Raw genomic sequence first — 262,976 nt, 5'->3', positions numbered from 1 at the left:
TGTTACAAACAATGGAGCCGCGCTAATCCATACAAATCTTTAGCATTTAAGCAACGCTGGAGGATCTACTCTACACCATGTCTTGGGTGGTGGTGTTACCACATTATGCCAAGTACAACAATGTGGTACATTGGCTGCTGGTTTGAGATGGTCCCATTGCCAATGATGGTTATTCGATTTTTTAATGGACAATCCGATTGTGAAAACTGACTTTATAAACGAAATCGAAGGTCTGTCTGGCCCCCAACCCAAACTGATACATGGTGATAATGGAAAATTGATGACATTCTCAAAGAGATGGTTACCAAATTGCAGCCCATTACCATGGTGGCTTGTCATTGCTCCCGTATAGTAATGAGAGCCATTAAGAGTTGCCTTAATTGTTTTTTTTTTGTAAATTTTTTTATAAGATTTTTCCCACATTTTTTAGGTTTGTTGTAGTTGCCGTGTTTATGGTTTTAGGGCTTTCATTAAAATGCCATCATTTGAATTTGAAAGTCACAACTCATAAATAATTAACCAGAAGTTTGTGTCTTAAGTCTTTCGTTTTTATTGGGGAAGCCGCCTTGCTGCCTCACTCGTTCTCTTGTACTCCTGCTCGCATTCATTGCCTTTCCTTGCTATTACCAAAAAAAAAAGGCATTCAAAGATAACTGCTGATGTTTGATTCTTTTCCCAGATGGATGACAAGTGCGATTTATGTCTGTGACCTTTAGAACATGAAAATCGCAAGTCTGCGGTTGTAGTTGTCGATGACACAACAGCAGTCGGAGCATTATTACCGCAGCACTCTTAAGTTTGGCTTTTTGTTTGTGTGTTGCTTGTCTGTCTCATCATCGTCGTCGTCGTCATCGTCATCGAAACAACAGAAAAACTGCCAGAATTTTTCAGCTAAGGTCAATTAGATACAAGTCTTTGTTGTGTCTTTTCCTACCGGACATTTGATAACCATGTTGAGCGTTGGGCGCAGTTAAGCTTTACAAGCGCAAACTCATGTTTTCCATGTTGGCATGGTAACATAATCGTAATTTAATTATGTCCGTCAGATGTATGACAAGTAGGGTTGTGTGTCTCTAAGAGTTCTAACTATAGGATAGGTTCGGTCAGACTCGTTTGGACAATTCGTATAGTCTGTGATAATGCAGTAGCGAAAGACCAAAGCCGTTGGTGGCAATCGAAACCTCACACTAGTAAACCGTGCTCTATACGCACTTCAGCTACCATGCGCTTAGGTCTTAATGTAAGCTTAAAAATTTTTTTTAAAAAATCTGGCCCCAAGGATAATTTCGGTAAGAAACAATCCAAAACCTATTTGGGGATTTAAACTTAACAACTAGCTTTTCAAGCTTCAATAAATTTTTTTGAAAATTTTGGCCCCAAGGATACTTTTGGTAAGATACCAACCCAAAACCTATTTGAGGATTTAAACTAAACAGCCAGCTTTTCAAGCTTCAATAAATTTTTTAAAAAATTTGGTCCCAAGGATACTTTTGGTAAGATACCAACCCAAAACCTATTTGGGGATTTAAACTTAACAGCCAGCTTTTCAAGCTTCAATAAATTTTTTAAAAAATCTGGCCCCAAGGATAATTTCGGTAAGAAACAACCCAAAACCTATTTGGGGATTTAAACTCAACAGCCAGCTTTTCTTAGCGGTGACATGCAAATAATGATGATTGCTGCTTGATTTGTCAAATATAATATGACCCTATTTCAAGAGACTTCAAAATGCCTTGAGTTATCATCTTAGCACATGAAGTTGCCTTGGTCTTGGCTTCTTCGGCGCTTAATGCCAATGCGACATGGTACTTGGACACATACAATCTCTCAATCCTTTCTCTTAAAACAATTGTTTTGACAAATAATTTCCAATCTTCTTTGCGGCTCCATATGAAGTGGATGTCGTTGACATTGAAGCCTCTGGCGGGCGACTAGCAGATGATAGCATGTGCCACTACTGATTTACATGGCTTCCCTTCTGCTTCCCATGGTGATGTGCGGAACGCACAACTATTTCGAAGATGCTAGTGCTGTGTCTTGTGATGACCTTGTCTCGATCTTGTTGACTGAACCAATTGAGGAGACAGAAGAAGTGCTGGTAATGCTGGCCACGCTGTGAAGTAGTTCATTCGCTGCCAAATATCTTCACAAGAGTGCGAAGAACTGCCAAACTTCCCCACAAAACAAACTCACATCACTTTATTTCTGCTGGCGAACGACTGACTGTAAGACGTCTTAACAATTGCCACTTAGGGTGCTTAATCATGGGACGGCTTCACAACGATCATCACAGATGGCATGGAGGATCGCTGTTAAGCAGCCGCAGCCGCAGCAGCAGTAGTAGCACGGAAACGAATTGAAATGGTAACATCTTGGCCAGTAGTTGTGTTGTTGTTGTTGTTTGCTCTTTTGAGAGTAATATCAATTGATTTTGTGGTTTTCGTTGAGACAATGCAGTTGGTCTACATGTGGCAGTACCAAAAGGGGACTCCGGCGTTGGGTTTTTTTTTGTTTCTCAAGTGTTTTGCAAACACTACAATTATCTCCCATGGAAATGATTTTGTTTTAAATGGAGATGGATTTATATTTAAATAATGTTATCATTCTTCAGCACCTAGGCACCCCGACACCCATTCATCGCAATACAAAAACCCCATGTCATGGAGACAATAGAACAACCACAAACGCCGTCCAAGTCTAAAGAAGTAGCTGCGGGGGCGTTGCAGAAGGTTACACAGTTACAGTTTTGGATCTTCTGTTGTTGTTCGTTGCCCCAGTTGTTGACCCAGTTTTCCAAGTGATTCTGCAAAATCAGCCAAAAAAAAAAAATGCTTAATTTTGGGATTTTTTTTTGTCTAACCACAAGCAGAGCAAAACAGTAAATGAATGAACAATTAAAGCAGACAAGCCGTCAGCTTTGCTCTGCTATAATGAAGCACTACTTGATGGGGTTAACCCCAAGTTCTAGCCAACAAATCACATGGAACCAACACATTACAGAACTAAGACGAATCGTTGAATCCATTAATGGCATTTACATATGAATGCCTCTTCTTTGGTGTAATAAAGTGGCTGCTTAAAGTAACACCCACATTTCTAATATCAAAATTGTGGTCTGCTATTGTCACGATACCAGATTTGTACTTTACTCTGAAAAATCGTTTTTTAAGGTCCTTGCTGGGTGCTGGGTGGTCTGTATGCACGTTTCGGAAATGGGCCTCTCCAGATATCTAACTCACTTTTTGTCAGATTTTTGTTATTTGTTTGGAATAAAGATTCCAACTGAACAATCACTTTGATCGGTTATTCTATCTACAAGATCAAGCTTTTTTCTTTTTAATCGAGGCAAGGAAGAGTGTTTAAAAAGTCAGACGGATAGACAAAAGAAGTTCGCATAGATAGTTAAGATCACGCCTAGGCCATCAAATATGTTTGTTCAGTTTTTATTACGTTTGCCCTCTTCCCTGAATTGATCTGCTTTTAGGAAGGGAAAATACCCCATTGTGTATATTTCTACGATGATAGGTACACAAATATTCCTTAAGCACCATAATACAGCCCTATTCAAAGAACAAAGTCATTTTCTTGTGAATTGTAACACCTGGTATGTACAAAATTTTTAGTTTTATTGTGAGTTTATCTCAGTACAGTTTGTAGGAAATTCGGGTTGTAGATGTGATGATTGTGGGTATGATTTTCATTGTGAATTGTCTTAGAGAGTCATTAATGGACTGCCACAATACTTTTTTTTTCTAACCATACTTTATTTTATACTTTATCTAACAATACACTGGATTTTTAATCCACCCTAATGTTCTTCTAACATTATTTTTTAATATGTACATACATGCATATTGTTTTGTAAATATGGGTACATGGACAGACAAAATCTTTGTCTTCGGTTGTATTGCATTTAAATAAATGCATTGTGTTTCGTGTCAAACATGAGTTCCTTGCGAGATTTGTCAATAGATCAATATTCCATATTGTTTCGTAATTTTTATGCCAGCAAACTTCACCATCCTCATTACTTTTGCTTATGGCCACAATATTGAATAAATTGTGGCCACAAACTAGTCAGACGCCAAAACAGTAGGAAGGAGTTTGGCATTAAGTGATGCCCCATCTACAATTTCTGCCAACTTTGTTTTCTTCTTTCCATAGTGATGTTGCTCCATTACCACTTTTGGGGTAGGGGTCTAAGCTGATGATTAAGATTGCAAGTAATGACAGTTTTTACTTGTAATGGTATACACCACCATCGCACAGTGGCATAGAATTGCAAAAAATTTGTAAAATATCTGCCGTTTGAGAGCACTGTTAGAAATATTGAATGGTAAGAGCTTTTCATAACTATTGCAGTTTTTGGACAACGAAAATTTAGATTAAAGAGCTATGTATATCTAAGTCTGAACCGTCTTTTTTCGACCAGATCGTTTGAAAATTATTGTTAATTCGGCCGCATTAGTGCAAATCCGGCAATAAATATATATGGAAGCTATATCCAAATTTGAACCGATATTGACGAAGTCTTGCAGATAGGCTAAGCTCAGAAACAAAACAATCCGTGCCAAATTTTCTGCAGATCGGTTGAAAATTGTAGTTACTACGGCCATAAAAGTGGAAATCGGGCGATACATATACATGGGAGCTATATCTAAGTCTGGACCAATTTTTACCAAAGTAAATAGAGTTCGTCCTTGGGCCAAAAAAGTAACATGTGCAAAATTTCGTGACGATTGGACAACAAACACGACCTGTACCTCGATTACAAGAATACATGAACTCACAGACGGACATGGCTAAATCGAACCAGAAACTGATTCTGAGTCGATCAGTATACTTATCAATGGATCGGTCTAGCTTTTCTCCTTCTTAGCGTTATAGTACCCTGTACCACAGTGGTGGTGTGGGGTATAAAAACTAAAAAACACCGTCCAAAATTAAAAATTTACCTATCGGGACAATATGGGTATCAAATGATATTGGAGAATATTATAGAATAGGTATTGGAGAATATAATACGAATATGATTAAAACTTGGGACCAAGAACCCAGGGGGTCGCTCCAACCTCAAAACTCCTTCACACAGACATATGGGAGTTCATGCCAATTTGGGATTCAATTGAAAGGTATTGGGTGGTAGATTACGAATATGACGTAAAAATCAAGCCCAAGAAGGGGAATGGTCCCACCTCCAAAAATCTCTCCAAATGGGCTTACTAACCGATCATGGCTATATGAAACTCAAGTGAAAGGTAGTTGGGAGTAGGTTACGAATATGATATTAAAATTTGTGGCCAAGTACCTAGGTGGCGCTTTATCTTTTAAAATCACTTCAAATAGATTAATTGTCCCATCATGTCAATATGGGAATCAAATAAAAAAATATTTGAGAGTAGTAAACAAATCAGATATCCAATTTTGGACAATTTATATTTACCGATAATGGCAATATGGTGCTCAAACTAAAGGTATTTGGGAGTAGAGCACGAATTTGATAACCATATTTAAGGCGAATTGTCTGAGGGGCCAACACTTCCCCAAAAAGAACTCCTTATTACCCTAATTTCAAAAACGCCGGACCTTAAAGATGTTTGGTCTAAGCAAGCTAAAATTTTTTTTCCACTTGTGGAGTGCCTAGGTTTCCCTCATTCCAAACCCCTCTAAATACATATATACATCAATAGCGACAATATAGCGAATGTGATAATAATTGGCGGTCTTCAAAAGCGCATTCCGATTAGTAGCTGTATCAAGTTTCGGACCCACTTAGGACATACAAGGCGCAGATGTTAAGTCATAACAATTACCCTCCGTGGCATGACAATTAAAACAAGTAAAAACGTGGTAAGTTTGGCGTGCCAATTTTTTAATGCCAACCACTATGGATATATTTTTTATCCCATAGTTGCTAGGATTTCCTTAGTTACAACCAAATAAGGGCCGATTTGGATCATATTTGGCTTAGATGCCCAGAAATGGAGGCCACCGTAACGCAGAGGCATGTCCGCCTATGACACTGAACGCCTGGGTTCGAATCCTGGCGAGACCATCAGTAAAAATTTTCAGCGGTGATTTTCCTCTCCTAATGCTGGCAACATTTGTGAGGTACTATGCCGCGTAAAACTTCTCTCCAAAGAGGTGTCGCACTGCGGCATGCCGTTCGGACTCGGCTATAAAAAGGAGGCCCCTTATCATTGAGCTTAAATTTGAATCGGACTGCACTCATTGATATGTGAGAAGTTTGCCCCTGTTCCTTAGTGGAATGTTCATGGGCAAAATTTCCATTGCCCAGAAATCGTATACAAGTCCCAGCGGTTAATAAATGAGCCTATAATGGGCTTAAGACCCTTAATTGCAAGATCGGTCTATATGACAGCTATATCTAAATCGGACCCTATTTGAGACATATTCAGTTCGAATATCGGGAGGCTCAATACTACTCAATGTTTAAAATTTCAGCGAAATCACGTAATGATAGTGGTCTTTATGGCAACTATATCTAAATATAATCCGATCGGGATCATATTTGGCTAGGATGTTAAGGGACCGTTTGAAATTTAAGAATCGGATAATAAATATGCCTTTCATGGGCTCAAGAACCCTATATCCAAATATGATCGGTTTCAAGACCTTTAGCCTGTTTGTCGATGTGGAACGGTTGCTTTTCGTTCGTCAGTGCTTCTTTTACCGATTTAAATTCACAGATTTTTTACTAGTTTTTTTTTTCGATTCTATCCACTGTGCATTGTCTTGATTATTAAAATGAATTGAAAAGCAAAATGTTGGCAACAGTTTAGTGGCATAAAAGTTATAACCATTATCTATAAAAAGGACTCTTTGGTAGATATTATATTCCATGAAATGTCTTACAATGCTGGCAGTTTTCTTGTCCCGTTTTTGGTAGTATATACGTATTTTCTTTTAACTCATCAATTTCATTCAATTCCCTGCAAGCCACTAAAGCCCATTTCTTGCCTTGACGAGACTGCTTATGACATAGTTTGTTATTTTATGGTATTTGTACTACAAATTTGAACTGTTATTTTGTTGTTTTTGGTTTTTGGTTTCAGTTTTGCTTTTGAAACATAAAACCTTCATATTTTTTTACTATGGAGTGAAAAATCACGCTTTTAGCCAAATAAAGGAAGTGATGCCACGATGGTAGCATTACGGGTGTAAATGACATGCATGACATGTAACAATAAATGATGGAGCTCAGCTTGTCCAACATCACGTTTGTCTTCGCCCCTTTTACACCTTGGCAATAGAAGTGGCACACTTCCCAGTTTTGAAGTCAGGCCGTTAATGAATCTAAAAATTCAACTCAAGGCAGCTCTAGCATATAAAGTTTAAGAGGCCTTTACAAATGAACTTTCGCTTTCATTGGAAGTGTACAAGTAAAAGTAGTAGTTGAAATGGAAAAGAATGGGGATCGAAGAAATAGTACAAAATTTGCATGAAAAACTGAATCTTCTTATACATAAAATTCAATTTGTGTTTGTTTGTCGGTTTGTTTGTTTGTTCCGTATAGACTCAAAAACGGTTGAACCGATTACCTTGAAATTTTTACAGATTGTGTAGGTTGGTCTACAAGGAAACATAGGCTATATAATTTTTTGAACTCGAGAGGGGGGCGGACTCTCCCCCTTACCTCAAAAGTACTACCCAAAAATAAAAGTGGACCGATCGGGACAATATGGAATTAAAATGGAAGGTATTGAAGAGTAGAGTACGAATTTCATAATAAAAGTTGGGTCCAAGTACTTGGGGGGCCGCCCCAGCCCCAAAACCTCTTAAAATAGGTTTATTTGACGATCATGACAATGTGGGACTCAAATGAAAGATATTCGGGAGTAGATTACGGATGTGATCACGAATTAGGAATATGCTTTATAATTTATTGATAACGGTGGAGGGTCCACTGTTACCCCCCAAGAAACACCACCCAAAATCAAAAGTGGACTGATAAGGACAATATGGATATCAAATGAAAAGTATGCAGGAGTAGATAACGAATCTGGCATACAAATTCGTGTCGAAGTATAGGGGGTTACCCCACCTCCACAAAAACGCCCAAAAAGATATATGGGATTCGGTTTGGTTTGTTCCGTATAGACTGAAAAACGGCAGAATCGATTTTCTCGAAATTTTCTGTAGGTTGGTCAGGAAGAAAATATAGGCTATATAATATTTCGGTATCGGAAGGGGCACGGACCATCCCCCTTGGGCTGAAAACAAAACCTAAAATCAAAAGTGGACCGATCGGGACAATATAGGTATCAAATGAAAGGTAATAGAGAGTACAAATATTGTATTCAAATTTGAGTCTAAGTAGCCACCGGACCGTTCCAACCTCAAAACTCCCCCAAAACTGACATATTGGACGTTCATTTCAATATGGGGCTCAAATGAAAGGTATTCGGGAGTAGATTTCGAATCTGGCATACAATATCAGATCGAAAAATAGGGGGTCACGCCAACCCTCAAAAACGCCTTTAGATCCATTATGACTATATGATACTTGGCTGAACCGATTTTCTTAAAAAAATTTTCGTAGATTGTGTACGTTAGTGTGGAAGGAAACATAGGCTATATAATTTTTCGATATCGGGTGGAGGCGGACCCTCCCCCTAACCCCAAAAACGCAACGCATATCCGATAGTGATCCGTTGGGTACAATAAGGGTATCAAATGACAGGTATTGGAGACCAGAAAACGAATGTGGTTTTAAAATTTGGTCCAAGTGAACAGCGGGCCCCACCCATCTCCCCAACCCCAAAACTCCCCTAAACAGATATATTCGAAGTTTATGTCAATATGGGACTCAAATGAAAAGTATTAGGCAGTAGATAACATATATGGCATAAAACATTAAGTCCAAGTAATGGGAGGTCGCCCACCCCCAAATACCCCCAAATGGGCATATTTGCCGACCATGGTTATATGGGACTCAAATGAAAGGTATTTGGGAGTAGATTACGAATATGACATTAAAATTTGCGTTCAAGTCTAGGTGGCGCTTTTCCTCCCAAAAGATAGGTCAAATGGGCTATTTGACAATATGGGACTCAAATGCTAGGTATTTGAGAGTATAAAACGAATTTGATATCCAATTTTGGAGTCAAGTGTTTTGGGGTACGCCCTAAAGCACCCCTTAAACTGAACTTCGTTTCCGTTGGAAATAAAGAACGAATTTGATATCCATATTTGAGTCGAAATGACTGAGGTGCCAATCCTCCCCTAATGAGAACATTACCCTTAGGAAGAAGATTACCACCAGGAACCGAGAAGGGTCAAATTCTCACACATCAATGAGTGCTTTGCGATTCAAGTTTCAACTCAAGGATAAGGGACCTTTTTTTTATAGCCGAGTCCGAACGGCGTCCCGCATATCCGCATTCAGGGCGAAGTGTCCCCACCCTAAAAAGATTTTCGAGAGTTAAAGAAAGCGCAGCGGAGCGGGCCCGGTTCGGCTAGTAGAATAAATAAGAGCAGGAAAAAATAGTAGTCGTATTTATTAGTATTTCTAAAATTTGCATAGTAAAGTTAACAAAATAGAGGGGGAATTTCACCATTTTGAAAGTCGTAAATATTCGGCTGAATATGTTCTTCTCATTCTTACAGTTGAGATGAACAGTGCCTATTGGCTATATCACCAGTTACTCATTGAAGTGGTCTTTTTGGTTCCTTCTTCAGTATAAGGTTAATAAATCATTTAAAATAAGATTAAAGCAGTTCGAAATATTTCACATAATGGTTCGCAATGAAGTTTTACTCCGAATATACCAGCGCCAGGAATCACTTATCGGTAAAAAAAAAACATTTTAGAGTCGAACTTCTACTTCCATTTAAACTCTCTTATTTTATGAGACAATTCGCCCCAAAAAAGCTTTACAAATACGATGCATGTTATATAAATTTAACAAAACGCGTAAATAAATGTGATATAGTAGATGGGGACAGTAGAAATAACTTCAAACCCAATTTTGATGCCTCTAGGGAAAGTGATAACAAAGTCTATCACAATGTGCTTCTTAGATTACTCGTTAGATACGTTGACGTATATAACGTTAATAGTTATGTTGTACTTCTTATTCCAGCAGATATATACTCCAGCAGATTATCAATGAACAAGTTTCGCTTGTATGCCTTATGAACCCTCATCAAACATTGGTCATTCTTTTTATGTCCGAAGCTGTCGACTTAGAGTCATTTTTACACAGCTTCTAAAAAATGCTGCCCATCATTTGTATGCCAATCAGTTCTATGTTCAGTTCAGACCAAGAGAAGATTAAGCAAAAGATCACATCTGAGATGGGTGAGGTGCGTTTAATAAGGCCTTATTAAACAAATGACAAATGTGAGAATTTTTCTAAATTACGCCGTTCTAGAACAGTACGAGCGAATTATATCATCAGTAGAGTTCTTTTTTTTTGAAAATTCAATGAAATCAAAGCTTAATTTGGTTTTATTAAAGAACATTGAGGCCTGTGTCTGCTCCTTGCCATTCATTATGGATTCGGAAGTGCGAAAAGAAAAAAAATATTTCGACACTCTTGTAGACAGTGTTTGTTGGCTGATCTTAACCTTGCCTAATTAAAGCGTTCAATTTTTCAACGCCAACAAAGGTGTTAACAACAAACAAACAGCAACAACAACAACAACAAATGGTACTGTGGCAGTGGCTAGGAATACATAAGTACACCATTACGGATTTAGTTGAATGTGAGTGTTGGTCGTTTGCGCATGCGTACATGCGCGAGTGTCTATCTCATTTAAATTGATCTTGCGTTTGAAGCAATGACCTTTGTTGTATGGCACACACTCAGGCAGAGGGTAATGATGCTACACTCGCTCACTCACCCACAGTTACACATCAATCACCTGGTCTTGGAAAGGGCTTCCCCTGACAGGTTGCTGTATACCATAGATTCACCTTGACTTTAGATGGGTTCAAGTTTCTTGTACTCACTCGCTACTCTCCAATTCATTGGCCAATAATTAAAAGGTCAAAAACAACAACATTGCTGTATAATTCTTACCAACAGGCGTGCTATACACCACTGCGTCGTGATCCAATTGAACTAGTTAGGCAACAGCCCAATCCTCGAAATTTTGTTATTTCACCAATACACATTTTATTTGAATTCCACAAAAACGCAGCAATTGAAGAGGCCACCATAAATTAAGAAATCTCTAAAGGTCTCTATCAAATGCCAGTATGAAAAAAGGAATTTCGAAAAGCGAGATCTGCTTTTTGTCATTAATGGTATCAAATTTGCAAGTCTGGTTGCCATAACCAATAATAATGTTTGGCAATGGCTAAAGTAATGTCCTATCATTAGCGTAAAATCATGAACTTTGTTCATAGAGGATCTTAGCATTTGTCTTCTCCACTAACCAATGCCTTGAACTGTTACCAGATACCTTATTAGCACGACATTATGTTCCTAATATATTTCTCACATAGCTATTGGAAGAGCTCTTAGCTACTCTCAATGTCAATGAGTACCACTACCACAACAAATTGAACTCATCTTCGGGTTGAGCTGAATTTTGTTTCGATAAGCCTGCATTGAACTGTATGCACTCGAATAAATGTGCCGATGGCACAAATCTTGGGCACCTGCATCATTCAGCATTCTTCAAATCTACTTACATGAGAACACTGGCAGCACTATGCATAAGAGATATAAAATGATTAGTTCAGACATTTAAATCATCTTCTGTATTGTTGTTTCATTTATCAATTTGCATTTGGTTGGAAAATGTGTAAAAACAAATTATTTTAAAATATTTCTGTCTTTTTCTTAGGCTAGAATGTTGGTAACACGCCTTGCCCAACCCCCTATAATTGTTCAAACAACTACCCTAATGACATCTTTGTTGAGGTACAGGTGTAGTTGCGCAAACTGCAATTTGATTATATGTTGGCTTACTCTATCCACCTACCTTGACATTCGTTTACTTGTATATTAAAGGCCATAAAAAAGAAATATAACTTTCCTAATAAAGCAGAATTCAAAAGTTGTTTGAAATTTTTGGAATTCGAATTTGTTTCCTTCAAATATGTATAAAATATAATTTTTGTGTACACTGTCGAATGGTAGGCAGTGTGCAGAATATATTTAAAAAGACTACAATGGCCTTCATATGCCGATTGTTAATAACAAATAACATGCAGTTACAAAATATTTTTGGCGCACCTATATATCTATATATCCATAAAAAAGAGAGATGCATTAATAAAGTACACTTAGAAAAATTATTGAAATTGTCGCAATCGGTCGACAGAAAACTATACGTTTTATTCAAAATCGGCGAAATAAGAGGTTATATGAAATGAAAAAAAAAAATATTTACGTATTTAAAAAAGTGTTAATGAAACTGTGGTATTGAAATTTGAATGGGTATGGTACTCTAGTGTACTGTTCTACACTGTACGGTACTTTTTCATACTCTACTCTTCTATACTCTACTCTACTGTACTCTGTACAGTGTTCTACTTGACTCGACTCTAATGTACTATGCTCTAATTTACTCTACCTAAATCGATTTGATTTGACCCTACTCTACTGTACTGTACTTTACTCTACCCTACTATTTCTTACTCTACTCTACTCTACTCTACTCTACTCTACTCTACTTTACTCTACTCTACTCAACTCTACTCTACTCTACTCTACTCTACTCTACTCTACTCAACTCTACTCAACTCTACTCTACTCTACTCTACTCTACTCTACTCTACTCTACTCTACTCTACTCTACTCTACTCTACTCTACTCTACTCTACTCTACTCTACTCTACTCTACTCTACTCTACTCTACTCTACTCTACTCTACTCTACTCTACTCTACTCTACTCTACTCTACTCTACTCTACTCTACTCTACTCTACTCTACTCTACTCTACTCTACTCTACTCTACTCTACTCTACTCTACTCTACTCTACTCTACTCTACTCTACTCTACTCTACTCTACTCTACTCTACTCTACTCTACTCTACTCTACTCTACTCTACTCTACTCTACTCTACTCTACTCTACTCTACTCTACTCTACTCTACTCTACTCTACTCTACTCTACTCTACTCTACTCTACTCTACTCTACTCTACTCTACTCTACTCTACTCTACTCTACTCTACTCTACTCTACTCTACTCTACTCTACTCTACTCTACTCTACTCTACTCTACTCTACTCTACTCTACTCTACTCTACTCTACTCTACTCTACTCTACTCTACTCTACTCTACTCTACTCTACTCTACTCTACTCTACTCTACTCTACTCTACTCTACTCTACTCTACTCTACTCTACTCTACTCTACTCTACTCTACTCTACTCTACTCTACTCTACTCTACTCTACTCTACTCTACTCTACTCTACTCTACTCTACTCTACTCTACTCTACTCTACTCTACTCTACTCTACTCTACTCTACTCTACTCTACTCTACTCTACTCTACTCTACTCTACTCTACTCTACTCTACTCTACTCTACTCTACTCTACTCTACTCTACTCTACTCTACTCTACTCTACTCTACTCTACTCTACTCTACTCTACTCTACTCTACTCTACTCTACTCTACTCTACTCTACTCTACTCTACTCTACTCTACTCTACTCTACTCTACTCTACTCTACTCTACTCTACTCTACTCTACTCTACTCTACTCTACTCTACTCTACTCTACTCTACTCTACTCTACTCTACTCTACTCTACTCTACTCTACTCTACTCTACTCTACTCTACTCTACTCTACTCTACTCTACTCTACTCTACTCTACTCTACTCTACTCTACTCTACTCTACTCTACTCTACTCTACTCTACTCTACTCTACTCTACTCTACTCTACTCTACTCTACTCTACTCTACTCTACTCTACTCTACTCTACTCTACTCTACTCTACTCTACTCTACTCTACTCTACTCTACTCTACTCTACTCTACTCTACTCTACTCTACTCTACTCTACTCTACTCTACTCTACTCTACTCTACTCTACTCTACTCTACTCTACTCTACTCTACTCTACTCTACTCTACTCTACTCTACTCTACTCTACTCTACTCTACTCTACTCTACTCTACTCTACTCTACTCTACTCTACTCTACTCTACTCTACTCTACTCTACTCTACTCTACTCTACTCTACTCTACTCTACTCTACTCTACTCTACTCTACTCTACTCTACTCTACTCTACTCTACTCTACTCTACTCTACTCTACTCTACTCTACTCTACTCTACTCTACTCTACTCTACTCTACTCTACTCTACTCTACTCTACTCTACTCTACTCTACTCTACTCTACTCTACTCTACTCTACTCTACTCTACTCTACTCTACTCTACTCTACTCTACTCTACTCTACTCTACTCTACTCTACTCTACTCTACTCTACTCTACTCTACTCTACTCTACTCTACTCTACTCTACTCTACTCTACTCTACTCTACTCTACTCTACTCTACTCTACTCTACTCTACTCTACTCTACTCTACTCTACTCTACTCTACTCTACTCTACTCTACTCTACTCTACTCTACTCTACTCTACTCTACTCTACTCTACTCTACTCTACTCTACTCTACTCTACTCTACTCTACTCTACTCTACTCTACTCTACTCTACTCTACTCTACTCTACTCTACTCTACTCTACTCTACTCTACTCTACTCTACTCTACTCTACTCTACTCTACTCTACTCTACTCTACTCTACTCTACTCTACTCTACTCTACTCTACTCTACTCTACTCTACTCTACTCTACTCTACTCTACTCTACTCTACTCTACTCTACTCTACTCTACTCTACTCTACTCTACTCTACTCTACTCTACTCTACTCTACTCTACTCTACTCTACTCTACTCTACTCTACTCTACTCTACTCTACTCTACTCTACTCTACTCTACTCTACTCTACTCTACTCTACTCTACTCTACTCTACTCTACTCTACTCTACTCTACTCTACTCTACTCTACTCTACTCTACTCTACTCTACTCTACTCTACTCTACTCTACTCTACTCTACTCTACTCTACTCTACTCTACTCTACTCTACTCTACTCTACTCTACTCTACTCTACTCTACTCTACTCTACTCTACTCTACTCTACTCTACTCTACTCTACTCTACTCTACTCTACTCTACTCTACTCTACTCTACTCTACTCTACTCTACTCTACTCTACTCTACTCTACTCTACTCTACTCTACTCTACTCTACTCTACTCTACTCTACTCTACTCTACTCTACTCTACTCTACTCTACTCTACTCTACTCTACTCAACTCTACTCTACTCTACTCTACTCTACTCTACTCTACTCTACTGAATCTGAACTTTTTTTCAGTTATGATTATAAATCTGAAAAATGTTTAAATAAAAAATCTGATTAAAAATATTATCTTTTTCATTTAAATAATTAGTTATTTCACTCATTTTTTAATTGAATCGAAATTTTGAGTATGATCATAGACCCAATACAATCCAAAACAGGGGCAAACTTCTCACATAGCAATGAGTGCTGTCCGATTCAAGTTTAAGCTCAATCATAAGTGGCGTACTTTTTATAGCCGAGCCTGAACGGCGTGCCACAGTGAGACACCGTTTTGGGGAGAAATTTTTACTTGCCAAAGAACCTCACAAATGTCGCCAGCATTAGGAGGGGATATCCACAACTGAAAAATTGTTTTGCTGTGTATTTTTTTGCTGTGTATTTTATTTCAAAGACTCAAAGTCCTAAATTTCGGCAAATTTATATCAACAATTATATCAATTTTTAAAAAACATCGCGTGGGTAATTTTTTTCTTAAGAGTGATCATGGACGCAAGAATAGTTCCAAGTTCCATCGAAATCGAGGATGCGCCTTTCAGAGCGCACTCAAATCTGAATAAGGCATTTAATTATTTTCAATGTTTTCAATCAATTTAAAATTGTGTCGTTCGACAAACCTCCCAGTTTTGGGGAGAAAGATGAGCCCCATGTATTTTTTGCCAAAATTTCAATTTTATTTTTTTTTAAATAATGTGACTATTTTTTATAAATAATCACACTATGCATAAGACGTACCTTTTCTAACATAAGTTAAAAAACTACTCAATTTATGTCCTATTGGGGTTTTTTGTGGGGTAGGGCGACCCCGAAGACCCTAGAGCCCAAATTTTTATTTCAAACGTGTACTCTTCTCTTACTTGCCTTTTTGATACCCATAAAGCCCGAATCCGTAAATGTGTCCTGTTGGAGGGGGGTTTTTTGGGGGTGGGGTGACCCCTGAGATACTTGGGAGCGAATTTGTATATAAAATTCAACATCTGCTCCTAAATACCTTTCATTTGAGAACCATATTGTTCTGATCGAATTACATGACAATTTGGACGCCAACTTTGACCCCTAAATGTTATACCAATTTACCATATGGGTGGAAACAAAATGCCAATAAAATTGGTGCAACCATCTCGAAGATATATAGTTTTTGAATTTCTTGGTAGGGGGAACAGCCCGCCCTCCCTGTGGATATGGGAAAGATAAGTACCAGTTTTTCATTTGTGCCAATCTCTACAAATTTCCATGAAACGGTTCAGGCGTTTTTAAGTCATATGGAACAGACAAATCAAACATACAAACCTCGCTTAACACTTTTATTCTATATACATAATAGAAGACAATATGGCAGTTAAGGCCGAAGGACTGCCGTCAATAAACTTGGTTAATCCGAAGGCTTTCGGTGGGACTCAGTCCGAGTTACGGGTGTTGGCGGGGAGCTCATATGTTACACCGAAAAGGTTTGCAGGACGACGAAAATTCTATGGGGAGATTCGTATTGTGAAAAACGAGATTTTATTACCGAAATAATGTAAGAAGGAGGTCAATATAGCTTTCGGTATCATAAGGTGATACATAGGACTACGAGCAAAAATTGCAAATTTTGCCCATGAACATTTCACTAAGGAACAAGGGCGAACTTCTCACACATCAATGAGTGCAGTCCGATTCAAGTTTAAGCTCAATGATAAGTGGCCTCCTTTTTATAACCGAGTCCGAACGGCGTGCGGCAGTGCGACACCTCTCTGGAGAAAAGTTTTTCATGGTATAGTACCTCACAAATGTTGCCAGCATTAGGAGGGGAAAACCACCGCTGAAAAATATTTTTCTGATGGTCTCGCCAGGATGTAAACCCAGGCCTTCAGCGTCTTAGGCGGACATGCTAACCTCTGCGCTACGGTGGCCTCCGGACTACGAGCTGACATATGCAAAATCGGTGCGGCAAGTTGAAGCATTTCCTATGTCCTTGTCCGGCTTTGGCAGCTAAGACACATCGGCACTTAGTTGGGGACACAACACCAGACACAACTTAGGGGCATGGTATGGAACACCATTAAGGAGTTTGTAAGTAGCACCGAATTCCTAAGTTAGACTTTCTTTTCGAGGTTACTTTTTAGTAATCAGAGCGCACAACTAACCCACTACTGGCTTAGGTGTATGTCCTTAGTGGCAAGGTGCGGATTAATATTAGCACCCCCTTTTCAAGTTTACAATGCATGATAAGTGGTGCGATTAGCTAGCTAATTAATTATTCCCCCTCAGAAAATCCTACATTATTTTTTTATTCTACTTTAATTGCCTACGACATAACATTTGTACCACTAGCCGGACTCTGAATAGATTTCCAAGCGCCTCGATCTTCTGCCTCTTTTCTCCATTTGTGACACCTAGTTTCTTAATCCTATATAATCTGTATAATGGGGCAATATATTTGATCTTTTGTTTTTTTTTTTTAATATAACAGTGTTTGGATTTTGTGTTCCAGAAAGTTTGTGTTTTTATTCTACACTAATTTTTTCAAGTGCATATACAAATTAAATGAAAAAATCACATACAACCACACTCACCATTCAATGCATATGCCTGAAGTTATGTACATTTTGATGGCCGTACTTAAACTGTAACTGAAACACTTGTTTGAGATAATCATCAGCCGGCTTGAAGCCATGGAAAAATCGAAGAAAAAGAGGGGGGGGACAGGTAATGGGTCTATGAAATACCAAAGGCTTGTGGTGGTGATGATGATTGCCGGCTGGCTGCAACGTCATTGTATGCTGACATTCAAACATAACATGGCATAACTTGATTTGATTCCTGGCACAAGTGCCACACATCGAGGGTGAACGAGTATTTTGGTGGCACTCCGAGATCATCATTAAAGGCGGTTGTGGGGTGAAGTTTTGCTGTTCGACTGTTCATTTCATGATCAAAGCCAACTGATTAACCATTTAGCATTGTATGAGGCCCCTCCTATACTCCTCCTCGCTCCCTCTCCCCCACTTACATGCCGCTTTAACACAACATAAGGTAAATCTGTTTAAATTTGTCTTTAATCAACATCCCCGAGCTGGGCTAAAACAGAGGCAAGTCTCTCACATGCACTTTATGTCAAATTCTTGGCGAGTGTAATGGCAAATTCATGCCCATTTAATTACCGAAAATTATCTCTAAAAGTTTGTGTGTGAGTTTGTGTGTGTGTGTGAGTCTTGCACAAGCCATTTGTTTATTGCCATTCTCGAATGTTATATTGCTCTGGAGATCTTCCGATAACGATATCAACAACAATTAGCCATAGGAGATGTTTTGAATGTCAAGTTCCGGAGAGTTGGTTCTTCTGGTTTAAATTAGTATTGGGGTGCATTGCAGCATAGTATTTAACACTCACTAACACACACACACACACACACATTCAAGTTCCTTGTTGACAAACCAAAGAAAATAAAAACTAAAGTCGAGATATGCATTGACACTTGCTGTTGTCTTGTTCGCTTGTCAAAGTAGTTGCTTGTTTTTTTTTTGTATTTTAGGTTTTTTGCCAATTACTTAGCACTTGTTGGCTTAAATGTCTCTAAACCTTAGCCAAATTATGAATCTTACTGCAGTTTTGGCCAACTTAAGTAGAAGGGGGCTGGGAATTGCCGTTGGCCTGTAACAGTATGTAGATTTTTTTCTGTATATATGTACATACATGTAAATGCACGTTTTTTTTGTTTTGTTTTGATTTGAAATATCCACTCATGAGAAATCGTGCTCTTTTTAGCGATAATTAAATTTCAAACTTTAGATAATTAGGCATTCTTATTTACACTTAAGTATTCTTAAATGGAGATGCTATGAAGATTGTCATGGCCATTTACCGGAATTGGACAAATCGATGAACATCTTGAGATTTTGCTACTGCTCTTTGCCAGAAGGACCTTTTAAATGCTTCGTGAATTGAAAAAGTGGTATGTGTAGAATTGTTCACATACTAATTTTATTTGCCTTATCAATCAATCTTAACGTATGATATGAGTGCCAGCCGCTCAAAACTCATCACCATCAAATTGATTGCAGGCAAGAACAAATTAATCATCTGAGCTATGACTCATTGAAACATGGACAGTGGAACATTTTATACTTGAAAATTTAACACTATGAATTTTATTCAAACTAAACTCCGAAATATCATTCTTGACACTGGCTTATCATACCCAAAATACTGTTTATACCCTCCATCATAGGATGGGGGTATACTAGCTTGGTCATTCCATTTGTAACACATCGAAATATTGGTCTAAGACCAAGTAAAGTATATGTATTCTCGATCAGAATGACATTTTATGTCGATTCAATCATGTCTGTCCGTCCGTCCGTCTGTGGAAAGCACTATAACTTTCGAAGGAGAAAAGCTTGGTGCTTGAAATTTTACACAAATTCTTCCTATTAGTGTAGGTCAGTTGGAAATTTAATTCGACCATATCGGTCCAAATTTAGATATATGTAGCCAACAAATATGTCCGGTTTGGGGTATGAGCCCTAAAAACTATGAATATCGAGCTTCACGGTCTTGAAGACTCAAATTGTGTTGGTGAGCGTCCTTGTTGGTACGTCCTACTTGGGGGTTGTTATGATGGTGTCCAATTTGGGGGGTGTTTTTTTGGGAATGGGGTGGCCTCTCAGTGATTTGGCTTTGAAAATATATATCAGATTCGTATTCTACTCTAAAATACCTCTTATTTGAGCCTCATATTGCAATGGTCAGCAAGTACTTCCTATTTGGGCGGTGTTAGGGGTGTTGGTTGCCCCATAGACACTTCGTGCTTTGCTTCCAAAGACCTTCTTCTTTGGGGGATGTTCTCGTGGACACTTGGTCCCACATATGGATATCATATTCGTATTCTACACTCAAAAACCTTTTATTTAAACACCACATTGCCATGGTCAGTAAAAAAGTCCTGTTTGGGGGTTGTTTTGGAGAGGGGATGGACCCCCAGAAACTTTGCCCGAAATTTGGATATCAGATTCGATTTTACTCGCAAATACCTTTCATTTGAGTCCCATATTGCCATGGTCGGTAAATAAGTCGGATTTAGGGGTGTTTTGGGGGTTGAGGTGGTCCCCCAAACACTTGGTCTGACAATTGGATATCAGATTCGATTTTACTCGCAAATACCTTTCATTTGAGTCCCATATTGTCGTGATTGGTGTATATATATATTTTGTAGGTTTCGGGGTGGGCGCCCCGCCTAGGTACCCGATTCGAAATTTGCATATCAAATTTTTGTTTTTAGGTTACTATAAGACAGCACATAAAATTTCGCTTAAATCACCCATCTCCGAGATCTGGCGTTTCTGAAAATTAGCGTAAGGGGGAGGGTCCGCTCCCCCTTCAGATATCCAAAAATGTAGTGCCTTATTTTCACCACGGGGTCATTTTGCATCATAGGTGAAAATTTCAAGAAAATCGGTTCAGCCGTTTCAGAGTCCATAAGCAACACACAAACAAACAAACCTACAAACAAACACAAATTGATTCTTATATATATAGATTGTTGAAAATTTTGAAAAGATGGGCTCCTAAATGTCCTTGGGAAGGCTTTAAAGTTAACATTGGGTGAAATATATATTTTGGAGCTATATTTAAATCGAATGTTGCACAACAATAATGTCAAGAGACTCTCAAATCCAAATTTCGTGAGAATCAGTTGACAATTGACCACATTATCGCAATGTTAGTCCAAATCAGAAGAGCATGTATATGTGAGCTATATCTAAATCTGAACCGATATGTTCCACTTTCAAAATGCTTCGTCTCTGAGCCAAAAGAAAATCATCTGTGCCAAGTTGGAAGATAACCGAATGACAACTGCGATGTGTACTTTAATTAAAATTTATCAGGCAGACAAATAGATGATCAGGGTTAGATCGGCTCAGAAAGTAATTCTGAGGCTATCCGCCTTCTTATCAGGGCTCTATTTTCTCTTTCTTATGGATATTACAAACAAATGCAATAAGTTATAATGCCTCGCACCACAGTAGTGGTGTAGTGTTTAAAAAAAGTCACCGAAGGTTTGGGAAAACTTTTGGTTAAAACCGTTCTATGTGTATCCATCACCACTTAAAAGCTTCTTCCTCATGATTATATCAGAAAATTTGAGAATAAGTGGTTCCGGGTGATTATTTTATTCTTAAACTTTTTGGTGTTGTCAAGAGAGATGTTCGTTCTAATATACGGCTGTGATGAAGTTCCTCCACATTTCTTTGGACAAAGTATTCGCTTGGAATATGATCGCACATTATCTGAAGTATTTTTAGATCTTTTGTGATGCTTATGGGCAAATTAAAATCAAATCAGTTCGCGTTGGACAATAAGAATTACCTACATGATCAACTGTTTAACTCGAATTAATGTTGATTTCTGATTGTCATTAATGAAAACATGCTCTTCATCATCTGTGAAATGCCAACTATGACAAAATTCCATAAGAAGAAAAAAAAAAACAAAGTCTGCCATGAAAAACTATATGCCGTAATTAAGGAACTATTGGTAGGGGAAACTGGAATATATTTTGAAGTTTTGAATCTTTTTGCAAAAGAATTAAAAAATACGAAATGAATTTGCATCGCTTGAGAAATAAAAGCCTTGACTATGACGATCTTTGTAGCAGCTATTACGGCAGCCTGCGTAATTCTCACAGTTGCTCGACATTCAACTCGGACTCGGAGTATGGTGGTGCGGTAAAGGTGCGTGACTTGATTCGCCATTACGATGGCAATGGAAAGCGTAACAACAACGATAGCAATCACAGCCCCACGGTCATCGATTCGCCTCAGGCTATGCCAGGACGGCAACCCCATTCCAGCCCCATGGGCCAAAAGACGCCATCGCAATATTCTAAAGGCGCCTCTCCTCCAGGCAGTACTCCAGTGTCTGCTCAGCCAAGGGAATTCTTGATACACAAGAAGGAGTTCGATGGCATCTGCCGATGTTGCAAGAATTGCTCTGTATTTTCATGCTGCCAGAATCGAAGCCTTAAAAGTTCGGCGGCCCTCAAAACTTTGCAAAGCAATGAGAGCATGGCTAACCTAAATGTTGACAATGTTGTGGTCTCGCAAGGAAGGCCCACCATTGGCAGCCTCACCACAAAACAAAAGTGTCTAGAATCTAAAGAAGCAGCAGCAGCATCACCATTAGAAGCTCGCACCGTTATGTCAAAGAACCACTTACAGTTAGGCGATAGCAATCGGGAGGCCACCTGTCATTCGATCGAGTCGTCATATCAAAGCAAGACCACAATTGCAAAGACTGCAACTGGTAAGTAACTACATCCGCCCAAGCCCACCCCTCTTACAGCCTCTTGCCCCCCTCTGGCTAGGTGTACGCATCATCATCGATATATTCTTTGATCCAGAACAAATGTGTGTGAACACCGGCGACGTTTTGGGTAGTCGTGTGGAAACCGATATACCACATAGCCGCATCTTGGATGAGTTTCAGCAACAAGTCAATGTGGCCAACAACCCCAACACCACCCAGCTTCACTAGAATTGAGTAGTTCTATCACTGCTACTCCATAACCACTTGCAATGGATAATCTGCGTTTGGTGTATGCTGACAGACAGAAGTAGGTGGAATTTATCGTCGTCGTTGTTGTCTTTGTCGACATCGTTGTGCTGCTGCCCTTAGCATATGTTTGTGTGTCATCATAACACCTAAGATGCATATTTATTTATTTTTTATTGAATCGTTCAAGAATATCAGATAATAGCGATTTTGTGACAGCCCCTTTTAATTTGAAATATCTTTTTGAATTTTTTTTGTGTCATTTTTCATTCTATTTTTAATAAACAAAGAGAAATTTCTAACAGATAGATGAGCTAACTATGCGAAACAATGAACTTAATGCAACCGGTCCAATATATACCACCACATTAAATAGAACTCCAACGCTCCCAATTTCATTAAAACGGAGTGATAACGCCTTTCGAGAGCTCATAAAATCAAATCGAGAAATCAAACTATTGGGTTGCCCAAAAAGTAAGGATTTTTCATATAGTCGGCGTTGACAAATTTTTTCACAGCTTGTGACTCTGTAATTGCATTCTTTCTTCTGTCAGTTATCAGCTGTTACTTTTAGCTTGCTTTAGAAAAAAGTGTAAAAAAAAGTATTTTTTATTAAAGTTCATTCCAAGTTTTATTAAAAATGCATTTACTTTCTTTTAAAAAATCCGCAATTACTTTTTGGGCAACCAATATATCTTAAGCAAAGCCACCCCTCGACAGATGAAAAAATCACACATACAAGACACTGAAACTACACTGCAAAAATTTTCCCCTAATTGTAAAGATTCGAGCCAAAGATAAGCAAACTTAATTTTAAGATGATCAACTTTACAACTTTTTTGGGAAACATTCTCTTTGATGAAAAATGAAAAGTACTTGGAGTGTTTGAGAGAAAGATCCTTCGCAATAGTGGAGAATGAAGGCGTAGTATGAACTACGAGTTGTATGACGCCGATAGCATAGTTTAACGCATAAAAATACAACGGTTGCGTTGTCTAGGTTGTGGTGGCGGAATCAATGAACAAGCTCCAGCAAAGAAGCCTTTTGAAGGCCAACATAATAGAAAACGAAAGTAACCATGCTTCGCAGCCACACAACATCACGGGTAGTATCAACGACTTGTATAGTGTAAATTTCATTTGTCGAGATGAGGCTTTGCTCCTCATCTCCTTGCTTAATACAAAGTAGCGTCTGTTAGCCAATATTATTCTTACGGCGGTGCCGAGGTAGATAAAGTTGCTGACTAGCTCAATGTTGTAGTCCCCAACTTTCTCAATTTTTTTTATCTGCTCGGGATTACTGGGCTTTGTGGGAGTTGATATCATCCACTTTGTCTTATCTCCATTTACGGTTAGACTCACGAGAAGTTGGTAGTGTCCTTTTCAAGTCATTTTCAGGATTTGGCGCAGTGTGTTAATAACTGGGGTAGGGTGGATTTACCAGGTCTTAAGCCACACTGACAGGGCCCAATTATTTCGTTGACTTAATACATTAACCTTTCACACAGTAAGTTCGTTTGTATCTTGTATGCAATGGGGAGGAGACCCCCTTGTCCCCGTTTTTTTGTGTACGGGATATGTTATGCTGAGGTTCCAATCATCGGGTATGCGTTCTTCCAGCCAGATTGCACAGAATAGCTGATTCAATAACCGTATCAGCGTGTCGCCTCTGGTTTTAAACAGTTCAGCAGGCAACCCATCGGTTCCAGCTGTCTTATTGTTTTTCAGCAGGCTTACCGTAACGTGGACCTCGTTCTGACTAGGTGTTACATATTCTCTGCCACCATCAGGGACTGGTTCCGAGGTATACTCATGGTAACCATCATCGGATGCCAGTAGCTGGGAAAAGTGTTCTTCCCAGCACACTATCTGTATCAGTTACCAGATTTCCTTCTTTGTCTCTGCAGGAGGATGTGCCTGTAAAAGCCATCGGTTTGACATTCAATTCTTTGGTAGAATTTTCGGACTTCATTTTGACTACAGAACATCTCGATTCGCTCACACTTACGTCTTACCATTTCCTTCTTCTTGCATAAGATACGTTGTCATCTCTCCTTCATTTGGCGAAAGTACGATTGTTGCGACTCTTTTTAAAGAATGGTTTGCATTGTTCTGCTATACCATTGGAACAGGAAGTGCTTTCTTCAATCCATTGGTTCAGCAGAGGGGAGTATGCCGTTGACATCTGTTGTATTTGCAGCTTCCCGATGTCCAGCTTACGAACAGTGTCAGATCGTACGTACGTTTTTCTCCATACTAAGACGAGTGCGAACCTTTGCTGCAACAAGGTAATGATGCGAATCGATGTTCGCCCGCGCTCATGATCTATTTGGTTTCTCCTATTTTGATCGGGTGATAGCTATGTGGCCGTGTGAATCCTTCGATGTTGGAATCTGGTGTTGCTTACTACCATGTTGTTTGCATCGGCGAAGTCTATTAGCCTCAATCTCCCAGAACGTTTTTAATATTCCAAGGCGCCCACATCGGACATACTTTCTTTCTAGGCGCCCGTAGAAAATATCCTTGCTCTGTTCGTCCTTGTCATCCTTCGGGGCATGGGTACAAATAAGGCTGATGATGAAGAATTTGGCCTTTATGCGGATTGTGGCTAGCCTCTCATCCACCGCCGTAAACCTGGAGACAAAGTGTTTCAAACTCCGACTAACCACAAATCCACAGCCAAGTTCATGCCTAGTTTTGTTGTTGTAGAGCCCTTGCCGAGTCATCGCACATCCTGTATGGCGGTAATGTCTGCCCTATTTTTCTCCAATACATCCTTCAGGGCGTATACTTCGCTCTCTCTTTAAAGAGTGCGAACATTCCAGGTGCAGATAGGCAAATCATGGTTTTTAATCTTCTTCGTTTTTTTTCAAAGTAATCTCTTCAAATTTTCCGGGTGATGGGCTACTAACCGGACGCCCCAACCCATCTTTTTATCGTTCTACAGTTCACCTGTGGTGGTGGTACAGTTTCGCTCACTACCTTTAACGGAAGTTGAAGGTAGCTACCCAGGTGGATCTGCGTGGAGGTTTGTGTCCACATTTGAGATGAAGGGTGACCAAGATAAACCTGCAGTTTGCCAAGTTAAAACCAATCAGAACCGTTGCTTGGTTTCCAACATCCCCAATTGAATCTTTGCTCGGCCATAGTCTTTTCCACGCTTCTTATAACACTTAATGGGCTAATCTATTGCCTGTTACTTCCCATTAAGTGAATAAAGTAGCAGCAAAAGTGATGTCTTATACTGCTCCAGCTTATTCACTCTAAATAGAAAGTAATTAAGCCAAAGGCAAAGAAGAAATTAACCAAATGCCTCATTGCTTAGATCGTGATCCATTTTTTTGGATATTCGTATCATTCGTTAATGCTTAATTGGATAGAAAGATAGGTTCGAATCTGTATGAGAGTTCGTGTTTGTTTTATCATTAATGAAACAGAAACCCAACTCTGTTCAAGCACAATTGAATGTTTTTTTTAACATAATTTGCCAGACGGGAGTTTCATGTAAAGACACGGAATTCATCTTCCTCCACTTATGCAACGCATCACTTATGTCGATGTCGATGGTGGTGGCCTGATGATGATGATGTTAAACGAAGACATCTTAAATCTCCCTTTAAAAAAAAGGAATTTATGCTTTATTTAGTTCATGTACACGGGCCATCGGGCCAGGCTAGAGTCTCTGATAGCTTGTGTTTTCAATCGATGACGCAGACGCCTGGCATTCATTTGACGCCGACAACACACATAGAGAGGCAACTTTGAGTTATGGCATTGCCTAACATAAAAGATGGGTTTTGTTAGTTAAGCAGAGCTCTAACAAAGACCATCGACCGAAACCCATTGGCTGACTTACTCATTCAATCGACATAGACGACAGTTAATAAAAAAGACTGAGTGACTACCGCAAAAAGCATAAAAAAGTCCAAAGTCTTAGGCAAAAAATCCTTTTGCAATTTCAAAACGAAAGTTCAATTGTCTCGCTTTATGCTCTCCCCCCTCCCCAACTCCCATAAATAACTGAATGGCTAAATAAATGACTGATGTCTATGGACCACATTTGGGGCTCTAGATAAAGCAAATGGGCCACAAAGCGTGTAGTCGAACGAAAACAAAAGCTATCACGATTACACATTTGAATGGCATTCAAGCGTTGATACGATCAAAGCAGTTTGTCTTGCCATCCTCCCCACCGCAAGCAGGAGACCATTCTTAGCCTGTGGCATGGTTGTCGGCTGAAATATGAAAAGCTCATTAATTTTTGGCAAATTCGTTCGTTGTTTACAGTCCCCCTTCTGGGCTATTGAAACAAAAACAGTTGGCGTAGGTGGTGGATAGTTAATTTGATCATTAGCTCCCAATCATTGTCTTAATGTTTCACACATAATTTTTGACTATTGTTGTGGTTAATCGAAACATTTAAATAAAATCCCATAAATTCTGCATTATCTACACAATTTGATGTTTGTTTGTCATGTGAGTGTGTGTGTGTGTTTGTTTTGGAGTAGAAACTCTAAAATTCACCAAAAACTCTATATCGAATGGGAGCTTAACTAGGAAGAATTTGCATTCCGAGACAGTGGCTCAAAAGAAAGGAAACGCAAGAGAGATAAAATCAGACTCTAGATGCTGAAGTGAAATAATTTCCCAACTAAAAAAAACTAACAAGTCAAAGCGCATTTGGTTCCACCATTAATCAATCGCATTTGGTAAGTTCTTGCAAATTAAATTAAATTTTAAATTAATCCAGATCGGTTCAGAATTAGATACAGCGCACATATATACAATATTTATATAGCGCAATTAACACTAATGGTGTATTTGGTTGCCCAAAAAGTAATTGCGGATTTTTCATATAGTCGGCGTTGATAAATTTAGATGTAGGTTGTTATAAAGTCGGTACCACCCGACTGTCACTATTCCTTACTTGTTTCAAATAAGGAGATCGGCTTTGTGGCCCGATTCGGACCACACATGGTATGCATGTTGAAGGTCCTAGTAGAAGTTTTCGTCCAAAATGTCAGTCGAGAGGGAGCAATTTTTATCCGTTTGGGATGAAACTTTGCCCGATCCATTTCCAATATTTGACTGAAATTTAGCAATTGGCTTTTTTCACAATTAATTCGATTTGTTGCAGACTTTACCCGGAACCTGCTATGACGACATCTAACATCTATGCTGTGAATGGCACAGATCAGCATATTAATTACCTGATACAGTTTTCACTAGAGGGCATGATTACAAAGCCACTAGAAGGCGTTATTCTTATTCGAATTGGGTGAAAATTTGAGTTAACACTTGATGCGAAATTTAAGACACATCGGATAATAATTGCGCCCTCTAGCGTCCCAAGAAGTCCAGAAGATCCAGAATCGGTTTATATAACAGCTATGTCAGGTTATGAACTCACTTGGTCCATATTTGGCACATGTGTCAAAGGAAAAGTCGTTATACAAGAAAGTCATATTTTAAGTCGCTATACAAGATTTCGGCCAAATCGCCTTAGAAATAAGTCCTCTAGAGGCTCAAGAAGTATAATTTGGTGATAGGTTTACATGAGAGCTATATTAGGTTATGAACCGATTCAGGCCATACTTGGCTTGGATGTTGAAGACCATAGTAGAAGCCTTTGTGCAAAATGTCAATCATACTACTATTTGTTCGAAAAGGCTACACGACCACTGCAGTGTGTATCAAGCGGAGATCCTTGCAATAAAGGAAGTGGTGGAATGGCTAAGATATAATGTCATTACGACGATTGGCATTAATATCTTCTCAGATAGCCAGGAAACCATTAAATCCCTGGAGAACGTATTTGTGAACACAAAAACCGCCTCGACTGTCGCACATCTCTGAACGATACGGCTGAGCAGTTCAAAATTCACCTGTTCTGGGTGCCGGGCCACAGATATATCCCAGGGAATTGTAAAGCGGACTAGCTTGCGAGACTGGGAACTACCCTACACATTCCAGGAATACTGGAATCTGTGGGTATGCCTCTAGCGACATGTAAGCTAAGTTTTCAGGACCAAGCCCGAAGGACAACGAATGATAGATGGTCACTAAGAAGGCGCTGTGAACATTCCAAAACTATGTGTCCTAATACAGATTTGAAGAGTTCTACCGCTTTGCTGTCATTGGCTAGAACAGACGTCTCAGTCATTGCGTCCGTCATGACAGGTCACTGTCTAATCGGAAAACATGCTGACAGAGTACAGGTTGCTAGCAACAACTTTTGCAGAAGCTGTGAGGACATTGAAGAAGAAGAGACTATAGAACACCTTCTGTGTGTGTGTCCCGCACTAGCAGCCAAAGGGAGTTCCACATTAGGTTTTCTTTTTTTGAGAACCTCTATGATTTAGCGGATGTGATCATCTGCAAGTTATTGGGCTTTTTAAAGCGATCTGGATGGTTCAACGGTAGGAACTAGAAGGCGAAAACGTCTTTGTGAGTCTGATGGCAGACTGCCACTTAAGCCTTACCTAACCTACAACTCTTTGTACGTGCCTAATATGATTCGAATCGGTTTATTACATAATACTGCTGCCATTTAAGCTGGTCACTTGCTTTGACTACTTGAGCCGTTAGAGGTCGCTAGAGAGCGACATCTTTATCCGAATTTGGTGAAATTTTGAGTTAACTTACTGCTATTTATGCTAGCAAAATATGATTCGAACCGGGTTATTATCTGATACAGCTCCCTTATAAACATGTCTCTTGATATGTCTTCTTGAGCCGCTAGAGGACGGAATTCCTACAATTTATTCTTTGGGTGAAATGTCAAACAATGAATTCCCTCTAGAATGGGTCCATAATCCAATATAGGTCGCATGTAAAACAGTTTCTCTAGCTCATTTCATTCATTTAGCCGTTAGATGGTGTAATGCCTATTCGGTTTTACTGCCAAGTTCGTTCGGAATTGGTCCATAACCTGGCGAAGGCGTAGAGCTAGCCGCTTGAAATTTTGCACAGATACTTTATATTGATGTAGGCCGATGGGGATTGCAAATGGGCCATATCGGTTCGGCAGCTGAGACACTAGTTCGCTATTTAAAGCCAGCAGACAGTGCCTGCTATTATCAGCAGACTCTTTTCTATGAGTGTTGCTTTTTTATTTTGCGTGTAGAGTAAAATAATTTTGCTCACGCATACATATCCAAAATGTGTTGCCCACCTTTATCCTATATGGAGCAATTCTTATTGGATTTGGCTAAAATTTTAGATTGCACGTACGTTCATATGTGCATACGTACATACCAACCTAGTATGCAATGTGTTATCGGTTACAATGCTCAAACCTCAGACTGTCTATTTGCATTTGCCATATGTACTCCCCAAGTTAAGACCGGCTATGGTCCGAATAGTTTAATCCAAAAATGACTTTGTTCAATTTTAAAATAAACTAAACGTTTATTTGTTCACACATTTGTATCTCTTCTATTTTCCATTTGTTAAGTTCACGCCATGCCACAACGTATTCAACAACATGTATCTCATTTCAAATCGAAAATGGTAACAACAACACCACCACCAAAAATAAAAACAAAAACTGCCAAATCATTTGGTGCATTCATCTTTGCACTAGCCATATAAATGGCTGGGCAGGCAACTGGGTCCAATGATGATGATCAAATCGTCATCATCAAATCTTGCCTTGGCGCAATCATGGATGGCATCGTTTTCGGGGCAATCAAACGAGAAGATAACGATGATATGCACCCTGGAACTTAAATGGAATAGAAACCAATTTAATGGATGACTGGAGCATGATACGAGCAGTCGTGCCACTTATTAGGAAAACCAAAATAAAAGACAGCAGCATCAAGGAATGGGGAGTACCATTGTTAGTTGCCTTTTGATTGCTGTGAATAATGAGAAACTTGAACAAAAAAAAAAAAAAAACCAAACGAACTTTTAGGCTTACATAAGATTCAGATTAAAGCATCCCTGCCCTGTGTGGCCCACCTTCTCCCCCAACCCCAAACTGCTTCTTCCGGGCTTTTCAATGACCATCAATAGTGGTTATCAACATTTTGTTATTGCCATGACAAAACATTGTTGATGCCCATTGACTTCAATGGACACTCATTCGGTCAATTCCTCATTTTCCAAAACTAAATCACTTTAAATGTTTTGTGTGTTTTTTCTTTCCTTCAATTTCAAATGGGAGTTGCTAAGTGTCCACGGCTCTTTTGCACTCAATCAATTGTGCGAATAGTGTCGTGTTTTTTTTTTTTGCTTGCTTCAAGTGAGAGTGTGTGTGAGAGTGGCTTAAAAATAGCGGCCAATATGACAAGCGTATAGCATTTGTTGATCGCGCGCCCATTCATTCAAAGAGCTCACAAAACAACGATCCAATTTTTTGTCTTTGACTTTGGCCAACCACCTATTGTGGTTTCTTGGTGGCCGGCGGCCACAATATCAAACGCCATAACTATTGTGGCTGATGGACATCATCTTCTTGGATGGAATTCATTTGCCGATACTTGTAGTTGCATATAAACATCTCCAACTAAGGCTAGCAACATGATGCATAAACCAACACAGCTACACCAAATGTTGGTAGAAGGCACTCTCAAAATTAAATTTTAATAAATCATTGCCTTACGACTTACCGACCCAACGACAGACAGAGCATTACAAAATACCCAGAGTAAGATATGCTACAAAAATAACAGACTGCGCCGGTTATTTCGGTTATTGGTGGCGTTTATGAATGCGACGGCGGATCATTTATTAGAAGCAAGGCTAACAGCAGCCACCCCCTCCTCCTTCTCTCTCTCTCTCTTACACAATCTCACGAGTACTTTGCAAATGTATTGCAAACTGCTAGCAGTGAAAAGTGGGTAAGCCGGGGCATTTCTTGTCAAATGAAGATAAATCAGGCAATGCCGAACTGACGGCATCATTCGTACAGATGACTGCCGCCAAAGTAACCCAGTGGGTGACATATACTCTTCATATCTGATAGTCTGGCTCTTTGGGCCTTGTTTGCTGCTCATGAAACAATTGACCAACAAAGAAAAACATAAACAAAAAATGAATTAAAAATGCCTGACCATAAATTCAAAAAAAATCGATTTTTTTAATGGCCGCAATAACAACTACAACAAGGTCAATGCAATTCAAAATGGATCTTCATTTTAGTGTTGTTTATGCTGTTTTTGTAATTGTTTCTAAATAGTGTGGTTTCATGAGTGTGCTACGTGCATGTGGTTGATGCTGTCTACATTTGTGCAATTTTCTGTATTTAGTTTTGAATTTTATTTTTTTAGTTTTTCTGAATAATCGGCCGTCCATCTTGTTTTGAAGTTCTGGCGGGTTACGGTGTGATGTGGTAGAAGTGTGGTTGTTGGTGTCTTCTCACATACTTTTTTCAATATTTCCCAAGTACGAAAATTGCGATTTCAAACCAAATTCTTTGCTTGGCTGGTCTCATGTTACACTTGTCTAGAACGTGGGAAATCCCCGTTAATGATCATCTTTGCCATGAGGTGCTGCACCGTAATCGGAATGACTAGAATGAAAAAGATTATGATGATGATGGTTATGGAAATGGAGATGACGACGGTTGATGCTGACGGCGATACTGATTGCTAATGCATTTCAATTTACCGGTTTTTAAGTGCAATCGATTATTACAATTTATGATTAGAATTATCACTGTGGGGGCAAACATTAGGTTTCAATTCCGAAGTTTCTTTAATCTAATATTCTTTTCTAACTCGTTTTTTTTTTTAGAAAAATTTACAAAAATATAAAGTTGTTTAAAATAATTAAAATAAATTTCTGAATATCAAACGTTTGGCCGATTTTGAAAAAATTTGGCAGATGTTTTCAGATGGATTATAAAACATTCTCTACACAATTTCTTGCAAATCGGTAAGTGCCAAATACCATTAAACAATTTTTAAAACCTGCGAGTCTCCAAATTCGATTCTCAACAACGTCTTCTACTCCCAAAAGAAAACTTCCATTTAAGTCCAATTTTGGTCACATAAGCTTACATGACTCCTTAGGAGTTTCCTTTAGACACATAGCCTTATATTATGGCATCAAGTTGACACTCTGCTCACACAAACCTTTCATGTGAGTTCAATAAGCGTATATGCCTGATGTCCCGATATATATATGTCTGATTGAGGGCTTTTAAGAGCCTGTTGGCTCGGAGACATTTGGCCCCAAATTTGAATATATTCCAAAAACTTCCATTTGAATCCCATGTTGGCAGCATGGGTCTCAATGTAGGCTCTACATATGCGATTGCGATAGGGTTTCTTCCAAGACACTTAACCCCAGATTCTTACTCTGCTCCTAAAGACCTTTCACTCGTATCCCATGGGTCCCGTTAGGTCTACATGTCGGATTAGGGGTTTTCTGTGATGAGTCGGTCCCTGAAATTTCGCCCCAAATTTGTTCCAACAAAATTATGCTTAAGGCGTTACATCCATATGCAAAGTCTAAAGTTTTTGAAAATTGAGATAAGAGGATGGTCAGCCCGGTTAGGAAAAAAAACAAGTAAAAGCGTGCTAAGTTTGGCCGGTCCGAATCTTATATACCCTCAACCATAAACCGCATTTGTCAAGTTCTTTGCCCGATATCTCTTTATAGGCAAACAAAGAATATTGGCTAAGAATTGCTATGCTATTGGAGCTATACCATGGTATGAACCGGTTCGGCCTAGACTTGGATTGGATGTTGGAGACCATAGTAATGCCGTTGTGCAAAATTTCAACAAAATCAGATAAGAATTGAGCCCTATAGGGAGGGGCCCATGGAGTTGAATTTTAAGATCGGTTTATATGGGAGCTATATCAGGTTATAGACCGATTCAAACCATATTTGGCACGTATGTTAGAGGCCTGTATCGATGGTGATAATGCAAAATTTAAAAATTCAGCCCTCGAGAGGCTTAAAAAGTATAACCGGGAGATCGGTCTATGTGGTAGCTATAGCAGATTTTGAACAGATTTAGACCAAACTCGGCACATATGTCACAAAAAACGTCAAAGTGCAAAATTTCAGCCAAATCGAATAAGATTTGCGCTCTCCAGGGGCTCAAGAAATAAAATCGAGAAATCGGTTTGTATGTAAGGTTATGGACCAATTCAAATTATATTTGAAGGTTATAGGAGAAGTCGTTATACAAAATTTTAGCCAAATCAGAAAAGAACTGCGCCCTCTAGTGGCTCATGAAGTGCATTTGGAAGATCGGTTTATATGGGAGATATATCAGATATATGTTAGAGGTTATAAAAATCGGATAATAATTACGCTATTTAGAGGCTCAAGAAGTATAATCGGGAGATCGGTTTATATGGGAACTATGTCAAGTTTTGAACCGATTCAGACCATACTTGGCACATGTATTGAATGTCATAGAAAACGTCATAGTACAACATTTCAGCCAAATCGGATAAAAATTGCGCTCTCTAGAAGCTCTAGAAATATAATCAGGAGATTGGTTTATATGGGAGCTATATTTAAATATGAACCGATATGACCCACTTACAATCCCAAATGACCTTCACTTATAGGAAGTATTGGTGCCAGATTTTAAGCTCCTAGCTTTACTCCTTCTAAAGATGGAGTTCTTTTCAGAGAAGGATGGGCATGGAGAAATCCACTTTAAATGTCATTCCGATCAAGAACATATATACTTAGTGGGGTTTTAGACCAATATTTCCAATATGTGTTACGAATGGAATGACTAAGTTGGTATACCTATCCTATGATGAAGGGTATAAAAATTTACAGAAAATTACCTTCGGAAAGAGTCTGAAGTGTTTACAAGTTCGAAAATTCTGAAAGAAAGTACTGTGAAATAAATACCCAAACCAGAAACATAGAACGATCGCAAGAAAATCTGTTTGCATTGTCTAAATATTGAAGCTGTTACTTCAACTCTTTCAAAATCTTTAATTCTTGATAGTTCAAGAGTAAAAAGGATGCCTATGTTGTCAAAATAGATTTCTCAACAAAGGTTGATATCAACTGATAGTCAACACGATATTTTCAGCTGGTCAAAAGAATAATAGCGCAATATTCGTTGGCCTGATAACTGGAAATTATTTTTAATATCCCAAATAGGTGATATTATCATGCTATGACTTTAGCTGAGTCATAGCAAACCTCAAATACACCGAATAAACAGTCAAGCATGGGAATGTTCCTACATAATGGAATTGACCTCTTGTATCGTATACAGGACATTGCAATTACTACAAATTACGTTGAAATGTTACAGAATTGTATCCTGGAATTCCAAATGGGCCAAATCGGTCTACGTTTAAATAAAGCTCCTATATAAAACTTTCTGTCGATTACAGTTCTTGACCTTTTAGAGGGTGATTAATTATCAGACATGGCTGAAATTTTGCACGTGATGTTTTGTTATGACTCTCAACAACTTTGCTGAGATTTTGCACAAGATGCTTCGTTATGACTCCCACTAACCGTACCAAATATGGTTCAAATCGTTTCATCTCCTGATAAAGCTCCTCCAGCGACCTCTGGATTATACTTCTTGAGCCGATAGAGGGCGCAATTATTATACGATTTGACTGAAATTGTACAATTGTACAAGATGTTTTTTTTTTTTGTTGACTTTAAATATCCTTCGCAAGTATGGTCTAAACAGGTACATCACCTGTGTAGCTCCCACATAAACTGATCTTCAGATTTGACTTCTTGTGCCACTAAAAGGTGCTATTACGCGCGTTTACTTGTCACTTCCCAATTTAATTAAAAAGTTTGGATGTACTTGGAAAAAATCGAATTTGGCCACAATAGCTACATGAAAAAAGGACACCAAAAAGACAAAAATAGGCAGAAAAGTTTTGTTGCTGTTCTCTATACAATTGTTTGGGGCCTATATTCTTTTTGGGTTTGAGGTGTTGTTTCGTAGGGCCAAACTTCATACCACAACATTTCTGCTTTTCATAGAGTACAGACCCCAAAAACACGAATTTGGAGTCCAAGTTTGGGTTCTGTCTAAACCTATATTTAAAAATGAGTCCTTTATTTTTCATTGTTTTTTAATTCTTTTCATATCTCTTTTTTAATTTAAAATTAAAGTTTAGTAATGTTAAAGTTCGGAGTGATTTTTTTAAAGAAGCTATTGATAATAATGCCACTGGTTTCACAAGTTAATACCAAAATAGAGTAAATCTCATATTTAGGTATAATTAAAACAAAACAAAAATTCTCATATTAATGCTAACATCAAATCATGTTCTACAATATCTGGCTTTTGAAAACTCGATTTTGAGTTATTTGTCATTCTAATCGCTTTTTCTGTTTTTTTTTTTAATAAAAACTAATATGGAAATCGTGCAAATATAAATTTGGAAATTTTTGAAGTCATCATATGCTAGTTAAAATAGTGCAAAAAAATGGGTGTGTTTGCGTTTGCCAAACAATAGTGTAGTTTACACATGAAAACACCCAATCTTTTGCTATAACACACACACACACATAACCTTGAAAATGCCATAATTTGTTACGGGAAATATTTCAAAATTAGTTTATTTTTAGAATAATACCCTTTAAAATTGTATTTACACTGAATATTTGCCCACGACGTACGGGGTCTTAGCCTATATTTAACAAAACAAATGATAGTTGGCATCAACATCCGTGTAATTTGTATGCCTTACCCCCAATGTGTACATACATACATATTTAGTAAAACTAAAATCAAACACACATTCAGTATGACTGTTAATGGCAACACCTACATTCCATGTTTGTGCATTAATAACACCAGCCATATACAAGAGAATATAGCAACGAATATCCATCGAAAGGCTTCTATGGTCATATGAACATATTTCGCTTTGTGTGTGAACTTTAAAAGTTCACTGCGACGTTTTTATGGCAAAGATAAACCAGCACTACTAGCTGCCTGGCTATCTTAATTGATTTTTGATTTTGTCATTTCAGTCTAAGTGGAATGAATAAAATCGTGTTATTTGTTTTGTATATTTTTATTTTAGTTTTTTTACATGCCTTTTATTTCTCATTTTGGTTAAATGTGTCAGAATCTTTTTTTTTGTTTTTTTGTTTTGCTATTTCTATGAGTTGCAACAATTGACAAATTCGCGCAAACACTCACTCACACACGAATCGATGTGAGCAGCATAGGCAAATGAAGAAACCGGCTTTGCAGTTTGACTGACTCTGCCAGTCATCATTATTCATAGTTTAGTGCATTTCATCAGAAGCGGCTTAAATATAACACCTATGATATTTGAATTGCACAGCTCATAATGAATGCAAGTAGATCTGCTTATGCAAATAGAGTCATCAAAATCAATATTCGGGAGTGTAATCTGGAATTCAGTGCCATGAACTGTTACTAAAAACAAAACAGTCATGCACATTTGTTGGGTGAAACGAAAGACTTAGGAAACAAACTTTACACCCGCATTGTGCTCATCCTCGGACTCTGGCAACAATGTTGCTAAACATTACATTGGGGGGGATGCTTGCATGCTCTTCTCCCACCATGATGTAATTTAAAGCTGGCATCACTCTTGTGTAAACAAATACTGTAGGCTATGTGTGCTTGTGTTGCATGCGAACATCTTCAACCGTTGCCTTCTCTCTCTCTCTCTCTCTTACTCTCTCGCTCCCATTGAATTTCATTTCTCAAACATTGCATTAGTGAAGCTGAGGTTTGTTATTCTTGTTTGAGGATGGGTGTTAGTGTGGGTACGAGTGGGCTCTCTTATGTTTGGCATTTTTTATTTGTTGCTCGATACTCGTTGTTCATATCATGTGTCTGGTGGGAGAAGAAGATGCTATTGTAGCCAGAAGAAGTTTATAGTTTTTTCAAAATAATACATTTCGTCGCAGCTTGGGCCGTTTTAGTTCTGATTTGAACTTTGCTTAAAGCGGTTGTGTTAACGGTACCTCGAAACGTTTTCCCTTTATGGCTTAAATCACTTGCCAACATTTAATAAAATTAATTGTAATTGAATATCGCACACAAAAACCAGCAATAACAAACAAGAAAGAACACAACTTTTTATTTCTATTCTATGAGAATTTTCCATGGTGTTGTTAATCCAATCCAAGTGCAAATCTAAGCTGGAAAAAAAATAAAGAGAGAGAAAAAAGTAAATTGAAAAACAAATACCCAATTGAAAAGAATGTTTGTTGTTTTTTTTCTTCAGTGTTGTGTTGTGCAGCCTCCGCCGACTTTGGAGCCAGCCTAAATGCTAACAAGTTTTAAGTTTTCCCCGTTGCCTGCCACACCACATCTGCAATGAAATACTGACAAATACGATTTTTGTTTTGTACTGCATTTTATTCCAGACAAACAAGATTTCAAGAAGGCTTTTGCTTTTGCCTAACGCCGCCAAAGAAAACCCCCCAAAAAAATTAACGAAAATGAAAAATTTGAATCTCATTAACAGCAAATCTTTGAAAATGACGTGAAAAATGGCAATGTCATAACAGCAACAATTAACATATCAATTTTTGTTGTTGTTTGCTTTTTTCTTTTTGTATTGCAAATAGTTTCTAATACATTTTTCTGTGCTTACTAATAGAGTCATTGCCAGCAACACTGATTAAGGCTTTAGAATTAGTCTCCAATTCTCAGTGGTATGGAATAAAATGAGGAGAGACTGACTTGAAGCCTGCCTAACGAAAAATCTGCAAATTAATGCGAAATCCGAATTGCCCTCTGAACTTGTTTTTATTGACTTCATATAAATTTTGCGGTGTCGAAAAAAAGTGTTTAAAAAAATTTCAATAAATTAGAAGGCTTGATGTTGGACTCTGTATTGAAATAGAATTGAAATGCCATCTGTTGTGTATTCGTATTCTTGGTAATAAAATAGTTTTTGTGGTTATCAATAGAAAGTGAAATAAGCCGATTGTTAGGAACTTTTGCTGATGTACTTAATATGCAATGACTTATTAAGTCAAAAATCTGTTTTTTTTAATTGTAAAACTCTGTTGAAAAATTTGGCCTAAAAAACTATTTCCCATTTAGAATTTATTAGATGGTGTTTTAAGCTAAAAGCTACAAAGGAGGTAACTTTTAAATTCACATTTTTGAAAGAAGAAATTTGTATTAAAATTTATTGTTGTTTTTAATAAAAATTAGTGTATCTTGTTAATCTAAAAAATATTTTATTTTTAAAATTTTTGGAAAAATAATCATAAAAAAGTAGTTTTTTGTAAAGAATCGTTTGAAAAATTATCTTATTTGAAGAAATCGTTCTGAAAAATTTTTCTATATTTTCCATGAAAAAAATTTCCTACCATATTCTCTTAAAAATCACAATAAGGTAAATTTTTCTGAATTAAAAGAAATCTTGGAAACATTTTGTGCAACATTTTATTTAAAAAAAAATTATAAAATCCTCAAGTGAAACAATTTTTTTTGAAAATGTTTACAAAATGTTTTCAGAATTTTTTAAAGATTCAAACTTCGAAAAATTGCTCTGTAATCAAATTTTGACTTTTAGGCCAATCAATGTATCTTCCATTTTTTTTCATGAAAATTAAACTTTTAAAAACTGCTTTCGAATCTTTATTAAAATTCGCAATATGTGTTTGATAGGGTGTTTCGTAGAGACTCAAAAACTACTAAAAAGACTTTCAACTAAGGGGTTGGGATGGACCCTCCCCCATACCATAGTTTTCAATGATGAGTGTGCTGAATTTTTGTTTGCACCCCCATATAAACCCATAACCATAAAACTGATACACATATTTTGTGTTAAAATGATTGGGGGAAAGTCCCGTCCCAAAACTCTACTGATCGGACAAAAAAAGCGATTGGGACAAAATGGGAGGGACATATAGATCAACCGGAATAATATGAGGTTTAGATTAAAAGTTTTTGGGAAAAGTACGAATCTGACAATGAAATTTAAATCAAAGTATCCATAGTCCAAAGACCCCCTTAGCGGATATATTGAGAGACGGAGGAGGACATATTGGGGTAAAATTCTCAACCAAGCCCAAATGCAAAAAAAAAAGTAAAAAAAGATGGGACTGGCCGGGTCCAACTACTTTCCTATCAAATATTATTCACAAATTTCAGCTTCAGGAACTTCTATGAAGATTTGGGGAATATTGGTTTCAACGTTTTTGTCCCAAATCCATGCAAATTTACCCCTGCACAATATCCTTTTACATTTTCATCGAAATCCAAAATCACCTTAAATTTTATGTGTTGTAATATCCCTGATAGAATAGAAGAATCCTTCGATGCCAAAACGTACACACTGGCGGTATGCATTGACATCGAGGGGGCTTTTATCTATGTGCGGACCGACACACTGATCCAATCCTTAGACCAGTACCTGGGTGGACCCGGTCCTTAGAGACTGGATAAACCATATGCTAAGAAACAGGTGGATAAATTGTGTGTCCCATGGCATAAATATAAGGGAGAAAGTTGCACAGGGCACGCCACAGGGGGCATTTTATCGCCACTCCTATGGGTGACCACCATAAACTACCTATTACGGATGCTGACTGAGGAGGGATTTGAACCCGTCTGCTATGCATATTATTAGGAGTAAGGATCTTAACCAGCTATGCAGAAGGGCCGAAAGGGTCTTACATATGGCATATGACTGGGCTAGACCTAGAGGTCTCAATGTTTACCCAGAGAAGACTGAAATATGCCTGTTCACGAGGAAGACGAAGGTGCACCAATTTAACGCACCACGTTTTCTCAATAAGACGATTTCGATATCTGACAAGGTCAAATACTTAGATGTGATCTTGGACAGGAAACTGAATTGGACGTGTCACATTCAGGAGCGTACTGACAAAGCTCACAGATGTTGGGCACAATGTAAACGGGCCGTAGGCTCGAAATGGGGCCTGAATCCGAGGATAGCCCACTGGCTCTACAAGAGCGTGGACTGCTATGGAGAAAAAGTGCAACATAACGACCATAAAACAGGTTCAGAGAAAATGTTGATGAGGACCACGCCCCCTAGGGCACTGGAGACTATTCTAGACATCCGACCCGTTGACATACAGATTAAGTTTGAGGCAGCCACTGCGGCTATGAAACTTAAGGTGATGGGAGAATAAATTGAGGATGGGAGCAGCTCATACCATCGCGGTATAATCGAGGCGACGGTAGGAAACCTGGAAGGAATGGAAGAGGTTTCCGATCGGATAACTGAGATGAACCTTGAAGTCGAGTACGAGGCTCTGCTGCAGTCTTGAATTGACGGAACCCTAGTATTGCCATCTGGAAGATCATGTTACACGGATGGATCAAAGCTAGAGGACCGAGTGGGCCTGGGGGTCTACATTGAGACTGCCTGACCATAATACGGTCATGCAGGCGGAGATCCGGGCCATCACGGAATGCGTGAAGTGGTGTGGTGCTAACGCGAGGATGTCGAGTGTGAACATCTTTACCGACAATAAAATTGCCATAAGGGCTATAACAACCAGGACGATAAGGTAACGAATAGTCTTGCAGTGTAAGAAGAAGATTAACGTCTTCTCTGAGGATGGCAAAATCCGCATCGTTTGGGTGCCGGGCCATAGCGAAGAAAGGGGGAATGAAATGACGGACGATTTGGCAGTGAAGGCCAGAGGACTGCCGTCAATAAACTTGGTTAACCCGAAGCCCTTCGTGTCGACGCAGTCCGAGTTAAGGGAGTGGGCTAAGAACACGCATGATAGACTGTGGAACGGTCCTGATCGTGAGAAGACCGAAAGGAGGTAAGAAGGAGGTCAGTTTAGCTACGAGCTCACTTATATAAAATCGGTGCGGCAAGTCATAGCATGTGCTGGGTATGCGGGAAAGATGATGAGACGTTGGAGCATTTCCTTTGACATTGCCCGGCTTTCGCGTCTAACAGATACCGGCACTTAGGTTGAGACACAATACCAGACATGAACCAACTTAGGGGAGTGGTATTGAAAATAATAAAGGGTTTTGTAAGAAGCACTGAATTTCTAACTTAATATTTTCTTTTTAGAGTTTACATTATAGCTTTTAGAGCGCACAACAAACCGTTTACTGGCTTAGGTGTATGTCCATAGTGGCATGGGGCGGAATGATTTGATTTGAATCCCTCACTGTCTCGATTGACCTAAATTTCAATTTAGGGGTGGTATTCTACATTCAGTTACCTTTCATTGGATATTCATATTGCCCCAATCGGTAGACATTTCATTTCTGGGCGGTTTTTGGGGGTGGGCCGGGCACCCCTGACAATTGGGTCAAATTGCTATGTAAAGTTCGTACTATACACTTAAATACCCTTAATTTGACGCTCATATTGCCCCAATTGGTAAACATGTAATTTTTGGGGGATGGAGCGGGCCGGCAACCCTGACAATTGAAGTCAAATTGTTACATAAATTTCGTACTCTACTCTTGAATACCTTTCATTTGACGCTCATATTGTCCCATTCGGTAAACATGTCCCTTTGGATGGGTTTAGGGGAAGGGCGTCCTCCACAGTTATTTGACCCCAAAGTTTTATAAAAATTTTGTTTATGTTTTTGGGTTACAATGTGTAGTGTGTGTACCCATCGGTTAAATCGGTGCGCCCATCTCCGAGATCTTGCGTTTTTGAAAATAGGGGTAAGGAGGAGGGTCCGCTCGCACATCTAAATATGGGATATCCTATATCTATCGGGAGCCAAACTATACTATCTTTGAAGATGACATGAAAATCGGTTCAGCCGTTTTTGAGTCTATAGGTAACAAACAAACAAAGCGCAACACTTTCATTTTCATATATCTAATAGAAGAGGGCCACCGTAGCGCAGAGGTTAGCATGTCCGCCTAGGACGCTGAACGCCCGGGTTCAAATCCTTGCTAGATCATCAGCGGTGGTTTTCACCTCCCAATGTTGGCAACATTTGCCGTTCGAACTCGGCTATAAAAAGAAGGCCCCTTCAATCGGACTGCACTCATTGATATGTGAGAAGTTAGTCCCTGTTCCTTAGTGGAATGTTCATGGGCAAAATTTGCAATTTGCAATAGAAGAAAATAAATTCTTCTTCGATCATAATTTCCACAGGGTAGATATTCGTGTTGTTCTACTGATTATTTCATGTGAAACTTTTTAGCTGATATTTCAATATGGGTGATTTATTAACACAGGTAGATGTTAATAATACTAATTAATAATTGTTTCATTTGTTAAATTAAACCGTGGCTCGCTTGGCTATTTTTACACTCTAAATCCACCCTATAATGAGCAATAAGTAAAGTGTTATGCCTCGCAGTTGTGGCATTATCATTATCTGGGCTTATGAACAGGTCATGAAATTCACAATTAATTGAATGATTTTTGTTATTTGTGATTTTTCTTAATCTGCACATTTGTCATGCAACAATTAGACAGTTTTATGCAATTCTGCTACTTTATTATCATATAATGGTGTTGTTTTCATTTTCTTGCTATTGCACACCCATTGGGATTCTTAGTTGGGGCAATGGCAAATGTTTTGCATAGAAATCTAAACTTGGTGAATTAGTACAAAGTTGAGTTGTAAAACGGGCATTTAACAATGCCCAGCTGATGAGAAAGACAACGAAGAAGAAGAAGAAGCCTTCGAATAGTCATTTGATTGTGGCTGCTGGTTAAATGGCCGTGTAATTAGTACGAGTGGGAATTAAACGACTTTTGCGTTGGCATTTCAAGCTGACAGTTCTGCTTACTGTTAACATTGATATATCTTTTCTCTCGCTCTCTCTCCAGGGGCAAGTGAATGATTTGACACTTGTGTGTGTGTGTGTGTGTTATTGGAAGTATTGCATAAATTGCGCGGAAATGACATTTATGCCCCATCATTAACACAAGAAAATTTTTCGAATTTAACATTTTGAAATTCGCAAATCGCGTGTGTTGAAGTACCTAAAAAAAAAACAAAAATTAAAAAACCGCTTACAAAAATTAACCACGACAATGTTGGAAACATTGTTTGTTTTTTTTTCTTAATTTCTTTACATAGCCCTTAGTTCTATGAATAGACTTTTAGAAACAGCATCGCAAAGTCAATGAATTGAATTAAAAAACTAGACAAATTATCATTGGAGCCTGAAAGTAATATCAACCAACTGGCTGCAGCCACGAGCTACGAGCAAGATCAACTCCAGCACAAGCAACATTGTGTTAAAGCGGTAAGTGTTTTTTTTTTTAATTTGTATTGAATTTTATGAAATTTCTCTGACTTTGCCAACTGTCTGTATTCAGTTTAGGCATTTCCGGTCTGTGGCTGGCGGACCATTAAAAACTTTTAAAACTGATTTTCCAGTTTCACATAATTTGTAGCATTCACCTTTCTTTATGTAAATGTTGCGCCAAAAGGTGCCTAACTCAGACTTTTTCCAAGCTGGCTAGGGATTTTGGCAAGTCACTCTAGTGTCTAGAGCACATAACGGCAAGGGGGTAGGATTTCAGTTTCTTTAACAATTCCATTTTCCATGGAAACTAAGTGTTTAGCTGCGACATGACTTTTAGGTGTAAATCCTCCTTCCTTTTTCGAAAAAGGTCAACGGAGCAAGTTTCCAAAACCAAACGAAAACTCAAAACAACAATTGCTGCACGCGTCCAATGAATTGTTGATGAAAAATCATTTGCCTTGTAATCGAATACCGGCTTCTGCCATCTGTAAAAATGCCTCCGCTTCTCCCTACTTCATTGTTTACCCAGTTTTGAATTCGGGCTTTGGGCTTCCATAAAACAGAAATAAAAACAAAAAAAAAAAAAACAACGTAATCATCTCCGGACTTTGGCAAAAGGGAATTCAATCGTTATGATTTGTGGCGTTACGCTGCAGGCTGCAGCCATAGCCATAAGTCATGGCGAATTAAGAGAATGGAAATGTGAAATATTTCATGGCTCTTTAGGATCACTTTTGGGGCTCTTCACTCCACGCCTCTTCGCCTCCTTCCGTTTGCATGGTTCTGTTGTTTTCTCTGAGCCGAAAATGGCGTGGATAGTTAATAAGAAATATCATTGTAACCCATATTGGCGCCCTCCCTCCTACGCCCTTCCCCTTTCAACTTTGTAATCTTCAAAGCATTGAACAAACAAATGAAGCTCTGCCACCAACCGCAGCAGAAGAAGCGATTATGAAACTTCTCCAAATGGCCAGCGTAACAAGTGTTCCATGTGTGCAAGTGCTGCTAGGCAGGGAAGGGGCTTTGGCGTGAATTGGTGCTGCTTCCATTGTTGCGCGCCAATCTGTTTTGCTCTGGGATTGCGTGAAGTTGTAAATGTTGTAATAACCAAAACAAAAACAAATCGCCCTGTGCAAAGCTGCTGTAGGCATAGAATGTTATTGAGACAGAAGCTGAATCTGAAGCAGTAGCTAGATTTTGTAGTTAATGAACACGAAGTTCAGTTGGGAAATAAAACAAACAAAAAAACTCCACTAAATGAAAACTGCAAACATTAAATCAAAAAATTTCCGCCAAATTCAAAAAGCCTATGTTCAAGTTTTGGTCATTAAATTGCAATTTGGAAGATCATAACAAATTGAAGCGGTTCAAAATTAAATGTGTAGGACTTAAATAATAAAAAACAAGTCACCACCACCTCGGAAAAATATATATTAACCACATTTCTTCAAAAATCCGGTAAATAATGCACTATTTATGAATGAACCCATAGCAGATTTATCGAAGTAGTATCCGATCTTAACCAAAAGCGGAATAGATTTTGAGAGGTTTAACCCAACTCTCTGTTCTAAATTTCAGCAAAATCGAATTAGAAATGGGACTTATATCGGGAGACGGCTATATCCAAATATGGTTCAACCGCACAATATTTGGGTAGACGGTGTTGGGGCTTATGCAACTAACTGTTATGAATTTCATCAAATCGGGTAATAAATATGCCTTTTGTAAGACTTTCAATCAGAAAATCGCTGAAAATGGGGTATTGCCAAATATGGTCTGATGTGAACTCCACTTGGTGCGGACATAGAAGAACCTTTTTACAACTCACTGTTCCGAATATCAGCGAAATAAGGTAATAAATACAGCAAGAATTGAAATCGGGAGATTCGTATATACACCCAGAGAAAAATTAATACCAAACGTCATTTAAGTGACATATGGTATTGATAGTAAAACAACACCGCATGGTATCACAGCAATACTGCATGGTATGATGAAATATAAAATGATTAGAACCGTTTGGTACTCGTTTTATTACAGAATTGGTATTGCTGTTAATACTGTTATTGGTTTTAGTACCAAACCGTTATTGTATTTATACCAATCCCGTTATCACTTGAAATTCCCACCCCCTAATGATCCGAAATAAAAAAACATTGAAATTAAGTTTATTTTATTTCGATTATGTATGGTACACCCAGAGAAAACTTGATACCAAACGTGCTCATTTCCGTACCATACGGTATTGATAGCAAAGCAAAACAGTATGGTGTCAATGTAATACCGCATGGTATGCATTGAATATAAAATGATTAGTTCAGTTTCGTACTAGCCTTGTTATCGAACTGGTATTGCCGGTAATAAAAAATTGTATTAATACAACAACTTTGCCGCGATGAAAAGAATACAAATTCGCCGCCTTCAAATTTTTAATTGTCTCCTTTTTCTGATATTAAATTGATACCAAATGGTATTAGAAATATTTGTCAATAATGCGAATAAAATAATACAAGCTGGTATTGGCAATGTACCGTCCTTCTTCTATGGGTAATGTAAATGCAAATTTACTCATAAACATTCCACTAAGGAACATGGGCAAACTTCTCACATCACTTTACATTAATGAGTGCTGTCCTATTCAAGTTTAAGCTCAATGATAAGGCACATACTTTTATAACCGAGTTCGAACGACGTGTCGCAATGCGACACCTCGAATCCTGGCGAGACAATCAGAAAAAAATTCTCAGCGGTGGTTTTCCTCTCCTAATGCTGGCGACCTCTGTGAGGTACTATGCCATGTAAAACTTCTCTCCAAAGAGGTGTCGCACTACGACACGCCGTTCGGACTCGGCTATAAAAAGGAGGCCCCTTGTCATTGAGCTTAAACTTGAATCAGACTGCACTCATTGATATATGAGAAGTTTGCCCCCTGTTTCTCAGTGGAATGTTCATAGGCAAAATTTGCATTTACTATACCAAATGGTTCAGTACCTCACAAATGTCGCCAGCTTTAGGAGGGGATAACCAACGTTGAAAAAAATTTTTTTGATGTTCTCGCCAGGATTCGAACCTTGGCTTTCAGTGTCATAGGCGGACATACTATCCTCTGTGCTACGGTGGCCGCCGATTCCATCAGTGTTTGATGGATATATCCAAATATGGCCCAATCTAGACCATACTCGGCATGGATGTCTTGAGACCTAACATGGTTCACTGTGCCTAATGCGATTTTGTGGGTTAAGACATTATATCCCGGTCTATATGGGAGCAATATTAGGATGTATGACGATAAAGCCCATTTTCGAAGTTAACCTGCCTACGAACAAGAAAAAAAAAATAATCCATGCAAAGTTTCAGCTCAATACACCTATCAAGACAGGCATACGGACGGATGGAATCTTCCTTCGTTTTTGCCACTTATTGCCAATTCTTATTTTGAAAAGTTCGCCACAAAATCTCTCTGATTTTTACTAAAAAAAATATATTTTACCTGAAGTACAAAACAAAGCTAGCGATTTTTTTCAAAATCGTGTTAGTTGTAGGCTATATACTTAAGATAAGTAGCGTTGTATTTGAATACTATAAGTAATGACATGAATGAATTGCTTTATTATTTCACATAGAAGATCTAATGTCAAATGTGTACCAACCATGACATTAATTTTGCCATTCAATTCTGGGTTCCTGGAGTGCAGAACAAATATGCAATGCATTTGAAACACTCAAACAACCCTCAAACAGAAAATTTCATAACTTCGAGCAGTAGGCTGGTTGGTGGGGGAACCAGTTTTGCAGCTAATGTCTCTGGCAGTCCGATTATTATCATTTACCATGGTGCCAGCTTTAAACATGGATGCAATGGTTGAAATGGAACTCAAGAGCACGATCTAAACACGTTGGTCCATGCCATATGGTTCTTTATCATCATTATTAAACCAATGAATGGTCAAATTTTATTTCAAATACCAGTTAATTTATCGAGTATATATTTTAATTAGCCCTATGTAGAAATTTGGCAGAAGAAGACCATAGACAATGAATTAAATGACTACAACAGTTAAAATTTTAAATAAAAAACAAGTAAAAGCGTGCTAAGTTCGGCCGTGCCGAATCTTAAATACCCTCCACCATTTATCGCATTTGTCGAGTTCTTTCCCAGTATCTCTTTTTAGACAAACAAAGGATAAAAGAAAAGAATTGCTATACTAATTGAATTGAGTGTTGGAGACCACAGTAGAAGTCTATGTGTAAAATTTCAGCGAAATCGAATAAGAATTTGACCTTTTAGGGGCTCAAAAAGAAAAATAGGGAGATCGGTTTATAGGGGAGCTGTATCAGGCTGAAGACCGATTCAGACCATATTTGCCACGTATATTGAAGGTCATGAGAGAAGCCGTTGTGCAAAATTTCAGCCAAATCGGATAATAATTGCGTCCTCTAGATGCCCAAGAAGTCAAGATCCCAGATCGGTTTATATGTCAGTTATATCAAGTTATGGACCAATTAAAACCATATTGGGAACAGTTGTTGGAAGTCATAACAAAACATCTCTTGCAAAATTTCAGCCAAATCGGATAAGAATTGCGCCCTCTGGTGGCTCAAGAAGTCAAGATTCAAGATCGGTTTATATGGAAGCTATATCAGGTTATGGACCGATTTGAACCATATTTGGCACAGTTGTTGGAAGTCATAACAAAACACCTCATTTGCGTCATCTAGTGGGTCAAGAAGTCAAGATCCAAAATCTGTTCATATGGCAGCTATATCAGGTTATGGACCGATTTACACCGTACTTAGCACAGTTGTTGGACGTCATAACGAAACACCGCATGTCAAATCGGATAGGAATTGCGCCCTCTAGAGGCTCAAGAAGTCAAGACCCCAGATCGGTTTATATGACAGCTATGTCAGGTTACAGACCGATTTGAAAAAATAATTTGCACAATTGATAGAAACTATAACAAAACATCTCATGCTAAATTTCAGCCAAATCGGATACGAATTGCGTCTTATAGTGGCTCGAGAAGTCATGATCCAAGATCAGTTTATATGGCAGCTATATCAAAAAATGGACCGATATGGCCCTTTTACAAGCCCAACCGAACTACACCTATAAGTAGTATTTGTGCAAAATTTCAAGCGGCTAGCTTTACTCCTTCGAAGGTTAGCGTGCTTTCGACAGACAGACGGAAATGGCTAGATCGACTTAGAATATTATGACGATCAAGAATATATATACTTTATGGGGTCTTAGAGGAATATTTTGAGGAGTTACAAACAGAATGATGAAATTAGTATACCCCCATCCTATGGTGGAGGGTATACAAACTGAAATTTCAAATTGATTTTTTATTAGGCGAAAGAGAGTGTTAGTAATAAATTAGTAGAAGGATCAGTCACTTTTCAGCCATTAAGCTTAGTACTGAGTTCGACTTGCCCGAAAATCTCTCAAAACGCATTATAAAAAAATTGTGACTAAGAAAATTTTAACACATTCCATAGAAGTGGTGTTGAGTTCTAAGAGCAAAATTGTAGCGAAATGTCGCTGCTTCAGTATAAATTTCGCTTCAATTAATTCCAAATATAATTAAATGAGACTAAAAGGCGCAATTCTTATCCGATTTGGCTGAATCCGCCGATCCGATTCTAATCCGCCTCTAGAGGGCGCAATTCCTATCAGATGTAGCTGAAATTTTGCATGACATGTTTTATTATCACTTCCAACAACTGTGCCAAAAGTTGTTTAAATCGGTTGATAACCTGATATAGCTGTCATATAAATCGATCTGGGATTTTGACTCCATGAGTCTCTAGAGAGCGCAATTATTATCCGATTTCGCTTAAATTTTGTAGAACGGCTTTTTCCATGACCTTTAACATACATGTAAAAACTGGTCTAAATCGGTCTATAGCTTGAAACAGCTCCCCTATAAACCGATCTGACTATTTTACTTTTTGAGCCCCTAAAGGGCGGAATTCTTATTCAATTTGGCTGAAGTTTTACACAATGATTTCTACTATGGCCTCCAACATTCAATTCAATTATGGTCCGAATCGGACTACAACTTGATAAAACTCCCATAGCATAGCAATTTTTTTTATAACCACCACCGAAGGATAGGGGTATATTCATTTTGTCATACCGTTTGCAAAAGATCGAAATATCCATTTCCGACCCTATAAAATATATATATTCTTGATCAGCGTAAAAATCTAAGACGATCTAGCCATGTCCGTCTGTCTGTTGAAAACACGCTATAGTATTTAAATTGAGTTTCAGCTCAAACTTTGCACAGATTCTTTTTTGTTCATAAGCACGTGAAGTTCGAAAATGGGCTACATCGGACTATATCTTTATATAGCCCCCATATAGACCGATCCGCCGATTAAGGGTTTTAGGCCCATAAAAGCCACATTTTTTATCTAATTTTGCTGAAGTTTGGGACAGTGAGTTGTGTAAGGCCAATCGACATCCTTCTTTAATTTGGCCCAGATCGGTTCAGATTAGGATATAGCTGCCATATAGAGCGATCTCTCGATTTAAGGTTTTGGGCCCATAAAAGGCGCATTTATTGCCCGTTGTCGCCGAAATTTGGAACAGTGAGTTAAGTTAGGCCTCTCGACATATTTCTGCAATATGGGACATATCGTTTCAGATTTGGATATAGCTGCCATATAGACCGTTCTCTCGATTAAAGGTCTTGGGCCCATAAAAGGCGCATTTATTTTTGACATCCGTGTCGCATATGGGTAAGATCGGTCTATATTTGGATATGGCTACCAAGTTCATGACTTGTACTTATTAGACCACTTAATATCTGTGTCGAATTTTTGTCCAAATCGGACAATATTTCGATAAAGCTGATATGGGGGTATAAATTATGCATTTTTCACCTGATTATGACGAAAGGTGGTTTGCATATATACCTGAGGTGGTGGGTATCCAAAGTTCGGCCCGGCCTTTTTACATGTTTTATTCTTTGTTTGCCTAAAAAGAAATATCGGGAAAAGAACTCGACAAATTCGAGGGTATATACGATTCTTCTCTGTCGAACATATCACGCTTTTACTTGTTTTATAGTGCGTTTTCACAGTTGTTCGAGTGAAAAGTGAACTATTAGTAGGAATAAAAAGCGTATTATGGCTATGACGGTAATATTTATAGCTTAAACCCTAGTACTGAGTTCAACTTTTCGCTCGAACAACTGTCAAAAATGGTGGCGATTATAAAGCATTCGGCAAAAGTGGTACTGATTTCAATGAGTAACATAGCAGCTGCATGCAGCTATTAATTTTAAATTAGTTTCTCACAAACTCGGTCATATATTTTATTCGTACCAGTCATTTTTGTTTTGATACTATACGGTGTGGTTTCACTATCAATACCGTATGGCATCGAAATAAGCACATTTGGTATTAATTTTTCTATCAGTGTGGTAGCAAGAGAGAAGAGAACTTCAGATGACATTCAATAGCACTAGGGTCGGCTTCTCGTTGAAAAAATTAAGTTCTTGATAACTAACCGGTGCATTAATTTATCGAGATGACAAACCTCCCGTTTACCAATTTTAATGTTTTTTTCGTACACTTTAAAGGTCATTGAGAAGATATGGATATATTAATCAGCAGCCAGCAATAAGAGTGTTCACGTACTCACAAATGTTCACAAATTTTTACTGAAAGTTGTACGTTTGCCAGTAAAAGAGAACGTGAGAGCGAAAAACTTTTGTAGAGTTTAGTATTTAAATAGGAGTTTTGCAAATTTCTGCTGGAAGGTTTTTCCCAAGCAGAAATTTTGTAATCTTCTGCAAATTTTTACTAGCAAATTAATACTGGAAAAGTATGCTAACACACCTAATATAACGCAGCAATCCCAAAACCGGCACCCATCTGCCGGTTAAGATTTATCGATAGGATAAGCAATAAGCATAGACTATGCAGAAAAACAAATTCATTTAGCAATAAGAATATCTATGCTATAAATTGTAAGCGGAGAATCAGAAACCGGCTCTTACTTTGGCATCATTTACTAATTATTTATTATGGTAAAAGAAATGTTTATCCAAAAATTATTCACTATCTCCTGCCTTGAACGGTTAAAGTTGAAACTCACGTGCTTTTTTTTATTATTACATTTTCTTCTGGTATTTTGCATTGGGTGCGGGCCTTAAAAATTCATTGGCAAACGCTTTCAATATTTATTGGATTATGGCTTCTTGAATATGCAAATGCCATATAGGAAGATTAGGAGATAGGTATTGTTTTTTTTTTTTTGGAAATAATTAAAAAAATAAACCGGAACTATTCAATGCATGAAATATGCACATAAAATTGTTTATCTATCTAAAGCAAATCACTGAATGTGGAGGAACACCTCTTCGTGCCGTTTGGTATGGTTGGTCTATTTAGCATTTTATGTCGGATTGTATTGTGGATAGCAACCAATAAATATAAGCCATCAAAATGCCAATAAAGCCAATTTCTTAATGTGTTTTCTGATAAGCCAAAATCCATAATTTTTCTTATTTTGTTGTGAATGGTTTTGAATGTTTGGTTATGCATTTCCATTCTTCCAATGGGTGCATCAATAGTTTCAATTTTAATACTTTGACCACTAGCATACTTGCACTATACATAAATTTGATGCATTTATTGAGCATAATAATGTTAATATTCTTTATACATATGGAAATATTTTAAAGCAATGTTGCATGGAAATCAAATTAAAGAAATTTCGACAATATTTTCTATGTACATAAAATTTGGAATGAATTTTCTAAACATTTTTTTTCCAAATACTACTAATTTTTATGAAAGCCATATTTTAACTAAATACTTTATGAAGCAGAACACCTGGATACGTATCTTGACAAGAACATCAAACACAAAAGAAATTTGAGACTAGATTAGTAATATGCCATCAATACTTAAAACAATTGCTGTGTTTTATTTTAGTCCTACCCAGTGCAAGCCAGTGTTCTGATAACAATGAGTGCAAAGATGTACCGGTAAGTTATCGATATCATGCGATAACAGATAATAAAAACTAATTAATCGTAAATTGCTCTATCCAGCACAAAAATGAGACTGGGAAACCCACTGAAAATCTATACAAACGACCTTAGTTGAAGGCCTCATGATACATGTGTACCACCCCACTGTGGTTCGAAATTTCGAAAATTTCGATTTGATTGCGACATTTCGAGAAAATGCTAAACTTTTTGCACAATCAATATCACCATTAGTTTTATAGTAAAATTGGGCTATTCAATTACATTGTCAAACATTTCGGGTATCTGGCTAGTATGTTTATACTCTCCACCATAGGAGGTATAGGGGTATACTAATTTCGTCATTCTGTTTGTAACACCTTGAAATATGCGTCCAAGACCCCTTAAAGTATATATATTCTTGATCGTCATCAAACTTTAAGTCGATCTAGCCATGTTCATCCGTCTGGCTGTCGAAAGCACGCTAACTTTCGAAGGAGTAAAGCTAAGCGCTTGAAATTTTGCACATATATTTCTTATTATTGTAGGTCGGTTGGGGTTGTAAATGAGCCAAATTGGTTTATGTTTTGATATGCTGTCATATAAACCCATCTTGGGACTTCACTTCTTGAGCATTGGGCCCGAGCTCTGAGCTCTAATTAAATCTGATGGGGGCTGCAATTAAATCTGGAACGATATGACCCGTTTGTATTCCTCAGCGACCTACATTAATAAGAAGTATCTGTACAAAGTTTCAAGCAACGGAAGAACAGACGGGTGGGCTGACATAGGTTGTTGTTGTTGTTGTAGCAGTGTGTTATATACTAAGGCGGGAGCCCTTGCCGATGAAGAACTCCATCGGGTCAATCCGGTGTGTACAACCGACTTAGTATGCGACTTAGTATGTCAACTCGCAGATCAGAATTTCGGACCGATATAAACGGAATGACTAGATAGTGAACGATACTTAATGAAAATAAGTATTATTAAATTTTTTTTTTTTTCAAAAAAGGTACTGAGATTTTTACGTAAACTCTTTTTTCTAAGTGAGGAAAATTCATAATTTACGGATGAATATTAAAATACTCTTCAAATTATTAAGAAAAGGCGGGCGCAGCCGACTGTATAATACCCTACGCCTACCTTATAAGTACAAACTGGGAGATATTTTTAAACCAATTTTGATGGACCCTGCCGGATGTTTTCAGATGGGTTATTAAACAATCCGTATCACATTTCGAGCAAATATGTTCATACTGTAAAAACTTCGGTTGATAAATGGCAACATTATTCCATTATTTCTCAAAATCGGACGAACATATATATGGGAACTGTATCTGAAGCGATTTCGACCAAACTTCCTAGATATTGTGGAAGTCGTCGAGGTAAGCGTTGTACAAAATATTGGAACGATTGGTCAATAAATGCGCTTGCAGTGGCTCTAGGAGTGAAAATAGGGCGATATACATATATGGCAGCTATATCTAAATCTGAACCGATTTCTATGAAATTCACGAGTAATGGCGAGAGTGAAGGGAATACCCTTCTTGCCAAATTTCAATAGAATCGGCTAACAAATGACCACTTTATTGCAATATTAGTCCAAATCGTACGGACATATAAATGGGAGCTATATCCAAATTTGACCCGATTTTTATACCCACCACCATAGGATGGGGGTATACTAATCTAGTCATTCCGTTTGTAACAACTTGAAATATTCGTCTAAGACCCTATATTCTTGATCGTCTCGACGTTCTGAGTGAATCTAGTCATGTCCGTCTGTCGAAATCACGATAGATATCGAACGCGTAAAGCTAATCGCTTGATGCTTAATATTGATGTAGGTCGTTGAGGATAGCAAATGGGTCATATAGAATCAGTTTCAGATAAAGCTCCCATATAAACCGATTTGACTTCTTGAGCCCCTGAAAGCCCCGCAATTTTTGTTCGATTTTGCTGGATTTTTGCACATAGTGTTCTGTAATGACTTTCAACAACTGTGCCTAGTACGGCCCAAATCGGTCTATAATCTGATATAGCTATCATATACAACGAACTCCCGATTTGATTTCTTTGGCCCTTACAAGCCGCAATTTTCGTCCGATGTGGCAGAAATTGAGCATGTAGTGTTTTGTTGTGATTTTCAACAAATGTGCCAAATACGGTCCGAATCGGTCAATAATCTGATACAGCTCCCATGTTAACCGATCTTCCGATTTCGCTTCTTGAGCCCTTACAAGCCGCAATTTTCCGATTTTGCTGAAATTTTGCATGTAGTGTTCTGTTATGACCTCCAACAAATGTGCCAAGTACGGTATGAATCGGTCTAAAACCTAATATAGCTCCCATATAAACCAGTATCCCGATTTGACTTTTTGAACCCTTACAAGCAATTTTTGTCCGATTTGGCTGAAATTGTGCATTCAGTGTTCTGTTACGACTTCCAACAACTGTGCCTAGTATGAACCAAATCAGTCTATAACCTGATATAGCTCCCACGTAAACCGGTACCTCGTTCATCTTTGCACGGTTCCTAGATGCTTTAATTTTGCATGGTTTGACAGAAGTTTGGTATGTAGGCATTTATACATTTTTGGCAAAATCCATGGTGGTGGGTTCCCAAGATTCGGCCCGGCCAAACTAAGCTCGCTTTTACTTGCTTCTAATTTCAATAGGCTTCGTTTCTAGGTCGAAAATCATGCCTGTACCAAATTTTAAGACGATCGGACGAAAATTACGACCTGTACTTTGTACAAAAATTAACATGGAGAGACGGACATTGCTAAACCGAAAAGTAAAGTACTACTTTTAGAGACTTTCAATTACATAAATTGGTATGGTTCATAACCCCCTCCTCTCTCTTTATCCACACTTATTTATGACCCTTTACTTCCTTAAACCTCTGCTATATAACCATTGAACATCTGTTACTGTCATCATCGATAGCAGCATTTTAAGCGAGTGTTGTGTCCCGGCCACTGCCGTTGGCTAAATTGTCTAACGTTGCTCTTTTTGTTGACAGCTTTAATTTGGTCGATTGAATATTTAAACGCGACGGACAGACGGAGAGAGGCAATAACAGAAAGCCAACTTGAATTGGTCGTTGTCTAGCGTAGTCCGGCGCAGCCTAATCGCGCAGTCCATTTTGTGATGAGCGCTGTGAGGTGGCCCGTACTGGTTGATTAATTTCTTTGACATTATGATAATTTGTGTGTGGCGCTATTAAAATGTAAATATTTGGACAGCTGCATTTGGAGATTTACCAAGAAGACAGCAACAACAACTAAATGGTGCAGTTCATAAAGTTGTTAATTGTGATTTCATTGTTTTGAGCCAATTATTTTGGCGTTAATGAATAATTTAAACTCACGTTTGGTTTTGACATAAGAATGCGATTTTTTGGGAGGTAATTTAGAACTAGCAAAAAATCTGATGGCGGCTTAACAAGTTAGGTACTCGTTTTTGACTGGATTGAATATCGTAGAATGTGGCTCGATTTCTTTTTTGTGCCCAAAAAAATGAGATCATATATGGCAAACAAAGCGGAAAAAGATTATACATCTGAGTGGAAGCTCAGCTAGTATTGATAATAAGACAACATACTTTAAGCTTGCCAGTTGTATAAGAAGTGTATTTATAGCTACTGTGCTTTGAGATATTAGAAGTGATCATGTTTTGGGTACACTCTAAAGAGAGATGTATGATTGACTTTATGCGAATTAAGGCCCTTATACAGAATGATTATGAGCTAGTTTTATGACCACCAATTTTAGTCAGACAATATAATTTTTGCTTCTAAATTGTCTTATAAATATTTAAATGACACCAATAAATTAGTTTTTGTGGCTTTGCAAAAAAAATAATCACAAATAAAAGTTATTTCTCTCACACCATTTTTCAAACTCATAAACATTCACAAATCTCAAAGGCTAAGATCAAGGCTTATTGGTGCGGTTTCTCAAAATCCCAGGGTAATCACAGTGGACGATTAACTGCAATTTGAATTCCAAACTATTGCAACTTTTCAGAGTATTTGAAAATAATCGATTCCAAATGCCAATAACAAAGATATTTGAGATAGACCACCATGAAGGGCGACTTCAAGATGATGGTGATATATTCAATATCGAAATCATAGCCTTTTTGAAAATGTAATTGCAGCTCAGCTTTAGCCATACAATGAGCAGTAAACCTCAAAAATTTAATCGTATTGAAATTTAGCAATTGCTACGCTTGCGGATGGTGTGACGAATTAAATGTTTATATCTGTCCGACCGACTTGAGCCCATCTCCAATTAATTATGGCTCGAATGGCAAGCGGCACACTCACAATATCGTTAATCAACGCCCTCTAGGTATGGGCAATAGCAAAACGGACTTATTTCTATTATGAATCAACTTAAACATGTTTTGATTTCTTTTGTTAGATCTATTTTTACTCTGCTGTTTTTTGTTGATTTTTTGATTTATGATTGTTTGTTCGCTGATTAGGGTTTTTTCTTTTTGTTTGTTTTTTTTTTGTGTTTCTTGTAACATTTTCAACAACTCTGACAGATTTTCATTTCGCATTGAAGATTTCCGTTTCCGAAATTCATAAACTCATATTTCGTTTTGCAAAGTTTTCGGAACCAAAAAATAAGAGAAAAAAACGCCCCAAACTCAACAAAACAATAAACAATACAAGCAAAAACAAACAAAAAAACGAAACAAAAAAATGCCAATAAGAAATCATGCCAAATTTAAAGAAAAACGAAAAAAGAACTCAAAACCAACGAACACAAAAACTCCCAGCGGCCACACTCACGCACCTACACTGCCACATGACCTTAACACATTCTTTTCAGATAAAACCACGAGCATTTACTTGTATGGATGTACATTACAAACTGGCTAAATAGATGGTCGAACGGACGAACGAATCGAGAGAGGAACAGTCTGCGAATCTTTATGTTTGAACTGAAAACAGTGGAGTATGATTGTCTGTTTTGCTCCCCCAGGCACACAAAAGTCAACTGTTCTACAAGGCAATCATCAAGTCGATCATCCATTCACCCACGTTCGTTGGGTAAACTACTGAATATGTGTCAGTAAGTTCGAAACAAATACGCGCACCGCACAAAATGTAATTTAGGCACATTGATTTTCATACAGTGGTTTTCAAAAGTCGGACGGTGCCGGCTGTATAATACCCTACACCTACCCCATAAGTACAATGTGGGAGCTATATCCAATTGTGAACCAATATTCGTTGACTTCGGCGGATGTTTCAGATGGGTTATTAAACAATCTATATCAAATTTCGAGCCAATATGTTCAAAGTGTAATAACTACGGTTGACAAATTACAACATTATTGAAAATTACCCAAAATCTGACGAACATATATATGGGAGTTATATCTATTTCTAAACCGATTTCGAACAAACTTCTCAGATAATGTGATCAATGTCAATATTGGTCAATAAATGCGCTGGCAGTGATATATATATCACTATCTATATAGATATAGATATATATATATATATATATATATATATATATATATATATTTATGAGAGCTATATCTACATTTGAACCAATTTCCATGATGTTCACAAGTAATATGAGGAGTCAAGAGAAAATCCTTCCTGCCAAATTTCGAGAGTATCTGTTAACAAATGACCATTTTATTGATTTATTACTGCAGATCGGACGAACTAGCTAGATCCAAATCTGAACCTATTTTTTCCAATTTCAATAGACTTCGTCTCATTATGAAAAAACATGTCATCAGGTCTCATGACAATTTAAGTGATAGGTCCGATACGAAGTCATTCAGAGATCGTCCATTTTTCAAAAAAAAAATAAAATTTTAAATTTCTAAATAAAAAAAATTTTGTTAACTTGTTAGTGGACACGGTTATTGAATCAAATTTTTAAAAAGGCTGTCTGTAATCTGGCAATCTGTTATTCCATATCGGTGATAAAATTTATATTATCCTAAAGAAGTCTTTGAAGATAATGTCATGATAGACGTATAGACTGCTGGGTGCACACATATTCCAAAAAGGTATGGCTGCAGTTTTATAGTCGGTCTGTAATCGACCTGTCTGTGTCTGTCAATTCCTTTTCTATTTTCATGAAAAAATTCTTCGAGCTGCCGATATTGTTAAATACGAATGAATACCGGCTCTCTTCTCTTTGCCAGATAAACGTGATGAGATGGAATATCTAGCTGTAACTATTCCATTGCTGTTGTTGTTGTTTTACTGGCATATTGTGGAAGAACGATGTTAACTGCACGATGCACGGCAAACCATAGTCCCAAAAGAGTAAGTGCGTAAGAGTAAGAAATCATTATGACAAGAGATGAAAAGGCACATTGATATATTGCAGGGATTTCACATTGCTTAAAAATGTATATAAAGGGTATTTTTTAAGAGCTATATGAAAGTTTTTCAAAAAAAAACACATAAAATTCAGAAAAATTCATGAAATCTTTTTTTTTGAATCGATGGTACGGTCCATATAATTTAATGTGACCGCATCGCATATGGTCCATCCGCTTAGTCCAATTTTAGCATACTATCTCACGAATAATGACTGAATGATTCAATGTTGTTTTCCAATGCGTCTTGTCTGTATAGACATGAGCTTTGACGCCTTTAGACTACAAAAAATAGTCTAAAAGCGTTAAATCGCACGATCTAGGCGGCCAATGGACCGGTTCCCAACGTAAAGTTAAATGTTCACCACACTCGCCTCTCAATAAGTCAATTTTTACGCGTGCTGTGTAGCATGTGGCAACGTCTTGTTGAAACCACATGTCATGCATGTCAAGCTCTTGTATTTTGGGCAAAAAAAAGTTGGATATCATTTTACGATAGCGCTCACCATTCACAGGTGCGTTACGATTCGCATCATCTTTGAAGAAGTACGGTCCAATGAAGCCACCAGCCCATAAACCGCACCTAACTGTGACTTTTTCTGGATGCATTGGTAGCTCTTGAAATGCTTCTAGCGGATCTTCACTCCAAAATAGACAATTGTGCTTATTTACGTACCCATTGAGCCAAAAATTATCTTCGTCGCGCAATGGAGGAAGTGCGCGAAGAACTTTCTGAACACAGCACGCATTTAGATAATAAGATTCAATAATTTGCAAGCGTTGTTCGTTTGTAAGACGATTCATGGTTAAATTACAGACCAAACTGAAGATGTTTGACAGTGAAAAAAAAACACGAAACCTGCGTGAGCTTTTTAAACCAGTCTTGTCAAAAGCATAGCTTAAAAATAACCCTTTATTAAAATTTTTTAAAACCCACCAAAATAGGATTGTGGGGAAAAATAATTATCTAATCATTACGTTTGTAACAGCTCAAAACATATATAATTAAGTATATATATTATTGTCCTGATAATCTAAGTCGATCTAGCCGTGTCCGTTAGTCTTTGGACGAATCAAGATATCCGCTTTAAATTTTGCACAGATATTTCTTATTGATGTAGGTAGGTGGTGATTGGAAATGGGCCATATCGGCTCAGATTTTGATGAAGCTCCCATAAAAATTGGTGCTTAACTTTTTGGGCCCCTAGAAGCTGCAATTGTTACCTAATTGAAATTTTGAACGCAGTGATCCGTTATAACTTGGTGTATAACCTGATATAGCTTTCATATAAGGCGATCTCCCGATTTGATATCTTGAGCACCATTAAGCAACAATCATTATACGATTGGGCTGAAATTTGGCACGTAGTGTTCCGTTACAACTTCCAACACCCGTGGCAAGTACGGCCCAAATCAGTATACAGGCTGATATATATCCCATATTAACCTGATATACATATCTCCTATCAGGCTCGTAGGCAGAATTTTAATTCGGAGCGGGCCCACATAACTGCGGTTCCAAATCGAAAAACAAGTACTAAAATTTTGTTGGAAAAAAAAATTATTTCGAGGTGAAGGAGCCCTTTTTTTCTTTTGGCATTGTGATTTGCATTATCTACCAACGACAAATGGATTTTTTTAATATTTTTTTTTCTCAATTCACCCCACTGTTCTACTTTACCCATATATCTACGAGTAAACAAATTGTCATATTCATTTCACATTGAGTGTATTAAAAGTTGCAAACATAATTACAGCTCTTGCCACAATAAGAAAAACAACTACAACTGCTAACTGATTAAAATAAATGCAATTTTTCATTCAGCTACGATTAAGATGAGCCTCTTCTCATTGCCAGCGTATATTGTTCGGCTGAATGAGCAAATGCAGGCGTACAAACGAATTCATCGAATATCTACGTACGCATGCACAATGGCAATTCTAACTCTTATTAGCGCCGCATACTACTGCCGCCGAACAAAACAAAAAATGAGCTAAGTTCATTACCAATGAACGTTGAACAAGACCGTCACGGTCATCCTGAGTATGGATCGGTGCGTTCATTGAAGTGTCGACTTAAAACGCCTTAATTGTTTAGGCCATCAGAGTTAAGTCGTTTGGTAGATGGCTAATCCATTTGTTCCATCAATGGCTGAGCTGCGGAAGGTCTCTTTGTAATGGAGAATCATTCTTAGAGGGATTTCATGGATCTTTGCGTTTAATGCAGTAGACAAAGCTGACTTGCTTGCTTTAACAGTTACAGAGCTACAAAAATACCGAAGGCCTCAGATAATATTGCTATTGACTGAATAGCCCGCAAATTGTATGGAAGCAAATAGGTGTCATTATGGTTTCCGACTGTTGTTTGGCTTGTATGATTAAAAGAAAGTGAAGTTTGAGACTTCATTGCCAAAATATTTGCCACACAGTGAATTGTTGGATAATAGTTTGAGTTTTTTTTCCACCACCATCTCATTGCAAGCATATTGGCCATGTTACAACCACAATAAAGTCATTAAAAATAGATACTCAAAGTGAGCAGACCATCTTTACGCCATACGCGCTAAACTTAGTGGGAAACTGTCACACAAACTTGCATTGCGTTAAGAGGACTGACTGCTCGCTCTTCTATTGGTGCCGTATCATGTAATACCCAATTGCAAAGTACAAATTTCCATAATTTATTTTATAATTATGACCATTGTCGAGTAGCGTTTTAATTGATGGTATTTTAAGGGAATTTGTAGCGCTTGGCATTTTCATCGATGATGACACCCATACCATATTTTGCCACATCATTCACTCCAAGGTGGCTGGCTGGCTTTAGGACAGCTATTCAAAAGCAAACTCTGCTGTCCATTAACCATGCCAAATTACGGTGAAAATATGCCATCAAATTGCAATTGCAGTACACCAAAAATCTCCGTCTGATATAACCAAGACAACATAATAAGCGGTTGTACTTTTTCGAACACAATAATCGCTAGTGAAAAAATGGGCGGAATTGAGCATCAATTGACAGTATTGAAAATATTTTCATTTAAAGGGGCTGTGGGTTAACAAAATTTCGGATTGTAGGTTATTTCTTAAAAGCCACGGCAACTAAAGTCGATCTGACGATGCCCGTCCATATGTTGAAAGCAGGTTTCGAGTTCAATATTTTACAGAAATTCTTCCAGAAACCTCACTTACTGTCTTACTCACGACCGTCGAAAGCAAGCTTACTTTCGAAGAAGCAAATCTAGGGGCTTAACAATTTTGCACAAATGCTTCTTATTGGTTTGGAGCACTGTATATGGGCAAAAACGGCCCATGAATTGATATAGCTCTCGATAGACCTCCTCTCTCCCGATTTGATTTCTTGAGTCTTTTTGCACATATTGTTTTGCGGCGACTCCCAACAGCCACAACAAGTATTACTTATAATGATTTATGTCGGTGTAAAACTTGAAATAACTTATTCAATCCATGTCGGATTGAAAATATACAAGACTCGGCTTGGCTGAACCTAACGCCCCTTACTTGTTTCTATAGCCTTTTCATCGCTTCTGCTAGAACTATGAACAGATTTTCATTCATGTGACTTATAGATAAACCATACGTATGTATATGTACTTCGTCTTCAACAAGTGAAAAGGCCTATCCCATCTCTGGTGTTAATTACGACCATTTGTTATTTAAATGCTCTCTTCAGCAGAGGGCATTCTCACAAAAGCTTCGATAATCGATATTTTCATTAAATCACCTTTGAAATCATTTTCCAAACACGAAAATGCTAAAAATAATAATTACCTGTAATTTCAATTACAATGGACATAAATCACCTTCAAAATGCAGGGGGGAAAAAGACCGCAGAATGCCTCAGATGACCAATGACAAATTCCTGAAGAAGTGACAAAATCTTTGTAAAGCAGTAAGTGTCTATTGAATGTCGTAGCCTTTGGGTGACACAAGCAAAATGATAGGAGTGACATCTGTCATAAATAAAGCCTCTCTCACATACACACAGAGATCACTCAACCTCAACGAGTACTTTGTTGCACATGAATGAACATAGAATAGCAGATATTTATCTCGTCTTGTAAGTGTGGTTAATACCGACTGAAACGACAAGAATTAATGAATATTCGAGCAAATTATTCTTGACGATGAGATTTCCTCATTTGCGACAAGACAACCAAAACAATGTTCATTAAATGCAGCCGCATCAGCGGCAGCAGCTAACTAAACCCAATCAAGCTACCAAGATTCTGTGGCAGTTTGTTTTCCTTGTCCAATAGCGTGTCACAGATAGACAGAATGGTTGCCGGACAGACAGAAGACAGAATAGAAGACCCACTCAACAGACATACGAATGCCAAGCACTAAGATACAAATCAAATGGATTTCTAACAGAACAGCCGCAACACTGAGGTGGAGTTGGTATCAGTGGGAACGATATGCTAGAAGCAATGTTGAAGATGACAAGAGTACATAGAAAAACTAGGAAATGTGTCAATGATTTAACATTGCATTGCATGACTGAGGTCAAGCCAACTTCCACTATTGGGTTACTCATATAAAGAAAAAAGTTCTTACCCTATTAAATTAAATTTATTAACATAAGGTATTTCAATTATTAATTTATAAAATATAAAAAATAAATTAAATTAATGGTTCAGATCGAACTAACCGTAGTGCAGAAGTCAACATGTTCACCAATGACGCTGAACACTTGGGTTGAAATCTGTTTCAAATTTTGCACAGATACAATACTTCTTGTTGATGTATGTCGTCGGCAATTTTTGAACTTCTAAGCAGCAATTAAGGCAAAAAAATGCAAATTTTGCCAATGAACATTCCCCTAAGGAACAGGGGCTAACTTCTCACATATCAATGAGTACAGTCCGACTCAAGTTTAAGCTCAATGATAAGAGGCCTCCTTTTTATAGCCGAATTCGAACGGTGTTCCGCAATGCAACACCTCTTTGAAGAGAAGTTTTACATGGCATAGTACCTCGTAAATGTTGCCAGCATTAGGAGGGGAAAACCACCGCTGAAAAATTTTACTGATGGTCTCGCCAGGATTCGAACCCAGGCGGCGTCCAGCGTCATAGGCAGACATACTAACATCTGCGTTACGGGTTGAGCCATCTGCGCTACGGGTTGAGCCATTTGCTATAACCTAAGTTGCCAATTTTTTGGCGTTGGTTTTTTGTTTAAACCATTGCTACTTCTATTATATGGTAGTTATTTGGTTTGCTGTTATAAAGGGTAATTTTTTAGCTATTATCTTTTTAGCAACACTGGTTTAAACAACTTACGTTTCGTGTTTTGTTTCACTGTCAAAAATCCTCAGTTTGGTCTATAAATTAACCATGATTCGAAATTTTTTTATCAAAATGCGTGCTCTGTTAAGAAAGTTCATCGCGCGAATCTTCTTCTTCAGCGACGAAGTTCATTTTTGGCTCAGTGGGTACGTAAATAAACAGAATTGTCAATTTTGGAGTGAAGATCAGCCAGAAGCATTGCAAGAGCTACCAATGCATCCACAAAAAGTCACAGTTTCAAACGGTTTATAGGCTGGTGGCATCAATGGACCGTACTTCTTCAAAGATGATGCGAATCGTAACGTTACTGTGAATGGTGAGCGCTACCGGAAGATGATATCCAACTTTTTTTTGCCCAAAATGCAAGAGCTTGACTTGCATGACATGTGGTTTTAACAAGACGGTGCCACATGCCAGAGAGGCGAGTTCGGTAATCATTTTTTTCACATTCGGGACCGGTCAATTGGCTGCCTAGATCGTGCGATTTAACGCCTTTAGACTATTTTTGTGGGGCTATGTTAAATCTATATAGACAAGCCCGCTTCAATTGACGAGTTGGAATTTTACTATAGCTCTTAAAAAATCACCCTTTATAAATTCGTTCAAAAATTAGCAAATTGAAGAAAATTTGGAATAATTTTACATTATATGCTTGTAAAATTGAAAGATATGATGAAATATAACAATTTTTTAAATACTTAAGACATGTGTGAGTTTATTGATGATCGCAGACCACCGTAGCGCATAGGTTAGCATGTTCCCCTACGACGCTGTACGCCTGTGTTCGAATCCTGGAGGGACCATCAAACAACTTTTTCAGCGGTGATTTTCCCCTCTTAATGCTAGCAACATTTATGAGGTGCTATGCCATGTAAAAACTTCTGTCCAAAGAGGTATCGCACTGCGGTACGCCGTTCGGACTCGGCTATAAAAAGGAGGCCCGTTATCATTGAGCTTAAACTTGAATCGGACAGCACTCATTGATATGTGAGCGTTCCTTAGTGAAATGTACATGGGCAATATTTGCATTTAAGTTGCCTTTAACTTTTTACCATTTGAAAACAACAGAAAATGTTTGCTGATTTAGCAAAAAATTATAGCTGTCCCATTTTCGGTAGACTTTCTGCTGTTACAGCAAATATTTTTGCTGTTTTTACTAACAATTTTTTCTGAGTGTAAGTATAGTACACGTATGCCCTTCAACTTAGTTCATTTGTGAAAATTTTTAGTAGAATTCTTAGTGGTGGTTGCCCAAGATACGGCCAGGCCGTACTTAGCACATTTTAACTTGTTACTTGCAAAGGTCGGCCAGGCCAAATTGCAGCCCTATCGGATTAGAATTGCGCACTATAGGACTCAAGACCGATTTGGTACTCTAACAATTCCAACCGACCTACATTAATAAGTAGTACTTGTGCAATAAATGAAACACCTAGCTTTATTTCTATGAAAACTAGAAAGCTTTCCAGAGGAGCACGGACATAGGTAGATCGACTTAAAAACGACATGAAGATCTAGAATATTAATTCTTTATGGTGCCTTAGAAGGATATTTCGAGGCATTATATGATGTGTACAACTTTTAAATATACAAAATTTGACATTTCATATGATAAATACATTTCGTCTGATAACATCTTAACAAACGTCTGCTGGCTTTGGTCAAAAGGTAACCACCCCTTAGCAAACGCTTTCGGTGACAGTAGCAAATTTTTTAAAAATCTAAACTAATAAATCCAATTTGGATCGCCACTCATCAACTTATGCGCTCTGTATATGTTGAGTAAATTCAACCCAAAAAATAGAAAAATGCTCAACTGACCTTTTTGTGGGCAACAGAAACTAAATTTGGCACATTGCCACCAATGCCGGTTTTATTTCTCACGCATGATTTATTTTGGTTTTTAACCAAGTCGTATGCATTTCATCGAGAGCGCGGCTAGTAGCCAAATGTATGCCGGCATCTGCGCATGTGCCACTCATTCATGGCACTCAAATACAAGTATGTTAAGCTTTTAAGTTGATATTTATAATAAAAATATGGGAATTGTATTTTATTGTTGAAGAATAGAGGTAGTAGTGGGCACAAAAAAAAACGCTAAGAGAAAAATGAAAACAAAAAAAAAACACAAATCTCAAGCAGACGGCTTTTGCGCCTGCCAAACTTATCAATAGGTGGGAAATGTTAATGAAGTTAAAATGTGATAAGTTTAACTTGGTGGTCTTTTTCACATATAAATATGAGAATTTCTGTTATAACATTGGCAAAAAAATTTGATTCAAGAGGCTTGAAAACTAAAAAACACTTAAACTCATCTCTTTTTTTTCGGATTAACACAATTTATGAGTTTTCAAAAATGCTCACAAAATTCCTTATAAGGTTAAACATATTTCATTGTTAAGGCCGTCTTTAAAAGCTCATCATTGAAGAAGTTTTCTCCATATTTGTTATAGTTGTGATTCTATAATCATAAATAATGCCTTAAAGGGCTAGTTGACATATAAAAATCTCAATAGTTTTCCCTATTGGAGGGGTTGATTTGATCGCTCTTTTTGTTTTTTTGGCAAACTGACAAGAGTGGCTTCATTAAAAATTTGGGAAAAATTAAATAAAATTTATCCAAAAAACATCTGTTGTTATATGTTAAAATTAGTTAAAAGCATATTTTATTAAGTCAAATGTAAACACTTTTTGATGACCATGATCAAGAACATTTCAATAAAGAACAAAAAAAACGTGCTAAGTTCGGTCGGGCCGAATCCTTTAAAACCCTCCACCATGGATCGCATTTGTCAAGTTCTTTAGATGAATTTTTCGAATAGTAAAACACCAGTCATAGAAAAACACCACCTCCAAAATTTCAGGCAAATCGAGTAATAATTGCGACCTCCACAGGCTCAAAAAGTCAAACTGGGAGATTGGTTTATATGGCAGCTATATCATACTTAAAAAAGTTGTTGCAAGTCATACCAAAACGACATATGCAAAATGTCAAGGATAAGAAGCCCAAGAAGTCTAATCGGAAGATCGGTTTATATGGCGGCTATATCAAGATATAAACTAATTTAGACCATGCATACTGTTGTTGGAAGTCAAAATAAAACACTTGATGCAAAATTTCGACCAAATCAGATAAGAATTGCGCCCTTTAGAGGCTCAAGAAGTCTATTCGGAATATCAGTTTATATGGCGGCTATATCAGGTTATGGACTAATATGGACTATTCTTGGCACAGTTGTCGGATATGATAACAAAACACCACGTGCAAAATTTCAGCCAAATCGAATAAGAATTGCGCCCTCTAGAAGCTCAAGAAGTCAAGACCCAAGTTCGGTGTATATGGCAGCTATATTAAAACAAGGACCGATATAGCCCATTTACAATCCCAACCGACTTACACTAATAAGAAGTATTTGTGTAAAATTTCAAGGGCCTAGCTTTAATCTTTCGACGGACGGACGGACATGGCTAGATCGACTTAAAATACCATGACGATCAAGAATATATTTATTTTATGGGGTCTTAGACGCATATTTGGAGATGTTACAAACGGAATGACGTAATTAGTATACCCCCCATCCTATGGTGAAGGGTACAAAAATGGTTAAAGAATACAAATGTAGGCAATGTTTGCTAATTGTATTACGTACATTAGTTTAGTTGGTCAATAAAGAACATTTGTTCCACTAATCGAACGAAGAGTAGATTTCCAAGCGCCTAAATCTTCTGCGCTTCTTCTCAAATCTCTAAAATACCGGTTTCGAGACATCTTACTCAACTTCATATCTCCATCGGAGTCTTGTTTGTCCCAGTTTGCGTATACCACAGTGAAGATGTCTGGAATTTAAATCGGTTATACGGTTATCTATATCAGATTATACACTGATTCAGACCGTACTTGACATACACGTTGGAGGCCATAACAGATCACCAGCAGTAGTGCATACATCTAGCCAAATCGGGCAATTATTGTGCTCTCTTAATTTATTAACTTTAGTTAGTTGGCCATTACAGAATATTTGTTTCTTAAGCCGAACGTAGAATAGATTTCCAAGCGCCTCAATCTGCTGCGCTCTTTCTCCAATCTCTGACACCCACCCAGTTTCGAGGTATCTTTCACTTTTTGTGCTTTGAAATGCATCGAGAGCTACGGTAGATTATGCCTCAATTCGGAACATATTGTACTTGCCGACGATAGAGCTTCACAGTCCAATTTTCCTCTAAATTTTGCAATATGTGTGCCCTCTAGATACTTAAAAAGTCAAATCGATAGATCAGCTTGTATAGGAGCCCGCTTGATCTTCATAAAATGTTAATGGGGATAAAATATGTATTTACTTCAGGGTCTTAAACCAATACACCAGTTGCTAAAAATAGGTTGGCAAAGTAAACAAAAATTAACAAGTGAAGGCGTGGTTGGGGACATTATGCAAGGATTTCTGGAAACGTATGAAATAAATTAAACATAAGGTTGCCTATTTTTTGATAGCTAAATTGTTGGTAATATTTTTACACTCAGAGAAAATTGTTAGTAAAAACGGCAAATATGTGTGCAATAACAGCAGAAAGTCTGCTGAAAATGGGACAGCAGTTATGTTTTGCTAAAACAGCAAACATTTTCTGCTGTTTTCAAATGGTAAAAAATTTAAAAAAGATTGAAAATGTCACTAATATAAAAAAAAATTATATTCCATCTTAACTTTAAATTTTACAACCATAGAACAAAAATTTTGTTTCCCAATTTTCTATAATCTGGTAATTTTTTAAAATAACAGCAGACAAAACTACTACTTCTATTATATTTGTGCTCTTAATTTGAGCAGAATACCTCACATATTTTCTGATGTTCACGTCGGGATTTCAACTCAGGCGTTCGACGTCACAGACAGACATGCTAAACTCTGCGCCACGATGGCCTCCGTTCAATCATTTTGTAACATCCAGAAATATCGATTTAAGGCCCTTTAAGTATTTTTGTCTATTAACATTCTTCTCAGTCGATTCAGCCGCTTCCTTCCATTTATGAAATTCGCCAAAGATTTTGAAAATTTCGCACATTAATGTAAAAGGGTCGTTGGATATCGCAAAATTGTTAAACAATTCCTTAAAATGTCCACAATTTACCTCCGTGTAAGTGTCATTTGGACGACTTTTTCCATTTATGTGATATACCGATAACTTTTTGTTGTCATTTGAAACGATTTACTCACTGATAAGGATGATAATACTAAGCCACTCCTATGAATTATCCACTTCAATTTATCAATGTCTAGTCTTGAGGTTTCTTCACTAGGCAAACTATTCTTCATCTTTTCCTCCTTCTCTTTTTGCATAGATAATATATCAGCTAAAATTAACTGCAGGTGTCAATGACGCAGTTGAATGAATAATGGTCGATTCCTTCCATGGCAAAAAAGTGACTTTCGCAAATTGGGGCGTTATTAGCCGATAATCAAATTTGAAGCAAAGCAATTCTAATATTCATCAACAAGTATTTGATTGTTTGTTGATGCTGTTGTTGTAGATATTCATTTTCATATAAATTACTTAATAAATACGTATTAACTAATATTTCATCTTGCTTTGCTTCCAATTGAAATTGGAAGTCATTATCTTAAGCAGAGATCGAAAGTGTAGAAACACAAAAAAAGTGCCAAAATGAAATGAACAACAATGTAGGCGTTTTGTATTCTTTGTTCCCTGAACAAGGCACACCTTTACCTTGTTGCCAGTCATCGATTACCTGCAGATAATTGAAACCAGCTGAGACAAAAGGGGGTTTTGCTACTTTAGACACGCCATAAATATTGGGATAGGATCTTTCCATATATCGCACTCTGCTATTATCACACCTATCATCGTATTCAGTTTGAGTTCACTGATCTTCAACATCACCTCCATGTCATTTTTCTACAAACTACTAAAAAGGTCTTCGAACTTTATAGCTAGGAGTTAAAATGGTAAACAAAATAATCAAATCTGAATTGATTTGGATCTGTGACAACTTGGAATTTCTCTCTTCCAACAAAAATCCTTTGTCACTTGCAGCTTTCATCACTCGAGCATCGACATAAATCTGTGATGCTGATAAATTTCCAAAGAAATACAAAATTCAACGTATTTCGTGTCTAAGTTGTGAGACTGGCTTTGCCTTTGTGTAGAAACTTGGAGTAGGTATCTAAGACTTCACACAAGATTTCCCTCTCTGAAAAAGAGGCTCACTAAATACCACCCCATCTTCCCTTGCCCCCTTTGCTCAATTGTTTTCGTTTGTAGGTTTCCATGTCATGATGTACAGCATGTATGTGGAAGAATGACTTCTTCTTCTTCTTTTTTTAACAAAGGGAAATTAATAATAATGCTATCTCAGTTGGAAAATCTTAACAACAACAACATTTGTTTTTTTTTGTGTTTTCCACTGTTTTGCATTGTTTTTCCATTCGCTTGTGGGTGGCAGTAGGTAATCCAAAGTTTCAGTTTAATCTTCTTATCTTTTTTTAAAAATCATCACCGCTGATCACATTGCCACGCTACTTAGACAGAAATATTTCAAGTTTGCCAAAGAATGCAGTAACCGCTTATCACATTTACCAAAGGATGGGAAATCTGTAGTCACAGTAAGCTACCCGAGACAAAAGGAGCAGCAGCTACCGTCCCATTAGATAATCCATTCATACATGACTCCATAAAGACTGATAAGAATGTGACTTATTATCGTGTGGGTATCATTTGTTTGATTTGAAAATAACAAGCGAGGAAGAATATCCCATATGCATGTACAATAGTTTTATAGGGGGACACTACGATTTGTGGGTAGGTATACCATACATTGCAGGGATGTTTAAGGGTCTAGCAGAATACAAGGTAGATTTGAAGAAGTGACATCACTTGCCCAAAAACAAAATGAACGCTATTGATTTTTAAATTATTAAAATCGGTCCGGATTTAGATATAGCTTTCATATATAACTTTCATCCGATATGGTCTTTGAAAGCCACAATTTTATTCCTATATTTTCAATTTTGCACAATATGTTTGCAAAATTTCGTAAAAATCAGTTCAGATTTAGATATCGTTCCCACATGCATCTTCCATCCGATACGATCTTTTAAGGCTGTAGAAGCCACAATTTGGTCCGATCATTAAAACATTTTGCATGGTATGTTATTTTTTGATGTACCAATACGTGTGCAGAATTTCATAAAAATCAGTTCAGATATAGCTCCCATATATATCTTCCATCCCATATGTCCTATTAAGGCTGTAGAAGCCACAATTTTTGTCCGACCTTTACAAAATTTGGCATGAGATGTTTTATTTGACATTCCAATATGTGTGCAAAATTTCATAAAAATCGGTTCAGATTTAGATAAAGCTCCCGTGTATATCTTCTATCCGATATGGCCTTTAAAGGCTATAGAAGCCACAACTTTGGTCCGATCCTTACAAAATTTTGCATGAGATGTATCATTTGACGTCTTAGTGCGTGTGTTAAATTTTAGATCTAGATATATGTAGCTCCCATATATATCTATCATATGATATGGCCTTTAAGGCTCTAGTATCCACAATTTTGGTCCCATCGTAAGAAAATCTTACAAGGTTCTATTCAATATATCAATAGGTACGCAAAACTAAAATCTGACTATATTTCAACATAGGTTCCATGCATTCAAAGAAGTACGCAGGCTCGGTGGTGTAGGGTATTATATAGTCGACACCGCCCGTCTTTTGCCTTTGCTTTTTAGTTACATTTATCTATTGATTTTGCAATAACTTTAAATGTCAAATGTTTCTTAACATAGCTGTGATTTTCTTCTAAAATTTTAAAACGATGTTTTATTTGATCCGATATTCCACACAAAAAACAAAACAGTGTCATAATGGTGAAAATATAAAACTAATTTTAAGAAGATAATTTGTAAAACAAAATTTATTTCTAAAACAGTGGTGGCCAACATTAAAATTTTCTTTAGACTAGATTCCATACTCAATTCACAGGTACGCTTTGATTTTTTTCAGTCGTTGTACAGACAGCAACGAATGAACATGCGCATGGGTGTACGGAAGATATATTCATTTACAAGTAGTGGCAGTTGCCCAACAACAAAATATTGTGTGCACTATCTGTCAAAATCAGTGATTAGTGCAACTCTTATTCCGTGTAGGTTACTAGTTCGCGCCATTTTTAGTTGTTTGTTTGCTATGGTTCTTAACTATAATACGCACACACAACCAAAACTCGTTGACAGATAGTGCACTTCGGGAGAAAAAATTTTAAGCAGCTGTTTATGTCATTGGTGTACGCACGTTTTTTGTGTTTTCGTTTTAAAAACAAAGTTTTTTCTGATTAAGCGCTAGGTAATGTATATATGTATTTTCTTTAAAAAAACATCAATCTTTTTGTCGGACAAATGCATTTTCATTCAAAGAGAGAAATGTAAAAAATATGGAGAGTATTTCTCGCATACAGTCTCATTTTCAATTTGGCCATCACTGTTCTACTAAAACCACTTTGACATTTGAAGTTAAGGCATTTGCCAATAAAGGTAGTTTCGTTGGGGTTAGATTTTTGTTGTTGTGCCAATGACACCTCCAAATTGTACCATGGTTTTATACCCTCCATCATGAATGGAGTATGCAAACTTTATTACACGCCGATATTTCTATTGGTCTTAGACTTATTAAAGTATATGTGTATGTCATTAGGGACTTCCTCTTTATAGCTAGTGACCTCGTTGAGAGATGTTATAGTTATTAACATTAACTTTCTTTTAGATGCGACGTTTAACGTTTGCTGAGCCCCATCCTTAAGCGTAGGCTCGCATTAATTTGGCGACTTGAACATTAACTCTATTAACTTGGATTTATCTTTGTTTACTGCTTGCACCAGTACCTCAGCTTCAGTTACAGCGCGCTCCGATAAACCCATGGTTTCGACATACATATACTACCAGACTGTTCGATTGCTAGATTGTGTGCCAAATGAATTCACATACATACATATGTCGATGTATCGATTGCTAGATTGTGTGCCAAATGAATTCACATAAATATGTCTTCTCTGACAGGTCGTTAGAAACTTCACACGGTAAGCTACTTCCTTATCTAAAAGGTTTTGATACCTGTATGTCCCAAATGGCTGGGGAAGTTTTTGCTCCATTTTAATTAGGAATGAAGTGTCAGTTAAGGAAATTCTGCTGAGTTTTAGAGGATGCTAAAATCAAGCAACGTTCATATGCTTTTGTAGAAATTGAATTAGCAAAGTGTGCTTGATCTGTTTGTTTCGGGACTTTTGCAGAATCTTGCGTAAAGCGCAAAACTGGAAGCGTAAAGCACAAAACTATAGGAAGATTTTGCAGTTCTAAACTCCAGATAAGATTGCCAGATACTTGTTTTATTCCTACAGAACGTTAATTTAAGCCCCTCATTGTCGTGGTATTCATACATTTCCTCTTTGTCTTTTTGTGATTGTCAGATTCACATTTTAATCCCAAAGATCTTCAATTTGGATACCGTATTGTCTCGATATGCCTAAATGTGGGGTGGGAGCTTTATTAAGAATGTCTCTTCACTTCGTTAATATTGATAATATATTTTAAACCATAATGGAAGGTATATTAAGTTAGATAGGGACATTTTAATTGTTAATAAAAAGAGAAATCTTACATATAAAAATCAATTTGTGTTTGTTAATATATGTGTTCTCTATAGTCTCAAAAACGACTCAAGAAAATTATTTCCTACCAAAATTTAAGAAAAATTCTACCAAACTCGACCAAAACCTACCAAATGTTCTACAAGCCAAAAATACGGTATATGCTTTATATGCCCGCCATCGGAGAGTAGGCTGTTTTACCATATCATTTAAAATACATCAACTCATACATTTTCAACGCTACAAACGATCTAGTACCGCAGTTGTTCATAAAGGATCTAGCCATGCCCGCCCGTTTGTTTGTTGAAATCACTCTATAACCTTACGTTCAATGATGGTCTATATCTTGCCCAGAAATGCCCTTTTACTACCAATTTGCGTCGTTACAGTGAGTTGCATGAACCCCTCAACATCTTTGTATGCTGCTGTTACATAGGCCTATTTTTCGATTGAAGGCTCAAAACCACGTTTCCTGCCCAGAATTTACGAAATTTGAAAGAGATCCCTAAACACTCGTACCAGTTACAGTTAATATCAGAACTTACGCCCTTTTCACCCAAATTTAAAACAGAGACATGTTTCGAATAGAATAAGTCGATAACGGATGCCATAAACAAAAGAATGAGTAATTCGATATTTGTCATTCTTGCCACATTTGGAAGTCATTCCTCAACGATAAGTGCAAAATTTCAGCCTAATCGGATAAGATTTACGCCCTGTAGAAGCTCAAGAAGTCTCTATATCAGGTTATAAATCGATTTGAACCATACTTAGCACAATTATTGGTATCACAATTATTTAAGTGATACCAAAACAGTATACCCCCATCCAATGGTGGAGGGATTAATAATAAAGATTTTAATACATAAATATATTTCATGGCCACATATTTTTTATGTTTTTCTAACAAAAATTCCCATTCCAATAAAACACTATTACATAAATGCACTTATTGTTAACAAAATACATAGCGACAACCCTGTACAAATCTCACCACTTTTGTTTCTATAAATAGTCCCCACACATTTAGCATTCTCTTCACTGCATACGTGTGTGTGGTCTTCTTTGCACAAGTTCGTAGTAGTGAGTAACATCGACCAGAGAGCATTTATCTATAGTGTTTCGTTTCATGTACAGCATTTGCCGCGATAAGAGCAACAGCCCGGGTAGCTCAGTCGGTAGAGCATTGGACTTTTAATCCAAGGGTCCAGGGTTCAAGTCCCTGCTCGGGCGAGCAATTATTTTTGTTTTATTTTTTTCAAAATATTGCCAGTTAATTTTTTCTTTTTATTACTTTTTGCTTTGTTTTTGATACATCCTTAGTTATTGAATTTTTTCTATCAACAATAATCGACAAAAATATTTAAAAATTGAAAATCGCTACATTGAAAAATATATGAAATACCTGTACATCTATAAATAGGTATTAATTTATTATTTGATCTTTGTGTTTTATGTTTTTTTTAAGAATTCTTATTGTTTGCTAATCTTGTTTGCTGTTTTCTTTATTTATGATAAACTTTAATGTTGAACGATGTTTTTATGATTTTTTATGTTTACTGATTTTTTCTTTATTTACTCCTTTTCAGTTTAACAAACGGGCCACAATGTTTAACCACAATTGGTTCGTGCCAACTGTTGTGCTGTCGCTGCTGCTGTCTTATCGCAATTTCTTTATAACCGCCCAGGTAAGTGAGTGAGTATGAATAGTAGTAGTCGGCTAGCAAAACAAAGACCTCGCTCCAACAATGACAAACAGTAGTTACGTGTATACAGTGAGAAGTGAGAATGATGACGCTGATTTAATTTCAAAAGAAATTAGATATCCTAAGAATGTTAATGACCATTATTGTTGTGTTATGAATAACAACAGCCACACAACTATCAATCGATAAATCAGACAGCCAGCATCATCAATATTTTACCATATGAACAAACGCATTGGCAACCCAAACAATGTGTACTTTGGAAAAAAATGGCGTGTTTGAAAATTGATTTTGATAAGAAAGAACATATCGTGACCTTTGGGGTGTAATTTTGTTAAGAATGATTATATTCCTTAATAGGTATTTTTGCAAAGTTCTGTGAGATGAGCTTTGTTTTGGTTCTATCTTCTTTATTTATATTTTTATTTTTCTTGAATAATTACGAAAACAAAGTCTAATAACACATAAATAATTTAAATAATTGTACCTAGTAGTTTTCCTCATTTGAACAAATTGCAAATAAAGCATCTCTAAATAACGACAGTTCGTTCAATGGGTGCTGTATAATTATACATTTTTATTCCATTGTCGTGCCTCCTTTTCAAATTGCGGAAAACTGAAAAGGAAAAAAACCAAACACCAAGAGAGTTTTGCGTGAAAACGTGCTGCTGGTATAAAAAAAAATCACGTTTTCACTTAAGCAGTGCCAGCATCAACTTAAAATCAATCATGTCATTAGACCTACTAGATTGCCAATTGGAAATCATGTTAAAGGAAGACATTTGGATATTTGTGCATTTGATTTTAATTATTTATTATCCGAATGATTTTAATTGCCCCGCACTTCGAACCAAAGCCATGTCCCCTTATGCTGCAACAACTTTAATGAACCTGCTCATGAATAGATAGTTACGTTGATCACGGCGCGGCGGCGCATGTCATCCAATAATTTATTTCTTTTCTTTCAAAGTCAATAGGGATCTATGAACTTAGAAACATTTTATTGCATTTCGCAGAGAAATTTCAATTTGAGAGATCCAACTTCTGGTTTGTAATTTTTTTATCATTGTCAGACAACATCTCAATTAGCACTATTATGATATATGAAACCAAAAGCTGGGAGAAGAGGATTTTTTTTGTGTATTTATAAGCCAGCATTATTTTCTAAGTGCCTCGCCAACAAGCATTCTTGTGTATAAAGACATTTGACAAATGAGATCAGATTTACGCCTCTAACTAAGAAGTTGGATGGCCGATATGACATTGATTGATTGATGCAAACATAAGGTCGCTGCCATGCAAAATGTGTAAACACACGCAGCTACAATAATACCTTCTTTGACACATATATTTTGCTAATATAGTCTTATCGTTTTCTGTCAGACATCTATTTTTACTTTGCTATGAACTGATATATCTAATGGGAAATCAATTAAAGAACCATATGTGTCATATTATCCAAACTTTATATTCGTATTCGACTCAGCAAGGCATTCGTTTAGCACAACATTGATGCTTTGAATATAGTGTCTAAATTTTTTTAAACTCAAATTGTTTTCTGTTACAAACATTTTGCTGAGAATTAGGGTTAAGGTTAAAAGAAATCGCAAAAATACTACATTGTAAATAAAGTTTGAGAACAATGTATTGCATCTCAAATGCTGGTGCTTTCTCGATTGTACATTTTAGCTATTGTTTGAGGCTGTTGTTAACAGCTGACTCAGTCTACATTATTTAAAACACTCGTGGGTACATGCAAATCGCTGAGATTGTGTTAAATGCGAGTGTTCAATGTGTTGGGCCTCTTAGAAAAATTTAGAATTTTGTCTTAAATTATGGTCATAATTAAGAGTATGGCCTTAGGCCTATTTAAGCTTATTTTTAATATTGGAGTTGGAGCACTCTATCATCAACTAAAATAGAGAAGAATCTCTGGGAACCTTTCAGTATCAAATGAAGTTTCGGACTAGGAGACAGCTTAGTGTTGTTGATTCTCATAGTTTATTTTAGCAACAGAATAAAAAATGTTTAATAATTGAATTACAGATGTTACTCAAAGTCTATGGTTGCTATGTTTATATTATATGTGTATGTTTTGTATGGAGCAAAAGTAATATAAAGTTAACAAAGCAACAACACCTAGTGTGTGATCCTATAAATATTTTGCCAGAGAAGGCTATACGAAACGCAGATCCAATATTCCCAAGCAACACACATAGCTCGCCATTTCTATGATGTCGAAGTAATGGGTCTATTAAAGAGAGTATTTTTCTCGACCAGGATCTGAAAGCAAACGGAGATTAAAGAAAGCTGTAGATTCTTCTTCGATTTCCGTGATGAGAAATCGTGGGTGCGATAATTTAAAAGCGATTTGATGGTTGCCACTTAGGTGGTGTGAGGAAATCCTTGGAGTACTTACTATAATAACCTTTTAAATGGCGAAGACTATATATGGGAGAGTAACATTTTATGAGTTGGAACTCCAAGCGATGTGAAAAAGGCCAACAGAAGGCCTCACGGTCGATCGCAAGTTATCTCGGATAACATCGGGCACGGATACAAATTACTTACATGTTGCCATAGGTCTCTGCAATCTTATAGGGTTCTATCTTTTTCGTAAGGGGTAAAAAAAGTAATTCATAAAAGTCTTATTATTGACTAGTACTTCAGAAAGGCTAATTAGTATTTCATTAGTGCTTAATTATCATAAACTTTCTCCTCCGCATTAGCTCGTCTTTTCACGATCCTGATCTCCCCATATTTTTTTTAGTCGTCCTACCAACCGCTTCAGTGTTCCACAATGTTCCATGCGTTCGTAGCCCACGTCCTTAACTCGAACTGAGTTGACCCGAAAGGCTTCGAGTTATCCAAGTTTATTGACGGCAGTCTTCTGACCTTCACTGCCAAATCGTCTTCTTTTTCATTAACCTTACTCCTCTATGACCCGGCACCCAAACGATGCGGATCGTGCCATCCTCAGAGAAGGCGCTAATCACCTTCTTACACTCCAAGACTGTTCGTGAACATACCGTTCTGGTTATTATTGCCCTGGTGATGACCGCAAAGATCTTTACACTAGACGTTGTCGCGTTAACACCAAGCCACCTCACGCATTCCATGATCGCCCGTCAAAACCGTATTATGGTCAAGCAGTCTAAAAAAGACCTCAGTCCCTGGATTCTCAATGTAGACCCCCAGGCCCACTCTGTCCTTTAGTTTTGATCCATCTGTGTAGCATCTTCCAAATGACAATACCAGGGTTCCTCCATTGCAAGACTGTACCGCTAGCAGCAGTGCCTCGCAAGCTCCCCCTTGGACCTCTAGCGCCGTTCTGATGTTTATTGTGTTTTCTTTTCACGTGTCTGTTCTTGTACGTTTCTTCTTCGGTTTATTGTATTAGAACAAACCGCTAAAAAATCTAATGGCACACGTCGGAAGAAACACATCCTTTTTCTATTTCTTCTAGGGTAAGTGTTGTAGATAAGTTTGATATTATCCTTAAAACTTTATGTTTTACTAGATGTTTTACTTTTCTTCGACGAGTGCCGAAATCCATTCAAAGAAACTTTTGGCAAAACCTAATGGAGCAAAACTAAATGCGATTAGCTTTTGTAAGCACTTATGAATAAAGCAGAAGTGCGAACAATAGTAGCGAGAACTTGAAATGATTGGAAGACACTTCTTATGCGAATTTGTTGCACTTCCTTCTCATGATTATCTTTTCAACGTGTTGCGAAGTAGTTTTGTTGGAATTTGAGCCTCTCCCTTGGTTCAAAAGCAGCTGTCTATGGTCCGGTAAAGATTCGGGTCCTTCTATCAGTGAAGCACCCCGTTAAAAAAAAGTTCAAGGGTCGAAGATAAGAATTCACTTTGATTATAGCTCATAGGAGATAGAGAACGAAAATTAAATACGGCTTCCATGCGAGTTATTACGTTATAAAATCCTCAAATATATGTTCATAATTATTGGTGAGCTTGGAAACATTTCACGACTACCTTCCACAACTCGCCAATATGTATTTTTCATTATTAGTTAAACCATGTTTACACTAGAACCCAAAACCACTTTATTTGTGATTATCTCCAAAACCCGTATACACTACGATTCAAGTGATTTGGATTTGTCAACAGAGATGTTTCTGAGAGCATTTTTGTAGTGTTCAGTATATTCCTATATTGTGGTCAGCAAATAAATTGGTGAATCGATTTTATTAAACTTTACTACAAAATTTTATAATTTCATTAAAGAATTGTCGGTTGTTGGCAAAAGTGGTGTTTAAAATACCGATAATAACCGGTATTCAATACAAACTCAGTGTTGTTTTTGAATTTCGAAGGAGATTCAATGCAAATCTCCTTAAATAAGTAGATTTGCTCACACGAATTTCCGAAATCTCGACGCAAATCTAGATTTTCTCCAAGTGTAAACATGGTTTAACGTACAAGGTTAGTCCAAGCAAACGCTGAAAACAAAAACAACTTCTTCGTCTTTCCTCCAACTGAATAAAGGCCCTTGCTGTTGCAAGAAACTGAATACAGGCCCTTACTATTGCAATGCAAAGAAAACTCAAAATTTTTAGTGCGTAATGCGATTTTAATCTTAGAAACAAAGTGGTGTTCTGTGTATTCAGTTGTGTCTACATTGTTCATTATCCAGTCATTACTCGTAAGTGTTATTGTTGTTACAAGATCTTTGAAGTAGAAAAGTGTGCAAAGAACCCTTAATTACTGGCAAAATCAATTTGCAGCCATTTTATGTAAATTTGAAAACCGTTGTAGTGTTGTTTATATGCATTGCTATATTCTACGAAGATCTACAACAACAAAAGGTAGGCAGTATTCATGTGTAGGTGGCTAGCAGCGTTACATTCTGAAGTGTGTAAAGTGGCGAATGGAAAAAAGTGCCAATTAGGCACCATTCCACAGCAAATGAACTTTAAACAACGGCAATTGTTGAGTTAATAATTTAGGAGTTAATAAAAATCTTAACTACGAAGTTTAGATAGTTTGAATATCCTACACCACTATTGTGGTTCGGGGTATTATAACTTAAAGAAGTTGTCCAGATCGCAGACCCGAGACCTATTGAAATTGAAAGGAAATATAGGTTAAGATTCAAATATAGCTCCCATACACTTATTTTTTCGCATTTTAATAACATTGCAATATTATTAACAATTCTTCGAGAAATTGCATGCCTTTTTGATGTTTTCTTAAATTTCATGAAAATCTATTCAGATTAAGATATACATAGCTTCGATATGAATATATCGATTATCAGTTCTAGAGAATTTGGAACTATCCAAACTTCAATGCTTTTTGTTAGAGTCGTGTACAATGTGAAAAGATGCAATTGATGATGTAAGCGGGCGGATAAAGTCATTTTTGGTATACATATGAATTGTAAACTGATACTTTTACCATACTCTGAGACGAGGCAACTGTTACTGGAGAGGACCGGCGAAGACCGTTAAACTATGTTGTCAAACCACAATGACCTGGAAGTTTCGACGTTCATTGTTTGCCAAACTACTTGCGGAATATGGAATGCCTCATATGGATGTGTGCAATTATGAAATGGCAAAATGTAATTGTGGCTATAATCGAAAGATGTCAAACCATTGATCGACTCATAATTGCATTTGACTTGTACTTGAAATGGTAATCTCATCTTCACCCACATTTGGGGACATATTAACAGTCGATGTACAGATGTAAGTGGTGATGCTAATGCAGATGCTGGGCAACTGATGGTTGGTTGGTGGGTTCCTTACTTACAATGGCTAATGCTATTGAAAGTGCCGGTGGTTGTCGCGCCATGTATTATTAACCCCCATAAAAGATGAAGTGACAAAAGCGTAAGCCTTGTTTATGACCACAATTAAAAAAGTAGGTACCTACATCATGGTTTATTGATCACCTGCTTCTTAGCTGGCTGTTGACATTTAAAGTGACACTGTCGTAATTCATCCACTAAAAACCGCATCTCAATTCGATTTGTCATTAATTCGCAGAAACATTGCTGTCACTCGATGCCTCTGAAGTCTAGTCTAGAGGAGGTTACATTGAAATCGATCGATCCATAAATGGTTGTGAAGCTCCTCAAAATACCAGCCAGCCAACCCCAAACAAGAACATTAAAAGTGGCGTTGGTGCGTAATTTGGAAATGTCATCTTGAACTCTGCACCAGCGTCAGTAACGTTGTCACTTAAATACTGTTGCTGCCTGTTGGTGATTGGAATAATTTATGGATTTTTGACTTGTTCGGTGCAAATGCTGTTCTCCCAATGGATTACTTAGCTGAATACTTAAATGGCAAGCACGCAATGATGTTGATTCTATTCCACGGGAAAAAGAACAAAATGCCAAATGCTTTACAAAAAAGTCGTAATTAGAAAATTGCAGTTTTTTTTTGCTGTACAAGGGATGCCATTCCATGAGTCTTGTTGCTTTTGCAATATTTTAGGGAGCGACCATTGTAGTCCATTGATGGCAGTGGATTTGCGGCTGGCTCGTTTCATGCAACTCTAACGACATTGTTCTTTTAATTGTTGTTAAGCTAGCTGGAGAGGCAAAATTATTGCCTTTATAGTTCATTCCGATCAATTCCGCCGATAATGTCAAGATGCGGTGGAAATCTTCGAAACTGGTTAAGATTGTGAGCGGCACAGCACCTGGTAGATTTCGAGCCAATATTATGTTAATCTTTAGATTCTTGGATTTGATTATACAGATCCGATGATATCAAACAACAAAAATTACGTTTCTTTTGTGCATTAAAATTGCAGGTAGCTAGAGACAAAAGAAAAAATTACTTAAACAAAAAAAAAATATTACTAAAAATCAAGGAGTTTTTCTCCTTCAAAGTTTTTTTTGTGATATTGAGCCATAGGCGCAAGACATCAACATAAGAATATTATCTTAAAATTAAATTAAACAACATTCTATTGTAAATGTTGTCCAATCTGAAAAATATTGTTTAAAAAAGAAATATTTGTGAATACCAATAAAAAACATTTCATATTATTAAGTAAAATGCACTTTTTCGAATGCAAATTTTCTTTAAAATGCTGCTCAAACTTAGAAAAAATTTCAGTGGAAATAGAATTTGTACCAAAATTGCTGTGAAAATTACATTCGGACACCTAAAACCTCAAAGAGCGGACAAAATAGAACTCAAACGAATCTTGTTTGGGTGAAACATCCCATCCTAACCCAAAGAGACGATCGTTTACAATAATATGAAATTTAAATGAAATATATTTTAACGTAGTGTATAAAACCGCATAAATACGGTCTCAACTATCATATAAATGAAGGCTCAGATACTTACTGGAGGAATTCCCCAGTCCTCCAAACTCACCAAGCATATATACTGATGGATCGAAACATTGATGTATATATATAAATAACAATAGTAAGTTTCCGGGAGATGTCTTATCCCCAACACCACGTAGCGGCCATAAAGACCGATTGGCACATTTAGGGTCTCAAATTAAAAGTATTTGAGAGTTTAGTACAAATGTCACAATTAAATTTGGTGCCAAGTGGCTAAGCATAGACCCTGGGAGTAGATTATGGATTTAATATTTTAAATTGTAGTTCACCCATTAAAGTCTGATACTCAATTCCTTTGATGGAAAATTATGTACATATTCTTTATCCACGGCAATAATATTGACGTCGTACTTAAAAAAATACAGAATTAACAAACATTTTTTGGAAAAAATTTTCCCATTTGTGTGATAAGAATAAATTTTTCTAAGACAGTTCTATTTTTGGGTATTTTTCTACCTTTTCTTTGTTAATGGACTTAGTATCTGTGGACCCAACGCAATATCTTCATACTGAAGTGAGCATATAAATCGACGAGATTAACATGGGATTAACACACGAAAGAATAAGTTTAGCTTGACAGGGTCTAATTTTGCAAGATTTTTGGACAATTTTTACCTATTGGTAAAATCTTAAAGAACATGTGTAGTAAATGCAAATTTTGCCCATGAACATTCCATTAAGGAACAGGGGCATATGTATAGTAAGATCACAAAATTTATTCTAAATTAACATCATAAAAGAATTCTACTGATAATGTCGAACAAATAGTGTAGGATAAGAATTGTGCCCCTGATGGGAAGGTCGGAGAGTTCTATCATTCTGGCCATCCCTACTATTTTCAGTAGTTCGGCAAAAAGAGCTTATTCAGGAATTCTATACATTACGAATTGACATTGACAGACCTTAAATACTGATTATAGAGGGTATCCCGGCACAGATATTTGCAAGCAAGACCGAAACACGTCTGGCAATCTCTATGAGATGTCAATATCAAGTGCATCATCATAAACAAGATATCAAGGTTCTCAAATATAGTGCTCACCGCACAGTGTTCGCCGTTAGGAAAGCGTAGGTCCCATTTTGAATCGTTAGTCTGAATACAAATCAACCTCGACCTTCTCACCGTACCCAAAGAATCTAGAAAGCAACTCGTTCTCATTCATATCTCAACTTATGCTCAATATTGCGGTAAAGTTGACCCTAATAGGCTACCGTTCCTAGTCGCCCATCTCGACTGCCGTCTCAGTGACATTTACATGATCACACCAATCGGCGACAATTTTTCTCGGACTATCACGAGCCTTTCTCGTTTACCACGAGGTTCACTAGAAGTAAAATACAATATAACAACTGGACAGGGAAGATCTCACAAGTTAAAAAAATTGAAATTTTCAACGAAAAAAAAAACAATCTTTGATATCAGCTATGACATGGCGAACGAATCAAGAAAGTTCGTGATTTTGGCAGTAAGTCATTTTGAGAACAAATGTTTATCAAAGCATGGCGACTAATAATAACTAATGGTGTCTAATAATAACTATTTGCTTAAGTAATGACGACAAGAAAACTAATACCTACAAATATTAGTTGAAATCAACCGCAAACATGTTCGCAGATTATTCTACACCAATGAAACTGGACTGGTGTTACTCCATTTCAAAACCAACAACAAAACAAAAACATTCTTCCAGACGCCAAGTACATATGTACATAGAATGGTCTTCATAAATAAATACCAAGTCAAGACAAAATCAAAGAGTCTGCCACATGAAAGATCGAACCAATGGTAATTTGTTGATGTCATTCACTGCAAACATTCGAATTTGAAAAATTACTCTCCCAAATGTGATGCCATTATGGATGGCGCATAGTTTCAGTGCATTAAACGCATACCAAGCAGATATGGCATTTAGGCCTTTGGCTAAGTAAAACATTTTTAAATGCTACAAAAAAAGTAAACTAAACAGACTCATATATGTACATAGATGGCGACTTGTTAAGCCTATTAATCTATGCTATGGATACCGATGAATATTAACCATTCTGGGCGCATAGAGCAGCAGCCTTTCGTACGTCAGTCATATCAATGAGAGCAGTCCGATTAAAGTTTAAGCTCAATGATAACAAGGGGCCTACTTTTTTACATCGCATCCAAACGGCGTGCTGCATAGCGACACCACTTGGTAGATAAGTTTGAACATGACAGGATACCTTGCAAATGTAGCATTAGTAAGGGTATAACCATCGCTGAAAAATACTTTGATGCTCACTCTCTGATTTGACCCAGGCGTTCGGCATCATAGGCGGACATGCTAACCTCTGCGCCATGGTGGCTTCCAATGCTTAATTTGTTTTTAAAATTCGTCCTTATTCAATTTAAATGCATAAGGACGTTCAAAACCGCCAGAAAAATATGTTTGGTATCAGCAAACACTGTCTGCTGATTTTAAAATCAAAACTTTTAACCTATGAAGGAAACACTTACAAATTTTATGAACTTCTAAATGATAGTTAAGACATTTCCTGTATGTCAATGTAGATTTTTGGCAACATTAGGCATAATTGTTTTGTCTGAAAGCATAAATATGATTTAGTAAATATTTTATCTGCTGTTATTTGAAATTATTAAACAGCACAAAAATTGGTAAAATTGTGTTTTTGACTTGACTTTTTGGAGCTACGGTCGACATTTTACAATTTGAAAACAGCTGAAAAAGTTTGTTGAATAAGCATAAAATTACAGCTGTTCCATTTTCAACAAACTTTTTTCTGTGTTTACTAATAAATTTCTCTGAGTGTAGCAGATTCATTTTAAAGACAAGCGATTTTTTCGTTACACTTTTCTATAACGAGCCTAGTTATGAGTTCATTCGCCTCAAAAATTATCTATAAATTGATAGCGTTTGATTTTTTATTTCCTTTTTACAGTACGGGAGAAAAGTAGGCTTATAGCCTAGCGCTGAGTAATTAAAAAATTAACAGTGTTGCACAAATCTTGAACTCTTCTGTATTAAAATTTCAAACAATACTTAGACTAAACTTTCTGCGCTCCTGGAAAAAGGTCCCCTAAGTTTATTTTTACTTAAAAACTTATAAATAAAGATTTTGTAGATTCTTTTCGACCTTGTGTCTTAAGGTTCCATGTGTTTACACAATGGGTACAATGTTGCCAATAACTGACAGTGAACTCAATGGCCATACCATGTTTACACCTATAATTTATTTTTCCCCGAATTTCGATACATATCAGAATTGGAAAAGAGTTGCAATATCGTGGCACAAGGGAAAATTGCAAGACACCTACTCACATTTGGAGTGAATCAAATTCTTATGAACAGCAAACACAACCTTCGATTTATAATTTTCTTATGCTTCATTTTAAGTTCAAGGCAACCTTGTCTCTCACTCTCATGGCTGTCTTAACAAGATAATGGATGGAGTGTTTGTTTGATTTTTTTAGTTTTTTGAAAAACAATTTTAAAGGCTTGGCTGCAACTGGATAGTATTTGTCTCTATCAATTGGCAGGGTGTAACAAAAAAAAATTGCGAACACACATTCTTTAGTCATGCATGGAAACATTCAATCGTTTTCAATTCGATTCTAGCAATAATTTTTGAAGTGTTTCTGTTAATAAATTTTTGTGTAGAGAATTCTATTTCGTCAATACACAAAGGACAGAAATTTAAAAAAAAAGGTCTTGCCGAAACCCGGGATTGAACCGGGGACCTTTAGATCTTCAGTCTAACGCTCTCCCAACTGAGCTATTTCGGCACATGGTTGCCATCTAGCCATCATTCAATACATATTCTTGTATATGGGTACTAAGAATTTAGTTGTTGGGTTTTTCTTTCTCTCTCTCTCTCTTATTTATACACGAGTGCGTATAGCAGTGGCGTGTGTGTGTTTGTAAATGGGGTGACTTCACTGACCCACCGCACTCTTCAATCAATTATAAGTACAGTGGTGTGACCAGAGAAGCAAAAGTTGATTTTTAATATTGGAAAAATAAAGTTAGCATGCGAAAAACTGAAGTAGATTACCTGCTATCAGTTTAAAACTAAACTTGCATAACAAATAAAAGTCACATACCTATCTTATTATGAACTGGGAGTAGACCACTTTTTTAAAAATTTTTGAGAAATAAATTTCTTTTTTTTTGGCATAGTAACAAATTTGCTTCCTCAATTACACATGCCCCCAAACCATAAGGGCACGGAAAGGCAAAGTGAAGATGTCGGAAAATTTTTAAAAATAAAATTTTTTTGCACAGTTTTATAATGAACCGAGGGACAAGAGCCGGTTTTTGCGTTTGGAATTTACAATAGGAACGCCGTCCTTCGGATGAGAAGGCAGGTAGAATTCAGACTTTTGCACAGAATCTAAAAAATTATTTTTTCTCCATAAGTCTAGTATGTACAAAGTTCATTCGCATCAAAATTTTCTGTTTATTAATTGCGAAATTTGATGGAAAATATTTGTCATCAGTACATAAACTTATGTAAAAAAAATAAAACACAATAAAAAGGCTGCATTAGTCAAATAGAGTTGATTTTGGCCCAGTTCGTGATGATTTTATGTATTTATCGTACTCAGAATGTACTACTTCTGCGAAATATTTTCGTTACTATTTATGTTGCTATTACACTTTAAAATTTGATATGATCTGTCACTTTCTATATTCATACGACTTGTCTTATGTACGTATGTACGTCAAATATGTATAAAGCGTGCACTAATCGGCATGTATTCTCACATGTATTGTACTTTTTTATAGACATGTGTCTACATGTATGTGTGCTAAAATAAAAGTTCGATTCAATCGAAAAGGTTGCATATTTGTGTCAAAATCCATTTGTCATATCAAATTTTTCGTACGTATCACACGATGTGTACAAATTCCAGTGTAGCTATTTTCGAAATATGACATATGACAAGTCTTATCGTGTAGTATCAGCTTTCTTATAATGCGTTTTGAAACTGTTCGGACGAAAAATGTAACAGTACTAGGCTACAGATATAACAAGACAATGTTTTTCTCTTTAAATTTCGTAGTATTATCGTTTAAACACTGTGTCCGTTTCTCTTTGAATTGCCAAAGGTGATACATGCATACATGCACAGAATTTACTGATGCTGGGCGAGCGTATGTAGTATGCGTCAATCTCCAATTCGATTTTGCGACTGTTTATGTTTGGAGATAGATTGGTGACTTCCAGCAGGCAGATATCTACCTACTATTTATTAATGTGTCAATCAAGTTGATGCAAACTTCCAACAAACTTGCTGGTAGGTCGCTCTTCTTACGGCTTCGCCATGCATATGAATGGAACTTGCCGAATAATGCACCAACTTGTATGTTTGCTTATTTTGCGAAATTAATTTCCCAGTCGAAAAACAAACTCACAAAATATATGCAATGGGATTTTCTTGTGAACTTTAGACATTTTAGTGGTGATTGTCATTTGCGGCGGAATTGGTAAATTAACTAGATTCCCAGATTGTAACTTCTGGGTCGGCGGTCTTTCTCGCTCTGTGTCGCACAACAAGAAGTCCCTTTAATGGGGGCAGGTAAACTAACTAAGAGACGGACCGACAGGCAGACATATAGTTGATGCCGAAGAAGAATAGTTCAATGCAATGAAGACGACATGTTTACGGCCACTTGTCATAGCAAATGACATCATCACTCTTTGGAAAGATCGATGTGAACTGATGGCCGTAACCAAATACAATAAGTTTATCCGTCCACAGCAGCAAGCTGGGGAATTGTGCCACCCCATATTGATGAGTAGTGTAGTGTCAGACACTTTACCACTCTACTCCCAAAGACCTTTCATTTAAGATCAATATTGTCCCGTTCGGGCCACATTCGCTTGGAGTTCATTTATTGTGGGTGTACCCACAGACATTTGTTTCCGTATTTAAATAATTTTGAAATTTTAAATACCAGACGAAAGATACTATTTTAGTTTACAATTTAATATCTTGTTATAGCTGCATACTCCAAGGAAGATGTTTATTAAACATATAAGTGTAAATCAACAGTTTGGTATTAAAAGCATTACCTGGTCTGCAATACATCTAATACCAAACGATACTAATCGTTTCGTTTTATCAATATCAGGCGATACTTACAATGGCTGTGACTCCCGAGTACTACATGAAGGAAGTTTAACAGAAACTTTGACTGCTTCGCCACTGCTCTTCATTGTATAAATTACTCGTACTAGTACTGAGACTAGTAACTACCTTACACAGGCGAACTGGAATTTATGGGTATGCTTCTAGGGAAATGTAAGCTAAGCCTCCAGAATCAGGCCCGAAGGGCAACGAATGATGATAGTCACCTAGGGGGGTTGTGAACACTCTAAAATTATGTCTTTCTTCCTTCTCTTGTTCCTGTGGTATCACAATAGACGAGAATGTCTAAGTGAGTCTGATGGCAGACTGCCAGTTAAATCTAACCTTACCTAAGCGTATGTTACCTTAGATTACTCCTATTCTTTTCTAATTCAATGGCCAAATTCTGTGCTTTATGGCAACATTTTTTTGACAAATAAAATGTTTAACAAAAAGTAACAATACCATTTTCCGCTGTCGTACTCACTGCACACAGTAATAAAATAGCAATGGCCTTATATTGCAATATTGGAGCTTTGTAATTGCATTGTCATCATATGGGTAGGTACTCCATCTATTGCATCTTCACCACTGCATGCTGCAGAAAATCGTTCGTTGTCGGTTTATGTCTCATATAGGCGTGCTGAATAACGACGGAATGATCTCGCATGAACTTCGCTCCAACAGATAGAGCACAACAATTTGGCGCGTGAGAGTATTTGCAATCAAAACAAACTCTGATACAGTGAACGAAATAAATTTAGGTACTCCAAATGAAGGTAGTCAAATAATTTAAGCTATTTAAAAGGCAAATAAAAACGTAATATTAAATTACATAATATAAATAAAAACCTAGGAAATAAAATAAAACAAAACAGTAAAATATTACAAAATAAAATAGAATTAAAATAAAGTAATCTAAAACAAAATAAATCAAAAAATAAATAAATATAATAATGTAAAGTATAATAAAATGACATAGAAGAAAATCTATTATATAAAAAGAAATAAAAACGTGCTAAGTTCGGCCGGATTGGATTGCATCTGTCAAATTGCTATGTTATTGGAGCTATTATGGACTGATGCGGACCATACTTAATTTGGATGTTATATATCATTGTAGAAGTCATTGTGTCAAACTTCGGCCAAATTGAATAAGAGATGAGGCTTATAGGGGCTTAAGAAGTAAAATCTGCAGATCGGTTTATATGAGAGCTACATCAGGTTATACACTGATTTCGAGCATATTTGTCATAGTTGTTGGAAGTCAAAATAGAATACTTTATGCAACATTTCAACTAAATCGGATTATAATTGCGTCCTCTAGCGGCTGAAGAAGATCCGAGATCAGTTTATATGGCAGCTATATCAGATTATGAACCTAAATTGTTCGTACCCAGCACAGTTGTGTCGTAAAAAAACATTCCATGCAAAATTTCAGACAAATCGGATAAGAATTTTGTCATCTAGGGCCTCAAGAAGTCAAGATCCCGGGTCGGTTTACATGGCAGCTGTATCAAAACATGGATCGATATAGGCCATTTACAATCCCAATAGACCTATATTACATCCCATTGCGAAACAAATCGGAAGGAAACTAACTTCTCAAAATATCAATTGAGTGCTGCCCGATTCAAATTTAAGCTCAATGATAAGAGGACCTTCTGTTTCATGCCGAGTCCAAACGGCTTGTCACTGAAAAGTGACACCTCTTTGGCTGAAAAACTCACAAATGTTGGCAGCATTTGTTTTCACTGGCGGGATTTGAACCCGGACATTTCGATGCGATAGGCGGGCATGCTAACCTAAGCATCACGGTGGCTAGGAAGTAAATGTGCAAAATTTCTGCCGCCTAGCTTTATTCCTTCGAAAGTTAGCGTACTTTCGACAGCCAGACGGACATGGCTAAATCGACTTTGTTGGGGTTTATGATCTATATTTCGATGTGCTACAAACGGAATGACGAAATGAGTATACCCTCCATCCTATGGTGGAGAGTATAATGAAAGTGTTGTTCTTTGTTTGTTTGTGTGTTCCGAATAGACTCGAAAACTGCTGAACTGCTTTTCAAGAAATTTTCACAGATGGTAGAGTTTAGCGCCCCGGTGGAGAAAGGGTACTTCATTTCATTTCGGGGCGGGCCATCCTCCGTACCCCTATTTTCAAAAACGCCAGATCTCGGAGATGTGTGCATCGATAGAAGCGAAATTTGGTTTGCACACTTATGGTAACCCAAAAACATGAAATTGGTATAAAACTTTGGGGTCCAATAGCCATGAGCACGCCTTACTCCAAAATCTACCCAAACGGATATGATTACCGACTGGGACAGTAGGGATATCAAATGAAAGGTATTTAAGAGTAGAGTACGAACTTGATATAAAAATTTGATCCCAAAGGTGTGGGGCCCGACCGACTCCCAAAAACCGCGCATAAGTGGCATGTTCACCGATTGGGGCAATATGGGTATCAAGTAAAAGATAATCGGAAATGGAATACGAAACTTATTTAAAAACTTTGGGGTCAAGTCCGAGGGGCAGGCTAACCCCAAAACGGACATGTAGGCCGATCGAGACAGAGTAGGATTCAAAGGATAGATATTTGAATGTAGAATACGAAACTAATATAAAAATTTTGGGGCCTATTCCCAATGGACAAAGGTAATTGAGAGAAGAATACGAAAATTATGTAAAAATTTGAGTCAATTCCCGGAGAATCGCTTCACTCCAAAATTATGCCCCTAATGGACATGTATACCAAATGGGTCAATATGGAATTCTATGGAAAGATATTTGAGAATTAAATACGAATATAAATTGAAGGTGCAGCGAAGCACACCGGAGCAGATAGTAAAAAATACAATAAGTAATAAAATAAAACAAAGTACAATAGTACGCATCAAAACAATAAATTTGTTCAAACTTAAAAAAAAAAGATTTTGGCTTCTGAGCACTGTTTCTTATATCCTTTTACTTCTATTGTTTTCGGGGATATTATGTGAAATGTAATTTATGTCGCTCATGCGAAATGAATCGTAGCTTGTGTTTCGTTTAGATAAACTTCATTTTATCAACATGGCATCTGAGTGCCTTGAATGTTGTTCTCTTGCAGTGTCTAGTACAGATGCTAATATTTAACTAAACGTCACAGCATTCTTCACCAGTAGTTGCATGTTCATACCCATTATGTTTGCAGTATGTACATGTGTATGTGTGTGGGTATATCAACATAACTATAGAGATGACTTAATGACATACCGATTGTCATTAATTAATCTTTTGATTTCGCAAATGAAAATTAAACATTTATGCAAAATTCTGTCCGATAGATGGGAGCTAGTTTAATTCTGATTTATGACTTCTTTTGACATTGCCCATCATATTGATTCATTGCAAGAGCAAATGATCTTTTCAGTAATTCTTGTTGTTTCGTTTTCATCTTTTCTTCTCCTTTGTAGAGTCAGAATGCAATAGGGGCCCACCGCTCGTTCCAGAAGACATCTTTCTCGTGTGCCGGTCGACCTGCTGGCTATTATGCAGATGTTGAAACTGGCTGTCAGGTAAGTTTGACAAGAAATAATTCTCCAAGAAAAAATGCATGCACAACTAAATAAATCAAAAGTAAATCAAGTAAATTCATTTAAGAAAAACAAAGAAATTGCTTAAGTTTTTTTAGTTTTAGCCCATTTCGTTATTTTGTTTTTCTAACAATGCTGTGAACCTTTCATGATTGGATAACGATTTTGGGAAGATAGTAAATTTATTTATTTTTTTGGTTTCTTATCATTTCAATATGCGAAATCTCTTGTTTTTTTGTTCAATTATTTGTTTAATTTTGTAAAAATTACTTTTCAGGTTTATCACATGTGCGATGGCTTGGGACGCCAATTCAGCTACTCATGTCCAAATACAACACTGTTCCAACAGAGAATGCTTATATGTGATCACTGGTATATGGTGAATTGCTCGAAAGCAGAAAGTGACTACACTGCCAATTTGCTAATAGGTGAGTGAAAACCCCCGGGGGGAAATCTATCTAAAAAGGACATACTGCTAGCATTTTCCATTTGCAGGACAACGGGACAAGCCTTTTGTTAATGAGGAAGAGAATAATTTACGAACCCCTCGTCCCGACCTTCTGGATCGTCCATATGCCCCTGATTATTCAGGGGAATCTTTCAGAAGCCAATATCAAAAGGTAAAACCCATTCAAAAATCATTTCCTCACTAAAGTAATATTCTTTCACTCACCTCCACAGTCTCTTTCGTCTGTGCTCAATCAAATCTATGACACCAACTCCTATAAGAAAGAAAAGTCATTATCATCTTCAAATCAACCCACACAGCCAACTGGGCAACAACGATGGAAAATACCGCCGCCCAGTCGGCTTATTTTGCCACCAGCTTATGAACCCCAAATACCAGATAACACTGTGATAACCACCACAGCAAAGTCGACCACCAGAATATCGTATTATAATCCCAGCACCACCACCACCACCACCACTACAACATCGAAACCTTCACCTTCCTCCCTCAGACCAACATCCTCAAATAGCAGATCCCTAGGAACACGTTTTAATGGCGTTGCTGCTCTTCACAACCGCCATGATGAACATTTGCAATATGAACTGGACGATTTGGGCACCAGCCACAGCACTCGCTACAATACATCGGCCGATTTCAACTCGAATGAAGACAGAAATCAAAAGAATCGAGGCAAAAACGCTTACACTACCACGAAATCCAGCTTTGGACTGACCACCCTGAGGACGACAACATCGACATCGACTTCCACCACGAAGGCCACTGCCAATCCGAGTATTAAGATTCCCTCGAAAATTTACGAACCTCCAGTACTCTTTCCCATCTACAACTTGGAGGACAGCAGCACCACGACCACAACTACAACGGTGAGGCCATTGTTTAGGGCTTCCACAGCAGCCCCTTTTATGACACGTCAAACAACAACTACTACGAGACCAACCACAACAAGGCCACCTTCCAGAGCAACAACTATGCTGGGAAAACCCTTCACTAGATCCTCATCAATCACCGCACCTACGACCACTACGCAATCTGGTAGGAATTTAAATCGTTTCGATGCCGACAAACTGAGTAAAGAACTGAGAACCCCAGCTCCGGCTCAAGGTTTTAAAATACCTACACCCAGACCTACGGTGTCAGCATTTAACACAAGCAAATCCATAGCTGAGAGTGTGCCCTCAAAGCATCTACTGCCACCCCTCGTTGATTTTGTGCAGCATGATGTGGCCACCACTCAAGGTCCTCCCATATACTACGAATGGAAGGTGCCCTCTGATGGACTGGAACCCCCGAAAATGGAAGTGCCCATTGGTGTGGATGGACGTCAATATCCCGAAACTGTGCTGGACTACAATTCGATCAGTGCCAGCGGCACTTTCTCGCCAAATCCTCATTTTGGCATAGATCAGAAGAAAGAAGTAGACTCTCGCCCCACTTTGCGCCCGCCCACCTCCAGATCAGTAAAGGAAACAGCTCAACCGAATGGAGTGAGTACAAGGCGGAAGGCGGATAAACCTACCAAGGCGACGGGGACGGCTCCAACTTCTTCCAACGAGCCTGAGGATATTTTCCAAATCAGCAAAGATCTTTCGGTGCCCGAGTATGCCTTCCCCCTGGAAAATGTTGGTCGTACCGGCTACTTGGACAGCGATGTCTACAACTCATTTCAGCTGAAGATACCCGAGAGAAGAGCTGACACCGACGAGCATCTGCATTGGTTTGGGGAGAATCCCAAATGTCCAGAATGCCATCCGTCCTATGTAATACCCGGTACCTGTGAACCATGTCTACGTAGATAGGAAAAATCATCATCCCCAATGCCCTCGTGTAAATTTCAAGTATTCCATTTATGAATTTAGTATACAGTCCTTATCTTCATCCCACTAACCACCACCACCAATCCACCCCAACCATTTTGATTAGAAAATAATATGGAATTATAGTAAAATTCGATAGATATTCGAATCTCGTGTAGAAATACCATACGCCTGCGCAGTTAGACATTTCGACAATGAACACATACTCGTATTACTTGTTAACTACTTTAAGTTATCCATGCCTGCTCTTCCTACCCCTTTCGTGTATTCGTAAATCCATTTGTCCATTCTTAGAATAATTTACACATCCTGTTTCCTAGAGAGAAGGAGTGCGTGTGGCACCTGGAACCGCTCTCCATGTTAATCCTACATCCAAGGAGAAGAAGAAGTCGAAAGACTCTAACATAATGTACATACAAACAGCCTATTTCTATGTACATATGTATGTATATATACTTATGTTCATGTGTATGCTGTACCTAACACCTACTTCACCATTTATTGCTTAAATTTAAGACCACTATTGTATAGTTGTAATTGTTTATATGTTCTTGTATGTAAACACGTGCGCTTTAATGTGCATCGACTACCAATACAAACAATTATTTTGTACTATTGATTAAGAAATTTCGTTAATAAATTTAAATAAAATTATCTATAGTAAAGTGTATGACTGGCAAGTAGAAGGGTGGCCGACCTGAAACATAGATGGCGTTGATGATATGAAAATAAATACTTTCGTGGAAGTAAAGGGTTTTCCAATAGGTACTTGACAACTTCGAATTTAATTTTTGAGCTCAGTCTTACACAACTCATCGAACTGTCACTGTCCATTGAGGAGTTGGGTTAATAACAAGTGCAAACGTGCCCGTGGTGGTCATATGAACGAAGTCGAGTTCTGCTCGTAAATGTTTTGATTATATTTCAAGCCCATAATAAAGTTTTTGAAATATCTCAAAAGGTTTGCGTTTTATTTTTAAAAACAAAGTTGTCAAGTCCTCATTGGGAAATCCGATATTTGACAACCTTCCTTCTCCCTCGGATTAAATTTTCTTAAATTTTTTGCAGCGAACATCCCATTCATCACCTTGTGGGTAGGCAGTCCAGCGACATCGGCTGATCTAGGGCAAGAGGTTCCACGCTCGAAAGGAGAGTCTCTAAATCATTTAAGGTAACAGGCAGGTTTAAACATTATCATTTCACCGCACTGGTTTTCCAAAAAAAAGAGAGCTCAAAACTAGATCATCTCATCGAATTTTGCCGAATAGCTAACTATACGATCCGCTATAACCATCTCTCGAGGAATATATTAATCCACAAATTAATTTGAAATACATTTTCCATGTATGTCAGATTGCTAGCCAGTTCAGTGAGATGGAAATGAACTAACGAAAATAAAACTCCTTTTAAAATTTTACATCACCCCCTCTCGGTAATCCCTGCATTGCATCAAGGATAGAAAATAGTTTATTGTACCCTACACCATAGGATGGGGGTGTATTAATTTCGTCATTCTATTTGCAACACCTCAAAATATGCGTCGGAGACCCCATAAAGTATATATATTCTTGATCGTACTGTCACTTTAAGTCGATCTAGCCAAGTCAGTCCGTCTGTCTGTCATAAGCACGTAAACTTTCGAAGGAGTATAGCTAGCCGCTTAAAATTTTTCACAAATACTTTTTGGTAGTATAGGTTGGTTGGCATTGTAAATGGGCCAAATCGGTGCATTTTTTGATATAGCTGCCATATAAACCGATCTTGGGTCTTGACTTCTTGAGCCACTATAGGGCGCAATTCTCATCCGATTTCATTGAAATTTTGCACGTGGTGTTTTGGTGTCACTTCCAACAACTGCGCTAAGTATGGTTCAAATCGGTCCATGTTTTGATATAGCTGCCATATATACCGATCTTAGGTCTTGACTTCTTGAGCCTCTAGAGGGCGCAATTCTCGTCCGATTTGACTATAATTTTGCACGTAGTGTTTTGGTATCACTTTCAACAACTGTGTTAAGTATTATTCAAATCGGTTCATAATCTGGTATAGCTGTCATATAAACCGACCATGGATCTTGACTTCTTGAGCCAATAGAGCGCGCAGTTCTCATCCGATTTGGCTGAAACACAACGACTTCTCTCATGACCTTCAACATACGTGTCTAATATAGTCTAAATCGATCAATAGCTTGATACAGCTCCCATATAACCCGATCTCACGATTATGCTTCTTGAGCTCCTACAAAGCGCATTTCTTAACCGAATGAACCGAAATATTACACAATGACTTCTCCAATGTTCAGCATTCAATTTATTAATGGTCCGGACTATAACTTGATATAGCTCCAATCGCATAAGAGTTCTTATTGAATATTCTTTGTTTGCCTAAAAAGAGATACCGCGCATAGAACTCGACAAATGCGATACATGGTGGAGGGTATATAAGATTCGGTCCGGCCGAACTTAGCATGCACTTACTTGTCTTCTATTGTTTACATGAAAATGATGAACGAAACTCATGGCAGATAAACAAACTATTGACGACGCTATAGAAAAATCACTAAACGGCGGCGCCATCATTTCAATAAACTATAAACACAGTACTGTACTGTCCATTATTGTTAAATGACTACCTTTTAGAATGCCGTTGCCAATGATAATAAAAAATAATTTTGCTTCCTTTATGCCAAATAAGTCGTTTAAATTAAGTGAAGTTTGCACACGTTTGCATGAATTTACTTTGCTCAATGAAACGTCAAAATTTGCTCTGCTGTCAAACATCTCACTAGCCCCTTAGCTACTCAAAAATTATTCACCACACTTAACGTCATATTTTTACTATCCCTACAACTTTGCTACTATTCAACACACAGCCTATGAGCTTCGAGGATGCCTTAAATTGCCTTTATTATAACCCTTGCATGAAGGAGAAAAAAAACGTTTTATTCATTTAAAAATTGGAAAATTTTTATTAAAATTGTTTTCCATTAATGTAGTAATATAGATTTTTGATTTTTTTTTTTTGTGTTTTTTTTTTTGAGTTTTCAATTAACAAACAAATGAAAATGTTTAAATACGGGTGTATGCATGTAAAATGTGATTTTTGTTGTTTTCTTTGTCTAAAATTACAAGAAATGCTTATGTTTAAATAAATGTACGCGATATTTGTGAAATAAAGTCAATTCAAGACAATTTGAAATAAAAAGTTTCGAACAACTCATCTCATAATGGGTTGATTGGTTGGTTGCTGGAAGAAAAAGTGGGGGGCGCGTGTTGTCTGTTGGTATGCATTTTGGCAGAGAAAGGAAGAAATTGCAAAACTAAAGGATCGGGTGGAGGATTTCTAATTTAATATTTACACTAAAATGCACACTACTCTAGTTTCTTTTTTAAATATGTATATAAAAAATCTATAGGAATATATATAGAGAGATAGTAATGACAGAGAGAGAGAGAGAGAGAGCGATGACTTTTTTTCTTTTGTTTCAATAAAAAACAGTTTTTGTGATACTCCATAATTAACAACAATTTAAGGCACTTTCCGAAATGATTGTTCGAATAAATAAAATTATAGTTTGGTTTTTACCGTTAGCTAGTTAGTTAGTCAGTTAGTTAGTGAATTAACTAATTAATAAATGGTTTTGAGTTTAGTTCAACGGTTTCCATATCTCTTTGTACATCTCACCACATTGTTGTTGTTCTTATGCATGACACACCAACACGCCGCTTGCTGCATACATTCGTGTTTTAATTTATAGGCATAAGAATTTGATTTTTTTTTTCTTCATTTTTTTTTTAACATTTTACATAATAACTTCGCTAACAATAAACCTGGCCTGCTTGACATGACAATCTCATGCAGTAGTGCTCCGATGATTTTGTGGGGAGGTCAATAAGGGGGTTCATTAGTACTGCTACTGCTGCTGCCTTTCAATTTGTGATCTTCGGTGTGATAGAAAACTTGGACTTTTTGACTAGCATTGCTTAAAACTATAAAAATTCTAGGTTTTGGGTATTCGAGAGGGGTTGGGTTCTCATTTTGTTTTTTCTGGTACACCTTCTATTTTCTCTTCAACTGCCCATTGGATGGCTTGTGGCTTATGTTATAGCAAGCGTCTATAAGGTTTGATATTCAGCAGGATGGTATAGATAAATACTGGGAGTCCAAAGACTGTATCTGTTTGTATCTGCAGATGATATTGGAGTATTCCATGCAAGAGGTTTACATCTATTTTTGCTTTTGTTGGATTTGCATAACATTGCCAAACTGTCATCATTCATGTCAAGCGGCTGAGCCACCAGGGCTATTTTGTGAGGCCTGGTGATGTCGACATTACACACCACAGCCGCTTCATGTCTGCTGTGATAATAACGATTTGTCAAATGGCCATCGACAAAGATCTAAAACAGAAAAGAGAATGGTTGGAATGAAGTGACATTTTGAATAGTTCACCAATTGTTTACCTCGTAGCCAGCGATACCATAACAGTCGTGGATAGTCCACTTAACATACAAAGAAGTGGCACCGAGATTTTCGACATCTAAGATGGTAACAGGGAAACTTTTGCGGCAACATACTTCTGTTTTGGGTCGGCATATATTCTACAAGAAAATGTAAATGCAAAAGAAAGCAAGGTTAAATGTAAGAAATAATGAAACGTAATGTATTGGTCTTAAGTAAGAATAGGGTATTTAAAAGAATGCTTGATATCAGAGGGAGGATGCTTACCCCAATTTCCTAAAATGCTATATATTAGGATTGAATTTAACATTCAAGGGGGAGAGGACCGCCCCACCTCAAATCTCCGGAGCGGCCAAATTGAATGATCGGGACAATACGAGACTTAAATGAAAGGTTTTGGGGTATAGAGTATGAATCTGACATCAAAATTTAGGGTTAAAAACCTACAACTGCCCACCCCTAAATCCCTACAAAACGGACCATCATTGGTTTGGATTATGAAATGTGGTTGGCTCACATCCTACGCCGACAGTACAATAATATGTCGAAAAATGTTTTGGAATGAAACCCGTAAGTATACTGAAGGTGGGGACGCACGAGAAACACATCGATTCACTGTACCAAAAGACAGCTGGAATTCCGGCACAGGATAACTATGAGCACCACACAGTCTGGAACCTTAAGCTCCGAACTGTGTGGTTTCCATTGTTATCACAAGAAGCTTAGCTGCGAGCTACCAGGCGCGTCCATAGGTTGCGGATAGTGGAATGCTCCATTTGGAGTATCTGTAACTGCAGTCGCGGACAATCAGCGATATCGAGCGGAGAGTCTCAGTGAGTGGCCGGGCGGCACCGGCTCTTGCATTAATACTGAGAGACTTTGATACTCGATATGGCAATAGTCACCAAGTTCCTGCTGCGATCGGTTTGGACCGGAACGAGCGTGCTCACCTTTGGCAGCTTGACGGGGATCGCCACCTCCACATGAAAATATGGCTACAACAACAACAACAGAGCTGGAATAACCCATACATGATGAAATCAAGCTAAGGCTTTGGCCAACAATTGTGGTTAGGTGGAGCAAGCTTGTTAATGCCTCATGTTCACGCTGAACTTTTTACTATTGATTTGTAACATTACCATACATAAAATATTCCAATTGTAAATGAATTTTCGATTAAAGATAGGGCGAATTTTCGATTAAGGTTAGGATAAATAGACCATTATATTCTCTTCGCAGGTATTTCGGAGTAAAGAAAAAAATCTGATATCAACATTTCGAGTTAAGTTCCTGGGGCACTCAATTGTACTTTGGAGTAGCTCACAAAAAGGGCAACATGGGAACTAAATTAAATGTATTGGGGAGAAGAGTACGGGTCTGACATGAGGGTCAAGAATCTGAAAAGACGCCCATCCCAAAAACCATCCGAGCGTATATGCAGACCATTCGGGACAATATCGAACTAAAATGTAAGACATTTGAGAGAAGAGCGTAATGACAATAAGAAAATTTATGGTTAACGACCTACGGGCCATTCCTTGTGTAAAACCGCAACGAGCGAATATTTCGATCTATAAGGACAACTTAAATAAAGGAATATTTGGTAGAGTTCGAATGTGATATCAAAGACTTGAGTTTAATACATAGATTGGGTGCCCTCCACAATAGAGGGCACGTTTGAGGTCAAGAACCTGAAGCAGGCCCCACACCTAAAACACCCTAAGCAGAAATTATGGCCGAACAAGTAACAAGATATTTGTGTCTACAGTATGACATCCAAACTTTGGGTAAAGTTTCCGGGTGGGTAGGAGTTGAGCAAAACATAACGTTGAACACCTGCGCTCAAATCCTGGCGAGACCAAAAACAATTATCGGCGCCAGTAATGCCCTTACTACGCAGATAGAATTTTCCTTCATAAACGTAATGATTGGGTTCCATATCCTTTTGTTCATAAATATTATGAAAAGTGTTATTATATTTAGAAAAAAAATCATAAATATTACGAAAATTTTAATTGAAAAAAATGTATGAATATGATCCTTTAGAAAAAGTTCTTATAATTCATAATATTTATGACCATTTCTCATAACATTTAAGAAAAAATTTCATAAAATTTATAATATTTCTTATTTTTATGAAACCCTATTCTACTGTTTATGAAATGTTTTCATTATATTTATAAAAATAAATATAAGGAATACATTTTACAAATAATATGAATTCAGTTTTTTTATAAATTTGCCTAGGCTGAAACCAAAACTTAATCTCATAAAGTTGGCAACTTTTGTAAGAGCTTCAATAATGTCGCCGCATCGCGGCAGATAGTTTGGACTCGGTAAAACAAGGAGGTACCTTATCATAGGGCTTAAAAGTTTCCCCTGTTCTTTAATGGAATGTTCGTTGTAAATTTCCAACCGATTACTATAAATTCCTAATTTGCCCACAGACATTCCATTAAGTAACGGTGCAAACTTGTCATATGTCAATGATTGCTGTCCAATTAAAGTTTTAAGTTCAACGATGAGGGACCATTTTTATAGCCGAGTTCTTTCAGCCAGCCATAGTTCAACACCTTATTGGAGAGAAGTTTTTACATGGCATAGTACTTCACAAATGTCGCCAGCATTAAGAGGGGATAACCACCTCTAAAAATTATTTTTTTATGTTTTCGCCCGGATTCTAAACCACCCGTTTAGCGTCATAGGCGCACATGCTAACCTCTGCGCTATGGTCCACTAATTATTTAAGATTTTGTTTATTTCACGTGATTTGTGTTTCAACTTGACCACCTGGTGGTGGAATGCAATAAAATATGCAAATGTGTACGAAAATATTGAATGCGTGGGAGAATTCTTAGATGCGAAAATTTTTTTCAAACTCCCCATATCAGCTTTCTCTGACTTGCTGATCAACTGCTTTACATTTTAACGTCTACTAACCTGCATTACATCATTTTTGCGCCGTGTATGTTCCATAGCTTCTAAATCCATTTCGATAGACTTAATGAAATATTTCTGAAAGAAAGCATAAATGGTCTGGTTACTTAAACATACGCTTGTGAGAGACTTACAAAATCTTCAGCTTGTGCTGGTGGGCTTGCTTGCCCTGCGGCCAACATTGTGCAATTAGTATGTCCATGAAGGCGTTTCTCTCGACAATGACAGCAATCACAAGGATCTTTGTGACTTCGGTTTTTGTATCTTTCGGCTAATTCTTCCTTTTCTAGTTCACATTCCTCATCGGATTGCTGGTGGTCAATCGAATCGCCTTCATTTTCCAGACCATCAGCTCTTCCATAACAATTTCCAGGAAACTGTTGTTGATTGGATACATTTTCAAAAGGTTGTTCTTTAAGATGTGCAAGCATTCTCTGGGTGCAACTTTCCATGCTTTTAAGTTGTTCAATGTCACGATTAAGGGAATGAAGTTCCCCTTCTATTTCTTGCATTTTACTTAGTAAAGGGCTCAAGCTTTCAACAGGAAGTTCTTCTATGGAGTTCATAGGAGCGCGTTCTTCATAGACATAAGAAGAGTCTTGATCAATGTCATGGCCCATACTTTCATCGATATACATAACTTGTAAATCAGCTTTTGATTCATTTTCTTCCTTTTCTGCATAAGCAAGTTCCTCGTCATTATCCAGCAAAGGGTCTTCACTCAAAATCTCTTCATAGTCTGTTGGATTTTGATATGCAAGAGATTCACTTTTCGAAGGTTCCTTCTTACTTTCCTCTGACTTTACAACTGACTGAGCTGTTGCTTCTGAATTGTGGGGTATTGTAGAAAACTGTTCAGGCGATGGCATGAGCTCTCCTAAAGTGGAAGCCAAAATTGCCATGTAATGGCAAAAGCATGGGGGCCATGTAAATGATATATTGTTTCTTGAGGAATTTTCTTCTTTTTTCGAGTTGGCAATAGTTGCTGTCGTTTTGGAACAGCCGCATGCATTTATTGAATGGGATTCAATAATTGGGGCATTCCTCAGTTTGGTATTATCACATCTGCACTCAGTTGTTTGTGATGGTTGGCATTTAAGTCTATGCAGATATTGGGGTGATTTTGAACATGGACCTTCAGTTTTTATATCATCATTGCTTTCATCGTTTGTAATGCCACAAATGTTGCGTTTATTGCGATGGGACTTCATGATTTCTTTGTTGTCTAATTTAGGTGACATACCTGATTTCTTATCTCCAGCACCTGGCTGAGCCATGTCCTTAGTTTTACGGCTTTCGGTCAGTAAGTGCATCATTTGATGCATTAATTTTAAAATGCTTTGATATCTCTCTTGGTTTAAAGTAGCTGGAGTGTAATCGTCTTCACTGGAAGCTGAACAGCAGGATTGGTACTGCAAATCTTCCATAGCTGTTGTAGCTAAACATTGTGGTTTATTGATACACTGGGGTTCCAAACGCATTGGTTTTGGCACCATATAGGGCATATTAAATTGATTCGAGTAGTTTGGATAGGCTGCGGATGTAATATTGGCATTATTTTTGCAACTCAATATCAGTCTTAGAGAGAAATGCTCAGAAGTTGTGTTGGAAGAGCTGATGGTAGATGGTTCACCGTTACTCTGACTACCTGCTGAATTGCTGTGGAGAGGAGGATTATTATCCTCGTTTGCTTGTGTATTTTGATAGAGCCATAAGTAATCATTTGGGTTTGGAAGACTGGTCAGCTGCTCACATTGACATGTGACATTAAATGATGCTTGGTGGCCCATCATAGCGGAGAGATGGGGTGCATAGGTGGTAGCTTGGTCTACTTGTATGGGACAGTAAGGTTTTTGGGGTGTACTTAAATTCTCGTTATTTCTGTTAAAATGAGTTTCGGAGGTCGCTGCGCTTTCTGTGGAAAAAGGTAAAAGAACAAATATTTATTTGAAACGGATGAAATGTAACATGCAGCAAAGTACACTGGAGTATAAAGTGGTAAAGTTATGCGAAAGAGAAAATTATATGAGTTTTGGACGTTTGGCAAAGGTTCCACAGGTAGAAATGGCATTACGTTTGATTGGACTAAACTTTTGAATACCCATATCCATACTTTATGTTGAGGTTAAAACGAGAAGTTGTCTTATATGACGGCGACAAATGTAATCTGCATTCCATATGCATATTTGTGGCGCTCCTATAAGGCAGACCATCGAGTGAAGGCGCCCTTCGCGAGTTTAAGAATTCAAGTTGGCAATTTGATCCATATGGGCAAGTGGACCTATGCGAACAATACTTGAAACATTCTTGGTATTAAGTAATCTGTTTAACATTCGGGTGGTTTGTTTGCTCCAAGTCATTGATGAGCATACCTATTTAGACTTGCAACAGTCATCTGCATTAGACATCTGCTAAATTCATTTGGGATTTCCATGCAACTTTCGATAACGACTACTATTTTTGTAAAACCACATGTCTTTGAACGAATAGACCGCAAGCGAACAGAAATCATACTTACGCACGGTTACTATCTCAGACATTAATTCTGGTGTCTTTTGTGTCTCTTTGTCCATGCATTCGGGTCCGGAAGATTTCTGAGATGAATTTTCATCAAGAACTTGAATTTGTTTTCTTTGGCTAGTGTTGTCAGAGCAACAACAACAAGATTTGGAATTCATTTTTCACAATTTGCAATCAAAAAAAGGCAAAACAATGGCGTCAAGTAAAAAATAAAATGATTGAATATGCCTGGGCCTGCTTTTGTTTTTTTTTTTTTTAAATGAGAAACGTTTGAACCCAAGAAAAACAAATTTAGATCCATTTCAATAAGGTAGGCAAAATTTTGATTTGCTCCCACAATGAAATTGTGAATGAAACTACAATACAAAATTTGTCTAACTAGGTTCGATTGGAGACTGCCTTATAATCCATGGAAGTAAGAGAAGACCAAGCAGCTGTTTGCAGAGGCCGTTATTTAGTTTGTTCAGTTCACTGGGTTCAGCAATTAAGAGCAATTGGACAAAATCTTATTCACACGACCGCTCATTCAAATACTTTAGGAGATGAAGAAATAACACTGGTAATTGGGGCAGACGTCTGGTACAAGTGATGACGATAATATCCCAGAGGCACTTCCAAGTTACGATATTGAGAGTGTACTATCCATCTAGAATGAGTCCTTAATAGAATAAGGGACAAACTTGTTGTTGTTGTGGGAGTGTGTTGTACACTGGGGGGCTGTCCTTGCCGATGAAAGACCCCATCAGGTCAATCTGGTGCGTACAACCGGCTGCCATGAGATTGGACAAACATTGATCACAATATTTGACCGGCAACTGCGGCCTTATGCTGAGTATGCACCTCTAGCGAAATGTCCGGCAGCCAAGACATGTGTGTCGCCACTGAAAAATACAAGATGGCGCCAAACATCGATTTATAGTTTAGGCCGAGTTTTAATCATTTTTGGCTTATTAAGTACATATGTGCTGTAATTAATCGTTTTTATTTGCAAATAACTGTACTTCATGTTGCATGCAGCTATTGAAACAAGAAAAAAAATCACCAATTCCTATTATGTCACCCGTTACGCAAAGAAAATTTCGTTCGAGCTGCGTACCTCCCAGCGAAATATTCGGTAACGAAAATTTCGTTAAATTTCAATGCATTTCTTATGAAAACGAAACTTTCGCCAGAGGTGCATACAGCGCTTTAGGTAATATATTGAAAGAATCTTCCCAAGTGGGATATGAAGAGATACCTGCAACTAAATACGTAGACGACAACGACCGCCATGTCGAGAATATAGAAAACGAATTTCAACGTGACTTTAACATGTTGACCTTGGTGGTTATAACGTCTTTGTAAAACAGCGGTGTCAAACTGAGACCTACCGCACAGTGGCGCAGTATCAAAATCCAACTTAAAAACAAAAAACTTGGAAGATTTTTTCCTATAGGCAATTTAAGTTTTTTTGTCCTTGATAGTAATAAAGAAAAGCAACCAACGGGAGAGGGAGCACGGATGGCCGGAATAAGTAATCCCACAGCAGCCGGTTGTACGTACCGAATTGATCCGATGAAATCCTTCATCGGCAAGGGTTGCCACCTTTGTGTACAACACACAGGTACAATAAAAACCGGAATAAGCACTTCCCAGAAAGGAATTCCTTTAGGTAATCACTCACGTATTTTATAACGACAAGAGGGCTAAGTGTTTAGAGCATTTGTTAAAGCGGGGCATTGGTATATTGTGGGCCGATTCAATTCTTTCTTATCCCCACAAATCTTGTAGAAATATGATTTTCCCGAATTCTATAGTGCCATTAGCGACCTACAGTGGTAGGTGACATGAGCAGCCTGAGGTTATGTTGCCTCAGCTCCCGAATGAGATTGGGAGGCTTCGACAAGTTACTGTTGTTGTTGTAGCCACAATAGCATGTAGAGGTGGTGATCCTCATCAAGTTCCTGTAGGTCTAAAGGACCGATCGCGGCGGGAAAAAAGTGACCATTGACTATTTAAATGTGCAAATAACTCACCTTGACATATCGAGCATCATAAGCCCTCACCATTTATGCAAGATTGGGTCCCGCCCTGCCTCTAAGTGATACTCTCTGCTCGATACCGCTGATTGTTCGCGACTGCAGTTGCAGCTACTTCATATGCACCATTCCAGTATCCGCAACCAGTGGATGCGCCCGGTAGCTCTCAACTAAGCTGCTCGTGACAGCGATTAAGAACACATAGATCGGACCTTAAAGTTCCAGCCTATGTGGTACTGACAGCTATCCAGTGCACTTCGACAAGTGATCTTGTCATGTTAAGCTTGCAATTGGGCCTGCGACCCAGTGCAACTTTTTGAGAAATAAAACAAGTTATGACCTCATATGATCCGAGACAAGAGCCTTTAGCTCTAACTGACTGTCCACCTAGATTGTGACTGTCGGATAAGGCAGTCGGTCCTGCCTCAAAATCGCATTCACATCACCGCATGACCTCAGACTGAAAAACGCAACAATTGTCCAACCGTCTCTGAAACCTCTGTTTCTTCCTAAATAGGTGAAGCGCATTCAGTGTCCCAATGACCTTATCCTGGACGTTCCTTCTCCACCCCAAAGTCTAGTCAAGGACTATGCCCATGTATTAATGACACACCATCCAACTGATATTATTGTTCCTATTCTATATTTGGATTGCACATGCTCTGGGACTCAAAGCATGAGAGAAACTCCCTTTTCCAACTAATAGCATTATCTCTGTTTTTCTATTGGCGGACGTTTCGGGTGCTTGGTTAGTGCCCCAACTTCAGCGCCATTGTGTTCACTGAGTCTCCCGCCTGCCGGCTTATAGTTCTCCCAGCCTGCTTGTCTCTGGTATATAAGTTCAGAGCAAACAGAGGATTTCCTATGGAATCTGAGTATACCACAACAAACTGACAACAACTCCTTGCTGTACAATATGAAAAATGTCTTCAACTGCGTCTCAAACATCCCTCACACTCTCCTACTAAGAGGTAGTATATGCAATTGATTACCAAGAGCCACATAAGAAAGATTTGCATTCACTATCGATAATTTAATACAACTTTGCTCAGAGTCTAAAAAATAAAAGAAAACATGCATCTAGTGCAATAGAAAGTGTAATAGGTTCGAATTTGATCATAGAAAGTCGGTTAGTTGTTGTTGTTGTGGCAGCAGTGTGTTTTACATCAAGGTGGCTGCCCTTGCCGATGAAGGATTTCATCGGGTCAATCCGGTCAACCGGCTACCATGGGATTCAGAAAGTCGGTTAGGTTGGGTAATAGTATCGCTGCGCTACAAACTCATTTAGAAAATTTAAGTCCAGTATGTTCCAATAATTAGATTATGAAGCAACAGGCCATAGCCTGCGGGTGTATTTCACCACGTAACTAACTAACGCTGCCGAAGTGATTCATTGAGATATCAGTGAATGCAGTTGGAAATCTGCATATTATTTTCAACAATGGCCGAATCACGATCACATAACCTTAAAAATGATGATAATGCAGTCAGGGCTTCTTTCTTAACATCCTGTTATAATTCATTACCATGATATACTCCCATCCCTGGTAGTAGGACACATGTTTTTTGTTGAAGCATATCATAATGCACTGTGCCTGTTTATTGGTGGCAAATATTTTGGTATGCCTATAATTGTGTCAGAGTCTTCTTCAGAGACATCGACACGATGTCTGTTATCGACCACCTGGTATCGATAGGCAAATGAGTAATTTCCTTTGTTTATTGTTTAGCATGGAGATAATACATTAATATCACATTTTATGTACAATTTCGATTGTTTAAACCAACCAAATATTTAATCACAAGAAATTCAATCCGGTAAAATAATGCCTATTTGGTCTCTTGACGGGGTAGTAGACTGTGCAGAAGAATTGTGATTCCGTTTTTCTGTTATGGAAACTCATGAGATGTTCATTGAGTTGTTTTTCGATTTGCAACAACATCTGAAGAAGGAAAGGCATACAAAATAGAATACAAAAGAAATGAAAAGGAAAATGAATAAATACACCCACCGGACTTGCATGGGGTTTGAAAAGATCTTCAAGACTTTCTAGACCAGACATAACCTTAACAAAGCTTTCATAGCTATCTAGGACAACTTCTGGAGAATCTTTTGTATCACTTTGGAAAGCAGCAACTGCTGCCAGCAGCTGTAAATTATTGCGAAATTCCGCATTTCCAAGCCAAAGTTTACAGAATTTCGCATTAAACTCATTATGGAGAAATGCAGTTTTTGTTATGGAAGATTTGACCATACTCAGAAAGCAACGTATATGTGCGGGCACTTTCTCTAGTTGGTCTGTTGCTGCCATGCGATCTTCATTGTCTCGAACACTTTTCTCAGCAGTGTTACTCTTTTTCTCATCGACTGATTTGGGCTCTTTTTTACATTTTACACTTTTAAATGAGACATCTGAAGCCTCATCCTGCAGAGAGTGAAAACTGTCGTAGGAAACTTTGCGCTGCAGTACCTCGGCATAGTTGAAATCTAAATTAGAAGGGTCTCGACAGTATCCTCCTTTCATTTTGGAGACAATTCGCTTTACTCGGGTCCGTAAATTGCGGCCAATCCCGAGACCCGTGAGGATTTTCATGCTACGTTGTTTGGCTTTCCTTCGTCCATCTGCTTGGGTAATATCTCCGTTTATTTGTTCTTCATGGTCACTTGGCTGTTTGTATAATTTGCGCATTTCTGAGGGAACTTTACAAATGATTTTCTTTTGCTCATTGAAACACGAAGGCAATAGACGGTCTGACACATTCAATTGTGGCACCAGGGCCACACCCACCGTCAGAGCAACTTCTTCGAGGTTAGGTTTCACATCAACATGCTGAGCAAACTCCTCAGGTGCCTCCACAACATTTTCCAATGTTGGAGCTGTTTCGATAATCTTCCCTGCAACCTTTGCCTTGTTGCCACTTTCAATTGCTTCTCCCTTTTGGCTTTCCAATTCATTTTGAATTAGTTCTACATTGCTTACCTCTTCATCGGATGTTTCGCCATTCAAAAGAGTGTCGGCCAGTTTCTTCACGTCACGTGCTACAGTCTGAAATTGTTTTTGTGTTGGCAACATCTTCTCACATTCCTGCAAGAGAAGTGAACAATTGTTTTGAGTGGGGCTTTGACTTGGAATAACTTCCAGAAAACTCACTACTTACAGACATATGCCTCAAGGCACTGCCCAAACCTTTGCTTGCTGTCTTCAGATCCTTGATTTCTTCACGCTTAAAACGTTTTGTCGGGGTGTCGCCCAGCTCATCGGCCAGGCTGTAGCCCTCTGAACGTTCCAAACGCTTTTCTAGTTTTTGGCAGATCTCATCTTTGGTGCGAATTTCGTCGGTGAGACAACGCACCTTCTCCTCGCTGTCGCGATGCGATTTCTGTAAAGTGTCAACCTGCAGCTCTAGGGTGGCCACCTCTTCGCGTAGTTCACCATTGGTGACCTCGATGTGCAGATATTCCTTTCTCAGATCGAACATTTCATTTCGTATGCCGTCCAATTCGTGCTTGGTCTGCAATTCGGTTTCCTGTTGCAATTTTCGCATGAAGGTCAGCTCATCCATAAGACCCTTGTTGCGCTTCTTCTCCATCTCCAAGCCTTCGGTCAAGGGTTTCTGCTGTTCTCTCAGCTGATCATGTTGTTCCTTGAAGCGCTCGAATTCACTCACCAAACACTGGTGGTCCTCGAGCAGTTTCTGGTGCTCCTTGGACACTTTCACCAAACAAGTCTTGAGGCCTTGCTCAGTCTCCTCCAATTGGCATATTTTCTCGTTGGCCGAACGGGCATCTTCTTTTAAGCAGTCTTGCAGTTTTTGTATCTTCTGTTTCAGGCTCTGCTCCTTTGCCTGGAACTGCTCTTCTCTTTCCTTATACTCCCTTTCCAGATCCACCCAGTGCGAGTCGGCCGACTCCATGGCCGCATAATGCCGGCTATTAAGCTCCTTGATTTGATGCCTCAAACACTTGACCTCTTCCTTGAGGTGTTGCACTTCTCGCTCGAGGCATTTACATATCTCCGAGTTGCAAACAGAGGAGTTAGCCGCGGTCTCTCTCACTGGGCTTTGGGGTAGGCGGTTAAGGGACGCAGCCAGGTCAAGGCCCGATATGCTGGTACACATGTCTGCCTTTCCGCAGACGATCTGCTGTCGGGATTCTTGGGTTTGCGACCAGGTACAGGCTGCCGTATTGCAAACCAACAGCACTGGCAGCAGGTTGTGTAGAAATTCGAAATTCTCTTTGGCCTTCTGTTTGTCTTCCTCGAGATGGCGGACGTGGGTTTCGCTGGTCGACAGATCGTCGCGTAGAATCAAACACTCCGAGTGACAGTCTTTGTACTTGGCACTAAGTGCCTCTCTGGACATTTCCAGTTCAATATTGCGTTGGCTGAGAATCTCCAATTCGATTTCCAGTCGCTGCAGCCGAAGTCTTGTGTCGTTCTCGGCTTCCTCGAATTCACACTTCTCCTCTTCGAGGGTACAGTTCTCGCTCTCCAAGAACTCCACACGATCGCGTAATTCCTTCACCTCTTTCTCGAGTAGGATCTCACGCTGCAGGCGCTCGGCCAAGCGTTTGGCTTGAACGTCTCCAGAACTCTCGTATATGAGGACCTTGCCCTCGAGCAGGTTCAGGCGATCTTTGTAGTACTGCAGGCGCTTCTGGTCACTAAGATTTGGTGAGGGTGGATGGTGTAGATGATGTGGCTGGTTCTGATTGAGGTGGGCAGGTACGTTTTTGGTGGGCGAGCACAGGAGGTGATGTGAGTAGGGGCCTGGGGGACCGCTCGGTGACGAACAGTCCTCAAAGTCGGTTTGGGTGCAAACGGTGTTGTCACCTGAATCACTCAGAAAGTCGGATTCGACGAAGACACCGCTCTCACTCAGGCTGTTGTTGTGCCAATGTTGTGGCCTTGTTTTGCGAGGGGAATCTGTGGGAGTGTTGTGCGGCACCGTTTGTTGGCTGGAAGGACCATGAGAATAACCCGCCGAGCTATTGTACGGCTGGACAGTGGCAACAATGCGGGGTGTTGCAGCACCGGAAGTTGAGGCGGACTTTGAAATCGATGAATTCGAGTTCTTTTCGTTGCAGGAGCGAAGGCTGGACAATGGCGACGACGATGTGCTGCTGTATTCCGAAATGCGTGATTTTACCTGTAATTTAAGACAGAGAATTGTAAATAGAAACAAAAATAAAAAACCCTCTCAGAGGTATAATTTTAGGAATATTTTCCATCAATTTGACACATGTGATAGGAATACACTGAACACAATTAAGACCTACCATATCCATGCTAGTGGCCTCCTCACTGGAAGTGTTGGCCAGCAAGGAGTTGGGACCACTGCGTGGCGTTAGCGCATCCAACTGCTGCACCAAATTAAGAACCTGCTGCAGGCAGTGCTTCTCCTCTTCCTCTAGCGAATTCTTCTTGAGAAGATCACCCAATCGCCGACACAGCTCTTCGTTTGTTATATCGATTAGATCGTCGTGTAGACCTTGACTCTGTGGCGAAATAATGCCGGAATCCAGCTGCACACTGCTCATTGTACTGGTATGGCTGTTGCTGCCGAATAACATCTCGAAGGGATCCGGTTTGGGCTGGCTTCTATCCGCAGAGCAGGCCCACACATTCTGATTGCCTTGTGGCACCTCCGATGAGGGATTGGTTTGAAGCGACCACTGTAATGAAAAGAAGCGAAGACGTGGATTAATGATAAGAAAATTTATATTTTTAGAAAGATTTCTTATGTTGAGTTCACCTAATTGTGACCCAGCATACTTGTCACGCATACGATGTGGGCATGGGAAGTTCCCAGCGCACACGAGAGCAGGGCAAGTAAGTGCAGTGGGACTTCCTCAAATTGGGTGTTAAGTTTGGTGTAAATCATTGCCACTGAGCTATGATGTTGCTGCATGAAAAGAAATTCTCATTCATTGCCCAGATTCATTTCTTCATTCACTCTCCTCGGTGTGTGTGGGTTAGCAAATTTCTTTGCATTGCATTTGTTTAGAAGTTGGGTACAAAAAAAACTAAAAACTTTCCAATTAAATTATGGCCAATTAAAGCAGTAAATGGAAATGTTATGAACGAGTTAATGGCAGATATGCACCACATGTTTACGCTTGGCTGCATTTCAACTGTATCTCCTCCTGCACCATCATTGCTGTTGGTTATCTGCCACTACCGATACAGTTAATTTTACAGTGAGGTAGTCTACAAAGTGTAATAGTGATATTTTTCACAGTTGTACCCTACACTAAAATTGTGGGAAAGATGTTCCTACACCCAAAAATAATTCATTTGCCATAATGGACATTTTCGACAAGTAAGTGTCTTTTGTGAAAAACGTTGGACTTTGTTTACGATGAAAGTACATGTTTTTGCCATAAATTTCTGTAAGAATTAGTAACAAATATAAATTTTTTACCCAGACTACTAGTTAAACGCCATGCTTATGTACATTCTTTTAAACTTTATAATAGATTGTGCATATTGATAAGGAAGCCAAGTTCAATTTAATGTGGTAACATAATTCAATATTTTACCAATTATAGGCAGATATCAGTTGGTAATTTAAACATTTTCAGAGTTATGATACACAATTATTATATGTTATAAATAAAAAAAATCTTATGAGAGTTGTTCTTTTGGATAGATATTCATATGGCTTCAATATTACCAAATGCGTACGTGAAGTTATTGTTGTTTGTTCTTGTACCTGGCAGCCATTTGTCTGTTGCTCTAATTATGTTTGTTATCGTCATACCAGCATTTTTGTAACTAAGGCGGAACTTTAACAATTCTAATTTTAACTCTAAAAGGTTCACAATGAACAAAGTAAGTTACTGACATTTTTGAACGTAGTTTCGTTTATGGCTTACGTTTGATTTGTTGAAGAGTAACTTTATACAGTTATAATAAAGCAAAAACTTCATAATAAAAGTATTTTGTTTGTCGCAAACGTTTTATTTTTTTGCGTGTAGGAAACTACTACTACGATATCTTATAAAAAAAACAAATTGTCTACGTTGTATTGTATGTATGTATCAATAAAGCATTATCACAGTTTTTGGGAGACATTGAGTTAAAAATCGAATCGGATGGAAAACTTCGAACCCTGGATATCGTTATATCCGAAAATCCAGTGCCTTGGTTTTTTGCACAGCAAGATAGTTAGGAGCATCGATTTGCTCCCCCGAAAATCCAGTGCCTCAGTTTCCTGCATATCACGATAAGCAGGGGCATCAATTCGCTCTCAAGGCATTAAAACTTTTCCCACTGCTAGATGAGATGTTAGGTGCAATGGATAGACTCTCGGGAAAAATCTAGTCTTCATCGTTCTCAATCACCTTATTAGCTGTACAAACTTCGCTTATAGGAAAGCTTGGCATATCCCTCGAGTTCTTGAGATTCGCCTTAGCCTTCGTTATATCCATCGTTAACCATCAAGTAGGTATAAAGCACTTATGCGGCATTTCCCTGTTTAAAATACCTTTACACTGTTGTGGTTGTTCTACTTTACTGAACATGAGAGATATATTGTTGTTGTTATGTTAAATGGACATTAAAAAGTGTCCCAAAGTAATGATCAGTCGTAAAATGCAAATGTAAATAAAAAAGCATAAAATTTATTTACTTCAGCATTTATTAATAACAGCAGATTTTGTTAATTGAAATAGCAGTACGAAATGTTTGCTAGAAAAGCAGCACTATGTTTGCTGGAACAGCTGTAATGTCTGTTTTTTCTTTTTCAGCAAACAAAACCTAACCTAATCTAGTTTTTAATTACGTATTTTCTCCCCAGTTACTTTCATCGCACAAACTAGGGCAACACAACAGGCCAAACTGGCCTCCAAGTGAACTCACCACATTGGTACGAACCCTGAACGAACCTACAAAATTGAAAATAAACAGCTTTGAAAAGGGGCATATGGACATGTTTCAATTCTGCCCCAATATTCGGCTTTCAAATTAGAGCTGGCAAACTATCGATAGTATCGATATTATCGTTAATTTCCAAATCACCTATATTTACAACGAAAATGAGAATTAAAAATCGGGGTAAAAATTGTATGAAAATTGCGCCCTCTATAGTCGTAATATTTATTACAGGATAAATTCGATGTGGGATCGCTTATATTTTCAATTTTTCCAAATATTTAACTTAGCTTATAATAATGATGGGAAAAATATTAATCGATATTCAGACAACAAATAAAATATCGACAGTATCGATAGTGCGATCGATATTTTGCCAGCTATAGCTCAAATCTATGAAATCAAAGACCATGAACTAGCGGACCCATAACTTTCAACGAAAAAGCATTTCAATATAATATGGGATTGATTCGTTTCATTGCTTATGGGGACATTGGCGAAAAATGAATATGATCGGTAAAGGAAAAATGGGAAAGTTTCTCTAAATTTTATTTAGAAAACAAAGCTAATGTGGTAAAGGGTATTATAACATAATGAATACCTTTGAAATACACGAAAGAATAAGAGATGGACCCACTTTTATCAATTCGAGTATAGAGTCTCGAGTACAGAGTCTCAGTAAGAGACCAGGCGGCACAGGCTCTTACTTAAGTACTAAGTGCCTGTGATACACCACGACTTGACAAGGCGATCGGTGCCATGGGCGAGAACGACCTTGCTAACTCATGGGAGCTTGTCGAGGATCGCTACATCCATATGCAAATATGTGGTTACAACATTAACAACTCAGAGTCACTTCCTCATACGATTTAGCCATGGTCATTGTCCGGCAGTACAGATTGAATTTTTTGATATTTTGCACACATGACCCTAACTGCCTTCAGACGAAGCCTATTGAAGTTGGAAGAAGTCGGTTCAGATTTGGATAAATCTACCATGTATATGTAATTCTTAACTGTTTTTTTTAATCCCCTTTGTATTCACTGCGGTGTAGGGTATGAACGGCGGGCTTTGCCTGACTTTAGTCTACACTCACTTGTTTTTTTTTTTATTTAATTTGTTTTATTTTGTAACTACTGCGGTAGCTTGTGGAGTAGCGTGAAGCCATTACCTGGGGAATCGCATTAAGCGTTGAAAAATATGAATTTATTTCAAGCACAAATCCCAAACCAAAGTAGGGAGGAAGAGGGGAAGGAGGAGGAAGAATAAAAAAATAAATAAATATTTTCCAAACAGATTTCAACAATTACGTTTTTTCATAAGTTTATTATTTCAACTTCAATGCTTTTTAAGGTTTTATCTTTGGTATGGCAAAAAGTTTAACTTAGACTCAAAAAGCGGCTTACTAACATGCAAAACACGTAAAAGAAAAAAAACAAACCGCAACAAATTTTAAAATGAATGTTTATTAAAAAAAAAAAAAGAGCAGAAAACAGATATGTACAACACACACCCTCACTACTTTCTTTCTAATGCTAATTCAAGTGTATTGTGTGAAATGTTTACTTATATCACATGGTGAAAAAAGTGAGGAGTGGTAAGTGGGCAGAGGCAAGAATAATGTTATAAGCTCATAATTTTTGCGAATTGAGGTAACAGAACTTTGATGAATTTCAAATTCATTAAAATTCTAATCAGTAATTTGAGTCTTCCCAGCCAGCCATGAAAAGATTCATGGATAAGGTCATAAAAATAACAGTCATTTGTCTTTGCAATGACAATGAAGAAGGTTTAACTTCATCTTCTCTCTCTTTCTCTCTCACCCTCTCTTGTATGTAAAATTACCGGGTTTAGAGACCTTGGCTAATTGCATACATGGCATGAATTAATGGCAATTTCAAAAGTAACCCGCCAAAAGATTGCCGTTAAAAACGTTGGAAGTGCCAAATGATGTTTTGTCACATCTTTATCAGCAAAGCTCTTAAGGTTTCATACGATGGTTGCCTTTTATATTCCGAGGTTAGAGAACACAAAAAACAAATATTAATCATCGCTTAAAAATAGCTTTATTATTTTTCAAAATATTCCCCATTAAGATCTAGATCTACAATTTAAGACATTTTTGCATGCGTTGGAACCAATTGTGGAAGCACTTTTGTCACTCTGATTGAGGTATCTCCGAAACATGCATTTGAAACGCATCAACCGCTTCTTCAGGTGTGGAAAACAGTTTATCTCTCATTTTATTCTTTACGTACGGGAATAAAAAGAAGTTATTCGGTGCCAAGTCAGGACTATATGGCGGATCACTATTCAAATTGATGTTTTGAGTGCTCAAAAAAGCTGTTGTTTCTTTCGACAAATCGGCAGTAGCCTTTTTTTGAGCCTTTGTGTGGGAGCCAACGCGTACAAATTTTTTTGATGGTTAAATGTTCAAGCAATATTGAATGTATGCTGGTCCCACTATTGCCGAAGGTTGTCTCATTCTTACAATAGGTCACGTGACGATCTTGCAATATCAGTTGGCGCACAGCATCAAAGGTTTTTGGAACAACAACTGAATTTGGACGACCTTCACGAAATTCGTCTTGGACTGAACTACGACCTCGGTTGAATTAACCATACCATCGATCAACACTGGTCCTTGATGGATCTTCATCGCGTAAAATTGAATTAAGTTCATCGATGCACTGTTGTTGAGTTAATCCACGTCGAAAGCTGTACAAAATAATCGCACGAAAATGTTCACGATTTAAATCCTTTTTGGGCGAGATGCATCTTTTAAGTTACTGTAAACAACTCAAATAGCGCTCGTATGTCAAAACGGTCTGAGTACGTATAGCTTCAAAAATGTCAAGCTTTACGATAGAGCTATCGGTTGGCAGATTGCAACACAAGGGCTGTCCAATCCCGAAATATAAAAGGCAACCCTCGTAACCCCTATGGAATGTAGCTATCAAAAAAGGATGCTGCCATTGAATGGGATAAGCAGGTGTACCACTTTTATACAAATTGCGTTCTTAAATTTCAAAATTTCTCTTTCAATAAAGAAATAAATAATTCATAATAAAGATGTTTCGAACGGTTTTACGCTATTTTGTGTGCGAAAGTTTATCCCCTGGATTTAAACTTTGCTCCGCCATTCACAATAGATGTATTTCATTAGTTGGCAACTCTTAATTATAGAAAAACACACCATGGAGAAAGATGTTCTACACAAACCTGGGCATAGACAGTGGAAGAGAGTAGATAACCCGTCCGCGACTCTTTGCAAAACTGCCAGTTGAAATTTCGGCGGTGGTTATCCCCTTCTAATACTGGCGACATTTGTGAGGTACTATGCCATATAAAAACTTGTCCCAAAGAAGTGTCGCACTGCGGCACGCCATACGGACTTGTTCATAAAAAGGAAGCCCCTTATCATTGAGTTTAAACTTGAATCGGACAGCACTCATTGACATGTGAGAAGTTTGCCCCTGTTCCTTAATATAATTTTCATGGGCACATTTGCAATTTTGCTTTGTATATTCGATTTAGAGAAGACTTCCATATGCCAGATATTTAATTTATTTGTTTTTTAATTTTAAAAAATAACCGACATCAGAAATCTTAGACATTTTTAAGATTGGGTTTTTATCATATTATTTGCACCTGGTTAAAATGCAAACTAAAACTTCCATTTGTATTCCAAGGACAATTGAAATGCCTATTTCAAAACCCGAAACTCAAAAATGACACATATGTATGTCAGTGTTTTTTTTTCATTTGCCTCTCAATAGGAAAAAATGTCGATCTAATTGCTCTAAAAAGGGGGTTTTATTGAAATCTTTCGCTTCGATCGATGTCTTAGAAATATAACGCTGAGTCAATATGCAAAACCCAATGAAATCAAACAAAGACCCTATTTTATTATACGGGTGAAAAAAAAAAAACAAAACACCCCACAACATAACACAACATGTACGATTGATGGAGACATGGACATGGATAGAGTTGTTCAGCTCAGGTATAAACTGCTCTGGATGTAGCTGTCACATGCTACACAAAAAAGTGGCAGTTATCAAATAACTTGTACAGTGTATGGTCACAATATTGGGGAACACATGCCAATCATCAGGCCCAATTTTTTGTCATGGAAAATTTTGCAGCAGCCTGATTAAAAAGAATTTAGTTTTTCTACTCATCATATATGCTTATTATGGTTAGTCAACGAATTTATTATTTACGTTATTGATCTTCCTTTAGGGGGAGACTCCGGCTAATTTGACCAAGGGAATGATCAATCCGCGGCCAGCAACAAGTCAATGTTTCAAATTTAATTTTGTTATAGGCATTTAAGGATATTCCAAAAACGAGGTCTAGCAAACATTATTTTTACCCAAGTCTTAAGTTTATAACAGACTACTGTAGCACCCTTTCTACACAAAAACTCATAGAAATATATTTTTACATACTGCACACATTTATGAGTAAACGCTTGAATAAGACCATGTAGGTACTGAGTTACTGTCTGTCTGTCTCATCTCGATAGCCATCAAGAGGTATGTGATCGAGTGAGTTATAATTTGATCGCTGTTCTATTCATATTTAGAAACTTACTAAGCAAATAAAATCATCATCGCAGAGCATTTTTCTTTGTCGTTTGCCAATGGTGTCGAAACAGCAGCAGTTATTATTGGGTGGGTGTTCAACGATGATCACGGATGATATCAGATTTTTATTAAAAGCAGGTGCTTCATTTGTGCCTTTAAGTAGTCGTCGTAGATTGGAAATTACGTAAGAATTGATAAAATTTTTTAATTTCTTTCACACACCACTCAAGATAATTTCAAAAATACGTTGCAAAAAAACTCATTAGAATTATCCTAGGCTTAGAGGTGACACACTAGTCACAATTAATTTAATGATAAGCACACATATTTTGCAATATGAGAGCATTCAATAGTAAGTTTTGGCTGGCAAATCATTTTTTTTTCGTTGGCAAATCCGTTGCTCAGCTTAGTTGTTGCTCATAATTAAAGTAGTCATAAACTTTTTTTTGTTTTTGTTAAGTTTAACCAATAATTTTTCTTCGAATGTCTGCAAGTAACCGATTTTTGGTTTTTTTCTTCTTCTTCAAAACACTTTTTTGCTATGTTTTTGTTCTTTGGAGTTTGATAGACCGCAGACCGTTAATGTGGCGCATGCGCATGCCCAACAATGAGCAAACAACAACTAAACAACTTTGAAACACCATACAGCGAACGCGATCACTGTAATCACAGCAGCGAACTAAGTATCTGTGAGCAGACCCCTCGACAAGCAAAACAGCAACAACAATGTGCCAGGCATAACAGCACCGCACCAAACAAAGGCTCTGTTATTGGCAATTTATTGTTTGTTGTTTTGCAGTTAGTCTCCCCACCAAGTCCCACAAAGTAACAGAGCGCACACAATAATAATAGAGCACAAGTAAGTAAGCAGAGAGCAGCCAGATTGTGTGTGGCACACTTTTGGTGAGAGTTAAATTAGGGTTGTCGGAGATGTGGGTAAATTCTGTTACTAATGATGATTATTAAAATATCTGAATAATAATAAAAAAGCTCCAAAATAGAATTGTGGTCCACATTAAGGTGTCTATTTTAGCCGAGCCGAAACATAGATACAAATGAACTCAATCTTTAAGAGATTTATAAAAAAATCAGCAAATGGCTGAGCTTCAAAGAGCTGTAAAGGTCAAAACGGAGATTTGGTTTGTGTGAGGTGATGTATTTTCTTATGGACCTATCTAGATTGTATGGTGTGGTGGTTATTAAGAGTACTCCACATACAAAGTTTCGTGTTGCTCAGGGAAAATTTGGGCTTTCAAGCCCTAAAAAAAGTCAGAAAGGAGTCCGTTTGCCTGAAGTCTGTATTTAGTTATGAAACCTACCTTTTGCGTGCTTGGTGTGGGTGTTAGAGGTCATACGGAAACTTCAAGTAAATATACTTTTCCAGTTAAATGTTGAGGATTTTAGATTACGGTACCACCCGACATTAACTATTTTCAAGGATTTGATAACTTTTTCCAAATTATTAGGTCGGAATTATTCATTTCCTCAGTAGTTGTAAAATTAGTTTCAGTGGCATAGTGACTTTGACCACAATAGTTCATCGTTTTGTCTAGTGCTACTGAACTGATCAATAAATGTTAATGTAAAACAAGTCAAAAGGTATTAAGTTCCGTCGATTCGAACTTTTATAGTCACCACCACGAATATACAATATGTGTATATTAGTCAAATTTCATTCAAATCTGATGAAATTGAAATCTGTTGAAAATATTGGAGGCCACCGTAGCGCAGAGGTTAGCATGCCCGCCTATGACGCTGAACGCCTGGGTACGAATCATGGCGAGACCATCAGAAAAAAATTTCAGCGGTGGTTTTCGCTTTCTAATTCTGGCAACATTTGTGAGTTACAATGCCATGTAAAACTTCTCTCCAAAGAGGTGTCGCACTGCGGTACGCCGTTCGAACTCGGCTATAAAAAGGAGGCCCCTTATCATAGAGCTTAAAACTTGAATCGAACTGCGCTCATTGATATTTGAGAAGTTTGCCCCTGTTCCTTAGTGGAATGTTCATGGGCAAAATTGTCAATTCGCAGGTTGCTTCACTACTCGTATTCAATGAAATCTGTCAGATTAAACCCCAAATTCAGGACCTAACTCTCAAGACCTTAAATCTGACAATCGGTCTATATGGCCCAAGACCTTAAATAGAGATTTTGGTTTATATAGCAGATACATACATACATATATCTAAATATGACCCGATTTCAACCAATTTTGGTACTTGCTGTCGGGGTCCCATTCAACTCAAATAAACTTTTTTATAAGCTTAAGAAGTCCAGTCGGTAGATCGGTTTACGTGGAAGCTATATGAAGCTTCCATATTGAACGTTTGGTTAAAGAAATTAACTGTGTAAAGTATCAGCTAATTATCCTCATTTGGAAGACTGTAGAATGATTTAAACATACAGACGAACGGACGGAAATGGCTATCGTCGGTTAGAACGAATTTAACGACGATTGGACTACTTATTCTGGGATTTGATGAAATTTGAAATTGGAATCCCTATTAAGAATAATTCTTTTTTTTTGCTTTGGCGCTCATTGCCTATTGTCAATGAAATGATAGTTTGTTGCGAAAAGTGTGCCTCTACGAAGGTATTCATATCCATAAGAAACTTCCCACCATCAACTGGCCAATACACTGATATTACTCTATAGAAATTACTGCACAGTGATTTTACGATTTTTTAGATTGCAAAAAAGTCGTAGAATAATATTACGAGTTTATCACTAGAGTCCGGATTTTTATGCAAATTTGGAAATTTTCCCTTTTACCATAGGATAGGGGGTATATTCATTCAGTCAATCCGTTTGCAACACATCGAAATATACATTTCCGAACCTACAAGGTATATATATTTTGGATCGTTGTAAAATTCAAAGGCGGTTTAACGATGTCCGTGTGTTTGTCCGTCTGTCTGTTGGAATCACGCTGCAACCTTCAAAAATTGAGATATGGAGCTAAAATTTGGCCCAGATATTTCTTTTTGCTGCACACAGATTAAGGTCTTGAGCGGGTCAAATCGGACCATATTTGTATATAGCTGCCATATTGACCGATCTGCCGATTAAGGGTCCGAAACCCATAAATGCTGCATTTATTACCCGATTTCGCTGAAACTTGAATCACAGGGTTGTTTTAAGCTATTTGGTAAATGCTTTTGTATAATGGATATTTACTTGCGGCATTGAAGTTTTCAAGTTAATATAAGTTAAAAAAAGAAAAAAAACTTTGAGTACTTTGATTTTACATAAAATCCGGACTCTATGTATCAACTATAGGTGCTAACACTATTTTAATTTTTAGACAAATTTTGTTTTTGTTTTTTCAACTATTTATTTTCTTTTACCCTAAATAACTCTAAAGGACAATCTAATTTTTTTTTAATAATTCAAAAGTTGACAAAGAATGTTTACAACAAACCAATTGTTCCTAACTATGACCAATTATGCTCAAAACAGTGTCTCAACTACAACGTGTCAAGGTTCAATGTAATTTCTCATGCAATAGATCTGCATATATTAATATCAACTTACACACATTTCGATGCAATATTTGAATTTTATCTACATTTGTTTCTTTTAATTTCGGCTCATTCATTCATTCATGTAATTGTATGGCATGGGGTGGTGGTGTAACCAATGTGTTTTGTCTCTATTTTGAAGTTGGTTCAACTTGTATTTGAACAACAACCCCACAACAAAAGGGTCATTTCATATGGCACATTGTCTGTGGGGGCACACTCACGTTGCTTTGCTGTACGAGAGTATGTAGATGTTGTTGTTGCCTTAGTCGTTGACATATAAACGAACTGTGTTTATCCATCCACATACGCTCACACTCGTGTGCTTGTTTATTGTTTGGGAATACCTACCTCATAAGCGAAGAGAGACAATCAAAAGAGACGATATAGGTAATTTCGTATGTATGCATACATGTGTGTGTGTATGAGTGTTCGTTTGCCATGGATAAACCGAGCCTTAAAAAGGCATTGTTGTGCTGTTTGTTGTTGATATATTTACGGGAGATGGAAAAGCGCCAATGCTAAATACTGTAATTCTTTTAAGAAATTTTGCGCGCCAAATCTTATAGCTGTGTCAAAGGGGGGTGAGAGAGCACCATTATGATATTATGGTTGCATATCTGCACTTGGTTACATTGTAGCATATATAAATACGAGTATTTATATTCGTATAGATGTAGCCAGCAACTAAAAAAATGACTCATAAGTGGTTGGAGTTCTCTAGCAAATCGTATAATACCAGCACACGTGCATTTATTAATAAAATAAAAATATATATAGAGCTACAACAACAATTGAACTGGAATAGAAAAACAACTAAGATAAACCGCAGTAAATGCGTGGTTGTAGACTTGGTCACTTTTGTGATTTTTTTGTATCAGAAACGAACAAATTTGTAAAAATAAACGCTTTAAAGCTAATAATTACATAAACACCGGTGGTCAAAACCGTCATTAGTATATGGTGTGGGTAAATTTTCTCATCAAAATCTTGATCGCATGAACAAAAATGGGAAAACAAAAACTTATAGAAAAAACTTAGTTTACATTTAAACATTTCTGTGTCAAATTTAACAATATTCCACCCACTGATTTTGACGTAAAATTTATTTTGGATAGATAACACTGTAAGGCATTAAATACGTTTTTAATTTCATATTTCCCCTAACCATTTTTTTAAATGGTAGATATTATTTTTTTCACTATTAAAATTATTTTATAGTACGATTGATACATAAAAAATTCTTTAATAATATAACGATGAGAGATCAGATACTCGATATTGAAGTTTCCTACTACTTTATCAATGATGACAGGCGTGATTTAGTTTTTGCCAAAAATCGCCGTCGTTTTCTCCTATAATACGCGCAAGTATACTTTCCTATGTATATTTAGCTATTAAGTAGCCTTCGTAGAAGAACCATATTGCATAGTCCAATAGTTAGCGGAAGGAACAGGCGGTTGGTTTTCCGACCAGTACGTTCTTGTGCTGACCACGTCAACTCCTTGCCTATAATCATTGAACAGTCTGCCGAACTTAATATACACCTATACCATTCATTCATCGACTTCGAGCGTGATTTTGAAAATGTTTCGCGAAGCTCTAGCAGGCTGTTGAATATGGACATCCCAGAAAAGATCGCAATGCTAATTAAGGAGCTGTATAGGAATGCTGAAGTTTCAGACCGATTCAATGGAAAAGCGAGCCGTCCTTTCGGGATCGATAAAGCAAGGAAGCAGCCGATGCACTTTTTAATTTTACTAGATTCCGTCTTAGAGCCAAAGAAACGCTGAGGCACCGTATGGCATTCGACTAACTTGGAGACATCGTCTACGCGGATAACAAGTGCCTTTTTGCGCATTGCTTTGAGCACATAAAGGCAAAATTGGAACGCTTGAATGAAAACGCGGCCAACGAAGGCGTGAAAATAAACATAACTAAGACCAAATTGATGAGGATAGGAACAAATAATCTGGCACCGCTCATTATAAACGGCCATGTATCATTGAAGATGTTTCCTGTCTTGGCAACAAAATCACTAAGGACAGAGGACCAGAAGCTGACATCCGCTAGAAGTGCCTTTCTTGAATTCAACAAAGTTTGGAGATGCAGTGACATCACATATATTACAAATATACAATAGTAGTGTAAAATCTGTATGGCTGTACAACTTGGAGCTTGACACAAGCGACTTCCAGCAAAATCCAAGTTCTTCTAAATCGCCAAATTTTTCTTGCCAAACCATATTTCGAGTGAAGAATTGCAAATAAGAAGAAACACTTCCCCTGTTGATGTAGAAAACCGGGAGAGAAAATGAAACTCGGGCTCAATTCTCTTCCTACGAAAACATGAAATGAAAAAAATATTTTAATTTTTGTTTTCATATGAAAACATCCTGAGAAAATGTCTTTTTGGGTTTTTGTTTACCCAAAACATGAATCAGAAATACTATGGAAACGAAAAAAGATTTTAATGTTATGTTTTCATAGAAAGAGAATTGAGCTCCTGGTTGGGTCATATCACACGCCGACCGCGAAAAATGTGCTAGACTGGAATCCGTCAGGACAGCCAAGAAAAGGACGATCGAGAAACACATGGATCCGCTGTACGAAAAGAGAGTTGTAATCAATCCATATATCGTAGAATCAAGGCAAGGTTTTGGCCAACGATAGAGTTAGATGGAGAGAGCTTGTTGATGCCCTATGTTCACACTGAACCTTTTACTATTGGTCATATTTTTATACCCACCACTATAGGATAGGGGGTATATTCATTCAGTCAATCCGTTTGCAACACATCGAAATATACATTTCCGAACCTACAAGGTATATATATTTTGGATCGTTGTAAAATTCAAAGGCGGCTTAACGACGTCCGTGTGTTTGTCCGTCTGTCTGTTGGAATCACGCTGCAACCTTCAAAAATTGAGATATGGAGCTAAAATTTGGCCCAGATACTTCTTTTAGCTGAACACAGGTTAAGTTCTTGAGCGGGTCAAATCGGACCATATTTGTATATAGCTGCCATATTGACCGATCTGCCGATTAAGTGTCTGAAACCTATAAATGCTGCATTTATTACCCGATTTCGCTGAAACTTGAATCACAGGGTTGTTTTAAGCCTGCCTAGATCCGACTCAAATAGGGTTCTGATCGGATTCTATCTAGATACAGCTGCCGATTAAGGGTCTGTAGCCCATTAAAGCTTTTTGCAATAGTGAGTTGTTTTAAGCCTCCCTACATCCGACCCAAACATGGCTGCCATATAGACTGATCCGTCGGCATAGTGTATAAATCCCTTAAAAGATACATTTATAATCCAATTTGACAGAGAGACTTGTATTAAACCTCCCGTCTTCCGAACAGATTATGATTCAGGTCAGACTATATTTATATAAAGCTGTCATATAGACCGGTCTTCCAATTTAGGGTCTTTATCAAATAAAAAGCGGATTTATTGCCCCTCGAAGTTGACCCCAAATTTTTATAAAAGTATCGTATTCTACTTCCAAATACCTTTCATTTGATACCAATATTGTCCTACTCGATAACCTATTATTTTTTTCTGCTCTAAAATGCGTTCTAATAAAAACTGAAATAAATTCTTACGGCCTTATTCACAAAACCTAAAATAGGTTTGTTCTACAGTTCTATAAAGGAAATCTGTCAAATAAACCTTTTTCAAATCTTAATTTTAGTATTTTACACTTCAAAGAAGTGTTTTTTATGTTGTTTGTATATTTTCATCTTCATATCAAAATAAACCTCTTGTAGTTTTATGGCAACATTTTTTTTTAACAAAAATATGCGCGGCCAAAATGTTTTTACCGTAAATGGTCATAATACTTACTTAGCACATTTAATTTCATCGCGTGGGTAAATAATTATCGTACAATTAAATTATTCTAATTCAATTCAAAACAATCGTAATATATGTGTATGTGTGTGTGTGTTTGTGTTTGGTAACAACACTCACAACAAAAGCCTTCCGAGTTATTTCACACAATCAGCCATGTAATTGATTAAAATCTTAAGACCATATTCATAAATGAATAATAAATTAGACAAACGTTTAGGGTTCTGTAACAACCTATAAATATTGCATAAAATATATGTCAGAGTGACAGAGAATAATAAAAACAACAATGGAATTACATGTGAATGAGTTGATGCACAACAGAAAAAAAGAAAACAAAAGACTTAAGACACAAACATTGAACAACTACCACAAAGCACTGTCATGTACCAATCTCTCATGCTCTCTCTCTCTCTCTCTCAAACTATGGCACTCGCTCACTTCATCAATTCGTAGCTGTGGCTGCATATTCATAATCTAATCGAAACATATTCCTCAATATTGCCAACCATTATTAATGCCTGGTGATCATCGTCATCATGATCATTATCATGATAATGATGGTTTTATTAGAAGTCACGTTTTTCTAAATTTTTACTATTTTTTTTTTATTTGGCGGGTGTGCGACCAAGATTTGCATGTCTTACTGAAGGCAGAGAAAATCTCTTGGTGACTTGAAAGCAGCATTGGGATTTTTCTTTTTGCTCTTCTCTCTTTAATGAGTCGAAAACGTGATTAAACTGTTTTATTTGAATTTGGCCAATAACAGAAACTCTGTGTTAGCTCTAAGAGCAAAAGGTCGAAGGTTAAGTACAAGTAATACAGCCAACTGTGGTTAGGTACTACATGCAGCAGCACCATCAGCATCAAAGGCATATTTCTTAATTAAGCCAAGCCAACTCAGATCAAGCCAACAAATGTCAATTGTCATTTAATACTTGCCGTTTTTTTTTTTTTTTTTTTGCTGACATTAGGGGAAGGGAAACCTGATTATGTGCCAAGGGGTTGTTATCGATTGGCACAAAAACAAGGTTTGCCAAGATCATAAATCCAGCAATATGTCAACGGAGACAAGTTGCTCGAAGTAAGAGTGTGCCGAGTCGAGAGTGTATCTAGACTGGATTATGACTCAATAGATGTCTGTTACGTTACAGAAAACAACAGTCTTCGAATGAAGAACGATTGTTTCATATGAATACTTGATGGAGTGAGATAAGTTGAAATTAACGGCAAATTCAAGTAAACATGACAACATGGAAGCCTCATCCATGTATGGATTTTTGGTAAAATCTGCAATGATATGTGATACTTGAGAGTTTTGAAATATTATGTGTCCGACCACACGGGCTATTATTATATGAATACTAAAAAAGTTATTTGTATGCATGTAGCTATAATTAGGAGATAAATAAATGAACGATATAGTTCAGGACAAAAGAGTTGGGGATGTGTAGGTTTATACTTCCTCAAAGTAAAGTGTTGAAAACCGCCCTTTTTCGAAAGATAATTTAACACTTACCCCCAAGGAAAAATGTTCTACAGCCACTTTTTCTCGACGAAAATGAACTAAAGCCCCTTTTCCTCAAAGCAAAATTTCTAATACTACCCTTTCTTGGAAAATCCTTAATGAAAGAACCCTTCCCAATGAAGAGGGTATTAAAATTACCTTTTGAAAATAGAAAGGGTATCGAAAGAATTTTTATCCCAATAGAAAGGGTAGTAAAATTTACATTTGCCAATGAAAAAGTTATAAAAATAGAAAGGGTACCAAAACCATCCTTTCCCTATGAGAAGGGTACCAAAACTACCCTTTTCCTGTGGAAAGGTACCAAAACAACTCTTTCGCAATGGAAAGGGTATCAAAGCCAAACCAACTGTTAGTCTATGTCGGTAGCTAGACCTTTACGCGCCTCGCTATTTTTTATTTTATAATTTGGGAAACAATACTTTCAATTGCAATTTAAGGAGTGATCATGGACCCATACATAAAACTCAAAATCGTAATCCAGGAGTTTTACATATGTGAACCATGTTGCATCAAAATTTAGTGTGCGCATTATACAGCGCTCACTTCGCAACATTTTTAATATAACATTTGCATATTTTCAATAAAATTTTTAATTGATCCAATTGAAAAGTTAATTGGATATTAAGGAAATTTTTATCATTTTTTTAACTGGATCAATAAAAAAATTAATTAGAAACTTAAAAAATGTTCAATCAATTTTTAATTAAATATGCAATTTTTTTAATTGACATTGTTTTCAATCACCGTTTTCAAAACCTGTAATTGGTATTATCATTTTTGTGATTGAAGCAGTTTCAATTAAAAAATTACTTGGATCGATTAATTTCGTGATTTAAACCGTTTTTCAATTTTTTCTGAACTCTATGGAAAGGGTACTACAAATACCTTTTATTTATGGAAAATTTTTTGTAAGGTAAATATTTATATTCAAAATTGTAAAAGAATCTAGAGAAATAAGATTAGAAAATTTTCTTTTAACCAATATTTCTAAATAAAAAAAAAATGGAAAAAACATGGAAACATTTTTTGTGAATTATTTTTTTTTTTTTCTATTTTTTAATAGTTTTGTATTACCTTAAATTATTTCAAGCTGCTCAAGCAGGTAGCTTGAGTTGAATCGAAAAAAATAACTAAATTGTGTTGTTATTATTGCCTTGGCATGTCTTATTATGCACAGGGCGCCTCCAGAGTAACAACAATAAACTTCACTTTTAAAATCCACAATAGCACGCAAGTTGATAGAAACACAAATTTAGTACATAGTTTTAGGCGCAGCTTTTTAAAATGTCTTTTGACGAACACCGGGTAACATAAGAATTTTATTCAATTTTGTGAATTATGTGAATTATGAATGAACCGCACTTTTGTATCAAAAAGTATAGGAGTTTTAAAAATGATTAGTAGCTTAAATTGAATAGAATAAGATAAATAAATTGTGTTATGTTAAATACTGCCTGGGGATGTCTTATTATACACAGGGCATCCCCGGAGCAGCAACAATGTGCCTCACTTTAAAAATCCGCAATGGCATGCAAATTAATAGCAACACAAAATGTAGATCATAGTTTAAGGCGCAGTTTTTAAAATGCCTTTTGACGAACACAGGGTAACATAAGAATTGTATTTTAGCCAACACCCATTTTTTGTGAATTATGAATATACCGCACTTTTGCATCAAGACGTATAAGTTTTTAAAAAATGATTAATTACATTTTTTTTAATTACATTTTTTTCTTTCTCTCTTTAGGGGTACAATGTTCTGCTTTCGGAATAGTTTTAAGAAGGTTTAACAAAAATAACCTTATTTTTTAACTTAATTACAAGAAATGTAACAAAATCTTGCCTTCATATTACACTAGGACCAATTTTTTTTTACTGCGCTTTTTGAGTTCGGCACTTGTTCACGTAAGAAGACAAAGCGAGTATTAGCCTTCATAGACCATTTTTTAAAATTAATTTTTTTTACAAACTTACCTTATCACTGGCATTGTCCTCCAGTTCGAGTATTCGAAACTCTAATAGTTCATTTTGTTCCCGCAAATCATTTTCCGTTTCTTCGAGGCATTTAATCCGTTCCAATAATTGTTGATGTTTCTCATTATTGGCGTTATGCTGAAATAAGAAAATATTAAAAATTTTAAAAATGGATATTATCGATTTTTAAACAATTAAAGTCTTTGTGCTTTATTAACTTATCTTGTGAAATATGTTATTTCAAATAAAAGAAAACAAAATTAAACAATTAAAAACATGTTAAATATTCCATTTGCTTGTTTTTGTGCCATCAATCTAACTAACAGACAATATAGCAAATGTCGGAAGTCAGAACAAAAGTCCATATGCAAAATTAATACAACTTTAGGTGGGAAGTCTGAACAGAAGTCCATATGCAAATTTTATCTAACTTAAAGAAAGTAATTAGTTTTAGATTTCACAGTAAAAATCTATGTTTTTCCACTTTCTTCTTATGTCGATAAATAATATTTTTAAATGCAAAATTTGCGTTTTTGTCCATTGGCACACTTATAAGCAAAGATATTTTTATAATATAACGATGTAATCATTCATTTCTTCCTTATCATCTTAGGTTGAAAAGAGGGTGCGGTTTTTAGTCCGCCCCATGCCACTATGAACATAAACCTAAGCCAGTAGTCGGCTTGTCGTGCGCTCTAAATACTAAAAAAGTAACCTCGAAAAAGAAAATCTAAGTTAGGAATTCCGTGCTACTTACAAAATTCTTAATTGCTTCATTTCGGGTATTGTTCCCCCACCTAAGTGCCGGTAACTGTTAGACCCGAAGCCGGGCAAAGACATAGGAAATGCTCCAACGTCTCATTATCTTCCCCGCACACACCACCTCACCGCCTGCAGGACCGTATTATAATCAGGCAGTCTAAAACAGATCTAAGTCCCTGGGTTCTCAATGTAGACCCCTAGGCCCACTCTGCCCTCTACCTTTGATCTATCCGTGTAACATGATCTTCCAGATGGCAATACTAGTGTTCCGTCAATCCAAGACTGTTCCGCTGGCAGCAGTGTCTCCCACTCGACCTTAAGTGTCGTCTCAGGAATCCGATCGAAAACCTCTTCCATTCCTTCCTGATTTCCTATCGTCGCCTCTATTATTTTTTCGTAGTGTTAAAAAAAGTAATCATGAAAAATATTTACTCTGAGCCATGAACTTAGTACCCAACCAGGTTGGTAGCGGGCAAGTGGATTACGAGGGGAGTGTTGTGGGTTAGATTCCGACCAGAGCCTCAAAGTAGTAGGTTTATCCCAATGAATGTAGTTTTTGAAAATGGAAATCATCAAATCCAGCAAGACGTCAAAAATCTCACTCCTTAGAATTTTTAGAACATGTTTTGTTCGAATATATGAAATATATACAATTGATGACTTTTGACGAACCAATTTTCCCCTAAAACATCACCTTATATGAAGTGAAAAAAAAATTGTATTGTAACTATGTAGTTCCATTCGCCCTAGGTAACTCGAGGTAGGATTTTCCAAACAGTTTTATTTTTGGTTTTCTATCCTTTCATCGTTAATGGTATTACAATCGTGTTTCACAGTGCAAATATACGTGTTTTAACGATTACTTTTTATGGATAATAAAATTTGAAGCAAAGAAAGGATATGCTAATTTTATTCAGTGGGATATTCTATCATTATTTATTATAAAATTTTAAAAAGTAAATTTGATTTTCATTGCCAATCTCGGACTTAGTACCACCCTTTAAGGATTATTTTATTTCACCAAGAATTTGCAATAGTACATCTAAAAATTACTTACTTCCAGCGCTGCACCTTCCAAATCGATGATCTGATCTTTGGCTACATTCAGTTCTTGGCGCAGTTTTTCATTTTCTTTTTGCAAAGAATCGACTTCCTTTTGTAATTTCTCAATATCACTGCTATAGCAGCGAATCTGCAAAGAAAAAATAAAAAAAAAAACACTTTTATAAATAATTTTTCAATATTTCCTACTATATTTCCTCTATTTCGTTTAACTATGGCATTTAAGTAAAAATTGCAAAAAATGCCTCACATATCTCATACTTAAGCACTATTCCCATAGTCCTTTGGCAAGAGAAGATAAATCGAAACCCCCCTCTAGGATTTGCTGAACGTGATGCAAAGATGAAGGTCATGATTATTTTAAATTCTAGCTTAACCAGACCTGCCGGTGCAAAAAAAAAAAATGAAATTCTTGAATATTCAAATATTTCATCGGCTAATCAAGTTTTTGAAGTTCATTGTTTGCTCCGCCAGTCGTGAGATTTTTTTCTGTTGTTTTTTTTTTCAATTCGTGCATAGTGAAGTGCGCCAATAGTCATGCCAACTGCTGCTTGGGCTGCAGTTTATAAATATGTGTCATTGAGCCAGACATGCCTAGTGTCGTGTTCAAAGTGCAGAGTCACCAATCGCATTACTACAAACTGCATGGCATTGTGTCCAAGCTGTTGCAGATCTTTGAATTTTTGGATGCTTTGATTTATGGTGGACAGAAGAGAGAAAAAGTGAAATTAAATATTTGTTGAAAAATGACAAAACAAGTTAAGCTACTATTATGGGATTTATCCCTAGCTTTGGGTTGATAAGAAACAAAATATTTAAGACACAAACCTATGGAATAATAAGGGTCAATGTATTGTATTTCATTAAAATGCCACTTAATTGTATTACAAATGTTGCCAATCACAAGTTGAGATGGACTAAAATATATTTGAGGTTGGCAGTATTTATTAAAATAGGTGGCATATCTTAATATGACTTATTAAGCCAACCCATTAAACCCAATAAATTTGAAGAGAGAGGTAGAGAAAGAGAGATGGAGCGAATATAGTGCAAAACACAAAAGACTTAAGAAACAAAACTCTTGTTTTAATGAAGAAAGTGTAAAGAGGATTGAAATAACAGAGAAATTTTCGCGCTCTCAAAATTGTACAGCAAATGTTAAGCTTATAGGTGTCGGTAATTATTTTATTTTTCTTCAAAGCAAGTAGCTCTGCTGATAAAATTAAAAAAATCTAATTAACAGCAAAAAGAAGTGAAATAGAACAAAGAAATATACACATATTGGAAGCTAATACTGCCGAAAGCCTATTTACTTGCATTACGTCATAGATTCCTTCACGGGAAAGGAAAAAATGCATATTTAATAAATGGAAATGACAATGAAAGCGGAATTCTGCTCGCAGCATGTTCTTAGATAATTCTTATTTATCTACATTCATAATCGCCACCAACCAGTCTATGTGCGAAGTTCAAATTCTTCATATGTATATAATTTATCTAAGAAAGTACCTGAGAAAAAGATTTGCCAAACCCTAGATTTGAAGTATTAACAATGATGTTGAATTGCGACTTTTGGATGGCATATGCCATTAGTAAAAATTGGCTTTAATATTCAGGTATTTTTTTAGTTGCACGTAGTCTTCAACAGATGTCGTTAGTATAAATTTGAGAAATCTTTTTCAGCGATTTTGCTAAAAATTACTTTAAAAAAATATACTTTTGCATCCATGTATCCTTTTATAAATATTTTTATCGATTAAATTTAAAGAATATTTGTTATTGTTCCATCCCTAAGAATATAATGCCATTTATGCATTCTAAATTGTCTCTAATCAAATTTTCCACATGCCAAATCTTTACATATTGTATGTTTTTGGATTAAAGCAATAAGTTTGAGAGCAAAATTCTGCTTGCGTTATTAACTTAGATAACCCTAATTTATCTATACCTACAAGCGCCACCTACAAAGCTTTTTGTACAATCCAAATTGTTTTTTTATATGTAATTAATCATGACACATCCTTATATGACTAATTACCCCCTCCCATTAAACCTAGTAATAGGGCTTCCACATGATTCTAAAGAAAAACAAATCACATCAATTTAAAAAAAAATCGCAAAAAATCTTAACTTTCATTCAAAATGAACAAACGCTCACAATTATGTGGAATAAAAAGCACAGTTTTGGTGAGCTTAAGAAGACTAATTGGAAAATGTTTTCTCCCGATTTGGAGTTTCAAATAGCAAGATTAACAAGGGGTATTATACCATTCATTGTTACAAATTTCAAAAAATTTAAAATTTCGGTTCAAAAAGGGTTTAAATCAGCAAGAAGTTTTTTCGTGATATAAGACTTTATGGCAACTAAAAACTAACATGGTCCAATTTTGACCATATTGGCATGAATGTTGAGGGGTATAAAACTCTCCACAAAATTTTAGCCAAATCGAATAAAAAATATGCGCTTTATGAGCTAAGGAAATTAAATCTGTTAATGCGGGGGCTATACAAAGATAAAACCAATCTTCGAATTCCAATTTCCTTTCACAAGGAAACTGTTGTTGTTATAGCATTGTGTTGTAACAACAACAACAGTATTTTTTTTGCCATAGGCAATTTGAATTCGAAGATTGGCATCGAAAACTATGCCAAGGTACAGCTTAATATCTTCATTGTTGAAGGCAGATGAACGGACATTGGTTGTCTTAAAATTTTACAATGCACTAGAATTGTATTGAAAATGGGACGACAAAATGGGACCTTGGGTAATAGAGCTGGAAAAAAGTGCTAAAAACTATCGATACTATCAATTTTTCCATCGATAATTTGGTAGTGACTTCAAAAATTCATCATTTTAAAAACCCTGTCATTTTTAGAGCAAAAATCTGAAAATCGGAACTTTGTAATTTTTTTGAAGTTAAAAATGCCAAATGTCGAAAAATCTGCAAGGCTGGCAGCCCTGTTTGCTACATTTCGTGAGTGAGAGAGAGTCAGTAACGGAATATACAAAAGACTTAAGAAACAAAACTTTTTCTTAACCAAAAGAGTGTTTTAGATAAGGGCTCAAGAAGTCAAATAGGAATATCGGTTTATATGGGAGCTATATTAGGTTATAGGTCGATTCGGACCTTAAAAATTGCTGCTTGTAAGGGCTTAAGAAGTCAAATCGGGAGATCGGTTTATATGGGAGCTATATCAGGATAAAGGCCGATTCGGTTGGCACACTTGTTAAAAGTCATAACGGAACACTACGTGCAAATCTTCAGCTAAATCAGACAAAAATTGCGGCTTCCAGGGGCTCAAGAAGTCAAATCGGGAGTTCGGTTTATATGGGGTCTATATCCAAATCTGAACCGATATGACGGCTTTGCAATTCCCAACGACCTACATCAATATTAAGTATCTGTGCAAAATTTCAAACGGCTGGCTTTACGCGTTCGACCGCTATCGTGATTTCGACAGACGTACGGACATGGCTAGATCGAATAAGAATATCGAGACGATCGAGAATATATATACTTTATTGGGTCCCAGATCAATATTTCGAGGCGTTACAAAACGGAATGAATAGATTAGTATACTCCCATCCTATGTTGGTGGGTATAAACATTTAGATGACACATCCTAATATGACTAATTGAGCAATTTCATCTAACCTGGCGAGAGAGAGAGAGAGATCGTGAATAAATGACAGAATGCCTGTTAGAAATTTTGTATTTTCCTTAGGAGACAAAACCAGTGTCATAACGAAGGGAGCGTTAAGATCATTTAGAGAGTTTGCCACAGAGTTGTATTTATTATCCATATCATTTAGTATGCTAAAGTTATTTGCTTACCGTTTGCCAAATATCCGTTGGCTCCACACCATTGGCCGGAGGCTGGGGACTTATACTGGGCGGAGCTGAGGACAATGCTGAGTCAGAGTCCGAGTGACTATGATTATGCAAATCCGTTTGCTTAGCTTCTTCTATGGCCTTGGTATTCAAATGTTGTGTCAGTTCTTGGCTTAGATGATGTTCCTCCAAACGATGAGTGCTGACATCATGGGCTATTGCAGCAGGTGCTGTCATCTTGCCATTTCCAATATTTACACCATTCGCTGACATTGTTGCTGGAGATGGTGGCGTGATGAGGTTGTCAATGGTGGTGTTGTTGATGGTTGTGGCGGATGGGTGAGTGTTTTTGTTGTTCGATGTAACTTTGGTGGTTGTAAGTAACGTGGCAAATTGTCCATTTTCATTTAACAGATTCATGCAATCGTTGTGTACTTCAGGTATGTCAAGTGCTTTTAGTTGTTGATGAATGGATTTCAGGGATGTGCAAAGATTGGGAGCACGAATAGTTGCATTTTCATCATTATGATCATCAGCATTCTTATCATTATCTCTGGTTGTGAGTATTTTAGTTGATCTCTGGAGATTCGTTGTGACATTTTTTGTGTTATTTATCAGCTCAATATTCTTGAGTTTTGAAATCTGAAAAAAAAAGACAAATCCAAACGGAAAAAATACCAATTAGATTGAAATGTTCAAATAATTAATCAATCTAAAGTTCAAATGCAAAACGGCTAATGCACACTTAGATGGCCATAGTGGTCTTGTCTATAGCAACTTTTAACAACAAGTTTGTTATTGAGACGAAAACGACGATAATGATCTGAAAACTCATACAAAGAATATTGAATAATCTATCATTTAAGTTGTGATGCCATCATTAATTGCCTTGAAAATTATAGGGTGCAGCCCACCCAGCAGGCATCTATAAGTTAAATTACTAATTAAGAGGTCGCCAAGAAATTTCGCTTTCTTTTTCTTTAGGCCATGAAAATCTTGTCTTCTGCTGTCAACAATACAAAACAAAATACAGAGAGGGAAATTTGAGAAGATTATTGATGGAAGATTTGGGAAGATAAATGAACAGCAAGCCATTAGAAGCATATTATCTTTTTGTATCTTAAAGACTTTGGGTTTTATGTCACTTATGTCATGGACAAATTTCAAAACATAGCGCAAGATACTCGCACAATCTTGGACTTTGGCATCTACGCTTACTTAAAGCGAAGTGCCCACATGATTCAGTTACACTCTTACGAGTACCTTAATTCGACACATTTTCCTAAATTCTTCAAAAATCTAGATTGACATAAAGACATACTTTAAATTCAAAGAACGGTAACAAAATATTCCAGTAGCCAGTCGCCACCAGCCTACCCATATTTAACACAGCCATAGCACACAAAGACTGGTGAATGAAAGAATGGGTAAACAAACCAATTACAGTAGAAACCATTGGCGTAGGAATATGACAGATATAAGGTGAGGGGAGATAGTTCACCTTAAATTTAGGGGCAATAATTTTTATAAGAAATTAAAAAAAAAAACTTTAATGAAAAATTAAACAACTAAAATCGCGCTAGGTTCGGCAAGGCCGAATTTTGTTAACCCACCACCTAGGATTCTGCTAAATATTTTCGCAGATGAACTTAGTTGAATGGCAGATGTATTCTTTACGTACAAAATTTCTGCCAAATATGCCAAATTTGGAAACCTCTAGAAGCCGTAGAAGACTGTCCGTCCGTCTGTGGAAATCAACAGAGCCGTAGAACACTTAAAGCTAGCAGCCCGAAATTTTTAAGAGATACTTCTTATGATGACGCTGAACGCCTGGATTAAAATGCTGAAAATATTTTCAGCGGTGGTTATCCCCTCGACATTTGTGATGTACTGTACTATTTGGTATGACAGCCATGTAAAAACTTGAAGAGGTGTGGCACTGCGGCACTCCGTTCGGACTCGGCTATAAAATGAGGCCCCTTATCATTGAGCTTAAACTTTAATCGGACACCATTTATTGACATGTGAGAAGTTTGCCCCTGTTCATGAGCAAAAATTTGCAATTTGCATTTACTTCTTATGATGTTGGTCATTGGGAGATTTGGATAAATGTAGAAGCAATATAAAGTGGTCCTTCCACTTGATTTCTTGAGACCCTGGAAGCCACAATTGTTATTCAAGTATGGTTTAAAACGGTCTGTAATATGATATAACTCCCATTTAAACCTATCTTCCGAGTTGACGTCTTGTGCCCCTGGAAATCGCAACTGTTGTCCGACTTGGCTAAAATTTCAACCAAATCGGACAACAATTAGGGATAGTGTAAGTGTTTTTTTTCTGTTATAACTTTCAACATGCAACATTAGGGTAAGTATTTTCCAAATTGGTCTAAACCAATATACCCCAAACTTTCGAGTAGTTTTTTTTTCTTTTATGACTTTCAACATGCAACATTAAGGTAAGTATTGTCCACATCTACGGTCCATAGAAGGTTAAATTTTAGCCTGTTTTGGCAGATATTTGGTTGGTAAAATGCATGGTGAGGGATTCTCAAGATTCAACACAACCGAAATTAGCTCGCTTTTACCTGTTTAAAATGTGTGATCAGAACTTTAACCTCTCCCATACAATTTTCCCTACTACGCCTATGGGTGGCAGCTACACATGCGATGAGACAAATGGCACTTGATTGGTGGCGAGGTGTAAAAGCCAATGGAACGAAACGCCACCAAATGATTTGCTCCACTTATGCTGTTGTGTGCCATTGTTTCCTATGGAGGTGTCCACAGCTACTCATAGCCTTTGGGAGCAGTTGTCACGCCCGTCTACAACTCAACTGAGCAACGCGCAGCATCTGTTGTTGGTTTGACCTTAATAACTTCATTGTAGCAGATTGGTTTGTTGCCATCGCAAAATAAACTTCAAAAGGCAAACGACCTACTATAACAATAGAGACTTTAGGTTTATTTCAAATATAAATATGTGCCGGCTGAATTTTCCATGGAGCACAAAGGCAATGTCGATTCCTATTTCAAAGACACCAAATTCCAATTTTGTTTTTTCCATTTTTTGGGAATTTCCAAACAATAGAACACTTCCCCCGCTAACACCTGAATGATTGAAGCATGGAGAAACTTCTTTGTGGCATTTTCTAATCCCTTGCACTGAAGAGGAGAATGTAAGAAGTTATTCAGAGAAATTTAACACCAGCCCATGCACGAATGAGTTTTACGGCCCTGCGTCTGCTTGCAGATAAGTTTTACCACCAACAGGCCAAATGGAGAATGGCAGTGGTGATAATCTTATCTCTATAAGTAAACCAGTCTCACATATTATTAGTCTAGATCTACAGATATACGCAGTCAGTCAAGTCAGGCCAAGACAAGTTGTCAAATATCGGGCAACGGAGTGTGCAAAGCAAGTCATACAACCACAAAAACCCAGACAAAAAAAAACAAAAAAGTCTCGTGATTTTTATTTTCTATTTTATTATGAGTCGTTAATAATCTTAGGCTCCAGTACATGCACTGAATCCGCAGAATTGGTTTAGACACAGTACTTAATTCAACGGCATTGACAAAAACAACCCCCGCTCTCCTCATCTTGTTAAGATAAACACAGAAAGGCATTTGCTTGGTAACTTCTAAAAGCGACGGGTTTTCCATTGCCGATACATGGCAACGAACTGAACATGTAATAATGACAGAAATACACCTAAAAAATAGTTGGAAAATTGATATAATAAATTATTCTAAACTTTTGTCCATGACTATGCATACTGATATGCGAGTACAATAGACTATATGTGAGGTATGGGGCAGCATGATTTCTAAGGTACACTAAGGTGGATACTTTCATTTAATTATCTTGTTTGGACTATGCCAATGTTAAAAAATGTTTAATTTAGAAGTCTTAAAATAGTTCCTACTATCCCCATCCCTATCCATAATTCCAACTATCCCAACTATTTTAACTTCGAAAAATATGAAAATAATTAAAAGTAAAAAAAAAATATTAGTAAAAAAAAATATTAATAAAAATGAGTCGCTTTGAAAGACATCAATTCATTGTAAGAAAATTTGTAAATATTTAAAATTTTTAACCTAAAAAATATTTAATTTGAGTTTAAATATTGAGAAAGGCATCCTCAGTCTCATATCTACCGTCACCTCCATTGGCAAAAGCCCTTTCAGTCTTCGGCAGCTAAACAATTTTTTCTTATTTTTATAGGGACATTAAACACCAATATGGTCTAATACAACAACTACACCATCAACATGCATAGATAAAAAGCTAGGCTCACACAGTATGATGTATAGACGAACGCACGAACAAACATCTGCATTCAAATGCATGTACATACATACATACATATGTTTGAATATTTGCGAACACTGAAGTTTGAATGCGAATACGAATGCAGAGAGTACGTAGCACATGCCATTGCAGGCAGACTCGTGATTTCCATAAACTTTTTATATTTCTTTTTTTGCCTGCAGTTCTTGCTGAACCGAAATAAAAACGCTGAACTTTGCAAAGCATAATTAATGTTTTATAATTTACGATAGAGCGCACAAGTATTTTCGAGAGATTATTTGCATATTAAAGACGAGGGTCGTTGAAAGTTGTTTTGATGTCTTGTTGTTGGATGTTTTGTTATTGTTTTTAGTTTTTTTTCTATAATGATAAGTGGTAGAGTGTCAATTGCATTAAATGTGTATACATGTTAACATGGTTGACTCCCCCCACTATCTCTTTTTCTCTCTTTGCTTTAATCAGTTGCTCAGATGAATACGAATGCACCTTGACACATATCTGTGAAACAACAAAATGAAAATTTTTAATTTAAAAGTAAATTTACACCAGTATTGCCCAATTCATTGATAGTTTAATGAGAAGATAAATGGGAATTGAAAATTGCCATCGCTATCACTGGCCATTTATAACCCATGCATTAAAAGCTTATTGGCTATTGTGAATGACAGGTTATGATGGTGTCACAGTTCATAGCGGATTTCTAAAAGAGGCAGTGTAGACAAGTTTGTAAAGAATTTAACATAGTAGAAGAAATAGAAGAGCGCTTTTGCCCAGTTCATTAAAAGTTTGAGCGAAGAAAAATGGGAAATTAACATCATCAATGCTTTTGTCGATTTTTTATGACCTGTACCTTAAAAACCTATTGTGAATGACAATTGATAATGCCATCGATTGGTTAAAAGCGGATTTCTAAACAAATCATGGTAAACAAATCCGTACAGAAAAAAACAAAGTAAAAGGGAAATAGAAAAGATGGTTTTTAATGATAAAATTGAAAGTTTAACTAATTTTAGACCAAACAAAGTATATCAACGTTAAAAACTAAATCTCAGTGAGAATTTGAAGGACGAGTTTTAAAAGGGAGAAACTTCGATTTTCTATTTCTCTCTTATTAGGTTAGGTTGAAAAGAGGGTACAGATATTAATTCGCCCCATGCCACTATGGACATACACCTAAGCCAGTAATCGGCTTGTTATGCGCTCAAAGAACTATAAAGTAACATTTAAAAAGAAAATTATAAGTTAGGAATTCCGTGCTACTTACAAAATCCTTAATTGTTTTCAATACCACTCCCCGGCACCCAGACGATGCTGATTTTATAGGGTGTACTTACGTACATCGAATTTATTGCGCAAACGCCTCTATGATACATATACCACACTTAAAAAGCTCGACACCCTGTTTGCTAGCTATTCTTTTTCCAATGCATATGTTTGTGCTGTCAATGGTTTTGAACGCTAAACAACGGCAGCGGTTCGTATTCCTGCCTGGCTCCGCCGAATTATTATTTTTTCTTAAGCTTTTTGGCTGTTAAACTTTGGTTTTAATATAAAATAACCGTAAAATTGCTTAATGAAAATAAATTTTAATTTAAGCATTACTAAGCCGGTGCCAAGATGATCAATACATTCAGGGCTATGGGCCCATTTTAGATCCAAACTAATTAATTTGTTTATTGTATTTGTTATCTACATACTTTAAAAATCACATTACAAGTCAACCACATGGAATACAACATTTTCAAAGAAGCTTCCTGAGTCAACCCAAATTTGAGGGCTAAAATTGTACTCTTATTACAAAGGTTTTTCATTGGTGTCCTATTCCGTCATAGGGGTTTTTTAATAACCCTTTTTTGTGTGAGTGGGGTCCAGACACTTGTCCTTTCATTTGAGTACAATATCTTCCCGGTCGGTCTTCAAGACAGTATGGGTTTGTTTTTAAAAACTTCTTATTTGATTCAAATGTTCTACATACTAGTATCCTTATATTTATATCAGATTCGAACTTCAATGTCAAATACCTTTCATAGAATAACCATATTGTCCCAAACCCGGGGATGAAACGGTTCTTCATTGTTCCAAAAATGATTCCCAGATTCGTAGTTTACTCCATTTTGTGTCGTTGGACATACATACATGACCGTTTTGGGGTTGGAGAGGCCCCGTGTACAACTTGAATTACATTCAAATATAAGATATGTACTTTACTTTTAAATATCTCTCATTTGATACCCAATCGGTAAATATGTCCTGTTTGGTGGTTTTTGGGGGTGGGGAGGCATCCCAGTCACCTTGAACACATTTTTGTATCAGATTTGTACTCTACCCGCAAATACCTTTCATTTGATACCCATTTTGTCCCAATCGGTAAATATGTCCGTTGGGGTGGGGCATCCGTCCCATCAGGTTATTTAACCCCAAAGTTTTATACCAATTTTGTGTTTTTGGGTTACAATAAAGGATCAAACATAATTTCGCTTAAATCGGTGCACCCATCTCCGAAATCTGGAATTTTGGGAAATTGTGGCAAGGGGAAAGTTTAAAAAAAACTGTTTTTTTTAATTCCATTTTATTTCCCAATTATATTAAGTGTGTCATGGTTTTCCGTACTTAAGTTTTTCTTCCACAACATCCATATAGACATTGCATATTCCTTGCATTCATATACGAATTTGTGAGTCTAATATTATGATTTAATTAAAACGTATGTTTTTTTTTTGGAATACTTGTATCTGTGCATTCATATCTCAGATCATGATTCGGAAGATCGATTCGATCATTGCCAGCATGAGTACATATTTCAAAGATAACCATTCAAAATGTCAAATTGTATGAAAACTTCACCTCATGCAGCACAACAGCTTCCTTTGCATCATTCATGGCTTTGTTGGAAATCATATTTTTTCCGCTCAAGCTTTTAGAAACTTTGATGGATTGAAAACAACAAAAGTTTTTCCTTTGAAAAAAAACCCCAAATTGATGCATACAATTGCTTGGCAACTTTAGATATGCACCATGGAACGGGAGGCCTCATCATATTTTCATTCAATGCAATTTTCGTGTTGCAATCGATGACAGGCCAAGAAGCGCCTACGCAACTTCGCTACAGTTCCTCAGTGAATGAATGGATGATTGAATGACTTACAAAGCATGGATAAAGAGAAGCCATCATGGCATGCTTTATCAATACCCTGCTTGTTAGTGTGGCACGTTTTCTTAGCCAAGATTCTGTGCTCGAGATTTATCGACTCATAAATGCTGATGGAGTAGGGCAAACATATTGCCTATGTCTACCAACCGGTCAAACTACAGCATAATCTTTACAAAAAGCGTTTATGCCACAAATTTATAAAGGCGAGTGATATGCCATCACCACAACGTTGCTACATTTCGGTTTGTTTTGCGGTTCGTCGGGGGGACGTCTGTGTAGTGGTTACATACAGAGTGGGTCAAAAGTCGTCAATCCATGTTGGTTGCGGATGCACAACTTGTTTAAAGTTTAAATTTAAATAGGACAAATTTTGAGGGTTATGGCTTTGGTAGATAAAAAAAGTGGAAGCAATTCACATAAATTTCATTTTGTCATTCTAAAGAACAAAGATGAGAAAAAAATATGTTTAAAAATTTCGACGTAATGAAATTTAGAATATATTTTACACAAACAAAAAATTACAACGACAATTTGTTGCAATAAAATTTTGCTTAAAATTAAATTCCGAATTTTGTTTTGAAATAATTTTCTATATAAAGCACATCGGAAACATTTTTTTTCCTTAATATAAAAGGTATACATCGTAGTATGTAAGAAATCAGACAGGTGGAAGACATTTTTTAGTGCTGATTAAATTACATTTCTTACAGCAAACTCAGCCAGGACAACCATATTAACGAAATAGTGTTCCTATGTTACCCGGAAAGCTAAACGTTTAAATAATTGAAAAATCATTGAATAAAATTCAATCCTCTCTTCTTGAAAAATTCTTTAATTCTTTGGGATCCGTCCGTGTTATAATTAAAGAAAATATTGTGAATTATTAGTAACTTGATTCTACTAACACACAGTTAAAGATGAGTTATTGTGAATTACTATTTATTAAAACATCTCTGTATATTAACATTATTTGGCCTTTGTCGCTAGCATTTTAACTACAAGCAAGGAGAGTACTCTCTTACATATTCTCTCTCTTACTCTCTTAAAAACCTCTGTCGCTTATAAATTATGACTCAATGTATTTCATTGCGAGAGAAATAATAAAATAACAATGCAGAGCACAACTGTAGAGAAGGGAGGTCCAAAATGAGAATGTGACTGTATGTGTGTGAATGCTCTCTTAAAGTATTTTTAATTCTCTCATTATGTAAAAAATCATTTATATGGACTGAATGACAAGTTTTTTGCAAAAGTAAGAATAAAATAAGAAATTTTGATTACTTTTTATATCTTCCAAGGGTTTAATCAACAAATTCATAGAAACAAAAACAGAAAAAAGATGTGTATACCCCTGGGCATGCTCATTCGTTGCTGTATCAACAACGATTAATATTAACGCTACCGTAAGTGGCTGGACGTCGCTGTAGAGCATTCCCTGTCCGACGTCGCAGAAACATTACATCGCCCATTTGCCAACGTTAATCAATGTTGATCTCGATTCAGTTCTACCTAAGCTACTATCTCCTAGCTGGAATTCCACTCATCGCATTTATTCACTTTCTTTAAAATAATATTGAAATTCACGTGTTTGTTTATGGCAATCTAACTTCGATGAATTTTCTATGAAAATCAAATTTTGCTACACCTTGTTGCAAAAACACTCTCCACTAGACGAAATAACCCAAAGTTAGCTTTCAAGCCACAGTGGCCCACTGATTGGCGTAGATGATAACACGATTTCCAAAGCAGATGTACATGTACATACATCTGAAAGCCACGAAATTTTAAAATGAAGCATGAATGGTTCATCATCTATGAATGGATTGGCAATAAAGGAAATGATATAAATAGCATGTGTTTTATAGATATTCGAATCAAGCAACCATCCAATAACAATATAATCTTCGGGGTAGAAGCCTCGAGAGGGTGGATATAAGGCTTCAAATACACACCATGAGGTGCGTGTGTATAGCAGCAAGTCCCATATATTTTTTTCTTTTTTTATAAAATAGAGAAAAATCAGTAAATAATTTTCTGTTGCATGTTAAAGTCCATATGTGCTCATTCGCATATGTCTGTGGCGGTGGGAACTTTTTTTTGCAAAAGTTTTCCGGTAAGTATTCGAAATTCACCTCACCTAAGGCTTTGCAATTAGCTTCAAAATTAAAATGCATTGAATTGTTCGCCACATTGAAAAGAGGTTAAGCGGAATTTTCTTTTGGTTCACACCGCATACGAAATTGGGAAAGTGCGGGTTTTTGCATTTTACTTATGATTATGAGCTATTTGAAAAAAGCTTATTAAAAAATTCGCCTAATTCGTTTACATGCAAGGCATGAAGAAGATAAAACACAAGCTTAGGATTTTCACACCCAAATATTTTTTTCTTTGCTTTTCATTTATGCTGTGTGTAAACAGTTGGTATTATCTCTGGGATAAAACAACCCATGCAGGCCTTGCTTAGTCATCATCCTCTTGATAATGATAATAAATTTATGTTATTGGAAATTTACGGGTTATATTGTCGTCATGCTGACCTTTCCCACTGACACAGTGAAATTCTGCATTGAAGCTCTTTCATGTGTGAGGAAATTTCATTGATTGTGATTTAAATTCAAATCAATGCGATTCATTTTCAGTTTCATTCATTAGTGTCTGGTGGCGTTGTTGTCTCTTCGTAGATGAGCGTAGTGAGTAAGCCTGAGTCTGCGTGATTTTTCTACGGAAAAAAATGTCACGAAGTCAAAATAAAAATAGCATTTGACTTGTCGTCGTGTTGTCTACTGTGCTGCATTTCCATTTATTTGCTTAAGGTGAATACGAGCATGTACAATCATGTGCTGGTGTTGTGTATGTGTGTGTTGGAGATGTTTTACAACAGATTGTGTATTATGGTTGCGAGCAAATGTCAATAAACTTTTAAATTGAAACGAAAAAAAGTTGGCAAGTAACCTGTCAGGGGGAATTGCATGGATCTTTCTCTCTTGCTCTCTCCCTAGCTCTGGAGAAATTGTTTTATGCTTATGACTTCGTAGAGCAAAAGCACACAAACAACTGTACATAGAGGGTGGGCACTATCTAAAGCTGCTATTACACGAGCAGACATGTCTTATGAATTGCCACTCTCTGTAGTCATAGGACTTGTCTTATGTACGTCAAATACGAATAGAGCACGCTCTATTCGGCATGTATTCTCATATGTATTGTACTTTTTTATAAACATGTTTCTACATATACACAGAAAAAAATCGCAAAAAATTTTTCAATTAAAAATTTCACAGAAAATAAAATCTGTTTCAATTAAAACTTAATTGATTCAATCAATTTATTAATTGAATAGTATTTTTTTTTTAAATTGCAACCGTTTTTGGTAGTTTCCTACCAAAATTGGTACGTTTTTATTGTCTTGGTAGGTTGGAAGGCTGACCTAAAGTTTTGGTAGGTTCTTCCTACTGAAAAAATCGCCGAGGATAACTTAAAATTATTTCTCTTCTTGTCGATTCTTTGTATTAGTGGATAATATAACCATGAATGTCGAGGGGCTAACTACTGTTACAAAGGTGTTCACTGCCTCAAATTTTAGGAAAAAGGGGCTAAGTTATCATATTGACCTTAACTGTTATGACTGTTAAGGAATCTCTTCCAAATTTCATAATTCTGCATAAAAAATGTGGCTTTTGTAAGGCGTCAATCGGGACAACAGGGATATAGGCCAGCTGCATATAAATAAGGTCATATCCGGTTAAAACTCAGATGTTAAGGGGTCCACTGTAAAGTTGAAAATGATTAGTAAATGCACACTTCAGAGCTCAAACACTTGAATCGGAAATTTATAAACTCAAGATTTCTTATGGGTAGATCGGTAGAAAGGGTGCTATATCAAGAAATAGGTCATCTTTGTACTTTAGGCTGTGATTTCAACAAACACACGGACGGACATTTCAAGATCGTCTATGAGTATAACTATTTAGTGTGTATATTTTGTAGGGTTAAAAGAATATAATTTGATGGGCTGCTAATGGAATGGTCAAATGGCCAACACTTCGGTGGTGGGCGTAAAAACATAAACCGCACTTTAGCTTGTAGAATATATGGTAGTTTTAGGTCGTGTTTGATAAGATTTTTCTTAAATTTTGGTTGGAAATAATTTTTTAATTAAAAAATTAATTGAAATACGTATGGGGGTATTTCTTCTATTGAAATATCTGCAATGCAGCCTTTAATTGATTTTGCTTAAGCGCCATATTACATATCGTCTCCTACACAGAAAAAAATATCACAACATTTTTTCCAATTAAAAACTTAATTGAAAAAAAATGTTTTCAATTAAAAAATTAATTGAATCAATCATTTTTAATTGAATCCGGATTTTTTTTAATTACGATCGTGATTGAAATTCTTTTTTAAATTTTCAATAACAAAATTAATTGATTCAATAATTTTTGTAATTGAATATGCATTTTTTTAATTAGTTTCAAACACCTTTTTAAAAAACTGTGATTGATATTATCATTTTTGTGATTGAAGAAAAAATTTGGATCAATTAATTTCGGGATTGAACCCGATTTTTATTTATTTCAGTGTACGATATAAATGGAAGGACATTTCAAAAACCCATACGTCCCATATTTCGATAAATCCATTGCAATCTCATGGAATCCGGCTCTATATACCGGACCGGACAAAAAAGTCTTTAACAATTTCAATAATTTTCTTAATTCGATCAACTAAAAAATTAATGGAAAATTTCGAAAAATTTTAATCATTCTTTTAATTGGATCAGATAAAAAATTAATTGTAATTTTTAAAAATTTAAATCTTTTTTTTATTACATATGCAGTTTTTTTGATTGAAAATTTTTTCAATCGCCTTTTTCAAAAACAGTGATTTATATTCGTGATTGAAGTAGTTCCAATTAAAAAAAATATTGGATCATTTGATTTCGTGATTGAAACCATTTTTTTATTTTTTCCTGTGTATGTTAGATCAACTGAAAGCTCGATTTAATCGAAAAAGTTGCATATTTATTCCAAATTTAATTTTTCATATTAAATTTTTCGTACGTATCACACAATGTGTACAAATTTTAGAGTTGCTGTTTTTGAAACTACGTATGACATGTCTGATCGTGTGATAGCACCTTAACTTGACAAATATAAATATGAAGAAATTCCCCTGTCCTTCTCAAAAAGTGCATTTTATGAACAGCAGTAATATTTCGACATTGAATGCACTATTTTAATTTTTCTTGCTTAAGAGCAGTTTGCCCCTCTATCTAATTTTTCGTTACCATAAGAAATGCATTGACATATCCTAAACGAAATTTTCGTAACCGGTACCGTTATCGAAAATTTCGTTTGCAGGTACGCAGCTCAAATGAAATTTTCTTTGCGCAACAGGGTGACATAATACGCATTGGTAAATTTATTTCTTGCCACTAAGAATGTATGTTTTAATAGCTCCATGCAAAATGAAATGAAGTTATTTGCAAATAAAAATGATTAATTACAACGCATATGTACTTTATTATCCAAAAATGATTAAAATTCGTTCAAAATTATAAATCCATGTTTGTCGCCATCTTGTATTCAACACAACTGTTTTACAGTGGCGACATAAATGTCTTGGCTGCAGCCGAAAATTTCGCAGAGGTGCATACCTAGCTTTAAAATAAATTTGACAAAACAAATTTTTTTAACAGTTATTGCTGAAAATTTTAAACCATTAGCTCTCCACATTTGCTTAAATTGATACACAAAAAGTTTTGTATGCTATTTTACGTGTTTTTTTTTTGCTCTCCAATAAAATATTTTGTATTTTGGACATAAGTATGTTGTTTTGTCAAATGTCCCCAGATTTGTACAAATGTACTCGTATATTATTTACAGGTTTGTCATATGCAATCTTTCTATCAGAAATAGGGAGGGAGAAATTTAATTTGCATATTCACAACCAATATGACAATCGTCTTTGGCGGCTGATACGGGAGCATTTAAACGATGTGATTTTATCATATCACGCCCTCCCTCAATGATTTCTCATAAGTGAAATCATAGTCATGTGAGGAGTATGGTTATATCAATAATTTTCTCATAATATTACTTTAGCTTCAATTTAGGAATCTTAGTTAAATGTGTGTATCGATTTTTTTCTTTTGAATCGTGTAATCTAAGAAACTTCTCCGAATAAAAACATGTATCTTAAATAAAATCCTAATCCGGGCCTCTATATGGTCGCCTTTGTCCAAAAAATTAATGCCAGAAATAGTAGCTTTTTCCAAGTCGAGATGCGCGGATTAGGGTTTGATTTAAGATCCATTGTTTCTTCGGAGAAATTTCTTAGAATTCCATGTGGGCTACGTTTTTGCAAATCAACCCGCTCTAGTTTGTATATTCAACTTAAAAAAAAAATAAAAATAACTTTTTCTCAGTTTATTGGTCCTTATGTCATGCACTGCGCCAGAAGAAAAACCGTTGTGCCTCATATCCCGAGAGTTGGAAAAGTTGTAAAATGAAAAAAAACTTTCGATTGAGAAATATCTATTAAATTGGTTTCTCTAAAAACCATGCAAATATCTGTTTGATAAAGTTTCACAACAATTGGTATTAATAATCAAAACTTAAATACTGACCCCTACGTACTTTTTTCGGATGAATTCTCTAAAAAAAACCGAAATTTAATTTAGCATAATCGGGATAAGGAGTAACAATTCTTTAATATCCAAATATCCATGAGACGATTTTCGTTGACAAACAACTGGTTTATAATTTTAACATTTCTTCAGCTCTTTGGAGGGGTAAGCTCTGTCAATGTGCCTACCCAGCAAACCAAAAGTCGGATGTCCGACACCTGCGAATAATTTCGGAACAACCTTTGTACCAATTTCTATCCGGCTTGTCTAAAGGATATTTTCATTAATTTTTCTACATTTAAAGAGATATTTTTGTTAAGATTTTATTTTGTTTACCTATCATGTTTCTATCCTGCTTGTCTTGTGGGGTTTTCAAGCTCTGCTCGTCTGTTTTTTTGTAACATTTTCATAATTATTGAATGGTAATAGGTGAGTTGTTTCATGCGGACGTGTCTTTATGGTGCTCCAGCTTAAAAAAATATTTTTTTAGCAAATTTTCTTGAATTCCGGTTATATTTTGACATCAGCTATAGCGCAATTTGTGACGGTTACGTTGATATAAAAAATCTCCCAAACCCATCGGCGGATGCCTGGGAAATTTGTGGATAAATTATCATCGGATCAATTTTAATTCAGAATTCTGTACGAAATTTCGGAAGGTTCATCTGATTTCAATACCAAACTACTGGCGCAATCGTTTTGCCGGAGTTTCGGCAAAAAATTTCCCTTTCAAAAGTTCCCAAGGTTTTTCTTTAGATTTCATTTCGAAATCATGTCAACCATTCCATATGACATTCGTAACGATTTCGTATCCGAAACGGGGTGTAGCATCCGAAGTTCGTACAGATTTCGTTTCGATTTCATATCGATTGGTTTGCTGGGTAGTGATGAAGCCAAGCACTTGTGGGTTTTTTTTTCTGCCTTTGTAACGATAACGTTGGCCGAAACAATGCCTTTGAATCTACACATAAAACGTGACTTTTTTAAATGGAAAACAACAACATAAGCCATCATAAATATACACAGAAACCAAAACAATGTCAAAGTTAAGTCTAACAAAATTGTACAAATGTTTGCTGCTGGTCGTCGTCCATGGCACATAGGCCTTGGAGAGAAAATAATTGACCTATGGTGGCCTAATAAAATGGAAAGCCTAAAGAAAAATCGAAAGGAGCTGCAAGTAGTGGTAACTAGACATGGGGTAGATTCTAGAAAATTTCAATTTAATATTTGAGATTAGTTGAGCCTAAACCTTGGTTAGCGCCATAATCAAAGACAAAAGTGAAAGTATTTTTGTGTAATCGCAGCGATGAGTGTCGGTGAGCCTGGTATGCAGTGCATGTTTGTTTAATTTTCTTAAGATCTTCACCAAGTAACAACAACAATAACAATAGCGACACAGAGGTGCAACACAACAACTTTGTTGGTGCCCAACAACAGCTTAAATGGCCACAGCATCTGTCAACAATTACAGTTGACAGTTGGTGCCAACGGAGAGACGGACGGACAAACGGACATATAAAATATTTGTGAAAAGTTTTAACACCCCAAAGATGGATTGCCCGGAAAACTGACAGCACAAAATGTGAGTGAACGTTGATGTCATTTCATTTAATTGTCCACTCAGATGAGGGAAAAAAATATCAAGCACCACCTGAAACAGCCATTCCAAGCCTTACTGCTGCGTTGGCTCCAATAATGTGAGTGGAGACTGAAATAAAAATGGCCATTTTGTTGGTTGGCCTATGATGGAATGGTGTTCAAATTCCAAGACCATTTAAAGTTGTCACCTATGTGAGTGGTGATGATCAAAAATGACGCAATGCTCCTAAAGGAACTGGCCGGAAGATAGAAGGCAACAGCATGAACCTGAAGCTTGTAAAGGCCTTGCTATTTTCCACTTCCAGCGCTCTTGGCCAGTTTCCATTCGCAGGCATTGGTATTTAATAAACAAATTGGCATTGCCATGTCACCCTCTTGGCCCACCTTACCAATTCATTCTATTTTGGTCACCATGACAGCAGTAATAGCTATAAGTAGAAGCTTTAATAATAACTTGTTTACAGCCAGCCAGCCAGCCAGCCACAAATGTTAATGTTTATTTAATTTAGTAAATACAATAATTACAGTGTTTGCCACAAACGGCAACGCCAACACCAACGCCACCATTTGGGTGATTTTGTGTGAAGTATGGTGTTAACCTTTCCATTTCTTGAAGATGTCTTAAATGCTGACTGGCTGGCTGGCCGGCTTCTTGAGCTGCTCACAATACTCCCCTCCATCATTCAAGCATCTAAGCGCATTTATCTAAGGCTTGGGGAAGCTTAAGCTTCAGTACTTGGTTAAGCCATAATTGTGGCTATGCCTGGCCTAAACTTTCTCACGGCTTTTTGTGGCCATTTGACAACAAAGAAAAAAATAAACGATGTGCAAATTGGCCCATTATGAAGTTGGTCGTTTGTTTTGCCAAGTTATTCCAACTGAAATGTATCATTTAACCACGTTGAAACTACAATATTTAGAAAAGTCTTTGCAGATGTACAGAAAAACAATTTAGGTTGTTTATGGAACTGGGAAAACAAAGCAGGTCATCGAAAGTAAATGGTTCGAAAAACAGCTTAACAATTTTTATACCCTCCACCATAGGATGGGGATATAGTAATTTCGTCATTCCGTTTGTAACACCTCGAAATGTGCACCTAAGACCCCATAAAGTACAATATATATATATATATATATATATATATTCATGGTCGTCTTGACATTTTATGGCTATCTGGCCATGTCCGTCCGTCTGTCGAACATTAGAAGAAGTAAAGCATGGCGTTTGAAATTTTGCACAAATACTTCTTATTAGTGTAGGTCAATTGGGATTGTAAATGAGCCAAATCGGTCCATGTTTTGATATAGCTGCCATATAAACCGATCTTGGGTCTTGATTTCATCAACTGTTAGAGGGCGCAATTCTTATCCGATTTGGTTGAAAGTTAGAATGAAGTGTTCTGGTATGATTCCTAAAAACTGTGCTAAGCATGATTGAAATCGGTTGATTACCTGATATAGCTGCCATATAAATCGATTTAGCAGTTTACATTTTTGAGCTTCTGGATGGTGCAATTACTACTCGATTTGCCTGAAATTTTGGACGTGGTGTTGTTCTATGACTGGTGTTTTTCTATTTGATAAAGTCATTCAAAGAACTTGAACAATGCGGCTCAAGATTCGGCTCGGCCGAACTTAGCACGCTTTTACTTGTTTATTTGTAGTTTTAAAAATTGTTTTTGCAAAAATTTAATAATAATGTAAATTTATGGAACAAAAATGTATGCTGATATTTAACATTCATTTTGAAATATATTGAAAGTTGTTGGTTTTCTGGGTTCGAATCCTGGCTAGAACGTCATAATATTTTTTTTTTATAGCCATAAAGAAGTTTTACATGACTAATGGTTTACCTAACCACTGAACTTTTTTGGTCATGTTTTCGCCAATATTCTGGGCCAAGTGTTCATAAGGCTAGTACTATGTTTACTTTTCGCGATTACTTGTTTTTAGATAAAATATTTTAAAGCAAAAAAATTGCTGATTCCTTTCAATATAATACCTCCCTCATTACTTATGACAAACAAAATTTCCGGAATAATAAAATTTAATTGAAAATATGCAAATGTTATATTAAAAATTTTGCAAGAAGCGCGCCGTACAGGGCGCACCCTCGATTTCAATGCAACATGGCTCACATATGTATGTAAAAGTCCTGGAACGCGAATTTAAGGTTTATGTTTGGGTGCATGATCACTCCTTAGAAAGAAAACTCCTCCGGGGGTTTTTCCAAAAATGCAACGGAAAATATTGTTTCCCTAATTATGTATAAAGAAGAGTAGAGCTACCAACATAGACTAACAGTAATTAATATATTTTTATTACAGCAACTTGATGAAGTACATGCATTGGGGAAGTAATCCCAACGGAAAAACATTTATCTAAATAGAATATGTTATTGGGTTGCCCAAAAAGTAATTGCGGATTTTTTAAAAGAAAGTAAATGCATTTTTTAATAAAACTTAGAATGAACTTTAATCAAATATACTTTTTTTACACTTTTTTTCTAAAGCAAGCTAAAAGTAACAGCTGATAACTGACGCCGACTATATAATTAGAGAAGCCGTTATGCCGTTATATGATCTCGACAGGAATCATTGTGGCAAATTAATATATCATATCTCAAATATATATATCAAGGAACGGACATACCGAGATCTGAAATTTTTGCGGAAATGAATACTTCGATGTGTTGCAAACGGAATGACAAAATGAGTATACCCTCTTCCTTCGGTGGTAAAATGATGACAATATGATGCATTTTGTCAGATCAGATAAAAAAAAAAACTTTAACTGCCATTTGATAACATTCGCAATTGGCAGATTTACACAATCACTATGATATACATGTTAGCGAATACTGCATAGACGTCATTTTAAGAAAATTTTCGCTCCTCTGCACTGTTTAGTATTCAAATAAAACAGGGATTTTGTTAATTACGAACAACGTAGACACAGAGATTGTAGAAATGGCAACACCGGAAGTGAGATTGCGGCCTCTATATCAACTAAAAACAAAAGTTGGACGGTGCCGACTATCTAATACCCTACACCTTACCTTTAAGCGAAAATTGGGAGCTGTATTTTATTCTCAATCAAATTTAATGAACTTCAGTGGAAGTTTTCAGATGGGTTATAGAAAAAATCCATATCAAATCTCGAGCAAATGTGTTCAAAATTGTAGTAACTACGGCTCTATATGCGTAAATAGGGCGTTATATAAGTATACGGAAGCAATATCCAAAATCTGAACCGAATTCTATGTAATTCATCAGTAATAATAAGAAAATTCTTCCTGCCAAATTTTGAGAGAATTGGTTGACAAATGACCACATTATTGCAATATTAGTCCAAATCAGACGAACATATATATGAGAGCTTTATCTTAATCGATTTTTCCAGTTTCAATAGGCTTCGTCTATTGACTAAAACAAAATGCCGGTGCAAAATTTGAAAATGTTTGGATGAAAATTTTGACCTGTACTTTCTTTACAATTTAACAAGGACAGTCAGACGGACATAGCTAAATCGAACCAGAAAGTGATTCTGAGTCGATCGGTATACTTTTCAATGGGTCTAGCTCTCTTCCTTCGGGGTGTTACAAACAAATGCACTAAGTTATAATATCCTGTACTACAGTAGTGGTGTAGGGTATAATTAATAACAAATTCATGAATTAAAGACATCTGAAAAATTTGTATCAGACAACCGCCTTACCAACGCCACGATTGCAACAGGTTGCTCATGTTTGAGTACCTGCATTTAGCACCTATAATTAACACTTATTACCAAAAATGATAAATGTTTGGAAATTTCCCCCCAAAGGAAGTTTCAAGAGCTTAATCAAATCCAAAAAACGAAATAAAATAAACAGCCAAAATATATGAAGATGTAATTAATTTTTATTTCAAAATAACAATTCAATTTCCGATTTGAACACCTTGCCAAGCCTCCGGTAATACATCGGGGATGATCGATTACCTTACTCTTCTTCCAGTTGTGTTTTGGTTATAGATATGCCAAACCGAAATGATTGCGTAACACAGGTGGCCTGCTTACATGCAAAGGCAAAACGCCAGCCTTCCCCAGTTTATTGAACCCTGGGCAAAAAGGCAAAATTTAGTTTGCTTGCGAGTACCCTGAGATTTCTCTATCTGCATTTGCAACATTTCAAATGGGATTAATAATAACTTAATCTGATGATTTGCACATGACTTTAACAAACCATAACTAATGATACCGACCCACCGACCGGCAGAGCTGTGAGGTGTTTAAGCTGCTGCTGCTGCTGCTGCTGTTGGTTGTTGGGCTTGTTGTGCCACTTTGGCGATCGCGTTGATCTTCAGTGTGCTGCTGTAATGCCAAACCAAGCTATTTGAAAATATCCACAATTTGCGTCTTGTTGTTTCTTTTTGTTGCTCTGCGCAATCTGGTCTGATAATAACCGGCAATAGTGTAACATCGCTTGATGGCATGCCTTGGCAGAGCACAACACCCGCTGTGACCATTTAAATCTAGACGCCCCCCAATCACAAAATACTTTTACTTTCCTGGTTGCCTGGTGACTCTGGTGGGGAGAAGGGGCGCCAGCTTGATTGGTTTTACCAACAACATCACTGGGGACCTGCTAAAACACCACGACTACCACCACCCAATATTATCATCAAAATCAATTTCAATTTTGATTTCAATTTCATGTTGGACGATATTCGCTTCATGATCACCATGATCAACAGCATTTGTGGCATTATCCATGGTCCATGATCGACGGCTACATGCAGACGCCCATTTTGGCTAAAGCGTCAAGTTGGTCATTGGTCCGAAAGCCGGTTTGTTTCTGGCTGCATGCAACATAAGGTAGGCGCTTTAGTAAAAAGCCTTACCATTCCCATGCTGCCTGCTTTTGGTCTTGCAGTTTCTTTTCATGCCCTTTCCAATCATCGATCATTCTCTTGGGGATTTACCCAATAATTAGGTTGCAGGGACTAGCCCGGGATTTTTGTTTTATAAGTATAACGACTCCTTGGGAGCCCAACCACAAGGAAACCTCTAGTCTCCCCTTCTTGGTTAATGCTATCAATTTACCTTTTTCGGAGTTTCCCTTTGGCCACAACAAAATCTAAAACAAACGAGAGGGAAAAAACTACCGGTATTTCTTTTTTTTTTTGTGAAATACTTGTACTTTTCACTTTCACTTGTTGCTGTTGCAATTAAAGACCAACTGCGAGCCCCTCTCGCGCAGGAGTGCGGCCTTGTTGTTGTTGCCTATACAGGCGGCATGGCTTGAACTCACAGCGCCTTGCCTTGATTTCCTCGCTGTTCCCCCTGGGTTTTTATCTTTTCTTTGTTGCTTGCTGGGGCCTTGCTGCAGATCGCTGCAGTTTTGAGAAACAAACATTTGGCGGATTGTTTTGCCATTCATTACCTGGTGGCTTTGCTTTTTTGCTTAGCTTGGAAACGTTTTTCTTACTGCCTTGCCGGCTCTGCAAATGGTATGATGGCATTGTTGTCTTGCTTTTATTTCAATGAAACATGTCCTGACGTTTTGTTTTCAAGGCATTGACTTAAAAAGCAAATTTTACATAATGTTGACATCTCGGCCATTCCTTTGTTTCTTTTAATATGGCAATTGAATATGATATACTCACTCCCATATACATAGAGTGGCGAAGAAAATGGGTAGAAACGCTTTGGCCTTACTAGCAATTAAATTTATTATACAAAGACGTTTTTAATTACTAACGAATTATAAAACATTTAGTCGGCGTGCCTTTTTTTGGAAAAATTTTAAATTGCAAAATACACCCCCTAAAAACTCCTCAGCAAAGAGAATACGAGGAAATTTTGAGTAGATCACGTAGGATTTGATCTCAGTTGTCCATAGGTGGATATGTTAATCAATATATACCATGTTGCACAGCGGGAGAAAATCGAAAAAAAGAATTAAAAAATATGCCGTGTGAGAAGGGCATATTTGAAAATCGGAATGGTTAGAGCGGTGAGGTGTTAGTGAGATTGTGTTCAAAATTTCAAGACCCTTGGTTGTCTGGGCGCCTTTTGCCAGGCCCCTAAAGTTGGTCACTTCGGCATTTCGAAAAATTGTTCTACCTAAGCAGTCTCTTAAATACTAAATCTACCCCACCAAGTGGGTTTTTTCACCTAACCAGACACAAAGACGCCTCACAACCAGGATTCACTAATAGAAGGATATCCAACCCATTGAAATACAGATTAAGTGTGAGGCAGCCACCGCCGCTATGAGACTTAAGGTGATGGGAGAATGAATTGAGGATGGGAGCAGTTCATATCATCGCGGTATAATCGAGGCGACGATAGGAAACCTGGAAGGAAGGGAAGAGGTTTCCGATCGGATACCTGAGATGAACCTTGAAGTCGAGTGCGAGGCACTGCTGCCATCGGCACAGTCTTGGACTGACGGAATCCTAGCATTGCCATCTGGAAGATCATGTTACACGGATGGATCAAAGCTAGGGGACAGAGTGGGCCTGGGGGTTTACATTGAGAACCCAGGGACTGAGATCTGACTGCCTGTCCAAAATACGGTCCTGCAGGCGGAGATCCGGGCGATTACGGAATGCGTGAAGTGGTGTGGTGCTAACGCGAGGACGTCGAGTGTGAACATCTTTCGTAACGGTAAGGTTACGAACAGTCTTGCAGTGTATGAAGGAGATTAATGCCTTCTCTGAGGATGGCAAAAGGGGAAATGAAAGAGCAGACGATTTGGCACCTTGAACATTGAACATTAACAACGATTTTTCTAATGTTTGCTATGTTTTCAGGTGTAATGGCACAGACATTTTAATTTCCACCGCATTATCAGTTCTACTACATCAAAGTTAGTAAAGGAATCCGAGATATATCTGATCAAGTATTCATAAAACGTAGCTTCTAGAGGAACTAAGATTGGATTCAATCAAAGTGCTTCTGATTACACCATTATGGGCTTTGTTTGGGTTATTGAGAGGTAATCGGAATGAAAGCTGCGGGGTATTACATGCAGTTATTGGTGATTTGCACCGATGTCCAGAATGATATTGGAATGTATGTGCTTAGTCTTTGGAATAAACTTTAGTAGCAAGATGGGCTTCCATGACAGAAAAAGAGTTCAAAGATGGAAAGAAAGAATAATGCAATTAGATTCGAAATGTTTGTTGGGCTTAATTCAAGTGCTCGCCGTTGTAATGCTTTGACATAAGGAGGCAAGTTCTTCTTTATGACTTGCCACGAATTGTATATTAGATTGACAATTCACAATAACGCACATGGTCTTAAAACTATTGTTTAAGTAAACATATTCAACAAAGTATAGCAAAATAAATTTTATCGCAAATCTCAAGTTGTATGTTTAAACAGACTTGGCTAAACAGTTGCAGTAAAGGTCTACCACAATGATTAGTACCTATGCAGACTGGATAACCAACTCTTGCCAATAATAACGAAAATCGTATAGTCTTACACAGATTTTTATACCATGTTTCCTTGTGAATAATTCAAAAATCCCACCTAGCCTTCGCAGCAGTACGCAGGTGCCAAGAAAAGGTCAAATATTAGCACATATTTGTTTTTAGTCTCAAAAACCGTATATGAGAAGGGGACAAAACAAAATTGAAATTGAAAAACCCCACATCAAGCCTCTTGATGAATAATTTGCTAAATAAACAGGTATTGGCATTATTTGAATAACGAAAATATTTGAATAAGCTCTGCTCATTTGATGAAATTCATTTTAATAGCAAGAATTAATAATGAATCACATTTTTCGATGAATGACATTGATTTGGTTGATAACGTGATGATAACAAAATGTTTATAATAAATTCAAAAATTTAAGATTCCAAAAAAAAATCTATCTGTAGAGAAAATAAAAACTCAGTTTGCCCTATGAACTACTTACTGTTCATCAAAAGAAAAAGCAGCAACTCAAAGATTCCCGGCGAATTAAGTTTCCTAAAGTCAGTACCTGTTGGCTTTTGTAAATAAAATTATATTTTTATGTCATATTTTGTAAGCCAAGTCATTAAACCCATTAAACTACAATAAAAAGACATATGAAATATTTTTTGTAAACGCTCAAGCGGTTTTCCGAGACTTTGAACTTGAAATCCCATCAAAAACCAGCCAAAGTGCATACAATTTTTGTCCCAAGTTTTGACACTTTAATTTTCGGCTCAAAGCCCAACAGTTCAAGTCTTGACGGAGCTTAACTCCATTTAAGCGGAAACGAGGATTTCAGTTCAGATTGTTTGATGCCAAAGGTTAGAGAGTGGAGCACACGTGCTTTTCCCTCCTTCTCTTTCTCACAGATTTGGGCAACAGTTTGTGGCGTTCATAAATTACAATAAAAACGCCACAGCAACATAAAATTAAGTTTTTCTGTTGTTTCCTTCTTTTTTTTATGGTACACATTCAACTTCAATTGCGGCAATTTACCATTCCATTTTAGAACAACAAACAAACCCGGTAATTTTCTCCTTCCCAATGACCATTCCTGACTGACCGTACGATGACATGAAATGGTCCTCAACAAATCTCTAACAACACCAATTTCGGCCAACTTGGCGGCATTTCAAATCGAAAACTGGCCGACAAAGGGGAGCAACACAACGCCTTAGCAGTTCATAAACAGGGCTCGTGGTTGGTGGAACAAAAACACAACAAAACCCATGGCAATCTAAGTCATGCACCAAAAACACTTGGATTAACACAAAATGCCAAAGGCTCTAATAGCTCACTTGGGCTCCATGCCAATTGTGGCTTCGTTTATCACGGCAAAACCCAAAAACCACCATAGCTAGCAATGAAGGAGAGGAAGAGAGATAGGCAGAAGTTTTTGGAGTTCATTAACAAGATCAGATCAAGTGCATTGGGGGTCAGTGTTGACATTGCTTTGGCTTCATTTTAGTCATTTTTCAGATTGCAACTGAAACCGGTGTTTTAACCGCAAGTGCAAGGCGATTATTTATTATGATCGTTGCATGCTATAAAACAGTGGGTGAAAATAATTTAGGAGCACTAGTGAAATTGCAGCATCATCTATGTAGGAAATTGAATTTTAACCAAATATACTCATAGTCATTCATATAGCAAAAACATAGTTTCATTTATAGATACATCATTACCCTCAGCATCACCTGTGGCTTAGAAATAATGACTTATTCTTAGCAATACCTCTTGTATTACCAGCAATAAGGGTGATTTTTCAACGTAGTTTTTTTTGGCCTTGCATTCATTTTATTGACAAAGGAATAAAATGTATGCAAGGCCATAGAGGAGAGTTTGAGTTTGTTTGAAGAGATATTGTCCAGTGAAAAAGCTTAAAGCAACAGACTGGTAGTAGTAGTTGAGATTTCACATAGGATTTGTGCTTATGATCTCAACTGTAAATACTGCGAACAACAGGGTGTCAACTGTAGGGAGGTCAGACGGACGGACATAGTTCGCGATGGTGCTGATGAGATAAAATAACCCAATTTTCGAAACGCGTCCACCAGTGGGGTGACATGTGTCCTGCCTTGTCTGAGGAACAGGCAATTTCATTCCTGCAAGACTCATTTAACAATCTCTCCTTTGGGTGTTGTATTCGCTTGGTCATTAAGCTCGACTTGAAAAACAATGAAACAAAAATTGACTCGCATGACCGGCTGTTAAAAAGTCTAACAGATGAAAAATATTAATGTAGTAAAACCTCATAAATAAAATGTTTTTTGGGTTTATCTTTTACTAGTCAAAAATAACTTCACCAGCCCATTAACTATACCAAACCATCGATGCATTGGTAACTCGTTGTTGTAGCCACATTTGCGTGTGGAGGTGGCGATCCTCGTCAAGCTCCGCGGGAACATGATGGCCATGGTATATCGTGTAAGGCGTTTGTTGTTCTTCACTCCCTATGCGACAATTTTGCTTGTTTACGTATCCATTAAGTCAGAAATGGGCCTCATCGTTGAACACAATTTTAGGATTTCCAGTGGATTTCGATCGAGCTATTGTCACAGAACGCGAATTGTCAAAATATATGTCAACAAATTCCACTCATTGTTCATTCGTGATAAAATGGCAGAGTTTACTGAACACTTTTCACTTTCACAGTTGACTTTTAGACACAACTATCAACTAGTACTGCCACTCTGAAAGACTGAACTCATAAACCTTTACCAAACCTAAACTTTGTTCGTTTAGTGTTTGCAGCATTTACAACCATTGTGGTTAAACTCCAACTACAACCAGTTGTTCCCTTTACTCAATCACATTGGTGGCTTAAGGGCCATGTTTATTAAGGCGAGTCGTGAGTGACGGTTAAGTGGGAATATTTGCAGCATTTTTTTTTTTTGAAAAACGCTTGAACGAATTTAGTAAAACGAATTGGAAATTATCCAGTTATAATAAATAAGGCCAGCTTCGTTTACAGTTCCCATAAAATATTGGTGAAATTTCGTTGCCAAGAAGTTCATTCAAACTAAACTCAAATGTCACTGTCCTTTGGGGCATTGCTAAAATATGTGACAATCAAGCAAAGAGCATACGAATACACACTACAAGGCTTTTAATGCACAAGAACATCGAAGCATGGGATATGGAACTCGTACGTTATTCTTACATATAACATATGCAATGAAAATGGCTATGTTATGCAACGGACGCACGGACAGAGGAATCACAACTCGTTGGGGAATGAGGTAACTTTACCGCGCAGAAACCACATTCAGAACACGCACATCTGTGTCTATCACCGAGTTCTTTGCTTTTACCAAGAAATGCGTTCCAATGCCTTCTGAATATTAAGTGTGCAAGTGATTCGATCTAATCCAATGGCGGCCATATCCCCACATTCACACTGTAAAGCATTGAAGTGTGTAACTCATTGGGGAATACGCCGAATGTCACAGTCAAGAAAATGTGAAAATTGTGTGTGTGTGTGTGTTCATGTTCGTTTGGCCTGAGGCATAATGCCATAAAAGGCGATTTTTCACAATGAACATTCATCCACATTTCTTATAGGAGATGATAAATGTGAGTCTTAATGGGAGGAGGGATACTCTTTTAATAAGTGATCCCTTGGAAAAAGCGATTAATTATTTGGTTGTAAGGGTTTTGGTCTAACAATAGAATTAGGCAGACCATTCATGCCTAAAACTTCCAAGTGAAAGAAGAGATTATGGTGAACTTCTTAAAAATGCCTTAATAACGATGGAAAAAATAATCAAGAAATATCCCCTTAAACCTTGTACTGACTTCATCCGCAATGAAAATGCATATTAAATTATTGTGAAATCTGACGGACTCTAGGCAAATTTTGGCAAGGTAGTCCACTAGTCCTGCTGATGGAATATTCCAATTCCAGAGTTGTATATAAATCCCAATAGAATGTCATACGCTTTATTTGGATTTTAAAATTTTTTCATATTTTGTTCTTTTTTTCATATTTTAATTTATAATCATACATTTTTTGGTCGTGTGGCTGCTACACATGAAAATGCAAATAAAAACTATAATGTCAATAAGCAAGTGTCCAGAAATTTTACAGCCTAGTGGGAATCTGCGCCACCATCCCCGCAGGGTTGTATAGTTGATTTCGTTGTTGTTGGTCTAGTGGCATTACCTAACTTAATTCTACCAAGGACGGACTCTATTCTTCATCAGAACAAAAACAAAAGTCTTAAGCAACAGGATTGAAGCAGAGTCGATTGGTGGCCATTTCTTGGGCATTTAATTAGATTTGCAATTGATGCAGCGACATGTCGCTACTGTTTTGCTCATAGAATTCAGTACCACTTCTATGGAATGTGTTCGCATTTTCTTAGTCACCATTTTTTATAATGCGTTTTGACAGTTTTTCGGGCGAAAAGTCAAAGTCAGTACCAGGCGAAAATTTCTTTAAGAAAGTTGTTAAAATAAAAATTTTACAAAAAAAAATCCCAAAAAAGCTTTTTGTTTTCTCAAAAAGTATTCAAATACACTTTGCCAAGGGGATAGGGTTTGTAACTTTGTCATTTCGTTTGTAGCATCTCAAAGAATTGACTAGGGTGTACACTCGATCAATTGTTATTCGAATAATCGATTATTCATGAACTCTCAACATGCTATCCTCTGCGCTACGGTGGCCTCCAACAGTACTTCAACATTAACAATATACATACAACGCCATCTAGGGGATAAGGATAAACAAAATGATGTATCAATGATGTGATATGCCAATTTTAGTTTGTTTCTCTTTCGAGACGAACTCAATAATAGAATTTTTTTTTTGCAATGGAAAAGGAAAGTCAGCGATAACCCCACACTCAACCACTATGACGTTTCGTATTTTGGTTAGAATAACTCATCGGCGATTTTTGGTTTGAAGGCTTCGATTTGCTACCAGTTAGTTTTCATCTGATCTTCAACATGATAATCATCAGCTTTGCATCCGGCACGCAATAAAAAATTTATAAAACCAAAAGTCGTTTGTTTATTTCCATATTTTTGAGCTTCCCCACATTGGGTCGAGCTTAAACCCATGCCCATGATATACATAGCTCCAATATAAAACAATCGTCAGATTCGCTTTTCTGATCATATAGAGTTTTGGAATGTTGAGTAGTAAATTCCTTGTCAGGTATGATACACATCGATCTGATGCATATTGCATCCGATCTACCGATTGCAGTTCATGATTCCTTATCGCATCAAGCTAATATATTACATCTTGGGTTCTTTTATGATATCGAATTTTTAAACTTGTTCCCAATTGAACCAAATCCTGTTAAAACTCTCATATCAACCAAATCTCAGATTTTAATTTCTAAGCGCCTTAAAGGTAGATAAATTTGTGAATATTTTCAAAACGAGTATAGAGTGGAGACCAGAGCTGACAAAATATCGATGGCACTATCGACATTTTTTTTTGTCTGAATAGCGATATATATATTTCCTATCAAAACTTTTGGCAAAGTTAATCCGATATTGAATGTTAGACTAAAATTTTTTACAGTGATTTCTTTCATGGCTTTCAACTGACTTTATTTATAGGGTTTATTCGGTTTGCGCATGGATATCATTTCTATATAAACTGATCTGATTATTTACTTCTCATTTTCGTTTGAAATATAGGTGATGCGAAACTAACGATAGTATCAATACTATCGATATTTATTATTAGAAATATCGAATTTTGCGTTTATGAGTAGTTCGCCAGCTCTGGTGGAGACACCTTATCATTTGGTTAAATATGAGCATCTTTCAAATTTCATTAATATATCCTTGAGATATTTTAACGCAAATCATGACCGAGGAGGACTTAAGTTTTCAGCCTTTGCTACTTTTGACTGTTTCTCTTTAAGGAATTTATTGATAGACAATCAAATTTCCAAAGGAAAATGTGTATACCCTCCCATAAAAGCTTGCTTCGGTGGATTTCTTTATTTGACCGAGTTTCTTTAAACTAATGTGGTTGGTGCTGTTGTTTCTTTTATTCATCTGCCAAAACTGTCACTTAAAATTCACTTTCGGCCACAGATTTCACTCTCAGTTGCAGTTTGTGCAAAAAAAAAAACCACCAGCTACCAGCATTGGGGATCAATTTCATGCAACTGGTGGCCAATGGCCACCAACATATTGCCTGTTTACTCAGCCAGTAACAACAAAAGCAAGCAAACAACGCCTGTAACTGGGTCAGCAAGTGCGTTTGAGCTTTTGACGCAGGCGCACATATAGTCAGCTGCTCATATAAACGCTTCGAATTACTTCCCCTAAAAATAGCCAACATACGCATCATGCCACGAGCAAATGCCAGCCAAACCAAGTTAAGTCTCAAACCAAAACAAAACAAACCAAACCGGCAACTGACAAAAGTTGGCAGCCAACTTTGTTGGTTTTTTTTTTACTCAGCCGCCAGGGCAAATTCTACCAAAGCACACCTTTGCTTTGCAGTTTCAACAATTTCTCTTGGCCTTCGTCACAGAATCACCGAATGATGTTGCTAAAGCTGATGCTGATCGATCAATGAAAAGTGCTGCTCCAATTGGCAGATATTTCATTCATGACTTCAAATACACTTTTACTTGTTGAAGCTTCTTTGTCATGGCCATAGATTCTTTGGCTTGGGAAGCGGACATCGCAACCGCCAGGCAAGTCATGCTAAAGTAGCCAAGCCATTGGGACTTAAATGTATAACGAGCACTTAGATTTTACTCCTCAACAAGAGAGAACCCCAAAAAAGGCTCGAAGCGTTTCCACGCACATCAGAGAGCGCTGAAACGAACATTTCCAACAACAAATGTGTATGATGGTGACATTGTTAATGCCTAAAATAGACATACCCCAGGCTTGCCAGTCCAACTTTCTGTTGCAAGTACATAGCATAGAGCTATTGGTTCAACTTTATGGGGAAACTTGAATTGAGCTCAAAAATTTAAATAGGTCTAATGACATTAACAACCCGCAAGTAACATTGTGGTAAGTTCGGCCACGTCGAATCTGGGGAACGCGCAATAATGGATTGTACTAAACATTTACCCAAATGAATATAGCTGAAGACATGTGTACTTTACATGCAAAATTGTTGCCTAATCAACCTAAAATTGAAGCTTCTTGGGGCCGTGGAAGACTAATCAGGAGATCGGTTAATATGAAAGTTACATATATCAGGATATACAGCGATTTGGGCCATTCTTACCACGGATGTTGAAAGTCTCATCATAACCCTCACTGCAAACTTTCAACCAAATCGGATAATAATTCCTTCTTGCAGGGGTTCAAAGTGTCAAATAGGGAGATAGGTTAGACCAATTAGGACCATACTTAGCACGATTGTTAGAAGTCACAATAGAACACTACATACTACTTAGCCAAATCGAATAACAATTGCGACTTTAAGGTGAGCTATAAAAATAGAATTTCAAACTATTTCATTTCACCGACCAGAGGCTGTACAAACGCGTACTTCATTGGCTTCATCTCAATTGTTTTTCTGTTTATTTGCTGCCATGTTTAGCTCCATGAGGCATTGTTGCTTTCTTTGGGGTTTGTGCTGCAGTGTTCTAAATATGTTCGAACATCGATGGGAAAATTTGGCCATAGGAAGAAAAAAACGGTGATTACTTTAAATGGCCCGAGACAGTGGCAGTAGGAAGAAGACAAAAGGAAATCTTCAGTGCATAATGTGTGTTAGCGGGTTTTTGCGGCGGATTTCAAGATCCGCAAAATGCGCCAACAACATAGGCCGATGTTGGCGATCAATGAGAAATGGGCTGTCATTTTGGCCAATTTACCAGTTTGACATTTGGGATGGAAAAGGAGTGGCCAACAGCAGTCAGCGATCGCAGCGCGCCAACAGATGCATGACGATGGATGTTAATCACTTTTGCTTTTCCAAGAGCCTTTACGAAAAGCGAAATTTGTTTTTTCGCTAAGCCATTTGCCGGAAGTTATTTTGCAGCTACTACGTCATCAATGACCACACAGTGGCTAGTGGCTGTTGGCTAGCTTACCATTCATTCCCCAGACTTGTGCATTCTTTGGTGTCTCTGCCTGCAAGTGTGGTCTCTCGGCTGTTTCGCCAAAGTATTTATACGTCAAAAGGTCTCAATTTAAATGGATTCCAGCTTTGGCTTTATGACACTTATGATGACTTATTGCCCATAGATGGTGTTGTTGCTATTGGATTGGCTAGGTGTGTGCGAGTGTTTCTTTTCAATCATTATGGACACCCAAGGCAATGTGAAAACCAAAATAACAGCAAAACGTTAGCCAAATTAACTACGATGGTGCTAAGCAAGCCAACGTTGACTGTTGGCCTAGGTGGACAAGAGGCTAGCCAGGGCAATGTGGCAAAACAGAGAAAGTGGTCGTGGGCCAAAAGAATTCTCGACATTCGTGTGTACTCAGCAAAGTGTTCGCATAGCCGAGGTGGATTTAATGATTTCAGATGGATGGATAGATGGCTGGTTGGATTTGGGGGCCAAAAAAGTAAAAGTTTTTGTTTTTTGCTTAACTAAAATTCATATAATTTTATAGGCAATATCTGTTTTTTGCTGTCTTGAGAAGTGGAAATGATACAGGTGTGGCTGTTGTTGGCTTATAGCATTTGAGTAGAAAACAAAGAAAAAGCCAAAATCAGATGCTGACACCTGTCAGTAGACAAATCACAAAAGATCAGCAGACAAGCGAAATGCTTTCTTTTTTTGCATCCCAGCATATGTTTGTGTCTCCCCTCTTATGCTTTGGGGGCTTAGTTGTTGTTGTAATTTCTCTATTTGGTGTCATTATGACAATCACTCCATTCACTCAAAGATCACTTGCTAACAACCATCATTCATTCACTCATTCCCTCACTCACGATCATAAACAAATTATGATGTAATTCTCCTTATTATTATGATGATTATGGCCATTGTTGTTGTTGATAGCCATATAGTCATGGTTACCATGTTTAAATATTAGATTTCCTTGACTTCCTGTTTAGCTTTTGGGTGACAAGTGGGAAAAACGTTCACCTAATGACCACCATGAGCGATGAATGGCCAAACAAAACAGTAAACATGACGGATTTGCAGCAGCGCCATCATCCACTTTGGCCACAGCCGGCTATCAGAGCGCCTCTAAGAGATGATTGACTGGCGACACGACAGTGTCACACAATATCAGTAGCCTGCTGCTGACTGCCTGAAGCCGTCAGTTATTGTGGCATTAATACTGGCCGTGTTTCCGTCTCATGGTCCATAGACCATAACGTACCACCAACCAACCAACCAGTCATCCAACCAAAGAAACTCCCATCCAGCACCATCATAGAGATGCATCTGTTTACACCACCCGAAGGCAGGCAAATAGGCAAATCCGTTTCTTTCTTCTTTCCCTCGCCCAGCCTTCTCCAGCAGAAAATAATCAAAATGCATAAATCGTTTGGGGTTTATTTTTTGATCATATTTTTGATATTGTCATCCAAAATAGCGCCGCCAAATATAGAGTTAAATGACCCTCAACAATAAATAGCAAACCAAAACATCATACATCGCATAACACAAAATTGAAAAGTAAATTAAATTAAGTATGTACGTCCAAACGAACAAAACAATTTGTGCAATCATATAGAAATGTTGGGAGCATAGACATACACTGCGAATGCCTAGATTAGGTACCAGTTTCCAAATGAAATTATATCCGAATTGACAGATTACAGGACAAAATTGTCGTTGAAAGGCCACCATTATTCCAATTCCAGTGGGTTGCATAGAACTCAGAAATTACGAAAAAGAACTCGAAACTAAACAATTCTTGTATAAAAGCTAAGAATATGGGAACAAAATAAAAAAATGAGCCCGGCAAGGTCGTATGGGGTCTTGAATCGTTCAAACCTCCCAAAAATGATGAGTAGATAACGAATATGAAAAAAACATGATAATATGTCGTCTCAGATTTCGGTATAGTAAATGGCCCACGGACATTGACCTCAACAATAGCTGTGTTTTATTTTAGAGCTATACAGTGCAGTGCATTGAAATTTTTATGAAAATCATGTCTATCCAGGGCAACGAAGTTCTGGACAAATTACCAATGCAGGCTTATGTAGAACATCTGTCATCAGGATTGCCATGATTTGTTCTCACAAAATGATACGGGCACCCGCAGAAATCCTCTATTGTGATTGGTAAAATAAAATATAATCAATTTTTGATACAATTGGCTGCACAAATCTTAATAAATTTTATTGGACTGTTATGCCCACACCTGTTTTGCAAATTGTAGTAACAAATTTTACAAAATTTTCATTTTTTCCCCATATTGATTTGACAGGTTGACAAATGGCGTTACCACTACGTGGCAAATAAACCGACTTACACTGGAAACTTTTTTGGCGTTTTATTCTTGCCTATCACTGCTTGTCTATCCAGTAATTAAATAAAACACAGCAAGTATTGGGTCAGTAAAGGCCAAAACAGAATGAGCGCGTTGAACTTTGTTTTTGAGCGTAGCGTTGCAAAAATGCAACTCTGTACTCAAATCCTACAGAAGCAAGGCGGTAAAATTAAAAAATGTTCAACTTTGACGCTTGAAAGTGAGCGTCATTCAGTGCTGCCACAGTTTTTATTTGTCAAAGTTAAAAATTGTTCAACTTTTGCGTTTTGATTTTTTTGGGCATTTGTTTGCAGAGTTGCATTTTTCAGCGCGACGCTTCTCAACACACTCATTCTGTTTTGACCTTAACTTTTTCGTGATGCTTTTGCGGGATTTGTTTGCAGAGTTGCATTTTTCAACGCAATGCTTAAAAACAAAGCCCAACGGGCTCATTCTGTTCAGCCTAAAGCTTAACCCCCAAAGGCGTTAACCAAAGACGAAGGATCCCCACGATATTTCGGAGATACATCATCTCAGATGCAGACTGATTTATGCGAAATTTTGCTTGTGCCTCTAATAACTACTCAAAACCACATATCAGCTATTTTAATTTTTGCTCAAGTAACTCGAGGAAACTACCCACAAAAAAAAAAACCCCGCCAACATATGGACCAATTTATTTGTGAGTTGAGTACGAATCTGGCACTTGGTCCCTAATTATTATATCAAATTCGCCCTCGCCTATTTAGCCCTGAGAATTTCCAATCCATTTAGGGTTTTGTTCTACTGACCTAAATCCTGCATTGAAATTTGCCAAGCCCAGATTGGCTGTTGTACTGCGTAATCGGAGAATTGCAGGAAGGCAAGGGTTTGAAGGGTCGTCACTCCAATTACTTAAGTAAATTTCCCATGAACATTTCACGGAATTCTCCCATATCAATGAGTGCAGCCCGATTAAAGTCTATCCTCAATGATAGAGAAACTCCTTTTTTACGCCGAGTCTGAACGGCGTGCCGCATAGCGACACCACTTGGTGGAGAAGTTTTAGCATGGCAGTATATCTTACAAATTCAGCCAGCATTAGTAAGGAGAAACCCATCGCTGAAAACGTTTCACTCCAACTAAATTGAAATAAATAAACAAAAGCAATGAAAATTGGAATTGCAAATTTGTCCATAAACATTCCATTGAGGAACAGGGCCAAACTTCGCACTTGTCAATGAATGCTGTCCGTTCAAGCTCAATTAATATGGCCTTCTTTTAATAGCCGAGTCCGAACGGCGGGCCACACCTCTTTGGGGAGAGGTTTTTACATGACATAGTTCTTCACAAGTTTTTCCAGCATTACGAGAGGATAACCACTTTTGAACATTTCTTCTGATGTTCTCTGCTGGATTCAAACCCAGACGATCAGTGCCATAGGCAGATATGCTAACCCTCTGCGCTACGGTAGATCCTATAAAAATTACGCACAGTGTAAATGACCGTCCATCACAAAAAAAACAAAAACCCAAAACTTATCGAATACATTTTGTGTTCCCAGGGCACATAGTTATTAAACAGCGCGCTTATCATTCAGCGACAATGGCCAAAATTGCTTAAAAATTTTTCGCAATTCATTCGTGGCCACTTTTCTTTTATGAATTAAATATGAATGCGTTGCTAATCCAACCCATGCCGACAACAGAGACGTGTTCAAAATTCCAATAGAATTACCAAAACAAAGCATTGCTACAGCTCTGCCTCAAATGGTGGTGGGGATGGCAATCACGTTGCCAATCTTGGGTAAATCAGAACTTTTGGTCGTTATCAAAGTTGAATGATCTCTGATGGGAGACGAAATAAACGAGGACTGACTTTGCTGCTGCTGCTGTCTGATTGTTCTCACACAACGCCATGCAAGGCGTATGAGTAGCGCCAAATTAATTGTGGGTGCTCCTCTCTACACCACGTACGATCGTTTTATCAGTCAATTGGAGGCAATGGTTCTTGTTGCTTTTGTTGTTGTTCTTCATCAACAATCATGGCACGGGCACAAAAGGCAAAAATTATGAGAATCATGCCCAGAGCTTGGCCTGAGAAGAATGCCTGCCATATTTTCCGCCAAATCGTGGTTGTTTCGAAATGTTTTGCTATCGAGATGGCCAGCTTTGATATCATTTCAAATGTAACGGTTCTTACTGTGATGTGTGGTAACAAGCCATGAATACTGACTGACTGCGAAGCCACACTCCAAATACGAGGGTGGGGTACAAAAAAACCCATCATCTACATTACACTATTTAAGGGTCGATCAACTTACTCAGGCCAAAGCAAAGAATTGCGTAATATGTAGCTAGGGTCGCTTGGACAAAGCGACCACTCTGTGCAGACCTCAGCTTCACTATGGCATTTTTGTATTTCCATGATGGTAAAGGGGGTATATGCGAAGCATGTTTCAATTCAGTCTGCAATTTCTTTCCGTTGCGGAAGGAAACCGCCAAGACAGCCATTGTACATGGTGAGGGTTGCAATAGAGGCAATCGCCGCCGCTCTAAGTATTGTTCAATTGGCCATTATCTTTCACTTTGGACATAAAACAAAATCGATACATAACCGTCAATACATTTTCCTCTAACCATTTCCAGGCGGCCAGCTAGTCAGCGCCATGCATCAATGGACTTGATGGAGCGCAAAACACACTAATCATGGATACTGATGAAGTGCATTTCCATGATCATTACAAGCCTTGTCTGTTTGTGTTTCTTGTTTTTTTCTTCTTTACATCAGCGTCCAAAAACAGCAAAGCCAACATTTCCCACAAGAATCCCCAAATGAAGCGGCCAGGGAACAACAGCAGCAATGAGTGAACATTGACCCAAACAATTTGTTTCTGCTTCAAGGTATGTAATTTTTTAATTGGATTTAATACCTATGTGACCTTAACGATAAGGCCTAAAGGGGGAAGATGATGTGTTTGAAATTAGAGTTTGATGTTGGCTATTGGCAGACGATTATCCTTATCGAAAATTAAGCCATTAATGTAACTAATTACAATAATAAAAAACATTTTTTAAAGCAAAAACCATCATTATGACGCTACAACTTGGCACAAAGGTTAACATGTCCACCCATGATGCTAAAAGACTGGGGGGTTCAAATCTTGACGAGAGCTTTAGATAAAATTTCAATGTTGTTTATCTCCTTACTAATGAAGGGGAAATCTCGGGAGTATTCAGCTGTAATGAACTTTTCTTCAAAGAAATGCCTGTGAGCAGCAAACATTTCGGATACGGCTAGAAAAAGCAGGTCCCCTATGATCGGGCTAAAATTCGAATCGGATTAGAAAACCTAAATAATTTTTAAAATTGTGGGGGTGGGGAGTGCTCTTCCTTTTCTCGATGATGCCCAGGCCTTTCTATGCTTATGCTCTGTACCAAAATTGTGGTGTAGGTTTGCCAGGGCTCACTAAGAGAAGATGACTTACCAAAAACAACAAGTGCAAACTCCCCTTCATCATTTAGGATATCAAAATTTAAAATGCCACAAATCAGGATATACTTTATAAGATTGCGGTGCTCAGCTGATATACTTTTTTATTGAATTTTTGACAGTTCTTGTCATTGAAGATGCCAACTTGTTCCTTTTCTACACTTGGGTTGTTTTATTTGCCAATCTGGCGGATTCGCTCTTCCCGCTAAATCCTTTATATTTTAACGTTGGCAACACTAACACACACAAACCAAATAATCATATATCAACAAAAAAAATTGTCATTTTAATTTTAAATAATTGGTTCTCGGAGTTCATAAAAGTGATTTTATTAAAATTATAAGCAATTTTCGCATTCCGCATAGTTTAATCATTGAATAAATATGTTGCGTTCTTCCTCTTTTAGTTTTGTCATTCCGATTGAATGATGACATCATATGTTTTAATAAACGGCGATAATATTAACCGCTAAGATCATGAGGGATAGAAACTAAGCGAGAAAATCTGCTTAGTGGGTAAATAAACCACCCCTACTTTTTACGTTATCTCTGCACACTTTTATTTTTTCCTGAATGTTCATGGGGCCTTTTCACTTTTTGGATGTCGGCAAAAGACTCAACCTTCTTTTAGTGAGCACCGACCACATATAAGTGGAAATGCAAACAAAAACTTTTGAAAACATAGAACATGTTGACAACCTCAATGGTGAGTATTGTACAAAAGGTCATAAATTGAGAATCAGGACTCACTAAATATGGTTGCGGGAAGCAATCAGCTGACATACTTTTCTTTTGATTGTTGACTGTTCTCGTCATTGAGTATGTTAATTTTCCCTTTGTTTACATTAAGTTTTGTTTATGTTTTCTGCTATTTGTGGCATTTCTAATGGGATCACTTTGACATTCTTAATGTTCATGGGGCCTTTCCACTTTTTGTTTTTTGCAATTGAGGCAACCTTCTAATATGGAGCCATTCTTAAGAACGTGAAATTTTGAGAACATTGTCATGAAGACCGTTATTCGTTGAAACCTTTTATTAGAAACACAATAAATAACATTATCTTACTTACTGACTGGCAACTAGAATCTATGAACATCACATGTAATACATACCTGTAAAAAAACAAACAAAAAAATTTTGTAAAATATATGAAAATTAAAATGTTAAACATGAAGTCATATGGCACTGGGACTAATTACAACAATTACTACTTTTACTAAATTTCTCATAAACATTCCATTAAGGAAGAGGGCATACTTCTCCCATATCAATGAGAGCAGTATCAATGAAGAAGTAAGAAGAAAGAGCGTGCAAAGTTCGGCCAGGCCGAATCTTATATACTGTCCACTATGGATAGCATTTGTCGAGGTCATGGGAGAAGCTGTTGTACAAAATTTCTACCAAATCGGAAGAGAATAGGGCCCCCTAGAGGCTCAAGAAGTCAAGATCCTAGAACGGTTTATATGGATGCTATATCAGGTTATGGACCGATTTAGCATAGATGTTGGAAGTCATAACAAAACACCTCATCCAAAATTTCAGCCAAATCGGATAAGAATTGCGCCCTCTAGCGGCTCAAGAAGTCAAGATCCAATATCGGTTTATATGGAAGCTATACCAAGTTATGAAGCCTTTTGAACCATACTTAACACAGTTGTTGGAAGTGATACCAAAACACCACATGCAAAATAACAGTCAAATCGGATAAGAATTGCGCCCTCTAAAAGCTGAAGAAGTCAGGTCCCAAGATGGGTTTATATGACAGCTATATCAGGTTATAAACCGATTTGAATTATACATAGCACAGTTGTTGGATGTGATACCAAAACATCACGTACAAATTTCAGTCAAATCGGATGAGAATTACGCCGATTTGGCCCATTTACAATCCCAACCGACCTACACTAAAAAAACTATTTGAGGAAAATTTCAAGCGCCTAGCTTTACTCCTTCGGACGGACCTGGCTAGATCGTCTTAAAATGACTATCAAGAATATATCTACTTTATAGGGTTTAAGACGCATATTTCGAGGTGTTCCAAACAGAATGACGAATTTAGTATACCTCCATCCAATGGTGGAGGGTATAAAAAATTAAATGAAGAAATACCATGTTTTATAATGCTGGGTTTGATGCAAAGACATTAGCAAATTGGCTATTTAAACTCTTCAATAGTTTACTTTTCTATCAAATTTTATCAATTTTCAATTTTAAGTGTAGTGTTGTTGTTGTTGCCTCACTTTGCACGTAAATTATCGACAATATTCTGCAATTATCTACTCAAGTGCAATACGCACCCGTATGGAGTAATAAATAGTCTATAAAAATTGTAACACAGATGGTGAAGCACAATAGAGCAGAGTGTGTCAAGTGATTATCACAAGAGATGCTGATGTGTATGCGAGTATGTGGTTTGGTGGACACCATGATTGGTATCACACCAACATGGTTTATTGAAAAGTCCATTAACCGTTTAGTGGCCAAATTGCCCTGGCCGCTTCTTTGGTGTTAATATCCTGCCATTAAAATGAAATGCACCGCCATTAAAACCAGGGTAGATAGACAGACAGCCAGTCTGCCAGCCATCCATCTGCCTATCAACCGCCATTGGTTATACTTTCCATTCTCTGGGCAGCGTTTTAAATTGTATCTGCTCAGTGTGTCTATCTGTGTATCTCTCGCTTGCATCTTTAATAAGCTCGTGCCAATTTCCGCTTCTTACTCTACATCGAGGGGGAAATTTAAATACAAAAATTATAAACTAAACACATGCTTAGATAGACATCGCAAATAAGTGGCAAATTACGAAAGCGAGTATGAAGGTGAGGGGCAATACGGTAGACAGACAGCAGCTGTCCTCTGTAAACAGGGGCCATTTTTATTAAAAGTTCAATGAAGGTAAAAGAAGATCCCTTTATTACCGCTTCGTTAACACGTGTTAGTAAACTTCATCAAGAACCAAGATGATTTCCGGTATAATTCGTCTTAAAGCAGAGAGGGGGATATAATCTTTCTTTCCGACCTTAATATCAAATTTGACTTGTTTCAATAACAAGGTCTACATAATTTTGAAGTCTATTGTGATACCACAGTAACAACAGATCAGGCTTCTAATGGTCCTGGCACTAGTTCACAGAGCACGCTTCCAACTCCGCTACTGAGGTGACCGCTATTTCAACAAAATTGTCTTACAAGGAACACTTGTTGGTGGTCAAATAAGGGAACATTAATTTGGCAGGCACCTTGAAGTCTCATCTCAATCTGATTCACAAAAAACTCCGAATAATGTGTCTCTGATCCTCTGTTGACCACACTTATTTTTTCTGAAGCTGACCAAGGGCCTTACGATGGCAAAGTAGGTTATCATTTGTTTCTAGCCTCCCTTAATTTTCATTGAAAATATCTTAAACCTCTCAAGCATCCACTTGTCTTATTAGAAGTTTAGCTCCAAGTTAATTAGAACATTCTTTTTAACATTACAATGTCTATGGTCCCCTGAAATATTTGCAGCAGATTTCTGTCCTCCGTTAAAGCATTTACAACAACAACATACCTTCCAAAAGAAGTAGATGCTCAATTGCGACAACAACTCAATCACAGAACTATGGCCAAATTTTGACACTTGCAACATCGATCGAAAGACATACAAGTTGAAAAATTACAAAATTTCCATTCAATATTTGCTAATAAATATGTACGTGCTTGACAGAAAAAACCAAAATCCAAAATTCAACTCCGTATTTTGCACCAGCCCATCTCCACTCCCCATAGCATGAGTCCAGCGATAACTCAAGTCCGTGTTATGCGACAGCCGCAGCTTCCATATATGATGCAGCTGCAATTCTAAGAATAAGAAGAAGAAAAAATCCCAGAGATCTAAGCGGTGGTAACCGCAAAACCAGAAACAAACAACCTTCAGCGAGCAACCACAGCCGCTGCCAAATGACACTGCAACCACATCACCAACAGATCTGATGAATGCTGGCTTGCAGGCTGGCTGGTGTTTGGTATCCATGGAAGAGATGAATTACACACGTGTTGACTTGCCATACATAGAGCTTCATAGCTAACATGGACAGACATACAGACGGACATAAGAGCGGACATATATCCGCACTGTTTTGGATATGTTGCATTTCCTATTTGCAGACTAGCTAGAAAATCTTTTAGACCAAGAAAGTGCCATGGATGGCTAACGAAGACCAGATGTGCTTCTTGTCGTATTTCATTTCCCAGAAATTCATACTTTGCGAGATATCAATGGATGGAGTTGTTTGTCTTCTTCTTCTTCTTCTTGTTATGGCCTGGGGCAGCTTAAATTACAGGCCAAGTTTTAATTACACCTGCACTGGCAAGACCTTTGACTTGGACATGATAGATTTGTAACAACAGAGACCGAAGTTGGAGAAGACTAAGAGGACTGGTAACAATATTCTGGATGATGTACCTGCTAGAAAGTGGAACAATAATTTATATGGGATAGTATGTTTTCTTATCCATTATTTACTTGCAACTAGGAAAACTAAAGCCATTGTCGTAAAGGAATCATATCGAGTCCAAGAAATCATTCCAAAGAAATTGAGAGATATATTGAGTTGTGTGGCGGCCAGAGACGCAAGGGTTAGCATACCCTGTATGCAAATCCCGGTCAGAACATCAGAAACGATTTTCCCCTGTAGTCACTTACTAATTCTGGCGATATTTGTGATTTATTCAGCCAAATAAAACTTCTCTAAACGGCACCCCATCGTCTACTATAAAAAGGAGGTTTACTACCATTGAGCTAAACTTGACAGCCAACAGTTAAGACAAAGTTCTCTTAACATCCTCAAAGAATTGGCGAACAAAAAAAATTTCACAGAAGTCTGGTATATAAAGTTGACAAATTTTTTAATGCTGATGAAAGGGAGGTGAAGTATGGAGCCATTCAGCTATGAAAGTATTCTACAATAAATTAAAATCAAGCAATCGGATAAAATTATTTCAAGTTAAAGAAAAACTTTTATAGAAATTGTTTCTTCAAAAATAGGTTAGGTTAACTTAGGTTAGGATGAAGCCAAGACCTTATCGTCTTGACATACACGTTGGCCAGATTAAGGCCCATTGTGTTTCCTCACATTCACTTCACAAAGCAAACCGTCCTTTAACGTACCCTCTGGAGCCACCCAGATGAAAAAGAAAACGCCTTGATCCAGCACGGATTTACGCTTCTCAGTTCTTCTAGTGCCTAAAAGAACAAAGAACCCAGTATCCTGTTTCTACTTTGACAAAATGACACGAGGCGTCGATCTCATGACACCACCGACAGATGTCATAATTTCTAATGCCAATACGGAACAATTGTTTATTTAATTTATTATGTCCTGAATTCCAGCGATTTAACCATGTATCCTTATAACGTTCCTTAATTCCATGCAAACTTTTCGATAGTGGTGGGTACACATCCAATATTGACGCTTGCACCCGATCTCGCAAGCATGTCCGCCTTCTCATTTCTTATGATATCCTTATATCCGGGAACTCAGCGTTAAGCCAGATTATGATTCCTATGAAGACAATTTAAGACAGCGACCCAAAACCTTAGATCTTATATTCGTGCCAACTAAAGTCTTCAATGCTGTTTGACTATCGCTGTAGATACAGATGTGAGAACGATCAATACCTCTGGATAGCACAATCTCTGCCGCCCAAGTTAGCGCAATGACCTCTGCCTGACAAATGCTGCAGTAATCACGCATTCGCAAAGAGGCGTTTATCTCAATTTCATCGTTCACCGTCACCATCTTAGCTCCATCTGTAAATATATTAATATTCGTAAACCTAATTCGAATCTTTAGCCATTCCAGTCGGTCTCCCAATATATAGTCGGCGCTCTACTATTACCGTCCCCACTTCTAAGTCCATCTGCAGTTCTTTCAATGTGCTGTCCAGTATACGGGTATGTCTTACTGGAGTTTTCCGAAGCAGGTCAAGCTTTCTTTCTCTGACATAATGCAGCATATTACACATCCACACGTTGTTATTTCTTCTATATCAATTAATTTCGTATATTTTATTAATTCAATTCAATTTGAATGTGAACAAACGCATATTGCAAACAAGAAACAGCCCTATTCATAAAACTTAATAAAGCCTTAAAATAAATTTATTTAACAGCTCTGCAAAGGAAATCTGTCAAAGAAACCTATATCAAGCTTAATGAGGAAAATTCAAAATTGAATGCCGGTTGGTAGCTTGTCAGAACCTCGTTAAGTGAATCCTGAATAAAAACCATAGAATTCTCTTGAAACCATAGAGGCGTTATAGAACTATGAAATATTATTTCCCACCATGAAGGCTTCATCCAATATTGACACAAGAGGTTTGTGGGTCAATGAGAGATATGCAAAAATTTAAGAAATTTTCAACATAATGTCTTAAGGTGAGGATAATTCGTACAGTAGTTCAGAATAACTGAGGAAAGTTGTTGCAAATCTAAGGGATTCCTTTTCATTACCCTGACTTCTTAAAGCTGTGATTGCTAGTTTATTTTACTCTCAAACCTAGTTGACCTTATATTCCATTTCCTTAAGGCTGACAAACCACAATCATGTTTTCCCTCCACCAAGCAAATCACCCGGTTATTTATTTCCGAGTGATCCCTAGCAAGTGGCGTGTTAACAGGTACAATTTTTTTCCGCTGAATCAGTGTCATTAATGCATATTCTCCCAGGCTATCGACAAATATTCCCGTAGTCATATGTATTCCCACAATGCAAATTGCTGAACCATTTTTTCTTGGCCCAAAGTGCCACAATATTATCGCAGATGCCATGTAAATGTCAACTTTGTAATGGGAGTCATAAAAACTGAGCACTTATTTGCATTGTCACTCACTGCTGTTTGGCGTTGTCTTTAGCCCGCCCAGCGCCAAGGCAAACATTTTTGATGCTATTTATTTTTTGTTTTCTTGTCAGTTAGAGAGTAGGGGTCTTAACAATGTCTTTAATTGTTTGACTTGATGTCCACAACAACTTCAACAGCAAAGCAAAATGAAAAGATCTCATTGGACACAAACAAAATAATGGGGGGCAAACAAAAGACATGAACATTAACTGCTAATTAAGCCACATCATCATTAAAACCCAACAAAAAACCATCGAAGAGCTTAGGTGTACGTATGGATTTAGCAGAGAAAACGCAGTTTTGCACCCATTTGTTGGTCCATAGAATACTGAACAATGCAAATTGACTGAAAAATGTGTTTTCAAATGGTTTTCTTGACATTCGTTTTAGCGATGATGGTTATACCTTCGCCATGTGTAAGGCTTCGGTGAGACGAAGTTGTTATCTTGACCCATTGTTCGAGCAATTATCGGGCTTCAATTTCTATGAAGATGGTGAAATTCTACATTTTCTGTGACAATGAGACTTTTGATGATGCAGGGTGGGACTTTGCAGTTTTTGTAAAATATGACAAGGCATACTAAAAGAAGAAACTTGGCTCTTCTCAATAGATTGCGATTTGCCCTTGTCAATATGTTTAGTCCGTTTATATACTAAACATATTGTAAGTTGGTTTGTATGGATAAAAAAAGAAATACATTAAAAGTTGTATAGCAAAACTGTAATCTAAATAAAATTTTAAGAAAATTCTCCGAAGAAACCATGTATCTAAAATCGAACCCTAATCCGCACCTTTCGACTTGGAAAAGGCTATTATTTCTAGCAGTTTTTTTTGGCAAAACCGAGCATATACATTTTCAAGTCGAGAGCCGAGAATTTTCATAGAATTTTATGTAATTTACGTTTTTGCTATACGATTAAAAAAAACAACCCGTCCTTGTCTACAGCAATTTTGTTCTTCTCACGTATAACGGTATATATATCGCCAAAAAAAAGTGTTGCCAACTATGACATTAGAAAAATTACTCCTCACGTTGCTTTTGTATGTATAGTTATCTAATACATGGGGCGATCACATTATTCGACAAAAAACACTCAGCGTTATTTTAATAATAAATGATAGTTGAAGGAGTTAAAAAATTACTTACAGGGATGGCGCTTATAAGTAATAATTAGATAGATGATATATACGACTGCCCCTTTGTAGCGATGTTCTAGTAGCTCGAGTCTCCTAAGCATATAAACCCTGATAACAGCATAAATTCCGAAACCTTTGGTTATTTAAACAACGCAAATTAAAGATCGAAAAGATACTGCAGATCGTAATTAACCTAACATAAAACTTACCAATCGCTACAACCACAATAAACATTTTTAATGTCATCTGACTATAACTGACAGGAAATTGAGATATATTGTAAGAAACGTAATGTATCTAGTTTCCGGCTAAAATAAATGTCACAATTCAAAGTTCAAAGATATTTTCCGACTAGGAAGATTCTTAATTTTTTCAAAATACTATTGGACACAGTCCAAACAAATTCATTACAGTAATGACACCTATATTAGGGTTGTGATTAATGGGTTTTCATGGTTGGTGGGCGATAGGTTGAGGGTTGGGAGTTCACATGTTCTTTGCTTCGTTTGAGTTTTTTGTATTTGTCATTGTTAATATGCTGGCTGGCTGAATGATATGCAAAATGAGCTCTTGATGTCTTCTTTTGCCTTGCATCGATCTTTCTTTGGACTTTCTCCAATAATTGTAGCAATGATTGATGATGATTATCATGAGGTGCATTCAAGCGAATGGTCAACGTCATTCATTCATTATTCATCGCAAATGGTATTGGGCTGGGGCCGGCCTCCACCATTGTACTTCTCTTTCCTGAACCATTTGTCAAAAAGACTGGGAAAGACAGACAGACGGTCTATTTTGATTATCTGCTGTGACAACAACAACATGGGATGACATCGTTGTACACAGACCAGCAATTAGACATTGAAGCAAATAATTGATCCTAAATGACAGCATTGGGTCTAATCTAAAACTTACAATAGTTGGATGGTAGTCATTGCCCAAGACAGGTAGGTACGTTCCAACAGCTAAAGTAACTGGCGACTCATTGGCCATTATTGTTGTTGAACTTTTATGTTTACCTAAAATTACTACAACAACACCGCTTATCAGCGGTAGTTTTTGGTTTTTGATCTCCAAAGAAAAGCGAAAGTCATTTTCGGAAAACAAACCCAAGACAAAGGTGATCGCACACTGAAGTGGGGCGTGGGGAGCCATAAGATCGCAAGAAAACTTTGCGTGTGTGAGTCCATATGTTGCGTTCAAAGAAAACTGTCTGTCCAATAGCCCAATGCAAGTCGATATTTCTCCTTGGGATGGCTATACTTTTACTGATAACACTTCCCAGCGCCAAGGAAAGCAGCCTTAGTGGCAAATGTATTACTTTACCGGCACTTAATGAAAACATTAATTTTGCCTAAATGGACTTTGGAGGCACATTCATACACTTACTTAATGGACACAAAGATAAACTTGTACTTTCTCCAGGCATGAGCAAGAGGGAGTACAGTTTCCTTGACGATTCCTGGCCTTCATACTGACCAGACAGCAGCCTACTAAAAGCCTTAACGACCGTGTTTAATTAAAGTCCAAGAAAATGGCAACATTCATTATCCAGAATTAAGTGTTTCATCAACTAAACCATCACAAACTTATAGCGGCTGATTTACAAAAAAAAAAGAAACGGGTTGTGTGGCAAAATTTCCTTAAGTACCACAAACCCATATTTCATTTGATAAAAATGCTTCCCCTTCCCCCGTCGCCAACAAAGACAACTTGTTTTTCCTCTATTAGGGAAGCAATTATTAAAAGACAAATGAAAAATTGGTCAGACGCAACAAATCACACATACAGAGATCCTGGTGGAAATGCCGTAATCACACCGTTGTAAATAAAGGAGTTGCCGTATTGATAGTTTTTTTTTTCAATACTATTATGTTTCGATGAATGTGTAAAAAGTTACTGACCCACAATAAAACAAAACAGAACTAAATTAAATTAAAATAAAATAAACAAGTTCTTTGCCCGTTATCTTTTTATATGCAAACAAAAGATAATGGATAAGAATTGCTATACAATTGGAGCTATATCAGGTCTTAAACCGTTTCGATCAAACCATGGACCGATACGACCCATTTACAATCCCATCCGACCTACACTAATAGAATGTATATGTGCAAAGTTTCAAGCGCCAAGCTTCATTTCTTCGTAAGTTAGCGTGCTTTCGACAGACAGAGTATATTTTAGACCGCCCCATGATATAAAGGATATTTTTTTGCAATTAAAGAAATACGTGCCCTCTACTTTTTTGACTCAGAAATTCTTTCTGATTCGAATTAGCTATGTGCATCTGTCCGCATATCCTTTATGTGCTGATAGTCCATCCGTGGTTTTTTGAAATTAAGGTGGAGATCGCATTCGTTACCCAATCACCACGAAATTTGGCGCATATAATTTTTTTTAGCACTAAGACAAACGTAATTTTCAATCGATTTGCACAAAATTGAATAGCCTCTGCTAAATTTCATCAAAATTGGTTCAGATTTGAGTATTTTAGTAAAAATCAGGTTGTCATTCTAAATATGGCAACTCTGATCGTTAATGTAGTCGTTTTACCACCAATCGCCCGCCATACAGTTAATGGACCAACTACGCAATCAATAATTATTGCTTGAATGGTTGGCTACTTGGTTGGTCGACTAGTACGCGGTACTCAATGAATGATTGGCGCACTTGTGCAGTGTTGCATAAACATGTCGTCGTCAACATCGTACGCACTCATTTTAATGAGAGCCCAGCCTCATAAACAAACACACACTTACGCAGCGCATGCATTCAAAACGGCCATATAGCGGCATTATGTTGGAGTTATAACTTTGCGGTTGTGTGTTGCCAACACCAGGTTCCTTGTTTCTCAATAATGCGGCCAACCAGGCAGGCAGGCCACAGCGTATGATTTCGCATAGTTACGTGTTGTACTCCTAACACAAAGACTTAAATACCCGTGATTGGGCCGTGCGTCAAGTGGCAGGTCCGTTTTTGTTTTTTCTTATACTGACAGACTGACATCAATACATCTTTTGCCTGGGTATACAAGTCTTCTTCTTTTTTGGAATAAAAGTTTGCGATGGCAATTCCCGTTTTATTCTTGTTGTTGTCAAGGAAAACAAAAAAATTATCACTAATATTATGTAATGTAAAAGATATGGTTTATGTATTATTAGGTCTGTTCGCGTACTTTTTCTCCATCTCCTATATTTCAAACGAAAATGAGAACTAAAAATCAGGAGATCGATTTATATAAAAGCAGTGTCAATGCACTGACTAAAAAAAAACCAAGATTAATAAAGTCAGTTGGAAGTCATGAGAGAAATCATTGTACAAAATGTTACCATAATCGGATGAAAATTGCGCCCTCTATAGGCGCAACGCATCTTAAACCCGCAATCATCTTGTTGTGCGCTTCAACTAAAGAGCGGATACTTTAGAATTCGTTACTCTTCCCAGTAAGTTCAAATTCGGTATAATGTCTGATCAAATTTTTTCAGCAGTGGTTTTCCCCACAGCTTATTTTTGTTTAATTTTGCAAAAAATTTAACTTTTCCGATAGTGTTCATTCGAAAAATATCAATCGATATTCAGTCAAAAATTAAATATCGATAGTATCGAAGATCAGACATTATACCGAATTTGAACTTACTAAGGAGCTTATAATCTAAAAGTTTAAAGGGATATGGGAAGAGCAACGAAAACCAAAAGTTTCCGCTCTTTTGTTGAAGCGCACAACAAGCTGAATGCGGGTTTAAGTCTATGTGCGTGAGGACATAGGTCACCCTCTACTTTAACCTAACCTAACTAAACCTGGTGAAAGTACGCCAAATTTTAAATCAAAATGTGCATGCTATTAAGCAGCAAGATGAGTTTTGGCCGACTTTTAGATCTTACATACTTTTTCAATTTGGCATATGTTGTTTTTCGAATTGTAGATCCCTAAATAAAACTATTATCTATAATTGCAAGTTTATACCTCCTCCGCACTGTCGTGGGAATATTATTACTATTGGAAATGCTAAACCACCACCTTAAAAGAGCTACTCTACACACTCGACAATCATACATTTCAAGGAGTGTTTCTTCGCTGGGCATGCTTGAATGATTTCTTTTTAGGAGAACAGAAAACAAAAAACAAATTATCCACAACGCTTTGGTAAAAGCAAATAAATTATTTTCAATTTCATTTTTTATGACCTTGCATTCCAATTAAAGCCGAAAGTGTGCACTGAGGAAGTTAACAATTTCTCAAACAGACACTAAAGAAAAACAAAAAAGAAATGCCGCCTCTAAACATGGAATTTGATAATGAGCCAAGAGTCTTCAGCGTTCCTAGAGACACACAGAAATGAGTCTGTCTGTCTGTCTGTGTTGGGCTATGGGGCCACCATACACAATATTTTCATGGTTGATTGGAAGAGTTATTGCGTTTCTTGGCCATTTGGAGATTTTATGTTGGCTTTTGTGTGCTGCTGATGATGGGATCGTGTAGACGATGATCAATTTCTTTCTTGTATGAACCGGTCAGCGAGCCACTCAGCTTCAAGCCCTTTCCCATTGACACTTTCAGGCTAAGGCTAAGACAGAGAGCGAGTGTGAGCGCGAGAGAGAGGTGTGGCCCCATTGCTTTATGAATGTTTGACTGACTTACGCAAGCTTCAATTTGAATGTAATTGATAGCCTGTGGCGACTTAACCTTCTTCTCCGTTGGAAGGCATTGATTAAGCGACGTCCAGCTTTTTCTTTGCTGCCATGGGTGTTACTGGTAAGCATTTAAAACAATAGCTGTGTCTACACAAATAAATTTACAAATAATTACAATCATAGCCACACACATGCGTCTACATATGTGAGTGAGTGAGTGAGTGAGTGTGGCACTTATTTTTGTGTGATTGCATAATTTCACTTGCGGCTGGTTTTGGGCATGTTCATAGTTGACTTTCGATTTTCGCATTGCCCTTTGGCTGGCTACGCATGCGCGTTGCCCACCTTAATCTTTTCTCATGTGGGATTAATTGTAGCTATACTCCTGCCTTTGGTCTTATGCAAATCTTAAATACACTCAACATGAGAAGAAGAAACTGCCATAATTGGCCCTGGTTATTGTTGTCGTTGCATGCAAAATAAATTATGCAACGTTGCAGCAACAGCAACATGCAACAGGCGCATACCAGGGTTATGACAACATAAATGGCTTTTTAACACTCTTTTTAGAAATATGGCCCCCTCCTTCGCTGATTTAATGGTGGCTCAACGGCCGAACAGCTAGCTGATTGGCGGGTGTAAAGAGTCCCCTCTTGAGCGCTTACACATGCAGATTAGTGTAATTTGCCACAACAGTAATTTTTAACCACAATAGCCAAAGCAACAGCAACAATAACAAACCATAGCCGCTCACGTAACACTAATGAAAGAAATTTTAAATATATGTTTGGCGTTTTTTGTTTCTTTGCTAAACTATAACAATTTCTAATCATGCAATATGTTAATACACTTTGCAAGCTTCAAACGGCGGCTCATGTCATAATCCTGCTGCCAATATTAGACAAAACGTTCAAAGGCAGGCGATAGAAAAATTATGAATGGGTATGTGGGATTTTGCAAATACTCCTTCTCCTCCTCCCACTATCTACTCACCACAAAGGCCCTGCCCTGATTTGCGAACTGATTTAAGGATGAAAAAAGCCTTTATGCCAAAATTAAACACCACACTCCCGAAAAGGCAAATATCATATTTGATTTAATTAACACTAATTTGCAATTAGAGAACATTAAAATTTACAACTTTTAGGAGGAGCAAAAAAAAAAAAAGTGAACGACAAGCAAGTTTTGGTGTTTTCTTTGCGTTTTGGTGTTTTCAAAGTTCTATGGTAGAATCTGATGGCAAACATATTTTAAACAGCTACGACCACGTTGTAATAGAGTTATTAATCCTTCTTATACCCTACACCACTACTGTGCTACAGGGTACTATAACTTAGTGAATTTGTTTGTAACACCCAAAAGGAAGAGAGATAGACCCATTGATAAGCATACAGATCAGTTAAAATTTAGATATAGCTCCCATATATATATATAGGTTCGTCCGATTTCGAGAAATATTGCAATGAAGTGCTCGGTTGTCAACCGATTCTCTCGTAACTAGGCAGGGGGATTATCTTATCACTTTCAATGTTACTGGCTAACTTTATAGAAATCGGTTCAGATTTAGATATAGCTGCCATATATGTGTATCGCCCGATGTTCACTTCTAGAGCCACTGCTAGCGCATTTATTGACCAATCTTACCAAAACTTTGTACAACGTTTTCCTAGTCAACTACTACAATATGTGAGAAGTTTACTTCAAATCGGTTCAGATTTACATATAGCTCATATATATATGTATATGTTCGTCCGATTTCGAGAAATATTGCAATAGAGTGCTCATTTATTAAACGATTCTCTCGAAATTTGGCAGAAAGGATTTCCTTATTACTCTCGACATTACTGGTGAAATTCGTACAAATGGGCCCAGATATAGATATAGCTGTCATATATGTATATCATCCGATGTTCACTTCTAGAGCCACCTCAAGCGCATTTATTGACCAATCTTGCCAATACTTAGTACAACGCATTCTCGTCAACTACCACAATATCTGAGAAGTTTGCTCCAAATCGGTTCAGTTTTGGATATAGCTCCCATATATATATATGGTTCGTTCGATTTCGAGAAATATTGCAATAGAGTGCTCATTTGTTAAACGATTGTCTCGAAATTTGGCAGAAAGGATTTTCTTATGACTCTCGACATTGCTGGTGAATTTCATAGAAATAGGTTCAGATTTAGATTTAGATATAGCTACCATATATGTATGGCGCTCGATCTAAAGTCACTGCAAGCGCATTAATTGACCAATCTTGCCAAAACTTTGTACAACGCTTTCCTCGACGACCTCCACAATATCTAAGAAGTTTGCTCAAAATCGGTTCAGATTTAGATATAGCTCCCATATATATGTTAACATCAAAGATGTTTGCTGGGATGTCAGCCAAACAAAAAATTCTTTATATTGGATTTCGATACCAAAAAATTGCTGATTCTATTGATTAATTCATTGACCGCTGTCAGTCAACATTGTCCGCCTGCAACAACAAACAGTGAACCATCATGATTTGTAAGCAACAATATGAAATGGTAATGGTAATGAAATGTAAGCATTTCTACAGCTAACGCAAGGGTCAACAATCCGTATCCACCAGTATCGCAGATCAACAGCAAACACAGCAAAGCGGGTAACCTGACACCTCATGACGACAACAATAACAAAATCGTCAATCAGCAAGAAACCAATAGCAGCACCAGCAACAGCACCAACCAACAGCAGCAGCGCCAACAGCAGCACCAACCAACTTCAACCTAAGTTTAAGATTTTTGATTCAGTTCTGTAAAAGCACTCAAATTAATAAAAACAGAAATTTAGTAACTGTTAACTGGCGCCCAACAATCCATCAACGCACCCGGAGGCTGTGACCAAGGACCAAAAAAAACACCCTAGAAGACCACAGAGGCTGTAGCTACAACTACCGGCTCAACACACGTCAACAAGTAAGCGGACGATTCTCCAAGTAGATTTAACGAAAGGACAACGAAATCGCCTCCATGGACGTATGGAAAATCTTTATAGGGATACATTTGTAAGTAGGCAGTGAACACAAAAAAAAATTTGTGAATCGTAGATTTAATAATTAAGAAGAATTTAAGTACAAAAGTGAAAAAAATGTGAAAACTCTGGTAGAGAAAAAAATTTTGGTGAATAATTAAAGAATTTAAAAATTGTAACTTCAGGAAATAGAAAAATCAATAGAATTAAGAAAAGTTGGAAAAAGTTAGATTTAATAATTAAGAAGAATTTAAGTACGAAAGTGAAAAAAATGTGAAAACTCTGGTAGAGAAAAAAATTTTGGTGAATAATTAAAGAATTTAAAAATTGTAACTTCAGGAAATAGAAAAATCAATAGAATTAAGAAAAGTTGGAAAAAGTTAGATTTAATAATTAAGAAGAATTTAAGTACGAAAGTGAAAAAAATGTGAAAACTCTGGTAGAGAAAAAAATTTTGGTGAATAATTAAAGAATTTAAAAATTGTAACTTCAGGAAATAGAAAAATCAATAGAATTAAGAAAAGTTGGAAATGGATCGCCGGAAATCCAGATCACGACGATTTCGAGATAATAGAGCAAAAAATTAACAATGTTTTGTCAAGCAATAATAGGCAGGTTGTAATAAATAATCTGTCTCTAAAAAAAATAGATGAACTCACAGAAAATACCAACAAAATTATAAAAATTGTAAAAACCAATGAAAATTTTATAACCATGCTCAAAATGAAAATTGACCTTTTAAAGGAAGAAATTGTTAATGTAAATTATGCCATTCACTGGGCAAAGTCCGGCATAATAAATTCATTTGTATTGTCGAACACTGAAGTGAATATTGCAAAAGAGCTTTTCGAGAAAGATTCAATTCCCTTTGTAAACATAGAAGAAATATTCGAATTCTCTGAAGTAAAAATTGCATCAAATGAAAAATCACTTATTTATATCGTCAATGTACCGACTACGAATTTAGATTCCTGCAGTAAACTCTTGATTAAACCCACTAAGAGTGGGGATCTTATTAATAAAATTGATTATAATGAAATACTAGTTTGTAAAAATGAATCCTATGGGATCCTTAAACCATGTAAATCTTTCAATAATCTGACTGTTTGTAATTTAAATAATGTCAAAAGAATAGAAAAAGAAAATTGTTTGTTAAATCTTTTAAAAAGCGTAGAAGCAAACTGTACTTTATTGAGACATAGCACCACCCCTACAGTAGAGGAAGTCTTGCCTGGGATGATTCTACTAAATCAATTCGATGGTACCATTCTCATCAACGACGAGCAGTACAATCTTACGGGAACCTTCATAATCAAGTTTCAAAACGCTTCCATAACAATTGACAACGAGACATACAACTATTTCCAAACAACGTATGCCGAACCATTACCTGCAATCCTACAACCTAGATCTCCTGGATCAAAAATAGAAGAAGTAACCACTTTGGAATTTGTAAAAAGGATCCATCTAAACAATACAAAAGCGATAGAACTGTTGAACATTAAAAACAAATGGAGTGCGGCCGTGCATTTACTCACAATAGCTGCAGCTCTCATTCTGGTATTGTTCTTGATAAGAAGAAAGCAGCGCCCATTGATTGAAACCGTTAATCTAGCACCTCCCAATCAACTATCAGTTCCGACATCGAATTCAACAAACTTTCCAAGAGACGTACCAAGATTATCTCAGATACCTTACTTCTAACGGTATTACGATCGAGGACGCTCGTAACTAAGAGGGGAGGTGTTAACATCAAAGATGTTTGCTGGGATGTCAGCCAAACAAAAAATTCTTTATATTGGATTTCGATACCAAAAAATTGCTGATTCTATTGATTAATTCATTGACCGCTGTCAGTCAACATTGTCCGCCTGCAACAACAAACAGTGAACCATCATGATTTGTAAGCAACAATATGAAATGGTAATGGTAATGAAATGTAAGCATTTCTACAGCTAACGCAAGGGTCAACAATCCGTATCCACCAGTATCGCAGATCAACAGCAAACACAGCAAAGCGGGTAACCTGACACCTCATGACGACAACAATAACAAAATCGTCAATCAGCAAGAAACCAATAGCAGCACCAGCAACAGCACCAACCAACAGCAGCAGCGCCAACAGCAGCACCAACCAACTTCAACCTAAGTTTAAGATTTTTGATTCAGTTCTGTAAAAGCACTCAAATTAATAAAAACAGAAATGTAGTAACTGTTAACTTATATGTTCGTGCAATAATGTTGTCATTTGTCAAACGTAGTTATTACAGTTTGAACATATTTGCTCGATATTTCATACAGATTGTTTAATAACACATCTGAAAACATCCTCCGAGGTCCATCAAATTTAGTGCAGAATTGGATATAGCTCCCACATTGTACTTATAGTGTAGGTGTAGGGTATTATACAGCGGCACCACCCGACTTTTGCCCTTCCTTTCTGGTTTTTAAATTAAATGGATTAAGTAAAAATTGCTAATTTTGCCCATGAACATTCCACTAAGGAACAGGGGCAAACTTCTCACATATCAATGAGTGCAGTCCGATTCAAGTTTAAGCTCAATGATAAGGGGCCTCGTTTTTATAGCCAAGTCCGAACGGCGAGCCGCAGCGCGACACCACTTTGGAGAGAAGTTTTACATGGCATAGTACCTCACAAATGTCGCCAGGATTAGGAGGGGAAAACCACAGCTGAACATTTTTTCTGATGTCCCTGCCAGGATTCGAACCCAGGCGTTCAGGGTCATAGGCGGACATGCTAACCTCTGCGCTACGGGGGCCTCCATTTCAATTAGGCGACATAGTAATACAGTATCAGAGTGGCTTAAGGCCTGATAAATCCAACATTAACACTCACACATTACTCAATCCTAGTTTGAAAAAACGATTGTGAGACAAAAAAATAAAAAAAAAATGTTAAGCTATATATAACCTAGTAAGTTTCCCCAGGGTACTGATTTCATTACTAAAGTTCTCACAGCGAACCAAAGATTGATCGGTTCTTTCAACCGACATACGCATATCGTCTGAGACAGTTTTTTTTTATTGCTTGTTATTGTGATTTATACATTTAATCTCTTCTATCAGCCCAAACACATTTTGTTAATTAAGCAGCAAAGGTTTCCGAAACTTGTGGTGGTCTTGTGGCCATCTACCATTTCATATGTAGCCAACTCGTTGCGCATATGTGTGAGACATTTTATCTCAATATTGTCACCTTAGATCAAATCTCAGGTTATTGACTTGTGTGTAGGCCTAGATGAAGTTGCAGTATCCATTTAAGGCCTCCCAAGTGTTTGGAGGCGATATGGGGGATGCGGGTTTGCCTTGCCTGCCAACTGCCTTTAAACTACTCCAAATTCTTGGTTAATGGCTCTACGACCAAAGTGTTTTTCGATTTCATTTGCATAACCATTTTTTTCTTTCGATTTCTTTATAAGACAAGAGCCCAAGACACTCTTGAATAAGAATTCCACATCATGCTGAGGCCACACACATGTTACAAACAAACGCCCGTTGAAAGTTGGCCGTGGGAGTTTAGGATTTTACAAATTGTAACCGAAACTGACATTAACTGAAAATGTTAAGTCACTGCCGCCGCACCAAAGCTCATGACAGTTGTGGAGGAAAAATTAGAAAAGCATTGAAACATTGAAAGGCGATAATAAAACAAAAAAAAACAAAAGCTCCTCCAATCACAAAACGATCATAAAGTTTACACAGAACGAGGTATTTAGACAGATTGCGGTAGATCATTTTTGAAAAAACAGCCCAATTTTCACACGCATTCAAACACTTGGTCAATAGCAGGGCATAAAGGCCAGCATACGAGTGTGGCTGTTTCAGAGTATGGAAAAGTGAGTGTGCGAGTTAAGACAAAACGCATGTCTATACATGTGCCAGTTATTCAGTTATGAAATGGCCACTGATGCTTTATCTGCTCCCAAAGAGCAGGGCAGGGAGACCAGGAAAGGTAAAGTCGTTATAGCCCCTTTTGAATTGAATGAAATTTTGTATAAGTTTTTAGCATTGTTTCACTCCATGCACATGCGTTTGTTTGTTTATTTATTTGTATATAATGACGAGTTTTTGTGAGAAGAGAAAGAAAAAAAACCAAACACTAAACTGGTCTTATTTTGTCATTGTTAAACCTTTCTTCTGTTGGTCAACCACATGCAGCACAGACACTGGATATCATTCATCCATCTACCCAGTCATTCATTCATTCATTCATCCATCCATACTCAGCTATTCACACTTATCCCAACACCCATAGGTGATGTTTTGTAAGTCAATCTTTCAAAATGCCCATCCTAAGATACTTTCTCCCCCCTGATTTGTGTCGTTTTTTTTGAGAAATTGATTTATAGCCCAAGATGTTCCGTAAAAAACGGTCCATTGTCTGCTGCCGCAATAATGCGAGCAAATAATCATGATTCTCACAAGTATGTACTTTGTTTTATAGTTTTTCAACAGCAATTTGTCATCGTTGGAGGTTTTTCGCCTCATTTTTCTTTATTTGACGTTTTATTGAAGTGTCGGCCTTTAAATGCAATCCAGGGGAACGTTGGGTTGACAAAAGACTCGGACACACAAGAAGAAACGTTTAGATATTGACTTGGAAATCTTTACAACCCTCAGTGGCCAACCTTAATGGAGATTGAAACGATGTGTAAATTAAACCTATCCCAAAGTGAGTTTTACTTTTAAAATAATTAACACCGACTGCAATTCAAACATCTGCGCTCAAGGCAACGTCTTCTTAGGTTTCATTCGATGCGTCACTTCTCGCTAATAGGAAAACAAAATAAATTTTTTTCGAATTCTAAAATTTTTCTTTGAAGATCTTGTTTTGGATTTATTTAAAAATGAATATAAATTTGGGTAAATATTAATATTCTAAAAAACGTTGCGAATAATCAGCAAGTAATTCAATGGGGGTTTTGCCTCATTTTTAATCATCAGCATTGAATTAAATATAACAAGTAAGAGCGTGCTAAGTTCGGCCGGGCCGAATCTTATATACCCTCCGCCATGGATCGCATTTTGTCGAGTTCTATGCGCAGTATCTCTTTAAAATATTGAATAAGAACTGTTATGCTATTGGAGCTATATCAAGTTATAGTCCGATTCGGATCATAAATGAATGGTGAACATTGTAGAAGACATTGTGTTATATTTCAGATCATTCGGATAAGAATTTCGCCTTGTAGGGGCTCAAAAAGCAAAATCGGGATATAGGTTTATATGGGAGTTGTATCAAGCTATTGATCGATTCAGACCATATTAGACACATATATTGAAGGTCATGAGAGAAGCCGTTATACGAAATTTCTGCCAAATCGGATAATAATTGCGCCCTATAGAGGCTCAAGAAGTCAAGATCCAAGATCGGTTTATATGACAGCTATACCAGATTATGAACCGATTTGAATCATACTTAACACAGTGGTTGGAATTGATACCAAAACACGACATGCAAAATTTCAGTGAAATCGGACGAGAATTGCGCCCTCTAGAGGCTCAAGAAGTCGAGACCCAAGATCTGTTTATATGACAGCTATATCCAAACATGGGCCAAATCGGTCCATTCGAAAGTAAGCGTGCTTTGGACAGACAGACGGACGGACGGACCTTGCTAGATCGACTTAAAATGTCATGACGGTCAAGAATATATATACTTTATCGGGTCTTCGAGGTGTTACAAACAGAATGACGAAATTAGTATACCCCCATGCAATGGTGGAGGGTATAAAAATACCAGAAACAAGTAAAAAGGCAGCATGTGCAGCTGGGCCGAACTTTGGATACCCACCACCTCGAGTATATATGTAAACCCCCATTCGTAACAATCCGGTGAATATTGTATAACGAATCTACCCAGATTCGGCACGGCCATTATGTGGTCTAATGAATATAAGTCACTGTTCAATTTTGTAGAACAAAATATTGGCCCTTTTGGCAGCTATAATTAAATATAAACCGATCTGAACCATAAAGGACACGGATGTCGAAAAGCCTCATATAATTCACTGCGTCAAATTTCAACGAAATCGGATAATAAATGCGCTTTGTATAGGGCCAAGACTGAACCGATATGGGCCATCCTACTTTATTATAACTCCACTACTATATACGTAGTTATATCTTAATAGGGGCAGGTCTCGATCATATTTTATTCATGTCCCGAGAACTCATACAGAAGTTACATTAGACCCTAAATTGGAAGATCGGTCTGATCTGACCCATATTTGGGGCGGATGTCGGGAGGCTTTAAACAACTGACTATTTAAAATTTCAGCGAAATCGGATAAAAATTAAGCTTTTATGGGCTTCAGACCCTTTCTCGGGAGATCGGTCTACTGCGCAGCTGTATCTAAATATAGTTCGATCTGAACCATATTTGGGTCAGATGTTGAGAGGCCTTAAACTACTCACTGTTTCAAATTTCAGCGAAATCGGATAAAAAATAAAGCATTTATGGCCATTATACCCTTCGTCTATACAGCAGCTATATCCAAATATGGTCCAATTTGGACCGTTCAAGAACTTAACCAGCGTGCATCAAAAAGATGTATCTGTGCCAAATTTCAGCTCCATATCTCACTGTAGAGTGATTACAACAGACGGGCGTACAGACGGACAGACACACGGACATCGTTAAAACGTCTATTTGGGGTCGGAAATTAATATTTCGATGTGTTGCAAACGGAATGACTAAATGAATATATATACCCCCTACGGTGGGGGTAACTTGGAAATTTGATTGCCCAGGCATTATGGAATAATGCCTTAGGGATATTAAAATATCGATATATTTATTTTAAGCAAAATAGAATAAAAATAATGAAGGTATGTATATTATCCACTCCACTTCTCGAATAAAGATGAAATAAGTTTTTTAATATTAAGCTTTTGTAATTTCTGTCTCTCTCACTCTCGTTTGGCATGAGTTATGTGGCCTCTCTGATCGATGACTTTTATTTGGGCCAATGAATGAAAACTATGGCAAATCAAATCAAAACTAATCTGCCATGATGAAGAAATAAGTACCACTAACTAGGCAATTATTCATCTTCATTTTTTTTATCTGTAAACAACAGCATAAGGCTTCTTAGTGGGTTATTCAAATCCAGAGAGCAATCCAGAGAGAGGGGCATTTGAATTTGACAGATTCAACCTGACACAGTTATCTTAAGCTATTTAGCTCAACTAGCTCTTTGTCATAGATGAATGGTTATAGCCGTGTGTGTGTGTTTGCCTTGTCATATGAATTTGAGTAAATTTGTTTTTTTTTGGTGGCCAAGGGAGATATAAAAAAATACCAGCATTTTAGCCAAATTATATTATATTCAATATTTTACGGTTATAATCATAATTTGGGTGTTTTTCTTTGGCGCTTAACATTAGCATGTCTTCATAGATCATAAATTTTTATTGCACCTTCAAAATATTTAGCTTTCTTTTATCTTTCACACACACCCAAAGATGATGTTTTGATAATAGGAAGACCAAAGTAAAAACTAAATAGAAAATGCCATGAAATACAAATGTTATAGAATAAACATCCATTCTGAGGGATTAAAAGATAGAAAATAAAGAAAATTTATACAAACGCAGACATTTCATAATTACAGAGTTGCCGCATTTTTTAAGGATTTGCTATAGGCAAAAATAAAATTAAAAATAAAAAAAAACATAAAATAATATAATAATAATAATATAAAATAAAATAAAAAGTAGTAACATACAATACTATATGGAATAAAATTAAAAAAAGATTAAAATTAAATTTAACTTACGCAGTGAATATAAAATAGTAAATTTTAATAAATCCATTAACATCTGACCCTCGATTCCCATATCAGATTTTGAAGAAATTTCATATTTTCAATGATTCCCCCAGCCCATAAATCACACGAAACTGTCCAATCCCAAGGCAGCCGGTTGCACGTACCGGATTGACCCAACGAAGTCCTTCATCGGCAAGGGCTGCCGCCACAGTGTACACTGCTACAACAACGAAACTGTCGTTTTTTCGGGATGGATTGGTAACTATTGTATGGCCATATAGCTGTTCTTCACCCCACATGCAGCAGTTTTGCTTGTTTATGAAACCACTAAGCCAGAAATGAGCCTCATCGATTTTTGATAAAACAACGGATTTTTCCATCGAGCATTCGGAGCACGAATTTTGAAAATAAATTTCAACCACTTGTAGTATGTAGTTGAAGAAGAAATGGTAGAGTATACTGAATACTTTTCACTTTCAGACTGTAGCGTTTCTTCCACGACCTTCTTTGAACAAAAATAGATCAATGATTCCACCAGCCCATAAACCACACGAAACTGTCGTTTTTTCGGGATGGATTGGTAACTGTTGAATGGCCGTATAGCTGTTCTTCTCTCCAGATGCAACAGTTTTGCTTGTTTACGCATCCACTTAGCCAGAAATGAGCCTCATCGATGCACAGAATTTTTTGATAAAACAATGGATTTTTCCATCGAGCAGTCGGAGCACGTATTTTGAAAATAAATTTCAATTTGAACAAAAATGGATCGATGATTCCACCAGCCAATAAACCACACGAAACTGTCACTTTTTCGGGATGGATTGGTAACTGTAGTACGACCATATAGCTGTTCTGCATCCCAGATGCAACAGTTTTGGTTGATTACGCATCCAGAAATGAGCCCCATTGCTATACAGAAGTTTTGAAAAAACAATGGATTTTTCCATCGGGCAGTCGGAGCACGAATTTTGAAAATAAATTTCAACGACTTGTAGTCTGTATTAGTAGATGATAAGTATTTAGTATACTCACTGAATACTTTGAACTTAACTCATAAACAATCATCCGTTGTGTAAAATCAGACTTATCTGCAGCATCAGTTTATATGAGGTCTAAATTTTCTGTGGGAGATTTACCTACATCAATAAGAAGAGTATGTAAATCGAAAAGTATTGTTCCTTTAAAGGCTATGGTAATATCCGCTCAAATTTGGGGGATTGAAGTGGACCATATCGGTTCAGATTTAGATATAGCTCCCATATAAACCGATCTCCCGATTTTACTTATTGAGCCCCCGGAGGCCTTAACTTTTGTCCGATTTGGCTAAAATTTTGAATGTTGTGTTCTGTTATGACTTCCAACAACTGTGCTTAGTTCGGTTCATGTCGGTCCATATAAACCGATCTCCCCATTTGACTTCTTGAGCCCAACTTCCAACAACTGCCCCATGTACGGTCCGAATCGGGCTATAATCTGATATAGCTATATAAACCGATTTGACTTCTTGAGCCCTTATAAGCCGCATTTTTTTGTCCGCTTTGGCTGACTTCCAACAACAGTATCAAATATAACCTGATACAGCTCCCATGTAAACCGGCCTCTTGATCATCCTTGTTCGGTTCCTAGATGCTTTAATTTTTGGTGGTTTGACAGAAGTTTGGTATGTAGAATAAAATTATGCCCTTCAACTAAATTTATTTTGTATACATTTTTAGCAGAATCCATAATGGTGGGTTTCCAAGATTAGGCCCGGTCGAACTCAGCACGCTTTTACTTGTTTTTCGCGAAGATCGTTGTTGTTGAAACATAAAGGCCCTTGCCTTCTAAAAACTCTAAAAAATTTCTCTTCATAAGCATTTTGCTCGAACTCCATTCTCAGTTTGGCCAGTGGCAACACTAATCTTTAACATCCATATAGCAAAAGTACCGGTAAATCATTACGAGTGGTTGCTGTTATATCATGACTTTGAATTTAGTTTCGCTTTTATCACTGGTCTTATGCTGCGTTATTATGTTTAGCTGAAATTGAATTTAAATAAAGAAGCTAGAAACAATGGCTAGCCAGAGCGGCCGTACGGTTGTTTTTTCTTTCCTTTCTTCTAATTATTACTTTTTGTTCATTTCGTTTTCTTTGCAATTTAACACATTTGTTTGTTTCACCGTTTGTGTGTGTGTGTGTGTGTGCGTTCGTTTGGTTTTCATCTGCCATTATTGTGATTGTTGTTATTATTATTTATTATTAACCGTTTATTATTATAATGTGAAACAATTTTTTCCTACATTCTGGGGTTGCCATTGTTGCCGTTGCTGTTGTTGTTTTTGTTGCTGCTGGCCATATTTATTGGCAAATTTGCCATTCATGCATGCAAGTGGAGTTTTAAGTGTGCTTAGCAGCTGTCTGTCGCTAGTTTCACATAAGACGTGTGCTTCAAGTTGCCAATATAAATAAAAACCGTGCGAAAGCTTTTGTTGCAAATGTTTGTTTTACAAAAACTGCAAACCGCGAAAGGTTTTAAAATGGTAACAGCGAGGCGATGCTGTTTGTAGCTAAACAATGAAGTTGTCACTTGCCAAAGTGAATGTTTTGTATTTCAAGTGCACACCCACACCCACATGCTCACAACGAAAATCACAACAACCACAACTAAAAGACTTAAAAAATTACCCACCAACTTGGTTCGAATTTAACAGCTGTTTGCTGTAGTGCCCTAATGTCTTGACAGGAGTCAGGGTCAGTGTTGACAACTTTTCAGTGGGCAAAGCAGCTGAAAAGCGTTAAGACTAATTATGGAGTTTCAAATCCTACCTTAACACGAAATACTTAAAATTTTAATGGTTGGTGTGGACTTCTTCAACATTAAATAATTAATAATGTTATACTACTCGTATTGATGCCTACAAAAAGCGTTGGTTATGACAGTGACGACATTTATGTAGGTGGTGAAATAAAAGAGTTTTTAACGAGCGAAGTTAATGGTTGGAGAAGTAGTTGTAATTATTATTAACATAAACATTTTATTTTACTAATTTTTTTTAAGATATGTTTAATTTTGATAAAATGTGTATATCTGCACCCACTTCTTTGCTGGCGCTCTGGTACCAAATAATAAATGAACTTTTAGAATTTGAAAGAAACATCTACATTCTTTGATCTCGAAAAACAAACCTTGAGATCATTTTACTCTAGAGCTAGCATCAAAAAGTTGACCTATATCCCTTTCAGACCTAAAAAAAACTTCCACCGATTTGTATGAAATTTTCAGCAGGTGCTTATTTTTGTGCCATAGTTATGTGAAAAATACAAAAAAAAACAATTTTGATCCCTGGATTCTGAGAAAAGGACATAACACGTTTGTGTAACTTAGGTTTTCGGTTTTTACATGTAAATAAATATTTGAAGTATTTATGACATATTAAAGTCAGATAACACGATCGTGCACGGCGGGTCCGAAAGGGATATGGACCAACTTCAGCATGGATTTTAAAGTAACTTAATTTTCCAAAATAGTGTCTAAATTGGGTGAAAAATTTCTTCATTGACATCCATGGGATTAGTTTATAGATAACCCGATGTCTGCCAAATTGAACATGGACATTGAAGCTGTTAATTTACCGGTTCAAACCCAGCATTCTAAAATGAAAAAAAGGACTATTTGGGTACTGAAATAATTCAATCTAGAACTACACAAGTTAAGTTCTGCCGGGCAGAGACTCCGTGGATTGTGATAGACAAGATATGAGGATGGACTCCTCCAAAATGAGTAAAAACAAAATATGTCGATATAGCACATAGTCTCAAAAATTTCATATTGCATGAACATTGTTATCCGATGCGGACAAGAGCTGCACAGCACAGTGTGCTCGAAAAACTACAATCGGAAAATCGTTTTATGCCGATGCTTTACAATATTATGGAACTATTCGGATCGTACTTGGCTTGGATGTTAAAAGCCATAATGGAACTCGAAATAAAAAAAATGATATGATTTTGGAAATAAAATTTGTCCTCCTTTCAGGACATTGACCGTTGGGGCCATACATGGCATTAATGTGGAAAGTCCTAACAAAACTCAACATAAAATTTAACCCCATCGGATAAGAAGAGTGCCCTTTAGGGCCTTAATTAGACAAATCGGTGTGCTTTATGAGGATAAAGATCGATTTGGCATGAATGTTGAAAATCGTAATGGAACCTGCCATCCAATAATGACAACACTTTTTGGATATAGTCAAATATAGTCTTGAGCAGTGTAAACGGGGTTTTAGTTTGATATGTTTTTCGAAGTTTTACAAACGGAATAACGCCTTGCGTATAACTCCCATCCTATAGTGTAGAGTACAATATACAAGGTTAACTAAATTCAATCATTAATAATTTTACCACAAAAATTATTTACTTGTGGTCACTGCTAAAAATCGTTGCCATTTATTAAAAAAATCAATATTTTGTTAAGGAACTTACAAAAAAAAAATGGCACTGAAACAGATCCCCTTTAGCCTCCCAAAAGACCTTGAACTGAGTGTGGTTATATTACTTACCATGGCAAATTTTGATCATTTAACTACTGCGCAATCATATCTTGCGATATTTGCAAACATTTGATTTTTTTCTTTTTGGTCAAGGCTTTCATAGTCAAACAGCAAAGGTCCCCAAGAGATTTATTAACTTCAAAGTAAACAAACAAAATAATCTTAAATAATGCCAAAATTGAAAAACAATGCTTACAATTTGCACCCGGTGCATAAAAATTAATATCCTCTCCTCCCTTGCGCTTGCCTACCCTTACCGAAACGAATAGAAAAATATTAACGAAGCGAATTGAAAACCTCATCCCATACCATCTCAACACACTCCATAATCTGCACCAACGCAACACAACGCACCGCACCGTTCAGCACAAAAGTACAACTTTAATGGAAGATGTCTAATTAAGAATCAATGCGCATGCGCAAGCGCATTAACAAAACTTTGTGCGCATACCGACGACCACCCATTAAGTCCATATTGTTCGATTTGTTTGCTTTTGCAATTTAACCAGACCAAATAGAGTTAACGTTAATTTATAAATAATAATAATAAACAAATAAATGCGGACATCAATGTGTACAGGCGATCATAGCTACGTTTATACTAACAAATAAAAGTACAAACACTCATTGTCATACACTTGGAAAAAAGTCGGTAAAAGGTTTGCAACGATAGTCTATGGGAAATATTTTATCGAGAGTTGATTTGATAGCAACCTACTGTCCGTGTTTGTTAAAGTTTCCTTCCTTTAATTTTCCATTAACCGTTGGCTTTTTATACCTCCGTCTAGTTGCTAATTTTTTTTCTATTCCAAAGATTTATTTTTCCCAGTGTTAAAGTAGCCAGGCACATGATAGACAATAACTTTCATTGCCGAATTTTTTAATGCTTACGCCATTTTGACGGAAACTGTGAATAATTCGGGGGACACTCTATTTTTGGGCGGTATTGTTGTTTCTCTTGGATAAGCTTCCATGTCATGGCAATGGGATGATAGGGAGGCAGGGTGATGGAAAGCGTCTTAAATAATTCCATGCAATCGATCGCTGTTGCATCATGAATTCGAACTCATAACTCTTTTAGCGTTAGCTGGGCCAGCGGTCACGGCGTCAATGTGTTGTGATGATAATGCATGGCATAATGAAAGCGAACCTGGCTTTTGTGGCTGGAAGCATCATGACATGATGGAATGAATGAATGCTGATGCTGCATCTCCATTCCATTGTTAGCGTTGATAGATAGATTCGGCTGGCAGCTTCATTCATCCATGCCTTTAGTCTGTTAAGATGGCCAGTTTAATCGCCTGCCTCAACTGCAGCACTGTGCTTGCCCCTTGTCATGAATGGTGATGCTGAAGATGATGATGGAAGACGATGGATGGCATGGCTGATAGTGGACATCAACGCTTGGAGAAAAGTGCGTGCCGCTGTTGTTGCGTTGTTGAGTGTCTGTGTGTTAATTTTCAGCCACCACCATTAATTGTTATGATCTAAAGCGTGTTCATGTTTTAAACAAAGTAACCCCCCCGCCCCACACCCTCTCTCCAACAGTTGGGACATTGCTTCGATGCACAAGCGTGTAAAGATATGTATGCATATGGTGATATGGGTAATGCTTAGCTGTGAACGTGTGTTTCTGGGATATTCGTAATTCACTTTGGATTGTTTGGGGAAAATTGAAAGTTTTATTTTGTTGCATTATGTATGAATAATAAGACTTTTTTTTGTTTCTTCAAAATGAAAGTAAAAACATTTTAATATCACTAACAAATGAAAAAAATTAAAAAAAAACATGCCTGAAATAAATGTCATGACAGTGATCTCTCTCGTGGCATATAATTTCAAGTCTTTAAGTATGGAAATAACACAAGGCAATGACTTTGGTTTTTGCAATAAGAAAAAAACATCCTGCTGATTATCTTCAGAAGGCCTGGCTGGGCAGCGATATTGGTATATGGTATCATTAAGATGACCAGAATCCAAAGATTTTGAGGTAATGTTTCCCATACGGCATAGAGGGTACAATGCCTAATGAGTTTAACGTATAAAGCAGGGTACTCTTAGTTGTGAAAAACTTTAACTAAACATTACAGCCAATTTTCTGTTTCAACACAATCCTGTCATCATATTACATTATAATTAATTGTGCCTAATTGCAACTTTAAAGACGTTACCCTAAAAAAAGCAATTTAATATTTTACACATCTTTTACATAGAAAAGAAATACAGTCGAATCCGCTTAATTGAACACCTTTTAATTGAAAAAATCGGTTAATTGAAAAAAAAAAATAACTTGAACTTATTGATTTTAAGGACTTTTGAACACATTTCAATCCGCTTAGTTGAAAACCCTGGTAATTCAAAAAAAAGCTTAAATGAAATAAAATTTTATGCCAAATAAGTCACAGTTCAAAGATCTCGAATCCGCTTAATTGAAAACCTTTATTTTAAAATGTTTGGTTTGGTCTATGTTACGATTTCAAATTACAACGTCTTTAACTTACTGAACTTCTGGTAATTGAAAACATTCTTAGTTCTACAGACTTCGGTTAATTGAAAAGAATTTCAATTATTCGGACTTCGCTTAATTAAAAAAAATCGGATAATTGAAACAAATTTCTTCTATTTGGTCAATGTTACGATTTCAGATCTCTTAATTACAACTCCTTTAACTTACTGAATTTCTGGTAATGGAAAACATTCTTAATTCTACAGACTTCGGGAAATAGAAAAGTATTTCAATTATCCGAACTTCGCATAATTGAAAAAAATCGGATGATTGAAACAAACATCTTGCTTTTTTAATTAAGCGGATCGACTGTATATGGAATTGACGTAATTCTCAAAAATTAGTAACAGCGTGGTAAGCTTAGCCTGGCTGAATCCCATTTACCTCTACCTTGGGCCGCATTTGTTGAGTTCTTTGCGCGTTATCGCTTTACCATAGGAAAATGGAAGGTCAAAACAAGAAATCCCATACATTTTTTTATACCGGTTTGTATGGGAAATATATCAGCTAAATCGGTTAAGAAGTGCATTATCTATAGGCTTAAAAATAAAATCGGAAGAACGGATTATATTGGACCTATATCAGGTTATAACCAATTCTTATCATACTTGGCTTAGATGTTAAAAGTCATAGACGAATTTTAGTCGCATCGTATAAGAATTGCGTCCTCTAGTTGCTCAAGAAGTACATTGGAGCTATATAATTTTATTTCGGACAGTACTTGGCATGGTTAGACCTAGTCATAGGAAAAGGCAATGTCAAAAATTTTAGCTAAATCGAAAAATAATTGCTACCTCACGAACTCTTGAAGTTTATCGAGAGATCGCACAATTGCCACATTCGTTACCCAATTTTGCTGAAATTTGGAACAATGAGTTATTCTATGCCCACCGATATCCGAGCCGAATATGGTCCAAATCGTCCAAACCAGAAACAGATTGGTATCAAATTGTTTTTTATCATACGGTGTTGCTTTAATATCAATACCGTATGATACTAAAATTAGCACGCTTGGTATCAACTTTTCTCTGGGTGTAGGTCAAGCAACCTAACCCTTAAACCTCTTCCAGCAGATACGCAGTCATATCGAGACTATATGAGAAGTATTTGGAAGAAGAGTAAAAATCTGTTTACATTTGAGACGCATTTTATATGACTGAACAGCCCAGGTAATAAAACCCCCTAAAACATGTATAGACTAATCGACATAGTTTCGGATTTGAGTCATTAGTTACTGAAAAGAGACCAAATCGGATCCATTTAAATCGATTTTGCGATTTGACTTTATAATCCCATTTTAAGATTTTTTGGTAATTAAATAAATACCTCCAGGTTTCATATAATATATGTAAATGAACATTTCATTAAGGAACAATGGCAAACTTGATAAAATGTATAGAATAGTTTTTTTTCACTTTAATCCCAATTGTTTTAAATGGATTTTCCATTGGCTCCGAATGCACTAAATGGCCCATTTCAGCGACATAAAAGATTAACCCAACTAACATTATTTTTATATTGTCTTTCGACTACAACACAACACAGCTGATTACCTAGTAAACCTCATGAAAAAATGTTGCCGTGATTCAATGGTTGACAAGTAAACATTACCTACCTTTATTTCATTTGTATTGGTAGTGTCATGAAAATCCATTTGTAAATACATTTCGACCCAATTGTCATTAGATCATCCTTCTGGTGGGATGAACTCACTTTGGTGATTAGTGTGGATTGATCAATGAAAAATGCATCTTATTCTAAACCGTTTGTTGTTGTTGTTGTTGATTGTGGTGCAGTTGGTTTCAAACACTGTCATACCGTTCATGAAAGCGTGTTCTGTGTTCTGTGTTTTGTTTCTTTCTTTTTCTTCTGTCAGAAGCACTCATTTCATCACTTCGTTTGTCACTTCATTTTCCTCGTTGTCGTCATTTAACGCGCCGAGATTTATTGGCCAGAGAGTCACAACCAACCGTTTCCTGGTAATTTTTGTCTTTTATTAAACCGGCTTTAGTCAAGAGTGAGTGTTTATTTGTTTGTTCGTTTGGTGGTGCTGGTGGTTTCTTTCTTCAGCTTATAGTGAATATAGAATTTTTTTGTTGCTGAGATTGTTTGTTTAACTTAAACGTACATGGATGGACGACAACGATGACGACGACGACGACAGGTTTGCATAAATCTTTAAGTTTGCTGTTATGTTGAATGAACGATTGCTGTATTATTATTGTTGTTGTTGTCATTGCATTTCGACAAGTGCACTTTTACAGCTTCTCCCAAGAGAAAAAGGTTGCGCTGACTCTTTCATGTATACACACACACACAGAGGCACCCACCATATACGCATGGCGCAAACAAAGAACGAAACATGTTCGTTTATCTGTCAAAGTACTCTGTTACAGATATGAGAGAGCCACCACCCTTTACCAATAACATCTCCCCATATCGATGAGGCCACTTTGTAAATATTTCAACTGCAAGTCATACTCTTGGGTAAAACATTCAGAGGCGTCTGGCTGACTGACTAAATGACCGAAGGTAACCATTTTCGTACATAATGAATGCAAAGCGAAGAAAAACAAGATTTTTGTTGTACTGGTACTTATTTTCGAAGAAATTAGCAACAACAAAAACAGGTAGAAGAAAACAAAATGTTTCGATGTCAATACTCGATGTCGATGTCGTTACCAATCCAAACACTTTTCACTGACCTCAATTGGAGGCTTGGTGAGGGCCTGGCCATTGGCTTTCTGTTGTTTTGCAAAGTACTTTTTGCCATAATGGTCGTTTCGCAAACTGTCCAAACTCATATGAGTGGTGGCAAATACATGACCATCGAATTGTAAGAACAACTTAATAGAGTTGCATTGTGCTAATAGTGGTTGATTACACTATTCAACAAAATTGAAGCAAAGAAACTGTGCCACCTAGAACTGCAAATGCAAATTTGCCCATGAACATTTCATTATGAAACAGGGGAAAACTTCCCACATATCAATGAGTGCTGTCCGATTCAGGTTTAAGCTCCTTTTCATAATCGAGTCCGACACCTCTCGGGGGAGAAGTTTTTACATTGCAAAGTACCTCACAAATGTCGTACGCTGAAAAATGTTCTGATGTTCTTGCCAGGATTCGAACCCAGGCGTCATAGGCGGACATGCTGACCTCTGATTTTTGACCGATAGCGCGTACTTATAACTGGTTGGTAGTTCTAATATGAAGCTCCCAAAAAAAAAAAAATCCAATCTACGACCCTGGTTGTCATATAGACCGATCTGCCTACTTAGGGTCTTAAGCCCAAAACAGTCGCATTTTCTACCCGATTTCGCTAAAAATTTGGAACAGTTAGTTTTACTAGGACCCTCAACATTCGAACTGAATTTGGTCAAAATTGGACTTTATTTGAATATAGTTGCCATAAAAACCGATCTACCAATTTTTATTACCAAATTTCGCTAAAATTTAAAACATAGAGATGCACTAGGCCGCACGATATCTGAAACGAGTATGGTCCATATCCGGCAGTATTTAGATATAGCTGTCATAAAGACCGCTCTGCTGACTTAGGGTTTTAAGCCTTTAAAAGCCTCATTTACAAACCGATTTCGGTGCAATTTAGAACAGTGTCATGGACTTGACCGAACCGGATAAAGCTCTATAATATCTTAAGTCCATAAAAGGAGCATTTATTACCCGATTTCTTTAAAATTTGTAAAATGGAGTTGAATTAGGTCATATAATATCCGAACCAACTATGGTTCACATCACATTATATTAAGATATAGCTGCCATATAGACCGATTTAGCGCATTTACTACAACGATTTCACTCAAATTTACTACATTGAGGTGGACAAGGCCGTCCAATACCTTATCCAAATATGGTCCAATATCTGAACCGAACCATTCTGAAATAAAGCTCCGTATAGATTGATCTGCCTACTTTGGGTCTTACGGCCATAAAAGTCTTTTTTGCTACCCGATTTCACTGAAACTGTGTAACTGTGATTTGTATAAGACTTCTCGGCACCTGAACCAAATATGATTTAGAAGAGTTAAAATAAAACCCCATGGTGGTGGGTCCCCAGAGTTCGGCATGGCCGGACTCAATGCCTTTTCACTTGTTATCTTTCAACAATGATATTTTATTGGAAACTAATGCCCATCAAAATGTTAAATGCAGTTACTTCATAAGCCCTTGACAAAACTTTGTGCGGCAAAGTGTTGTAGTCCAACCAAGTCACACGGTTTCAGTGGCATTACTTAATCTACCCTGATTTTTTTTTGTGCAAAAAAATCAAAACGAGTAACTCTACACCAACAGGTCGAAGAAATTTACTGGACTTTGCTAACCGTGTCAGTGGAAATCAGATCGAATTGACCAGTTTTAAAGTTTTTTCCCCTCGCTCTCGCAGTGTGGTTGATATTGCGAAACTTCGTCACAGTATTCAAGCAAAGTGGTGAAGGCAATGGCACAGGTATCAGTCACCAGCAACACGACCAGATTTACGCATGCTTCAGTTACGCACATCTATCCATCCAACAATCTGTGGAGCTCTGTGGGCAGATATGAAAATAATATCGTCATAATGTTGGTCAAATGTTGTCATACTTCAAGCATGGATGGCTTCATTTGTTCTCCGAGCTGGATATTGTCATAGATCTAGCCGCATTCTGGTATATTTGCAAAGTGATTCTCTGACAAACACACAAGACTCACTTTCCTTTAGCACTGTAAAAGGTAAATCGCTTGAAGTTCTAAGCTCTACCAATGAGGAAGCGAGTAGAGGGGCCAGAGGGCTGTTTTAATTTCAATGAAGATAATTATCGTGGAGAAAAGTTTTACATCAATGACTAAACCAAAATAAACATTTGCCAGAATGAATCATTTCTCGCTGAGAATGCTGGGAATCTGAGAGTTTAGATGCCTGTTTGTCAGCCAGCCACCAACTTTATTGATTCATTGCAGGCTTATTTCACAAACCAAAATGACAACCATATGCTATTCGCAACGTGTTAGGCCAACGTTGCGGCAGCAATTAATTAACACCAGATTTTAAGTCTGTTTTTCGGGTGGGTTGTTACACGTTGACGAAACCATCTCAAATGCACAGAAAACAGATGTATTTGCTAAATTGATGCATAGAACCCCCTCAAAATCATGAGGAAGTGGAAGAAACTAAAGCCTTTGCTAATACTGCGTCTTTTGAGGGTTAAAAAACCTAAAAATCAGATTTGATTTTGTTGGATATGACAGTTAAGTTTCCTTGTCCGTCTTTGAGTTTAGCAGGCTTTCAAAATGTTCTGTTTCTCTCTGTCTTTCATTTCTCATCAATCGTACAATGTATGCCTGCATCTCCAACCCAATATTGACACATTATTTAAAATTCACCTTGCACTTCAATTTTCCTGTTTTCGTATTCCCCATAGTCATGTCCTTTTTATAAATTGCAAACCGCAGGTGCTTTTTCGTTTTTTTCCTTTTAGGCGGCAGGAAAACATAAATCCTCTGTCATTAAGATATTGTCCCAATATCTGTCCGTCCGTCCCTGCGTTCCCAAAACCCATTTCGTGTTAGCAAAGCAGGGTGATGGAAACCTCATGTTAAGGTATGACATTACAAGCCTGTGAAACAATTTAAAGTCGTTGTCGTTGCAGCACAACACTGCGTGCAAGAGAGCCAATGCAATGCAAGAGTCCCGAAAACAGGAATCCCTGATGATTGAAATTCAAAACACAAAACTCTCAGATTGCTGGGCGCTCAGGTCTATCGATGCCGGATGATGGCTTTCAAGGTGGGGGGGGGGGGGTCGATCGATATATCAGCAGATAAACATTTTCAAGAGTAGTGTAGTGTTTGTTTTCTTTTTCCTTTTTGTTATTTTAAAGCCTTTGTAAATGTGTGAGTGTGTGTGTGTGTGTTTTAAAGCCATAGTGATTTATTTGTTTAGGCAGGCGGCAGGTAGATAGGTTCGTCTTGATTCGTATCATATAAGCAACGCACTCTCTTTTGGGGAGTTAGTAAAAATGCACTCGGATTCTCTTGCTGGTATTTTTTTTTTGTATTATTTTTAAATTCGGCCTGTTGGCCTTTGCAGATCTTATTACCGTTTTATTATCTTTGGCACTGAAACTTGTCTTACTGGTATTGTATTTCACAAAAACAAATGTTAAACACCAAGAAATTTTGGAATTTCTTAGATTTCGCAATTAAAACGAAATCCATTGCAATTCTTTTAAACGAACCAGACAGTTTATTCTTTTATTTTTGTTCTTTTAGGGGTTTCATTTGCTTTGCAGCAGGTCTCGAATTGCCTAAAAAGGGCCACAAACAAAGGCAGACATAAAATTGCACTAAAACACAACGACACTATGTCACCGTGGCTGGTCTCACATTCATATGTCACCTTTGAATTTCTTTTGCATTCTTTTGTTATGCTTTTTGTTTTTCAAAACATTTTCTTTTTTTTTGTTGAACAATTTTTTCAAACTTTGATGGCCTCTTTGGAGGTTAAGGCGAGTAGGTCTTCTTTTGTATTTGCAATAATTGAATATACAATTTTTTTTAAATTTCACTTTTTTGCCGTTATGCTTGCCTGATTTCAAAACTCACAAACATTTACCGCGTTACCTTACCGCGCATGCGCACCTGATCATCACTCAACAGACACTTTTCAAATTCTCCAAGCCAACTGAAACAAGCGAGACTCTGAGTAGGTAAACAATGCAAAATAGAGCTCACAGCGAGCCCCAACGGTTTGATGTGTGTGTCGTAAAACCGGCTTTCATACACAGAAAAAAATATAATGAAATTTTTTTTCAAATAAATTTCGAAATACAAATTTTTTCAATTAAAAATGTAATTAAATCAATAATTTTTTAATTGAACTCGAATTTTCTTCAAATACGATCGTGGTTGAAATTATGGCAATTTTCAATTAAAAAATTTATTGAATCAATATTTTTTTTAATTAAATTCGGATTTTTTTAAGTACGATCGTTTTTAAAATGTTGATAATTTTCAACTAAAAAATTGATCCAATCAATCATTTTTTAATTGAATCTGAACTTTCAATTAAATTTAATTGAATCTAAAAAAATTTATATATATAAAATGTAACTGAAAATATAATCTTTTTCAATTAAATAATAACGACCAAGAACAATTCTCTCCTTTTTATACGATGGGGGTATACTAATTTCGTCATTCTGTTTGTAAATCCTCGAAATATTCGTCTAAGACCCCATAAAGCCATGTCCGTCTGTCTGTCGAAAGCACGCTTACTTTCGAAGGAGTAAAGCTAGGCGCTTGAAATTTTGCACAAATACTTCTTATTAGTGTAGGTTAGTTGGGATTGTAGATGGGCCAAATCGGTCGATGGTTTGATATAGCTGCCATATAAATCGATCTTTGATCTTGACTTCTTGAGCATCTAGAGGGCGCAATTCTCGTCCGATTTGACTGAAATTGCACGTTGTGTTTTGGCATCACTTCCAACAATTGTGCTAAGTATAGTTAAAATCTGTTCATAACTTGGTATAGCTGTCATATAAACCGATCATGGATCTTGACTTCTTGAGACTCTAGAGGGCGCAATTCTCATCCGATTTGAAGGAAATTTTGTACAACGGCTTCTCCCATGACCTTCAACATACGTGTTCAATATGGTCTGAATCAATCTATAGCTTGATGCAGCTCCCATATAAATCGATCTCCCGATTTTGCTTCTTGAGCCCCTACAAGGCGCAATTCTTATCCGAGTGGACTGAAATATTACACAATGACATCAATAGAATTGAAGAACGAATCGATTGATAATATGAAAAAAAAATGTTAATGGTTTAGGCAGTAAGTTATTTCAATAAATTTTTAGTGGAATCGGAAACTTTTTTAGTCCCGACAGCACTGTTGACGGTCCGTTTTTGAAAAAGTCGAGCCGCTTAAAATTTTAATAAATACTCTTTGTATATAAAAGATAAAACTTCCCTTATCTTTCGACTAACTTTTTAAATTTCTAGACGCAATTCTAGTCCTATAAATGATCGAAATTTGCATTTTAATGGCACAACGGCTTCTTCAGCATCGATCTAATCATAGCATATTCTAGATAAATGTTTTTCTATTTGGTTTACTTCCCCAATGCATGTAATTCATAAAGTGACTGCCTCGCCAGTCTTTCTTTTATAATTCAGAAAACCAAATTTTCCGTTTCATTTTTGGAAAAAACGCCGGAGGTGTTTTGTTTCTAAGGAGTGGTCATGGACCCAAACTTAAACCTCAAATTCATGCTCTAGGAGTTTTACATACACATATGAACCATGTTGTATCGAAATCGAGGGTGTGCCCTATACAGCGTACTTTTCGCAAAAATTTTAATATAACATTTGAATATTTTTAATTAGATCAATTCAATCATTAATTGGAAATTTCAAAAATTTTCAATAATTTTTTTTATTGAATATATAATTTTTTTAGTTTAAAAAATTTCAATCCATACATTCATTAACTGTGATTGATATTATTTTTTAAATTAAAAAATTAATTGGAAATTTCAATAATTTTTTTTCTTGAATATACAATTTTATTAATTGAAAAAAATTTCAATCACCTTATTCATTGTCGTGATTGAAGCAGCTTCAATTAAAAAATTATTTGGAAAAATTAATTTCGTGATTGAAACCAATTTTTTTTCTGTGTAGGTTCGATTGCAACATCAAACTGTCATACACTATGCCTTTAACAACAAGACAAGTCAATACAACACAGGCGAGCAAATGCTGAAGGTAAATGGGCCCATTAGGGGGTAGAATGCAAGTGAGAGTGCGAGAATGAGGGAGGACAATGTCACTTAATCAATTTACAATGTAAGAGATATTTTAATTTTGCAGTGCCTCGAAATAAAAATGGTGTAAAATGTATTCATCAAAAGAAGCTGCTTAGCTTACAATCGATTGAAGAAATGCCTTGTAGTTCAAATAATACTTTTGAGCATGATAATAATCTTACATAGAGTAGTATTATCTTTATTTATCAATTCGTTATGTCGTCAACCGGAAAATATAAAACAAACATTTGAGATTCCGTAAATAAATCATATATCAAATGTAGAAGACAATATAGAATCAAGTGAAGAAATACATGGTAGTTCAAATACTACTGCGAATCCTACTTTTAAGATGATTATTAATCATACATGGTACAATTAAGAGGTAGGGTCATTAACACAACAACAAAAATCTACCCCAAACGAAACTAGCTTGAGTGGCAAATCCCGTAAATTGAAATGTCAAAGTAGTTTAAGAAATATACTTTGTTTTACAACTTATATATTTTCGCCATTATAACACTATTTTGTTTCTTATGTGTGGAATATCGGATCAAGTAGAACATCCTTTCAAGATTTTAGAAAAATATTACAGTTGTGATAGCAAGCCTTTGACATTTAGATTTACTGCAAAATCAAAACAAAAATAAAGAAAATTGTACTCAGCTGTTCGCATGACTTCACCTTATTAGTGCATCCTGATAATCATATATCAAATTTAGAACGCTATATGGAATCAAGAGAAGAAATGGTTTGTGGTTTTAAGATTATTGCGCCTATTGTAACGTCTTCCAAAGAAGATAATTTGTTATATCGTATCCTCTGCGGTGATACTGAAAATAATCCTAAAGCACAAGCAGAAAGCAGGTAACTAATTAAAGAATTATATTCATATAGTCATGATTCCCATGAAAATATGAGACTAAATTTAAAACTCAGTTTACCACCCCCTGCAGAAATATTGTCATGGCGCTCGTGCAAAATAGCTGCAGATAGTTTTCATGAAAATGCTTCAAATATCTTATAAGAAAAAATCGTAAAAAAAAAATCGTTTTAAACAAAATTTGCGGTATTTGTATTGTAACTGGGGTTTAAGATTATTTCAGAGTGTTAACTTTAAAATTGCACTACTCGAACCTTCTACTTTCAACTTTCTCTTATAATTCACTTGGTTTTTATTATTTATTTAACTTCTTACAACTTACCTCATTTGAGTTTTCGATTTTTTCCTTAGAGGAAGTCTCCTCTTGATTGGTTTTGTTGGTTTGCTTGGAAAGTTCTTCCTTGTTCTCTGCCGCCACGGCAGCAGAGTCGTCATCGCCTGGATTTGGCGATTTTTGTTGATTTGATTGTGGCTCCTGCTGTTTTGTGGGTTGTGGCGATTTGGCTATGCCAGCGTCATTGCCACAAGACGAGGCAGGAGCTGCTTGGTTTGCATTATTATCTGTAGTTGTATTTTTGTTATTATTATTAACATTGTTATTGTTGTTGTTGCTGTTATTATTACTATTCTTTGGTTTTTTATTTAAATTAAGCGTCGTCGTTTTGTTCGTTGAATTGTTTTGATTAGTGGTCGTTGCATTTCTGCTGGTATTCTTGGAGTTTTGTAGAGTTTGTAAATCCTTTTTTAATTGCCCAATGTTGCGTTCTTTGGTTTTTATTTCCTCTAGCTGTAAACCAAAAAACGGCAGAGAAGGAAGAGAAGAGAAACAATAGAAAAAAAGCAATGCATTAATTTTTTTTATTTCGTTCATTATACAAAAAAATATGATACAGATGAACAAACGCTCATTTATATGAAGTTAAGTACATGTCTAGATATTGAAATCGAGAGGTTTTTTCTTATTCTTCTTCTTCTTCTTTTCGTAATATGACCGGCGGCAAAGAAAAAAAAAATATAAAACAAAATGCCGCATAAACATAAATGTTTAAGGCCAGACAGACAGACATACGGGCCATCAAGAAACAAACCACAGCGAATGCTTGCAGTTCAGTGTTGGCAAATTGGCCAAAATTAAAAATTTAATGAAGCTTTGTAGAGATCTTTTTTGGTTAACTTTGCGATAATTTTTCTTTAAAAAAATTAGACGAACAGAAAACAATCACTCGAATTTGATTGATAAACCGTCTTCTTACCCTTCCCCAATTCAGGATGTTATAACTTGGTGCATTTGTTTGTAACCGCCAAAAGGAAGAGCGATGGACCCATTGATGTGATGTGTATACCAATTGACTTGGAATCACTTTGTGATTGATTTAGCCATGTCCATCTGTCTGTCCGCCCAAGTTAATTTGTGTAAAAAGTACAGATCGAAATGTTCATCTTTCCACCTTTTTGGCAAAAAGGCAAAGCCTATTGAAACTGGAAAAAGTCGATTCAGATTTAGATATATCAACAGATTTTAATTTTGAGTAATATAACATTCCATACCAATCATCATGCAAATCCGTTGAAAATTCTAATATCTTTGACCTAATAAGTGCCAATCAGGCGAATTCTATATTTGTGGAAGCTATATCTTAATCTGAACCGGTTTTTACCAAAATTTGTAGCGTTTGTCTTTGAGCTAAAAAAGTGATATTTGCAAATTTTCATGATGATTGGATATCAAATGAAATCTTCACCTTATTTGCACAAAAAAACGACGGACGGATTATCAGCAATGAAAGGATATGCGGACAAATAGACTTGGCGAAACCGAATTAGCAGACATTTCTGAGTCCAATTACATTTTTTATCACAACCACTGCAGTAGTGTAGTGTACAGTTTGGGGTTTTGCAATAAAGTCCATATAAATGTAGACTTGGTTTCTCAATTTCATACTACAATAGAACCTAAATGCCTTATAAAGCACTACATGCAATTTTGGAAATCGTGGCGGCGCTGTTTATCGTTAAGTGATCGCCATAATATTTCGTATTTTGCTTATTGGGATCAAAAGGGAAAAAAATTGGAGGGTATGCGTTTCTCTATTCGAAAAAAAAATGTATTTTATAGCATGGGACGTTCTAATGTATGGTCCGATTTTAACTTCAAAAGCCTTAGACGAACAGAAAACAATCACTCGAATTTGATTGATAAACCGTCTTCTTACCCTTCCCCAATACAGGATGTTATAACTTGGTGCATTTGTTTGTAACCGCCAAAAGGAAGAGCGATGGACCCATTGATGTGATATGTATACCGATTGACTTGGAATCACTTTGTGATTGATTTAGCCATGTCCATCTGTCTGTCCGCCCAAGTTAATTTGTGTAAAAAGTACGTATTTCTAACAGATTTTTCTTTTATGGCTGCGACTATGTGTACCGATTGAAGTCGAAATCGGTTCAGATTTATATATAGTTCCCCTATATATTTTAGCGCGATTTTGACTAATGCTGCAAAATTTGGTCATTCGTTAACCAATCCTCTCAACTACGGTTTCTCTTATGACACTTGAGATCACTGTCGAATTTCATAGAACTCGGTTCAGATTTCGATACAGCTCCCATTTTCACATTTAAGGCCTTTGCAAGCACATTTATCACCCGATCCTCCCAAACTATGTACGGATTTTGGTCGAAAAGCTACATTTCAAATTTAAGCAAATTTTAATTTTGGCGAGATAGCTTGCATATGCCATACCCCGCGTAGCGCAGAGGTAAGCATGTCCGCGCAGGAATTCGGTTCAGATTGAGATAAAGCTCTCATATGAAATGCCATTTTTAGGTCCTTTGTAAACGCATTTATCATCCGATCCTCTCAAGCCATGTTCGGATTTAGGTCGAAAAGCTACATTTCAAATTTAAGCATACCGCGCGTAGCGCTTGATGCTGAACGCCTATATTCGAATCCTGGCAAGAACATCAGAAAAAAATTTCTGATTATCCCAACTTAATGGGCCGACATTAGTGAGGTACTACGCCATGCCAAAACTTCTCCTTAAGAGGTATTGCACTGCGCCACGCCTTTCAGACTCGGCTATAAAAGGGAGTTCTTTTATATTCAGCTTAAACTTTATCCGGACACCACTCGTTGATATGTGAGAAATTTGCCCCGGTTCCTTTGGAATATTTCTTCCATACCCTATGTGGTGTAGGGTAGCTAAAGATCCTCTTTGCCCGCCTTAAGCTCGTCTTTACTGGGTTTTCTTAAATTGAAGAATCCTGCCCAAAGTCCCAATTACTACCGATGATTAATATATTAACATAGTTCATTGCAACCAATTTATGAAAGAAGTTCTTCTTTATTTTTTGCTTCATTAGGTTATGACGAAAATCTTCTACTTTAAAATGTTTGCGTTTGTATTAGTAACGACATTCTCCCAAGTCATGTTTATGCTGCTCATGCTTTGCTATTCAAGACATGGGAGCAGTGCAAATATTGAGAAGTGAGAGTCATGCAGTGTGCAGTCACTAACACTAGCAACAATAACTATTGACCAACCTTGCTTTGGTAAGACATAAGCAAGTGGTGAACTAACCCACAGTTGATTACTTTGATAATCGCTTTTAATGGTGTGATAGATTTGAATTCAATTACTTCAGCTCAAGCCACAAATTCTCACAGAGAATGGTCGCTGGAGCGAATGTCTACGTTAAAAAGAAACAATTGAAGACGGGATAAAGTTGGGCAAAGCCGACTTTTTGAGAATCTACACCACAGTGGTTAGACGGGCTAAGTCGTCGACATTTGTTTAAATTCGAAATGAAGAATTTCGATCAAAATCCGTATAATTTGTCAAACTTTCTTGCCAAAATGGTAAAAAATAGTCAAATTATTGGAGCATTAGTCACAATCGTACGAAAATATATATGGCAGTAACATATATCCAAATCTGAACCCATTTCGACCAAAATCGGTGCAGGGTTTAAAAGTCATAAAATAAGACATTGGGCAAAATTTTGCAATCTGTAAAGAAAAACGCTGACAAAAGCTCTAAAAATAATAAGTAAAAGCGTGCTAAGTTCGGCCGGGCCGAATCTTATATACCCTTCACCATGGATCGCATTTGTCAAGTTCTTTGAATGACATTTTCAAATAGAAAAACATCAGTCAAAGAAAAACACCACCTCCAAAATTTCAGTATATATACCGATTTAGACCATACTTCGAACAGTTGTTGAAAGTCATACCAAAACGACATACGCAAAATTTAAACCATGTTGGATAAGAATGGCGCCCTCTAGAATCCCAAGAAGTCTAATCGGGAGATCGGTTTATATGGCTGCTATAACAGGATATGAACTAATTTAGACCATAATTGACACAGATGTTGGAAGTCAAAACAAAACACTTCACGCAAAATTTCGACTTAATCGAATAAGAATTGCGCCCCTAGAAGCTCAAGAAGTCAAGACCCAAGATCGGTTTATATGACAGCTATATTAGGTTATGAACCGATTTAAACCATACATGCACAGTTTTTAAAAGTCATAACGAAACACGTCATGCAAAATTTCAGTAAAATCGGATAGGAATTGCGCCCTCTAGAGGCTCAAGAAGTCTAATAGGGAGATCGATTTATATGGCGGCTATATTTGGTTATTGACTGATTTAGACCATACTTAGCACAATTGTTGGAAGTCATACCAAAACACCACGTGCAAAATTTCAGCCAAATCGGACGAGAATTGCGCGCTTTAGAGGCTCAAAAATTCAAGACCCAAGATCGGTTTATATGGCAGCTATATCAAAACATGTGTGTCCTAAATTTAAAGACGATCGAATGAAACCTGTCCACAAATTAAAATGGACAGAGGCAGGCGGATAAGGCTTAATCAAATCTTAAAGTGATTTCCAGTCGATCCGTATGCTTTTCTATGGGTCTACCTCGCTTTCTTGTGGGTGCTACAAACAAATTCACCAAGTTGTAATACCCTGTGCCACAAAAAATGTTGCAAGCCACTAAAACCAAGTCGACTAAAACTTTTAAACATCCTTGATAATCATTTGAACTTTCTAAATGTGTACCAAATTTGGTACAATCCCAAAACTCAATTACCCATCTTTGTTGGTGTGAACTTTTCTGACTTACCAATAATCCGCAACAGCAAAAATAAAAATAAAACCGACCCATTTTTTAAAACTTTGATTAAAGGCACCTTTGATGTCATACCAATCCTCGCTCGATGTGCGACATTAAGGATCGCTTACTGAGTAAATTAGAAAAGAAAAATAGAATTTGTTTTTTAATTTGCCCTCACTCTGCAGTTCAACGAACCCGCAGACATGTCTCTCCCGACTGTGAGACTTATGATTTATAATTTCACAAATCTCGTCCTGTTACACCTTTAGAAAATTACCCACCAATTTAATTCTGTGTGATACAACAGACAAAAAAGGATGAAACATTTTTTAGCCGTAGGTCTTTAGAAAATTGCTCTTCATTCATAATTTTCTGAAGCATTTACACGATAGCATTTTTGCAAGCGTCCTCCTCCTGTTCTGTTCAGGCAAAAAATAAACCGGCCCTTAACACTGGGAACCAGTTCACTTCTTGCCTGAACGTTCAATCGTTGCCTGAACGCCAATGACTTGTGTGAGTCACCAGAAGCATGCAACTGAACATAACGTTGCAGACTTCACTGGCAACATAATAAAATCATTTTCTCACGTTTGGTTTTGGGATTTTATGGGTCTGCTGTGTAGCTATGGACAACGTGGCCGGCATACGATCGACCTCATGTTGTTTGCATTTTGCCCACTTGCAAACATTGTTCAATGAATTGACCACAAATTCATAGTTGAAGGAGGACAGGACCTCTAAACCATGGAGTCAAATAACACAAATTGCATAAGGCATGCGTAGTGCACAGTAAAAAACCAAAGCTTGGATTTCTTAGGAAAACTGGCAACACCAAAGAAACAAATCGAATTTCCTCTGAAAATCTAAATTTAATGAAATTTTCAATAGAGGCGAAATATCACCCAAATGAGAAGCAAATTTCAGCGAATTTTATTAAATTTTCACCAAATTCTTCATAATATCAATTTTGGACCAAATTAAGTAATAGGTTCTAAATTCGGTAACTTTTCTAGAATTTGATTTATCTCAAAATCCAAATTCAAAAAAATTTTTTAAGAGAAAAATCAAAATGTTGGCCCCTCACGTAGCAACATTTTATTGGGGGGAGCGCCCCATTCCATAACCGCATCTCACGGACATATAGACCAATCAGAACAATGTGGCACTCAACGTTTTTGGGAGTAAAATAGGAATCTGACTTGAATGACCTGCGAATGACAAACTTGGCACTAATTTCTAGCGGGATACGAATCAGTCATCAAAATTTGGATGCCAAACATAGTGGGAGAGAGAAGCACGAATCTAACATTCAAATATTGGTCAAGTAACTGGGGGGAATGCCCCATCCCATCGAGCAAACTCAAGCGAAAGGAATTTTTTTTAATATAATGCTTGACACCCGAGGGCACCGGGTTAGCATGTCCGTATTTGACGCTGAACACCTGGGTTCAAAAAACATCAGAAGAAATGTTTAATGGTCAACATATTCTCTAAGTGCTGGCGAGGTAATCAGTCCCGAAAACTACTCTTCTAGGTGGTGCCGCTCTGCAGCAAGCCGTTCGAACTCCGCAATAAAATGATCTTTGAGCAGCACTCATTGGTAGAAGAGAAGTTTTCCCGCTGTTCCATTATGAAACTGTCATGGCCAAATTTGCATTTCCACAAATCCAGACCCAAATTTAAAACAAAGTGTCTATGGGCCGTCCCACCCTAAAACTCCAAAATGGACATGTTGAATAAGGCGCTGTCTATTGGGTCGGGTCCACTTGTTACCCATAAAAATTTAATGTGAACGAGGTTCCCAACATAGTAAAATTTCTACAAAATTTTCAAAATAAAAGAAATTGACAACATTTTCTATGAAAAAGACACAACATTTTTTTTACAAAATCATTTTTTTACTAAAAATTTGTATGAATTCAAAATTTTGACAATACATTGTGCGAAACTCAATTCAACCATATATTGGAGAATTTTTCATTCCATGTGACACTATCTTCGCTGCTTCCTCAACATTTTCTTATTACCACTTACCAATCGTGAAATTTCATTTTTGGCAGATTTCTGTATTTGAGTCAATCGGATTTCATAAGAATCTTTTAATTCGCGTATATCAGCTGCTTTTCGTCTATCAGCGTCGCAATTAATCTGCAAAAGAGAACGGGCGTATCCCGGAACCCATCACTGACAATTCCAATAAGGTGGGTGTGAAAGGATGGAACAACACTTGGCAAACATTGCACATACCAATCACAGGGGCAACAACAACAAACAAAACGGCACAAGGACACAAGAAATGTGGGCAGGCATGCAAATATTGGTGTTAGTAGGACACAGGAGAGAGCATTAGTACAGCCAAAGTATCTGCGATATGACTACAGTGATACGTAGTCAGAAGCATAATAGAGATAAAAACTCAAAGATAAGACTGAGAAGTTCCTTCTACGAGAGGGTTATATAAACCTCGGTATGTCTTGCATGGACTTTAGTAGAGTGCGGAGTTCAATATGAGACATTGGATTAAATGTTTGATTTTCAGTATCCTTTGCATAGCAGGAGCACAGGCCCCAAAAACTAATCTTACAACAATTGTTGCAAATCAGTCATGGATACGTCCGAATCGGTATTTACTTATGGAATACACCAAAGGGCTGTTCTGCAACTCCCATCTCAAGGTAGTCCACGTCCATTGGCCAAACAAGTGTTCGTACAGTTATTGTAACAATATCTTGAGAGAGTTCAGCGAATGTGGTCTATCCCAAGTGGTCTTGAGGTATGATGTCTTAACTGCTTCCAAAGGTTTTTGCTATTCAAAGGTTTTTGTTTTGAATTTCCACAGAAGTAAAACCCTATCATCATCCTCTTCTCTGGAGAAACTCAAGGACGATGGTATTCTACTCTATCTGGTTTTGATTCTTTCTGATGCCACACAAACTGTGGATCTGAGCTTCATGCGCAAGAAGTCTGCTGCCAAGCATTTGACCAACATCTTATTGGTAATCCTAGATGCTGCAGCAGTGAGTGAAAAGTGGTTGAGATGCATCTTTGAAATGTTTTGGAATATGTGGATTCTCAATGTAGCAATCATCTATGCAGAGCATGGGTACCATCAAATTATCATCCATCGTTATGATCCCTTTGCTGACGAACTTATTCGGAAAACACTCGAAAGAGAACAGCATGCCGGCTTGGAACAAGTCTTTCCACGCTCCATGCTCAATATGAGATTGAGGCCATTCCGCGTATGCATGTATCCCGATGAGGTGCGTTCAATATTCCAACAAAATGGCCAAGTAACGGGTGCTGATGGTATGCTGACGGCCTATATGGCAGAACGCTTGAATGCTACCATTAGCGTGAATTACATGGGAACGTATGGCAATGTCTCCATAAGCCATGACTTATGCTTCAGGGAGATTGTGGATGAAATTGACCATCTGGGAGGGAATACACGATTCCTATCTCTGGACTCTTTCTATGGGAGAGTCGAGTACACCATTGTACTGGATCGCGATGATTTGTGTGTTTTGGTTCCCAAAGCTCGCATAGCTTCGGCGTTTTGGAATTTATTGCGCCCCTTCAACTGCAGGGTTTGGAGCATGATCGTGGTAACAAAGATGTTGGTCTACATACTCTGCCGTTTGGTCTATCGCCACATCTTTGCCGGCGCCAAGTTGATGTTGCATCTGCTGGCGTGTGTTATTTCTTCACCACACGCCCACTTCATAAGACCCCCATTGTCTTCTCGTATTTTTCTGGGTGTCTGGTTGATCTTTGGGCTCTTAATATCGGCAGCATACAAAGGCAACCTCACCAGTCATCTGGTGGAGAGGGTATATTTGCCCGATGTCAACAGTTTAAGGCAGCTGGCCGAGTCCCCTTATCCCCTGGCTACCTTGCCCAGGCATGTGAAGCATATGAATCGTTATTTGAATGAAGGAAATCGGTATGAGCATCTCTTGAAGTCAAAAATTGTGACAATTCCAGATATGCAGCTTCGTAATTTGCTGGAGGATAACAACTTGAGCTACGCCTACTTGCAGAAAGCTCATATTTCCGTATTCCGTGCCAACTCTCGCAAGCATTCGATCAATGGCAAGCCCTGTTACCATGCCATGGCTCAGTGCATAGTGCCTTTCCATGCCGTCTACATTGTCCCCTATGGCTCAGCATTCCTGGGTTACATCAATCGTCTCATGAGGAATGCTCAGGAGCATGGCTATCTCAACTATTGGAATGGGCTGATGAGTGCTGCCATCAAAAGGGCAAGACGAAATGGTCTACCCCAACGTCAGCATGACGACGGAGAACCGGAAGTGTTACAATTGCTACACTTCCAGGCGGCTTTTTGCCTCTGGGCTTTTGGGTTAGTATTGGCCTTCATTGTGTTTATTTGGGAAGTACGCAAAGATTTATTTATATCAAAACAAAAATAAAGGGCGTTCATGCTTTAGTTTTAAGGGGCGAGCGGGGGTGGAGATTAGCGCAAAACACATAACAATTTAAAAAAAAAAAAATCTTGTTGCACCTACCACTTTTTTTTCTTCCAACGCCTTATTGGCTTCTTTGAGGGCATTTACTTCGTTTGTCAGTCTTTGGATTTCATAGTTAACCAGACCGCCTACAGCGGCGGCCTGTGGCAATATCTCGGCATTTGACGTTGAGTTAGTTTCACTTTTCCTGCTAGCACCGTTTTTCTTTAAATGTTCGACTACGTTCTGTAGCTTCTTCACCTCTGTCTTCCATTTTCGAGTTTCTGCTTCATTTTGAGCTCTGAGGAGAATAGAAAAATGTTGAAGAAAATTAAAGAAGGAATCGTACAAAATATTAAAAAATTTCAGTAATCAATTCCCTAAAATGTTTAAGGACAAGTATAAAGTTTTCCTATGAAAAACTCTATTCAGCCTGTTAAAAAACTTATTCATTCAGGCTGAACTAAAGTTTTCCTATAGAACGCCTTATTCAGCCAGGCTGAACTAAAGTTTTCCTATAGAAAACCTTATTCAGCCAGGCTGAATTATAGTTTTCCTATAAAAAACCTTATTCAGCCAAGCTGATTTAAAGTTTTCCCATAGAAAAACTTATTCAGCCAGGCTGAATTAAAGTTTTCCTACAGAAAACCTTATTCATCCAGGATAAATTAAAGTTTTCCTTTAGAATACCTTATTCAGCCAGACTGAACTAAAGTTTTCCTATAGAAAACCTTATTCAGCCAGACTGAACTAAAGTTTTCCTTTAGAAAACCTTATTCAGCCAGGCTGCATTAAAGTTTTGCTTTAGAAAACCTTATTCAGCCAGGCTGAATTAAAGTTTTCTTTTAGAAAACCTTATTCAACCAGGCTAAACTAAAGTTTTTCTTTAGAAAACCTTATTCAGCCAGGCTAAATTAAAGTTTTCCTTTAGAAAACCTTATTCAGCCAGGCTGAATTAAGGTTTTCTTATGGTAAATCTAGTTCAGACAGGCTGAATTAAAGTTTTTCGATAGAATTTGAATAAATTTTTTCCTATAGAAATCCATGTTCGGCTAAACTGAACTATCCAAGAGGCTATGTTAAAGTCCTGCACCAAAAATGCCTAGTTACCTTAACACTCTTACAGCTCCCCTTTCAGTGGTTAAATTGGACTTTAGTTCATTGATTTCCAAACGCAATTGCTCGGCAAGTGCATTCAATTTTTGTATGGTCTGAACATTTTCCTGAAGCTTGCGCTTGAGTCGTGGAGGAGGTGGGGCAGCAACAACTTTTGGGGCATTTGTTTCACTGGGCATGGTTTTGTTTGGTGTATGAGGTGGCAACGGAGGTTTGGCGGCAAGTTTTTCCTGTTTACCCGCAGCATTGCCACGTGGAGGCACTGAGCCTTGCTCATTGGCCACACTTTGATTTTCCTTAAGGATAAGTTTGCCTCGACAATTCAATTGAATGCCTTCTATGCGGGTACGTTTCTCCTGATTCACAGAATCTGTGACTGATGTTAGAGAAGTCGAGAGGGTTTTCTTGCGCTTCAATTTGTTTTTTGGCGAATACACCTCCTGCCATTCCTCAGGAGGGGCACATTTGCCCTTCAGCCGACCAGCGGCACTGTGTTCCTCCTGCCCCTTCATCTGATTGGTCAGATCGTAGAATTTTTGTTGCCTTTGTTTGACCATTCTGTAGTTATCGCTGATGTGTTCGGCTAGCTTGGTCATCAAATCGGCTTCCCTGCTATTGGGCCGGGCAGGCGAAGCCTTTGTGGTATTGGACGACGATATACTAGAGGTCGTTTTATTTAATTTATCTGCCATGTTCCTGGTTGTGGTAATTCATACAAACTGACTTTCCACACGAGCGGTTTGTATGAAGTTCGTTAAAGTGTGGAACGGTTTCGTCCGACCTTTGCTGTTTTTTGCTTGTCTTGCGAAAGTGTTCCACTTTCTGACTCTCTGTTAGATTTTGAAAGCTTTCCTTTTAAGCTTTTTCGCTTTTCTGTTGTCTTTGCTGTATCTTCTTTAATGTAAAAAAGATTTTAAAGCACTGGCTATGTTTTTTGGTGTGAGCACGGATTCCCGCCAGAGTGAGTCAATAATAAAATCTATTAACAAATGTTCCTTGGCTGTGCAATGTGCGCAATTCTATACAATACAATACAATATTTCCTTTTGTTTTTCAATATTGTCCGTTTCTCTTCTTATTATATATAGTTTCTGCTTCCGTATGGCACTTCGTTGGATTCTTTTGTATGACGTTTAACTGTAAGAAAAAAGGGAAAGAGAAGAAAATGAAAATAATTTAATAACGGCTGAGTATTGAATTGTCATAGTTGGGAAAGGCATAACAGCATAGTTTTAGGTGGTATTGTATTACAGCCTAAAAGTCGGCAATGTGTTTAAGTAAGAATGTAATCGTAGTGAAGTTAAATTTATATTTCTATAACATTGAAGGAAAATTAGCAACAAAATGAAGAAAACCTATGACTATAATGTATTATCATAATAACATAGAAAGTAAATTCAGCACCTGGCTTTAACATTAAAGATTAAATGTCATATGGATGGAAATATGTAGTGTGGCTCAAACATTTCTTTATTAGAAATATTTACAAAAAATCTGGAGGTAATAAAAGAAATAAAGCAAACTAAGTTCGGCCGAATCTTGGGAACTCACCACCATGGAATCTACAAAAAATTTACACAATTGAACTTAGTTGAAAGGCACATGCGTTCTTTACGTACGAACTTTCTGTCAAATTAGCTAAAACTTTAAGCTTCTTGAAGTCTTGAAGACTAATCTGGTCCAATACCGAATTTGACCATATTTACCACGGATGTTGGAAGTCATAACAGAAAACTAAGAGCAATATTTCAACCAAATCGGACAACTAAAGCTATTCCAGGGGATCAAGCTGTCAAATCGGGAGATCATTTTATATGGGAGCTATATCAGGTTATAGACCGATTTGAGCCATACTGGGCACGATTGTTGTGATTAAACCCAATCGAGTAACAATGGTGCTATTCGTAGGAACTTAACACTTGATACCAAAAAAGAGTATCAATTGCATGCTCCACTTTCGGATACCTGTTATTTAAGCCCCGTATTGCCACGGTAGGTAAATACTTTTAGTTTAGGTGGATTTTAGAGGGTGGAGCGTCAACTCAAACACTCAAAATTGAATATCACATCTGTTTTCTATTCTTAATTACCTTATTAGTTAATTAATTTAAATCCTATATTGCTATGATTGGTCTTCATATCCCATTTGGATATGGGGTACGATATATGGAGGCCGCCCCATACCAAATTTGGCATTTTAGTTTACTATAAAAGAGCAAACAAGATTTCGCTGGAATCGCCCCATCCATTTTCGAGATCTGTTGTTTAACCTCGCCTCAGTGTGGGAAAGTTAAAAATATACTGAAAATGTTTTTTTTTAATACAAACTTTTATTTTGCGTAGATATACAGACGCGATAAGATGAACAATGACAAATCGCTGTCACTGCTATTGGATGGCTTCGACTTAGTCGAGTAGTTGTGCTGAAACACGTAGATGGCGTTAAAGAAATATAGCGTTAATTAATATAATGGCAATATCATCGTGGAGGTTAAGGTATATTTGTGGCGTTATATATGTGCGATGGTTGTATACTCATAGAAAAAATCAAGCACGGTATCGGCAAAGTGGCCACATTCATTCATAAAAGTGAACAACAAGTATTTATAAACCAACAAAAGTTATATTGAACAAAACGTCCACAGCCGTTCACATTCTGACAACCTCTAGTGCACAGTTTATTTAAAGATTACAAAAAGATTTTGTATGCCAATGAGTATCGAACCTGGATTCCTTCAATCCCATTGTGTGCTCACAAACGCCTTACCACATTGCACCACGGCCGGCTATACACATACAAGGTTTTAAGAGTCATTTGAACTTAAGGTTGGTATACATACACATTTCAAAGGGATGATGTTCACCACGGTCAGTGCATGAATCAACAACGCGTGTTCACAAAGTCATCCACGCTTGTTGACAATATTTCCAACAACGCCCGTGTATGATAATAACAACGTTGGCGCATGATTTTGCAACATATTTTTCCTATCAGCTTTCTCTATAGAGTGGCAAAATGAGGGTTTTTTCACCTTTTGCTCATGAAGCCATGTTCCACGTGATGAAACATGGATGCTAAGAAAACAAAAACAGATTCGTAGAATCGTGTCACGCAGTAACATTTTTGCCATCACCTATTGCTGGGCTCTTTTCACGTAAGAAAAATATGTACAAAACCACAATACGAGTATACTGCAATTTCTAGTCGACGAACTTTTTTCAGTGCTAGCACACTATTCGGTTTGAACGACCAAGTTTAACTTCGCCCCAGAGTGGAGAAAGTTAAAAAAAAAAATATATTGAAAATGTTTTTTTATATAAAAATTTCAATTCTGCGCAGACAGACGGACGCTACATTTAAGTTGTTCTGCTGAAATACATAGATGGCATTGTAGAACTATTGTTGCTGTTGAAGAGCTGTAGATGTCGCTTCAACATCTGGCGTTTTTGAAAATTGGAGAAAGGGGAATATTGTCAATTTGGATGTTTTTTAAGTGGAGAGTTCATCGTGATGTTTTAATATTAGTCCTCAAAATCGTGACGAACACAGCCTTGAACACGTAGAACGCCAAGTTCTCAACCTTAGTCAAACTTGTCATGGGGAATTGACTTTCACTATGCTTTCTTTCGCAAATTTTCTGCCCCACCCCGTTGCATTTGCGAGCAGAACGATGTCCATCTCTCTCATCAGGTTGAGGTTTGCGCCCTCCCAGGGAGTGAGGATACTTCAAAGAGCATTTTGAGGGTATCAAAATGCTCATCGAAGCGCTGCATCAAGATGTTAGCAAAAATTTCAAAATCCGCTCGTGGAGGCCACCGTGGCGCAGAGGTTAGTATGTCCGCCTAAGACGCCGAACGCCTAGGTTCAAATCCCGGCGTGAACATCAACAAAATTTTCAGCTGTGTTTATCCCCTTACTAATGGTGGCTATATTTGTAAGGTTTCCTGCCTTGTTAAAACTTCCCTACCAAGTGGTGTCGCTATGGAACACGCCGTTCGAACTCGGTATAAAAAAGGAGGCCCGTTATCATTGAGCTTAAACTTTATTTATTAGGCTCAAATGTTTGGGGTCCAAAAATACCCCCCACAAGACATATTTACCGACCATGGCAAAATGGGAATCAAATGAAAAGTATTTTGAAGTGGATCACGAATTGGATATCAACTTTTGGGAGCAAGTGTCATTATTTTCAATAATTTTATTGCACTGTTGCCCAAGCGGTTAATTACTACATAAACCTCTTACTAATAAGCAAGTTCGTCAGCCGCTAGTTGGTCCACCCTATACATGGCTGGAGAATCGTCGTTTTATTAATATTATTCATTATGAATGATATTCCTCTCAATAGAAAATAACTTTCTGCCGTTTGCCCCAATAAACTATAATCAAATCCATCTCCATATCCCTTCCTTTACAGGTAATTAGAGAAATTATTTCACTATAAATGACACTCACTCAGACGCTAACAACAATGAATCAGGTTAAGTACAAAAAAGCTTTGCTTTCCAATTATTTCTCACTACGACCATAATTCAGAGTACCCTTATCGTTGATATTTTACGCTTCTGTGACCACAATTAATTTTCCAATCTCAAATGCGAAAAAAGCTTACCCCTCAGGCCTTTCCAGAGTACAGTGACCTTTGCAAGTGTGGGTAGCAGGCAGTGTTTACCACTTTCATCATCATGACCGCCCTGGCATGGGTGCGATGTAAACAAGACATACTGCTCTGACCGACCACAGAACAATCACAACAACTGGCTTTGTTCTTACATTTGCATGTGGCCACAAAAGCAAACAATGACCCATGGAGTACAGCTGGAATTGGTATCGATTAGTTTATATCACTTCACTTCACACACAAAAACGCATGGACATCTCTTGGCCATCGTAGGAATTTTTGTAACATGGTCTAGGAAAGTGTTCTTGATGTTCCTTTTCATCAATGACGTCAATTTTATGGTAGCATATCGCCCTACTACGAAATTTGCCTTCGCTTGGAAGGAAATTAAATACACTTTTATGTCAGCTAAACACGCACACCACAACTTTTGTCAAGGAACGGCTGAACCGCCTTCAAAAGGAGCGCAAATAATTTTTGTTTTCTTTTCTTGTTTCAGACACCGGCAGTTCCAGAACGCGTGTAAATGCTGATGGCGCACGATTTGAACTGAATGAAATGAAAGGCCCAACGAGTGGCCACATAAAAACCACTCGTTGTTCAGATTCATGTGTAAAACAAAGAAATGGAGACGTATGTAGGTGCGTTAACCACATGCCAAAGGGGACACTTTGCGCCTGATGTCTTCCATCGTTGGCAGACTTGACAACATTTTCGGATATCTGCTGCTACACAAAGCAACAGCGTTTTTTTCTTCTTTGCATTAAAGAGACCCTGCACTACTACTAGAACAAGGCATTTTCATGTTTCATTTGTTATTGAAATGGAAATTTATGAACTTGCTTTACCATTGCCATCGTTCGTAGGTCCCAGAGGTCGTATGAGTGTTGAGCAAATTAGACTAAAAATATAAACCATACGCAATAATCATTGAGACTTAGGCATTGGCGTGAAATCTTTTGATTTTTATGTTGTTCCGCCATTTAATGGCGATACAAAAAAATTCAAATTGCTATGACTAAGAAATGAAATATTTGTGAAGCATTTAAACATAAAACCATTAAAAAAAGGGCCACCTATTTAGCCGGGTTAAGACTTTTACACACTTGCCCATAAATCGTGTCAAAATAAAAGGCTTCTCAAAGAGATTTCCCCCGTAATTAGCGGATGAAAAAGTAATGCCAACACAAAACCACAGAAAACTGGCGTTTTTAATATATCTCTAATCGTTTGCGGCATATATGAAAGCCTTGGTAAGGGTGAGTGACGATGATAAGCTCGTCACTCTCAGAGCCACAACTATGAGAATGGTCCATGCCATGGGTGGGATGATTGTAAACTTTGAAGATCAAAGTCATTTCGGAAAAGTTTCTTTTGATTTCAAGAATCGTTTTCATATGTAAATCACAAGAATTATCTGAATGATATACCACATACTTCAAGATAAATTCGAGATAAAAGAGACCGAAATTCATAAATCGCTATGAAGTCAACGCAAATATTAATGAATTTTGTGGTTTTAATTTATTTTGTGAACGCACTCGTACACTAATCAGTAAACCCAAGATTTTCGCCATGGTAAAGTACACTAACGAACAACGTCTGTATATCATAAAAATTTACTACCGCTTTAACAGCTGCTTTAAGAACGTAAACTCCAATTTTTTCCATTTAATTGGTTCGTCAATAAGCAAAATATGCGTTATTGGTCAGATGAAAATCCATATGTGCTTCACGAATCAACACTTCAACCACAAAAAATAACTTTTTGTGTGCGGTTTGCATGCCGGCGGCGTCATTGGCCCATACTTCTTCGTCGACGATGGCTATCGTCACATTACCGTGAATGGACAAATCTACCGCACTATGGGGCACATTGAATAATTTTGGCCTGAAATGGAAGATATACACTTGAACGACATGTGATTTCAACAGGACGGTGCCACAAGCCACACAACACACGTTACAATCGATTTGTTGAAGAGTAAGTTTGAAAAACCCGGTATAATCCCCCCAAAGTTTTGGGGGGAACGCCCCATTCAAAAGCCCATCCAAAATTAAATGTTTACCGATCGGAACAATATGGGTATCAAAAGAAAGGCATTTGAAAGTACAATGCAAATCTGATACACAATTTTTGTCTCACTTGTGAGAGTGGCGGCATTACAAATCAAAAAAACCAAAATGGATATGTAGGCCGATCGAAATAATATAGGACTCATATTTATGGAATTTGGGAATGGAGTATAAATCTGATTTAATATTGCAATGCAAATTTGCCCATAACATTCCATTAACAAATAGGGGCAAACTTCTCACATCTCACTGAGTGCTGTCCGTAAGGGGCCTTTTATAGCCGATTGCGGCTCTTTGGGGAGAAGTGTTTGCATGGCATGGCAACAAATGTTGTCAGCATTAGAAGGGGATAATTACCGCTGAAAATTTTTTCTCTTATTCTTGCCTTTTCTGATGGACATGCTAACCACTGCGCTACGTTCGCCACTAAGCAAATATTAGAAGCCTAAAAAGATGATGTGTTCAAGCAACCTGGGGGAGCGCCCTACCCCAAAACCCATCCAAACGGAGGGTATTTAAGCTATATCAAGTTGTAGTCCGATTCGGACCATAAATGAGTTGAATGCTAAAGATTGTAGAAGTCATTGTGTAATATTTCAGTCCATTCGGATAAGAATTGCACCTTGTAGGGGCTCAAGAAGTGAAATCGGAAGACCGGTTTATATGGGAGCTGTATCAAGCTATGGATCGATTCAGACCATATTTCAAATGTATATTGAAGGTCATGGGAGAAGCCGTTGTACAAAATTTCAGCAAAATTGGATAATAACTGCCCCCGTTAGGGGCTCAAGAAGTCAAGATCCCAGATCGGTTTATATGGCAGCTATACCAGGTTATTGACCGATTTAAATCGTACTTAGCACAGTTGTTGGAAGTGATACCAAAACAACACGTGCAAAATTTTAATCAAATCGGATAAGAATTGCACCCACTAAAAGCTGAATAAGTCAAGACCCAAGATCGGTTTATATGGCAGCTATATCAGATTATGAACCCATTTAAACCATGCTTAGCACAGTTATTGGAAGTGATACCAAAACACCACGTGCAAAATCGGACGAGAATCGCACTTGCGCCCTCTAGTGGAGGGTATAACAAGTAATCTCAAATACTAAAATTTAAGTCAGGAATTCCGTGCTGCTTACAGTACAAATTTAATGGTAATATTAGAAACCAACAAATTTGGGTTCAAGAAACTTGGGGCCACGCATCATTCCAAAACTCAGCCAAAATGGTATGTTTACCGATTGGCTCATTATGGCCACCAAATGAAAGGTGTTTGGGTATGTATACAAATGAAAGGCATGACAACCCAAAAAGACCTGTAATCCCATCGGGACAACATAGTACTCCAAAAAAAATTTTTTTGAGAAAAGATTACGATCTGATATTATTATTTGGAGTCAAATGTCAGGAGGAGCTTCCACCTACCAAAAATCAAACAAAATAAAAAAATATTGTAAAAATCAAAAGGGGACATACAATTGATGCCGTTCCTGCCCGTATTCGATACATAAAATGTGGACCCGGGAAGGACTAGTGTGCTAAGTTTATCCGGTTCGAATCTGGGAAACCTCCACCATTGGATTCTGCTAAAAAATTTTCAAAAAATTAAGTTAGCTGAAGAGCATAATTGTACACTCATAGAAAAATGTCTGTTGAAAATGCCAAAGCTCTTTTTGCTGACTGGTAGTAGTTAAATTTCCTGCTATTGCGGCAGTAGTTCTGTTCTGCAATTTCAGAACAGCAGCCGCACTGCTGAAGATGACTGCTGCTTAATTTATGATGGATTTGTTTAGGCCACCTCTTGACAGACGAAGATTACAGTATACAAGACACTGATACTACCCATGTCGTTATATGATTCTGAAGCATGGGTACTTGTGAAAGCAGATGAGGCAGTGCTTGGAGTATTTGAGAGAAAGATTCTTCGTAAAATATATGGACCAGTATGCGTTAATGGAGAATATAGGCGAGGCAATTGTGCTGCATTTTCCTGTTTAAAATACCTTCACACAGCTGTTGTTCTTCTTTATTGAACACGAGATAATGATTTTTGTTGTTAAAAGGCAAAATATTAGAAAAACCAAACAAATGAGTTTCCTCACGGAAAAAATGTTAGGATAAGCAGATTAAAGGAATTTTCTTGAATAAGATATTCAACAGTAAGCAAATGGAGATGTGTCTCTTATAGTTAGACCAAAAAAATATTGGCCCAGCCAAATTCAAGCATTTCTTGAATGAGATATTCACCAGTAGGCAAATGGAGATGGCGGTTTACATTCCATAAGGGGTTTTCATATAATATCGATACAAGTAGAGTAGCCAGTAGCCATAACAGGGTGGGCATTAGCAGAGCGAAACAATTGACGAGGGATTTTTCGCCACCAACAGCCGCCATTTCTATGTATACAAGGATTTGTTTATCAGGTTATTTCCTTCCAGTAATATTCCACAAATTAAAACCTTTTTTCCAACATAATTTGTGATGGTCATTAGCTCGATCCCCTTCGTAAGAAATGCCCAAAGTAATCAAAACACATAACTGGTCATAAAATGCAAATGGATTAAAAAAGCAAACAAAATTTCAATTAAGCATATTTTTTTCCATATTTTTCCATATTTTATCAGATTTTTGTATTTAAAACAGCAGAGTTAGTTAGATGAAATCACAGTTTGCTGAAACAGCAGGAATGTCTGCTTTCCGTTTTCAGCAAAAACTATTGTTTTAGCAAATATTTTTGGTGTTTTGTATAACAAATCGAAGCTGCTAGGGGCCGTAGAATCGATGGGGGGAGATCGTTTGATATGGGAGGTTATAGACCGATTTGAACCGTACTTGGCATGGTTGTTGGAAGTCATAACGAAACACTCCGTACCAAATCGGACAACTATTGCGGCTTCCAGGGGCTCAATAATACAAAGTGGAGGACCACTTTAGGCGTGAGCTACATCCAAATCCTTAACGATATGATGATATTTGTAATCCACAACGACCTAGCGAATAGTGTTGATGCCTAGAAACTCCAGCTACTTCATGATTAACGTCGGTTTTAGATTATTGAAAGCACCTTCAATGTCAAGAAATGCCAACATTGTATATTCCTTTACAGCAACTAGGCCGTTAAGGACGGTTTCAGTTGAATTGCTCCAGGAGTCTTTGGCCTAGCATATTTTTTATCAACCTCTCAAGAACCTTTAGCATAAAAGATAACAGACTGTTGGGAAGGAAATCTTTCGCCTTCTTGTGGAGGGGTTTCCTGCTTTCGGAATAAGTATGACTTTTGTGTCTCTTTATCCCACATGCAGATGCAAGCAGTGTATAAACAATGGAGGCCATCGAGGCGCTGACAGAATGGATTGGATAATTGAGGAAAACATCGGAAAATAAATTGCTCACTATATTTGTTAAGTATTAAACCATGTTAAAACCGCTCCTCAAAGAGATGCCGTTCGGATTAGGCTATAAAAGAGAGTTCCCTTACCATTGAGCTTGAACTTTAGTAGGAATAGCGAATATCTTTATTCGTTGAAACTACGGACATGGCTTTACCGACTCAGATTGTCAAGATGATCAATAATATATACCCTTTATAAGGTCTCAGATCAATATTTCAATGTGTTACAAATGGAATGATTAGGCAAGCATATCCCTTAGAAACAAAAAAAAAACTTCTTAAAGAATTTAAATTTAAAAAGTAAATTGGATTTCGAACAAAAGTCTATAAAAATACAACTTTTGACGAAAAGGAATTTGGGATAAAATCAAAGCGTTACAAATTTGTCTTTAAGATCAAAAAAAAAAAAATATATATAATTTTCGCCAAAAAAAGATCATTAACGTTAAGAGGATATTTCCTTTTCTTAAATTAATGCTATTTCTTAAATGCAAACACATTATGCGAATGATTAATAATAATTTCAAGTATTACGTATACGTTTTAGAAGAAAGCAAACAAAGCAAATGCCTCTGTGACGAATGAGTCAAAATCCATCCATCACATGGACCAAAATAGTTTAACGGCCTTCTTCACAAAACTTAATGAAGATTTTATACAGGTTTATTTGACAGATGTCGTTTATAGGACTTTCAAATAAACCTATTTTAGAACTTCAATAAGTTTTGTGAATAAGTCGTAGGTGTTTAACATACTGCCACTCCAACCGAATCATTTTGATTATGTTCGCTAATCGCCTAAACATTTTATGTAAAAAACCAGAGGTGAAGGAAAAATGTTTTAAGCAGCACGCTTTTTCAATTTTCCTCTACCCCATATACGCTTGCTTATTCTGTTGGGCATTTTGTTGGATTGTGTTATAACCAAATCGCAGTTCGCAATAAACCAAAAAGAAAAGGAATCATCATTTGCGATCACAAGGTCGGGCAGCAATGAAATCATTTCACAACTCGTTTACACGACGCCATTGAAATATGGCCACAATCACCCATAGAGATCTTTGTATGTATGTAGGTGCGTGTTTAAAGGGTTATGACAAAAGAAATACAAAGCTAAAGGGAAACTACCTTACGAAGTCAAGACCCAGACACAGTAAGTCCGATGAGTTTACATGTGCAATACATTTTGTTTTGTAGTTTTTCTTTTCTGTAGCTCTATTTTCATAACCCTCTTTGGTATACACGTTTCTTATGTATTCTTGTTGAATGCCTATACCCGAAAAGAGCATATAGCCATAAATATTTGAATACGCTCTGCCTTTGTCAGAGGAAAATGAGCAAAATTCAATGATTTTCAAAAATATATTTTCCTCTCGAAAATAAATTTCAAATTGAAAATTCGGAAAAGCTCTTGACCTCCACACACATTTTGTAATGGTTTTCACATTCTCAAGAGTTGGAGGTAGTGAGAGTTCATCATGTCCGCCGTCATCATTGAGCACTTGAGCTTTTAGTTTAATTAAAAGTAATTGCGAAATAAAAGGAAACACCCTTTTTTGAATTTTTGTGTTTTTTTCTTCATTCTCAACAAAAGCCACAAACAAAAAAATTATAAATAACTATGATGATGATGACCTCAGTTGTGTTCCCTTTTCCGAGATAGACAATGCCACACGCCACACTAACCCAGTAAGGAAAATGTGGTTTGTAATATTAGTGACACAAAGGTGTGGCTTAACCGAATTTATGTTGCACTTAAACTACTCCGCTACTTCGTGTTATCCTTTAGCGACGAAAGGCGACCCCTGGCGTTAATGACTTTTGGCATGTGTGTGAATTGCATGCAAAAATGTGGCAACCATTCCAACATCAACACACTCACACCATCACTTTAATGTAAATCTTTGGCAGAGCCACAATAACAGTAACGATGTTCTCATTTTTACAATGAATTATAATCAATACATCATCCATTCAATTCGTTGGTGGGTGGTAAAAGCCTGCGAACGGATATAGCCATGTAAACATAGTATATAGGGTGTTCCCATTATGCATATTTTTATTGTTCATGTCTATAGTCAACATTACCATTTTCAGAAAAAGCGAAATGAATATACAATTTAAAGCAAATATTTGCATTATCATGCACGCCGTTTGTGCGAAATCATCTTTCGCAAATACAAACACGTTTCCAATTAGTTTACGCAAAATCCAATTAGAGATATACATTTTTAGATAAACATCTCAGCAAATTAGGGTAGGCGTTGAAAATAAAATGGCATTTTCTTAGAATTCTGATATTTAGATACTCACAGAAAATTCGCCACTAATAGCATTTTTAATACATAAAAAACAAAATTAAAAAAAAAAAAAATTATAAAAAATATAAAAATTGGATTTTTTTTGAAAATTTAATTAAGATTTAATTTTTGGGGACCACTTGTTTGCTGCTTTATAAAAACTCAAAATTTTTCAGATCAGAACAATGCTCCCAAATACCTTACATTAGAGTCCCATATAACATTTGTGTTTTTATACCCATCACCATACGTTTAGGGTGTACTAATCTAGTCATTCTGTTTGTAACAACTCGAAATATTGATCTAGGACCCCATAAAGTATATATATTTCTGATCGTCTCGACATTCTGAGTCGAACTAGTCATGTCCGTCCGTCTGTCCAAATCATGATTGCGGTCGAACGCGTAAAGCTAGTAGCTTGAAATTTTGCAGATACTTGATATTGATGTAGGTCGTTGGGGACTGCAAATTGGCCATATCGGTTCAGATTTGGATATAGCTCCCATACAAACCGATCTCCCGATTTGACTTCTTGAGCCTCTGGAAGCCGCAATTTTTATCGCATTTGGATGAAGTGTGGCATGAGGTGTCCTGTTACGACCTTTAACATCTGTGCCAAGTACAGTGCAAATCGGTCAATAACCTGAAATAGCTCCCATGTAAATACATTTTTAACAGAATCCATGGTGGTGGGTTCCCAAGATTTTGCTCGGCCGAACTTACTACGCTTTTACTTATTATTATACGGATTCAAAGAAAAACTCGCTTAAACTCGCTTTCTCATTCCATACCCTTCTCCATCATGGGGCGCATTTGGCAAGTTCTTTGCACTGTTTCTCTTATAAGAATTGCTTTCTGTACTCGTTTAAGTAGTCAAATCGAGAGATTGTTCTTATATGTGAGCTATATTAGGCTATGGATCGATCTGAGTCATACTTAACATAGATATTGAAGGTGATAGCAGAGCGAATAAGAATTGCGCTCTGTAGAGAGAGTAAACCTCCATCCTAACTCTATATATGGTGAAGGATGTATGGGATTCGGCCTAACATGGCACGTTCCTACTTGTTATTGTCTTCTAATCAGGATTCGCGAAAAAAGGTTTTCGAATTGTTGCCATTAAGAATGTCAACGTTTTTTTTTCTACATTCGTTCTTTGTATATGTTTTTTCTTAGGGTTGGTATTCTATTCTGCTTTATGAATAGCCGCTAAAATTTTTGATTGTTTCAAGGGCAAAACTTGACAGTCATCATTTGTTTTATTTTCATACCAAAGACTTTTTTATCTGCTAATGTTTTAATATTAATTCGCAAAAAAAAAAATAAAAAAACGAACCATTGAAACCAATAAAACAAACAAAAATGATGGTTTCAAGCGTTTCTCTTAAATTTCGCCGACGTTTTTTTATATGGAGTTCGACAGTATTACGCATGAAAAGCTGAACAGAATACCCTGCTTTATTTGTGGCAATTTCAATTGGCACATTTTGATATCGTCAATGTTCATGGGACCTTTTCACTTCTTGTTACCGGCAAGTTACGCGACGACTTTTCGCCTTAATAACTCTCAAAACTATTTTTTTATTAAGCAGGATACTCTGTTTTTAGTTGTGAAAAACTTCAACAAAATATCATAATTTACTTAAACGTATTTACGGCAAATTTTCTGCACTAGCATAATCGTGCTATCATATTACACTAGGATTATATGTGCCTAATTTCTACTTTTAAGTCATCAGCCTAAAAAAGCATTTTAACATAAAACGGAGATGTTTTATTTTAACAGAGATGTTTGAATCGATTGGCGTATACAGCATAAACTTTGTATTCCATTTGCTGAATCAGGATTCATTAATATTAGGTTGCCTAAAAAGTAATTGCGGATTTTTCATATAGTCGGCGTTGACAAATTTTTCACAGCTTGTGACTCTGTAATTGCATTTTTTCTTCTGTCAGTTATCAGCTGCTTTAGAAAAAAAGTGTAAAAAAAGTATATCTGATTAAAGTTCATTCTAAGTTTTATTAAAAATGCATTTATTTTCTTTTAAAAAATCCTCAATTACTTTTTGGGTAACCCAATAGAAGATTAGGGCACTAGATTTGGTGCTTTTTAGGTCACCAAAAACCCGAAAAGGTACCATCTAGTGCCAAACGAAAAAAATGCACCCTTTTGTAAGTTTTACCCTTTTTGTAGGTTTGAACTTTTCCAAACAAAACCCAGCTTAACGACACCTCTTCGTAGACAAGTCTTTAATGTCTTAATATATAACCAATGTAGGCAACATTTACGAGAGGAAATTGTCAACTGAACTTATTTTCTGAGGCTCAGCCCAGTATTTGAATTTCGACGATCTGATGGGTCAACTAAATCAAAGTTGGGCGGTCAAACGAAAACATCCAATTCGCTCACTTAATGCGATTTTCTGGGTTTTTTTACTGGAATAAGTAAAAGCTACGATAGCAAATATTTTTCGTTGAAATGATACGCCTATTCGCCAAAATGTCCAAAATTTCAGTTAGTGCTTTTTACACAAAATTCTCCTCTTTTTTACGCTTTTTACAATTTTGGTTACGTTTTTTGTTGGTAAATTGTTGACATCACTGCTTGCGAAATGTGAATATTGAGGTGCACTTAGTAAGGTAGTGTAACATTACCGTCTGATTATACATACTTATTCTATAGACGATATTAAAAATATTCCAATAAAATGCAATTTTAAGCGGATAAATAAATGTAGGAATAGTTTCAAACGAAACAACTTTTGATTTTAAATTCTTTTGATTGGTTTTTACAGGAAAATTACAAAATCAAAAATTAAAATAAAACAACAAAAGTAGAAGAGAGAAAATTAAGGAAAAATAAATGTTTTGAAACCAAAGAGTTATGCAAAAGCTATAGGGTTTGAATTTGGTGTTTATGGTTAAAATATACAAAATTTCTTAGTCATAAGATTAAAACTGCTTGCCTTTGAGCATATTTCCAAATTCTCCTGTACGCTACATAAATTACGCCAGATTGTTATAACAACACTTCAGCATAATAATGATGTTGGATTTAAGTTTTTTTATTCGTTTTTCAAATTATTATCTATAAATCAAAGGGCCCATCAACAGGTGCCATTGAACAAATAAACAAGACCACAAAATCTTTTGGTTAATAAACGAAATTGTGCAATCCATGCCATAGTTAAGGCGTTGTAAGTTATTCTCGTCGGAAGAGCCTTATAAACATTCAACACTCACTTTCTGGCACTTGTTCTTGGATTTGCATTCGCACTCGACCAAGCATCCATCCACAAATATCTACAAAACTCGACCACAATGCATTCAGAGATGAACGTTGGTTTTTTTGAGCAAAAAAAAAAGCTTTTTTTATTAAATTCAGACGATTCAGCTTATCAGCCGATGATACAACGATGACAACAACAAAAGCACGAGAGTAGCAGTGCCCACAGCAGCAATAGCAACAAGAAAAGCACTAACAACAACAACAACAGCAGTGTCGACAACAATGGGAGAAGAACATTTTTTGTTGTTATTTATAATACATTGAATGGCAGAATTTATGACCCCAGTGCGTCAGACAGAGTCAGATAATTTGTGGTTGTGGATTGTCTGACACGTTATCGAAATGACATGACTTCCATGGTGGTGAAATTGTTTACCACAGTGCGGAACACCTTCACCCACTCAGCCACCACGGCGAGCAAAGTTATTCTCAATAGTATTACCAAATTCATTCATTTATGTAGCTTGACAGCTACAATTTGAATGGTGAATGGTTGCTAATCAATGGGGAAAACACCCAATTTCAAGGTTAGTCTGGTACACTAATGTTGCCTTGGCCCATGTATTCAGGAAATTGCATTTTAGCTGGCTGGTAAAAGAGACGACTACTTGAGGAATGGCTAATTGTAAAAATAGAAGTTGTTGGCTTGTTGTGTAATTAACGTTACGTAAGCGAACGCTTATAGAAGGATGTGCTTAAAAATAATGAAAAGGAAAGAAATCGCGAATGTATAAAAGAAAGGAGAGAAGATTTGTTCATCGTTACTATCAACGTTACGTTCACCATATATAATAATTTCTTAGTAAAACTTTAAAAAAATTAAAAATAATTTCACCCAAACTCCAAAACCTTTAGAAGTTTAATTTTCGTAAAAAATAGAACATTTTTCGAAATTTTTTATAAAGAAGGTTTTGTCAAAATTCATTTTTATGTAAAACATGCTAGACCCAACGCGCTCCGATACGCCTTCCATTACATTATGAAGTACCTAAAAAATTTTACTTTTTGGTATTTTAATAACCTCCACCATAGGATTCCGTTTTGTAACACATCGAAATATTGATCTGAGACCCAACAAAGTACATACATGTTCTTGATCGTCTTGATATTCCAAGTCGATTTACCCATGTCCGTCTGTCGATGCTTGAAATTTTGTTGAGATTGGTTGAGATTGGAAATGGGCCAAATCGGTCTATGTTTTGGGCCAACCGATCTCGGGTCTTGATTTCTTGAGCCTCTATAGGGCACAATTCTTATCCGATTTGGCTAAAATTTTGCACGTAGTGTTGTTTTATGAATTCAAAAAACTGTGTTAAGTATGGTTAAATCGGTTCATAACCTGATATAGCTACCATATATATCGAACTAGGATCTTCATTTTTTGATCCGATTTAGCTGAAATTTTGCATGAAGTGTTTTGATTCGTCTTCCAACAACTATGACAAGTATGGTCTAATTGGTTTATAACCTGATATAGCTGCCATATAAACCGAACTTCATGAGCCTCTAGAGGGCGCATTTCTTATACGACTTGACTAAAATTTTGTACAATGACTTCTCCTATGATCTTCAATATACGTGCCGACCCTATAGGGCTCAATTCTTATCCGATATGGCTGAAATTTTGCTCAATGACTTCCACTACCAGTACTATGGTCCCAAACCAAGCATGGCCCGAATCGGTCCATAATATGATACAGCTTTAATAGCATGGCGAATATTATCCGCTATCCTTTGTTTGCCTATAAAGAGATACCGGGCAAAGAACTATGCTATCCATGGTGGAGCATTTTACTTGTTCATATCTTTAAATCACTTTAATTGAAAACCCTTTTGCGTAAAAGGGAAAGTACGAAATTTGACGGTACCCATGGGTGCTTCAAATGTCGTTGGTTTGAGTCCTATACGATCTTTGTTCGATCTAAATGTCCACTATGGTATTTTTTGGGGGTTTGAGGTTTCCGTCCACTTAGCCTCTACATCTCCGTGAAGGTTTTTTTCTAGTTCTATGTTTATGTCGACCACTTCAAATCTTTTTTTGAGGATGAAGTTACCTTCAAGACAAATGTGACCAACTTTGTATGAACAATTCTTTCTCTTCTCCCTAATACCTATTGTTCCATGATAGGTGTATATGCATATTTTGAGGATATAGAGAATCACTGAAACTTAACCCATCTTAGACCACACATGCACCCAAAATTTGGAATATGGAGTCATACTCTACACCTGTATATCCTTCATTTCCGTATAATATTCTTATAATAAGTCCCCAAGTCCTTTTGATAATATGTGGGGTTGGTTCGGCCATTTACAACGAATTTTTTTTTTGAAGCTTGGCCTAAATTTTAAATAAAAGACTCATACTCCTTTTGCAAATAATTATTTGGATAAACATTTCTTACTATAATAGCAAAAGCTTTCCATTTGTATCCCTTATTGAATTGATGACGTGGCTGTAAAGATGTTCAGGCACAACTGGAAGAAAGAGACCCCTAATATCTTAGCTCATGTTATTCTCAGCCAATCATCTGTTGTCACCAGTATGGCAGCCTATATTTTAAACAGTTATGTTGTCTCCACTTGGGAGTAAGAAGTAGTAAATTTCGATTGTCTTGTTTGGTAACTTATCTACTATTACACGACACTTCTCTAAGAGTTTAAATGTTAGTCTTCCCCTTCAGACAATAACATTTTATTTGTGTACCATATTTGTTTCCTAATAGGTATATAAATAACCATCTTATCGATGGGATCTCGGAGGTGGGAAACCACCCTAAGTAAACCTCCCAATACTTTTCATTTGACTCCCATATTGTCGCATTCATGTCCAATTGGCGTCAAATGTCCAAATTGTGATTGTAAATCCCAAAATACGTTCTATATTGCAAATGCAAATTTGTCCACAAATATTCCATTAAGGAAAATATCAGGATTCGAACCCAAGCGTAAGGCGTCATAGGCGGACATTTTAACCAATGTGCCACTTTGGCCACCGACGTTAGTTTCAAATTTTCCCGAAAGAACATAAGTATACTGGAGGGTAATTGTACATATGCGGAGAACTTTACATACTTGGACCCATATTTTAGAGGTATGTTCATATTTTACTATCATGTAAAAGTCTAAACCCAGAGTCAGCGTCAATTTGTTTGCTTACATTTCTTATGGGAAACAAGAAACCGTAGACGCCAGCATCAGAGGCCAACGACATTGAACAACAACTTGACTCCTTGATTGGGTTTAGACTCTTAAATCTTCGGTTTACATATCAGTTCTGTTAGTTTTGTGGGTGCGCCGGCAGATGTCAGATTTGTTACGACCATAAGATCGTAACATAAAAAAATCTCCTACTGAAACTATTTTTCTATTTTCATCTTTTATAAAAGAGGATAATGTATAAAAAAAAATTCTAAAATATGAATAATTTACCTTAAACAAAACTTAATCACCCAATCAGTGGCAAAATAACCCACTCGTATTAATCATCAACGTTGCTTCTAAAATATTTGACGTTAATGTTCCGATCAAGCTGTTAGTCGCCGCCGCATTCATTTGGCTATCTGCAGATTTTCTCTGTGTGAATTGACCCAAATCATGGCAAATATTTGAATAGAAATAGAATTTTCTTAATATGCCTCAATACATAAACGCAGCTGGGCACTTTAGTACGAATTGGGTTTGCAAAACTTTGGCGATATACAGCGAGTGGTAAAAACAAACAAACAGAAATCTCATATTTTATGTTATGATCTACTTAGAGATGGCCTAATGTAAAATGAGCGCCTAACTTAGCTTTTTCAAAATACGGTTTTTTGTTTATTCTAGAAGACAAACCTCAGACGAATCTTACCTGAAAATTTTCAAATAACAGATTTATAACGATTTCAAAAAAAATGCCAAAGTCAACATTTTTCCTTCTTCTACGAAGTAATAAAAAATTGGGTTAGCGTTTTTTTGTTTATTTTGGAGATAAATGCAATCTGCCTCAAAATTTCAAGTGGATACCATTGCAAATAACAGATTTATAACCGTCTATTTTTTTCCTTCTCCTGTAACAAAAAAGTCGATTTAGGCCCTTTTTATAATAAACTATCAATATGTACATATGTATGTCAGGTCTAAAGGCTCTATTACACGGCATGTAGGTGTCTTATGATATGACAAATTTAGCACATGAAGAGTTGTACATGTCGTGTGATACAAATAAAACTAACATATGAAAATCACTTTTCAAAATAGCACATGTATTTTTCGATTCGAGCGTGCTCTATTCCTTCCGGCAAAAACAAAGAAATCAGCTGTTTTTGTTGTTAGTCGAATTAGAGCCCAAATTAAATTGTTTTTCCAAATTTTTGATTTAACCAACACTCTCACAACCGTAGCAATTTTTACTTACAAAAAATTAGCTTAAATGTTATTATAGAAAAATTATTACCTATCTTTCATAAAATGTTCTTTGGAAACTGAAAACAAAAACAGCGTTACTAATTTTTAAGTTAGATGTCAGCATGAGTTCTTTTTTATTCTGAGTATTATAGTATTTCATGTAATTTCGATTATTGCTTAAAGCTTCAAAACAATTTGGACTCAACATCAACTCCTCTTCTCAAAGAAGACCTATTCCCAAAAGCCCTGATTGGCTGTATGCCATAACCCACTTATTCATTTTCATCTGTGATGTGGTAAAAAAACATACCTAAGTTACGCAGAGGTTTTGCCGAATATTATTTACTAAACAATGGACTATTTAAAATTGCCCAAACTAAGAATTCTAAAATTAGTAATGGCCTCAACGGCAATCACTCAAACCATTGAGCAATTATTTTTATGCCACTCACTGTATACAAACAAACACTTATACATAAGTAGTTCTTACTTGTTGAAATACGTTAAATTAAAATAAAAAAATATTGTACATCTTAAAATATTCCCAAAGATTGATAGCAGAAGCAAAAAACAACATTTCTTCTATGGCCACTTTTGTCATTGGATGACAAATTGAGAAGAATTCTTTTTGGTGCGCAATAGAATTGAACCAAGTGCGTGTGTGTGTGTATGTAAATAATTGATGTTGAGCCACAGAGAATGAGAGGCAGTGGGAGAGACGATACACACAGAGAGTGAGTGCGTGAGTCTATAAGTTAAAATTTGAACAGGGATATATTTTATGTTTGCTTAAATGGAAAAACGTTTTCCATTTAGGAATTAGGTAGTTTGTGAGCCATAAAGAGCTAAAACACCGCTAGAACGAACACTTTTGACGTCAACACATCGTCCAATAAACACTGAAACCCCCAACAACACACAGCAGAAACACATCAAGACAGTTCCAACAAACACTTCTGTATTAAAATTTATGATCTCAGTTGTTTTATTTAAGTTAACAACTAAATTCATTTCACACATTCGAAATCAACTAACAACGCGGGTGTATTAGCTGCTGCTTCTGCTGCCAATGTGGGAAGGTTTAATGTAAACAAAATCCAAGTCTATTGAAATGCCATCAATACACCAATGGCTTTCATTGAATCGCTTATTGTTTACATTAGAAGAAATCTTCAATGCACTCAACAAAATTTTGTTATCACTAAACAACTTCCTTAGCTCATCTCTTGTGACTTTAGTTAATTTCGGGGGATGTTTGGATGTTTACTTTAGAAACTTAATTTAAGTAACTTCCTCAACTCATTTCTCATAGTTGTACTTGAGTTTTATGATCTTCGAATGATTATAAACACAAACAGCTTCCTTTTCATATTTTTGAGAAAAAAATTATTCTTTTTTGGAAAGTCTCTCTACTCTTTAGCACTCATGGGGAGGTGAGTGCAATGGAAATATATTTCGATTTTGGCTAGAGGCAATTCAAATTTTTCATTAAACTCTTTTAGATCACTTTTACAGCGCAAGGAAGTCGCCAAGTCATAGTGACAACAATATCAAAGAGTAAAACCCATAGCAATCTTGGTAGCATTTGTTCTTTGCATCTTTTAGTTGATGCTAGAACGGATAGAGATTTTCAAAAATATTGCGGGACTCCAATCTAGAAACAACCCGTACTGACATATAATCAATTTGAAATGAAATGAATGGTATTTGAAAGTAAGGTACAAATCTACCTTGTGGAAATATGTGAGGGAGCGCACCTCACATATTTCTTAAATCTTTGGATGTCAAAGTGGGTGGGAAAAACATTAGCCGGATGTCGATTTCACATACAAACGGTCCGGACGAAATAAGAACATTCTCTATAATGCATTGTGCGGTCCGCTGGCCAATCAATTACAAACGGGTGTAAGTTCCTGGAATGTCTTGTATCCCTCACATACATCTTTACTTCAGGAATAAGAAGGCGAACGTCAGACGAACACACACCATGAAAGTCCCGATAGAACAGCACCAAACAACCCACATTGCGACGATGGTCAAGGGAGACAATAGAGTTGGATACCCTACTGTCCCAAATCAACGCCATTGTTCTCCTCTGTACACGGTCCAGGAGCTCAAGGGATGATTTTGAAGCTCCAGCCCGTACATGTGAGTTGTAATCCATTTTCAGTCTATGAAAGTGGTGTAGATGTTAAGAAGATCAGACGGAGTGAAGTAATTATTACACCGTTTAAGGAAGCCTACACTCTTGAATGCTTCTTTTGACACTTCAAGTACATGTTTAGCCTAACGGACATCACTTTGTATTTTCATGCCCAGAACATCAAAAGCTTTTGATTGCTCAACATTTATATTTTGGTGGAAAAAGAGATATATGTCAAAATATTAATTTTATTACATTTCGAAATCCACTAGAAGAGAGGAATATTTAAAAAATATATATATATTATACTTTTCAATTTTTTTTTATATGAAATATAGTGTCTGTCCTATCTTTTTTTTCAACCCCGATTTCTCGGAACTACTATACTACATAAAAACACAGAGTGTTTTTTTTTTACTTATCAGGGAACCGAAAGCTTCTTAAATGTAAAGTTCCATAGTGATTGCACCACAAAAAGGGTTAGTGCTCTAAAATGGATTAAACCATGGGTTAAACCGCCCCATGACACTATGAACATACGAATAAGCTGATTATTTAAGTCTCTGAATTGTTTATTTGCAAATCATTTTTTGAGTGTAAACTTGTTTCAGCTCTACCATGTGTAGGGGGAGATAAATTTGTTTAAAGCTGCTGTTTTTGAAGTTTCTAAATGCTTTTGCTTTCACAAAGTCCGCCGTCGCCGTCGCAGCCTCCGCTGCCGACAACAACGTCTACTATGGCGACTAATATTTGATCGAATTATCATCTTCGTTTGCACTTGTTTTGGCCAAATTTAGCAAAAGGCCACAGAGACGAGAGTAACACAAAACCTGTATGGCCAACTTTATTCAAAATCTACAAGGCAAGCACACCATGCTGTGGCAGTGTGACAGTGTTCCATGATAACTCATACACAAATTATCCATCTCAATTAAAAACAATTAACCCAAATTTATCATCATACACTTGGAAATCATGATACATACGCCAGCACTAAGCGATCATATTCTAAGGCTGGATAATGAAAATGTCTGTCAAATGTTTGCACATATCTCTAGTCACTGCGAGTGTTAACACTCGAAATCCATTCCAAAATGCTAGAAATGTTAAATAAATTCAAGTTCATTATTGCCTCCCTTCCTTTTTTTAGATTTTCACATTTTCTAGCAAAGCCGCCATGCAGAGTGATGATTATGACATAAGACTCTCGAAAATAAATCACCGCCACCCTCCCCCTTTGAAGCTAAAAATTTAAAGCAACATCTGTTGGAGATAATACAAATTGCCGCGTCACACACACAAATCTAAAAATGGCCACATATGAATGCCTGAGAAAAAGTGTCCCCCAATCGCCCTTTTCAAAAAAAAATGATTGGCCCTTTATGGAGAAAACTTTTCTGTTTTCTGCTATTTATAGTTTCTGAGGACCCATTTGGTATGGCCTTCTCTTTAAATTTTATTTTGTTTCATCTTTAGCTCTACATATGGCCTATGAGATCTAGACAAGAAATGATGCATTAAGTGTACTGTGAACTGTGTAGGATCTGAAATTCCCTAGGGGAAGATTAGGGTTATATGCTCCAGACAAATGTATGGTCTGGCTAATATGGCTCATGAATTTGGGTAGGATCACCAGTGAGGGTGACTCCATCGAAAATCAATCGCTCTTGCCAAAAGAAGAAAAGAACCGAAACCGTTATTAGTTGTTTTTATTATTGTGGGGCGTGTACACCATGAGATTGACACACAAAAAATGTTGCCTGCATTGCCCTGGTTATCATAATCTGGGCTAGGTATTGATAAGCTATGTTATTCTAATAAATTTATTTTCGTCGTCACTGATAACCGTTTCACCGATAGTATATAAATTGGAATAAATGGGAAAAACAAATGTGCAGCAACGGTGACACCACTGGTGGCACCTTTGCGTTTAATTCGGTTGCTGGCTAAAGCAGAGTATTCTGTCCAGCTTTCGGAAATGTTGCGAAACCCCTTAAAACATTTTGCGCTAAATTTATTCGATCTTAAAATAATTCATACAATCGGCTGCAGACCATAGGGTAGTCTGTTTCTATTACAAATAGAAAAACAAAAAACAATTTTTTTTTAAGTCAAGCAGAAAATGTTTTTTTTTACTGGTTTGGATTTCGTTTGGTATCACGCAAACTCGCCAGTAGGAGTTGTTAAAAAAAGGTTTGTCTTCTCTATTTTCTAGAAGACTAGGTTACATGCCATGGCGAAACAATTAAAGGTGGTCTTATTTGTACAACAACCACAAATCATATGGTGCAATCTGCCATCTTGCCATCAAGCTGGCCGACGTTTTACCAACACACTCAAAGAAGTTTGTGTGCGTGTGTGTATACATGTGCGTATGTGAGCAGAGAATATGAGAGAATGAAGATGACAACAAAGAGAATGCAAAAAAAAATTTGACATCTTAATACCGTCAAACTTGCCCGGCTGATAACAGCTGTTCGCGTGAGACCACATTTATAAATCCGCCTTGGCTACATGTATAACCGTGGAAAGTCAATCTTATTTTTCGAACACGACCTTTTTTTTTGACTACGACCTAATTCTAGCCACTGTTAATTGCATCTTGCGCAAGAATGGGAACCAAAATTGTTACATTTGTTATTTAGTTTATTTTTACTCCGTATTCACATGTTAAGCCAAGCGATCAGCCGACATGCAATTTTTTTTTTTTTTGAACTTTCGACATTAAGCTTGTCAAACTTGTCATAGTTTACATTTTTCATACTTGCTTGCCATGTGCGTTTGGTCATATCAATACACAAATTTGAAATATTTTAAGCCGCATTCGGAAAAGATGTGAAATAAAAAGAAACAAGTAAAAGCGTGCTAAGTTCGGCCGGGCCGAATCTTATATACCCTCCAGCATTGATCGCATTTGTCGAGTTCTTTCTCTGTATCTCTTTTTAGACAAACAAAGGGTAAAAGAAAAAAATTGCTATGCTAATTGAATTGAGTGTTGGAGACAACGCCCTCTAGAGGCTTAAGAAGTCAAGAAGCCAGATCGGTTTATATGACTGTTAAAAGTTGTACAGTTTTAAAGGCAAAAAATTAAAAAAAAATGGTTTTTGTTTTTACTTTTTTGGTAAAAAAAAAGTATTTTCATTGTTAAGTTTTTATTGAAAAAAATTGATTAAATACCTTAATTTTTTTATTTTTTGTGAGGAGGGCATATTGTTGCGTTGTTAGTGAAATTTAAACAACAAATGTTAACTTAATTGGAAAAACCTAATTATGATTCAGATCGGATTATATTTAGATATAGCTGCCTTATAGACCGATCTCACGATAAAGGGTCTGCCCTATTTATTACCCGATTTCGCCGAAATTTGGAACAGTCGGTAGTTTTAGGTCTCCCGACATCCGCCCCAAATATAGTTTGGATCGGACTATATTTAGATATAACTGCCATATAGACTGATCTCCCGATACAGGGTCTGAAGCCCATAAAAGCATTATTTTTTTATCCATTTTCACTGAAATTTGAAACAGTGAGTAGTTTTAGGCCACCCGCCATCCGACCCAAATATGATAAAAATAGGACTGTGTTTAGATATAGCTGTCATATAGACCGATATGCCGGTTAAGGGTCTAAAGCTCATAAAAGCTTTATTTATTACCCGATGTTGTTGAAATTTGAAATATAAAATTCAACAGTGACTTCTATTTATAAGACCACTCAATGTCAGTGCCGAATTTGGGTGCATAAGTTATCCAATTTTCATCGGATTATAACGAAAAAGGGGTTGACATATATACCCGAGGTGGTGGGTATCCGAAATTCGGCCCGGCCGAACTTAATGCCTTTTCACTTATTTACTAATGATAACGAAATTTCGATAGAGTTGTCTACCAGCTATCATTGAGCTAAAACTTGAAGCGGACAGCACTCATTGAAATGTGAATTTACTACCAATTCCTTAATGGAATGTTCATAGGCAATTTTAGATTTTGTCTACTAGCTAGAGCCATAGGACCCTTAGCATTGACCCAACGAAGCTGACAGCTCTCATTGAAATGACAGAATCTTAAAACTTGGCGTGGCTAGATTTGCAAAACGGGCCACATTTGTTCATTAAAGTGAATCACTTATGTTATCCGATCATCCACAAATGTACATAAACAAACAACAGTATTTGAGAATAAATCGTTCACATTCTGACAACGTGTATTGGACAAAAAATGTGTTTATGCTGCTGAGTATCGAACTTGTGATCGATCCATTTCATTGATTGTTTACAAACGCCTTACAACATAGCACCACAGCCGAGCAATTTTTTGGAATCATTGAAACTTAAGGTTGCTATGCCTACACATTTGGGAGGGATGATGTTCACAACGCTCAGTGTATGAAACAACAACGCGTGTTCACGAAATCATCCACGCTTGTTTACAATAATACCAACAACGACTGTGTATGATAATGACAACATTGGTGCATAACGTCTTTTTTATATCAGTGTATTCCTGAAATAATATACAATATCTAAGGATTTTTTTCGTATATCATTACACAGCTTCGAATGGAGGGGCCTTATCTCCCCCAAACTTGAATACACCACTCAGCAGAGTAGGTATGTACTCATCCCCCACGAATTGTAAATTTAACAAAATAAACCACAATGCCTCAGACGATGAGGTGACTAATTGGCAAAGATGGCCCATCTGACATATGGTGTGTCAAATTTGAATTATTTGACTCAAACTAAATTTAGAAACATGTACAAAGGCATAAACACAAGAAGCATGCTTTTTTGATTTAAGAAACTCGCATTATTTGCCTGTTTAATGAGTAATAAAACACACCATTTAGATTGTTAAGGAAACGCAAATGTTATCATGACAGCATCGCTTGATTTTTCATAATGACATCGGACAACTGCCAAAAAGGTCATAAAAACATGCTTAACAAGGGCTAAATTAATCAATACCATTCCAAAAGTTTTTAATATCGAAAAGTAAATTTGAATTCATTGCTTGTTTTTCTAAACCTAACTGTTCTTCTTCAAATAGCAAATTATACTAAAATTTGGTTTACCGAACCATATAAACTATATTTTTATTATAAACAGACTTAAAACAAATTAACCTTTGATGTGCCTAATTTACTTTTATATTTTTGAAAAAAGACTTAAAAAATAATTACATATGCTATTTGCCCTATCTAGACTTACATAAATTATGTTAAGATTTTTGAATTATTTTTTATAATATCCAATCCAAGTAAACACCAACATAAATACATCAATGTATGTGTGTGTGTGTGTGTTAGAAAAATCAAAACTACCGAAATCCATAACTTAAAATAAAATTTATCACCAATGTTCACTTATCATTTTAAGCCTTTTTTTATCTTAGTGGTATCCCATAAATGATATATTTTGGCATTTTTCCCAAAATGCCAAGTTCCACGTGTCCACTTTAAAACAATGAAAATGCGGAAATGTTAATCTGTTGGCTTCTTTTTTACGGCAACAAAAAAGTATGTAAAAATAATTCTGAAAATTTCTTAGAATGACTAATTTCAGTGAAGCATGAACGTTGAAGTGAGTGAAATATTTCAACTTGACCTAATTTTGAGTAAGAACTATATAGAAAATAACTCACCCATGAAGTTAAATTAAATGAAATCCATGTAATCATGGGATTCCATGGCCAAATAGAAGTAGAATGAAAACTAATAATTTTTACGGAGATACTTATTTTAACAAAACTCTCTTTGAAATCTCTGAAAAAGTAAATTAACCAACCAGGTGGCAACACAAGATCAATGAGCATTAAGCCAAATTGACAACTTTATACTTTCAAATGTCAAAGTTTTTGCTGTCTGTAAAGGCAGGTACTATGTTTGTTTTTCACAGGCGAAAATACATGTTTTTTACAGTTACAAAAATTTCAATGATAAAATAATACTTCTATGAAAAATTTTTCATAAGAAATAAGAGAATGTCCTACTGAATGAAATCAGCAAGAAAAACAAGTAAAAACGTACTAAGTTCCGCCGGGCCGAATCTTATATACACTCCACCATTGATAACATTTGTCAAGTTCTTAGAAAGACTTTTTCAAATATATATGAGCTATATCCAGTTATTGACCGATATGGACTGTACTTGCCGTGCCGTACAAGTCGTATAAAAATATCACCTCCAAAATTTCAGGCAAATCGAGTAATAAGTCAAACTGGGAGATCGGTTTATATAGCAGCTTTGTCAGGTAATAAACCGATTTTGACCATACTTGGCACAATAAGTTATATCAGGTGATCATTTTATATGGCGGCTATATCAGGTTATAGATTGATTTAGACGATACTTGGCACAGTTGTAAGAAGTATTACTAATACGACATGTGCAAAATTTCAGCCTAAATAGATAACAATCGCGCTTCCAAGAGGCTCAAGAAGTCTAAGGGGAGATCGATTTATATGGCAGCTATATCAGAACATGGACCGATATGGCCCTTTTACAATCCCAACCGACCTACACTGATAAGAAATATTTGTGCAATATTTCAAGCGCCCAGCTTGAAAGTTAGCATGCTTCCGACAGACGAACGGACGGACGGATATGGCTAGATGGCTTAAAATGTCATGACGATCAAAAATATATATACCTTGTGGAGGCCACCGTAGCGCAGAGGTTACCATGCCCGCTTATGATGCTGAACGCCTGGGTTCGAATCCTGGCAGGTACATCAAAAAAATCCAAATGCTGGCGACATTTGTCGGGTACTTTGCCATATAAAAACTTCTCCCCAAAGAGGTGTCGCTCTGCGGCACGCCGTTCGGACTCAGATATAAAAGGCAGGTCCCCTATCATTGAGCTTAAAATTAAATCGGACAGCACTCATTGATTTGTGAGAAGTTTGCTCCAGTTTCTTAATGGAATGTTCATGGGCAAAAAATGTTAAAGTGTTACCAACGGAATGACGAAATTAGTATACATAGAAGTGTAGTTTACGGGGTAAATGCCAAAAAATCTAATTTTTGCAGACCCGCTCTAAAACAACCCCAGGAACACGCATATAAAGTTTTGCTTTGGGGCTAGGGGGCCTCTCCCCCAAGTGAAATTGTACGGAATTTGGGCAATATTGTTCTCAAATTAAAGTAAATTTATCATAAAAAAAGGAAAAAAGACGAAAGTGTTAATTCAGGGTCTTGCGAATTTTAACCCCTTTTGGGAAAGTTTTTTTAATGACTGGTACTATGTTCGCTTTTAGCAGTTGTAAACACGTGTTTTACGGAATTACGTACTGTTTTACTTTTTCGAAACACTACAAAGTCTCAACACTAGAACCTGACTGATAATTTAAAACTTTTTTGAGAATGGTTTCATAAGTTATGGGAGAATGTCTTACCGAATGAAATCAGCAAGTTTTTTATCTAAAAAAAGTAATCACAAAAAAAATCGCAAAAAGCAAAGTCTTAAGGGGAAAGAAATTTAGTTTAGAGTGGACATATGAATAAAAAATAAAAGAAATGTGAGTTTTTTTCGAAATTTTTATTTTGAAAATATGATACAGAACATTTTTAGAAATTTTTGTTTCTAAAATGCGCCATTCACTCAATTTTTGAAATATTTTTCAGAAAAAAGCCCCAGATAAATATTTTTTTTTAAATCGAGCGATTTTTTAGAATATTTTTTTTTTTTTTTAAAAAAGTTTTGGGAATTTTTTAGTTTTTATTAAAATTCTTTCCAAAATATGACTTTAATTATTAATTAAGGAATCCATTTTTTGTTATATTAGTGTTTTACGAAAGAATTCCATTAAAATTAATTACCATATTCCCTTCCTACGAAGGAATTGGGACTTATATATAGCGACACTACGAGTCAGGTATGGGTTGGCTAATCATTATCTCAGCCTTTTGAGGTCACTCAGGGGGTTAGACAATAGTGTTTACTGAGTTCAGTTTTGTTCACGCTGTATATAATTGACCTACCCGATGTTTTACCCAGGGGTGTTCGAATTGGAGATGTAGAAATTAGGCTGTTGATGTATGCGGATGATATAGTCCTTTTATCGGACTCCCCTGTGGAATTACAGTCGATGATTGATGCGCTTTGGGAATATTGCTCTCTTTGGGACCTAAGTCTAAACTTAACAAAATCTAAATAATATAATAAATCCAAATAATTGGCGGAAGTTTGGCATGGTATTATGTTACTGGTCCCATAGAAGTTGTCAATGAGTATAAATATCTGGGTATGAATCTCACTTATAACCTGTCTTTCAAGAAACATCTCTCGGACCAGCTACAGTTTGCGAAAATTGCAATAAACTCCACGTGGCTCCACTACATTCACAACGGAAGAATCCAGATTTGTAATAAGATTTTACGGAGCCCAAGTATGTGGTATGAACAATATGACCAGGTAGAGGTTCAGGTTTTTTTTATCAAGTAGAGGATCAGGTTTACCTACCCAGCAATTCACCCAACTATATGTCACATATTGAAACTGGGCTTCCTAGTATAATAATAAGATTCTTTTCTAACCAAATAACAGATTGCCTCACGTGCTTGCAGAGGAGACTATTGGAACAGGTGTTTCTTGGAATTAATTTAGGCGCCGAACTAAGTATTAGTATCAATTTTAACCTTTGGGGTGGGGAATTAGGTATAATGCACGATACTATACTATGCGATCTTGTAAGACGGGAGAGAATCCTTGGCGAAAATAGAGCCTAGCGTCTCAATTCCATGACCCCTACCCACATCTTCAGTATAATATTCCTCTATATTTCCTTGATATGGATTCCCAGAGACTAATACGTCTGGTTTTCGCGCCAGAAGCGGTCTCCCCCACCTAAATACACGAGCTTGCAAATATAACATAGACGGAAACTGCGCCATTTGCAATTTACAAGTACCTGAGACAACTTATCACTTTATAGGCTTATGCCCTATATAGCATATAAAAGAAAAGAATATGTTGGAAAAAACTCACTGAATATAAATGAGTTTTATATGATACTTAATGGAAACAATTTTACACAGCTCGGAAAATATTTCATAAATACCTTGAATTACCGAAAACTAATTTGTAAAGAATTTGAGCAATAAAAAACGCAAAAGATATCAATAAAATGTTCACAGAGATAAAAATTAAATCATAATCATAATTTAATCATAATCATTCGTTATAAATTTATGCCAACAACAAAAATGTTATTATTTAAACTTTGTAAATGAATTATAAGTAAAAATCTTTTTTATTTATCTATTTGGTTTTTTCTCACTTCGGTGGGCAAGGGCCAGTTTGTGGAATTTTTTGATTATTTTTTATAAAAATTCTTTACTATGCATATACAACACCAATTATTGAAAGGACGCCTCCCAAACTCAGGGTGGAAAGGACATACATACATATTTTCCCATGAACATTCTATTAAGTAAGAGGGGGACTCTCATTTTAATTTTTTTTCCTTTAATTTAATTACCATATTCCCTATATTCGGTTTCATTTCAATTGGAGGGCCAAGGACCCGTTTGGGACCCCCTGGTCTGAGGGGTAATTTTAGGTACGATTAGGGAAAAAATTAAAAAAAAATTAATAACATATTCTTACTTTTTACAGAGACATTGCATTTACAGATGGGCGAATGTCTAAAGACCAAGAGGACTTTAATTACAGATATTCAAGAATGTGAAAGATATAGCTTACATGAAGTAAGAAATAAGATGTGCATTGAGTTCGCAGCCAGCCGACAGCTTAAAACGAAGTCATTTCGTGTGGAAAAGGCTTAGCTACAATTTCTATCAAAACCCAACTGCGAATGTCAAGCGAATACATGCCATCGCTGCACCAGTCCTATTACCTCCTCCTCCTTTTTTATGCCGAGTCCCATGGTGAAGCATTTTATTATCTATATAACTTACAAACGTCACCAGCATTAGCTGAAAAACTTCGACAAAAAATCTTTATTAACTTAAATACATTTACGCCAAATTTTCTGCACCAGTAACCAAATCGTGACATCATATTACAATAGGATAAATTGTGCCAAATTGCTAAAACTAGGTTATTAACCTAAAAAAAACATGTCTCATTTCAAATTTTTGACAGTTGTTTCCGTGAAAAGCCAAATAGAGCACCAACCCTAAAGGTTGAAAATTATTTCTGATGTTCTCGTCTAGATTTGAGCTCAATCGTTCGATGTTACAGGCGGACATGCTAGTCTCTGCACCACGATGGCCTGCATTTTCAAGAGTGTGAAATTGTGTATTCCCCAAACTTTTCATTTCCAAAAATCCCCTCCAAATTATATTTCTTATCTGATACAGTTAGTAAATACCAAGCATTTTGTAAAATAATTTGCTGACAACAAATAAAAAAAATACTGCAATGAAAGAAGAACATTTTGAACATAATTACCGACACTTGTTGAATCCTGATATTGATAATCCCTTTTGTTTACCAATAATACAGTCTATGGCACTCTTTATCACTTTGGCATTCGTTGTCTCAATTAATTAAATGATTGACAGACACTTCATTCATTTGACACTTGTTTGGTTAGAGGTGGTGGTGTTGATGACACTCATGCACCCATAATCCAAATCATTTGCAGCCAAATTGTTTTCGTTTAGCGCTGCTTCTTCAATTCACAAAACATATGGGCCGCAATCGAAATAACATGTATACACATACATATGAATATTTTTGCTATTTTTTCTTTACTGTGCACATATAGATTTTTAGAACACTCATATGTATTTATCCTTTGGTTTTATCTATTCTAGTGTTTATTGTGAAAAAATGTGCATTACTAATAACAAAATTTCGTTGCGGGAAGTGACGTCACTTTTTCATTTAACTTGCTCACTCTTACGTTATCAATTCGATTTCTTGACGGGATCAATTGTTTGCTCGATATTTTCAATTGGATTATATTCCACTTTTTGTAAATACTTTTCGTTATTTCCTTATTTTCTTCTTGTTATAGAACTTTATACTACAATACAATGATTGATGATGCCACTTGTCAATTATTTCCTCAATTAACTGTTATTTTGTTTTCTTCTTCTTCTTCTTCTTTAGTGGGGGTGCGTTTGTATTCGTTTAATACCGTAAGGATATAAATGGTTATTAGTTCGTCGTAAATACGTAGTAAGTTCGCAAAATATTTATTAATATTTAAATTTTTGAAAATTAGAAGCTTTTAATGAGTTTTTTTCGATATGTTTTTTTATTCGTAAGTTGCACTTGTTTCTTTTCTTCTTAAATTCTAATTTTCTAATTTTATTCAATAGTATAGGTTCTATGGCAATAAGAAAATTTCAAATTTTCTTTTTAGGGAAAGCGAGAGATCTTTCGTTTCGGTCGGACACCGATTGACTAATTTGTCTAAAAGCTTTGCGGTGGCTTGGTACCGAAATTTATTTGTTTTTTGTTTTGTATAAATAACGGACGCAGCAACGAAGCTAATGAGAGCGCACACAAGAACAACAAAGATAAGCCATAAAAACTGACCCTAAACAAAGGGTTACCAGATCATTTCTATGAGAAATGGCATAAACAAAGGCGAGCCGGATAAGGACCAACCTTTCCTCGAACCTAAAACTTTAAAGTGATTTACAAATAAAAAAATACAACAAAATTTTTTATTTACATCTAATACCTCAAAATTTTTAAATTAATCAGATCTCAGAGATGTATAAAGCGATTTACCGTTTTAGGGTTGGTATTCTATTCTGCTTTCGGAATAGCCGCTGAAATTTGCAATTGTTTCGCCAGCGAAATTTGACAGCAATCAAATGTTTTTGTTTCCATACCAAAACACTCTTTATCTGCACTTATTGTTTTCTCTATTTATATATTTGCTCTCAAATAAATAAAGAAATATCAACCATTGAAACCAATGAAACCAATGAAACAAACTTAAATGATGCCGGCAATAGTTTTAAGTGTTGCCACTATAATAATATTTTGACATTTTCCTCACTATAAACAGAGTACTTGTAGAATGTCCTATTGTATGAAATCAGCAATTTTTTTTTTGCTTTAATATCTATTGTCAGTACCAGCTTTAAACCGGATAAACCTGACCTTCTGATCTCATAAAATCGGATTTTAGTTATATATAGCCGCTGAATAGACCAATTTCATTACTTAAAGTCTTGAGGCAATAAATTTGGATATAGCTGCCATATAGACCGATCTCCCGGTCGGTCTATATAAAAGGAGCATTTTTCATCCGATTTGGGTGAAATTTGAAACAGTGCGTTTTGATACCCCTCTAAACCTTTTTGTTGGATATCGTTTAGATTAGGCCATATTTTGATATTGCTGCCATTTCTTGGCTGCAACCGAAAATTTCGCTGAAGGTGCATACCCGGCTTTAAAATTAACACCCCTTCGATTGCAATTCATACATATTACCGATGAACTAACAATCCCTCTTTTCCGTCACAAATTAAAATTTCTGGCAACACAGTCATTTTGACATCATCGAAAACTGTCTGTTGCTGCACAAATGAAAATGTATGAATGCGAGGAGAGCAATGACAATAACAGCAAAAAGCCAACCGCTGACTTGTAAGCTCCTTTTGCGATAGTTGGTGGCGAGAGGGTTTTGTCAGAGCTATGGCACACCAATAACAGAGCTTTCTGGCGAGAGTGGCAAAGCGTTTTCGAAGGAGAAAATCAAACGTTAATTCTTGGGAGATAAATGATTTTCATTTATGTCCGACTAAATGTTTGTGTGTTTGTAGGTATATTTTCCCATAATTTGCACATTGTTTAACCAAATTAATGTGCTTTCGTAAAAGAAAAAAACGAAATTCTTAAACAGACTTCTTTCGAAATAAATACATACATTAATGCACATATAGCGATGACTGTTTAATATGTATGTATGTACATATGTTTTTATATGCTTAAATATTTGTAAATAAATAGTTTTTTCTTCTTCTTCAGAAGCGATGTTATTTTGTAATAGGCTTTATAAGAAAAAAACTGATGCCATGTTGGCCCATTTAACGTTTCAGTTTTATACAAATTATAAAATGATCACTTTTTTGCAAATAAAATCACACACTGGAGTACTTAACCCTAAGACACACACTTACATAAACTTAAATCTTGTTTCAAATTTCTTATTTTAATGGTCACAGTAATGAAGTTAGGTCCATTTATTTTTTTTTTTTTTTCAATTTCGTTATAAAATCTTTCAACTGGAGTTGCATTAAGTGTCGTCGACGTTTGATACCTTTTTGGATAATTTTTTTCGAGAAAAAAATTCCTAAAGTTCCCGTTCGCGTTTGTATTAGTCTATATATTTTTAGGACACTGGCACTTTGGCTGCATTTACATTCGTTCATCTATAGCTCCAATTCTTTATTCACAGAATTAGATTTAGATGGGGAAACGTTTATATGTTCATTATGGCGATTTTATTGGGTTCTTCCCTTAAATAGTGTCGCGATTTGTTACGTTAAGATCACTTCCTTTTTCGCACTTCAAATCAGTTTCAGTTTTACGACAATATTTTTCTTCACGAACTCTGCCGGCACAAATTTCATTTTCTTTGTTGTGGCCGTAGCTGTAGCTGTATGGTCGTGCTGCGTGTTTACGTCACGCATTGTAAAATTGTACTAAGAAGAGCCATCGGCCACAGAAAGGACGGATGCATGCTCCTCAAGACGTTGATGTTGGTTGATGCTTTGCGGTTGCTGCTTGCTGCCTGTTGACTCTTGTATGACATCGGGTGCGTATACGTGCCTCTAAAAATAGAGTTTCACACACGACAAGATATACGAAGAATAATTAGCATTAGACAGACAGACAGACAAGGCACACAGATAGGGAGAAGACGACGACATCCAGTTATTTGAAATGTTTTTGTAGCCCAATTTGCACTAGGACTGATAATATAGGGAATGTGTGTCTTCTACACATGAGAAAATAAACGTCCCAAAAAGACACATCTTCAATTGTATTTGAACTCCTTCTTTGGATGATATTCAAATTCCTGGCCGGAAATAATTATCGCTAAAATTATATTCTCTTTCAATTTTTTTATGATCCTCTCCATTGCGAGTTTATTTGAGATGATTGATGCGTGAACGGTGGAAACGCCGGTGAGTATTGAAATATTATTAAATGGTAATGAATAACAAACCAGAAAATTCTAATAAACAGAAGTCATCTAAATTTTAGAATACATTTACTTTTGCTCGATACGATCATCTTTGGCTTTGACTATTTTCCTGAGCCGGTCAAAAAACGAGTTGCAAGCAACACGAGTGCATAATTGCTCTTCACAAACCTAAATTCAACAAAATAGGATAATAATAAAAAGAGAGAGAGAGAGAGAGCAGGCCACCGTAGCACAGAGGCTAGCATGTCCGCCTATGACGCTGAAAGCCTGGGTTCGAATCATGGCGAGACCATCAGAAAAAAATTTTCAGCGTTGGTTTTCCCCTCCTAATGCTGGCAACATTTGTGAGGTACAATGCCATGTAAAACTTCTCTCCAAAGAGTGCGACATGCACTGCGGCACGCTGTTCGGACTCAACTATAAAAAGGAGGCCCCTCTTATCATTGAGCTTAAAATTTGAATCGGACTGCACTCATTGTGAGAAGTTCGCCCCTGTTCCTTAGTGGAATGTTCATGGGCAAAATTTGCATTTTTGAGAGAGAGATCGAGAAACTCAAAAAGTCAGATTGGGGATTCGGTTTATATGGGATATAGCTTCCTTTTTTATGGACCTATTTGGGTGGTGTCTGTTGGAGCGTACATAAGTAAACAGTTCGGCCGGACCGACTCTTGAGAACCCGCCACCATGGATTCTGCTAAAAATATCAACAAATGAACCTAATTAAAACGCATCTGTATAAATTACGTACTTCTTGGAGGCGTTAAAGACAAATCGGGTTATATGGGAGCTATATCTTATATTTCAGCGGTGGGTTTCCCCTCCTAATGCTGGCAACATTTGTGAGGTACAATGCCATGTAAAAACTTCTATCCAAAGAGGTGTCGCACTGCGACACGCCGTTCGGACACGTCTAGTTGGAAATCATAATTAAACGCAACGTGTAAAATTTCAGCTGAATTGGATAACAATTGCTGCTTCAATGGGCACAAGATCTTAAAACGGGAAATCGGATTACTTTGGAACTATATCAAGTTATAAACAGATTTGGACCTTTCAGTTGGAAATCAAAACAAAAACTATGTGCAAAATTTCACTTAAATCGAATAACAATAACTCGTAAAGGTGGTCTCACGCGAACAGCTGAAAACAGACGTCCAGTTTGACGGTATGAAGTTGTCAGTGTGTTTACATTCACAGCATACCACCTCATTTTTTCACGTTCTCCTTGTTTGTGTTTCTCTTTCTCGTATTTTAACTGTAAACGTACACACACGAGCGCAAGTTTCGTTGGTTGTGTTGAGAACAATGCCATTTCTGAAATGACTTCTTGATGACGAAATAGCGGATCGGAATTTGTGATTGTTGTACAAATGAGACCACCTTTAATTGTTTCGCTATGTTATTTGCTTATCGATATTGATTGTATATGCTGGGTTTTATTTACCGGTCTAGCGGATTCGCTAGATTATGGTTTACTAAAACGTTCGTTCCGCTAAATGCTTTATATTTTAACGTTGGCAGCACTGACACATAACTTGAAACGCTGCAAGAAGAAAATTTTAAAACGCTGCAACAATAAACCTGAAACCAGGGGTTCATGTAAAATCAGGAGATATAGGTTTATATGATAGCATTATCGGGCTATATAGATATTTCGATGATTCTTACTATTAGAAGTCATAACAACATACACCGTGCAAAATTTCAGCCAAATGGGATAAAAATCAAATCGAAGGTCACGTTATATGAGCACTATATCCAATTTTGAACCGATATGGCCCATTTGCAATCCCCAACGGCCTTCACCAATGAAAAGAATATGTGCTAAATTTTGTGATGGTTTTGCTTGGTTTTGAAACTGGAATTTTCGAAAAACAATAAATTATTTGTGATTGTTATTGTTAATATTGTCACAATCTGCCTATTGTGAATCTTAAAATATGGCTGTATAAAGTTAGTTCACTGATATGAGAAAGCATATTGCACATTCACGCATTATTTTTTCTTCCTATTTCACATCTTTTTAGAATATGGCTTAAAATATCTCAATTTTGTATACCTATATTATTAATTTAATTTGAATGTGAACAACGCACATTGCAAACAAGAAACAAAAACGTAAGACTAGACTTCTGATGTGTGAAAGGCGAAAATCTAGAAAAAAAAATTACGTTATTTATAAATTTTAACATAAAATGAATTTAAAATTTAACGGTATTGTCTAATTTTGAAACATTTGTCTTTTTGGGACAAGACCATTCACGATACGACCATTCACAACAGTATTAGTACAACTCTGCCACGCTATTGTTAATTACGTATTTTTAAAAACACAATGAACACAGCCGTCAACGCCGGAGCCGGCTCCCATCT

General features: G+C 36.9%; 5 protein-coding genes, 1 long non-coding RNA gene and 2 other non-coding genes across 17 annotated transcripts; 5 read left to right on the top strand and 3 right to left on the bottom strand.

Annotated features, from left to right (window-relative positions):
- Positions 1–21,851: 21,851 nt before the first annotated feature.
- On the top strand, positions 21,852–23,210 carry LOC106081564 (uncharacterized). Its single transcript, XM_013243587.2, has 2 exons — positions 21,852–22,653; positions 22,715–23,210. Exons 1-2 carry the CDS (start codon positions 21,951–21,953, stop codon positions 22,882–22,884), a joined length of 873 nt encoding a protein of 290 aa, XP_013099041.2. The 5' UTR covers positions 21,852–21,950; the 3' UTR covers positions 22,885–23,210.
- A 14,508-nt stretch (positions 23,211–37,718) lies between these two features.
- LOC106081611 (mucin-2) lies at positions 37,719–96,049 on the top strand. 4 transcript variants are annotated; one of them, XM_013243702.2, is made up of 7 exons: positions 37,719–37,813; positions 43,869–44,037; positions 75,956–76,054; positions 92,990–93,091; positions 93,387–93,537; positions 93,605–93,729; positions 93,791–96,049. In XM_013243702.2, exons 3-7 carry the CDS (start codon positions 75,974–75,976, stop codon positions 95,375–95,377), a joined length of 2,046 nt encoding a protein of 681 aa, XP_013099156.2. In that variant the 5' UTR covers positions 37,719–37,813; positions 43,869–44,037; positions 75,956–75,973; the 3' UTR covers positions 95,378–96,049. The 4 variants fall into 4 exon arrangements, with proteins under 4 accessions (XP_013099156.2, XP_013099154.2, XP_013099155.2 ...); XM_013243700.2 differs by having other exon boundaries at positions 37,767–37,875; XM_013243701.2 differs by having other exon boundaries at positions 37,767–38,023.
- Trnak-uuu (transfer RNA lysine (anticodon UUU)) lies at positions 75,527–75,599 on the top strand. Its single transcript has one exon. It is a non-coding gene; the product is annotated as a tRNA-Lys (tRNA).
- Positions 87,111–87,183, bottom strand: Trnaf-gaa (transfer RNA phenylalanine (anticodon GAA)). The gene has a single exon. It is a non-coding gene; the product is annotated as a tRNA-Phe (tRNA).
- Positions 96,050–98,889: 2,840 nt separating the features above from the next.
- Positions 98,890–104,524, bottom strand: LOC106081584 (uncharacterized). The gene is made up of 4 exons (XM_013243643.2): positions 104,442–104,524; positions 102,797–102,871; positions 99,859–99,996; positions 98,890–99,795 (listed from the first exon to the last, which is right to left on the bottom strand). The coding sequence occupies exons 1-4, from the start codon at positions 104,514–104,516 to the stop codon at positions 99,511–99,513; spliced, it is 573 nt and encodes a 190-aa protein (XP_013099097.2). The 5' UTR covers positions 104,517–104,524; the 3' UTR covers positions 98,890–99,510.
- A 66-nt stretch (positions 104,525–104,590) lies between these two features.
- LOC106081582 (ras guanine nucleotide exchange factor R) lies at positions 104,591–257,845 on the bottom strand. 4 transcript variants are annotated; one of them, XM_059363642.1, is made up of 12 exons: positions 256,876–257,845; positions 224,239–225,381; positions 223,189–223,429; positions 220,691–220,804; positions 213,850–214,314; positions 136,338–136,976; positions 132,497–132,631; positions 130,678–130,815; positions 112,610–113,005; positions 110,491–112,479; positions 110,313–110,417; positions 104,591–104,708 (listed from the first exon to the last, which is right to left on the bottom strand). In XM_059363642.1, exons 2-12 carry the CDS (start codon positions 224,934–224,936, stop codon positions 104,658–104,660), a joined length of 4,971 nt encoding a protein of 1,656 aa, XP_059219625.1. In that variant the 5' UTR covers positions 224,937–225,381; positions 256,876–257,845; the 3' UTR covers positions 104,591–104,657. The 4 variants fall into 4 exon arrangements, with proteins under 4 accessions (XP_059219625.1, XP_013099091.2, XP_059219626.1 ...); XM_013243637.2 differs by lacking the exon at positions 256,876–257,845 and adding an exon at positions 228,858–229,201; XM_059363643.1 differs by lacking the exon at positions 220,691–220,804.
- On the top strand, positions 105,318–106,955 carry LOC131995257 (uncharacterized). Its single transcript, XR_009397325.1, has 2 exons — positions 105,318–105,623; positions 105,696–106,955. It is a non-coding gene; the product is annotated as an uncharacterized LOC131995257 (long non-coding RNA).
- Positions 220,799–255,084, top strand: LOC106081583 (uncharacterized). Of its 4 annotated transcripts, none has more exons than XM_059363645.1 (3): positions 220,799–221,429; positions 221,496–223,022; positions 255,007–255,084. In XM_059363645.1, exons 1-3 carry the CDS (start codon positions 221,164–221,166, stop codon positions 255,059–255,061), a joined length of 1,848 nt encoding a protein of 615 aa, XP_059219628.1. In that variant the 5' UTR covers positions 220,799–221,163; the 3' UTR covers positions 255,062–255,084. The 4 variants fall into 4 exon arrangements, with proteins under 4 accessions (XP_059219628.1, XP_059219630.1, XP_013099096.2 ...); XM_059363647.1 differs by lacking the exon at positions 255,007–255,084 and adding an exon at positions 229,366–229,978; XM_013243642.2 differs by lacking the exon at positions 255,007–255,084 and having other exon boundaries at positions 220,799–221,123; positions 221,196–221,429; positions 221,496–223,144.
- Positions 257,846–262,976: the final 5,131 nt, after the last annotated feature.

The sequence above is a fragment of the Stomoxys calcitrans genome, chromosome 2, assembly GCF_963082655.1.
Source record: "Stomoxys calcitrans chromosome 2, idStoCalc2.1, whole genome shotgun sequence".
In the NCBI taxonomy this organism is placed as follows: Eukaryota; Metazoa; Arthropoda; class Insecta; order Diptera; family Muscidae; genus Stomoxys; species Stomoxys calcitrans.
This window is presented reverse-complemented; position numbering and strand designations above follow the sequence as displayed.

Excerpts from the sequence above, each read along its gene's own strand:
- LOC106081564 (XM_013243587.2), top strand. The coding sequence starts at position 21,951 with ATGAATTTGCATCGCTTGAGAAATAAAAGCCTTGACTATGACGATCTT. Across the intron at positions 22,654-22,714 it reads AATTGCAAAGACTGCAACTG|GTGTACGCATCATCATCGAT; the intron begins GTAAGTAACTAC and ends CCCTCTGGCTAG.
- LOC106081611 (XM_013243702.2), top strand. The coding sequence starts at position 75,974 with ATGTTTAACCACAATTGGTTCGTGCCAACTGTTGTGCTGTCGCTGCTG. Across the intron at positions 93,092-93,386 it reads ATGTTGAAACTGGCTGTCAG|GTTTATCACATGTGCGATGG; the intron begins GTAAGTTTGACA and ends ATTACTTTTCAG. Across the intron at positions 93,730-93,790 it reads TCAGAAGCCAATATCAAAAG|TCTCTTTCGTCTGTGCTCAA; the intron begins GTAAAACCCATT and ends TCACCTCCACAG.
- LOC106081584 (XM_013243643.2), bottom strand. The coding sequence starts at position 104,516 with ATGATTACTTATGGCTCTATCAAAATACACAAGCAAACGAGGATAATA. Across the intron at positions 102,872-104,441 it reads TCTCCACAGCAATTCAGCAG|AAATATTTCATTAAGTCTAT; the intron begins GTAGTCAGAGTA and ends GCTTTCTTTCAG. Across the intron at positions 99,997-102,796 it reads GCAAAAATGATGTAATGCAG|AATATATGCCGACCCAAAAC; the intron begins GTTAGTAGACGT and ends ATTTTCTTGTAG.
- LOC106081583 (XM_013243641.2), top strand. The coding sequence starts at position 221,164 with ATGAGACATTGGATTAAATGTTTGATTTTCAGTATCCTTTGCATAGCA. Across the intron at positions 221,430-221,495 it reads CTATCCCAAGTGGTCTTGAG|AAGTAAAACCCTATCATCAT; the intron begins GTATGATGTCTT and ends GAATTTCCACAG.
- LOC106081582 (XM_059363642.1), bottom strand. The coding sequence starts at position 224,936 with ATGGCAGATAAATTAAATAAAACGACCTCTAGTATATCGTCGTCCAAT. Across the intron at positions 220,805-223,188 it reads CGTTGGAAGAAAAAAAAGTG|ATTAATTGCGACGCTGATAG; the intron begins GTAGGTGCAACA and ends TCTCTTTTGCAG. Across the intron at positions 214,315-220,690 it reads AAAATGAAATTTCACGATTG|CTAGAGGAAATAAAAACCAA; the intron begins GTAAGTGGTAAT and ends TTTGGTTTACAG.